This window comes from Canis lupus, chromosome 28 (assembly GCF_011100685.1).
Source record: "Canis lupus familiaris isolate Mischka breed German Shepherd chromosome 28, alternate assembly UU_Cfam_GSD_1.0, whole genome shotgun sequence".
Classification (NCBI taxonomy): Eukaryota; Metazoa; Chordata; class Mammalia; order Carnivora; family Canidae; genus Canis; species Canis lupus.
The window spans coordinates 37,117,897-37,403,194 of NC_049249.1; the positions used below are offsets into that span (position 1 = coordinate 37,117,897).

Consider the following 285,298-nt stretch of genomic DNA (forward strand, 5'->3'; position numbering starts at 1 on the left):
CTTGTGGTAGGGCATCCCAGTCTGCTCAACATCCCAGCAGAGTGGGAGGAAAGTCACCAGTTCTAGCCTGAGGGACCCGAGGCTGCCCCCGTGAGGAGTTCTGACCCTGGTTGGGTGCCTTCGCCGATTTCTCAGTGAGCACGAAAGAACCTTTGGTCCAAACCCCAGTGACCTGGACCAACTGGGAATCACCAGTTCTGTGTTCCTTTCTGGAGGAAGGAAATTTTACAGAGGGCTCCCTGGCTTTTCAAACATTCTCAAAAGTCACGGTGGTCAGAGATCATGGCATGTCTGTTGCATTAAAAATTCCTTTTCTCCCTTCATTGTACACATATCGGGCTGGACCCCAGAACGGTTCCTGGGACCGACCCAAGACTTGGCAGTTCAGCCGTACATCTGTGCTCAGGAGACTGAACTCATTGCACACCCAAGGGCCACCCCTTACATTTATTATCATCAAATAAAAAAGAATAGGGTTTTACTCATTTCTAGCTATTTCTTAATAGCCTTGCTCGTGTGTTTTTAGATAACCAAAAATATGTTTTCTGTACAAGCCTTTCAGTTTGCCAGAAACCAAAGCCAGTTCTCCCTTTTCATCTTAGATGGCATCTCTGAGGCTTGGCAAACACTGGGACGTCCCTGTGTAGAGTCTGAGCACGTTGCCAGCTGTGATGAGGGGCCTGAGGCCTGCCCAAGGTCACACTCTCTGCTCCAGGCCCCCCTGTCCTGACCCGGAGCGCCTCTTTTCTTGACCTCCCAGACCCCTTCATCCTTCCTGCCCTGTCTGACACACTGTCCGGGGTCTCAGGACATGGAGGCCCCTCGTCAGGTTCCGGGAGACGAAAGCCCACCTTATCTAACCCTGAGCGGGCCCCGAAGGTGAGCTGTGATTAGCTCACTGCTGTGCATCCGTCTCTTGCTTCCTTGGCCTGTGTCACAACAGGCCTATTTGGGGTGTGGCTTGTCTGGCACATTGCTTCCCGGGGTACGTTAGAAGGCCGTCGCATGTGTGTGTCTTATCTGTAGCATGCTTTTGTCTAGCAAATGATTTATTATTTGTTATATTGAAAAGCATATCCTGAATGGATGGTCGGTGCCAGGCAGGAATCGATGACGTCGATTCTGGTTATTTGCCTTTGTAATGGATGCTGCTGTTGTTGTTTTCTGTATGGCGGTGATCTGTAAGGGTTTTGAGGAGATCATGCCTTCTTTTGAGGCTTGACATCTTGGCACATAGAGCAGCCTCAGGCCTGCTGGGGCCGAGCCTGGGGTGCCGGTCTTGGGAGACTCTGTGAACACCGCACACTGCATGTAGCAGGCCACCCCCCCCCCCCGATCTGTGCAGACAGCATGAACATCCCTGACCCCTTTTCTGTGACCTAATGTCATTTAAAAAATTCAGACCTGAGAACCACCAAGACTGTGGACACATGAAACCCATACATAGTGGAGCGGTCAGTCCTCCCTTCTCTTTGGTGGGGGGTGGCTATGGCAGTAAATAAAGCAACAGCTGTGATAATCCTAGAAACCGTTGTATTGATGGGACACTTGCCCGGTCAGGCCTGTTCCGAGTACTTTCATATGTGAGCGCACTCTGCATACAGCAGCATGTGAGGCCGGAGTAGCACTGGGCTTGCTCTGGAAAAGAGGAAATGCAGGCACCCCCCCCCCCCAAGTGGGGGCAGGGCAAGGCGAGGACTAAACCCACAGAAGGACCAAGGGGGGAAGATGTGAGGGGCACATGGGGCCTGTGGGGAGGTGGACCCCAGCTTCACTGAGGGAGCACAGTGATGGGAGCATGGCCTGCCTGGGAAGGGTCTCTGTCTAGCAGGGCCCAGGCTCCAACCCGGGGCTGGGGGAGGCCATGGAGAGCTCTGAGGAGGGAGAAGATGATGTGCAGGATGGATAGGGATGAGCTGGGAGTGCAGAGAGGGGCCGGGAAAGGCTCCCAGGTGCTCCCTCTGGCAGGCCCTGCATCAGAGGCACGGGGAAGGCCCCAGAGCACCATGTGTGCGTGCAGTGAGGTTGGGGAGCTGCGTGTTTTACAAAGCCCCCTGGGAATCCCGATGCCAAGCTGGAGAACACTGGGGCTTCCACAGGGGCCCAGGAATGAGGTCAGGACCTTCCGCCACGGGGGCAGCAGGAGGGAGGGATTGATGCCTCGCAGGGCCGACCAACACCCTGGCTGGTGCTGACAGCTCTCAGGACCCAAGTGAGGCCATCAGGAAGGGAGCATCTGAGTGTCTCAATGAGAGACTTCTGTCCTGGACAGTCTCCTGTGTGCTCTGCTCCCCTGCACGCTCCTTTTCTGGCCCCTTCTGTCCTAGTGGAACGTTGTCAGATGACCTGGTGTTAATGACTTCATGAGAGCCAGTTCAAAGTTGCTTTTATTTTCATTTAAAGATTTTATTTATTTATTTATTTATTTATTTATTTATTTATTTATTTATTTATGAGAGAGAGAGCACATGCAAGAGTAGAGTGTGTGTATGGGGGGGTATGCAAGGCAGAGGGAGGAGCAGACTCCCCACTGAGCAGAGAGCCCGGCGTGGGACTCGATCCCAGGACCCCGAGATCATGACCTGAGCCGAAGGCAGACGCTTCACCGACGGAGCCCCCCAGGTGCACCCAAAGGGTTGATTTTAAGAGGAGGACAGCTTGGGGCAGACGGGGCCTAGACCAAATAGAGCTGCCGTGGGCATTTCCAGCGGCGCCCGGCCTGGGGGCGGCTGGCCTCACGTACACGGTCCCCATCTGTCGTTCAGTTGTTCAGCAGATACAGGATGCAAGACCTGCCGACTGTGGGCGATGACGTCCGCAGGCCCGGCTCTGCATCCTTTACCTGGGGCCTGGGCTTCCGTGTCTGTGAGTCCGTCTGTCTCTGGGACTCCCCTGGACGGCTGGCAGTGCCCAGCTGGGGCTCGCCGTGGGGCCCGGGGTTGGTGAGCGGGCCCGGGGCCTCGTGGCAGGTGGCCATGCGGTCCCCGGGTCATCTGCGGGGGACCGAGGAGGCCTTTCCTGCTGGGACCTGCCCGCTGCTCCTCTCTGTGCAGATCCCAATCGGGGCGTGCTCATCCAGGGCCCCCGGCCACGCCGGTGCTCGTGAGCGCGAGGCTGCCCTCAGGACTGCGAGTGGCACAGGATGAAGCGTGAGCGTGGGGCCCTTTGTCAGGCCTTCTCCTAACGGGCTCCCCCGTCTCGTAGACTCGCGCGCCTTCCTGTCTGCTCCTGACTTCAGCGTACGGAGGAGACCACGGCCAAGGGCGACGGGCAGCAGCGTCCCCCGGAGCGGCTGTGGGGCTGTGGTCGGGCCTGCCCCTTCCCTGTCCCCTCCCTGTCCCCTCCCTGCCCCCTCCCTGTCCCCTCCCTGCCCCCTCCCTGGCTCCCCTTCCTCCTTCCCAGTCCCCCTCCCCTCTCTGGGTTCCCCATTCACAGCCTCACCGCTGGGGCTTCTGCTTCCAGAAACCCCAGACTCCCCATCGCCCCCCTTCACCTCCGCTGGGGACCCCGGCGTTGATGGGGCGACCGGCGCGACCCCAGACCCGGCCCCCGTGGCCCAGGCCGTGGCTCTGCCGGCAGCTGCGGCCGCCTCGTGCCCCTGGCGGCTCTCCCACCCCGTGCTCCTGCGCAGGCCGGAGGCCTTGAGAGCTGGCACTTCACCCTCAGAGCGGCTGGCATGCCATTCTTTGGAAATGAGTAATCCGGAGCTAGTCCAAGAAATAGCCAGTGCTGCTGCCCGGTCTCAGGGGGCGAGCCAATTGCCTCATCACGTGAGGCGTCCAGGGAGCGGCCTTCGCGGGCCTGGGCCCTGCCTCGGGGGGTCCGTCGGGGAGCCCCGACCCCAGCACCCAGGGCGGGTGCTCCGAGTCTGCGGGGAGCCGTACGGTGGGACGATTCTCAGCCTGTTCCCTTCTGATTGAAAATCATTTTGAATCGGTTGGAAGGGCTCTGTAGAGACTTTCTGCTTTCGAAAAGCCCCCTCAACGTAGCCCCCAGTCTCTTTAATGTGTGCCCGAAGCACACGCACGTCACGTCTGGGTGTCTCTGCAGCCGCTGGCTGAATCTGGGGACGGGAGCCGGCCTCTGCGAGCTGCGCCTTCCGCCCTGGCGCCCCTTTCCTGCAACCCGATTTCTGGGGGGCGGAGGCGGGGCCCCCACAAGGAGCAGAGCGGGCCCGGGGAGCTCCGTGGGAATGCGGCGCTGCCTCCACCGCACCAGCGGCACGTTGGGCGGCGGGGGGACGGGCGGGGGGGGGGGCGTTTAAATACTGTATCAAGTTGCTTGGAAATCACATTAAGCCCCAGAAAGCCCGGGGCGAGCAGAAGGTGTCTCTGGGAAACTGGGTGCCCGACAAATGACAGGAAGATGTGAGAACAGACCGCGAAGGGTTTCGATTGAGAAAGAGTTGGTGTGTAAATGGGGCTGAGTTATAGGGGCACAGGCATGGCTTTCCTCGGCAGAAAGGCCAGTGGAGGTGGACGGCACGTCTTCAGCCACAAGTTCAGGCGTGATTTGTCAGCAGGGCGTGGCCGTCAGGCTGCAGTCGCTGATGCCCTCTGCCCACCTCCGCTCGCTGTGCTTGCGGCATATTTAAGAACCCAAGCGATAAGAACTGCAAGATTAACCACCTGGGCTAATGTTCAGTAGGGTCCCCTTGGGTTACAGACGGTGGGAAAAGTGGCCCGGACCCACGTAACTGGCTCCTTTCATCTTTCCTCAAAACTCTGGGTAATACAAAATGTTTAAATCTAGAAGTTTTAAGGAGCGTTGCTGCAACTGTAGCCGAGCTTGCTACAAAGTAGCTGTTGTGATGAATAAACAGAAAACCCCACCCATGGCACCATCTCCAGGTTGCGCAGAGGCATCCGGAGGAGTCCCTGGGATTCTTGGAGACGCGCAGTCCCAGGCTCAGAGGAGGCTCCCTGGACTACGCTGACGCGGTTTTCTGCGCTCCAGAACAGAGCTGGCAGGTTGGCCCCATCCCACCTGGCCGCAGCCAGCACACCTGAGGGCTCGAGGACCCGCTGCCGTGCCTGGCAGGCCGAGGTTGGCTGGAGGGCAGGAGGCCTCAGTTTCTCCCTGCGTGAATCCACGCGTAGCGCCTGTCCGAGCATCCTCATGCCCCGGCAGCTGGCTTCCCCCAGAGACAGCGATCCCAGGGAAAGCCAGGCGGAAACCACGACGTCTTTGAGGACCTCGGCTCAGGAGTCACGCCGTCTTCCCTGCAGCGCCCTCTTGGTCGCACGGCTTGGTCCTGTCCGTGCAGGGAGGAATGAGGAGCCCTTTCCAAATAGGACAGGGTGCTGGGGAACCTCGCTGTTTGTTATCCTGGGTTGGCGAGTCGTGGCTTTTAGCTGGACACCAGCTCTGGTTAACTCTGGTTAACTTAATGAGAAAAAGAACTGGACAGAAGGTTCCTGGATCGTTCTGAGAATCAACCGGAAGTCTGGAGACCAAGGCTCAGAAGAGGGACAGGAGCCCGGGAGGCCCTGAACCACAGTTAAGGCCCAGCCACAGGAAGCTTCGGGTAAGGATGTGGCCTGTGGTCCGTGGCACCGATGCTGCTGGGCATGTCTGGCACCGGCCTCTCACGACGGTGGCTTCCGCCAACACTTCCGAAACATCCCTGGGTGTGTTCACCCTGAAGAGTCAGAGTCTTGGGTAGGATTGATTGGTGGAGCCCGTCGCACCTCCCTGCCACGGTTTGGCTACAGGTACGTGGAGGGCGGGGCCTGCAGGTGGGCTCCTGGTGGCACACAGAAGACGATGCCAGGAGGCAGGAAGAGAGTGTCGACGCTGAGGGCAGCCCCCGGACAGCAGACGTCCCCCCTTCCTGCCTTGTACTGAGCTCCAGGGTTATTTTTGGTCTCAAATGCACCCCGAATAAAAAAAATGCACCCCGAATTACAACATTCATACATTCCTGAAAAGTTACGTTGATTCGAATTGTGGTTTATCTACACTGGCTAAGCTTAATACCTTTTAGAAGTCTCGCAGATAATCCTTCCCCAAAGCAGCTAATCCTTTTAGAGAACAAATAATCACTTCTTAACCTTTTTATTTTTGAAGATCAAGACTCTGTATATTGGGTTTTCTCAAGGCAGAGTATCCAGCACTTAGGCATCCTCTTTTGCTCAAGAGTGAGGAAATGTTTCAGGTTTATAGATAACCACTTGCAATCGCTCATGCTGTGTGGGAAAAAAAAAAATCAGAACACTGAGGGTTTTTTTCTTTCTCCACTGTAATTGATGATTGTCTGGAAGGAAGTATGGGGCTATTAAAATTTTTAAAGAGCTTGTATTTATTTATTTTATCTTACCTGCAAGACTGTTTAAAAAGCCAATTTAAGAAGTAAGACCTGGAACATTTGCATGAGTGAAGATACAGGCTTTTTTTTGGTTTTGTTTTGTTTTTGTTCTTGTTTTTGTTTTTTTGCTGTTAAGACCTGGGGAGTCCCATTTGGAAGAGTCACCTTTAACATTAATTTTTTTTCTCCCGCAAGAGGCTTTCACATTATGGCAGAAATATCTTGTTCCATTTCCTCGGGCTGCTTTCACGCTTCCTGGATGAGGGAGCGAGGCCCCGAGGTGACAGCTGGGCAGGAGCCTGGACGGGGTGGGCGTGGTGAGCCAGACGGAGACCTGACTCGCTGCTCCAAGCTGGTGACAGGTTCTGCGCATCCGGAACAGTCCCGATGGCCTGGGGAGCACGGAGAAGCAGCAGAGGAGGAACTGGAAGCAGGCGGGGAGACCGGTGGGGCAGGTGCTCTCAAAATCTAACAGATGACAGAGAGTGCCTGATGATGGTTGCCGTTCAGGTGCCTCTATGTGTCAGATGCATGCCTGGGTCTCGTCGCTTTTTGCCGGTGACAGGCCAGTGGAGTGGAGTGGTCTCCGTCGCGGTAGGTTCTCTTACACCTCTCGAGGGGTGTGGGGGGTGCTCACTGTAGACCTGGACGGCATTAATATCTCAATGAGGCTAATTCGGCTGCTTTCTTCTCTAGAGCTAGAACCTAGAGGGGTCATTGGTTGATATAAATGATATAAATGAAGTACTGGTTGATATTTTCAGGGGCTGTGTTACTAAGGAACATATTCCTTTAATTACTAGACCCATTGTGGCAAGGTGCTCCCGTCTGAGAGGGCACAGGAGAAGGTTGTGGGTTCACTTGGTGGGTCTGAATCGTCTTCAGTCTAGGGGTTGCTTGTGTGTGCAGTGTCAGCCCATTTTTATGATTGGTAAAACTGAGACTTGGACGAGTGAAATGAGTTGTTCAAGGCCATATAACGAGAAAGCGGCCGGGCTGGGACTCCAGATGCCAAGTGGGGCGTGTGTCGTCGCTGGACCTGGACACTAGGTCTCACTGAGGAGGAACAGCTTGGAGGGGTTGCAGCCTGGGAGTCCCGGTAGCTTATATGTGCCTCTTCCTGTCCCTCCAGACCATGATTCCCAGATGCTCACATCTTGGCATAAAATATAAGGTTAAAGAAAATACAGTAAGTAACATTTTTGAGTGAGGTATCTTCGTCATTTATACCAGATTACAGATGACTCTGATCCCGTGGTGGGGCATAAAGTGAGTCACTTTCCTGATTTTAATTTTTCTGTTAAGAGAGAACAGTAATTTCTGCTTACCTGGTGCATTTTATTGTATATTTATTTATTTTTTTTTATTGTATATTTATTATTATTGTATTAACATTATTCTTTAAAGGTGCTGTGGCTTTTTCCATAGTTTATTATATTTAGCCATAAAACACAGAAGGCAGCATCATTTTTTTAGCTGAGAAAATTGATGCAGTCTACAAAAACTATTAGAGAGTATTGGTTTCCTACATACAGTAATCCTGAATTGCTTTTTTTCCCCTCAAGATTCATAAGGTTGCATTAGTGGTAAACTTTAGATTTATGGCTAAAACAGAACTTCAGAGAAGATTTATTTCGGGAGATTTGTTGTTTTTTTCAGTTTTCCAACCTCTCATACAAAGCATCTGAACAAACTTTGCAATTCTCTTAATTTAACAAAGAGACCGTCCTCTGATTGCTCTTGTTTTGTTAATCCGGGTGTCTTGAGTGCACCCACTTCCTGGCCTGCTCCCTCTTTCAGTAAATTGCGTTTGTCCTTATCGACAGACCTCTGTGTGTGTTTCCTTAGAGCTTGGATTTTCTGAGCAGGAAGGAAAGAGGAGAAAACTTAGTGCAGATACGGCCTTTCTTTAACTGTTTTTAAATGCGCACATGATCGCTGCTTCGTTATCGATTCCATCCGTCCTTCTGTGGGAAGTTTGCCCGGTGCCAATCCATTTCTTTCTTTCTTTCTTTCTTTCTTTCTTTCTTTCTTTCTTTCTTTCTTTCTTTCTTTCTTTCTTTCTTTCTTTCTTTCTTTCTTTCTTCTTTCTTTCTTTTTTTTTTTCCACGTTTTTAATGGTCTTTTTCTGTGCACCGAGAACCATTTCTTCTGGGCGTGTGACAGATTTGCTGTGCTGGGTTCGATTAGCATGCTTGTCTGATCCCCAATCCATCTGCGAGGCAGCCTGATTAAAGGGGAGAAATAGTAAACATCCTGTCCTGGGTGCGGACTTGGAGGTGTGTGCTGGAAATGTGTGTCTCCCTTGGAAAGAACATTTCGGAAAACACAGTGTTTGGTAGATAAGGGCCGCACTCGTCATGTCTCATCAGAGAACAATCGTAGCGTTCAGTTTCATATCGTCCTGCTTTTAGCCCAACTTTTATAGCGGAACCAAGCACTGAGCGCTGTGTGAGAGGTCAAGGTCAGCACAAATCAGTTTTCACCCTGGGAAATGAAAATTAGCGGAATAGCCCTGCAAAGTGGCATGTTTGTTAAATACAGCGATTGTTGTGAATGGATTTATGCATCCAATTTGTTTGCAGTTGTCAAAACCTCATTAATTGGAAGCCCAATGACATTGTTTGCTGTTTCAGATCAGTTTTAAATTACACATGTACTGCTTAATCTTAAAAGCAAAATTAAACCTTGCATTGGTATATACACTTCAAGTTACCACACTAAGCCGTTCTAGGCCGGGGGAGGGAGTTTAATACACGTTGTAAAATAAAATTAGGAGTTCCTTTGGCTTCCGTGGTGGCTCATGTAATTAGGTTCTGTCAACTGTAATTTTTCAGGTTAATTTCTTCCACGATGTATGCTGGGTAAATAATAAAGCTATAAATCCCTTTCTACATTTAAATTATTGTATAAATCCTTAGTATTAATGCAATAAAGTATTTTAAGTAAATTACTTGGAAGTATGAGTTGTATGGCACGTAGGCAAAGTTGATGTCCTTTTTTAGAAATCAGCAAAGATAGGTATTTTATTTGTCTAACAAATACAGGGGTTGATCAAGTCTCTAGGCCCAGGTGCTAGGGACACAAAGGTCACAAGGTTCGCTGCCCCTGAGAACCTGCAAGTCCTGTGTGACCTTTTCAAAAGGTTCCCTGAGACAAGTGTGCCCGAGGGTTTCCTGCCAGGCGTGGCCAGATGGGTGGGGAGCCGTGGCTGGCAGCGGGCACCCCTAGAGAAGGTATGGGGAACGCCAGCCGGTTTGGCCACAAGACACTCTTTTCCATCCCGTTCCTGAGTATCATGATCTGGGCTCTGGAAGTCTTAGCCTGGGGTCTCATGAGAGTTTGTGGATAAAATTCAGAGGGTCTGTAAATTTAGACAGCAAGAACATTTACCCCTTCATTTCCATATAATCACCTTCCAGTCTTATACACCTTGTACCTATACAGTGGGACCCTCCAAGCCCAGCCCCACCTCCCAGCCACCATAGTCTTTCCTTCCCTCTGGTTTTGTCTTGGCCAGAACGTGATATACCTGGACTCTCTACAATATGTAGCCTAGTGAGTCTGGCTTCTTTCACATAGCTTATGGATTTCAGAATCACTCTTGTGTGGTGTGGATCACCAGTTCCTCCCATTTTACTGAGTGGTGTTCCATTGTACGGAAGGCCCACCGTGTGTTTCATCTTTCCCCAGGTGTGGGGCGTGTGGGTGGGTTCCAGTTTGGGGCACATATGAATAAAATGGCTGTAACATGTGCATAGAAGCTTCGGTATGAACCTAGGTTTTCAACTCACTTGGAAGAGTAAGGATGGGGTTGCTGGATGGCATGTCATGTATGTTTATTTTGATAAGAACCTTCCAAGCTGCTTTCCATAGTGGGCAACCCTTTGCTTTCCCACCAGCAGAGTGTGAATGTTCCCGTTGCTCTGTACACTCACCAGCATTTGGTATTGTCAGTCTTTTCCCTTTTTTTTTTTTTCCTTTTTTGATTTTTGCCTTTGGTATAGGTGAGTAATAGGATCTTACTGCAGTTTTAATTCGCATATCCTTAATGACTAAGGGTGTTGAGCGTCTTTTCCTGTGCTTACTTGCTCAATGCCCATCTTTGGTAGTGTCTGCTTAAATCTTTTGTCCATTTTATTTTAAAGATTTTATTTATTTATTCATGAGAGACCCACAGAGAGGGAGAGAGGCAGAGACACAGGCAGAGGGAGAAGCAGCCTCCATGCAAAGAGCCCGATGTGGAACTCGATCCTGGGAATCCGGGGCCACGCCTTGAGTCAAAGGGAGGCGCTCAACCGCTGAGCCACTCAGGTGTCCCTCTTTTGTCCATTTTAAAAATTAAATGTTGTTCCACCTATATATTTTGAGGTCACTGAAAGTATTATTCTGTGAGTAACCTTCACTCGATGGCCCAAGGGAGCCATGTCACCAAAAGGGTTAAGAGCCCTTGAGAGACACACTATCCTTAAAATATGTTTTATTCTTTACATTTTTGCATTTTCTTGTGGCACATGTCCTTGTTCAAAGTCTGTCACACACCATTTCCAAGGTAGCAGCTTGCCCGTGATAGAATATATTGCTACCCCATCATTCTTTCTGTGCGGTGTACATAAAATGGGATTTCAAAACATCACCCTCAAGTGTGGGCGGGATTCCTTATGCCTCCCCTCCTCTTCAGTGAGCAGTAAGGCATTTCTTCTGTTTTTATTTATGAAATTCTTTGGCCCTCTTCGATTCTTTACTCAAATGGAAGGAATCTTAATTTGCAGGAAAAATGTGAACCAATATATTCCAAGAAAATGGTCCCATTCCAGCTTTTGCATTAGGAGCTCTTTTCTTAAAGCAGCGTGAGTGTGCAGTTGTCTCTGCAACACTGCGAATTAACGATTTTTGGTGTTTCCAACACAGCTCCTCAGTGGAGCTCACGTCTCAGCAAAAATGCTTTTTCTCTGGTTGAGATATTTTTTACTTGTCTTGTGGACTCTTTTAAGTGGATAACTAAATTGTGACTTAGTCATAACCAAATCTGTGACACAAGGCTCAATACAGTCTTCAGTGGCTAATATTTTTAGAAATCATCAGCTTAGTTATCACCAGCACAGGAGTTTTATTTTGTGCTTCTTCTTTTTTTTCTTTTTAACATTTATTTTTATTTATTTAGTCATGAGAGACACAGAGAGAGAGAGGCAGAGACACAGGCAGAGGGAGAAGCAGGCTCCATGCAGGGAGCCCGATGTGAGACTCGATCCCGGGTCTCCAGGATCAGGCCCTGGGCTGAAGGTAGCGCTAAACCGCTGAGCCACCCGGGCTGCCCTTTTGTGCTTCTTCTATTAAAGAATATAAGGCCCAGAAATGTTATTTTATTTTATTTTAATCTGATAATTAATATAGTAATGATGATTAATACATGATTAATCTGACTGAGGATTCTCTTTTTCTCCATCAGAGAGAAAAGAGAAGGGGCGCCTGGGTGGCTCAGTCAGTTAAGGGTCTGCCTTCAGCTCAGGTGGTGATCCTGGGCCCCGGGATCAAGCCCCACATCGTCGGGCTCCCTGCTCAGTGGAGAGTCTGCTTCTCCCTCTCCCTCCGCCCCTCCTCCTGCTCGTACTCTTTCTCTCTCTCAAATAAATAAATTAAATCTTTTAAAAAAAAAAAGGAAAGAAAAAAGAAACTGAACAAGAAAAGTAAATGCAACGTATACGTTGAAAATTCATGTTGGGCGCATACATGAAAACATGCCGTGGTGAGGAACGCTGCCATGTGTTAATTATTGCTTTAGAATGAGCACTTGTGATAAATTGATGCCCTAAATTTTATATTTGGCACATTTAGCATATGCAAATGAATGTTAAGTGCTTATGGTTCTGGGAGTAAGAGATAGAAAAAAACTCCTTACCTCCTAGCTGTGTGCAGTCCCTCGTGCAAACGAGGATCTCCGTGGGTGCAAAGATGGGAACGGTTATAAAGCAGAAGCACCTCGGGGAGTCCATTTGGAGTCCTGTGACCTCATGTAGGCCTCATGGGTGTCCCTTTCTACTCTTTTTTTCTCCTAGCCTACAGAGAAAGCAGGGTGGAGAAGGCGCCTTTGCTCATTTGCACACGCGTGTGCTCAGGGCCACTCTCCCTCTCCACCGTATCAGGTTCCCGCTGCTGCTGTGACAAGTTAGCAAACGTTTAGCAGCGTAGACCCCCAGTTCCGGAGGTCAGGGCCCAGCACAGCTGCTGTGTGCGTCTTGCTGGTTCTCCGTTAGATGCTCAGGGGACGAAATCAGGGTGTCGGCAGGGCCGGGCTCCTTGGCGGGGGCTCCGGATGTGGGGCTCCCAAGGCCAGCTGGTGGGGTGCGCGTTCCCACGCAGGCCGTCGGTCGGGTGGCCCTCGGGTCAAGGCAGCCCCCCTCCGTGGCTCCTGGCTCCCGTCCACTAGCATCAGGCCGGCACCTAGGGGGTCCCTCTCCTGCTGGGGTGTCCCCGCCCCCCCCACCGTGTCTCTCTCACTCGTGGGACCTGGGCCCACTCCCTGATCCGCGATGCTCACCCCGGGTTGATGTGAGCTGATCGGTAACCCTGATTCCACCTGCCGCGGCCCTTCCCAGCCGCACCTGGATGAGCGCTTGATGGAGAAAGCCCGGGCGGGGGTGGTGGGGGGATGTCGGGGGATGTTCTCCGAATCCTGCCTCCCAGCATCCCGCACGTGCACGTTCAGAGCAAAATAACAAAACTCAAGGTTCTCCTGAGTGACTGTTTGCAGCCCAGGGATTTGTTTCCATTTCTGAGACAATATGTGCTGAGATAATTCTGTGATATTTACACATTTGGTGTTTACGCCTCATGGACTCTATTATACATATCTTTAGGAATTCTCTTTACATAAATTAAGATGATTTTTCTCCTTCCCGAAAACATAGCAACATGCGGCACATTCTGGATGAAAATGAGGAATTGTTTACACCATGAGCCAAATTAAAACTCTGGGAGGATTCTGATGCACGAAGAGAGAAAACGTGCTCAAATGTATGGCATATTTTAGGTTTCCTAGGGATTTCTTTGCAGGAATCATCACAAATTAATATTAAGAAGCTATTTGATTATAACATCAAGAATATGTCTGAGGTTCCCGGGCATTTAACAGTGAAAGTAATTTTAAACACACATCGTTGTTGTCCTCCTTGCGGCTGCCCAGGACAAGCTCTGTCGCCTGGGAAAGATGGGTCCACCCCATGTGGAGAGTGCAGGAGCTCAGGCTTGGGGTTTGGATTCCATCCTCTGTCCCCAGGCCCCACTCCTCCAAGCTGGTTCATTTTTGGCAAGTTCTGTGATTTCAAGCCTCAGTGTTCGTCTCATGGGGATAATAATCTCGCCTGTAGGATTTAATGAAGTAATACTGAAGAAAATAATTTGTAACTTAGGGAAAGCTAGAATAATGCTACTTGGACAACCAGATGCGCAGATGCATGCACACATGCACGCGCACGCACACACACACACTTGGGAAGAGGGAGAAGGAATCTAGTGATTGCAACTTAGCTTTCTTTCTCATACTTGTTCTGAAAAATTCTGGAACCGTTGTAGAGAAATGGGGTTTCTGCAATAAAGGTTCTTTGCAGGGGGTAATCTTGGAATCAAAAGCAGAAAAGATGAGGCTCGCCTTCCCCTTTTTCTTAGCATCTTAGTGGGTTCTTGGAGGGTGCCAGGGGCCAGCCCAGCCTGCAGACACAGCGTCAGCTCCCAGGCTCCATCGTATCGCTTCCCCGTCCCCAGCCCATGTGTTAACATGATGTTCCTGTCCTTCAGTGTGTTGGAATATTTATTTGCTTTGGGGACAAAGGCCCACACATTGGTCCTTTGGGACGTTTCTTTGAGATGCCCCCTTCAAGAAATAAGATGCTCCCTTTAAATGGGACTTGGCTCTCTCTGCAAATGGGAAAATCTAATCGTGGCTGACTGGTGGCGGTTCCAGTTTCCCGGAACGCTGCCTTCCTCCCTGAGGATCAGCATGTGTTAAGGATGTGGTGGCTGCTGGAACTTCGTCACTTCCGTAGTCCGGCCCTGGTACTGCCCAGCTCACATGGGACAGTGAGCTATGTCCTCTTTCATGGAGAAGGAAGAGAACCTGGCCTGCACCCCACCGGCCTGGAGAGGTTTTGGAGCACTGAGGCCCAGGGGCCAGCCGCAAGGGGAGCTGTGCGTGCAAGTGTGGAAAGGGCTGCCCTGGCTGTGGGGTGGTGGCCCGTCCACAAGGCACAGCCTCAGGGGGACCCAGGGGTGTCTGAGGGGCTGGGAGGCCTCCTTCTTTAGATCTCTATGCAGAGGACTGCTGTGTCTCTCCCTGGCAGTGCTGAGCATGGGGCTGGTGTTTGGGGTCCCGCTAAGGTACCCCTCCTGGAAGGGGGTTTCCAGCCGACCCTGCATCCCCCTAGCTCTGCCTCTGTGGTGCTTGAAAGGCTCTAATTAGCCGGTGCTCCCATCTGTATCTGTACTCCTCTCCTCCGGTTTCCATGGAGAGGCTGGCAGCGGGGACATATGACTGGCAGTGTCATCTCCCGGCCCACCAGCAGCCCCTCTGGTTGCTGTCAGGTGTGGGGTCCCCTCCTCCTTCCTCTGAGCTTTCCTGCCCTTGTCTTGCAAAGGTGGCCCTGCTCCCGGGTGGGTTGCTGTTTGGCCATGAATAAAGCAGAGGTTTTGTGATGAAAATCAACTCAGAGACTCTCAGGCTCTGGGCTGCCCAGGGTGTGAGATCATCTCAGGCTGACCCACTTCTGAGACTTGCCCTTGCCTGCCCTGTGCCAGGGGTGCCCCCCGCCCTCCTTGTCCTTCCTCCTGATGACTGATGCTCACGGTGTCCAGACATAACTGGCCGGTCTTAAGTAGACAGCTGCTTATGACACAGGCTGGGGTGATGTCTGGGCCCTTCACCTTCATCCACTTGTCCCTGTTCTGCCTAAGGTGGGGGGGGTCCCCTTCTTCTATCAGGGCCCCCTTCTCTGACCTGTTCTGCAAAGCACACTGGCTTGGAGAAGCTTCCAGCACCCCCACCCAGGGTCATGCTGGGGACACTGAGGGCTGCAGTTACAGATCCGGGAAAGCCCAGACACATATACATAAACTGGCCACCGCTAATTAAATAGCGTAAGGACAGGGATCCCTGGGTGGCGCAGCGGTTTAGCGCCTACCTTTGGCCCGGGGCGTGATCCTGGAGACCCAGGATCGAATCCCACGTCGGGCTCCCGGTGCAAGGAGCCTGCTTCTCCCTCTGCCTATGTCTCTGCCTCTCTCTCTCTCTCTCTGTGTGACTATCATAAATAAATAAAAATTTAAAAAAAAGAACTTAATTCCTTTAAAAAAAATAGCGTAAAGACTGAACAGGCCGTTCAAATAACGTCACGTTTCAAATAGGTAACCATACTGAAGCCCTGATCCTGACACCCAGCCCATTGGGCTCTGTGACTCCCCAGAACCGCTTTGTCCCAGCTCACCGAATGTTTGGCTTGTTCCCCCTGCTGGTGTCCTCATGGCTAATTAGCTAAACGTTTCTTTTTTTTTTTTTTTAATGTTTCTAATTCCAATTCAGTGTAAAGATTTATTTATTTATTTGAGAAAGAGAGAGAGAGAGTTCATGACCATGCATAGGGTTGGGGGTGGGGAGAGAGATTCCCAGGCAGGCTCTGCACTCAGCGGGGCTCGATCCCCTGACCCTGAGATCATGACCTGAGCCGACATCAAGAACCAGATGCTTGATCAGCTGAGCCCCCCAGGCAGCCCCCAAGTCAGTTTAAAGATGACAAGTGTTTGCTGTTGCTGTCCTTTTAAGAGGTGTGAGTCACGATTGTTGGTACAGTGGAGGCAGCCGGTCTAAGAACGGATAGAGGTTCAAGGTCTGGACTCGCAATCCCTGCGTGCGTGTGCTTCTCCCTCCAGAGACAGTTACATTCTCCGGCGGGCATAATGCTGAAGTTTTTATTCCTGAAAATACTTGAAGAACAAAAGGCGGAAGCGTATGAGGGTATTGATTCCAGCGACCTGGCTGCAAATTTTTTATTAATGGGATTAGGGTTTGAAATATGTGACTTAAGCTGTATTTCACATGACAGTGCCTTTTTAAAAATCTGCATGTTTCCCCGCCTCAGGAAGAAATGGAAGGCAGGCACCTCCTCATGAATCATTTGATTAAAATTCCTCTCCAGCACCCTGTACTGTTCACTCATTGTGGAATTGTTGAAAATTGGGTGATTTGCAACTCTGCACTTGCCCAAATGAAACCAGGAGTCTGGTTTACAATTAGAATCCTGGACTCTAAAAAAAAAAAAAAAAAAAAAAAAGAATCCTGGACTCTGAATTGAAAGTGGTTCTAGCGATTGCCAAAACCGGGAATGGCATTTTGCAGACAAGGAGACCGAGGTCCTGGGGCCTTTCCCCATCCAGGTAGAACCAATATCTCACGAGGGAGAAAAGGGGGGAATTCCTGACTTGTGCTTTTTAAAAGTAAACTTCTTTGAAGTTTGCATGTATGTTAAGCCTGTGGCTCTTACCTAGAAATATTAGTGAAGATGTATGAATGATATTCAAGTAGATAATAGCATCGCATGTATTTTTTAAAAAGCTGTAATGCCCGCGGGTGTCCGAATAGCAGGCTACTTGGATGTGATGCTGGTTTAAAGTCAGGAGACCAGCATTTTCCCCATGTCCTGCCATTGTGTGCAAAATCGCTCTCCTGTTGAGGACTCAGTTTCTTTTTCTTTCTTTCTTTCTTTCTTTCTTTCTTTCTTTCTTTCTTTCTTTCTTTCTTTCATGGGAGACACACACAGACAGAGATACAGACAGAGGGAGAAGCAGGCTCCCTGAAGGGACCCCGAAGCTAGACTCTATCCCAGGACCCTGCAATCACGATCTGAGCCGAAGGCAGATGCTCAACCACTGAGCCACCCAGACGTCCCGAGGACTCAGTTTCTTTACTGTTAAGGAAATTGCCCCCGAAAAAAAAAAAATTTGCCAAATGAGATAGTCATTGTGAACAAGCCAGCGGGTCTGTGCCAGTGAGCTGGATGCTTCGTCCTCATCAAGGGACACTGCGCTATCATGACCCTATTTGCTGCTTACACAGACATTTTTTAAAAAGTAGGTTTATATTTTCTTCAGTTCACGATATTTTTAGGACTGATGCTACTTTTCATTGTATATGTTTGAAGAGTACAACGTGAGGATTTGATACACGTAGAACAACATAATCACATGCCCAAGCCGGTTAACACACTCATCACCTCCCTTATATATAAAGCATATGCATGTCACATATTTCATGTGTAATGTCCACATGTGTGGGTGATACGTGTATAAATTATATGTATGTGGTACATTATGTATAGTATATAACACGTGTACCTATGTGTGCATAATATATAATAGTAGATACATGTGTATATCTCTATATGTATATATATCTATCTCACATTTTCTCTAGCTATTCATCCATCGACAGACATTTAGGTTTCTCCTGTATCTTAGCTATTGTGAATAGTGCTGCAGCGAACGGCCAGGATGTTGGGGGTACAGATATCTCTCCCAGATAGTGATTTCATTTCCTTTGGATATATACCCAATCCTTGTTGGATCAATGCTACCTTTTTTTTTTTTTTAAGTTTTAAGATATATTTCACTTCTTTTTTTTTTTTAAAGATTTTAATTTATTTTTTCATGAGAGACACAGAGAGAGAAAGAGAGAGGCAGAGACACAGGCAGAGGGAGAAGCAGGCTCCATGCAGGGAGCCTGACATGGAACTCGATCCTGGGTCTCCAGGATCACGCCCTGGGCCGAAGGCGGTGCTAAACCGCTGCACCACCTGGGCTGCCCATTTCACTTCTTTATATTCTTTTGTGGTTCTGGTGAGAAGCGTGTGAGTTAGTATAATTGCTACTGTAACTTTTGGAATTGGAAAAATAGAGGCAGAGCCAGAAGGCAGTATCTCCATCCTCAGGCCCCAAATCTCTCCTCTCCGCCCCTGCCCGGACCTGACGATCCCAGGGTGCTCCGCACTGGGGTAAATCTGGGCACTGTGTTTCGGATCTTATGTAAAGAGCTAGAGGAACCTGGCACACGCAAGCTGCCCGCTGCAGAGAAATGCTTCCCTCCCTTCGAACACAAGCTTATGAATGCCTTTCTGAACAAAGGCTATGAACTAATCTCCATCATTCATGATCTTTAAATAGCATAACATTCCAGTGAAATGTTTTTCCAGATGTTTCAGCAAGTGAAATCATTTGTTTGTGGTTCACATTATAGCTTTTGCAGTAAAATATGACTTGAGAACTTTCCTCCTATGCTAACAAATCATTCCATCAATCACAGAGTTCTTCTTGGGATGATCCTTTCTGGATTCCTTCACCGTCCTTTATTTATGAACTTTATCTTTTCCTAGAGCAAACATCCAGTGCATGTTAGGTTTTATCTTTGGAAGATGAATGCATTTTGCGGTGTCCGAACAGGATTTTCACATTTTAGGTCTTTAGTTATTCCAGAAACAAACAAATAAACAAACAGGCCAGAGGCCCAAACAGAGGATTCTTTGTCATCATGAGCAATCGCAGCACATATTTTGGAAGGGTCAGCTGGGTGCAGGCCACTGTATCTCCATGTGGGGTGGTGGCCAGGGGATACGTGGAGCAAGAAAACATAGCCTGGTCCTCCCCGGGGTCCCAGTGCAGGTGGAGAGGCAGTTCGGATACATGGAAAGTGAAAGAACAACCCAAGGAAACATAGTCCACACATCAGAGTGGAGGCAGGGCCCAGATGAGTAGAGGGGAGAGCTGGGTCCCAAAGGAGAGGCAGTTGGAGGCGGGCCACGTGGAGTGGCTGACAGTCCAGCCCGTCTGTGGTTCTGATCTGTTCCACACACCTATCCCCAGAACACCTTTCTGACAACCCTGCCCTGACTTGGATGCCTCCTTGGTTAAATGCTCCTTGTTGTCTTCATGCAAGAATTCCATCTGCTTCGCCTAGAGAGCAGGCCCCGACCAGGTCCTAGCCGACCTCTGACACCTCCCATCCTGCTGTCTCCCAGGAGTGTCCTGGCTCACACCTGTCTTAATGAACCGCACTTGCTCTCCGTGCTGCTCACACAGCCTGGGATGTCCCCACTACATGCACCCCTCATCCAAGTCTTGGCTCAAGTAGCACCTCGTTCCTTCCTCCAAGAAGCCCCAGGGACTTCTTCCCTCTCACATGGAACTTCCCTTCTTCCTTCCTTCCCTGCTCCTCCTGCTTCCCCTGCACCCAGGACGTTCCCTCCTTCAGAGTCTAGCTGCAGCTCCCGCTGTGTACCAGGCTTGGTACTAGGAGCTGGTGCCCCAGATGGAGTCATCTAGTGTTGGAAGACTGGATAAAGAAGTGTGCAGGCCTGCTGTCACGGTACCTGCTTTGCATTCTATGACCTCCTCCCACTGCAGTTCACTGGTCTGTGTCCCCCGGAGACTGTGCCCTCTCCCTTGTGCTCTTGCGCTCCTTGTGCTCACTCAGAAATGAACAAATGAAGGGCTTCCCCCATGAGCCCATGCAGAGCAGAATGTGGATCCAGGCACAGCGTTGGCAAAGGCAGGGCTGTGTGGGGAGGCCCTCCTGGAACAGGAGACTGAAGTGCTAGCAAAGCAACGTGGGGCGGGATGAAAAAGAGCAGGGTTGGTGGAAAGCTGAGGCCCTGCTGTTTTTGAGGGGTCAGGCTCAGTGGCCCTGAAAAGGCGGGTTGTGGAGAGTGCTCTAGTTTTGGATGTCTCCAGATGTTAAAATCGAGAACTTCAGATTCAACTTTCTTTCCAGCCAGAACTCTCTGCTTTCTCTGTCTCCATCCCGGGATTCTTGGACACCTGCCATTCAGCAGTCATGGGAACAACATGTATTTACTGAGTGCCCGTCCTGTTCCGTGTGCTGGCACCGTAGCCCCGGAGGAGTCACAGACACAAATGTCAGGCAGGTGTGATCCATGGCCCAGGAGAGCCGGGCAGGCCGGAGCTGGGAGGAGCAGCACCTGCCGTGGCCACAGGGGACGCTGCTGCTCAGAGTGGGCCCCGGGGTGGATGCACAGAATGCAGCCTCCGTGGGCACACCTTCTGATTGTGCAAGAGAAGCTGGACATCTAGATTTGTTTGGGAAATGCAGCAATTTAAAAAATGCAGACAGCTGGATAAAATTCTTTTTGACACCAGATGAGCTAAAGAGGGTATGTTTCCTGCTGCATTTGGCCTCTGGGCAGTCATCTTTCTACCCCAACAGATGCATTATGGGTTCATTTCTTTACTTCCAGAAGATATCCATTCCAGCGCAAGTACCGCCCCACCTCCCCCACTTCCCTAAAACTATGTGAGCCAAGTCCCCATGGACACTCTTGAAGGCTCTGTCTTTATGTTCAGGCTCCCTTGGTTCTTGGACACCAGCCCTGGAGTCCTTACCTGTGGCCCAGTGATTTGCAGAGTAGGGAAGAGATAAGGCAGTGAGACAGCCCAGCTGTCCCTCCAGGCCGAGGGCAGAGCTATGGCGAAAATGTGGATACACGTTGATCTCATCAGCACACCCCAGATTGTGTCACCAGTGGGGAAAAAGGCAAAGAAAACAGGCAAAATGTCAATGCATCTCTCCAGAGCCGAGTGTCTTTTTTTTTTTTTTTTTTTTTTTTATAATATCTCACAGGGAAAAAATAGGTCAGCATCACTCCAAATGCAGGCCAATTTTCCTGCAGTCCAATCAAGAGCGTGTAGATGTACTGCTTGACATGCCAGGAAGCTTGAGATCACCATGTCAGAAGTAATGAGGGTGACTGGGAATGGAAAGAGAGCCTTGAATCCCAGGGAGATATTTTAAGCAAAAGGGACCAAGGAACCCTGCTCCATCTGCTAGCAATCCGAGGCTGTAAAAATCATTAGCGATGAAAGAATGGCGAGGAAACGAAGAAGTCAGGGGTTAGGGTGCTGTGCGGTCTGCCTATCTAAAATGAGATTTTAGAAAATGAAAATTTTTCCTTAAACTGTACCGTATCCTTGATTTAGAAAAGCATATCAGCTAAGAAGCCTATGTCTTGGACAGGTCAGTCTGGTCACGTTCAATTTAGATCTAAAAAGTGCGTCATACTAATGCCCACCAGCAGAGGAGGGGATAAACAAAATGTGGTCCCAGCAAACAATGGAACATTATTCAGTCTTAAAAAGGAAGGAAGTGCTGACACATATTCGGTGTGGAGGGACCTCGAGGACGTTTTGCTGCATGAAATAAGCCTGTCTCAGAGGACAAATCCTGTAGGCTTCTGCTCACCCTCGGTACCTAGAAGCAGTCAGACCCAGAGACAGAAAGATCAGAGGTTGCCGGGGGAGGAGGGTGGCAGTTGTTTGATTTCAATTTGGGGCAGAGTTTCTGTTTGGGGGGATGAAAATGTGCAGGAGACGGCGGTGGTGGCGGCGGTGGCGGTCGCCCACTGAACGTACTTGATGCCACCCAATGGTATACCCAAAAAAGCATGAAAATGGCCAATTTTATGTTATGCAGATTTTACCACAATTAAAAAAAAAAATCTCACAAGAGTGGGCATCTGAGGACTGTGGCTCAGTCTACAGACCCAGACAGCTTTGGGACCGGGAAGTCACTTTTATCATGCAGGGCCAGGATACCTGAGTGACTTATCTCTTTATCTCTTGGGTCTAACAGAAACCCCTCGAATGTTTTTCGTAATTTTGTTTGTCTCTTGTTACTCTGCCAAGCAGAGGCACAGCCTGTCCTAACGGAAACAATAGGGTTCTTTATTAAACTTGTGAAGGTTATTTAAGGAAACCATCCCTATACGTGCAGTTCAGAGCCACATGTGCTGGTGTCCGTATCGGGTTTTGTAAGGGTGTGTTTTTCCGAACACGTCAGTGGTCTGCATTCATTTCTCGAACTCTGGACTATAACAGGATGATTTGAAATTTTACTCTTGGCCAGTCTTTGCCCTCTGTGACATTGGGGAAGAAGGCCTTGCTAGTCCTTCCGTAGCGTGCAAGGCCTTGGGGGTTCCTCTGGGGCTTCTTGATTCCTCAGCTTCCTCGGGACTCGGTAGGGTGGTTGGGGGCAGCCGGTGGCCTCCTGCCTGCCACAGAGTGCCTCACAGTCCCCAGCCCCAGCTTAGGCAGTGACCATGACCCGGGTTGGGCCTCCCCACTGGGGTGGGCAGTGTTGGCTGTGGGGCATGTGTGTTGAAGGAAGGAGTCTGACCTGCCCCCGCAGACTTTGGGGATGGAGGGGAAAGTGGTTCCCATGGGTTTTGGGCAAGGTTGTCTAATAAGAAGTAATGGAGTTGCCCCAACAAGTTGGGAGGGTCAAAGCTGTGGAACCCAAGAACAAGCGAAGGTGTTGCCTTCAGGGAAACAATTCAGCCCCAGGGGCAGGGTGGAGGGCAGAAGTAGATCAGGGCCCTGTGCAGAGGGTGTGATGAGGATCCAGGAACCAGACTGAGCGATAAAGCTGGAGTGGGGATGAAGAGTAAGACCATAGCTGTGGTGTCATAGTGACAGTGTGGTGGTCGAGGCCAGATGAGCTAGCTCTGGGAGGCATGCAGGAAGAATTGATTGGATGGGTGGATGGGTGGGGGTTTGGATATGTTGATGGATAGGTGGGTAGATAGATAGATAGGTGGGTGGGTAGATGGATAGATAGGTGGGTTGGTGGGTAGATGGGTGGATGGATAGGTAGGTGGGTGGGTAGATGGATAGATGGGTGGTTGGGTGGATGGGTGGGTGGGTAGATGGGTGGATGGATAGGTGGGTGGGTGGGTAGATAGATAGATGGGTGGATGGGTGGATGGGTGGGTGGGTAGATGGGTGGATGGATAGGTAGGTGGGTGGGTAGATGGATAGATGGGTGGTTGGGTGGATGGGTGGGTGGGTAGATGGGTGGATGGATAGGTGGGTGGGTGGGTAGATGGATAGATGGGTGGATGGGTGGATGGGTGGGTGGGTAGATGGGTGGATGGATAGGTGGGTAGGTGGGTAGATGGATAGATGGGTGGATGGGTGGGTGGGTTGGTGGATATGGATGCCTAGGTGATGAAGCTAGAAGAGTAGACAAAGATCAGACCATGAAGGCCTTATAAGGAGTTGAGCATAGCGTGGAAAGCCACTTAGGGAGCCTCAGCAGGAGGGGGACAAACGGATCTGTGTGTATGAGAGGCTTCACGTGGATGATAGGCTGCTGGAAGTGCAGGGCTGGAAGCCGGATACTAGCTGGAAGTTTGCTGCAGTGAAAAGATAATAGTGCCCTGAAATCAGGTGAGTGACAACAGAATAAGGAAAGTGAGCACTTTCCACACATTTTCAGAAACCAGTTCTCAGGAAACAGTGACTTAGGGATTCAGGGTACCTGGAGGAAGGCCCCAGGATGCCCCCCAGTTGATGAGGCGGCTGGGAGGGTTGCAGCACCTTCCGTCAGGGTAGGGGGACACAGAGCATCGGCTTCGAGAAGGGGGGGTTACCCCGGCAGTCACTGCCCGTGGTGCCTGGCGGCGCTGGTCCATCTGCAGGCCTTTCCTCACTGGGGCTGAGGGCAGGTCCCACGGCGTCCCCACGTGTCCCCGCAACCCCGGAACTCAGCGCAGGGCGGCACGTGGGGGGTATTTAGCTTGGTGGGCCGACAGGTGAACCCGGCGCTGGGATCGGACCGTCTCCAGAAGCCGTCCCCTCTCAGCGGTGTCACTCCTGCGACACGTACACAGGGCACAGCAGGAGGGCCCGAGGACCTGGCAGAAGCTTCCAGAGCAAACGGGCAGCCGGGGGTGGGGTGGGTGGGAAGGTCTCTGTGTGGGGGCCGAGTGTCAAGCCCGAAGGCCAAGCGCCCGCCAGACCTCCTGCTCGCCGCCCCGGGCCCCGTGTTTGTCTCGCTGCTCCAGACTCTTGCCTGACGAGGCCCCTTTCTCATGACAAATGTCACAAACCCGGAGCGTCCCCCTTGTTGCGAAGGAAGCGGACGTGGACGGACTGTGTGCGGTTGCCTTCCCCCGCAGGAACAGGGTTTGGCAATAAACCAAAGACTCCCTCTTACAACATGTCCTCGGGGAAGTAGGTCATGTGTCCCCAGGGCGGTCCCAGAGGCCGGGAGTGAGAGGTCTGGGCCGAGCAGGGCTTCCTTTGCCTGGGGCCGCGGAGGGAGGGCGAGCAGGCATGCAGTCTTCCCGGCAGTCCGGCCGCCCCGGGGCGCCACCTGCTTGCTCTGGGGGGCACGGCCCGCCCACAAGGCCCTCTCGGTGTCACCCTTCCCCCCCCCCGCCCCGGGCCGGGCTGCCCCTGCCGTCCTCGGGTTCTCCCCGGTCCTGCCTTGCAGCCCAAGAAGGGGAGGACGTGGCCACCTGCGGGCCTCCAGGGGGTGGCCACTGGTGGGCTTGCCACGCGTTCGGAGCGAGGCCTCGGCGGGGCGTGGGGCGTCCCCCTGCGGCGGGGGTGGCCGCCCCGGACCGGGAGGAACGCAGCGGAGCGGGGACACCACAGGAGCAGCGTGGGCGCTGCGGGCCACTCGGAGAAAAGTCTGGGGGGCCGAGGTGGGGGAGAGGTGGCGGGGGCGCGGGCAGAGGCTCCCCCTCCCGGCGCGGCCCTCGAGGGGCAGGACGGCGGCGCCAACTACCGGCCCGGAAGGGACCGAAGCGCGGAATTCAGGGCGCTGACGGGAGGAACGGGGGCCTCCTCGTGCCTTGCTGCGGTTCCAGGAGTCCCTTCACTTCCCTCGCAGTTCTGGCGCCGTCAGGCGACCGCTGGGGTCACCGACTGACCTCCCATATGAAGGACTTGGCTGCTCTCGGACCGGCCTCCGCTGTCGGCCCTGGTTAGGAAGATTCCACGAGCCCAGAGCACTGGGAGAGAACCCCAAGCTTTAGTTCTTGGGATCCCTGGGGGGCTCCGTGGTTGAGCACCTGCCTTCGGCCCAGGGCGTGATCCTGAGTCCCGGGATCGAGTCCCACGTCAGGCTCCCTGCATGGAGCCTGCTTCTCCCTCTGCCTGGGTCTCTGCCTCTCTCTCTCTCTCTGTGTGTGTCTCTCATGAATAAATAAATAAAAATCTTAACAAAGAAAAGAACTTTAGTTCTTGCACTTTCCTTATCCTGCCTCCAAGAAATTTTCATTTTCTTGACCTTTCATTTTCATTTTCCCCAAGACGTGGTCACATTGTTGGTGGCTCTCTGCTGGGAAAAGTGTCCATGGGACAAACTATGGTGGTGTGAAGGAAATGATCATTTTCCCTCTCAACGAGTCCCTATGTTAAGGAGAAACACATCAGATGCATTGAAATCCTCAAGTGATTGAAAATAAATATATGTATTCACTTAATTCAGTCTTTTTTTATAAAGATTTTATTTATTTATTCATGAGAGACACACAGAGAGAGGCAGAGACACAGGCAGAGGGAGAAGCAGGCTCCCTGTGGGGAACCTGATGCGGGACTTGATCCTGAGACCCTGGGATCACGCCCTGAGCTGAAGGCAGATGCTCAACCACTGAGCCCCATCCCCCGCCCCCGGGCATCCCTTAGTTCAGTCATTAAATAAAATAATTTATTTATTTAGTTGGAGACTGCACCAGGGCCTAAGCACTAAGAGAACACATGCATTAAAATACATGGAGGAAAAATAATTGTTCGTGCGTATACCGTTCTGCTGACATGGGTCACCCCCTGAGTGTCTGATGCTGCTCAGGGCCGTGGGAGGAAAGAGATGACAAGTCAGACTCTGCTCTCGTTTCAGGGGCAATAAATAAAGGACATATGCGCAGGGATGTTGACTGTGGCAAAAATAAAATAAAATATGTGAAGGCGCATCAGTGGGGGAAAGTTTGAAAACAGATTGCTTCTACTTAGGAGCCGTGGAACAGTGCGCGGCCCGTGGAGGCGTCCTTCAGATCCAGAAGGGCTGGCAGGTGGGGTTTCTGTGATGCATTAATAAGTGAGAAGAATATAATGCACCAGCGTGCGGTCGTGTCCCCAAAGCCTACATCTGTGAGCCCTTGGCCGTCGATAATCGGGTGCACAGGGAAGAGGCGCTAAGGTACGCTGTAGGTTTTCAGGTGGATTATTCAGAGCATGTGATTATGTGTGTGTTCAAGAGCAAAGGCGTGCGAAGATACGCGGCGGGTTAGCACATATGTGTGCTGGGCCACACGTGCACTAAAAACAAGCACCTGACTTCTAAAATTTAGTGCACAAACTAAAGCATTACCCCAGAACTGGGACTGGCAGGTGACAATGGGTCACCAAAGCTGAGTGTCCCCGGAGTTCAGGGGGGTGGCGTGTGGGGGTGCAGGCGGCGGTACAGTTGGCGACCACCTGATGGCCGGCCTGTCACGCACGCCCAAGGGTCTGGGCTGTGTCCTACGAAGCCATGGGGAGCGAGCCTCTGGAGCCCAGGTGAAGAGCAGGTGGGGGATGATAAGTGTAGAATCAGGAGACCACCCGAGAGTTTGAGAACATGCACCGCCCCCCCATCACCTCTCCTTTCATAGACTCTCAGTTTTAGGGAAGTTTTCCTGTAACAGCAAAATTAAGTGGAAAGCAAAGAGATTCCTCATTATAGCTCCATTATAGCTCCCTCTGCACCCTCCACCCCCCAAGTGCACATCCTCAGTCAACACCTGGCACCCGAGGGGCACCTGTGTTACAGCCGGTGAACTCACACCTCATTATCCCTCCAAGTCATGGTTTACTCTTGCTGGTGTCCATTCTATGGGCTTTGACAGACGCCCAGGGCATGTATGTACCGTTTCAGGGGCACTGCCTTAAACATCCTGTGGCGCTCCCCCGACTTCATCCCTCCCTCTCCCCTAACCTCTGGCAACCACTAATCTTTTGTCCTGTCCCTATAGTTCTGCCTTTTTCAGAATGTCAGGTAGCTGGAATCCCATAGACGCGCAGCCTTTTCCGATGGGCTGCCTCAGTCCGCAGTGGCCATCGGAGGGTCCTCCCCGTCTTTTCTCGGGGTGCTCGCTCCCTTGGTTGTGGTGCTGAATAATATTCCGTCGTCGGGGTGGCCCGCACTTTGCTTTCCGATTCACCTACCGAAGGACCCGGGGGTTGCTTCCAGGTTTGGGCAGTTTTGAAGAAACATTCATACGCAGGTTTTAGCGTCAGCATCCGTTTCCAGCTCCTTACGGTAAATGCCAAGGAGCCTGCTTGCTAGGCCATGTGATGCACGTTATGTTTTCTTAAGAAAACGCTGCGTTGTCTTGTGGAGTGACTGCACCGTTGCATTCCCAGCGATGAGTGAGAGTTTCTGTTGCTCCACATCCTTGTCAGCATTTGGTGGTGTCCGTGTTCCGGGCCATCGTGACAGCTGCGCAGTGGCGTCTCCTTGTTGGAATTTGCATGTCCCGGATGGCATCCGTGTGGTCCGTCTTCCCCTGCGCTCATCTGGCATCTGAATGCCTTCTTCAGGGAGGTGAGGTCTTTTACCCATTTTTAAGCCAGGTTGTTTATTTTCCTGTTGCTGAGTTTTGAGAGTTCTCCGTGTATCACTGATTGTCATCTTTGATCAGATAGGACGTTCGCCTAGGTCTTCCTCCCGGTCTGTGGCTCGTCTTCTCATTCTCTTGACGTTGTGTTTGGAAGAGCAGAGAAGTATTTTACTTTTTTTTTTTTTTTTAAGTATTTTACTTTTAATCAAGTTCAGCTCATCAATTCTTTCTTCTATGGATCGTGCCTTTGGATGGTGTGTCTAAAAAAAAAGGCGGGCAGCCCGGGGGGCTTAGCGGTTTAGCGCCGCCTTTGGCCCAGGGCCTGATCCTGGAGACCCTGGGATCGAGTCCCATGTCGGGCTCCCTGCATGGAGCCTGCTGCTCCTCTGCCTGTGTCTCTGCCTCTCTCTCTGTGTCTCTCATGAATAAATAAATAAATTAATTAATCAATTAATTTAATTAAAAAAAAGCCTCACCACACCCAAAGGCATCTTAGATTTTCTCCTGTGTGATCTTCCCAGGGGTTTTATCATCTTCAGTTTTGTATTTAGGTCTGTGATCCATCTTGAGCTAATTTTTGTGAAAGGCATAAGGTCTGTGTCTGCATTCAGTTTTTTTTTTTTTTTTGCCAATGGATGTCCGGTTGCTCAAGCACCATCTGTTGAAAAGACTGTCTTTCATTGTATTGGCTCTGCTCCTTTGTCAAAGCCCAGTTGACTGTATTTCTGTGGGTCTATTTTTGGACTCTGTTCCTTTTCCCTTGACCTATTTGTTCATTTTTGTGCCTACACCACGCTGTCTTGATGACTGTAGCTTCGTAGCGAGTCTCGAAGCCAGGTAGTGTCAGTGCCTCAACCTTGTTCCTCTCCTTCAGCATTATGTTGGCTACTCTGGGTCTTCTGCCTCTTTGCATAAATAGTAGCATGGGTCTGTCAACGTCCACCAAATAACTTGGTGGGATTTTTTTTTTTTATTATGATTGCGTTGAATTTATAGATCAGGTTGGGAAGAACTGACATCTTGACAACATTGATTCTTCCAATCTTGTGCGCTGGCGCCTGGGGATTTGGGTGCCCGGCACTACATGGTCGGATGGTGGCATCTGAAGTGGACTTAAAGGGGATGTGGGATGCACGTGGGAGAGTGGGCCTTCCTCCTGTGCGGTCCCCAACGTCTACACCATCATCCACATGGGGCAAACACTCGTGAGCCCAGGGTGGGTTGAACTCTAGGGAGACGGAACAGTTCAAGAAAATGGACAATGAGGAAAGCCTCCTCTATTTGCCAAGAGCCATGATTTCTCATCTGCTCATTTATGTATTATTTTTTAAGATTTCATTTATTCATTCATGAGAGACACATGGGGAGAAGCAGAGACACAGGCAGAGGGAGAAGCAGGCTCCATGTGGGGATCCTGATGTGGGACTTGATCCAAGGACCCTGGGATCATGCCCTGAGCCAAAGGCAGATGCTCCGCCGCTAAGCCACCCAGGCGTCCCTCTCATCTGCTCATTTAAAAGGTCCTTTATCCACTTTTCCTGACCTTGGGCCCTGATGTAACTTCTTTGCCTTACACACTTGGTCCTCACGGATTCTTCTTGGGTCTGCTGCACCCTCATCCAGCAGTCCTGTCTCCCTGGGGTCTGGTCTCACCTCTGACCCTGAGCTCCTGGGATCTCTCAATCTCTCTCTCTCTCTCTCTCTCTCTCTCACACACACACACACACACACACACACACATACACCCTTTTCACAAACTTATCTTTCATATCCCTGGAGCCTGCAGTGGGTCCAGATTGTCTTTGGCCCTCTAACTTGTAAATGTGTGAATTTGCATCACCCACATGGCGCTTGGATTTGTGAACGTGCAGCTCCATTAGCCCCCCGATGTGAGGCTTTTTCTTCCAGAGAAGCAAGTGGGAACCACTTGCCCCCTCCTCTCTGCTCTGAGTGTGCATTCAGACGATGCCAACAAGTGGGCTCCTCGGGGCAGAGCTGGGGCTTAGGAGGGGTCTCAGCTCAGCCTGCACGTGTCCGGTGTGTATGTGGCCTTCTCCGGGGCATATAAGTGCTTTTTTTTCCCCAGCTCACACAAACGAGAACGATGAGACATTCAGCAGAACACCCCAGCTGTAGCGTCGCCTGTCTCCTGGCATTACTGGTGACAGCCTCCCCTTTTTGGAGCCCGGCAGGCGGGAGGTAAGAGGAGAACAGTGCTGGGCTTGTGGCGGGGCTGTTTATCACGCACCCGGCGCGGGGAATTGAGAATACTTCCTCAGAGGCCTTTCTGTGGGCCGGGGTGGGGGGTATGTTTAGAAGGGGGGCTGCTTGGTGAAGGCATCAGCGGCCTGGGGGCTGGGCCGCACCAGGGAGGGCGCGTGGGGCCTTCCCACGTGTGTGCTGGCGGGGGCCCAAGCATCACCCCAGGCCAGCACAGACCACGTGGACGTGTCCTGAGCGAGGCAGGATGCCCCTGGGGCTGCTCTGTGATCCCCAGGCCGCCGCGTGCATCGCCCTGGGTCTGGCATCCTTACAGCCCTGTGACCCTCTCTCCCCACGACTGCCTGTCATCCTCCCAGCCTCGCTGCCCTTGTGGTCACGGATCCCTCTGTGTGTTCCTCGAATTACTTCCCACCCCCCAGGGCGGTGAGCAACACCCAGCAGGACCTGGACTGTCTCACCCACGCTCGGCTCTGGGCACGGCGGGCCAGGCAGGCTGTGGATGAATGAATGGATGGGGGAGAGAATGAATGAAGGAGTGAGCAAGAGAAAGAATGCACCTTGCATGATACCTGGTGCACGCACAACCACTTGGGAGATGCTCATCCTTGGGCGGGGGAGAGACTCAACTTTCCTGCAGGAATTACTGGGTTGTTCTAATTTCATTGAACCGCAAACATTCATTATCTTTTAAAAAATGTTTTCCGCTCTAGGTAACCACAGGGAAACACGGTCCACACTTGGTCCTTCCCCCTTGCTGGGGTGGGAGTAGGGGGGGTTATGGGGAGTCTGGCCATCCAGGCCAGTGGGGCCAGCCCCCATTCGGGGAACAGCCCCCGAGACAGCTCCCTGCTGCCCGAGGGCCAACACCCTGGCGTGTGGCCACTGTGCCAGGCCTCCCGCCTCCTCTCCCAGGGTGCTCAGGGCATCAAGAGGCCAGGCCTCGTGTCCCGAGCCCAGCTGTCCCCGTGGGTCCTGCTGCGCTGGGCACAGCCTGGCTCCCCTGGAGGGAGGACCGGGGAAGCGCACCCGGGCGCACAGGGTCTGCTGGGCTGCGCCCAGAGCTGCCTACATCTCCAGCCCCCCCCCCTTTCCCAATGCCCAGTGGGGCAGGGAGTGGCGGCTCAGGGTCAGAACTCTGCACATTTGTAAGGGGGTAGAGAAGGGAGCCCTGACCCCAAGAGTGCCTCCAACTGCTCATATCACTGTCCCCCGGAGACTAACGATGCGAGTTATTAACAGGGCTGATTTTTTTTCCTGCAGCCTGACGCTGGGGTCAAGCCTCTGGGAGAGTCGGTGCTGGACCCCTTAGTAGGTCCGGGCAGAGAAGGTGCCCTTGGCAAGTGTGTCCCTCATCTGGCTAGAGAGGGTGAAGCCCTCACCTTCAGGGCCCACCCAAGGCTGGCCCAGCTTTACCCTAGAGAGTCCTGCAACTCTCCCCATCCCCCCATCCATCCCCTTCATAAATACGTACCAGGCCCCTGCCCAGCCTCTCTCTGGGATCACAGGCACTTATCACCGGGGCGAGACAAGGTGTGCTTGTGAAAAAGCAGCAGTTCGTTTTGGTTGAAGGTCAGTGCAGGGTATGCACGGGGATGAGTCAGAGGTGGTTTGGAAAAGCACCGGCCTGGTGACTTGAGACCTCAGCAGGGGTCCACGGAATGTTTTAGAGCAAAGTCATGGCGTGATCAGATCTTAAAGGGTAGCGGTGGGCCAAGCAATGAGGCTTGGAGATTATTTGGGATACTACCACAGGAGCCCATTCATCACACATGAGCATTTATTCAACATGAAGTTTGTTCCAGGCTCATGTTGAGCGCTCGAGGGTGGACTGGAAATGGTCCTGCCTCGGATTGATGCAGACCGAAGTGACTGGAGCTGGTCAGGAAAAGCGAGCTCTCAGTGGTCCCACAACCAGGGGGATGTGGCTGAGGATGGTGTGGAGCAGCCTAAAGCAGAGGTTCTTGACTCCGGGCATCTTAGCACCACCCCCACCTCCCCTGCAAAGGACATTTGCAAACCCTGGAGATGTGATTTATTGTCATGACTGGGGAGGGAGTTGGTGTTACTGGCATTCAGTGGGTAGAGGCCCACAGTGCCCAGGACACACCCTCATGACAAAGGATTATCTGGTGCAAAATGTCATCTTGCCAAAGCAGATAAACCCTAGGCCAAGGTGATGTCTAGATGGGGAGGAAGGAAGGGACCTTGCCATCCCCAGAAACCAGGGCCTGGGAGAGGAGCTGGACTGGGTCTTTGGAGGTAGCCAATCGAGGTGCCTTCATATTCTTAGGTAGAAGTGGAACTGTGTGTCTAGGGACCGCTGCTGAAGGGGTGGGGAGGTCACAGGCTGAGAAACATCTGCTGATATTGGAGGAAGGACATGCATTGAGAGGAAGGGGGTCATGGAGGACTGTTACGATGGCATCTAGGCCCCACCAAGGCATGTGGAAATGCAGATGGCCCAAAATACTGAGCGTCCTTCTCCTGCTGGGGTGAGAAGACAGCTGAAGGCCTGTGGCCCGGGCCTATTCTCAATACTGCACACACACACTGGCCAGCCCAAATGTCCGGGATGCCCCCCTCGCACCTTTGTACTCACTCTTTCTTCAACTTGCATCCAGGGCCACTTCCTACAGGAAGCCCTCCCCGACTGCTAGTCCAGTTCAGGTTGCCTTCTCTCAAAGAACCGTGTTTGTTTGTGTGAACAAGCGATGAATGTCTGTCTCCGCCACTACCCTAGGCACTGCCTGAGAGCCAGAGGGGCTTCTGAGTAGGCCCCATCAGGCTATCTTCAGAGCCCAGCACATAGCAGGTGGTTGGTAAATATTTTATAAATTAGTACCCTTTGTCCCTGATGCCTCAGCAAGAGGCCTCTTTGCACTGCTTGTGTGACAGAACCAAGTTGACAGATCCAAAGTGGGCAAGGGAAGCATTTCCAGTCCTGGAAAGGTGTAGAATGAGTGCAGGTGAGTCTCCTCATTGCCTCACCCAGGGGAGCAGCATGTGTGTGTGTGCATGCATGTTGTGCACGTGCATAGGTGCGACGTCCCTGGGCAGGGGGTGCTCTCCAGCCGTGTGTGGCCTCCAGCCCTGGGGCAGAGCATGGTGCGTGCTCACCTGCTGGGAGAGCCGGGAACTGTGCACAGAGAAGGAAGCAAGGTGTGCTCTGGGCCGAGGCCGCTGTCTCCAGCCCCAGTGCCCATCTCCAGAGCTGCCTCGCCCGTCTGTGCCTCAGACAGAAGGACGATTGCTCCCTCTTGGAGGAGAAGCCAGGCCTCATGCTTTAACCTTCTACCTTTCCATCCCTTGGTGAAAGTGTTCAGTCTTACTTTGTTAAAGCAAGAGCCAGGGGTAGCACCGGCCCCTAGGTCTTAAAATCTTCCTCCTGGTGTCGTCGGCCTCTATCCTGCTGAGACCCCTCCTTGCAAAATTAATTAGTTGAAGTCAAACCAGTGTAGCTGCAGCCTATTTCCCACTCTGGCTGCAGGGGATCCTTTTCTTTTATTAAATTTAAACTTTTAGAAATATATTTTGATAGATGACGCTTCCAGCTGTCTCTGCGAATTAATGAAGTTCTTAATCCCATTTTTTTTTTCAGCCCTTGGCTAACTGTGGACAATCCTCAATTTTAAAGAAAAGATTTACTTCTTTATTAATAAACCTGGGTGCTTGGCAATTCTTTCCGTATTCCAGGGGTGCTTGCATTAGGAGGCAATTAATCCTTCTCGAGAAGGTACAAGTTGCTAATGCTCGGGAATATCACTGGGGATTGCAAACTCTGTGCAAGTGGTGATTTTTAAAAACGATCTCTGCACCAGCGAATGCTGGGAAGAGTTTTATTTTCACTACTAAGTGCTCACGGTCGGTTGTATGATCTTCGGAACACGGGCTTGTCCGCGGTCCCCCATGTGACAGCGGTTTGCTGGAGCTTGCAGGGCTCTCTGGTTCATGCTCTGAAACTGCGGCCCGGATGAGTGACACGTCCAGCCAGCCGGCCCTTCCCGCCTTCTCGCCCTGAAATGCCGTGAACACATCTGGGCTGTAGCAGCCTCTTTTCCCAATTTCTCAGAGCCCTTTGAAGATCCGATATTCCACTTGTAAAATTCAGCCTAAGATGGATTTCCTCTAATAAATATGTCACTACTACGGTGGGTGGATTTGACTTCTTCAGAAGTTTCTTTAATTTGAACTTCCGCACGGTATTTTTGTACTCATCAAACAGCAGGAAATAGTCGCTGGTTCCCTTCGTGTTATCATTCCACACGTCACAGGAATGGCAAGGATCTTTCGAAGACAAAAGACGTGCTTCAATTAGTAATTCCCATGGTAACTAATAGAACTCGATTTTTTCCCCCCTCTCTATGGCTATTTTAAGTACTTAAATTGATTTAGATCCTTGTGGAAATCTGAAAAAAGCAGGGATTGACTATGTCCACTCCACTAGGAGTTTAGGGGTTTTCTGTTAACACACTGTGTTCTCTCCAATCCTTGCCAGGTGTTTGCAGTAGAAGGCAAGGGCCAGATCCTCATCAGAAGTGCTTGCATTCCCTTAAAACAGGAAGAATTTGGGGGACGCCTGGGTGGCTCAGTGGTTGAGCATCTGCCTTTGGCTCAGGTCGTGATCCCGGGGTCCTGGGATTGAATCCCACATTGGGCTCCCCGCAGAGAGCCTCCTTCTCCCTCTGCCTCCCTTTCTGTGCCTCTCATGAATAAATATGTAGAAATCTTAAAAAATGTAGAAATCTTTAAAAAAAAAAAAAGAAACAACAGGAGGAAGTTGTGATTCCCCTTTGCATTCCTGTGGCAATTTATATTAGAATATAAATGACTTTAATTTGTATTCTTCTTACATCTCACATGAAAGCATAAATATAAATGTATTTTAGTGGGCAGACATGAGAAATCAAACTGGCTCTATCTGAGCGAAGTTCGGGGACCCCGTCCTTGGGCACGGTGAGGGGCTGAGCCTGAAACCCAGCATTCCGATCCTGGCTGGCTGAGGCTCAGACGGTCTCCCGCTTTCTCCCGTTCGGGCCAACTGACCCTGGATGCGCTGGCTGTGGGCCACGCACCCACACTGGGTTCCCGTGCTGGCCTCTGTGCCTGCACTGCTCTCCTCGCGGCGTTCACGCTGAGGTCCTCGGGCCTCCCGATGCTTCTGTGTGGTCACTGTCCCCACGGGGGCCTGCAGGCGTCCCTGGCTGGGTGCAGCACCAGCTTCCACACTCACTGAACGGAGTGGGTGCTGGCACGCCGGTTCTTCCCTCCACCTGCCACGATGCCGAGAAGCCGAGGGGCGCTCCATCCTTGTTTTATCACGAGCAGCGGAAGCTCAGGAGCCCAGACACCCCATGTCTTGGGTCAGCGGAGTTTGCTGTCTCGGACCCCTGTACACCTCCTTCAGCAGGTGTGTGCAGCCCGTGGACACTCGTGTCCTGGTAAGAATTGCTCAAAGGTTACTGATCAGTTATGGTTTAAAGTGGGTCAGGAAATTGAAGGAAAGGTGGGGCGATGGGAGCCTGCGTGGGCACAGCTGACAGGTATCACAGCCAGGCATCCACACACGCTGTCTGGAGAAGGCTGTGGTCACGGTGATGCCAAAAAATCGGTATTTTTTGAGCACGCGGCATGTGCCGGACACGATGGCAGGTGCATTATGGACATGACCTTGCACATCCCACACCACTGTGGGGTGACCAGCCACTTTCTTTGCCAGGGATTGAGGGGTTCCCCGGCATGCTGGACTTTCAGTGTGAAACCGGAAAGTCATGGGCAAAGCAGGTCAAATTGGTCACCCCACCCAGCACCCCAGGGTAAAGGCGGACTTCTCTCATTTTGTAAATGGAAACCCCCTGGCCCAGAAGGGTGAGGTGACCAGCCGAAGCTCCTTCTCTGGCGGGAGGAGCCGTGTAGGCCAGACCCCGATTCCCTATAGTCTGACCACAGCACCCAGATCATGGCCATGAGAGGCAGTCCTTCCTCCGCTGGACGCTCAGGGTCATTCATATGACCAACACCTTAAGAAGATTTAAGTGCAAGTTGGAGATTCCTAATCCCTTTTGAAAAGGAAATGGTAAAAATCAGAAAAAAATATTTTCGAACAAAAGCCATCCCTAAAGGTAAACGAGCTTGTTCTGTTAGAAATAAGGGTTTTGGTCCAAAGAAACAAACACTCCAAGGGCAAAGCCAGGCCAACGGGCACTCTCCCCTCCCATCCCTCAAGTCTGCCGGTGTCGTCCATCACCCTGTTGTGTGAGGAACGCATGATGCAAGGGCATTTCTCCATTGACCAACTTTGTAAACTGACTTTTTAAAGAAAAGTGAGTTAATTTCTTTGTCTCTTTATAAGGGTCAAAAACAAGTCCAGCCACGATCCAAAATAGCAGATCAAGGTAACACGTACTTTCAGAAAGTACACACGAGTGTTAAATGTACAGACCTTGGGTTTCCACAAAGCGAGCCAGCTGTGTGACCAGCTCCCAAGTGAAGGAATGCAGCATGACCGCCCAGCCGCCCCCTCCAGCCTCCTGGTGGTCTCTCCCTCTCCCTCCCATGGTTGGCCACTCTCCACACTTCTAACACCATATGTTCAATTTGTCTGCTTTTGAACTTTATATAAATGGACTCAGAGAGTGTGTAAGTCTTTTTTTTTTTTTTTAAGTTTCTTGAATACTGATGATATGCAAGGAGCTGTGTAGATTTTCAGTGAATCTCAAAGACCTGACTTTGAGTGCATCCAGTATGCTCTTATGGGGGCCTGGGCATTCACTGGGGTCACGGCGTTGGGTTAGTAGCCAGTCCCAAAAGGCCACATTTGCATACTGTGCGCACTCGGGAAGCCATCACCGCTATGTAAATCAACCCTGTAAGATTTGCATAACTGAGTTCAACAGAGTATTTGGCTTCTGTGTGGGGAAGTTTTCTAGATGCTGAAATCATCTGTACTGTGGGCTTGAGCAAACAAGTCAGGACAATAAGGGGAAACTGCTGTCAGGTTTGAGGGGAGGTAGCATCTTATCACTTTACCTTATCAGAGGGGACCTGATATGAAGGCACAGCTGTCTCAACAGGCTGTCCCCTTCTAGCCCCGGGGTCTGCCCACATGTGCACCCATCTACAAGCCCTGCCTCTGACATCCTGGGAGCCCTCGACCAGGGCTGGAAGCTTCCACCATCTCCAGCCTGGCAAGCCAGCATTACCATTGTTAAATCTTGGCACTCTACACTCTCGATCCCCAAGAAGGGCTTGGAGTAATTTGGGGAAAGGAATCTGTGCTGTGTCAGGATGGTCCCTAATGCAGCGGGGTTTGGGTCTGGAGGCCGCCTTCCACCACGTGCCAGCTGAATTACTGAGCTCCGGGCTTCTTCCTCACCAACTGCAGTGTTCCACTCTGTGAACTTGGAGTGGTAATAACCGAGCAGTTTATTTTCAATGAAAATTATTTTGTGGAAGCACCTTGCACAAGTGGCATTCGTTAAATGCCAGCTCCCTTTCCCTAGAGATAAGATGTGATCGCAGTTGTGCCTTAAATTCGGTCCTAAGCTTCCTGGCTGACAAAGCAAAAATGAAAACACAGTGGCTTGTATTGTTCTGGTCTGATTCAAAGAATGTTCCCAGTTTTTCAGGAAATATAAACACTTTCCTGGTGCTAGATTGTAAAACAACGCTATTTTCAAAGCCTGAGCAATTCGGTTGGTAGGATTTACAACATTTTTTTTTCTACCAGAAGATGGAGAAATCACCTTTTTGTCTCCATAGCATATATTAATCTCTTCATTAAAAATACTAGTCCGAGGCTATCAATGAAGTATGAGAGCTACTGCATTGCCATTTGGATTAAGAGAATCCTGTTTCTCCACTTCTGTCTCTTTTTAGTCACTATCTTATAATAAAAACATACACAAAAAAGGCATAACGTCTAGGGTGACAGGTGGGAGTCCTTCGCTTAATGCCTGACGTCTCTGGCACCTTTGCTTGTCTCTGGGAGGACGAAGGAGATGACATACTTGCAAGGGTTGTGTGCACTCTCGGCATCAGCGTCCATGAAGGAGAGGATCAGACTGGGAGGCTTTTCTGCTATAAAATTACACGTCTGTGGCATCATTGTGAGTGGAAACTGGTTAGTGAAAAATTGAGTAATCTGTTGACACATGTCGTGAGTGCCTTGTGAAAATGTGCTGGTTCATGAGTGTGGGGATTTGCTCCAAGGGCTCATGGGCATCGGATCCAGAGCCAGGAGACTTCGCAGGGCTGCTGGAGTTAGGGAGGCGTGGATATCTCTTCTCTTCACCACCTGCCTGGAGACTTCAGAATCGGGATTAGTTTGCAACTTCAACCTGAGTGGTTTAAACACTTCAACTGAGTTATTTGCTTTTTCACAGAGGAACTTACCACACACGCAGAGTGGCGTGTAACCAAGGTGTTTCCCCAACCCTCAGTGGCCTGGGAATGCACGGCACACAGACTCAGGACTGGGAGAGGCAGTCTAGGGAGCTGTGAAAGGTCACAGAGGGGTTCTTGGGGACCCTGTCCTGCCGCATGACCCCAAGAGCCTGGGTCTCAGAGCTGCTCCTTACAATGGAGGGCCACTGAGCGGCCCTGTCCCCTACCCATAGTTTGCATAGGAGAAGTCTGCATAGAATGCAAGGGAGCCCTCCTCTTGGTCCCTAACCACCCAGGGCCACATTTGCATCCTTTGAGGCTGCTCCTCTCTTGTCCCTCATTCCCAGGGGGAGGGGGCACTTTCCCTCAAACACCATTGATAACTTGTTGTTTGCCCAAAGCATTGCATCGAAGTAGTGGACTTTCCATACACATATCAATATCGGCTGGTTCCCCGGTTACATATTATAGCCACAGATGGAATGATACCTATGAGCCTCCCACAAACTCTTTATTTAGTCTAAGCTCAGAAGCTTGATTATTCTATTCCTTCGTTATTCCTACAGTGGGCTAAGTTTACTAATGGACACCGAAGTTTTCATTATAGCTGCTTTCATGAACGAGATAACCCGGTATTCGTCCTGGATTGTTGAAGATTTCAGGTGGATGACATTCCTATACGTGTCCTAGGGATCCTTTATTGGAGAAAGGCCGTTTCATTTTAATTACGAATAGTTTGAATAATTAGCCATTTTAAAAATAAACCATCCCTCCGGGGGAGATTTATCTGGGGCTGGTGGTTGGATGCCTGGGCTTCTGTGTCATTAAAATTAACTGATGTAGCAAAACAACTGGAGTCCTTATCCTGTCCCATGTCTATCACAGAGCCATGGAGGCCTCACTGTCTAACACACAGCAGTAAAGCTCTCTGAGTCCTCTGTCACGTGCAGAGGGCCTGCCGGGGTGTCACGCAGAACTGGAATGTTACAGAAAGTGCCCTTACGACGTAAGCTTGGTTCACCATGTGTGCACAAGGTGCTGACGTGATGCTTACCACACCACTGGGTGTGTGCAGACATTCACACCCCATGGAAGGCCCCTGGTGGGCCCAGGAGGTCGGGCCCAGGACGAGGGATCAAGGAACAGTTGGAGCATGGGGCTTAATAACAGACTTGGGCTGGGGACAAGGTTTGACATGAAAATCAAGGATGTCACCTGTGTTCCTGGAGCTCCCGTTTACTCCCTTGTGAGGTGGGGAGGCTCGTTCCCAGCTCCGCTCTGTGGCAGGGGTTTGGAGAGAGGATGCCTGCCTGGTGTGTGACGCATGGCATGGCCAATGGGGCAGGAGAGCCCGTGCCCCGTAGTCGTGGCCTTGCTGTTGTCCTGGTTATGCTGCCTTTGGATCCTCTGATAGAATGAGCATCTAGGTAAGGAGGTTCCCATCGAGTCCTGTGGTGGTTCTTGGGGGACCCCTCAAGGACCCGTGATTCCCAGTTTAGTTTAAAGCAGAAGGATGCTTGTGAGCAGTGTGGCAGCTCTGGAAAGAGACTCCCTACTACCCCCTGGCCAGGAGGGTGGGTGGCTCAAGAAGGCTGGTCGGGACCCCCGCTGGGAGGGCCAGGCCACAGGGGCTCCCATCAGGGCTCGCTTAGGCTCCTGCCAAGTTCAGACGTGGAGCTCCGTGCAGTCTTCCCATATGCAACTCCCAGAGCTTTTACCTTTTCAGAAACCAGCCCTGTTTTCAGTGCACCAGACTTTCTTTACATTTGTTCATGAACTTCCAGATCTGAGTTTACAGTTCGGCGGAAGATACTACCATCGTGTCCTCAGCCAGGACACATCAGATGAACTGTGGGCTTTTTAAAGAAGTGGTGCTTCTTGACCAAGAGGGAGCTTCACTGCAAGTGTCCTCTGTGTCTGGTCTCTGGGTCGTGACCACTTCCTCCGCATGGCCCGGGGGACTGCTCCCTGCATGCATGCAGCTTGTGTCCCAAGAAGGGACTTCTGGCTGGGGGCCCCAAGAGCGTAGGGTTTTCCTAATGTTGGAGGCTTTGTTGCCCAGTGGCGGGAGGGCATGCATCCAGCTGGATTTCGTTTCCGGCTCTACCTCCTAGTGACCATGTGACCCCTGGCAACTTGACTCAAGGTCTTTGTGTGGATTAGCTGGGCTCCTGCAGATCGACTGTCTGGTGCTGTGTCTGACAGGTCATCTGTGCATTCTGACCCCTGTGCATGCGTCCCACCCCCGGAGAGGGGCAGGCACTAGATTTTCCATCCCTATCGGAGCTGCCCCTTGTCTGGACCTCACTGTCTCACTTCTGTGGTTTACGAGCTCAGTCATACAACACTGTGTCTTTAGATCATCATCTGAAGCCATCGATGTGTAGAGGCCATCGAAGCACTGAGACGATATGGGTCGGCCCCGGGGTCACCCACCCAAGGTCACCCACCTTTCCATTGTGGCAGCGTGCAGGGCTCTGGCGTGGGGAGTGGAGCATACACACTGACTGGGTCTTCCTCTGTCCCTCGGTCTTAGGTTATAGGACACACCACCAGCCCTGCACGAGGCAGCTGGGGGGACCTGGGGGGCCCTGCAGAGTGTGCAAACATACTAGTCCAGCTCCACCTCCAGCCTCTCACATCTCCGCATTTACCCAAATGCCTGAGACTACACAGCTTGTTCACTGAAGCAACTCAAACCCGTGCATCTTAAGATGATTCCTTGAGCTGTAGGGATAGGATAAAACAAAACAAAACAAAACAAAACCCCAGCTTTTTCCTGAGAACGATGGGCGCGCGGCCTTCCAGTGGAAGAGGAGGGCTGCTGACCTTTATAGGTAGACAAAACAGAATGCCAGTCCAACATTACACTTCTGTTGCAGTAGATTGTTCTAGAATGGGGTGCCGCATAGTTGTGTTATAATGCTGTTTTTGTTTTCAAGTGAATACCGCAGTGTTCTTTCATGTGGGGGAGGGATTCATTACAAGTTCACGGAACTTCTTCAGTGGCGACAGGGTGAAAAAAATAGGTGCTTGTCCTCAGCAGAATATACTGAGCCTGGAGACAGTTTTGCTCGTAGCCCAGGGATGTATGAATTCCCCGAAAACTCACCTTTCATTGTGAACTTGGCGTTACATGGAAATACTCAGTTTTTCCCTTTAAGATATCATGTGATATCCTCTACCTCCTTAAGCATTGTTTAAAGCTAGTCTCTTCTCCATGCACCACAAGTGGATTCTTAGTAATGACCTAGTTTAATGGGTCAGATCAGATCATTAGGTTGGGGGGGGGGAAGTTATTAAACCAAAATATTTGAGGTTTTTTTTTTTTTTTCCAAAATAACTGGTTGATGAGCAGATTTTTCACTTAGCTGGTTTACTAGGTAAATTTTCAAATTCTCTCTTAGGAATAGCTAATATACTTTTGTGCTCTGGATACCAGGTTCCGGAAAAAGAATTGTACTGTTTTTAAGAGTGGTTTTCCCCTTTTCTTATGATGGTATTATATATTTTTTGAGTCTCTGGAGCAATCTTCCAATGTCTGTGAGAGATGCTCATACAGTCACTTCCTAGCAACTGTGACTGCAGCTTCATCTCCAGGAATGGCCAACCTTTTTACTCAAGCCCCAAGTCAGTGTCTACTGTGGGCTCGTGTTGTGCCAGGAGGTCTTCCTTGATTTCTTCCTCCCCCTACATTCCTTGGGAGCTGGTGGGCTTGGGTCCTTTGATCTTTAAATAGCTGCCTGCCCCCAGCTCCATCCCTCCTGCATCTCCCCACTCCCCACCTAGACCATGGAATAGCCTCCGTATTGCTCATGGATCCGCCTGTCCATGCAAGGTGGCTCCTGGCCTTTCTCCCCTCTGCAGCCACCACAATGGCCTTCCTTGTAGGGGGCAGAAAGGGGTGTGCAGGCTTGAAGCCTTCTACAGCCCCCTCGCAGCTTCAACCCAAATCCAAATGCCTTTGCAGCATCCCAAGCCCAGCCCACCTCACATTCCAAATCCACACCTATGATTTATGCCGTATCTTGCGTATGCAGAGTTCTGCACTGGATCCCTTCTGTGGATTACCTCATTTATTAACCCGGCACAGTCAGGATTATTATTCCTATTTCCCAGCTGAGGAGAGTAAGGCTCAAAAAGGTTGGGTGTCTCGTTCCAAGGTCAAAGCCAGGATTCAAATTATTTGCCATTTCTAGAAATTTCTCAGTTCTCTGGCTTCCCTGCCTTTGTTTATGTCGTTTGCCTAGGAATCTTACTCTTGAGAAAGATCCCCTGACTCTAGCCAGATGTGAGTTTAATGCCACTGCATCCACTTTTCAAAGCCCCCCGGGCTGGCTGTGACAGGAGTGCTCACCCTGCATTTCAATAATCTGCTTATCAGTCTGTCTTTCAGAATTCCTTTAGAGTAAAGACCTCGAGCAGCCATCCACGCATGGTTGTTTATTTTAGTTTTTGATCTCTAGATCTTCAGCATTTGCCATAACACGAGCCCATAGTAGATACCCAGTGAATGGTCACCACTGGTTTGGTGCATTTATTCACTCATCCAACTAGGATTTTCCAAGTTGCTAATAGGTGCACAGAACTGTTTATGTAGAAAGTTCAAGTTAGAGATGACAGGATTTCCCATCAGAAAGCACCAAACTAGCTACAGATTCTGTATCTTTGGGGTGAGTGTCTACACCTTGCTTCATCATTGGTAAAACATGGTGAACTGTGCCTCTCCCCACGGCAGGGGAGAGGTGGCCGATTGAATCTTAACGTGCCATCCTCCTATGTTTGTTGCTGTGAAGATGTGGTTGGAGGAGGAAGACCCAGGCAGATGGAGGGAGCCTTGGAGGACAGCTCCGTGCTCCAGAAGCACCAAGACGGACAAACTCGGGGTAGTCTGGAGGGCTCTGACAAGGGATCCGGGATGGGGCTGCACATGAGAAGCAAGCACCTGGCTGTGTTGGGTGAGATGGAAAGCTTTCTGGGTCAGGGAACAGCGTCAAGAAAGCAACAAATAGGAAGACCGTGGTGTGTCCAGAAGGTGGTAGAAACGGTTTTGTGCAGGTGAGGCGCCTCTAGAAAGTTCCTGCTCTGGACACCATTGAGAGGAAACACGCCGTGGCTTTTGGCGGGGCTTCTCAAAGGAGGTTTGGTCTTCGAAGTAGGAAGGGGACCCCTAAGAAGGAGGGTGTCTATGAACTGTGTATGGGTGTCTTGCTGCCTCTTCTCCAGCCTAGGGTCTTCCCTGGGAACTTCCAACTCTGTGAAGCAATCCAGAGGGTTGTTTACCAACACATTCCTCTCTTCTTATCCATGCCAATCTAATCAGAAAAAAAAAAAAACGCTATTTCCTTAATTCATCAACAATAGCTATTCTTAGATGATAATAAAACTGTGTTTATTAATACTGGTGAAGTAGCACATTACATTGTCCTTGTCCCTTTGCCATTTGTATAGGATTGGTGGTAGTTAGCATTTTAATTAACAGCAACAATAGATAATTTTAAATTAAGGAGCGCGTTATAAGTTGTCTTTCATTCTGGGTCCAAGGGAATAATGATCCTCCTAAATAGTTATTTAATGCCATGGCTCATCCATTTCGCTGCCTTGGGAAACGGTGCTTTGCCCTGGGCCTCCGCAGTGTGCTGCTGTTTACAGCTGAGTGTGAGGATAAGTAACCAAATCTTTCCCATACGTGCTTAGCGGGCTGATCCCAGGCCTAGGGCCACTTGGCAAAAGGCAGGGGCGTTCCATTGGCTTCCTAAAAATTAACTCCCAGGAACATCAGTTTACTATCTGGATATGAGAGACAAATCCTTTTCTTTGAGGTTCACTGAACTTTAGTTAAACCAAGAAACACATCTTTTGAAATCCGATTCAATGATGGGTGACGTCTAGCATCATGCACCCAACGACCCCTACCTGAGTACCTTCCATAGTCTGAGTGCAATGAGAGGAGGGAAGCAGGCCTTGCTTTCAAGGAATGCTCCCCGAATGGCCTCATTCCTCCCTGCCTGAGGTGGGAAATCCAAGTGTCAGGTAAGATGTGATCAAGGCTCTGGCAAAGGAGAGCGAAGAAGCACAGAGCATATAGATGAGGCAGTGCTCAGGTGAAGTCTCCCTCCCTCCCTCTCTGAGCTGGTTCTCAATCTCGTCTTCTTCCCTGCCTCACCCAGTTGGTGGAGACACTTAGGTGTGTTCAGGGGTGGTCGCTGGGACCCCTTCCTACTTTGCTGGCACCATGTTACACCTGGCCCCTCGCATCCACCTTAGGGTACGCTGACCGAGAGCATCACCTGGAAGATGAGAATGGTCCTCGCACGTGCTCGGGCAGCAGCAGGTTTAGAATCACGATACTCTCCGGTGCTCCTTCGGAAGACCATGAGGTCCGTTCACCCATTCAGCAAAGGGATGTGGACGCCTCCCCTGAACCAGTCACTGTTCTAAGCACTTGGGATACTTCTCTCCACTTTCACTAGGAAGGCGTGGCCTTGTGTGTGTGTTATCAGATTATCTCTCTTAAGCACGAGAGTCCACAAAACCAGTCTGAGAAAGCCACTGGGGTCCCCATCTGCCCATCAATGGCTAATTTATATTTCAGTTAATTCATATTCCACGTGGTACTTGCCAATAAGCAAGCAGTAGTGGGAAAAAGGAAGAGTGACTGAATGAAACTTCTGGTTTGATTTTTCTGCAAACTGGGGAAAGATGTCAACGTTTGATATTTCTAGGCAGCAAGTCCTGACCCAACCGTGAGGATCCTTGGGTTTCCCTGCATGGGGAGCCCATTCTGCAGGCCAGGACCCTGAGATCCACAAGGCGGGGATGGGAATTGGTCAGCTTTGTCTGGGAACGTGGCAGAGCGTGACTCAGTTTACTGCAATCGAATGGGATGGGATGAGTGGGGGAAATGGGAGCCGGCACCCAGGAAGCAAGAGGTCTCTGCGGCCAAGGTTCAGGGTGGGGCCTTGTTTCATGAGAAGAGCGTGGCGAAGTAAGTCAGGCTTGGTCGCGGGTGTGGGATGAAAATCTGGGGCGAGGGAGGGGCGGGCTCACAGAGGACCCCATGGTGAAGTGCAAGACCTCCAAGCGGGTGGCAGGATGGAAGAAACATCACCTGCCGACGAGCCAAGGTCTCCTGGGTTTTCTTGATCTATGAGAAATGTTCATGTGCACCTTATTGCAGAGGAGAGAGAACCATTTATACAGCAGGGATTCTGTGTGCTTCATAGGTCCATGCATTTCCAGCAGCAGCTACTTTGTTCCCTTCATCAAAGTTTTTGAGGGAAAATGTGAAATCTACACATCCCACATCCGGGGAGTCGGGATCCCTGTGTAGTGTCCCCAGAGGGAAGCTGGATCCCTGGTGTCAGGACTGGATCTTGGATGTAGGTGGGAGCAAGCATCCGGGGGTGGGGGGGGTGGGGACGGAGTGGGGGCCCGGAGGCCGCGTGCTGGTCCGTTGGATTCGTCCCAGGTGGGCTGGCAGAGGGAGGGGAGCGCATGTGGGAACAGGTGCATCTGGGGAGTCCTGTCTCCTCACTTCTGCTTCCGGCTCTGAGTCCAGGTCCCCTCCCCGCCCCAGGACTCTGAGCCCAGCTCTGCACAGTGAGGAGGAGGCTCGAGGGCACGTGCCTACACGGGACACCCAGCCTACCACCCAGGGCCAGCTGGCTGCAGGGGGCGGGGCTCGAGGGTGCGCACCTTCCTCTTGCCCTCAGGGCCCAGGCTGAGCTGAGCGGGCCGTGGGTGCTGTGGACGCCTGGCCCTGCTCAGAGCTCCAGGAGGCCACACGGCTCTAGGTTGACCTGGGGACCCGCACAAGCCGCCCAGCCCACATGAACTCCACAGTCCAGGCAGTGGGGCCCTTCGTTTTTAAGTACTTAGAGCAGCCAGCACGTTCCCTGGGAGCTCTGGAGGGCAGGGTGCCTGTGCCCGGGCCCTGGAGTCCTGTGGCAGTGCCCCGGAAGGAGGGATGCCCGGTGACAATCCTTGAGCTCTCCAGGCCTCAGTCTTCCCACATGCAAAGCAGGTCTACACCAGACTCTTCCTGGAAGAGAGGATTCAGAGTCAGGTCTACACCAGACTCTTCCTGGGAGAGAGGATTCAGCATCCTCGTGGGCCCTCGGCAGGCATCTGGCTGGACTCCTGCTCCCTGTGGGCCGAGCTTTCTCCCAGGTGCAGCCTATGTCCCTGCCCCTGAGCAGCAGGGCCCCCACGAAGGAGGCGCTCACGGCGCATAGACTTTTTGGAACTTGACGGTGATGGTCTCTGAGAAGTGTTTATGCTGAGTGCCAAGAGGCAGGCAGGTGAGGGGGCAGGCGGGTGCGGGGTGTGCAGGTGAATGGGGGTGTGTGGGTGAGAGGGTGTGTGGGTGTGCGGGTGTGCGGGTGAATGGGGTGAGTGGGTGAAGAGGTGTGCAGGTGAATGGGGGCCTGTGGGTGTGGGGGTGTGCGGGTGTGCGGGTGCAGGGGTGTGCAGGTGAATGGGGGTGTGCGGGTGAGGGGATGTGTGGGTGTGCGGGTGCGGGGGTGTGCGGGTGCGGGGGTGTGCAGGTGAATGGGGGTGTGCGGGTGAGGGGATGTGTGGGTGTGCAGGTGTGTGGGTGAGGGGGCGTGCAGGTGTGCGGGTACGGAGTGTGCTGGTGAGGGGGCTTGTGGGTGTGTGGGTGTGGGGGTGTGCAGGTGCATGGGGGTGTACAGGTGTGTGGGACTGTGTGTGCGGGTGAATGGGGAGTGTGGGTGTGCGGGTGTGCAGGACTGTGCAGGTGAGTGGGGGTATGCAGGTGAGGGGATGTATGGGTGCAGGGGTGTGCAGGTGCATGGGGGTGTGCGGTGGGGGGCGTGCGGGTGCAGGGGTGGCTAAAAGGAGGAGATCTACCTTGAAGCTTCCCTTCCTGGCCCTTGGGGGGCGGGCACAGGAGAGGCCGCCCTGCTGTCTGGGGCAGGGAGAGCCCCTGGTGCCTCGGAAGGGAGCGGGAGACTCCAAGCCCTGTGCTCCCAAACACTGTGCTGACGGAACGGCAGAGCTGGAGAGACGGACGCGGCCGATGGAAGCCAGCAGCCGTCTGAACTTGCAAATCTAAGAGCGGTTGGCGCGCTAGTTTGCAGTTTCCTAACCCAAAGGGGGCCCCCACCAGCTGCGGGGTAGCTAGGGGGGCCCTCCTGTGCAGTTTGGAGGCTGCGGATGGCGCGCCAGAGACCCCAGGAGCAGGCAGGGGTGTGCGTGGGTCTTCGCTGAGCAGCTGTCCATGAATAAGTCTCAAAACCTGCCAGATGTTTGGAAGTCCAGCTTGTTGGTCATAGAAGGACGAAACGGGTTGAGAAAAGGGATCTTTTCTCCAGCCTTCGCAACAGGATTGCCCCTGCCTTCCCGAGGTGGCTCGCTGGGGGGTGGGCAAGAATGTGATTCTCCCAAACTCCTCATGGGGGGGGTCGGGGTGGAGGGGGGAGGTGTCTCTGCCCCTTTCAGCCTTTCTTTCATATGTTAGAAAATCCAGTAATTAACCACTTTGGGGATGCTTGGAAGGTAAACAGGGAAACCCTGAGACGGCGGGGTGTGGTGTCGGTGAGGACCCGAAGCCCGGATGATCCAGAAGCCTTGTGGGCGACACCCCGGCCGGCGTGTGAACCCCGCAGGGAGGCACCGTGCACTTGGCCCTGGGGGCAGCGGGGGTGCCCGGCAGGGGGCTCGAGAGCCCTTGTGCCTGATGGGGTACAACACTCGGGGGCCCTTCAAGGGCCCTGACACTTTGATGGGGACACAACTCAGTGCCTCCAGAGACCCTGGGACCCCAGAGAAGGCAGCCGAGGGTGGAGGAGCTTCTCCCTGGGGTCGGACTGCGGCGAGCCCGGATTTGAGCTGTTGGGTGGCATGATTTGGATTTGGATTTGAGTGTCCCTGCTTTGTAGATTTTTTTAAAAAAATATTTTAAGATTTATTTATTTATTCATGAGAGACACACACAGAGAGAGGCAGAGACACAGGCAGAGGGAGAAGCAGGCTCCATGCAGGAGCCCAATGTGGGACTGGATCCCTGGGTCTCCAGGATGAGGCCCTGGGCTGAAGGCGGTGCTAAACCGCTGAGCCACCTGGGCTGCCCCCCGCCCCCTTTTTTTGTTTTGCTTTGTAGAATTTTAACCTGTCATAAAAGTTCATGTTTGTAGATACACTCACTGCCCGATGTGGAAAGATGCTCTTAACCGTGTTTAAGGGAGAGGAAAATGGGCATCCCCCCCACCACCCCCCCGACGGTTCCACCGCCCCCGCCGCCCGTTTAAAGGAAGAGCTTGTAGAGACCTCCTGGAGGCAGCGTCTATGCCGCGCACTTGAATGTTTGGCGCGCTCCGGGCCAAGGGTGTGTGTGTGTGTGTGTGCGTGTGTGTGTGTGTGTGTGTGTGTGTATAAAAGACATTTAACTTTCATCTGCGTTTGGAAAGATTGCCCGGTTCTGTCCACGTCAGAACTTGACGAGTCAGGATCATTTTTAATTTCTTCCCTCACCGAGGCCGCCCCGAGGGACAGCCTCCGAGCCCTGTCATTCGCCGCCTGCCCCGAGCGGTCCGGACGCGCCGTGACAGTAGCGTGGCGCGCTCTTTCCATATCTTGTGAGCGACCGGGCGGCCTCCCTGCAGCTGGGGCCCCTTCCTGCGGGAGAGCGCCCGCCTGACCTCGCCAGCCCGGCTCCCCGCCTGCTCCGCGGATTTCCCCTGTTCCGTGTCCTCACAGCACCTCCTTCCCCGGGTCTGGCCTGGCCCCTGCAGGCAGAGCGGCCGCGATGGATGCCCCAGGGACAGACCTCCCCGTGTCCAGGCTGCGGCTGGCCCGGGCTGCTGGGGGCCGAGCCACTCCCCCAGGCCCTCTTGTCCCCCCACCCCACCCACCCCCCGGAAGTCTGTGGCCAGCCTGGGCCTTCCCAGGTCTTTCTGGCACACAGATCACCGTGGAGCTTTCCCCGGGGTGAGAAGGGATTTGGGGGAGTTGCAGAGTCAGTGCTGTCTGTCGCCCGGGCACAGCGCGCCTTCCCCGGGTCCTCCTGCTGGCAGGCTCTCGTAGACACTAGGCCTGTCAAGAAAAGGCTGGCCGTCCCTGCCTTGGAGGAATTACAGCTTCCCCCACTCCGGGGTTGGAGACACAGAAAGAAAAACAAGCGAACAAGAGTAAGCTGTAGGGTAAGCTGGATTTCCCTGGGCGGCCCGGCCACGAGGGCTCTCGGCAACCCTGGGGGAGCCTCCCTGCTGCCCCTGCCTCCGCTGTGCATGACGCCGGTCAAAGTCAAGGGGCTCACCAAGCCTCAGCGTTCTCTTTTTTGAAATGAGACTCGTCTTGGGGCGCCTGGGGGGCTCCGTGGTTGAGCATCTGCCTTGAGCCCAGGGTGTGATCCTGGAGTCCCGGGGATCGAGTCTCGCATCGGGTTCCCTGCATGGAGCCTGTTTCTCCCTCTGCCTGTGTGCCTCTCTCATGCCTCTCTCTCTGTGTCTCTCATGAATAAACAAATAAAGTCTTTTTTAAAAAATAAAATAAAATGGGACTCGTGTTGCCTGTTCCGTAGGACTGGCTGTGGGCTGTGGGAGAGACACCACAAGCAGCACTGGACAGGATCCCAAACCCAAAATAACTTCTCTGCTTCCCTCGTTTGGAGGATGGTGCCCTTCCCGATAAGACCAGGAGCCTTTCCAGTTGTGGACGATGCTGTACAAGCAGCCGGGGGACGGCCCCTCCTGACGGGAGCAGATCTGGTCATGGGAACGGGCCTCCCCCACCCCTAATTTTCAATGTGCTTATTTATTTTCATCTTTTCAAACGTGCTCAGTACTCAAGTAGCAGTCTGTCTCAGGGCCTGAGGCTAAAGGAAGTGTTCATGTGATGAGGGTTGACTTCAGAGGGTATTCTGGTTGCTTGGTTTTTGTTCTAATTCCGTACTTTCAGAAACTGATAGTTGTGGTTTCGTGCTAACATGTGTGAGCCCAGACCACCGCGGTATGTGATCCATCTGTACAGCCTTGGTGCCCGGGTCCTGGCTGAGTTTGAAAAGTAGAGCAACATTAGTTCAAAGTGTAATTCAAAATTATAGCTTGCGTTTGGTTGCTATTGAGTAAATTCTCCTTATGCATCAGTTTAACCAACAATTGAGAGAGTGCCCACCTGGTGTGACACCCTATGGCTTTTTTTTTTCCTATGAGGTTTTTACTTTGGTTTGACTCAGTCTTGCAGTTTTGCTTCTGCCCATGATACACTTCTGCATATGTTGGTTTCATTTTGCATGAAAATAACTCAGTGTTGCTTTGGAATATAGTTTGAAGCATTTCTACCCATCCTGAGGTCTTATTAAGGGCTCCTTCTACTCCTGGCTTCTCCCCATGCTTGGCCCCAGACAGACACATGGGTAACTCTTCCCAGGGCTTTCCCAGGTTCTGTCAGGGGATTGCAAGAGGTGGACTCGTGTCATAAGTTACTCTTACAAAAAGCAGTTCCCCTTACCTCTGATGATCAGCTCTTGCCCAACAGTCAGTCCCTCCCTCACCTTCTCGCCATTTGCTTCGTGTTGCACTGGCCTCTGCTGCCCTCTGGGAACTCCGTGACTCTGCTTCCCACCTGACCCCCAGTTAATTCTTTTTGTGGATTCTTTGGAATTTTTTTGTGTAGGTCATCAAGTCATCCAAGAACACAGAAGTCTTATTTATTTTTTCTTTCCCATTTCTGGGTCTTTTGTTTCTTTTTTCTTGCCTTGTTACCTTGACCAGGGCTTCCAGTACAATATTAAATGCGAGTGGTGAGAGTGGACATCCTTGCCTTGTTCCCAGTATGAGCGGGGAAGCATTCACTCTTCCACCACTAAAGGTAACATTAGCTGTAGATTTGCCCAAGTAGATTTAAAATTCCTTTAGCATTAGAAGAACTATTTCTTCTGCTTCTTTGGCTTCAAGCCTACTTCTCAGGTCAGCTTTTTAATTAGTGCCACAATTTGCTAAAATTATGTGCCGTAGCATATTGTCTTTGGTTTAAAATATCCAGCCTGGCCATGACTAAGATAAGAACTATTCTATTTTGGTAGAAAACACCATGCACCTCATTAGCCATTTAAAGATAGTGGAGATCGAAACATCTAACAGTGCAGATGCACAGCGAGAACCGAGCAGAGGTGTGAGGCTGCCCTACTGGCCACTCGTACAAGAACCAGAGGGTCATGTCTACCAACCGAGGCATGGATGGACAGAACAAGGTGTATGGTGTGTGGAAAAGGGAATAGTATTTGTCCACAGAAAGGAATGAAAAACTGGTATATGTTACAACATGGGTGAACCTTAAAAAAAAAAAAAAACCCTAAATAAAAGCAAGCAAGTCACAAAAGGCCACATTTTATAGGATCCCACTTTTATGAAATGCCTGGAATAGGCAAATCCTTGGACAGGGGGTTGCCAAAGGACAGGGGGTGGGGAGACGATGGGCTGGGGAGCTGATGAACTAATGGGCTTGGGGTTTCTGCTGGTTTGATGAAAATGCTCTAAATTTAGGTGATGGTGATGGTTGTAAAACTCTGTGGTTATGCTAAAAAGCACTGGATTATGCACAGGTGGACTTGATGGTATGTAAAGTCTATCTTAACAAGATGTTAAAAACGAAGAGGACATAAAAGCTAAATTGTTGAGTAATGAGCAGGCTGGATAATTCCTGAGCTGGAAAAGCGGGGTGAGGGGCCATCCCATGCAGGTGTGAAGAGGTGGCGTCTGGGGAGGGGGGTGAGGCCGCTGCCATCGGGGTGGGGGGGCCCGGCCTGGGGGCTAGACACCCAGTACTTCTGATCGCGGTCAGCTCCCAAGCACCCCCATCACCGATGACCAGAAATTACAGGAGAGGTTGGGGCAGGACACTTCTGAAAGCTGATGACTGCAGCAAAAAGTTATCACCATGTAGATAAAAAGGCGTCAAGAAGACCCCAACAACCGAGCAAAAATGAGCACGATCAACTCGTGCTGTAGAGAAAGAAGTGGCTACAAAAGAAGTGGCTAGAATCAGCAACCAGCAACCTGGTAACCAGAAAACTAATCCTTTCTCTCCCCCCCTCCCCTTTTCTTTTTCAGACAATAGCCTTCGTTTTCCCTTGGTGAGTACAAGACTTTTTAAAATAATTTTTATTTCCCCTGACTTAAAGTTAGCTACCAACAACAACAAAAAAGAGTGTGTGGGATTTAATTGTTAGAGAAACTATTTCTGGAGAAAGTAGACCAATAGGGCTAGCATGTTGTATTTGAATTTTATGCCTTGACTTGCTGGAACAGGCTTGTATCAATCACAGTTTTTGTTACGTCGTTTTGTGTGTTTTGTGTGTGCGTGTTTACAACCTGGCTCGGCTGTTCAGCCTCCTGAACCATATTGTTGAGACCACGATTTCCACACGCTCTCCTCTTGCTGATTTGTCCTTAGTTTGGAAAGGGCCTTGCTTTATCTGGCTGCACGCGTAGGGTGACTGTTGGGGACCACGGGGGCACATAATTGCATTGACGGTAATTGCCTCTGAAATTGATCTGCTGTGGGGAAAATTGCTGAAAAGGAGCTTTTCTGGATTGCGCTCTGGGTTAAAAAAACACAATGCCAACAACATCAATAACCGTGTCATCGCCAGGTAATTTTATGCCTTTAGAGATCTAGGCAGCTTTCCAAGGTCTCCATGTCCCAGTCCTCAGAAAAAGACACGCCGTGGCCTTTTTGTGTTTCACTTAATCGGCTTACTGGTGTTAAGTTCCCTAAAGAAATCGAGGGAAGAGAATCTGAGAGCTTTGGGAAGTGGTTGTAGTATGTGGGCAAGTGGCCCTGGGTGCTCACCATCAGTGAGCGTCCCAGGATGTGGGTGGCCAGGAAGTCGTGTTTTTTTTATGTGCATCATCTTGTTTGAAATACTTTAACTCTGTCCGGAATTATTTTAAGGTCAGTGGGTCGGCTGTTCTGCTTTGGCTGGCCCCCTTTGTGGGTCTCGTGGCAATGTTTCATCTGGGGCGTGAATGCTGATGGTCTTGCTGGTGTGATAAAAGGCATTTGGGTTGTACGGACTGTTGCTCCCTGTCTTGGAGGAAATGCAAATATAGTTAGCGATTTGTCAAGGGAGAGAATGGAAAAGGCTCCACCTGCCACCCACTAAGCTAATTGTAGTGTCCCAGTTCTCTACTGTATCGTTGTCGGATGTTACCGATATTGAATGGCATGATCTACTTGAGCAAATGCAAGTGTCAGCAGTGGGCTCCAAGAGAAGGAATATTACTGGGGTGGTATTACTGGGTGGAGACTTACGGTCAAGAAGTCTGCAATCCCTTGTTGCCTCGGCATCCTAAGCAGGAGGGGGTTGGCTCATCCATATTGGTTTGGATGGGTCTTCAACATGCTACTTACACAGAGCAGTGGCTCCCTACCTCGCCGGAATGAAACATTGGAGGGTCCTGCCCCACAGACTCACCTCCTTCCCAAAATGCAAGATCCAGGTTATGGTTTGTTAAAAGCATCTGCCCTTGACCTTCTATCTCCACCCAGCTCTGGCCCTTCACACCCTATCTTGCCATTGCCTGTTCTAGGATTTCTGTCCTTTTGGCAAGTTGGCCCACTGCCTGGCCATGTCGCTCAGCCTGGTGCCATCTTTCATCCTCCTTTCATTAGGAAAGTCAAGGTGGCTTTCAGAAGCTGTGAGTGCGTAGGTAAAAAGTGCTTCTTGTTTCAGGAATTTTCTCTCCATGTGACGCAAGGCTGTTCCAAGCATGACCCCTTCCTGTGGAGGCTACCTTATTTGATGCCTCTGTTTGGAATCTGCTGCTAGGGCGTCAGGGGAGAATGTCAGATTGATATTTCAGCCTGTGGCAGCTTCACTGCTAAACATTTGAAGTCTTCTTCCAGAATTTCAAGATTTCAGCTAACAGAAGGGAATTTATTTCCCATTTTGGTGGTGGTGGTGGGGGGTGGTTAGAAACTTGCTTTGGAGTCAGTTAGAACTAAATAAATAGCTCACTTTGGGCAGGGCAGGAGAGAGTAAGCCCCCTAAGGTTGGTGGCTATTCCAAGCTGCCTCTACAGGCAGTGGGCGGCTGCAGGGCAGGAGCCCTGTAGATGCCTTCTGGGCGAACACAGGAACCCACTGTGTTCTGGGGAGCCCGCCCTGCTATCAGCAGGCCGTCCCTTCCTAGGGCCACTGTGTTGTGTAAGTGAGCTCACCCCGACTTGGCTGTTAATAAAATTCTTGAGGGACACTCAGGGGGCTCAGCGGTTGAGCATTCACCTTCGGCCCAGGTCGTGATCCCTTCCTGGGATCGAGTCCCACATTGGGCTCCCTGCAGGGAGCCTGCTTCTCCCTCTGCCTATGTCTCTGCCTCTCTCTCTCTCTCTGTGTCTCTCACGAATAAATAAATATAATCTTTAAAAAAATAAAATAAATAAAATAAAATAAAATAAAATTCTTGAAATTAACATCCGCACAAAATTATGGCAGTTGTTTCTGTTTAAGGAAGTCTTTTAGCTGGGTAATGATGTATGTGCCATTACTGTCATGGAGATCCAAAGGAGTTCTCTTTTCTAGCAATAGTCTCTGATTTTTCATTTAAAAAAAGGGCACTTAGGGGCACCTGGGTGGCTCAGTGAGTTGGGCATCTGACTCTTGACTCAGGTTGTGATCTCATGGGCTCTGCACTCAGCCCGGAGTTGGCTCGGGATTCTCTCTCCCTCTCTCTCCCCTTGTACACTTCCCGCCACCATGCTTTCTCTTTCTCTCTCTTTCACACACACTCTCTCTTGCCCTCAAATAAGTAAAATCTTTAAAAAAAAAGGGGGGGGCACTCTCTATAAATATTTGACCTTAAAAAAGAGAGAGTCAACTTTCTCCTGTTTAACTGGATTAAGGGGGGCCTTTTTAGCATGACCACCATTCCCATGGTTTTCTTTTATTTCTCCTTTTTGTAACATGTAAAAATACACTTGGAAAGTGACACTATAATTCACATCAACCATCAAACATGACCAACATTCCCTCAACCAGAGAATGCTTGCAACTCTGTGGGTCTCGGTTGCACAGTATTTAAATAATGCAGTGGAATGTCGGCGTTAAGAATTTATGCAAGACATGTAATTAAGGCTTAAATATTGTTTCCGGGCTCTATGAGGTCTTATATTGCTATACCAAAGGGTATCCACCAGTAAGTAAAATTAAATGATACCGTAACTTGACTATTTCACTTTGGCTCGTGGAAATACCAAAGGAATAAAAGGCAACGAAATTAACGTGCTGGTATTAACAGTGAATTTAATTTTAAAATTAACTTGGAATATTCCTTCACTAGCTGTCTCCCCTTTAATGATCCATCATGCCTCCCCTATCCGTTTCCATATGTGTGATTTTTTTCTCTTCTAAGTCGTGTTTCTTTTCCTTGGTGTGGAGTCGAATGGCCACCACGGCGGGAAAAGACAAGAAGAATCCGAATGTCTCTAAATGTTTGCGGGCAGAGCACACCAGTTAGCATGTGCTTTCTGCCCGCCTCAGCTGGGCCTGCGTTTCTGCAGGTGGAACAGACCTTCCCATGCTGGCTTCTGCATCTGCGGAAAGAAAACAAGAAGCTTTGCGGATGATGTGCAGAGCGTGGAAGGCTTGAAACCTTTTTCAGATATTTGATTCCTGTTTCCTGTTTTTGCCCTGTTCTTGGGTTTTTATTTGCATCGGTGGATCCTCTGGGTTTCCCATTGAGCAAACCGTGTTTCTCCCAGCAGCAAAGGAGCTATTCTCCTGTAAACTGAAACTGGAAGCTGACAGTAAGTTGGAAGGACGCCTTTGGACCTGCTGGTGACAAACGGATTAATCCCTCATTTATTTCCACTTCCATTTTCCCCCCCAGGAAAGTTTCAACGTTCTTCCAAGAAGTACCTCCTAAAAGAGTCTACTAGGTAATCGTTTGTCATAGAGCAAAGCCATGGATATTAAGCTGTCACAGTTTCCACTTGGAGGAAATAGGAACACAGCTTTTCTATATAAACTCCTGGCTCAGCCCTGGGCTCCTGCGGACTCAGTGCAGGGCTGGGATTCTTCGAGAAATCCTTTTCCAGCTCATAGGAAAACATGGATTCTCGCAGGCCACGATGGCTTCCCGGGGTCATTCCAGGAGGACAAGAGGTAAAGGGAAGCTGCAAGGGGGAATCTTTTCTCATCGCTTTGGATTTTAGGTCGCGGCTGTTTGTAATATAATTCCCAAGGTATTTTAAAACTTCGGTTCAAGGAAGCAGTCATTAAGTGAAAATCTGGCAAGCACCGCAGGTAACTTGGTCCAGCCCTGTGCAGGAAATCTGGGATTTATGCTTCAGGAAACTGTTTTAATCCACTGCAGCCTGGCCAAGTGGTGTATGGGGATAGTGGACAGGGCGGGAGGGTGGTCTGGCTGCCAGCAATCCAAGGTGAGGTCCACCTTTTAGGAAAACAATCCCCAATTATTGTCGACTGGATGACACATCAAAATCCCACCCATTTTAAGTCGGACATTTCCTCTTTTTATAATCGAATCCACCCTCTTAACTTTCTGTATTAGCTAGATTTGCGAAAGTGGCATTTTAGTTAGAAGTGACTTGGGGAGAACCTGGGAAGCAGGTGCTGCCCAGTGGAAGGAACGTGAACCAGTCCCCATTCGATGCGGGCCCTCGCCCCACCTGCAGTCTATCAACCGGGTGATGTCCTCATGTGACTCAGGACACTGAGCAACAGGAGGATGAATCCATTCTGTTCAAAATTGCCCATGCAAGGTGACTTTTTAAAGCAGCTTATTATAATACAGAGTTTGGTATAAGATACTTAAAATGTTGGAAAAGAAAAGATCTCTGTGGAATTGCTGAACAAAGATATGTCTCTGTGTAGCTTTTCTTCTTGTTTTGAATGAAAATGAGCATAAGCAAAAAAAAAATTGGATTTGTCTTATTTTGTGAGGGGGTGCTGATTGGATTCTAATAAGTCTAAAAAAAATAGGTTGATGGTGTTTAAATGATTTCAAATACCTCTACCAAGATTGGTTTGCTATCAGAAATGATAGAGATTTTGTGTTCCAGTGCTGTATATAAAAATACATTTATTTTTATTTTAATTTTTTTTATAAAAATACATTTAAAACCACCAGGTTACCATGCTGCTGCTGAGAGATGAATTTTTTCACGACGTCATGTTGGTGGAAATTATTATTCACAAAAACAGGACTTGATCTATTTCCTGTTTTGCCAGATAGCTCATATGCCTTATGCCGAAAACATAAATTGCATTTATAAAACTGTGCACGCAGGCAGGTAGAGCATTTTACAGTTTACGAAGCGTGCTCACTCAGGCCTCAGAGATTCCCGGAGGCAGCCTGGGCGTGCATCCTCACCTCCACCTTGAAGATGAGAAGACAGGGACCCGGGCAGGCTGGGCAAAGTGAGTTGGGAGGACAGTGGGACGGGACTCGTCATTGTCCCGCAGCCCCTGCGCTGTGCACAGGTTCCTCTCCCACCGAGAAGCCAGGCGGCTCTCGTTAGCACCACCCACAATGAGGAAGGGGACCTGCCCCGAAGAAAATAATGTTTTCCATTGCGAAAAATATAATTTTGCAGTTATGCAAGGTAGTAGAAGATAGTAATAAATAAGAACATATCCTGCAGGTTCTGCAAACAGGTTGCTGGTAGGTAATTATATTTTGGAACCAGGTTATGATCAGTTGAGTTGATCTTGGCCAGAGTTCCAAACGTTTCCGCACGTTATCTGCTGACCAAATCCAGTTTTCTAATCTCTCTTCACACGCTTGCCAGGCTTCCTTTCGGCACAGCGCGGGGTTGGTTGGTTCCCTCCACCAGCGTTTACCAGGTGTCCCCTGCGGGCTCTTAATTGTGCAAGGTCTTGACAAATGGAGTGGTAGGTCCTGGTTCTGACTTCAGGAAATATCGCCTGTAGGGCCCGTGCTTGAGTCCTTGCTGTAGCAACTGTAATTGTGTGTTTTGCACAGGAGCCTAGGAAAGGATTGGACGCACAAGAGTTTAGTTCCAGAAAGCTGAATGACTTAGGCACATCCCTTTGTGCCCTGAGTCATACATACGTTCTTTGTCTAAAAAATAAAGATCTGGGTGAGAATGTGTTTAAAGGCCCCTTGCAGACAAAGTTGATGTTCTCGGGTGATGCCCGTCTGGGCTTGGAGTTAATACAGAAATCCCTCTAAAGTAGCCACTGCTGTGAACCTGCCAAGCCTGGGCCCGATGCATCCATCACCTTCCCTGCCGGGATGAGGTCTATACCTCATGATGTAAATGTTTTATAATCTTCGCTTGGAAAAGAAAGCAGCTGTCCTTTGCTGCCTTCTCTTCCCGCTGCTCTTATTTGTGTTTGCTCCCGCTGCCTCCGAAAGAGGCAGGGACCTAGAAAGGAGGGTTTTATTAATAGGGAGGTGTTTTTGAAAAGCAATATTCTTTCCATAGTGTTGCTTACATGTGCAAAGAGAAAACTGGAATCCTTGGGCTTTGATTTAAAAACTTCAGCCCCCCCCCCCCAAAAAAATAAAGACTTCAGCCCAAGCATGAGGTAGTAACGCGAGGTACTTCCCCACACTGTCCTGAGCTGCATCCTGGCACGTGGTTCTGGGGGCTGGGTGATGCTCTATGTTACCTGGAGAAGCGAGTCACTGGGACGGAGGATGGCTCGATCTTGTCGGAAACCATGGAAACCCCCAGTGCCACGCTGCTTCCCTCTCCTCCTGCGAGTCATGGAGTCATTGGGAAAAGACAGGCTGGGCGGTGCCGGTCTCGGGGATGAGGTTGGGGTCCTGGAGGCACCCAGTGCAAGCGAGATCGCACTCAGAGCCGACACTGTTTCCAAGTCCTGTTTCTGGATTCCTTCCAACCTGAAGTCAACACCGACATTCTGTTGTGCTGTTTCCTGTTGTGGGTGGATTTATTTAATTTTTAATGAGTGATTCACAGCCCATGGCTGTGTGTTTTCCTCCTGCTGAGAATTAAGACCTGTTTCCTTTTTAAAAAAATATTTTTGCTGGGATCTGGGTAATGTGGTGCTCCGCACACTTGTGGAGACATCACAGGGAGACATGGTGATATGACCAAGAGAAGGCATTTAGCCTCCCCCTGGGCTTTTACGAAATAGTGATGAGGGTATCTCGTGACCAGAGTGCCCCCAGTTGGAGGACATCAGGCCTCATTAAACATCCCAAACCCTCCTTTCTATGAAAATGGCTTTAAACTCTGTGTAGCTGTTTTAAAAATTTTCCCCCATGTTGCTACAAATCCATTGCATTTGGAAAGCCACGTGGTCATTCTCCCTCCCAGAGAGCCTAGTGACATCATCAGTTTCCACTCACTCAAGCTTCCTGAGTCCGCCTGTTTGTGCCAAGTGGCCTCTGTCCACCCGGCTGGGCTCATGTACCCCTCCTGGTCCGTAACCTTCGCAGACGCTCCTGAGCCGCTACACTCAGCTCCAAGGGCCCCGGCATGGGGTTTGGGTACTAAGTCAGCACTCCAGGTACCTCTCCGATATTCGAGGACCATGTCAGAATTCTTCATACTGCATCAGAAATATAAATATTACATGGAGAATCCAAGTACCGAGCCGGTTCTCCAAGTACCTTCTCTAGAAATTCAGATACCGTGTCAGATAGCCAGGCATTGTGCCACAAGTCCAGATGCCTACTCAGAAACCCAAGTAGCACATTTGGGTCCTAAAAGCCTCCTGAAAGTCTGGACGTTTGTCATGCTGGTGCATGTAGGAGTCTTCATTTTTCACTAGAATGTGTTGACCCCTTCCTGAAATTCATTTGAAAGGTAAAAAACAAACAAACAAATAAATTTAAAAATTAACTTTTATTTCAGCTGGGCTGTCATGCATTTTATAGAAATTTGGCTGTTGTGTAAGTCATAGTGTTCCTGGGAAATATGAAACAGTCTGGCATTGGCCCTGGTCACAGAGCGCAGTGAGCCCGGCCGAGGGTCGGCGGATGCTTGAGGAGGTTGCTCCTTGACGTTTCTAATCCAGATTCCGTGAAAGACACGGAGCTCGTGTCACTGGGGTCTCAGCAATCCTGGTAGGAAGGGTTTTTTTTTTTTTTTTTAAAGATTTTATGTATTTATTCATGAGAAACACACACAGAGAGGCAGAGACACAGGCAGAGGGAGAAGCAGGCTCCATGCAGGGACCCTGACGTGGGACTCGATCCCAGGACCCCAGGGTCACGCCCTGGGCTGAAGGCAGACGCTCAACCACTGAGCCACCCGGGCGTCCCCGGTGAGAAGTTTCTTAAATCCACAGGAAATGGTTTTCTTGGAGCATGTGGTTAAATGAGAATTAAATCCTCATCTTGGGAGATGAAAAGTCCAATGAAGAGGACGGCCCGATGAAGGCCGCAGTCCACAGTAGGAGACGCCTGTTATCCTGACCGCGTGTTCTCCTCCCCGTGACTTACGGACGATGTAAGACGTCACTGCAGGTAGTGCCTGGCTGGATCCTTGCAAAAGGACAGCGAGCAGTGGGTCTGGCCGCGTGCCTGCTGGTGACCCATGGGGCACAGCAGCTTGGGGGGCGGGCAGCCAGCGTCCTAACGCCGCTCGATGCCCCAGGGTTGCCCAGCACCCAGCAGACCCCCCCAACTCCTCGAAAGGCTGGTGAAGGAGGGGATGAGCCAGTGGGGGGTTATAGGGAGTCGGGGGGCAAGCATCCTGCAGAAAGAAAGCACCTTCACACCCTACACAGAGCCTGGGGCGGCACTGAGTGCAAACAAGGCTGGGTGGCTTGTTCAAAAGGATAAAAAACATTTTCCTTTCTCCTGTGATCTTTCTTTGGATCTGTCATGGTGGGTTTTTTGTTGTTTTATTTTGTTTTAAATTTCTATTTAATGCTGTGCTCCCCGGGGCTCGGGGGATACTGCGGGCAGTACCGAGCCTCACAGGTGCCCAAGACTGGGCCCCGCCACTTGGTGGCAAGTGCCCACACTGGGGGCTGGGCTGGGGAGCAGATCGTCAGGAACCCGCCCTGGGCAGGTGGCGGAAGGTGGGCCAGGTGGGAATGAGGCTCCGGACCCCCGGATGCCCTGCCACTGGCCCATCCGACTGTGCTCACCAAACACAGATTCAGAGATAAAATTCCTACAGACGAAGGCAGCGGCTACTGGGCGTAGCCCCCAGGTGCCAGGCCCTTCTGAACGTGGATTCCTGGGGGGTGGCTCTGGTCGCACTTCCCTGGAGCGGCCCCGCTGTAAGAAATGATGGTCAGAGCCTGGGAATGTTCACCCGAGGATTTTGTAATAAGGGGCTTCTGTTCCCAACGAGCGCTTTAATTCTCCCTGTTGCATCATTAGTTTCTGGGAAGGTGAGCCCTGCCCGCCCGGGGACGGCCCTCGCTCCCTGAGCCCCGTCCCTCTTCCTACCTCACTGTCTCTACATGGTCATCCCAGCCCGCACTGCCCCTTGGCATGAACTTATCCGCTCCGTCCCCCGTTGCGGTGTACGCAGCCAGTGAGGGCGAATGAATGATTATGCAGTTAGTATTCCTTACATCGGTCTACATGGTGCTTGGAGCACGGTGGATATAAATAAATAAATGAGGTCAACTAACACCCCCGAGTGCGGAGTGCAGAGTCGGGGCTTGCCAGAAGGCGGGTGTGGCAGCCGGGGGACCGAGTTCAAACACCAGCTTGCAGGGTGCTGGGGCGGGGGAGGCGCGGCTCAGCGGTGGAGCATCTGCCTTTGGCTCAGGGTGTGATCCCGGAGACCCGGGATCGAGTCCCGCATCGGGGTCCCCGCAGGGAGCCTGCTTCTCCCTCTGCCCCACCAGCTCACCCTCCGCGGGCTGCCCAGCAGCAGAACGGTCATGCGCCTTTTTGGGCCTCCATTTGGAGGACTTAGAGGGGTACCTGCAGCCCCCAGATTCTCAGGGTCAGTGGCTTCAGAAGAGCACCACAGACTTCCCCAGCAGGTGCTCAGCTGACGGCCTGGAGCCTGCAGCCGGGTTTGCACCGGACAGCCCCCAAGGCCTTCTGTGGTTTCATAAACAGCTTTGTGCGATAGATGGTGATAAACACCCCCGTGAACGCCTTGTTTTCCCGTGATGCCGCAGTATTTGGCCAGTCCTCCTGGTTGGCATAACCGGGTGGCTGAGATAAGCATTGCTTGGAGTTGTCTCGGGTTTGCTGAGCGCTGGGGAAAGCTGTCAGGTCAGGAGCCTAATCGTTCCTCTGTGCCTCGTTGAGCATTTCTGCCCGTGTTTGTACTCAATCTCCACATGTGCACACGCTGGGGAAAAAAAAAAATCCCAGGCCACCTTGAACTAAATGGATTTGACCTCTATTTCTAAAATGTGTGTGCGTGTGAAGTAGGGAGCTTTTCTTTGAGGTTTCAGCGAGCCATCGACTCCACTTGCTCCTTGCCTCCGATGACAGCCCTGGCATTCAAGAGTCTAGTTTCTCTGGGAGAATTCATGTCGTGGACATCTTGTTGCCGGGAACCGGTGCAATTCACTTTTCATTTCAAGATGATGTAAAGTCTCATGTGTTATTCCCAGTGTGGACGTGGAGCCGTGAATGATGTCTAATTATTTGGAACGAGAGAGCCTAAGAAGGACATGCCGTGTCCGAAGCCTCCGTTGCTCAGCAACGTGTAATTTTTACCTGTGTTTCACCAAAGGCAGGTAAATGGGCCAAAGCCCACTTAATATTGATAGTGTATAAAGGGGAAACCTGCCCTGGTCAGATGATTGCTTCTGCCACAGATAAGCACGGATGAGGGGGTCCGGGTGGGGCTGCAGGCTGCAGGGCTGCACACCGGTGCACGCAGCATGACGCAGGGGCTCAGTGGTACCCCATCCTTCCTGCACCCTACTGACTTAGGAGTAAAGCGTATCAAATTGCTCAGGATTCTAACTGTACGATCTCCAGCTTAAGAATCTTCATGGGACACCTGGGTGGCCCAGTCGGTCGAGTGTCTGTCTTCGGCTCAGGTCAGGATCCCGGGGTCCTGGGATCAAGTCCTGCGTCCTGCTCCCAGCTCATCGGGGAGTCTGCTTCTCCCTCTTCCTCTGCTCATGATTGTGCTTTCTCTCTCTCTCTCTCATAAATGAATAAAATAAAAAAAAATCAAGTGGAATCTCCTTCAGAAGGTTTCCCGCTGAGGCCAGCCCTGTTATAAGTGTGGCCCCTCAGTATGGAGCCCACGTCTATGCATTTCCCATCCGTCCAGGAGCCCCAGCTCCCACTGTCTGCCTTGGTGCCCTGTGAGCAGCTCAGCTCCTGAAATCTCTTCTTCCCAGGGAAGGAGGACGCAGAGGGCCGCAGGGCTCACATCACACACCCTCAGGCTGTGCGCTCGCAAACACGCTGGGCGGGCGGGTCCTGGCTGTTGGGAGTGGCTGCAAATGCCACAACCCCATTTCTTTGTGGAGTGGGTGTCGCAAGAAGTGTGTGTGTCTACTCATTGTTTTTAGCCTCGGCTCAAAGCCCCCATGACATTCTTTCCTATGTGGGGAGGGTTTTCTTTCTGTTCCTAAAACAACAAACCTTCTCAGCTTCAAGCCTGGCCAATCTTTATAGAGTCGTTGGCAAAAAGAGAAAGGAAAAAAAAGAGAGAGAGAGAGAGAGAGAGAGAGAGAGAAAGGAGCAAAGAAGGCAAAAACAAAGCAAAAACAAATAAAGGGCATTGGTGGTGATAGTCGGAGAGGGAGTCGTGGAAACAAAAGACCCGAACGCACAAATAACCCGACTCAAACCCAGGTTAATAACTTCATGACTTGGAGCCGAATTTAGATTTGACATTTTCCTTGAAGTCTGGCTTTACTTAATTAGCACCTTTTCCAAATAGCGACCTCTGAAGTCCACTCCAGGTTACTTCTCCCTTTTTGATGAACACCGTTTTGTCAGAAGTCCAAGCCAGCTCTTAGGACCATTTGCAGTAGGAGCTGAGGACACCAGCTGCCGGCCCGAGTGTCCAGACAAACCCGGTGTCTGCAGAAGGTGAAGCAGTGAGGTCCACGTGCTCCACAGGGGCGCTTCCACCTGCCAGCTCCAAGGCCAGTCCTCGCGTCCCCGCTCTGCTGCGGGGCTGTCAAGGCCTAGACATCTTCTCACAGCCTGGACTCCAGGGTCACAGCCTCAGGGCACCAGCATCCTTGAGTTCAAGTGGAGCGCAGCCCAGGACTAGCACACCCCTCGTTGTGTTTAAGGCAGACCCCACAGGTTAGAGACCTCAGGGATTAACTGAGGTGTCACGTGTGTATGTGCGTGTGCACTAGTTACAAGTAAGAGCAAGATCGGAGATGCACACGTAGCAGAACTCAGCCGTTGCCTGGAAAACAAGTGTGGCAGAGGTTCCATAAACGTGAGCTCCCAACCGGGAACCATTTGTTTTTGCTGATTTCTAGTTACGTCACTTTTGCTCTCGGAGAAGCTTTCCTCAGGTCGTCGGAAATAGTAAGAAGTTTCTCCCTGGGATTAATAAACGGGAGTACGCTAAGGTATCGTGTGAGATGTTTCGTCTGCGTGTTTTTAATGTCGGGGCTCGCGCCGGTGCTGGGTTGTGTGCAAGGGCACTCTCAGCTGTCCCCATGCATCACCGCCGCGGCATGAAGCGCGGAGTTCTGTTAACTAAGTTTTACATAGCCAGGTGTTTGTTTTCCAAAAAAAAAAAAAAAAAAAAAAACCTGTGCCACGTGAAACAAATGGTTTGATTTAACTGTGTGGTGTGACCGCCGTGGGAAGCAGTTGAGCACACAGCAGCAATGCCGCAGCATCACCATGGCAACCGGTAGAAATAATGGCCCCCTTCGGGAACGGGGAGATCTCAATCGTGCTGCACGCGAGTGGCGTTGGCTGTCTGCAGGAGAGATGGTTTTCAGTGATTGTTTCAGAAATTCCTTATCAACAGAAAATGAATGAGAAGCGGTGTTTTCAGGAAATAAATGGATTTGCAGGCAACTAACGCGATCATCGAGGTCCCCGAGGAGGGCAAGGCCGAGATCCGAGAAGCTGGGGACTGCACGCCCACCCCGGGTCCAGTAACTGCGCAGTCTGGCCACTGTCCCTGCCGCACAGAGCCCATCTCCAGGACCGTGGCTGATTTTTTTCTTTTTTCTTTTCTTTTTTTTTTTTTTTTTTCTGTATTGGAGGCAGAAAGGATGGGGGTGGGGGGCGGATTCGCTGGAGTTTCTAGCACAGTCCTTGCACACGCAAGTACTCCGTAAACAGTCCTTGAAATCACATTGTCAGGGCCGAATGAAAGTCAGTGCCTGGGGCTGGCCAGAGGACTTGTCATAGTATTAAAAAAAATAATAATAAAAAAAATAAAAACAGAAAACCAAAAAAGTAAGACATTAGAGCAAACCATTGTCCCACACGGTGTGGCGCTCTGGTGCACGTGTGTGAGGGTTGCTCCGCAGAGCTGGACACGGCGTTAGAGCTGCCCTGTGTGCATGTGACCCCGGCAGGTCAGCCACGGCCTCCCGGGGAGGGGCACCTGCTTGATGAAGCCACTGCCTTCCCGGGGGAATTCGGTTCAACCCCCAGAATGGGAAATAAAGAAGCTTCCACTTTGTCGCAGGGGAAGGACGACTTGGTAACAACAGGCCGGCAGCAGGAGTTTCGGTTTTTCGGGTAACAGGGGAGAGAGTCATCATGTGGGTACGTTTCCCTTTTTTATTTTAGGAAGTGCTGCGGAAGAAAACGGAGATATTTTGGATACGAGAAGTTGACTCTGCAAAGCAGCACCGTGCCGGAAATAGAATTGCTCTTCGGGCTGAGTGGAAAGCTCTAGGATGAGGGAAATGTTCCTCTCAGCCCTGTTCGGGGCCAGGCACTCATGATGGATGTGCCAACGGGCCTCTCTTCCCACGTTGTCACCGTAGATGTATTTCGATTTCGTTTTTTTTTTTTTGCCTTGAAAGAACCCTTTTGAACGTGTAACATCAGCAGTGGGTTTTGCCAGAAAACCAGACGCGCGGCACCGGAGCTCGGGATCCGGGCTGTGCCCCGTCCACTCGTCCCCCCTGCCCTCTGCCCCCCACGCCCAGGACACCGCCGCTGACCCCTGCTTCCCCAGCCGGCCGGGGACTGTCACCTGCCGCAGCTGCCACCCCCGGCTTGCTCCGCTCCCGGCAGCCAGACTGGATCCTATGCCGCCTTTCTTAGTGATTTATTTTAAGGTGGGGGCAGAAAAGAAAAGTCACCACGCCACGACGATTAGGAATTAATTTTTCATCGTGTATTTCAACGAGAGCCGAGCGATCTCTCCTGTCCCCTTTTCCCGGCTGGATTTTTGGCTCTGGTTTCTGATGACAGTGCCGCCAGCCGCCAGCCTCGGAAGGAGAATCACAAAGGGAATGCCCACGTAAATAATGTATTGCCTCTCGCGTCCGTGGCCCGCTTGGAGTCGGCCAGGGAGCCCCCGGCGCTGCGGACGTGGGTTCGCACCAGGTGATCATCTGGGGGCTGCTCAGAAAGCGGTGCTCTCTGTAAGTATCCGCGGATGCAGAATACAGGCGCGCGAGGGGATTTCCGGAACGTTCCTTCTGTCTCTCACTTAGGTTGCGAGGAGAACGGGTTCCCCAGCAGCTTTTAAAGTTTAATAGCTCATGTTGCGACTCCCTGATAAGCTAGGCGTGTCGTGGCAATTCTGTTTTTTTTTTAAATTTTTTTACATTTTTTTTTTATTTTTGCCGAGTCTGTGCGTGAGTTTCCCCCACCAGTTTGTACGATGTAGCATCCACGTAGGTGGTGGTTGTGCAGTTTTTTGGGAGTGATTCATGCCAGTCTTCTGCTTCCCTACTTCATAAATTGCTATTTAACGTGTAAGTGCTTCGCTCTCCCACCTAAAACATCGTAGCTAAATGTGCTGGGAGCCGCGAGAACGTGCTCGACGTCTTGGACACGCGCCTTCCCACCAATGTGAACATCATAAAGGCACTTTAGGAAATATTTGGCACGAAAGCTGACTAAGCAATTGTTTGAAACATTGCAGCGTGAAATTGGAGGAAGAGATTTTCTCTGCCCGCGTTTCTTTTCGCTCCCTCTCTCTATTTTTAAGCATACAGCCTGTGGTCGGAGGCGGCACCACCGTGAAGAGCCCACGTTCTCCCAGAGACCTTCTTTGATAAACACACAAATTACTTTTCAATTGCAGATCTGCTGCCTGGATAAACCCAGGTCCGACTCGCCTGTGAATTATTTTTGATACGTATGGGGAGAGCAGCTTTCCTGCTGGGGGGGAAATAATAGGTTGCATCCTGTGCAGTGTTTTATTTCAACCAGCTTATCCCAGAACGCCGGCCTCTCCTCGCTGCCCCACAAGCTCTGTCCTCCACTCAAAGGATGCCGGTCATCCCCACGTCACCCTAAGAAATCCGCTGGCCCTGACTGGGGTCCCTGGCCCCGAGCGCTCAGCAGGGTGGGGTCCATCACGCGCCAGGTGGTGACCGTGCCCAGGGACGGGTTGCTGCTCCGCCAGAGTCACTCAGAGCCCAGGCGGATGGGGGTCCCTGTGCATTTGGGCCTCCACATGGAGCCTAACAAGTGGGATCCACAGTTCGCTGTAAATATAACGTTTGCTTTATTTTGTTTGCATTAGGGAGAACCTTACACTATCTTATGTTAGAAAGTCTGGGGTGGAGGGGAACCTACTTGTGCTTTGATTATGGTGGGAAGGGGCTTCCATTACCTTCCGGTCAACCATGAGCCACCCCAACGTTCTTCGCTAAAGAGGAATCTGATTGTGTGCCTGTGCACGTAGGCGTGCGTGCTGTGCAGGGAACAGCATGCAGAGAAAGGGGACACTGCAAAGCGTGGATGGGGATGCTCTTAAGGAGCACTCGGTTTTCCATTTGCTTTCTTTCACCTTGGGCAGCCTGGTTGCTGGTGAGCTGGGGAAAGGCCCATAGTGAGTGAAGCCCGAGCTTTCTGTGTACAGTGTTTTATCCCAGGTGTGTGCTGGGCAGTGACGGCGGTTTCAGGAAGCCTGTATGCAGGTGGCCACCTGCAGGAGAGCTCCGCAGAGGAAAGCATAGGAAAGAGAATGCTCTTCAGGAGTAGGCTGGGAGCGGACATCGCCGTCTGACTCCGGGGCCCCAGTGATACGAGCCTGAGGGCGGGAGGAGGCAGCGATGGGGCCACCAGGAGAAGTCGGTGGTGCCAAAGCCCAGGAATTGGGGGGGGGGTGATGCCCGCTTTGCTTGTCATCTTCTCAGCACCTGGCACCCTGCGTGGCACATAGCAGGTGTTCACGCAGCCGTTTCTGTGTACTTGAAAATGAACTAAAGGACAGGCAACATCATCTCGCTTTTGCAAGATTTGGGGGTCATATGTCTTACATATGACATGCTCTGTCCACTGTGTGTTCACTGCGCATGTGTACCTACGTAGCTTGGGGTATTGAAAAGCAGCGTGGGCTTCACCAGACAGTGCGTTCAAATCCTGCCTTGTCGCTTCCTCACTGAGACCTCAGTTAAGGTCGTGACCAAGGGGCCAAGATGAGGCTGCTCCTCTGATGCACTCGACCTGCCACCTGCCTGGGAGCAGACCCCAGGCAGCTTCGCTGTTATTACCGTACTTGTCATTTCTTTCTTTCTCTCTTTTTTTTTCTTTAGAGATTTTGCTTATTTATTCATGAGAGACACACAGAGAGAGAGAGAGAGAGACAGAGAGAGACAAAGACACAGGCAGAGGGAGAAGCAGGCTCTCTGTGGGGAGCCCAATGCAGGACTCGATCCTGCGACCCCGGGATCACACCCTGAGCCAAAGGCAGATGCTCAACCTCTGAGCCACCCAGGGGCTCGTGCGCTTGTCATTTCTGCCTTCACATTCCTCCCGATTACCCCAGGGAGCCGTGATTTGTATTTCTTGGGGAGACAAATTTTTAAAAACCAGCCACACTCTGGGAAGACAAACTTGCAAAAATATCTTCTAGCGCATTAAAGAATACGAGCCCGGTCGGTTCTGCAGCGTGCCGTAAGGTTCGTAGTTCGAAGCCATACCGTGTTACATTCACCCTGATTATAGTGCAAAAGAAGAGAAAAAGAAAAGGAAGTGGCATCCTAAGGCCAGTAAGCGGTTTTTAAGTGTAAAATAATCTCGAAGCGCTGAAAAATTAAAAGGCCATTTTACTCCATCCGTTTGCGGCAGTTTGTGAATGGACACGAGGCGCTGGAGTTGTGCCAGTTTTAAAATTAGAGCTAAAGAAATGAGACCCAACTTAATTAGTATAAATGTTGCCGTGTAGCTTCTAATAATGAGTGTCATTTGCGGGGCGGACTCACCATGTGGTTTCGCACAATGGGACCCGCGGAACGGAGGACGAGAATTTAATCAAGAGGAATGATTAATACAGAAGGGGGGCGGGCGTTGGGAGCCTTGGAAGCCTGGCGGGGGCCCCGGGGGCCTGCTGGGACAGCCCACCTGCAGCAGCGGTTCCAAGGGCCTCACGCGCCCCCGCCCAAGGGTGTCCTGCCCAGCCGCCCCGGGAGGCCGTGTCCTCTGCGGAGCTGTGTGACTGCCCCCCGTTCCCTGAGCGTTTCTGTGCTGCCTCCTCACCTGGCAAGGGAGGGCACTGAGGCTCCCGCCGTCTTATTCTCGTGGTGGGGGCCTAACGGGGGGTCATGAAGGCAAGCACTCAGTACTTAGCACTGAGTCCACAGCACTCAACAGGTGCTGCTTGCTCTCACTTCCACAAATGTTATTATTGTCCATGAGGATCTTGGAAGCCAGACTGGGGAGGGTGGCTTTTCTCCCAAAGGTGGTCCTCGGGTGCTCTGTCTTTATGGAGACAAGAGTCACATGACGTACTATTGACCGTCTTACAGAGAACAGTTCAGGAGCACGTACTACGTCCATACTGTCGTGTAACTACCATCTCTACTAGTCCCCACACATCTTCCCCGCCCCAGAAGGAACCACCTGTGCCCATCAGCAGTTGCGTCCCATGTACCCCACCCCCGAGCCCCCAGCAACCTGCGAATCTGCCTTCTTTCTCTGTTGACTTACTTCTTGTGGGTATTGCATACAATGAAATCATAGGCTCTGTGACCTTTTTGTCGGATTTCTATCTCATAGCAGCATGTTTTGAGGATTAGCACACCTGCCCTAGCATGTGTCCATAGTTCCTTCCCTTTCCTGGCTGAATAATATCCCATCATGTGACAGACCACACTTGTTTTATCCACTCCATTGCTGATGAATGTTGTTTTTTGCTTTTGGCCTACCATGGATCGTGCTGCTAGGGATGTTCGGGTGCAAGTTTTTGTGTGAGCGCCTGTTCTGAGTTCTTTCAGGTAGATATCTACCCAGGGCTGGGATTACTGGGTGCCATCGTGACTCTCTGCGGAGTTGCCAAAGCTGCCCACAGTGGTCGTGCCGTTTTGCACTCCCATCAGCCGTGTGTGAGGGTTCCAGCTCTTTCACATCCCTGCCAACCCTTTAAAAACTTAGAGTCACCCTAGTGGGTGTGAAGTGGTATGGGATTGGGGGTTTGCTGTGCATTTCCCTAATGATCAGTGGGTATTGAGCTTTCTTGTGCTTGCTGGCCATTCATGGGTTATCTTTGGAGACATGTCCCCTCAAAGCCCTCATCTATTTTTTTGACTATTTGTCTTCCTGTTGTTGAGCTGTAGATATCTTTATGCATTCTGGATGCCAGATTCTTACCCCATATTCCTTGATAGTTTTTGGTGGAAACTGAGCAGTAAAAAACTTTGAATCACAAAGGGAGAAAGTCCTTTCCTTATTATTCTCCTCCTGTCTTCCTCAAACTCAAAGAGAGGCTCACTTTGAGTGTCTTTAACATCCTTGAAACTTGTTAATCTACCTTTTTTAACAAAAGAACAGCAGGGTTTGACCGAAAGGCCTCCATTTCATTGCCTGCCTTCCTCCCAGTCCCTGAGTTGATGATTAAGGTGATCTCCGAGTATGGCTAGCAAGGCTACTTTTCCAATTTACACTAATGAGAAGGATTTCTTTTTAAATACACATATCTGAATTTTTAGGAAAAATGAGTGAGGGGCACCTGGCTGGCTCCATCAGAGGAGCATGCAACCCTTGATCTTGGAGTTGTCAGTTCGGGCCCCACGTGAGGTATAGAGATTACTTAAATAAATAAAACTTTAAAAAAAAAAAAGGGAGGGAAAGAAGGAAGGAAGGAAGGAAGGAAGGAAGGAAGGAAGGAAGGAAGGAAGGAAGGGAAAAATGAGTGAATGATGTGACAAGCTTGTGAAGGTGGTAAGAGAATCCCAGGGTGCTGCTGGAGGTCCCTGGGTGCCCCTGAGCAGGTGGCAGGTGAAGGACACCTAAGGCCAGCAGTCTGGATGGACAGTGCTGGGCGGGCCTGCCATTATGGACTTGTCCTCGCCAAGTTCTGGGAGATGTACTAAGCATGTGCTTCACGGTGTCTCACGGACTCCTCACTGCCGTGGGTGAGGTGAAGAAGGTCTTTTTCTTCAGAGCACAGGAAGGGTGTGAAATTCCCCTGAGAAAAGAATGTGGTAGGACATGGTGACTGATGGATGTGGGACATGAGGAAAGGAGGAGGATCTGGAAGGATCTGGAAGGACCTGGAAGGATCCCACAGCTAACGAAGGGAGACATAGGCAGATAGGAAACTGGATGCAAACCTTTCTTAGTTTCATGGGGCTGTCGTAAGACATTAACACAAACGTGGTGGCTTAAAACAACAGAAATGTGTTCTCTCATAGTTGTGGAGGCTGGAGGTGTGACGCTGGGGTGTCAGCAGGGCCATGCCACCTTTGAAGGCCCCGCGAGGCACCCCTTCCATGCCTCTTCCAGCTTGGATTTCTCCCAACAACCTTTGGGTTCCTTGGCTTCTGACTCCATTGCCCCATTTCCACCTCACATGACCCTCTCTGGGGGGTGTGTCTGCATCTTCTCCTTTCTTCCAAGGCTACCAGTCATTGGATTGAGGGCCCATCCTAACCCGTCACGACCTCATTTTCACTGAACTAATTACATCTGCAGAGACCCCTATTTCCAAATAGGTCACATACTGAGATTCCAGGTAGATATGAATTTGGGGGATGGAAGGGACACAATTCAATGGTACAACACCCAGGGCAGGTTCTCCCCTTTCACTGAAGGAAGGTCTTAAGGGTGATGATGAAACCATTGGGTTTCCTAAGAGACGCAATCTAGCGCATCCATCCACCTTCCCGCTCGAGGCCTGGCCTCAGCTGCGGGCTGTACCACCGGGTCCCTGGGTGCAATTCACAGACCAAGAAGAAAGTGGGTTTTCACAGGCAAGGTTAAATCAGAGCACAAGAACCTACTTAGAGCTGCCTCTTAGATACTTAGGTAATTTGGATGAAGCTCACTGCTTAATCTAAGTCTCTTTCCTCCTGTCTGAGTCAAATAGAAATTAAGATGTTTACAGTCTTTCAAGCTTGCCAAATTATGTTTACACAGTTTTTAGATACAAAGGAGAGACAGAGCAATAGTTATGCTGTGTTAGTCCTGGGGTAGCATCTTTATTGAAAACTTCCGTTTGTGGATGGGAAGACTCCTTGATGGGGGGCTGCTGTCCTTTGCCTCCGACCGCCTGACTTTGCCAGACCTGGGGTACAGAGGAAGGGAGATCAGTCAACATTTGGGCGGATAAAGGAATGAAGAAAGCCTCTCCCAGGACAATCAAAGGGCCTTCCCGAGCCCCAGAGACAGTGTCAAGTCCCATGAAAGAATCTTTCACCAAAAGGAGCATTTCTGTGATGGCTCTGCCCTCCCCTCCTCCCTGTCATCCTTGGATTTCAAATAAAAAAGTTGTTCTTTGCTCAAAAGGGTTTGATACAGCTGATGTCCAGTCTGTCTGACTGTCCTAAAAGAGGTCAACGTTTCTTGGACCAGAACGTTCCTAAACGCAATTGAATAAACTCCGTTTCTCGTGGCCCGTTTCCTGTTTTCCTGTTACCTGACTTTCTAGCAGATTCTGACATTCATTTCTTTTGAGGTCTCTTTCCTCGCTTTTTTTCCCCTGGTAACAGAACAAGGAATTCTCAAAGGACATGAAATTCTGTGATTCTACATTGATAAATATTTGAGGAGATGCAGCTGCTGTTTATAGAGACATTGGTTGGGTAAAAACAAAGCTCAACCCGGGCTTGCTCGTTGGATTTTTTTTTTTTTTTTGTAAACCTTTTGGCCATTTCATTCACTCACTGAACAAATATTTATGAAATACCCGTTTTTAGGATGCAAGGGCGTTTCCAGGTATAACAGAATTAAAATGATGTTGTGAGTGGGGAGATTTGGAATCCCAACCCCACAAAATGCTAACATGGCTTAGCACCGAAGCGGTTCATAGATTTGGAGTGGGGGTGGGGCGGAAGTGAAAGTAAATATTTTCAATGAGTTTTTGGAATTTACAGAATGTGTTCTATTTGTCCCGAGAGGAAATGTTTTCCAGTTTAGACAGAGTCTCATGCTCCCCACGCTTGTCCTAGTAAAAATCTTACAGGGTTTCAGAATATTCCCAGGTCTGGTGAGCTCACTGTGCCGGAGGAGACCTGGTTTTCAAAAATCTGGTTGTATTCAGACTGCCTGGGTTTGAACTCAGGCTCTGCCAGTTGAGAGCCATAAAGCCTTGGGCAGGTTTCTTACCCTCTCTGATCCTCAGTCCTCCACCATAAGGAGAGCCTTGTATGTCTCTGAGAGCTGCTGGGAGGGTCCAGGGTGTGTGTGTGTGAACTGTGGGGAGCGGTGTCCACACCAGAGCGAGTACCCTGGAAAGGTCACTGTCATGACCAGGACCATTCCTAGTCCTCCTCTGTCTCGCTTCTTCTAGAAGTGGTTGTCGCTGAAATAAAGGTGCGTGTTCTGTCCCAGGTACCTAGTCCCCGTGTTGGCTTTCCATCCTCCCTGCAGCTCCCAGGGGCGGGCTTGCACCGGGGCGGGGAGCAGCCCCCGGGAAGAAGGCTTCCTTCCCCCTGGGGAAGCAGAGCAGGCTCTGTGCCAGGAGGGCCTGCAGAATTCCCTGGCTTGTGCACCTGCCAGGGGATGGGGCAGGGCGCTCTCTGCCTGAAATAGCCTCATTTCAGGATGGAGAAATCGTAGAGATTCTGAGCAACTTTCAGGGGTCAGGGATAAGGCCTCAAAAACCCAGTCCTGTAGTCTCTAAATCAAGTTGATCGGCCTCCCTTCTCCCGGTAGTCTGGGGGGCCCTGGAATGGAGGCAGTAGCCGAGCTGGGCTGGTGGGAGGCGAGCATCCCTCCCGTGGCCTCAGCGTGGGGAGGGCCCCACTCAAATGGCTTTACTCGTTCCTGCAGGCTGAGGTCACATCTTCTCTGGCCTTTCTGTGCTGACCCCTGCACCTGGCCAGGGGTGTGAGAAAGAGATGGAGCAGGGGAGACTCAGGAGCAGAGGCTGGAAGGTTCTAGCCCTTTCTCAGAAGCAGATGAGCCGAGTGTGATGCTTCCAGAAGCACAAGGCAGCCAGGCCACACTCTCATCCTGCCACGTTCCTCTGCTCCTTATGCGGCTGTGTGTCCAGCCAGCACATCAATCAGCAAACCCTGCGTGAGTCCCGGGCACAGTGCCAAGCCCAGAGGTGACAGAGAGGGGAGGTCTCTGGTCTGGTGGGTCCTGGGACTCTTCATGTGTCCTCTGCAGATCTTACCAGGATAAGCTCTCCATCTGGGACGGCTTAGGAAGTCACTGTTGGCACCTCCCTCTGTGGTGGCCTCCCACCCGGGCCGTGTCCAGGAGGTGGAGCGTGTGGGTGGGGTGTGGAGCATCCAGCCAGGGCATGGGCCCCGCCACGGCTCCGAAAATGCTGTTGGGCCTATGAACCTGAGGCTTCTCGCTGCTCCAGAACCTGCTGGTCGTTCTGAAGGCTTGTGTCTCTGGGCCTGAAAACTTGCTTTAGGTTTCTTTCCCTGACTCCGAGCACCAGAGTCTATTATAAGAGAAATAAAATGGATTCTGTTGGCTGCTCGTTTAGCTGCCTTTGAGCTGAACATATTTTAAAGTGTTGATTCACATTCCAGAAAGGGTGTGAAGGGCTTTCTTCTTATCTTACAGACTTTCCCCAGAGGCTCAGTCAGGTCACCGTTTTGCTCATTTTATAGACTCCGAGAGGGAAGGAGCTGACCCAGAGCCACACAGATGGTGGCCAGGAGCCCAGGTCTCCTTGAACTGAAGGCCAAGTCACTGTGCTGCCGGGAGGGCGGCGGTGCTTTAAAAGATGCTGAAAAGAATTCAGTAATTTGCGGTTTTGAACCTGTTTAAATAGATTGCTTGCATCGAGGAGGATTTACTCAGCACCTTTCTGTTTGGCGAGGTTTCATACGAAGACACCAAATGTCTCCCTTGGTTGAAGCGTGGTGGCCTCACGTCATCTGGCTCTCCCGGTGGGGGGGGACATACAGTGGAGCCTCCAAGTCTTAATGCCTTCGAGAGAGAAAGAGGTCACTGTTGGCAATTATGCTGGCAGCTGCCGCGAACCGAGACCGTCCAGGACAAGTGGGCGCGTGGGCACGCTGGGCAAGGCCCCGTCTCGGCAGTGAGTGCCGTTGGTTTGACAGGCCGTTGGGGGGCAGCCCCTGGGTGCCGGGCCCTCTCCTGTCATGAACCAGGCCCACCCGTCCCAGCCTCGATAACCCAACGGGTTTGGAGCACTTTGCTCACCTGGCCTTGCTCATTGATCGCTGGATCCTTGACCTGCAGCCTCCGCATTTTACAGCAGAGGCGACTTGCTGAGCTCCTAGACGGGAGGTGGCGAAGCCAAGGGGGCTCCCAAAGCAGGTTCTTGCCCTTTGCCCTGGAGGCAGGGAGAGGCTTGGCTGGGGGGGGGGGGCTGACATTTTTCCTTTGAGGAACAACATAACTGCTCCCCTCCTTGGGGTACACCCCGTCAGGGCAGGGCCGTGCTGTCCACCTGGCCTGGCTCCTGGCCTCCCCTCCTCACACAGCCTCCCTCTCCCTCCCTGCCTTCCTGCCTCTCTCTCTCTCTCTCCTTCTTTCTCCCCCTTGGGCTCCCCAAAGGCAAACGTCACACCTAGCAGCTGCCATCAGTGGGTTTATTACATAACTGATAGCTGGTCCATTAAGCGGAAGGCAGGCAAAGACAACCTGTGTCCTGGAAGTCCTCTGGGCTCATTAATTGCCACCCCCGTCCTCATACAGAACTTTGTCTGCATATACTTGGAGTTATGGTTTCCAGTACAGTCAATTTTAATCTGAATGGAAGTACCGCTTCCTGTGAGAATCAGGTCCATGGCCTGGATGCGGCGTGTCATCCGAATTATTGGTCACCCTCTCACTTCAGGCAAGGAAAGTCTATTCCAGTGTTAAATACCCTTTTTAAAAAGATTTTATTTATTTATTCATGAGACACACAGAGAGAGAGAGGCAGAGACACAGGCAGAGGGAGAAGCAAGGCCCCATGCAGGGAGCCCGATGTGGGACTCGGTCCCGGGACCCCGGGATCGTGACCTGAGCTGAAGGCAGATGCTCAGCCGCTGAGCCCCCCCAGGCGTCCCCCGGTGTTAATATCTTGACTGAGGGGGACATAATGGATCCACAGATGGTAAAATAAAATTCCGGGCTCGACGATGGGTGTGAGAGCACCCGCTCAGGTGTGTCTTTCAAAGCCGAGCACTAGTTAATCAGTTGAGCGTCATGAATGGAGAGAAAACTTGCCGGAGAACGAGTGTTGGTCCTGGCAGGAAGGGTGCTGCTGTTGGGGGGTGCGCAAGAACCAGGCACCTCGTTTCTGGAGTGGTGCAGCCAAGATGCTGGTGCCTGGAGCCTGACCTTGCAGGGGGTGGGCGCCCGGGCTCTGGAGCACCGGCAGGTGCCAGGGGATGTTTCTCCTGGCTTCCCCGACGCCGCCACCTGCTGGTCTTTGCTGCCGTCGCACCCGAGTGTCCAGTGACTGCGCATGTGTGCAGCCCCCGCCCCCCCCCCCCCCGCCCGCCCCGCCAGGCCTTCCCTCCCCTGCCCTCACCTGCATCCCTGATGCTTTCAAATCCCACCCCCACCCCCCCGCCCGAGCAAGTGGGGCCCCGTAAAACAAAATGTGAACTGTGATACTTGCATCACTTGAACCCCCTTCTCGGACACTCCTGTCACTGGGCTTCCGCTTTGTACCGTCACGCTTGTTGTTATGAGTCTACTTGACCCATCAGGCTGTGAGGCCTGGGGAGGGGGTACACCTGCAGGCCCCCCGGGGGTGCCTCGGTTGGAGCGCAGGAGGAGGAGAAGCTCAGTGACTGCGGGTGCCGCCTGCCTTTCAGTGCCCTGAGCCCTGGGATGCGGCTGTCGCTGCCCCTCCTGCCAGCTAGGAGACCCCATGTGTGTCCCCAGGAATCCTGCCTCCAGGTCACAGAGGATGAGAGTCCCGGAGGAGCCAGCGACGTGGCCCAGGTGACAGGTAGAGAAGCCCAGGTGTGAACCCCGGGCCGCCTGTCTGCTGTGTCCTGTCCCCTGCCTCCTGGAGCCTCCCAGTGAGTTGTAAGGGCTATTGTGGGGCAATAAAATATGCCAGGGATAGCTCTGAGGTCACTGTCATAGGACCGCTCAGCAGTTTCCTGACCCATAGCCCTGGGAGGGCAGCCCCAGCCGCTGCAGGAGCCCAAACACTTGAAGTATCCACTGATACCTTCTCCAAGCTTTGCTGAAAACAAGTAAAGCTTTCCTTTGAGGCAGGAACAGCAAGAAGATGGTGCACACTCCGAAGATGGTGCACACTCCGCCTCCTGCCGAAGCCATGCCATTGGCCATCTGGGTTTCTGCTCCATGCAGCGGTCGTCATGCACAATTACTCCACACTAGACATAGGAGGGGTATCATTTTCTGCCAGTGGCAGCTTCCCAAAGGCAGGAATAGGGTTATAGTCTGGGAGGCAGCCCCAGAACCCCATGTATCCATGTGGCACGCAAAGGGTGGAGCCAACCTCCAAGGGGTTTGGCTCCAGACACTCCCACCTTGACCCCACTTTTAAGGGGACAGCTGATCTCCCCGTTCAGAATAGAGATCCCTTGAAGGCAGCATCTCTGTCTAATCTCGTTGATTAAACAAAGCCTCCTTCCATGCTCTGTGTCCACGAGATGCTCAGTAAATATTTGCTAAATGAATAAACAAACAAATCTCTATTACTGGCTCTTGGTCATATTAAAATCAGCGTTTCTTTAAAAATTCATGAGTGCCATAATGTTTCCCAGTGTGAGAGCAGAGCATTTTACGAAACAGGCATGAATTTTCTATTAGAGAGAAGAGTATCTATTTATTAATATTCCCAAAGGGTAACTTTTTTGGTTTACTGCTGTGTTGCTGTTATAATTTTCCATAATTATATGGTGTTGATTGTAGTTTACTGACAGAGCATCAATAAAGAAAAATGTAACCCTGGAACTCTATTACTGAAGTGTTTAGCCCTTACCAGATGGAAACTAATCAATTAAGTGGGTCAGAGGTGGCAAAGAGACTATCCTCCCCAGGACTGTAAGGAGAGGGAACGCGGAGTTGCTCTGCAGGTCTGAATTTGGGTGGTCAAAATAAATAGCAGGCAGGGGCTCTATTAGGAAAGGTGTTGGAATCAGTTAGGGATGGAAGGAAATCCTACTTCCGAGTGCCCCTGGCGGCTGGTGGTAGAGGATATGGATAGAAGTCAACCTTATGGGGTGCAGCCTGTTGAGAGAAGAGGAGTCCTGTGAAGATCCCTCAGTGGGCCAAGGAGGTGCGTGCAGGGGGGTTGCTGAGGGCAGGGTGATGTCTATCTTTTTTTTTTTTTTTTAAGATTTTATTTATTTATTCATGAGAGACACACACAGAGAGAGGCAGAGACACAGGCAGAGGGAGAGGCAGGCTCCATGCAGGGAGCCCGACGTGCGACTCGATCCCGGGACTCCCAGATCATGCTCTGGGCCAAAGGCAGACGCTCAACCACTGAGCCACCCGGGCATCCCAAGGGTGATGTCTATCTTGTTGACCATCGTCCAGCAGGTGCGGGTAAATGGTTGAATGAAGGAAAGGAGCTCTGGGGGACTTACTTCCTTGAGACCCAGGTGGCAACCTGCTTCGGCCATTCTCTGGCTCTGTGATGTGGGCCACGTCGCTCTTACTCTATGGTTGTGGTCGTCTCAGCTCTGGCAGAAGGATCTTGGTTGCTCCTGCCCAGATTGGCAGAGCATGGGGTGAGGGGCGGTGAAATGGCTCACCGCATAGTGCTGCGGCGCCCAGGAGGCCCTGATGCCCATTTGCAACACTAAGACGAATATGAGCATTTGGCCCGAGGTTGTCAGGAGCCCGTGCCCCTCACATGTTGCCTGGGGAGCGTGAGCCGTGCCAGCCAGGTCAGGCGCAAAGTGGGCCAGGCTTTCCGGAGGGACCCTGGCTGCCGGGTCCCCTCCAGGCCCAAATAGGGTTATGTCTCTATCTCATACTTGGGGTTTCCGAAGGAGGTTCTGAAGCAGCGTCTTTGAGTTAGAAAACGTGGAGGGTTCTCTTCTTAGTTGCAATTTGTGGGCACATTTTCTTCCAGAGAACCAGAGGTGTGGTTATAAATAATTCACGCTCATTGTTTGGCCCCATTAACATCCTTCAGAAGATGGGGGCAGTTCTTTGAAGTTGATTCTTCTTGAGGGACAGCGACACACCCTGTTGGGCTGGGCCTGGCTTCTGCCCTAATTAGATATTTACACAAGAGACCGGAGCGATGAGGGTGGATTTATTTTTAATAAAAGAAGATTAAAAACTGTGTATGTACAGCATATTAAGGAAAAACGAACCCAAATTAAAGTCCTCCCACAACTGTGGACTGCGGAGGCCTGAGAAGGGAGATTTCACTTGGAATTAGTAACATGTCTGGCTTTGAGACAAGAAGACATTCAGGAGCCTTCCCCCCTCCCCTCTGCCCTCCGCCCACCCCGGGTCAGCATCCTCTGGCGGAGTGAGGGTGGCGGGACCGAGAACCACGTGAAATCCGGAGACGGGGGCCAGGTGCCCACGTGTGGGGTGGCAGCCACAGGCTGTGTGATGAAGGACCTGGGGGGGATGACCCGGCAGGGATTGGGGCCCAGTGGGGGGCTACATGGCACTCTGCACATCCAGGCTCATGCCGAGGTCAGCCCCTGCGGCCGCACACAAATGCACACCAGACCTGGTTTTCCCGAGAGAAGCCAGATCTCCCTCCTTTACACGGAGGACTCTCCTCTTTTTAAAGATTTCAGACTAATTTAAAAGTTTTTAAACCGCAGGCTTGCACCCACTCCTGGAACTCAGCCGTTCCACTTATAGACCTGAAGGCCCAAATCAACCAGAACTATTCGTCCACAAAAAAAGACTTGTAATCGGGCTCTCCGCAGCGTTGTTCATAACAGCAAGAAATGGGGATCAACCCAAATGTGTGGCAAGAGGAGACCGGGTGGGCCAATTGTGGCAGTCACACTCCAGAAAATTCTTCACAGCAGAATAGGCATGGACACAGACACGCGCATGAGCCTCCCAAACCTGCCGAATCAAAGAAGCCAGACACAAAAGAATATGTGCCGTATGCTTCCATTTATAGGAAGTTCTAGAACTGGCAATGCTAATCATCCCTGGAGATGGAGATTATTAGCACAGTAGCCGCCCCTCGGGGTCGGGAGGTGGGCAGGCTGATGCCACAGCATGGATTGCAGGGGGCACACGTTGTCAGAACCCATCAAACCACCGGCTTACTGTATGTGATTATGCTTTTTTTTACAAAAGGAAAAACTTCTGGAACACATCACAGGCCAAGCGCAGGCCATCTGTGGGTCGCGTTGGGTCCGCTGGCTCCGATCAACTTCTGTGCTACAGTGAACTTTGACCCCTAGATCAGCAGCCTCAGGACCCGCCGTCTGCAGGCAGAGAAACACATCGCTCCCTAACAAGGGTCTGTGGGTGTGACTAGGAGCAAGCGTGCAAGCTGCAAGGTCCCTATCTCACCCAAGTCCTGCCCACCCGGTGGCCCCTGCAATGGGACTGGTTTGAATTTATTGCTGTGACTTGGTCTTTTAGAGGAAGATGCTCACCTGGTTCAGACGAAGGTGACGGAGGCTCATCAGCCTTCCTGTCTTCCTGATGGGAGGACCCATTGCTGGAAAGGTGCCTGTGGGCATCAGGGGGAAGGGGACAAATGGCCTAATGCCCCATCTCGGCCGTGGACCCCAATGGCCAGGCATTTTCTGGGGGCCTTCCTCTACCGTCTTTCCTCTGGAAGCATTTAGGAAGTGTGGGCAGAAGATGATGTGCATCTCACAACGGGATGGCAGCCTCCTGGGAGGACCCCCCACCCTCCGTCGATGCTGGGAAGGGTGGACGGCCAAGAGGGACAGTCCCTTCTGCCTTCACCTAAACCCCTCGCGATGCTCCATGTGAACAGGTGTTACACCCACGAGGAAGCACGAGCGTTGTCTCAGGACGATCAAGACCCTTGCTTGGGCTCCCCAACGGCTTTGCTAAGAGGTGGAGGCGGTGCGGCTGTGTGGCCAAGGACAACTATGTGGCTGCGAGGCAGATCCTTGCTCAGAGCAAGGATAATTGCTGGCTGCCCGCGGACCTTCCTCCTGACGGGTCAGAACGTGAGCGGCGTCGTGATGTAACTTCAGATTCCACGAAGTGTGCGGTCCTAGCCTTGTTCTTGGCTCAAGTGCTGCATCTGGCACGAATGCAAATCTGTTTCTAACTGATTTGGGTTTTGCTGATTGATCTCTCAATCCCAAGTTCAAATATATAAGCAGATCACAAATATAGCAGGGTTTTTTTTTTTTCCCATTACATTTTTCCCCCATTACATTTCTGCTGTTTGGCTGATGACAACAGAAATCTGCTTAAGGACGTTTCAGCATAAAAACAAAACAAAACAAACAAACAGAAAACCTGCCGAGTGTCACCATGGCTCAGTATTTAGGTTTTAGAGCACGTGGAACTAGATAAATCCAGATCTATCTATCCTCTCCTCAGTTTGTATTTAAAATATATATATATGTGTGTGTGTGTGTGTGTATCCAAACAAAATACCCCAAACCAAACTATTTGGTTGTGCAATAGCAAAATGGCCAGTAGCATCTGCAGATCCCGAGGCTGGTTGGCCAGCTGCACTGGGAAGCCCCGGCCCTCCCAGCCTCCCCGTGCCCAGCTGGTGCCCTGGGCTTCCAGTCTCACATGGGTAGAGAGATGGAGAATAATCACAGCAGCCCCCGTACCTCCTCCATCCTGCAGGTTTTATCGTGGGCTCCCCTGGGAGTGATGGAATTTAGTGGGAGCCCAATGGTTCCATATAAGCCGAATTTTAGCCCTGCAGGTGTGCAAGTGTGACATGTTTCTTCGTGTGGGGTTGGAGTCGGCTCAGTGAGACAGTGTTGTGCCCGCCACCCTTGCAGATTCCGCATGTCCAGTGGCAGAGGGCATCCACCCGTGCCCCAGGTCCTGCGCTGGCCGCCCAGGAGACTGGGATGTCGTTGGGCAGGGATGGGGCCTCTGACACCCGGTGAGCCTCTGCAGCAGGAGCACCGCCCGCACGACGGCAAGAGGCTCAGTGAACCGAGTCGGGCTGAAATGAATGGAACCATGATCGGTTGGCACCTCGTTCTGTAGCAACGTGCGGTCTCAGGAGGGTCTCCTGCCCTCAGACCACCTCCATCCTTCCCCCAGGAGTGGGTGCTCCGGCACGCAGGCTGTTTCCAGAACATTAGCACAGTCAGAGCACCAGTAAGACGGTAAAGCTTCTGCTGTCAGCTCCCGCAGGATGGGATGCCCTCCAAAGCCAAGCAGGTGCATTCACTCAGTGCTCCAGCACCTGCTCCTGGGGGGCCCCCAGGCACACGGAGCCCTCTTCTCGTTGCATTGTTCCCACAAATCTTGCCACACCCCGCTACAGGTGCCTGCTACAGAGGAGAGGAGAGAGGTCCAAAGGCGCCTTTAAAAATGCTCTTAGGGAAGAAAAAAAGAGAAAAGAAGAATAGCAGATTCCTAGTTTCCTACTGTATCTTTTACCACTTGGTTCCCGCGAGGTTGCTTTTAGGTGAAGGTCCAGCATCTTTATTTGACTTTTACGTCGATTCCACATTCCTTTCCCGGGACTTTGATTCCCAGTATAATCAGCTGCAGTTTTCAGGAACCACTGTAGCATGTGCATCTCGGTATCGATCTCTGAGAGAGCGGTGTGCCCAGGCGGTTGGCGTCTTTGCCGGGACAAATTAACCCAAGGTTGCAGCGAGACGATCGCCCCACTTAGATAGAGGACCTCGGTTTATCGTCCCACCTCAGCGTCTGCCCTGGAGGCAGGGATGGAAGTGTTGGTTTATTTATGGATCCTGTTTGAAGAATGTCAAAAATTGATTTACTGACACAGCCCAGATGAAAGTCAAATGAAAGGTGTTCTCGAAGGTGCTCTGACCGTGTTCTGAAGCCCTGAAGAACTCTTAACCCTCCACTCTTAAAGCCGGCTCCACTCCATCGGCAGGACCTGTCCTCCCCGGGGGCGTCCCGCACACCTGCTCCCTGCACAAAGCTCGAGTGAGAACATAGAGTGAGCCCAATGCTCTGGGCTTCGTGAAATGGCTTCTGTGCCTGCGACCACCTTTCTACTGTGCATTCTTTGGGGATTCAGTGAGATGCAGAAAAGGAGATGTTCAGGAACGGAGGCCCCTCCAGAAGACAGTGCATAGGCCCTGTCCTTTCTCGCCGCACGCTGTCCTGCCTCCCCAGCCACAGGCTCAGCCTTCCGCCGAGTCTTGTCCTGATGCCACCCCTACAGTCTTACTGGGTGCTGGTGCAGACTCTGCCCTCTGCCTGCAGGCCCCTCCAGGAAGTACAAGGCTGAGAGCTGGCCCCAACTCACTAGGAGCCCACATCCGAGTTCAAAAGGAGGAGGAGACAGAAGGCTTCGTGGAGCAGAGACCACCAGCTGTGGGTGCCAGCCCAGACCTCCAGGCCTGGGAGCTGGTGTGGACAATGCAGGGCTTCCCTGGGCCGTGGCAGGTGCCGGGGGCCCTGGACGCGGGCGAGATCCTGAAGTGACATGGGCGAGGCTGGCATCTGCTCGGGACAGCCGTGTGAGCAAGGGTCAGGAGATGACAGCTGAGATGGAAAGAAGCCACCCTCGCCCCAGGGTCCCCTTCCATTGGTCGTACTGCTTTGGCTGGCTGTAGAGTCTAAATGTGTCTGTTAAAATTAAAATGCAACACGGTGAGGATGAAGGATATTCTGAGTGCCTTTCCCAGGGAGTAACAGCATTTGTTCAGCTTTGCTACAGATAAATCGAGAGCGCCCTCCATCAGGGCCCAGGCGATTTCTGATTGAAAAAGTAACAAGAACTGATAACCTACTGAAGGCAGGGTCCTTGGTGTCTATTAATTATTGTTTATTTGCCCCTGTACAGGTGCCATCCTCCGGACTTTCCCCACCCCCCGTCTGATTTATAGTCTATTCTATAATCATAATTTGGTTTTGGTAAAAATCCAAAGACTATCCGGAGCAGAACCATCTTGAAACTGCTGAGGTGGTAATTTTTTAATGAATAAAGAATTCAGCGAAGTCACATCGTATGTGAAATGACAGTCTACAAGCCCCTACAAGTGTAGAGAAGTTCATTATTGCTAGTTTGGGAAGCCTGTGAACAATTATGAGACGCGGTGTGTCGTTCACAATATTTGAGATGAGACCACAAAGCCTTCATCGTTGTCTTCGGTTTTATGGGAATGCTTTCAGGAATGAAGAGTTGCCACGTAGCGGTTGTCAGGGGTTCCTCCATGTGTTCTTTCAAAACAAGAGGGATGGTTTTCTTCAAATGATGAAGAATGAAATCATTTCTTCAAATGATTTCAAGAGTGATGGGACGCCTGGGTGGCTCAGCGGTTGAGCGTCTACCTTTGGCTCAGGGCGTGATCCCGGGATCCAGGATCGAGTCCCACATCAGGCTCCCTGCATGGAGCCTGCTTCTCCCTCTGCCTGGGTCTCTGCCTCTCCCTCTCCCTCTCTCTCTCTCTCTCTCTGTGTGTGTGTGTGTCTCTCATGAATGAATGAATAAATAAATAAATAAAATCTTTAAAATCCCTAAGGTAGCTATAGTTCATTCCTGTCTGATTTGTCTCCAGCTATGGAAACACGCTTAGTTTCCTCTTCTTTCATGGGTGAGGGGTCAGTGGGCTTGTGGCTGGTGATTAAATGAAGTCAGGTACGGCGTTAGGGTGGGTGAAAATGTGCCTTTGAGAAGCTTCCTTGGATCTTTAACTCTCTGTGGTTCTGTTGTCTTGGCCGCAGTGGAGGACTTCGTTCTTACAGAATAAGCCCTTCACTTTTTATTCATCTTCAAGAGGGCAAGCCGCATAATTGGAACTATGCAAATTAGCACGCGTGGCCCAGAGGAAATTGAAACTGAATCGATCCCTTAACAGACTTGCTGACACACCAGCATCCTTACGGGTCTTTGCTGGTGGCCCAGGTGGAGTGTTGCCCTGTGTCGGGAGGGTCCCTTGCCTGTGCTGACCCGGAGCCCTGCTCAGGAGGGGCCCCGCAGGAAGCCCAGCGCAGACCAGTACTTCAGAGGTTGTGTGATGCACTGGGGCTTTACGTTTTTCTTGCATATGTATGGTCTTTTTTTTTTTTTTAATATGCTTTGATGAAATCGGTTTCATCATGTCATCCAGATATGTGCACACGGGTCTTTAGCACTGTGCGTATAATAAAGCACTGAAATGAATTATAAAGGACCGTTTACTCTTAAACATAAAGGCTTTTCTTAATTCCTTGAAGACTAATTGCCACCCTGTTACTGTGTCAGCATGGGGAGGAGGGTCAGTGGAGCTCCCAGGGAGGATGCTTTGTTTAGCATTGTCTGTGGCTTCCTTTGATGGAGCTCTTCCTTTGCTCCGGGAAACCCCTTCTCCAGATTCTGAGCCTCTCATAAAGGAGGCGGGTTTCTGTCCCCGGCCAACTGGGGATGCAATACCAGTAGATGTTTACTGGCCGACTTTATGGGAGAGTAAACTGAGACCTCATCCCTACAGCCACCCACTTCTTTTTGTTTTTCTTTTTGTTTTTTTTTTCTAATCTAATAGCTTGCATTTCCAGGAGACCAGTCAAAGTTGGGCAGAGGTTGGTTTTCCAGAGTCAGATCTTCCACATTTAACGCTCTCTCTCTTCTAAAAGTTAGCCACTCAAGTAACACATCATTCTTGTTCTTGAATGGAAAAGACTAAATCACAGGAGGAAGCTGAGTTGTCAGGCAGGCCAGGGAGCGAATACAGACCCTCTGTCCTCCGTGCCCACGCTCCCCTGCAGACCCCAGGGCTTCTCCGGTGCTGCTCCCCGCCCGGGGTGCTTCTGTACCACCTGGGCGCACCTGCAGACAGCCCCCGCACACCTGGCCTCCTCGGAGTCCCCAAAGCTGCAGGGACACAAGAGATGAGTAACATGTCATTAGGACAAGCGAGAAAGTGAAATCAAATGCCAGGCAGCCGATGCCCTGTCCTAAAGAACAAGTTACTACTTATTAGGGGAAAATAAGAAAATCGAGTGGATAGAGATCGAAGTCCAATCGCAATGTCAAATTCTGTTGACCTTACTAAACAGGATTTCTCTGAAGACTTTGATTTTATGTCAAGCAGTCCTCAAACCAAGCCTGAGATAGTTGAAACAAAACTCCCATTCTGCTGTGAAAACATCCGGATTCCCAGGGAGCCACTTCTCTTTGTGAGGCCTTTGACCTGGGTAACCTTAAACCAAATGTAGAAAGCACTTAAACCCTTTTGCGCCTAAAAACAGACAGCCCTTTTGTCTTCTAGAAATATCCCTCCTCTGTCCTGTACCTGGCAAAGCACGTTTTCAGATGTTATTTCATGAGCTAATTTTTATTTCCCCCAATTAAAAGGAAGAATAATGAGGTTTGCTGAAGAGTCATTTTTTTTTTCCTAACGAGTTGAGAACTGATGGCCTAAAATATGAGCCTATCCATTATTCTGGGGCCATCGAGCCTCCCAGCATTGGCAGTGAGTTCTCCCTGACTCACCCGATGTGGGCAGTCCCACCTCCCAGACTGGCCTACTCACTTGGAACCGCCTGTGGGCCCCTCCAGGAGCTTTATGTCTCGGGGATGCACCTTGTTTTGAGGACGTGCCTTATCTCAGGGAAGCACCCTGTCTCAGGGATGCACCACCCTCAGGGATGCGCCCTGTCTTGGGGATGCACCTTGTTTTAGGATGTGCCTTGTCTCGGGGGAAGCACCCTGTCTCGGGGATGTGCCACTCTTGGGGATGCACCTTGTCTTGGGGATGCACCCTGTCTTGGGGATGCACCTTGCCTTGGGGATGCACCTTGCCTTGGGGATGCACCTTGCCTTGGGGATGCACCCTGCCTTGGGGATGCACCTTGCCTTGGGGATGCACCCTGCCTTGGGGATGCACCCTGCCTTGGGGATGCACCTTGTTTTGAGGATGTGCCTTGTCTCGGGGATGCACCCTGTCTCAGGGATGTACCAAGAAGCAGGCAAAGTCCCAGGAGGTCCTTCATGAACTCAGAGAGGAAGGCCCAATAGTTCCACTTCCAGAATCACGTTTTCATACTGCCCACATTCAGGAAAAGTAAAATCAAGACTCCAAAGAGCCCCCCTTAATCTCTTCTTTGTCTGCTCAGCCAGCAGCTCTCTGGGCTGGGCAATCCTTCCAGGCTAGGGCGGGGGGAGGGGCGAGCCTGCAGGTACCTGAGGAGAAGCACTCACCTGTGCAAGGGCTCACGGCCAGGCTGCAGCGGGCAAGGGCAGTGCTCTGCTTTGAAGGTCCATGGAGACCTCCTGAGATGCTCTGTTTGTTCTTCTAAGACACACTGTTCATCTGACGGCTGCTTCTGTGCCCAGTGATGTAAGCATAGTGTGATCAGCTCCAACTCGTAAAAATAATTTCCATCTCCTCATCTCTCTTCTCAGAAAAACCATTGCTTGGTGCTTGCATAGTGAGAGAGAAAGTGCAAAAACAAAAAACAAAACTGTGGTTCCCTGGGAAGTCCTTTCGTTCCCTGTGCGTTCCCTGTGCGTAGCCTCCTAACAGGGGACGGGACTCCAGCTGAGCGTCCTCCCAGCTGTCCCAGATCCCATGAGGCTGGTACCCCAGGGGCCCCAAGGGCTGGGGCTGTGCCAGCTGAGGGTCTGTGGGGGACACGCAGTGAGTGAGGAAGGGGAGATGCTCTTGGGGCGAAGATGCTCCCGCTGCCCTGTCCCCGGGGTGGGCCGGCGGCTGCCCAAGGAGCCCCACACGGGTGAGCAGGTCAGGGCCCCTTCGCCCCTGAGGGCCTGCCTCCCCGGTCTCCTCTGCCCATGCTGGCCGAGAGCAGGGCTGTCTGTGGGGCCCTGGATGTTCGTTCCCTACGACCTGCTGCAGGGACTCTGGGGGCTCTGTGCCTTCCCAGCTCCCCGGGCCTCCTGGGTGGGCCCCTTCCCCGGGGGGTGTTGTGCATCCCCCAAGGACCTCAGCCATCTCGAGACACAGCTGGCCTGTGTGTGTTGGGCAGGGGGGGGGGGCAATGGGGGACAAGGATGTTTGGAGAAAGAGGTGAAACATTGAGTCCCTGGCTGTTTCCCCTGGGCACCCCACAGCCTGGTACTTCTGTGTGCTCGGACTTCAGGCTCCTGAACCCTGCGGGTTCTGTGTATCCTGGAACCCCAACCAGACGCTGCATGTGTGCACAGGGGCACGTTGCATGATCTCCTAGGGATGTACCTCAGTCTACAAGAGGGGTCAGTGCTCTCTGCCCCGGCAGCTTGCCCGTGGCCGCAGGCACGTCATTGTCTCTGACCTGCTTGTCCTCGTCTGGGTGGGTGGCTGTCTGTCAGAGCAGGGCCAGACAGGGGGACACTGGAGGTCATCATGGGTGGTGCCAGTCTCTGCTGGGTGACAGTCAGCCAGACCTGGGAACAGGGCCACCATCCAGCACCTCCCTGTCACTTCTTTCTTTCTCTGTGTGTGTATGTGTTTTCCCCATTTTCTCTCCTAACAAGGGGACTTCTCTGCCCATCGCATTTTTAGTGACGTTTCAATGGTTTCACATTTAGAGGTTTGCAATTACTTTTGCTCAGGAGCAGTGAAGTTCCAGCCTTCCCCAACTCAGATAAAAAGCACGCCCTGTGCATCTTTTTTAACGAGCAAAGCCTCCTCCAAAAAGGAAGGATCACTGTGGACACATCTGGAACATGCTGATGCTGCAAGTTGGGCTGCTTAAGGGGCTTTTATTATTATTATTTAAACCTTTCATCCGTGGAAGTGTATCCACACCTGAAGCTCAGAAAAGGCCTCGATTTGTTCCTCCTTTATGGTGAAAACACATCTTTGTTCTTTGAGGTTTGACTCTTCCCCAGTGCACAACAAAAGGACAGTCTTGCCCTGTGAGTAAGGTTGCCCTGATTTTATGAGAAATAGGCACAGTGGTAGTAGGTGCCAGATGTGTGGCTGGGCCAGCCCCGCCCCCCGAGGCCCACGGTGGTCCCTGGTTCCTCGAGGACTTAACTGGGAGCCGGCGTGATGGAAAGGGGATGGGGGGCCCGGCCTGGCTCCTTGTGACAGGACATACTTGACTTGTAGCTGTGATTTCAGAAAACTGGCACTGTCCTTCCCAGTCTGTTTCCGCAGCGAGCGGGCTGATGGGGCTCGTTCCCTGCCAGGACTGTGTCCCAAGCACCGTCTGTTCTCGGCTGCCTGCTGGGTGGAGGGATCCCCGGTGCCCAGAATTCACTCTCACACACCTGAAGCCCACAGGTGTCAAGGAGAAATCTGACCTGTGGTGCAAACAAGGGCTTGTCCATCTTCTGGGAGCATTTGGGTCCCGTTTGTCGTCATCCCAGCTGAAGCTGATTAACTTCCTTGCTCTTGAGATTTGTCAGCAAACAAGGATTTGGCTCTTCTCCTGGTCTCTGCTTGGTTTCCTAACCCGAAAGGTGGAGGTAGCGCCTGTGCCTAATCGTGGTGGCCCCAGAAGGCGGGCAGTGGGGGCACTGAGGAAGGCAGAGTGCCCTTGCCGCATCTGTGCTTGCCTTATTTCTTGGTACACAGAAGGCCTTGAAAGTTCTCTGAAGCAGCCAGGATCACCCAGAAGGGGGCAATGGGTGGTCTTTCTCTTTGGGCTCACCCTGCATTGGAAAGGCCTGCAAAAGCTGGAACAGAGAGAGACCCCAGTCTGGACCAGAGGTGCCACCCCTGCCATTGGGCAGACCTGGCCACTAAGGGGCCGTGCTCCTGGAAGAAACAAAGAGGCCAAGAGGCGTGATGTGCAGGAATGTGTCAGGGCAGTCAGCAGCCTTGGAGTGGTTCCGACTTCGGCGGGGAGCTTGGGAGCTTCCCTCTGCTCAGGAGACCAGAGGCAGGGGTGATGTGAATCCTCGGGCTCCCAGGGAGGGCCGAGCTTCACCAGCCGGTCACCTGAGTTATCCTCAGAAGCTTCCAGAAAGGAGCAGGGGACATTCTTGGCCACATTTTCAGGCTCAGCAGAGGAGGGAGGAGCTGCTCCCACCTGCAGGGAAATACGGGATCTCGTCTCCGGGTGCCTGCCTCCTGTGCCCCTGACATGAGGTAACTTCCCTTCTGGGAGGCACACGTGCAGCCGTGCCCGGGGATTTGAGCCCTGCCTGCCCAGGCTGTGAGTGGTCCCCGGTTTTCTTTCTCCAGCTGCCTCTGCAGGTCACTGTGACCCACATTCCCAGAAAGACTGGGGGAGCTGGGCACACAGTGAGCTCAGCTCTGCATCTGCCCCTGCGTGCGGACGGGGCTCAGAGGGCTGGAGGGAGCTCACCCCCAGTGCCCATGGACGGGGTGGCCGGTTCTGCTCCTGGGGCCTCATCTCCCGCTGGAGCACCAGGGCCAGAAAGGCAGGGTCCCTGGTTGTCAGTTTCTGGCACCTTCTGGCAGCAAATCCAGGCCAGGAGTGGGGATCGGGCTCCAGGAAGAAGCCCTCCCCCGGGAGGCCTTGGAGACGTCCACCCTGTGGCACCCAGGCCCTGGCTGCCCGCACGAGCAGCACCCTCCCGGTGCCTCCCGGAATGCCCTTCCTGCCCCCGCTCCCCCCGGCAGGCGCTGGGTGGTGGCTGGTGTGACGGTCCCGGGGGCCCGTGCTGCAGCCGCCTGCTGACTTGGTGTCTGAGCCGCAGGGAGCAGCCCCGGGGATGCCTGGAACCTGCTTCCGCTGCTGGTTCTCGGACGCTCACCCAGGGGCAGACTGCGTGGCTCCCCAGGCGCCACCTTTCCCGAGAGCGCGGTGGGTCCGGGGCCCGGGGACGTCTCTGTCCGCGGACATCGGACATCGAGCGCCTGCCGTGAGCCAAGCCCGGTGCGGGCACCCACCCCGAAGTCAGGACGTCGCCGGGCCCACGGGGCTTCTGGAAGCCGGCAGCACACGTGCCGCCCTCGCGCTGACCGTCCTCGGGCCCCGTCCCTGAGCGCGACACTGCAGGGAGATGACACGATGGGCCCCGGGGGGCACTACGCAGGCCTGCGCGTCTCCTTTCCGGGTGATGCCAGGCCCCGACGGACGCTCCAGGCTGCTTCCGAACACGCAGCAGGGCGTCGCGTCACACACGGTTCCGGTGGGGTCACGGGGCCGTTTCAACAAGGGACGAGGGACAGACAGTGGGCCCCGTGGGGGCTGAGTTTGGCTTCTGGGCATCGGTCCCCCTGAGGTCCCTACGAGGCTGGGGCCGGGGCCTTCGGGGCTGCTGGCAGCCTGGCCCGCCTGCACCGGGTGGTGGCCCCGGGTACCCGCCCAGCCACAGCCGGCTCTAGCTCCGCTGTTTCTGAAGCTGTTCTCCCGGGGGGTGGGGAGGGCTCTTCTGTCCCCGACACCCTCCGTCAGAGGAAGACCCGACATCCCCAGAGGAGAAGACAAGGCACGTTCTCAGCCAGGGCCGCGGAGTGGGGTCCCCGTTGGAAACAACCGATGCTCACCCGCAGCCTGGCTGCTTCCAGAAGGAAGGGGTCTGGGGGTTCAGGCCTTCTCAGTGAGAGCGGCAGACGCTGGGCTGAGCTCAGACTCCCGGGCTGCACCCCGAGGCCCCTGGGCCCAGGGGTGCTAGGAGGCAGCCCGTCGTGAGGACTTACTCGGGCTTCTTATCATTGGCTCCTCCTGTTCCACGAATCAGGAAGTGGGCCGGAGAGGTGCCCCGTGTTCCGGGGGAGGCTGTGGTTGGGTCAAGGCGAGGAGAGGAGGGGAGGGGGTGACAGAGACAGAGAGACCCCGAGCCCAGCTGCGTCTTCAGCCTCAGAGGCCCGGGCTCTTTGAACACTGACGTGAGTTGATGAGATGGAGAGAAATCCTCCATGAGAGCCCCGATGACCTATTTCCTTCAAGAACATTCATTGAGCATCTCCGCTGGGCCAGATGGACGCGCCTGAGCCCTGCTCTCGCCCCCAAGAAGCCCCAGGGCGTGGATAATCCTGCCCAGTGTTGTTAGCTTCTGCTTCCAAGCCGTCCTGCTGGAAAGCTCCCCGCACCCCAACCCTCCCCCCCACATCCTTCAACACTGGCATCATCGGCCGGTCCTGCCAGCAGACACTCCGGGCTCCTGGATCCTGGGTGAGGCCTGGGGCTGCCTGTTCTCCCCGCAGCCCCCCACCCCCGCCCCCAGTTGGCTGCTCACCTGAGCAGAGGCCCTTCGCCCTGGGCAGCCTTCGACGCCTCCAGACCGGGTAGGTGGCCGCCTCCAGCACTAGCAGGTGCGAGTCTCCTGGGGGTGCTCGGTGAATAATTCTTTCATCTCTCCGACTGGAATGCAGGCTCCAGGGGAGCAAGGGCGGTGCTTGCCTTGTTCAGGTGTCTCTCCAGACTCCGGCAGGTCTCGTAAACATTGCCGAACGAACGGACGCACAAATTAACCGGCAGATACTTGTCAGCCTATGGTTCCACTCTTTTGTTTGAAATCAAAAGTCTGCTGTACACCCAGCCGGGAAGCTTAGTCCCCTTGCACCCTGCAGCATGGCCCGGGGCTCACCCAGAGGGGGGCTGCCCAGCCCCTGGAGTCGGCCAGCCTCTCCCCCGTCGTCCACGCTTCTGATGGAGGGTCAGTGGAGGGCTGAGCCTGTGCTGGGCGCCTCTTCGTGGTGAGAGATGGGGAGAGGGCCATGCGTCTGCGTGTCCGCGTTTGTTACCTTTCACCCCACTACTGCCGGGTCCCAAGCAGATGGATGGGGCTTGGTGCTGGGGGTCCCATTCCTGTTCAGGTGCTTCGGCAGGGGTTCCGCCCCCACGTTGACCTTCCTGAAGGGTCGCTCCATCCTATCCTCTGATAGGATGCATCTGTTCTGAGTGATGGGTGCGCGGGCCTTTGGGGAACGTGAGGGACCCAGGGTGTTGATTCTGTGCCGAGCCATCAGTCAGATGCGAGCGTGGCTGTGTTCACTACCCGGCTCAGCCATGAACCTTCGGGACAAAAGGAGTTGGGAGAGATCAGATAGCACGAGCCTATCTAGGAGAGAGAAGGAAGACCAGGAGCTCATCCTTATGACGCTGGCCTCCGAGAATGGCAGTCCTGGAGAGCCCGGGCTTCGTTCCCAACACCCCACCTCGTTCTGTGCACGTGGGTTCCACGTTCCTTCCAGGGACCCATATTCACCTCTTTCTCTGTGCTGAGCCTGGGGTCCTTGTATCCTGTCCATTTTCATGTTTCTTCCATGTGTTTCTTCTCATTGTAATTAAAAATGAAAATTTTTAGTTGTGAACAGTTGCATGGAAGGAGCCCAGGAAGGGCTTGGTGGCACAGTGGAGGCAGTACTTCCCTTTGGAGGACACCCCGTGGTTAGAAAAGCAGTCACGCAGGGACCCCTGAGTGGTGCAGTCGGTTAAGTGCCAGGCTCTTGGTTTCCGCTCAGGCAGGTGGTGATCTCAGGGTCCTGGGATTCGAGCCCTGTGCCGGGCTCCACACTCACCAGGGCATCTGCTTCTCTTTCTCTCTCTCTCTCTCCCTCCCTGGGTCCCACACACTCTCAAATAAATCCATAAATCTTTAAAAAAAAAAAAAAGACAAGAAGTCATGCACTTGGACAAGAGTAGGTTGGATGCTAACTCCCCTGGCCCCTTGCATGGTAGGAGACGTATTTGAGGCTGCAGACCCTGTGGACCACCTACCTGTTGCCACCTGGTCATCCGAGTTAGAGGGAAAAAATGAGACATCGCAAGATGGCATTTTTGAAATATTTGCAGGACACAGAGGCAGAAGAGTTTTACTGTAAAACTTATAGAGAGAATGGGCTGACCTCTCACTACCCTTTGCCCGGGCAGTTGCTGTACAGTGGAAGTCTACGACTCTTGGCTGAAATTATTTTTTAGTAACAGTTTATGAATCTGCATTAAACTTTGGGAATTTGCATTAAACCTCAGGACTAAACTTGGACCAAGGGCATGTTAAGCACCGACTTTCTGTTTTCACGGGCGGTTGATGATCAAGCTATAATTTGCACAAAACATCCATCAACATTTACCTTCCTGCTCGGGGTCTGCACTGGTCCCACTGGCCACAGAGAAGCCGAGGAAGGAAAAGGCCTCCAAGAGAGCAGCAGCAGCAGCCCCTGAAGGGTGACGTGAAGAACTCGGGGCCTGAGGACGACGACTGCGGGTGGCGTTCCCCGCAGCTCTGCGACCACGACCGACCATTCCTTTAGACCCAATGACCCTTCGCCGTGAATCTTGCTCACTCTCAGCTCCAGGTCCCCTTGTTCATGTGCAGGAGGTGAAGCAAGCACGTAGCTGCGAGTGCTCCCGAGGGCAGATGAATTTCCCAACCCATCAAATGATGCCAGCTGCAGATGCATGTCCTTTTCAAACAGCCATTTTTCAAGCAAAATGAGTTAATTCCAATAGTGGTTCTGCTGGTTTTCATCCATTTAATGGAATCCAGCTACGATCGAGAGGCTCCTCCCGTGGAAGGCGAGCCCCTGACATGATTGCTAAGATCACTGCAAATGCAATGAAAGAATTCGACGCCGAAGATGTGTTTATTTGCTTTGTGGGATGATAGAAGTCTGTAGATGTTGGTGGAGCTCAGCGTTTGGGGTGAACGTATCGCGCTTAGAATGGATTCTGACGTACAGATCGTTTTTAATTGCGCCCACGCCAGCTAAATATTCCACCAGTTAAAATAGAAGCTGTAGATGTCAGATTTTACCAACAGTTGCACATACTGAGTAGCTGAGCTACAAGTTTATGTAATGAAGCTGATGTTGAGTTTTTAAAAATACTTTAGCTGGGGAGCGTGCACGTTCTCGTCCCTGCTCGTCAGATCTCAGAAACGTCTGGGCCTTCAAAAAATTGCTCTGGAAGTCAACCTAAGGGTCCTACAAAGACAGTGAGCTTTTCTATAAACGGGGCCCTACGCGTTGGTTGCATTTTGTTCTAAATTAGTTGGAAATATTTAGTAAAAGTAGTCAACAAACAGAGCAGAAAACACACACACACAGACACACACAAAAAAGGAACAAAAAACTCTCAGGGCTTTAAACTCATAGAGGCCTATGACTGTTGAAAACATAGGTTGTGAACAGGAAGACGTTAAAATCCTTTGCTGTAAAAGCAAGGAAGGAATAAAGCAAATGAAATAAATGATGAGAGCTCACAAGATGCTCATTTGAAAAACACTGAAGTCAATTTTGTGGAAATTTTTTAATATTAAGGATATTGAAAAATACATTAAAAGTGAAACGTATTAGGAACAGGCAAGGCTAAGAAATTAATCAAAGTGGGTGAATATATACCGAGAATAGGCATTCTGTCCATGTCCTCATTTTATTTCTATGTAATCAATATAAAAATAGTTTTTTTTTATTAAAAATAATAATGTGCCCTGGTAGTTTTGTTTCCTAGGGAGATGTTTTTTTTAATTTTTAAAAATAGTTTTCGAAAAGAACTGCTTAGTGGGTTTCCATTTTAATAAAACCAAATGCTGACCGATAATGAAATACTGTAGGAAAGCATAGGACTTTAACTGTTTCAGCCTCTCTTTTGCCCTCAAGAGGCCTGTTTTGGATGAGAAATTGCACGTGGCCCCTCCCAGGGGCTCTTTCTTTAACTGTAGCAGCTTCAAAGCTGGAGCAAATCTTTAGCTCTGCTCCTCTGTGGCGGAGCTGAGTCGGTCTTGCAATTGAGAGCAGAAGAACCAGGCGTTTCAGCCACGGGGGATGGGTCTGAGCTGCAGAGGCAGCGTGGCTCAGTCTGCTCAGGGACACCCAGGGCACCTTTCCATCCCTCGAGACACGAGGGGTCAGCCTCAAAGCCACTGGCTCGGGGACGACTCCACACCCTCAAAAACCCCGGAGTTCCCAGTCAGCTGGGGAGGCCAGCCTGGGTGGGGCAGGAGACATCCCCTGTCCTCCAGAGGCTCAAGGTCCGGTTGGGAGACCCAACACCCCGATGACTGTGAACAGACGCAGGTGGTATATCTCTCAGGCTTGCTGGACCTCAGAAGCTGGTGGGGTCAAGGCACAGGGGAGAGGGGGGTCACCCAGTGAGGGGAAGCATGTGGGCAAGGGCTGGGGAAAGTGGACAGGGGTCAGGACACTCCCTGCCCTGCCGTGGGGTCTCCACCTCCACCCGCCTCCTGTCGTCCACCTGTCCCCCCGGCTGCCATCTGCCAGACTCCCAGCCCAGCTCCTCTTCCCCTGTCCCTAAGTGTAGTAGCGTCCCTCAGCTTGGCGCCACAACCTCGCCTCTGCCCCTCCACACACCCTCAGAGTCAACTCACCCACACGCTGGCCCTTCCGCTCCCACTGCCGTGCAGCCAAGCCCCAGGCCCTGAACACAATTCCTGTTGATAGTCCCCACTAGAATGTTCCAGAACCCTGAGATTCAACGGGCCATCTCCGAGGACAGCAGGAGACCTTTCTCATAGGATTGCTGGGAGGGTTGGTGAGGTAGCTTGCCTCAGAGCTTGCCTCGATGGCTTATCACACTTCATAGGAGCTCAATAAATGGGAGCCTGTACTATTGTTTTATATTCCAAGCCCAAGTCATCTTTATCCTCAGACTGGGGACCCCCTGTTCTCCCAATGTCAGCTAGTGAATGACGCCCCGTCCCGTTCCATCCCCCAAGATGGGAACCCCAGTACCTCTGAAGCCCTGCTCATCACCGCATCCGGCTGACGACCACTCGCACGGGTTCCGCCTTTGAGACCCCTTTCAAGTCCCTCCCTCTTTTGCCATTCCCGTTATCCTGGCTTAGTCCACACCCCCTTACTGGGCTGTGTGGGCCTGTGTGGGTCACATTTTATGTGCATGGGAAGCCCCCAGGGATCTTGTGAAAATGTGGGCCATCCTGTGGTACCTGAGACGCTGCGTCCCCAGCGAGCAGCCCGGGGATGCCCACACCCCCAACCACTCTGGGGCAGCAGAGGCTGATGCTCCATCTCTTGTGGCTCCTGACCGGCTTCCAGGGCTCCCTCTGGAAACTTCCGTGGCAGCTCGTTGCTCACAGCCATGATTGTCAACTGTGGTCCCTAGAAAACCCGTCGCTCCCCCGTATTTGGATGTCATGCATCTGGCGTCCAGCCCAGGAGTCGGCATCTTTTTATCATGCCCTCGAGTGGTCCTAGTAAGGTAGGTTGTGATGGGAAAGGAGCCTGTAACACCAAACTAAAGTCTTGAACATGACATTCAAGGGCCTTCTCGACGCGGTCCTGGGTGGGTCGAGTCATCGCTTCATCACTTCCTTCCTGGGCACCGTGACCGCACGTCTCTGGAACGCTGGGGTCCCGGGGGGAGCTGTGTGGCGCCGTCTTCCCAGCTCCATGCAGTTGCGTTAGGGCAGGATCATGTTCATGTTCGTCTCTGCAGCTCCAGGGCCTGGCAACCTGCCCGCTCCAGACCAGGTGCCCAACAAAGAGCCCTAAAAAGGCATCAAATGGAGGAAAAAGGCCATTCTAATCGACAGATAGCTGGTTGACTTGGGACAGGAGTAAAAACAAAGGCTGCTTTGTTGGAGACGATTTTGATAATCTCAGTTCTGACATCCAACATGTTTTCCGCCCACAGTACTTAACGTTTAATAGGTTCGGTACAAACCCTTCAAATTCACGGTGGATTTAATGGTGATGTCAAGGATTAGTTTTGCACGGATTCGTGTCCGTGCTTACTGGTGGCTTGCACCAACCCTTTGAGGGTGAAGAGCCAGGACGGTGTCATCCGCCTGGAAAATAAAAATGCCGCAATCAAGGGGGTTTGAAGTCTGCCAAGTTCAGTGCCCTCTGCTGGCCGTAGCGGGCAAATCACTTGCCGCTCGGGGACGCGACCGACCCCAAGGTGTCTGCCCTGTGAAGAGATGGTTTTGGTCTGGCTCGAAAGTGTCAGCTTTCTCCTAGATCATTGAGCATTTAGAGGGGAGGGTTTTGAGTTAATGCACGTGAACAAGAAAAATGAGTTAATGCTTCAACTAGGAGGCCCGCATCTCTGAGTTCTAATAAACCAATTAGTACCTCCTAATCGATTACTCTGCAGTTTATTCAACTATGTCAAAGCTTTGTTCAAGAACACATTCTGGGGGATCCCTGGGTGGCTCAGCGGTTTAGCACCTGCCTTCGGCCAGCGCGATCCTGGAGTCCCAGGATCGAGTCCCGCGTCGGGCTCCCAGCATGGAGCCTGCTTCTCCCTCTGCCTGTGTCTCTGCCTCTTCCTCTCTCTCTATGTCTATCACGAATAAATAAATAAATAAATAAATCTTAAAAAAAAAAATACACATTCTGCTTAATGCAGCCGGTGCAGAGCTGCCCTTCCAGGCTGGAGGGCTTCTGGCTCCGTCGGTCCTGGGTTCGAATTACGCCTCTTCCATCCCCTCTGACTGGACTTTGGGCCAGTTCCTCTTCCTCGTGGGGCTCAGCTTCTCAGTCCTGGAGGGTTGGTGTGAGGGCGATGCCCACAGGAAGGCCTGGCCGTGGCAGAGGCTCACGGGACACGAGCTGTTGTGTGTGTGCGTGTGGCTCACTTTGAGAGTCTAACATGTACTTGGGACATGAACACGAGGGAAAGAGGTGAAAGCCTTGATTGTGGCTATCGCAGTCGTCCTGGGATAGCTGTAGGCTCAGGATGGCTCCGTTTCAGCAGCAGTGGTTGCTGGAACATAATGATTTATTTATTTATTTATTTATTTATTTATTTATTTATTTATTTATTTATTTATTTATTTTTGGTGCCGGTTCAGATGTCTTCTCTAATTACAAGCGACCAGTGTTTCTGGGCCTCGGTGCATTCATACGCCTCAGCAAGGCTTTTTGCAGGAAAGTGCTGTCTGAGCAGACAGGCACCCCGGCTGACCACCAAGTGGGAAATGCAGGAGGGAGGGAGCCCACAGCTCAACCGCGCGCATCCTCACCACCACATCTCCCTCGGCTCTGCAGCCACCCACCTTCTCCTGTGGCCAGTCCTCTTCTACACCACCCAGAGATCAATGCCACGTTTTCTGAGGGTCTAAGGTTATTTTGGCAAAAGGGTGCGCCGAGTGGGGATCTGAGGTGGCCCTTGCAGGTCTGGGTGAAAGAGCCTTTTCCTATGTTGAACAGCACTGCAATCTGGGTCTGCTCGGTGCATTCACCCACCCACTCACCCACCCACCCAATAAAGACTTCCTCCGTCTTGCTCTAACAGTGTCCACGTGGCTCTGTTAGAAACGTGCTGATGGTGGCCCCTCCTGGGGGAGGTGGGGGCTTCCCTCTGCCTCACCTGAGAGCTCAGAGAGGAGGCAAGGTGACCCCCCCACCCCCACCCTGGAGCCATGCAGGAAGTTCGAGAGAACAACAGGCAGAGTGGGTGGCTCCGAGGAACACTCGGTCCTGGCCCGGCCTGCCCTTGCCCGTTCTCACTGTTAACGTCTCAGGCCTGGGAGGACCGGGCTGGCCTTTGAAAGGTCCATCAGGCTCCAGAGTGTGGGAAAGGCAGAGGGTCCGGGGCTGGACACACAGGGACCTGCTCCTGTAGCTCGGGTGGGAGGCAGTGAAGACCTGCACTCAGGGTAAGGGCCGTGGTGTGAGCTGTGGTCGTGGCCAGGGGGACAGGGGAGGTGGGCCCCATGCAGATGGGCCGGGCTCCCGCTCCCTGGCCCCCACCCTGTGACCACATGGGCCTGTGCTTCTTCCCAAGGGGGCTGCGCTTCTCTGGGTGTCACCATGCAGAATAGAAATGCTGCACCTGTGTGTACACCGTGTGGCATGGCACTCCAGACCCTGTAGAATGTACCCGAAATGTGGACCAAATCATTACCGTGTGGCGATCTAGAAGCCGTGTGAAGGGCCTCGCTGAGGCTCTGCGGAGCTGCCTCCCAGAATCTTCCATCTCCTGGTATTTTCAGACTTCACCCTCCCCGGACACCTGCACATCCCTGCCCACCTCCCCTCTCCCTGCAAAACGAGGCAAGCAAACAAGAAAGGAAATACACCCCGGCGGCACGAGCTTTTACAACCTGGGAATAGTTGACGGGGTTGCTAACCCGGCTCGGTGGCCCACAGGCCCGGCTCCCTAGCCCAGATCCACAAGGCAACACTCGGAAGGAGGCCCACCGGCACCTGCCCGCCCGGCTCCCCGCCTGTTGCCCTTCTCCGTGGAGGGTGCGCGGTGGGGAGTCCTCTGAGCCTGTCCCCGCTTCTTGCAGGTTCGCCATGGAGCCCATCTGTCCGCTCCTGCTGGCGGGTGTTAGCTTGCCGCTCGCCAGGGCGCTCAAGGGCAACGAGACCACCCCAGCCTACAGCAACTGGACCTCTACGACCTCAGGTGAGGACCCGGCCACCTGCCCCTCCCAGAAGGCTGTCTGGGCTGGGATGACGAGGCTGGCGGGGGGTGGGGGGGGGGGGGTGGGGGGGGGCACGGGGTGGGGGGGTGGGGGGGCACAGTGAGGCTGACTCCCCTAGCGGCTGAGCACAGCAGCTCGCAGGTGACACCTGCCCCACAAGCCAGCTGTTGGCAGTTTGACCAGGACAAAGCTTAGGGTTCGGAAGGCAGCAAGGGCAGCCCTGCGCTGAGAGCCGGTGTCCGCTTCGGTGGGAGGCAGGAGAGCAGGGGTTCATGGACCCCCCACCCCGCAGGCCCCCCGTGGGAGGCCAATTCAGACCACCCTGGAGGAGCACTGCTGAGTCCATAGGGGATATTGATACACAGTTGGTGCGATCAAGAAATGAGTATTAATATTCTTAGATATTAGGGTCGTGGTCAGATTTATACTTTTAAAAGAAGAGTCCTTACTTTTTAGAGGTGCATTTTGAAGTCCTTATGAGTGAGACCACACGAGGCCTAGAGATGACTTGAGAATGAGCGAGTGGGGACCTGGCGGTGGGCGGGCCATAGACCCAACACGGCTCCTTGTCCTGATCAGAAGGATGGGTGGCAGGTATGGGGGGCTCGTTGCTCTCTTATCCTGCCTTTTCCATATAGTTTTTAAAGATTTTATTTATTTACTCATGACAGACACACAGAGAGGGGCAGAGACACAGGCAGAGGGAGAAGCAGGCTCCATGCAGAGAGCCTGATGTGGGGTGGGACTCGATCCCAGGACCCCAGGATCCCGACCTGAGCTGAAGGCAGGTGCTCAACCACTGAGCCCCCCAGCCGTCCCCTTTTCCATATTTTGAAAGTTAAGGATAAGGAAGAGTGAACGGGCACCTGTGACAACGTGGGTGAACCCCAGAAACACGCTAAGTGGAAGAAGCCAGACACGAGACACGTGGTGTGTGGCTCCGTTGAGGGGAAATGCCCGGAATAGAACAGGTGATGGAAGAGGAAGGACACGAGCGCTTGGGCGGGCGGGGAGGCGGGGGGACGGGGGTGGCCAACGCAGAGTGACCGCAGATGGGCGCCAGGTGGATGGGAATGTCCTGAGACGCTGTGGCGGCGGTGGCACAACTGTGCAAATTAGCTAAAAATCGTTGAATCATATGCTTCAAAAGGGGGAGTTTGTAGTATGTAAATTTTACATCAATGAAATGCAATAAAGGCCGTGCAAACTGAAAGGAAGAGGAGGAGGGAGGGGGAGAAGGAGCAGCGGGAGCGGATGCTCTGGCGTCACGCAGCCCGTGCGTGTGCAGTCCCAGTGCTGCGCTTACTGGCCGCTGAGTGACCTGGAGCATGTTCCTAAAAAAAAAAATCTCTTTGTGCCTCAGTATCCCCATGTGTGAGACCGGAGGTAATGATAGTGCCCACTGCTCGGCAGTGCTGTGAGGATGAAAGAGGCAGCAGAGCTGGGTGCGGGAGCTCGTCCACGTGGGCCGCTGCTGTAGTTGGCAGGAGAAGGCGTCAGAGGAGGCCCGGCCCCCAGCCCGTCTCTGACTGCCCAGAAAGTTGGCTTTTCAGGGTCCCTTGATGTCTCCTTCTTGGATGTGAGCCCAACACAGACAGAAGCCCGACTGGAGACTTCAGGGTCCCCTGGGCTAAACCTGGGGACCCCCAGGGCAACCCCACACCTCCCTGGCAGCCTGGAGGCCCGCCTGTGGCAGCCAGCTCTGTCCATGGCCAGGGCAGCAAGAGCCTATAACCAGCAGGCCTGGTCCACCCCACCCCCTGCCGAGCGTGCATCGGGGCCTCGTGCCAGTGCCCACATGCCTGCCCCATCCCCTTCCCTCTCCGTCCCTCCGAGACTCCCAGGCATAAAACTCAGGGACTTCTCTGATAGGGTATCCCTTGGCAAATTGGTTCGTGTTCTCCAAAGAAACGGGATCCGTTATGTATTTATATTTTCATTTACATCTATACTCGTATCTATATTTATATTTATGACAAGGAATTGGGTCACACGATTGTGGAGGTTGTCAGGTCCAAAATATGCAGAGCCAGTGTCCCAGTTTGAGTTTGAAGGCTGGCAGGCGGCTACAGAACCCGAAAGAGTGATGTCCCAGTTGGAAGGCAATCAGGCGGGAAGACTTCCCTGTTACTCACAGAAGGCTCAAGGCTCAGCGCTTTTGTTCTGTGCAGGCCTTCAACTGATTGGACGAGGCTCACCCACAGTGAGGGGAGGGAGACGAGTGTAATCTTCTTTTCCAAGACCCCCAGTTTGAATGCTCAATCTCACCCAGAAAGCACCCCCTGGAAACACCCAGAACGATGTCTGACCAAACATCTGGCAGCTCATGGCCCACACACATACACACACAAATTAAGCATCGCACTTGCTCATCACAAGGCCTTGGGAGAGCAAAAACTATCAATTTCCCTCTGGAAGAAGCAGCTTGGGCAAGGTGATTGGAGGTGGCACTGTTCCGGCTGGGGTCAGGGGTTCAGCCCCCATCCAGCTCAAGAGCTTTACGTGATCTCCGAACCCCAGACAAAGGTCGTACAAACTCATCTTAAGTGGCATCCGTGGATGCCAGCTGCCAGCAAGGAGAAGCACTGTCCTCGTGCTGAAAGCCAGAGGAGTCCAAAACCTCAAAAAAAAAGGAGACAGAAGCCCCCGGCACCCGGAAACTGCCGTTTGTTGTGTTGCCTCATTTCCAGCAGGCGTCGGGATGCGAGGCCACTGGCGGGACTGCACAGCCTGGGACCCTCCGGACCTGCCCCGAGGACCGTGTGTCCCGTGCCCGGCGGGGAGGGGCTGGCTGTCCGAGGCCCGGCAGCCGCAGAAGCGCGTAGTAACCACAACAACGCACGTGCCGGAGAAGCGACGGTGGAGCTGCAGGGCTCTCCTGCAGATGGCACCCAGGGCACCGGCAGGGTGACTCAGCGCCCTCCGGGGCCTCGTCGGTTCACTTGAACATAAGATGATTGGCTCACAAGGTGGCTGTGGGTGTCAGGTGTTCCCTCATGTGGAGGGACTGTCGTGTGACCTCGTGCCCACCGGAACGGATGTGACGCTCACAGCTCCTTGCAGCTTCTGCTGCGGCCTTTGCGGTCTTGGCATCGGTCGCTGGTCACACACCAGGAGGGAAGTCGACACTGGCTCCACTTCAGGATCTCGGTGATACCACGTGGACAGGCTCCATGGACCTAGAATGCCAGGGGGGATTCTGGGACTCTGCTCCCTGAAAGACGGATCATTCCGGATGACCACGGCACGTTGGCACGGTGCACCGAATAGCCAAAAATTACCGTTTTGTTTGTTCTCAGCAAGGGACATTTCTTTACGCAGGAGCTGAGGGTGAATATTCCCAAACAGCACAGCCAGATGTGACGGTCCGTATTACAGGAAGGATTCCTAAAAACAAATAAGCAAAAAGGTAATGCAGGAAAACGTGGAGGATATGACCAAGCCCAGTGCAAATACCGAATTGATGACGTTTTATTAATCATCGGATGATGCTTAACTCTATAGAAATTAGGGAAGTGCAAATTATTTTTTTAAAGATTTTATTTATTTATTCATAGACAGAGAGAGAGAGAGAGAGAGAGAGGCAGAGACACAGGCAGAGGGAGAAGCAGGCTCCGTGCAGGGAGCCCTACGTGGGACCCGATCCCGGGTCTCCAGGATCACACCTGGGGCTGCAGGTGGCACCAAACCGCTGCGCCACAGGGGCTGCCCGGGAAGTGCAAATTAAAGTGGTTTTATTTTCCTTATCCGATTGACGAAAATTAAAAGGGTGGCTAATAGGCAGGAGACATTGGCCCCAAACCCCAGTCTGGGTGAGCCTGGAAGCTGCAAAGTTTGCCGGTGGCCACGTGGCCGTCTCTGTTACCATTTACGGTGTGTGCACACCGATGCACAGGGTCCCGTTCTCGGAGTGCCCTACGGACGCACTTTCAAGGTACACAGAGATAAAAGATACCAGGTGTAAAATTGTAGGTAACAGCCCAAAAGTTGGAAACAACCCAAATGTCCATGGAAATTTTGGGTTATTCACAAAGTGGAAGTGCAAGCAGCAGTTCAATGAAACGGAGAGGCCCGTGTGTGCCCGCGCGGGAGCTTTCCAAGACACAGGCCGAACGAGAAAGACGAGCCACAGAGCTGCCCTGATGGCCTATGTCACCCGTTTTTTGTTTTTTTTCCACGTTTCGCTTGGCCCCCTCGGGGGACACAGCCTGCAGAGGCCTTTCCTGGATCATTTTGTTTTTTATTTTATTTTTTTTAAAGATTTTATTTATTAATTCATGAGAGACATAGAGAGAGAGCAAGACAGAGACACACAGGCAGAGGGAGAAGCAGGCTCCATGCGGGGAGCCCGACGTGGGACTCGATCCCGGGACTCCAGGATCTCACCCTGAGCCGAATGCAGGTGCTAAACTGCTGAGCCACCCGGGGATCCCTCATTGTGTTTTTTAAATTTGCACTTAGGTTGAATTACTTATCTGTATTTAAAAATCAGATGATTTGGGGGTGAAAATATGAATTTCTTCTTTTGGCACGCTGGAAGGACTGGACAGTGGGGAGGGGGCTCACCTTCCTCTGGACCCCACTGGGGCCACCCCCACCTGCAGGCCGGACACGGATGCCCCAGCTCTCCAGCCCCCGCCAGGCCTGTGGACTCCTGAGTGCTCCTAGCCCATCTCTGCCCTCCAGACAGAGGCAGTGGCTGGCATTGTCCTTGTGATCTGCGCTTTCTGCCCCTGAGTATAGCCCCTTCCCCCCACACATACACTCTGAGGCCATCGGTCATTCTGCCTCGGTCCTCAAGGAGACACCCACTTCTGTAACTGTAGTCCTTACTGCCGGGAGGCTGGGCCCTGGAGCCTCCTGACAACACCCCCCAGGGATGGGCTGTCTGGGGTCCGGGTGCCCTACAAAGCTCCAGGTCAGGCCCATGGCCCTCCGTCCGCCAGGTCCACCCAGCCCTTGGACCCACAAGGGACCCACAAGCTAGGCAGTCAAGTCACTGCCAAGATAGTTGCTGAGTTGGGGCAGCCCGACCTCTGTGCAAATGCAGAAGTAGGGACACAAGGGCACACGCCTGTGCTCTGTAGTTGCATCTGGCAGGGTGGCGATGGAGCCCAGTCTGGGTGTGGGGCACCCGACCCTCTCTGAGGCTGGGCCCAGCTCTGCCCCTTGGGTGTCAGGCATCTCCCCCATAAGCCTGGGCTTGAGTTTGCTCCAAGACCCTGGTAGTGCAGGGAGGGTACCCCCTGGATGGGCAAGTGTGAAAGCCTCAGGCCAGGTCAGCTCCCCAGGGCAGCTCTGCAGCCTGGGGCACCGGCCCGGAGCCTGCTGTCACCCTGGCTTTGTCGTATGGCTCAGCTTGGGAGGTCACTAGCCAGGTGGGAGAGGCATTGGCCTAGCCTGGAATGAGGGTGTCTTGTTGGTTGTCCAGGCTGATGGTGGCCACGGCCACCTTCTCATCACAGACCAGACATCGCTCCGTGCCCTTCTACATCAAGGGGTCACTCGAGTCAGTAAAATGTTGTCATTTATTAGAACTACGTGCATACACCCACGTACAGGGTGCCGGAGTCGGCATGAGGCCCTGGAGGGGGAGGGTGCTTACAACCTGGGACATGAGATGCAGATAAAGATCTTTAGAATACTCAGGGCGGGGGGCAGTGCCGGGGGCGGGAAGCTGCAGGACTGCTGTGTCCCCGCTGGGCTCAAGTCCCTGCTTGGTGCTCCTGTGAACTCAAAGCTATGGAAGTCCTGTTGTTGCCTTTGAGGGGCTTCCACTGAATCAGACTGAAGACGGTCACCCCCAGAGCCTGTTCACTCCAGGAGAGTGGAGTCTGTGCTTCAGGGCACATACGGACCCTCTGGGATCCACAGGAGGGGAGCCAAGTGGGCTTCCTGGAGGATGTGGCATTTGCCACGCTCCCTGGGGACAAGGACATTTTGGTGAGGAGAGGGCAGCATGGCAGGCTGGGGAGGCAGGGACTAAGTTAGAACATCTGGGGGGGAGGGCGCGGCCAGGCCACCAGAGCCCCTCGGCATCTGGGCTTACGGGCCAGGTCTTGGGCAGCCACAGGGCAGCAGCTGCTCTTGGTCCAAGGATGTGGGACCTTCTGAATGAGGAAGGTCAACCTGGATCAGTAGGATTGGGGGCTCGAAGGTCCCAGAAGACCTGATCATGGCACGGCCAAGGACCTCCACCCGGCCCAACGGCCAGACTGCACCCCCGTGCCCTGAGTCCTACCCGAGGCCCCGGATGCTCTCCACGCTGTCCTCACACAGAATAGCTAACCCTCTACCCTCGTCCACCTCCCCAGGATGGGGAGAGGCAGGCGCCCCAGGACCCCGGGGCGACAGGTGACGTGAGGGTCAGGGGCTCCCGTTGTGCCTCCACTGTCCCTCCTCAGCTCAGGCTCCCTGGCCTGTGTCAACGCTACTCATCTCTTACGGGGTGAGCACGGTGGACCTGGACGGGGGGCTGGTTTGCAGACTGTAAAGTGAGGCGCCGAGGAAGGCGGTTCTGCTCTAAGGGAGGACGTCCTGATGGGATGGAGGGGCAACTCATTGGCAAACTGTAGAGTGAGTCTGGCACCGGGGATCTTTCCCTGCCCAAACCTTTCCCCGTCCTCTGAGTCCTTGCCTCGGGTCCCTCGTGGCACTGGGGACCCCTTCTGCCCGCAGGCCCTCCGGACCCCGGCGCGCCCCAGCCCCAGCTGGCCTGGCTGCTGTTGCCTCTGCTGCTCTGCGTCCTCCTTCTGCTTCTCGCCGCCTACTTCTTCAGGTAGGAGTGTCCCCGGGGCGCAGGCGGACGTGCCCCGACCAGCCTCGAAGAGGAAATGAGCTCCTTGAGGCTGCGCTGCGGGTGTGGGCCCAGGCGGAGGGCGGCGGGGCTGGGGACCGGAGGTGCCGGGCACCCGCGAGGAGGGCCCAGCCATGAGCAGCAGGAAGAGCTTCTCCAGGCTCACCTGGTGGGTATCGCCGCGCCGGGGCCGCGCTCCCGGGGGTGTCCCTGCGCCCCCTGCTAACCGGTCTGTCCCCCCAAGGTTCAGGAAGCAGAGGAAAGCCGTGGTCAGCGCCAATGACAAGAAGATGCCCAACGGAATCCTGGAAGAGCAAGGTACCCGGGAAGGGGAGGGTGCTGGGGGCTGCTGGGGGCTGGGGGGCAGCCTGGAGGTGCTGGGGGGCTTCTGGGGGCTAAGGGACTGCCTGTGGGTGCTGGGGGGCTGCTGGGGGCTGGGGGGCAGCCTGGGGATGCTGAGGGCCTGCTGGGAGCTGGGAGACAGCCTGGGGATACTGGGGGGCTGCTGGGGGCTGGGGGACAGTCTGGGGATGCTAAGGGCCTGCTGGGGGCTGGGAGATAGCCTGGGGTGCTGGGGTGCTGCTGGGAGCTGGGGGACAGCCTGGGGGTGCTGGGGGGCTGCTGGAGGCTGGGGGACAGCCTGGGGGTGCTGGGGTGCTGCTGGGGGCTGGGGGGTGCTGGGGGTGCTGAGGGTGTGCTGGGGGTGCTGGGGGGCTGTTGGGGGGCTAGGGAACAGCCTGGGGGTGCTGGGGGGACTGGGGGCTGCTGGGGGCTGGGGGCAGCCTCAGGGTGCTGAGGGCCTGCTGGGGGCTGGGGAGGTGCTGGGGGGCTGTTGGGGGGCTGGGGGTCAGCCTGGGGATGCTGGGGGGCTGCTGGGGGCTGGGGGCAGCCTGGGGGTGCTGAGGGCCTGCTGGAGGCTGGGGGGGTGCTGGGGTGCTGAGGGGCTGCTGGGGGCTGGGGCACAGCCTGGGGGTGCTGGGGGGCTGCTGGGGGCTGGAGGGGCTGGAGGGGGGAGATTGGCCCTTTCTGACCATGTCGGGGGCTCTTGTCTGCCTCTTATTTTAAATTATGTTAAAGTCCTTCTCCTTTGCGACTTTGGTCTCGCTTTGCTGGGGATGATGCTGAGCATTCAGGACTAGAGTTTTACAGTTTCGGGATTTTTCTCCATTTCTCTCTGATGTGAAACAGACACTGAGGCCTTCAGTTTGTGGCTTTGTTGGAAACGCTGTTCACATCCTGTCTTTTCTACGGGGTTGTGGCATGTAACAGGTTTCGGGGAGCCCTTTGGAGCCGTTCTGAGATGACACAGCCTGGGTCCTACTCGCAAGTGCTCCCAGGGCTCCCCTGAAATTCCCACTGTTGGCGGACCCTGATGCCAAGGGGGAGCTAGGCCGCCAGCGTGTGTGGCGGGGCTGGTCGCAGCCGGCCGAGGGCATTCCCGACCCTTCTTTCCGGCTCCCCGAGTCCGGTCGGGAAAGTGTTCAAGCTACGTTCGCGGCGCATTGTTCCTCCCTCACCCTCAGCACGTCCAGATGGCTGAGCGGGTTGTGGGGTTGTGCGAGGCAGAGGCTTTCAGAAGTATTGGTTCACACCAGTGACGCTGACTTCCTCTGGTCGCTGGCTACCTAGTTGTTCCACGGTTTGAGGGAACAAACATGCTTTCAGACTTCACACAGATTGCAAAACTAGCAGCAGCGAGGACCGGGACGTGGGGGTGGGGGGTGGGGGGTGCTGCTGGTGGTCCCGGAACCTTGTTAGGTGCCAGCGTGGTGTCCGGGTGTCACCGGAGGGAGGCAGGTGTGGCCGGCCAGACCCAGAGGCCCCGCCAGGCCCCTTCTGACACATCTTCTCGGGGAGGAATGAGCCCTGGGAGGCGTTCCTGGCTGGGCTTCAGAACAGCGCTGCAGGTGGGGACAGGCCCTTGGCAAGCGTGACAGCAGAGTTGTTATGCTGACCCCGTCGAGAATATCAGCGCTTTTCCCAGGAAGACAAGCACATGCCAAGGATTTCTCCTTTTGTCTCTGGCTCAGTTTCTGGAAGGAATTTGTGCCGGGAACCTCCCTGCAGCCAGCCCCTCCCCACGCCTCCCTGCCCGCTCCTCGCAGAACAAGGATGGTGTTTGTCTTATTTCTGCTGGAGCTTATGGGGTTTGAGCGACCGGGCCTGTGTGTCATGAGGATGACGAGGCTGAGGGAGGCTCACGTCCTAGCCGATTCCCGGTCCGTTCCCAGCTTGAACCGAGACCATTCTTCTGTATTTATTACCATAGAATCACGCCCCCTGTTTCAAATTTGGAAAATTGAACTTCAGTGTGAAGCTGCCTAAATCCTTTACGGGAAGAGCAGGGGCTGGGGTGGGGGCGCTGAGATGGGACATCTGCGGTTGGTGGAAGCAGGTCACACCGGCCAGAGGGACGCCCCTGCCTGTAAAGGGCGAGGCTGTATTATGGGGGACAGACCTCTGTGCTCCGGTGCTCAGGGCGCCCGCTTGGCCCCGGCTGCATGACCCGAGAGGAATGTGCCCCCCTCCAGCCGTGTCCTTCCTCCAGGAGCGCTGTCCATCGTCTGGGAGTATGGCTGAGTGGCCTCCCACCCCTGTCTCTTTTGATCCCACAGAGCAGCAGAGAGTGATGCTTCTCAGCAGGTCCCCCTCCGGGCCCAAGAAGTACTTTCCCATCCCCGTGGCGCACCTGGAGGAAGAGATCCGCGTCCGGTCGGCGGATGACTGCAAGCGCTTTCGGGAGGAGTTCAACGTGAGTGGGGAGGGTCCTCTGTCTCGTGGTGTGCTGGAAAAACTGGGACAGATGTCAGGGGAGATCGTCCCAGAGACTGGGAACTCTTGCACTGGTCGTGACGCTGTCCCGGAAGCGGGTTTCTGGAGACCTGGCTTCTGCGGCAGAGCCCCTTCCCCCCCTCATTGTTCCATCATCAGATGAGACGCTTGAGTGTGATGGTCCCAAAGGCTCCTTCCAGCGCAGACACTGTGAGGGCCATGTCCTGAGGGCTAGTGGGATGGAAACACGGCTGTCTCGCTAAGGTGGAAGACCAGAGCCCCAGCAGGTGGCAGGGTGACAGTTCTACGTTCAAAGCCGTGGTGTCCCCGGCCCCCCTCTAGTAGGCTTCCAAGGGCTTGGGCACCTCCCTGGCATGGGAAGGGTCCCCCTTCCGAGCCATCCTCAGAACGTGAATTAAGCAACCATGGGGGCTGCCTGGAGGGGTCGCTAGCTCTGCCTCCGAGATCCCTATGGTTGGATGTGCACCCCAGCTTCTCCTTGTCTTCATCCTGCTACTACTTTCTGGGTGAATTGCTTCCTTCTGGGTGAACTTTGCGACAGCAGCCGCTAACTGGGGTGGCTTTACCCGGTCGGGACAGTCCCCATGCTGCAGACTGATTGTCCTGGCCCTCGACAAGAAATACCAACGTGCATCTGTGACCCCTCTTCTTGTGTTGCTCATTTTACATGCAACGTCCTGTGACTCTTGAATATGTCAGAGGGAGAGCGAGACAGAGGCAGAGAGAGATAGAGAGAGAGAGAGAGAGCTGCTCAGAGCTTATCCCTGACCACAGCCTGAGTTTTGCCTCATGCAGGTTCCTCATTTCATGCACAGCCACGTGCCAAGTGTGAGCTGGAAAGAGGAGCTGCGAGCTGACCAGGCCCAGCCCAGCCTGCAACTCCCCGGCCGTGGCACGCAGGTCCCCAGGGCCAGCCAGCCGGCCTCCACCACCCTGGGGGGCGGCTCGGGGAGCGGGCCTGTCTCGGGGACCCTCCAGCTCCACATGAGGCTCAGACAGCGGCTTTGTGAACAGCACGTGCTGTCCAGTTTTGCATGCAGGTGGCACCATGGCAGAGGGAGGGCTTTTCAAGAGGAAGCGTCACGGGCGGGCATGGGAGGTGACACTGCACGTTGACTGTACTTGGCTTATTTTTTTTAACGCCAGCCTCCTCGGCCTTTAGCCTGCTTCCTTTTAATTGTTTCCAAATGTGTCCCCCACCACCTTTCTTTCTTTTTATTTTGGAGAAATTAGGTCATATCGAAAGACAGCTCTAAGCAGTATGGTTTTGCAATCTGTCAGCTGCACAAGAGAAGTTAGTTCTCCGTATTCATAATAACCACCCAAGTTTGCAGCAACGTGATTTTTCCTCCTCCTGTCTTGTCCCATTTCCCCTTCACTGTGTTTCTCCGCGCCGGAGGGGGTGGCTGACCTTGCCAGGCGGAGAGCCGTGAGTCAGAGCCAGCTGGCTTCGCTGCCGGCTCAGGTCCCAGCCGTGAGGGTGACTCCGGCGGAGCAGGGCCAGAAATAGGGTCGCGCAGGTGAGGCAGCGGCCCCGGGCGCACAAAGACCTCAGTTCGTCAGGGTTAATGCTATCTTAATGCAACAAGCAGATCTATCAAAATTAACGTGCACAAATCCATGCTGAACGAAATAGCAGAATCGTAAAAAAAGACAAGATCATGCCGACCGATTTCTCCTGTGGTCCCAGGCTCTGACAACATGGCTTGTCACTGTGCGGTCACCCATCCTGTCATGTTTTAAAAGTTTCATGTTTTGGTCATCATCTTTTTTTTTTTTTTTTTTTTTGCTTTGCTTAAGACTTAAAAAGAAAATTAAAAATGAAACGTTGCATTTGAACCCATCCTGTCATTCTTCAAAAGTTCCGTGTTTTGGTCATCGTCGATTTTTTTTTGCTTTGCTTTTGGCTTTACTTAAAAAAAATTTTAAAATGAAACGTTGCATTTGAACCTATCCCGTCATTCTTGAAAAGTTCCGTGTTTTGGTCATCATCGATTTTTTTTTTTTTTTGCTTTGCTTTTGCCTTTTCTTAGAAAAAATTTAAAAATGAAACGTTGCATTTGAACCCATCCTGTCATTCTTTAAAAGTTCCGTGTTTTGTTCATCGTCAATTTTTTTTCCTTTGCTTTTGACTTTTCTTTAAAAAAAAAAAAATTAAAAATGAAACATTGCATTTGAACCCATCACGTCATTCTTTAAAAGTTCTCTGTTTTGGTCATCGTCGATTTTTTTTTTGCTTTGCTTTTGACTTTTCTTAAAAAAAAAAATTTAAAATGAAACAGCGTTTGAACCCATCCCATCATTCTTTAAAAGTTCCGTGTTTTGGTCATCATTGATTTTTTTTTTTTTTTTTGCTTTGCTTTTGACTTTAAAAAAAAAATTTAAAAATAAAACGCTGCATTTGAACCCATTCCCTCATTCTTTAAAAGTTCCGTGTTTTGGTCATCATCGATTTTTTTTTTCTGCTTTGCTCTTGACTTTAAAAAAAAAAATTTAAAAATGAAACATTGCATTTGAACCCACCCCATCATTCTTTAGAAGTTCTGTGTTTTTGTGCTTTGGTCATCATCGATATTTTTTTCTTTTCTTTCTTTTTCTTTTTTTGCTTTGCTCTTGACTTTTTAAAAAAAATTTAAAAACGAAATATTGCATTTGAATATTGTTCTACCTTGATTTCTGAGGGTTTTGGGCACGACTTTAAATTGGATGCCTGACTCTTCCCGCCCTGCCCGGCCCCTGCCCTTGAGCGCCTCCCCAGTGGCCCGCTGCAGTGCTCTGTGCCATGCAGGGTGGGTAGATATGCAGAGGGGAAGGAGGCCGGGTCCTGACCCCGGGGACCCGGGACAAGCTGCTTGTACTCTCTGGACTCTGGTGTGCTCCTCTCACCGGTGAGAGCTGGCTGTGTCCTACGCCAGGTTCATGTTGTTGTAAGAGTGCTGGAGCCTGCTAGGACCGGCCCACTCGTGGCTCTGCAGATGCGGATGACCCCACTTGGGATGGGCTACTGTACCGCTTCTCCTCACCCACTGTCCTGAGTTCCAGTCCCAGAAACTGTGAAAGGAATAGACGAGTCACAATGTAGTCCATCCAGACGGGGTTGGAGATGTGTGTATTGCCCATCCAGGGCTTCCGTGGACTGAAAGGGTTTGGTGCTGGGCTCAGTGGAGTGGTCAAGGCACAAGTGCTGGATTTGGCCCTCCTGTGTCTCTTACCAGCCTGGAGAGCTTGGGCCATTTACTTAACCTCTGCCTGCCTCAGTTTACTCACCTATAAAATAAGGACGCTACTGCCATAGGATTGTCCCGACGTGTGCAAGAGAGAGATGCGTGCCTGGCTCAGCGTAGGGTCTGCACGAGAGGTGTCTGGGCTGCTGTGCTTTTTAGGACTACTCCTGGGAACATCCAATCCCAGTCTCCACGCCGCAGTGATCGAGCCCTAGCCCAGCGAAGTCTGTTCCAGGCCCCCAGTTAAACCCCAGCGAGTGAGTGCCACTCAGGCCAGAACACCCCACCTCCCCAGACGGACTCTTCCCAGGCTCCAAGCCCGGGCCTGGATCCAGCCCTGTCACTCATGTTGTAGAAAGGCGCAGGGGAGGTGCTGCCAGGAGAGGTCCCGACACAGCATGCAAGCCAGAGCCGTCCCCTGGAGCTTGCTGGAACAGCTCACACCTGGCTCCTCTCTGTCCTTCTCATTGTGCTACCCCCTGCCCAGCACTGCAAAGCGGGGAGGAAGCAGTAGGGACATGACGTGTGGCTCCACTCTGTGTGTGTCCACTGACACGAGAGCTCACCTCAAGCGAGCAAGCACACGGGCAAACCCTCTTTGGCCAACGTATGTGATTGGACGATCACTCACAAGGTAGTTAGTGACCAATTACGACGTGCATGGCTCACGCCTGGCACGGGTGACCCGGTGACAGTAGAGCCCTCCCCGGGGGCTGTCCCATATCCCTTGTGCCATCTGAGCAGCCATCTGCAGGCACTTTGCCTCTCACACCGAGTGACCCTCTGTGCCACCTGCGGAGCCAGTGTCACCATCCCAGCTCCATATTCTGGGTCTCAAGCCGCTGCCAGGGATAGGTCCATCCTCACCACCTAGAACCCTCCAGCCTCTCCACCCCACCCACCGCGCTGTAGCCACCCTGCCCTCCGAGGAAGGCGGAGGCTTCTCTTTTTCTTCTTAATTTTTTATTTCTATAGACTTTTCATTTTTTGAGCAGTTTTAGGCTCACGGAAAAACTGTGCATGGAGTACAGGGTTCCCACGTACCCTACCCCTCCCTGCACACAGGTTCCCCAATTATCCGCGTGACTGTCACTAACGTGCATTCCAATTAATAACTAATATTGACCTTTTGTCACTGTTTGAAAGCCAGAGCTGGGGCTCCTGTGTCAGACATTGTGTGGGTTTTGGCGAACACCTGACATCGTGCATCCACCGTTACGGTGTTATACCTCATTTTTATTTTCAGGGCTGAGGTCAAAAAAGCTTTCGGGTGTAGAAAATGAGAAGCCTGTAGAATGCGATCTCAGATTCCCTGTCTAGGTCAGGTCCAGAGAGTCCGTGTCAAGACAGCTTTGATAAGAACCAGGAACTTCAAAAAAGAAAAAAAAACAAGAACTTCAGCAGAGAGCATGTTGGTCTCAAGGCACCCAGCAGGCTGGCCTCCACCCTGGCCCTGGCGGGGCCTCTGCCTTGTGACCATCCAGTTTGGTGGCCCCAAAACAAGAGAAGGATGACACTGGCTGGGGGGGTTCAATGTGTGATGGAGAAGTCCTCCGACCTGGGCAAGGGGTCTCCGGGCACCCGTACGTGGCAAGTCCAGCCCTTCTGACTCACGGTGGGAACGAGCCTAAGGCCTCGGCTGCACTGTGAGAACTGCCCCCGTCTCCCGGGGACTTTACACTTGAAGACGTGAGCACCCTGCTCGTGGCCTAGTGCCAGCTCCAGGCCACACAGCCGCCCCACCCCGGTGTGTGCCACTTGCAAGCCTCCTGGCTCTGGATGAAGCTGTGGCAGCTTTGGGGGGGAGGTCAGTTTGCTCACCTGTAAAACAGGTGATGCTTGTGTCATCTCAGGATGTCTTCTGAGGGCTGGAGCAGGTGTCCCAGTTCGTCCTACGGTGCCTGGCCTGTCAAAGAGGCTTGATAAATAGTAACGCTTGCTACTCGAATTCCAGGATCCCCGGGCCAGTCAATATCTAGGTTGATGTTGAAGGACATGATTTGGGCCATGCCACTGTGCATGGCCAGGGCCTCACCTGGGTGCAGGGGCTGTGCCAGCAGCCAGCAAACGCGACAGGAGGAGGCTGGAGCTGGCGTGATGGGAGGGGGCCCACGTAGTGGGAGAGCTCAAACTCGGGGCGCCTGGGCTCACATCCACGGAGCCACACACCTGTTACAGGATCCTAGTGGCACCTCAGTGTCCTCACGTGAGGCAGGGGGGCTAGGGTGGAGCTTCTGAAACCACATGTGCACCCAGGATCCCCAGGGGTTCAACATGCTGATCCAGGGTGGGACTGGGAGCCGCACTTTGCACAAGGGCCCAGCTGCACCTCAGCTGCCGGCCCACGAGCTCTCGGCGTCTCCAGAAGGAGGCCCCCACCTGACTTCTTAGCGCATCATTCTGCTCATCCCTTAGCCCCCTGCCAAAGGTCACAGGGTGCCTTTCTAGCCCATCTGCACAGGTGCCCTTGCTCTGTCCTCTCCTGGTCCAGAGCTGTCCTGTGGTCAGTGTGTAAGTATTTGTAGAGGGCCTACTCCGGGCCAGGACGCGTGGCTCCCCGGGATTTGGTGATGGTGCTTGGGCAGGTCCCCCCGCCCTCGTGCGGTGTAAGGTCCAACTGCGAGCTCATCATTATGCCCACAGCTCACCTGGCCTGCCGGCTGGAGCGCCCTGTCTGAAGGGGCCTGTGTCTCTGTCGCATGTCCGCCCGGCACCGGGCACCACCGCCCGTGGGCAGAGAGGGCCGCGGCCTGGGACCGCAGGAGGTTTGTGCAGGCGGAGTTTTCTTCATCCCTGCGCTCAAGGGCAAGCTGATGTACACACGGCGATGGGATGCATCACGTCTAGTGCTAACTGTGTATTCTTTTCTAGTCGTTGCCATCCGGACACATACAAGGAACTTTTGAACTGGCCAATAAAGAAGAAAACAGAGAAAAAAACAGATATCCCAACATCCTTCCCAGTAAGATTTTACCTTTTTTGCATGAGTGGGGGCGTTTGGAGTAAACTCGACATTCCCTCGCAGCTCCCGGGGACCGTGCGGTGTGACGGTTCCAGTGCTTGGATATGAGGGCCCTGGGCCGCACTGCTGCGTGCCGATTGCATAGGGGTGTGGGTGCCCGTCTCCTACGGGGACTCGGGCTGCCGCTGTCGTTGGGGGTCTGGCCACCGAGTCTGTGCTTGATGTCGAGACCTGCACTGCCCGGGGATTCGGGAGTGTCACCTACACGGGCTGGATCTGGCCCTGAGCCCCAGTCTCGTGCTGCTGGTGGCCTGGTCATCTCCCTGACTCAGACTCAGTGTCCCTGGCCACCAGCAGTGGGTCCCCCAAACCAAGGACAAAAATGAAAGAGTAAGGAATGGGTAGGGCTTTGACAGCTTTGTGGGAAGGCTCAGAAACCCCACCTGCTAAAGGGGACCAGCGGCTGTGGGCGTGCGCTGCAGGGAGGCCATCAGGCCGGGCGGCTGACAGGTCTGTCCAGGGATGTAGCTGTTTGGGCCGTGCCCTGGGGGCGGCTTTCACAGCCTGCTTCGGTGCCAGGACAACCTTGGAGGTTCCAAGCTGCCCTTATAACCCCTGGCTGAGGAGGGTCTCATACTCTTCATGCAGCTGGACCCCTCCTGGGGAGCAGAATGGCATCCAGGAAGGTTTTAAACCCTGAACCCCAGGCCTCCCTGCTCCAGAGAACCTTCCTTCTCAGAGAGAGCCTCTGTGGGAGCAAGGAAGCCAGCCCGTCCATGGGCCTCCGTGCATGGGCTCTTGGTTGTGCTTTTAGGATCAGAGTTAAATCCACCTTTTCTGTAGGCTAGAGAAGCTGCGGTCTGCCCAATTTGTGTGGCCTCTGGACTCCCAGCGCTTGATACAAATAATACTTCTGCACTTTACAGAGGATTTACACGTCTTTTGTGCAAAGACCCCTGGGAGGCTCTGATCCAACTAGAACAAGAGACATTAACCACATACTCTCTGGGCCAAGCATATTTGTGTAGGCAGCCAGGGGAGCAGCAAGGAGATGGGCCAGGATGCTGTGTAGTCGTGCCACTTGGCAGGTAGGGGGCTCGGACTGAAGTTAGATTCTGGCCGCGCAATGGGGAGATTTGGGAGGATGGGGTGTGGGTTATCAGAGAAAGGAAGAGGCAAGCCACTTGGCTTGAGCAGCTCAAGTGAGAGGAGAACCATGGTGGGATGCTTGGGGTCTTTGGAATATTTTGTGTCAAATAAAAATTGGGACGTTCGGAAAATTAGCATTATTAGTATTAGTAGTATTATTATCTATTGTTGCTTTAAAGAATAGCCTCATTAATTAGTGTAATTTATGTGTTGATCTGCTGAATGCACATGTGGAGGACCTCCTTGCTCTAAGCACTTTCCCAGGTTCCCGATCCCCATTTGTCTCTTACTAAACCCCTATGGTTTTTATTTTTTATTTTTTAAAGATTATTTGTTTATTTATTTATGAGAGACACAGAGAGAGAGGCAGAGACACAGGCAGAGGGAGAAGCAGGCTCCATGCAGGGAGCCTGATGTGGGACTCGATCCCGGGTCTCCAGGATCACGCCCTGGGCCGAAGGCAGATGCTCAACCGCTGAGCCACCTAGGTGTCCCAAACCCCTGTGGTTTTTAAAAGGTGACATTTATTTTTCTTTTAAATATTTTATTGATTTATTCATGAGAGACACAGAGAGAGAGGCAGAGACACAGGCAGAGGGAGGAGCAGGCTCCTTGCAGGGAGCCCGATGTGGGACTCCATTCCTGGGACTTCAGGATCATGCCCTGAGCCAAAGGCAGGCGCTCAACCACTGAGCCACCCAGGCATCCCTAAAAGGTGGCATTTACACTGATAATTAAAAGTATTTTTGGTGAGGCCTCAGTGGGAGTGGAAGTAACGTCCAGGTGTGGAAATTACCTGTTCTCTCTACCCCTTTGCAAAGCTGGTGGCCCAGGGTGGGGTGCTGCCTCCCCCGAGGGTCACCGATCTCCACATGTTCTCAAGCTTGTGCTACGGAGGGAAGTGGGCCTTTCCTGCCAGTAAAAACTTGCACCAGGGCCAGTCTGCCCCCACCCCCCGGCACTGGGTGAGAGTCCAGCCCCAGCCCTGTCCTGCCCGGGAGCACAGCGCCAGAGGAAGCAGGGTGCCAGCGCTGCTCAGGGGCCAGGGCACTCTGCCCGGGTGTGTGGATGTGTTTCACATGACGGGACACTGGGCTGTGGAACGGCGGCATGAGACCCTTGGGATGTGCCCTGGAGATCACCTGCTGAAAGGCATCTGGCATCAGCAAGACACAGGGCGAAGGAGAGCCATGTCCGATTAAACTGAGGAGTTGGCCAGAGATGCCCCGGGGCCAGGATGGCATTGGACTGGTATCACTGAGGTCATGCGGGGGGTCTCAACTCTCTGCCGCGCCCTGCCCGGGGCTGGGAGACTCTGCTCTTGCTCGGGGTGGGGTTAGGGTCAGCAGGGGCTGAGAAGGGCCAACTCCCAACCGCCCGTACACCGTCCAGGCCGCTCCCCGTCCTCCCCAAGCCGGGATCGGCTGAAACTTTACCAGCTTTATGAGACCCAGTCCTGGATGGGGCTCCAGGGAGCTCCGAGTTCAGAGACCAGGACGCCTGCTCTGTGCACAAGGCCGGCCTATGGAAAGCCCCCGGTGGCCGGTCGGGAGGCAGCATCCTTCTCTCTGGAAAAACAGCAACAGCTGATAATTTCAGGAAATAATGTTTTGAAAGCGAAGTGTGACTTTCAGAATAAAAAGACAGGAAGCTCTTAGAAACTGCAAGGTTCTAAATCTAACCAGAAGGCTATTTTTTGCCTTCTGCTTTCTATAGCTGTTCTCGATGCATAAACTGATCCAAATTATTTTCAACTTTGCTTTACGCGTGTGCAGCCAGAGCTATTTTCTGCTTCAGGGCTGTCTAACGGAGAAGGAGGGTCTCATGGAGAAGTCCACCCGGGCTCTGAGTTTGGGGTTCGATACCCTGATTAGGTCGTGACTCTCCCTGGGAGCCTCACTGGCCCTGTCCTGACAGGAGCAGGACAGATCTGGCCCAGCGATACAATACCCAGGTGATGGGCGTCTGCAGCCAGCAGCGCCTTGCAGGTAGGCTGGGGACCACAGCGGTGCTCCGGGGTCTGGGCCCCAGATCCATGCCACGAGCACATTCTTCTCAGTTTCAGTCCTGTGGGGATGAGGAGGGGATAAAGCAGGACAGGGACACAGAATTTTTCCATAATTAATGCAGTAATTACATGTGAAGTGCTCACTCTACTCCACGCTCTGTGCCCAGCACAGCGTGAATAACCCCAGGAGTAGCTTTGCCCCTTGGCCCAGGCCCTGGGCTGCGTCTGGGCATCCTCAGTGCTCCCACTCCCGGGAGAAGCTGCTGTATAAATAGAGGCACGAGTACAGCAGCATAGAGACCCAGGTCCAGAGCCACAGCACTTCTAAAGTCCCATGAAACCATCTAGTTCCCTTTGAAATCAGAAAAAAATATATACACAGTCCAGTCTGGATTACATTAAGCTTTATACTCACCAGTAACACAGTCATAAAGCAAAATGTTTAATTTTTATTTTTTTAAATGGAGGAAGTGGCCCACGGAGGCAAAAGTGGCAAGAACCCACCGCAATCACAAAGGGGCTCCGGCTGCAGCCTCCCCCGTGCGTGTGTACGTGCACACCCCACAGACGCACATGCACACCATACACAGGGAAAACATACACACATCACTCACCCGCACTCCCCACACTCACACACTCACACACAGACCTCTCTGTGGTCAGTCCTCCCACTCTGGAGACTAGTCGTACAACAAGGCAGGATCTTCCAGGCAGGTGGCCCACGGCGCCCAGCCCAGGTCTGTGAGTCCTGCACACCCGCCATCCCTGGAGCCGCCCTGAGGGTGAGGATCAGGCTGTGGAGTCGGCTTGTCCGTTCCCCGGAAAGCCTGGGAGAGCGGGCTTCAGTCCTTCCACCCAGGGTTGTCCTGAGTATGGTTGTTAACACTGGGGCCCAACTGGGGTTTCTGAGAATGTGGTGATCTCACTGTGGGGTCCCAGCCCGTGCTGCTGCCCTGTTTCTAGGGGGAGATCCAGCAGCCCCCGCTCCCGGGCACTGAAGTTCTTACCTGCACACCTGGGGAGGGCCTGGCACTGTTGTCAGTGCTGAGACGTGATATTCAACAAAACAGGTGCATTCCCACCCTCATGGCACGAAGGGTCTCATGCAAACGTTTAAGAAGGGCACCGCCTCTGTCCCTCTGATCACCATGGAAGACCCGGTGGTGTCCTTTGCGGCGTTTAATGCTGTAGACGGAAGAAATGTATGGCAGGTGTGATTGCCTTGTCCTAATAGCATGTTTTGTTGTTTCTTTTTTAGATGATCATTCCAGGGTGATTTTGAGCCAAGTGGACGGGACCCCCTGTTCAGACTACATTAATGCTTCCTACATAGATGTAAGTCTGTTTTTTTCTTTTTCTTTCTTTCTTTTTTTTTTTTTTTTTTTTTGTCCCCCAGCCCAGCACGATGCACATGCCTGGATCATTTAGGGGCTCAATGTGAATCGTGATTTTTCTCTGGGGGAGCCAGGAATGTAGATTGTCCCAGCCTTCCTGGGCAGTTTGGCCAGAGCCCAGAGAGCATGGAATCACCCAGTCCTTTGAAGTTAGCATCCGTCTGGATATTCAGTTTCAAGAAACAGATGAGCAGGGCCATCTGGGGGGCTCAGTCAGTGAAGCGTCTGCCTTCGGCTCCAGTCATGATCTCAGGTCCTGAGATCGAGCCCCGTGTCGGGCTCCCTGCTCGGCTGGGAGTCTGCTTCTCCCTCTCCCTCTTCTCTCCCCCTGCTCATTCTCTCTCAAATAAATAAAGTCTTAAAAAAAAAAAAAAAAGAAACAGATAAGGACAAAGAATGTGTGTCACAGCATTCTTTACATTACTGACAAAGTTGAACGGGAGAGACAAACAAACTTATGATAAAACCATATTCAGTGCATTAAGAATCCACTTTACTGGAACCTTAAAAATCATTTAATGTAAATCATAAAATTATCGTAAAAGCACAATATAGGAGAATTTGTATGTACTAACCAGTTAAAAATATCTCAATGCGTGTCCATTTGTGTGTGTGTGCGTGTCTGGGGAAGTATTGCAGAGGGACGAACCAAAGTCCCACTAATTCTGAAATCACTAGTAAGTTTTTCATGATTACTGTGTTGCTTTCCAAGCAGCAAAGAGAATGATGAAAAACTACTAATCTGATTTTATTTCTTCTAGGGTTACAAAGAGAAGAATAAATTTATAGCAGCTCAAGGTAAGCTTTGCATTGTTACTCTTAGAACAAGGTTTGGGTAAAATGTCGTGGCTGGCACTACCTGATGGCAGGAACACGGGGCTTCCGCTCCTCGCCTCTCGTACGTGTGCAGTGCGGCGTCTGCGTTGCCTGGTGCAGCATGTCCCACCTGTCCCTAAGCTCAGGGCATGCAGGGGGGTCACAGATCTCTCAGAGCCTTGCAGCTCAAGGCGCTGCCCCGGAGTGTCCGCGGGTCCTGGGAGCTGGGCAGCAGTGCTTATTGCATCTGCGTCTTAGCGAGCATTCTGAGGTCGTTCTGCACGTCCATTTGTGAAGCATGACGACTTGGAGCCCTCGGGCACCTTGGTCTCCCTCTGTGGTCAGGGCAGACGTGTGAGGAGCCGGGCAGGTGCGGTCATTTCCAAATGCAGGTGTAAGAGGCCTGTCGGATGTGCATCCACCCAGTGTGTACGTGAGATAAACAGACACATGGCTTTACTCCACACCTGCGTGACAGGCCAGTGGGACCATGTCAGTGACATTAGACAACCTTGAATCTCTCAGCTGGTGGAGCCCTGTGTGGCTCCCACGTTGTTGTTTTATTGCGGGGAGGGGTGCAGTGGGGAGGGGAGAGAGTAGCTTTTCAGCTCAAGGCCGTAACCGTGAGGATGCTTCGGCTCTGGAAGCTCGCCCTCAACCTTGCACACAGTCCACTTTGTACGTGCGAGTGCTTCCAAGCCCACGTACCATCCACCGCCCCGGGGAGCTGGTGCTATGAAGCGAGGGGTGTGGAGCGATCGGCTGGTTTCCTGGACTTCCTCCCTCTTAGGCAAGAGCCTTTCAGACTACAGGTTCCAAAAGCCCGTGTACATCGGAATCACTGGAGAGCTTATTAAAAATGCACATTCCCTAAAACCTAGGTAAACACACGTACACATACACTCAGGAGACAACAACGTCGGAAAGCCTGACAGGCATTAGCTGACACAGATCAACACCTCTGTCTCTGTCTTTGTCTGTCTGTCTGTCTGTCTCTCTCTCTCTCTCTCTCTCTCTCTCTCTCTCTCTCTCTCTCGTAAGCAGGGGAGGCAGCTCAGCTCCAGGGAGAGGGGCCCCTTTATCTTCCTGCTCCACCCTCTGGAGCACGTCATTATCTTCCTCAGGGTCACAAAATAGCTGCTGCATCTCCAGGCACTGTGTCTGTATCCAGGCAGGATGCAGGGCAAAGGGCAAGGACTTTCTTCTGGGGACACTTTATCTTTTGTTCAGACCGTTCCCCAGGAACATTAGCCCAGAGCTCCCTGGACGGCCCTGAATCACTGCCAGCTGCGAGGGCAGCTGAGAGCTGAGGGAAGGGGGTTAGGCACGGAGGGTGAGTCAGCCGGCCTGTGGTCTGTGTCTGTCTGCATCTGTCTCTGCGTGGCACTGAGACACTCGGCGAGGCCCTGGAGTGGATGCACACCACGCTGACGCGCAGGCAGGCGTATTCCCAAGCCTCCTCTGCATACTCTCTATTGCTTGTGAATGGGGTCACCCCCTGGGTGCAGCTGAGGAGCTCCCCAAGGACTCCCATCCCCGGCGGGGGGTGGGGGGGGAATCGGGGGGGGCAGGGGGGTGGCTGTGGTGGGACAGGGCAAGAAGCCACAGACCTCCGGGTCTGCACAGCAGCCCTTCGCGCCTCAGAGCAGCTGGGCCCCAAGGCCAGGATGACAGGGGCTGCGACCCACGGTGACCCCCCCTTCCGGTGTGACTTGGGGTTTTTCCTCTGCATGCAGGCCCCAAACAGGAAACGGTTAATGACTTCTGGAGGATGATCTGGGAACAGAAGTCTGCGACCATTGTCATGTTGACCAACGTGAAGGAGAGGAAAGAGGTGAGCCCAGCCTCGTGACTCACTCACCGAGGACTCTCTTTTAGTTTCTGGTACTTTTGCTGGGAGGCATGCTCACCACATCCTTTTCCTATTCCTCTCCCTTCTTATCTCTGCTGAAGAAAAAAAAAAAAAAACAACAAACCACCAGTGGCTCACAGCATTTTTTATCTTGAAATAAATACGCTGTGTTCCAGGCATCTCACTGCTCTAGATCGTGATGCAGAAATGTCACGGAGTTAGCTCTTTTTTTCAGCCGGGGGGTCCCTGGCCAGCGGGCTGCTCTCGCCCGTGGTGGGGGCCACGGAGCTCAGGCCTGAGAGGCTCAGCCTCGAGTTACACATGCATTTCCTGCTTCTTACCCAGACTAGAGAGATGCTCTTGGAAAACGAGGTGCATTGAAGGAATGTGGATTCATCACCCCCGTTTAGCTGTTTCTAACGTGACACGTGATGCACGTGCTTTGTAAGAAAGAGCTTGAAACCTCTATAAAGAAGAAGGTTAAACAGATTCACTCCCTAAATGTGACAAATGCTCCTTGGAGTCTGCTGTCCTGGGCAGGCAGTGCCGCCCCGGGGGGTGGGGGGCGGTGGGGGAGGGCGTGAACCAGCTCACAAACCCTACCTCCTGCTATGTCTTTGCCTCTGGGTGTGTGTGTGTGTGGGGGGCAGACGCCAAACAGAAAGCAGATAAGTGTAAACTGTATCAGGAGGTGACATAAAAAATAGCAGAGAGGAGCACCTGGGTGGCTCAGTCAGTTAAGCATCTGCCTTTGGCTCAGGTTGTGATCCTGGGGGCCTTGGGATCAAGTCCCGCATCGGGCTCCCTGCTCAGCTGGGAGTCGGCTTTTCTCTTTCCCCCCACTTGTGCTCTGTTGCTCATTCTCTCTCATAAATAGATGAAATCTTACACTCTTTTTTTTAAATTTTTATTTATTTATGATAGTCACAGAGAGAGAGAGAGAGAGAGAGGCAGAGACATAGGCAGAGGGAGAAGCAGGCTCCATGCACTGGGAGCCTGATGTGGGATTCGATCCCGGGTCTCCAGGATCGCGCCCTGGGTCAAAGGCAGGCGCCAAACCACTGCGTCACCCAGGGATCCCAAATAGATGAAATCTTAAAAAAAAAAAAAATAGCGGAGAGCACAGGGCCAGCGGCAGGTAGGGAGGGCCAAGCAAGCCAGGTGGACCGAGGGTGCAGTGGGTGGAGCCCCGGGTGGGCGTGGGGCATGCAGGGCCACTTCTGTGCCTTCTAGTCCTTCAGTCTTGACCTAAGAGACACAGATCCCTATCAACTAAGTCACAGCACAGCGTGACTGTGGTTTCTGGGGCAGGAAGGAGGGGGCCCCCCTGCGGGAGCCACACCCTCTCTTGGGTATGGGTCAGGGCACGGGCTGGAGTCACATGGAATCTCAAAGGCTGGGGGAGGACTTGACCAAATCCACCCCGAGGGAGACACCCTGGGTGTGGGGGTGGGGGGGATGTGATCGCCAGGCCCCGAGTCATCTCCTGGGCCCCCAGACATGCTGGGAGCAGAACCACTAGGGATGCATCTGGGAACTGGGCCTGGGGCTCCGGTGGAAGGCTGAGACGGGGGCCCGTGGCAGGCTTCACAGCAGAAAGCAGGGGCCTGAGTTTCAGGACGTGAGCTCGCTCTCCACGGTGGAAAAATCTCAGGCTAGAAGGAGACTTGCTGGGGATGGGGAGACTGTTCTAGCATGTTCCAGGGTGAGGGCCAGAGCAAGGTGGAGGAAGCAAGCAGGTGGAGAGGAAGGGTCAGCGTGGGGGGAGACCTCTGTCCTGCTGCTCCCTGGGTCCCGGTCGGTGCCTGCTGGTCTCTACCCCAGCCCCGCCGTCACGCAGGGGCCTGGGACCCGCTTGCTGGGCCCCACCAAGCTCCGGCAGCTGGGCTCGGGCTCCGGGGAAGGGCTGCCCTTTGAGACGAAGGGCTCGGGGAGCTGGGCTGGGGCTCGAGGGCACACTGGCCGCAGGCAGGGCGGGCAGGGCGGGCACGGAGGAGCCGCCTGCCAAGTGCCACCGTCACTGATTTGTTCTATGCCTGCCAACCAGCACAGGAAAAGGCCTCCAGTCACCCTTTCCGGTCGGGTAGGATGGGGTTTTTGTTTTGTTTCCAAGGGGGTTGGGACAGGGCTGGAGAGGGCCACCCCTCTCCCGCGGTGAATCCCGCCCACCCCGTGGATGGAAAGAGTGACAGCAGGCGGGGGTTTCAAGGCAGGAGCAGTGAACCCTTCCCACGCTCCCAGCAGATGCCTCGGCAGGACCAGGCCCTGGCCCCCGAAGAGGAGGCGGCCGCTTCCCCGGGAGCCCCGGGTGGCCCTGGGACATGAGCCCCCCTCCACACCCCCACCTCCCGCTGCCACTTGCCAGGGGTGGGACGGGGCGGGGAGGGGGCTTGTTTACAAACAGGAGACCCAGTGAGACGGGCAGGGGGGCCGTGGGTCTCTGAGAAGCCCCCCCTCCCCCGGAGCCTCCTACTGGATTTTTCCATTTCTGTGACTCAGAGCTGGCCTGCTTCTCTATCTTGATTTTCACCATTTCAGATGAAATCATTTCTCAATAGAGTTCCCTTTTCTTCATTGCTTGCACTTCTCTTGCCTCCTCCCTGGCTTCAATGTTCTGGCTCAACATTGTGAAACGCAGTTGCCCCAGCGGCTCGTGGCCGGGCCGGAGGGAGGGCACCGCGTGGGGAGACAGGAGGCCGGGGGGGGGGGGGCGTCCGCACGCACAGCCCCGTGGGGGCCCTTCAAGGGGAGAGGCTCAGGAGGTCCTGGGGGTCCCCCAGGAAGCCAGGAATGGCCCAAACCGTCACCTTGAAGTGTTTGACTCTCCTTGGATTCAGAGACATCCTGGGGGACGGACGGGAAATTGTCCTGAGGACTCGTAACGCTAATGCGGGGCAGCGCTCACGCGCCCTCGGAGGCCTCGTCCTGTGGGCCTGCGGATGCGCCGTCCCCACGCGCAGACACCTGCAGCATAGGGGGACGGAAGGTCCGGAGGTGGGTCCCTGCGTGGCAGCTGCGCATGCCCTGCGGACCCCGTCCTGGGTGGGGGCCGTGGGGAGCGTTAAGCTGTCCCCTCTTCAACAGCTCTGTCCTCGGGGAGCTGAGCAAGGAAAACACTCCCTGCCGGGTCCAGCGACACGCCCCACCCGGTGTCGGTGTCCCCATCAGCGGGGGCCCCGGTGTAGACTGGGGGCTGCCCGCGTGGCCGCGCTCTCTGGGGCCTTGCCCGGTCGGGGAAACTGTGCGATGGCACCTGGAGCACGTGTGTGTCGAGGGCGCGGGTGCAGACGGGCCCCCGGCACCCACAGGCCTATTTCTCTCTGTGCCACCATCCCCTGTAGGAGAAGTGCTACCAGTACTGGCCGGACCAGGGCTGCTGGACCTATGGAAACATCCGCGTGTGCGTGGAGGACTGCGTGGTTCTGGTGGATTACACCATCCGGAAGTTCTGCATACAGTCCGTAAGCGTGTGCAGTTACCGCCTTTCTGGAAAGATAGTTTTTCAAAAGAGCAGTGTCGAGAGTCAGTATGCATCTGGCTTGTCTTTGATATGACGAGCTTCGTCCCCACCCCCGGCCCCCAGCACTGCAGCGGCTCTGGCTGCGCGCGAGGGGGGGGCGTGGACAGGTCGGCCTTGGTGGACCGAGGACAAGAACCTACGGATGAGGGGACGCGTAGGCAGGTGCCTTCAGACAGCGCTGGATGCTCCTGGGCCCGGCTCACTGTTTTGGGCGGAGGAAGTTGGGTCACTTGCGGGGGGCACCGGGATTGGGGGTTCTCACTCAGCAGCGTGATGTCATTTCACACATTGCAGTGGTGAGGTGGGATTTTTTTTTTTTTTTAACAGTCTCGAAAGTATTTCTGTAACCTCCTCAGTATTTGTCATACTGACTTCCTGCTTGTCCCCACCCAGGCCCTGCCTGAAAGAATGTAAGGTTCTTCAATACCGATGCCCAGGGACAAAGCACATGAGATGTATATATATATATAATTTTTTTTTAAATGGGAAAAACAGAAGGTCATGGTGTCAGGAATCAGAGGTAGAGGGCCTGGCGTGCTTAGATGGCCAAATCGGAGTCTGAGGTTTCTAGAAGCCACAGCAAAGATGGGAAGAGGCTGGGCTTTATCATTTTCTTGCCCTGCTTATGTCCTTCGAGGACATGCACACACACACACACACACACACACACACACACACCTCCAGGTACACTCTCTAGCCTTCCATGATCACAGGCCTTGGGAGGGCCGGCCGCCGGCCAGCTGCATCTTCTTTTCCCTCAAAATGGGAGACACTTTGGGGAGTGAAAGGGGGTGCTGCTGGTAAGGATGCAGGCGTAAAGTGCAGCCCTGCTCATCAGTGGGGTTGGTGAGCCCAAGGGCCGGCTTCTGGGGTGTGTCTGGCTGCCCCCGGGGGCCGGCCTGCCCTGGGCCTGAGATAGGTGCTGTGGGGTCTGTTGTGCTGCCCCTGGTGTCCTCACGGCTGCCTAGGGCCTAGACCGCGGAGGCAGGGGGTGGCAGGGGGCAGTGAGCATCCTCAGAAAGTGATGTCGGGAGCAGGGGGGAGGCAGCACCCCCCACTCATGTCCCCACCCCCACCGCCCATCCCCCACAGCAGCTCCCTGATGGCTGCAAAGCCCCACGGCTCGTCTCCCAGCTGCACTTCACCAGCTGGCCTGACTTCGGCGTGCCTTTCACCCCCATCGGGATGCTGAAGTTCCTGAAGAAGGTGAAGGCTCTCAACCCGGCCCACGCCGGACCCATAGTGGTCCACTGCAGGTACGTCCAGGTGGGACCACAGGGCAGCCCCCCACACACACCTGGAGGACTTGGCTGTCATGGGAAGATGACCGGTGGGCCGGGATCAGGGTGGGCAGGAGGGCAGGCAGGGCCGGGGTGAAAGCAGCCCCCTGCCCAGGGTGAGTGCAAGTTACTACTGACACCTCAGAGGATCCCTCGAGGTGAGAGCTGGAGGGACATTCAGCCCACCCGTGAGAGCAGCACTGTTTCTTCCACGGCATCTGAGGGGAACCCCAGTACCTAGAACAGATAAAAGCCAAGAGGCCTGGTAAATAGAGCTAGCAGGGCTCCCGACAGTTTCACTTGGCCTGCCTCCACCTCCCCCGGAGACCTCCAAGTCACCTCTGCAGGTAGAGATGGAAATCACACTTCTCTGGGGAGCCCCCAGTCTTTATACAAGAGTGCACGGGGCTCAGAGGGCCCACGGGGGCTCAGAGGGGCCACGGGGGCTCAGAGGGGCGGGGAGCCATGGCCCAGGCACAGCTAATAGCAGCCAGGAGCAGCCGTCCAGGGCAGGGCGTCCTGAAGACCTGCTCTGAGGTCCTGGCTGCCGCTTCTCCTCCCAGATGCATCCTCCTCCACCCTCCATTCTCCAGTCCTGGAGGGGCTGGGGACTCACCCCAGGGGTGAGCTTTGCATGAAACTAAATACTACACCAGCCTCAGCTGTCAGCACTGTGATTATTGCTTAGGTTGTGGGAAAGCAGCCTCCAAAGTGATCACTTTGTCCCGACCGGGTGCCCTCTGCCTTTGCACACCTTGGTGTCTCCTGGTTGTTTTCACACTGAGCTTTCATTTCCTCTGAAACTCTGGGAGCCACAGAGGCAGGGTATGAATTAACCCCCTCTGTGGGCTTATGTTACTCCAGGCCCAGGTTGGCTCCCAGTGCAGCAGGTCGTGTCTGAGAAAAGGCCTTGGACTTCGAATTGGTTAACTGGTTTATGCACATTCTGTGTTTGGAGATAAAAGCACAAAGATGGGGAACACTCTGCTGCCAGACTCTCCATCCCCCCCGGGGGTGCTCCGTTAGAACCCTAAGACACTGGGAGGGTGAAAGGGGAGGCCCCTGGCTCCCGGCCAGGGCTGGGGTCCTGGCCCTGGTCCTTGGGAGCTAAGGGACATTGCAGCAGCTGTGCGTGAAGTGAGGTGGCATCTGTAGGGTGACAGTTGCCAGCCCTGCAAGCTGCTCCCAGAGCTGTACTGGAGAGGGGAGCCTTGTGGGCCAGTCCTGCTTGGCCCCAGCCGGGGCGTCTTGTCCGTCGCTCCTGTTCTTGCCCAGACTTCTTGGAAGCCAGAGTCTCCATGTTCCTTCTACCCAAAGGCCTGCATGGCAGGTTCAGAGCATCCTTATCACTGTGTGCAGATGCCTTTTGTCCCTTGTCCCTTTTGTCCTTTGGCAGTGCCAGGGTACTCCCAACTAACCTGTCTGCAACGGCCAAAACCAAGTGAGACCCTGGTGAGCTGGGCCTTCCCTCCATGCAGCAGGGGCACGCCTGGATGGAAGGGCCCGAGTCCCCCCACGGGGACTTCCGTGGACCCATCAGAGATGTGGGGCCCCCTCTGGCAGACACCCTGGGGACTTTGGTGGCCTGTCTTCAGGACCCAGAGTCCGATGCCCCCAGCTGGAGAAGCTGTGGCCGGAAGGGCTCCAGGTTGAGTTCCCGTTGGCTCTGCAAGACCACTGCAGCTGCCGCCTCTCCCTGACGCAGGCTTCTCGAGGTGGCCGCCGGCCCAGCCCCGGGATGGGGATGCGGGACCTACAGAAACGGCCTCTGTGTTGGGTCTTGGGTGGCCACAGGGAGGGGGCTTGGTCCTGCTTTGCTGTGATCCCGCCAGACCCGTGGTGCATGTGAAACCGTAGTGAGTGACACTGTCCTCGCCCCGCTCGCTCCGTCCCGCCCACGGGTGCCCAGCACAGGTGCTCTGGCCATTTATCTCGTTTCCATGCTGGGCCCCCTCCGTGGCCCGGAGTGCCTGCCTTCGCCGGTGAGCACGTGCTCGTCTCCCTGTGGGCAGGTTTCCCTTCGGTGCTGCCACTGCGGCTCCTGGGCTCTCGGGCCTTCTTTTATGTTCTGTTTTGCCACCGGGTGTTTAATCCACGGGAAGTGGAAGGGGCGGCCCGCTCCAGCCCCCTCCTTCCTGGCGAATCCTTCCCTTCCTGAGCCGGGGCCTCCCCACCCCGGTGCCTCCCCACCCTGTCGGTTGGTCGAGTGGGCAGATGGGCGGTCCTTGGCGCCCGCCCACGACGGTCACGGTCACGCGGTGGCAGGAATTGCTGCCCAGAGCGCAGCCTGCCGGAAGCCAGCAGGGTGGGGGAGAGGCTCCCGCTGGGTGGCAGCCCTCGGCCTCCACGTCCCACCTCCAGGGCCACGCTCATCCTCACAGAGGGGCTCTCAGCTCCAGGCCATGTAAGGCCCCCGGGGCTTTGGCTTCCTAGTGTCCTTGCTGACACACTCATCCTCAACGCTAGATTCTTAATCACTTAAAAGGAACCGACATCCTCTGCCCGGATCCCCCAAGATCGGCATCCCCGTGGAGGCCGGCTGCGAGGACCACCTGGCCTCAGCCTTTTCCTGGGGGACCAGCGCGGTGTCTCTCCCGCGTGCACCCCGGGCCAGCCGAGGGGGCCTGTGAGCAGCTCAGGGACCCTGACGGCCTTCCAGCCTTCCAGCCGGTGGTTTTGTGGCCTTCCTCACGCATCGGGTGGGGCTCACCTGGCTCTGCACCCGCTGGTTTCTCTGACTTTGTATCTGTGAAGAGCTAAGACCCCCGCGAAGGGCCTCTCGTGTGTTTTACCTGCTTTCCCCTTTGAGATGAGGGGTCTGCCCCGGGGGACGGTCTTCACCACTGTCCTAGCCCCATTTTGGAGCCTAACCCGAAAGAGGGGTAGCTCCCACCCCCCCACCAAAAAAAGGAGGGAAGTAGGGGGACTCAGCTCATTAAGTTGTGAGCCTTTTTTGTTAAGGAGATGATTTTCCTTTTTGCAAGAGGCTAACGCTGCAGGGGCTGGAGGGGGCAGCCCCGTTCGGTGTGCAGTTCTGGTGCAAGATGCTGCACACACGAGTGTGCGTCCCTAGCGGGTCCCTCGTTCAGCAGATGTTGGCTGAGCACCACCGCGTGCCCGCGTTGTCCTGGGTGCCGGGAACAGGTGCGCGGCCCACCGTCTGGGGGAGATCCGGCAGGTGGCGGAGGGCAGGACAGAGGCCCGGGAGGTGCTGTGGGGCGCGCACTGGGAGGGCGGGAAATCCAAACCCGGGAAGCCACTCGGGCAGCTTCCTAGCGAAGAGGCCACTGAGCAGAGGCCCTAGGGGCCAGCTGGCTTCAGCCCACCCTGGGGTGAGGCCTGGGAGGCCAGAGGGAGCGAGCTGGTGCCTCCCCTTCAGGCTGACCTTCCTTAAGGGCCGTCAGACCTGGCCCGGGAGCCTCCTTTTTATAAAGAACCTGGGAAAAAAGCCATTTCAAGTGTGACATTTAAAAAAGAATCCATTTACACTCATGGTGACAGGTCAGCATTGGGTAACGGAAGCAAGTGACTCGCACAACGTCACGGGAGGCTGCTGGCACAGATCTTTCTGAGAAACCTTTGGGACAGTTTCTGTAGTTAGTGGAGGAGCATTTTGAGAGCATTTTCCTGAGATTGCGGTGCCCTCTGCTGGCCTCGCCGTAGATCTGCTCTTTATTAACGGAGGAAAGGGGGCACTAAGTGACGCTGGAGGCTCCCCGCGAGGGCGGGCTGTCCTCTGTCCTTCTGTCCGGGCGCACAGGTGGGCTCTGCAGTCATTCGCCTCGGGGTGGTCGGGCCGGGGGAGGCGCCTGTGCCTCACCACGTGGCGTCTTCCTTGTCCCTGAAGCGCCGGCGTGGGCCGGACGGGCACCTTCATAGTCATCGATGCCATGATGGACATGATGCACGCCGAGCAGAAGGTCGATGTCTTTGAGTTCGTGTCAAGAATTCGCAACCAGCGCCCCCAGATGGTTCAGACGGATGTGAGTAGCGCCTTGCCCCGGGCCCAGCCCCCCATCCCGGCGGGAGCTGCACAGAGCAGACCCAGACCCCTTCGCCACCCCGAAACTATGCGACGGTCCCCCAGAGGGTGCATGTATGACAGCGCCTGGCAGGGCCCGTGGGCCCAGTAATGCCTGCTGTTGCGTGATCCTTACCCAACGCCGTAAATGGTCATTACAAATGGCTGTTAATCTGACTTTTGTCCCCAAATCTCCTCCCTCTGGTGAGACGTGGAGAAGAGGAAGCTTGGAAGTTGGAGCTGCTGAGCTCCGAGCGGCCAGAGGCTGCGGGGCTCCCTCGAGGGTGCTGGGCGCTCTGGGTCTCCCCGCAGATGCAGTACACGTTCATTTACCAAGCCTTACTGGAGTACTACCTCTATGGGGACACCGAGCTGGACGTGTCCTCCCTGGAAAAGCACCTGCAGACGCTCCATGGCACCACCAGCCACTTCGACAAGATCGGGCTGGAGGAGGAGTTCAGGGTAAGTGTGGACTGACTCGGAAGGAAGACGAGCGACCAGGGAAAGGAGGCCACACTCTCACTCACTTCCCCTCCTGACTAACCCCAGAAATATCAGGGTGGCTGCCCCACCTGGGACTTAGGGGGAAGAAGAATCGGGGACTTTCAGAGCAGAGCGGCACCCCGTGTGGGGGAGCGTGTCGTGCACACTGTTTTATTTCCCAAGATTGAGGAAATGTCTGTAGGTGGAGAAAGGTATTTATTGCCCTATAACAGGTGCCCTTGACGGTGGTGCGGTTACAAGGTTGAGGGACCCGCTCGGGGTGTCGTGTGGTGACCTCATGGGTGTGTCCTTCTTGACTGCAGAAACTGACAAATGTCCGGATCATGAAGGAGAACATGAGGACGGGCAACCTGCCGGCCAACATGAAGAAGGCCAGGGTCATCCAGATTATCCCGTGTAAGGCAGCCCCGGGGCCGCCCCGGGAATTTAAACCCTCGGGGCAGGAAGGGATCAGGGCTGGCGCCCCGTGAAAGTCTTGGACGACCCGCCTCTTCGAGCCAGGGCCCAAGGGCAGGACACCCTCGCGGAGCCTGGGGTTAAGGGCTCCTGAGGCCAAGGCGAGTGTTAGGAAGAAAACACCCACCTGTGAAGCGAGGACCGATGACCCAGACGGTCCTGTGTGTCAGGCGGGCGGCTTCTGATACGAGACATCAGGCTCCAGGCCTTAGGGAGGCGGGCAGCGGCAGGGGTGCAGTCAGGGGCCTAGGCTGCTGAGGCCCCGGGTACGGGGCAGGAGGGAGGGCCCGCATCTGTTTGTTGAGGGGGGAGGAAAGGAACTCTGTAGAGATCAGAGGAACCAAAAGAAAGGAAGGGAGGGGGAGCACCCCATTGCAGGGGGACCCCCGCTCCTGACATGCTTTAGTGTCAACGAGCATGAAAAGTGCATGCGGGCTGCGGGAAGCCTGCCTCAGCCTCACACCCTGGCTGCTGCGCGGCCGCCTGCCTGGCCACCTTCCTTTCACTCCTGAAATGCAGTATTTTTAAGGCTCGTATTTTGGTATGAATTACCTCAATTCGTGACAAACGAAAATGACAACTGGAATATTTTCAGGGCTTTCCTACTAAAACACCATTTTCTGGGCCAATTTAATTAACCTATTTTATAAAGAAACCCTTCCAGGGACTTGACTTTGCGATTTTTTATTAAGTTTTCTATTCCGGAAACTCGTAGCAACAAATTGAAGTTTGCAAGGCAGGACCGGTGTTTGTGCTAACTGAGGGGTCACGCTGCTTTGCAGATGACTTCAATCGGGTGATCCTTTCCATGAAAAGGGGTCAGGAATACACGGATTACATCAACGCCTCCTTCATAGATGTGAGTACAGCGGCCCTGGGCGTCCTTTGCAAAGACGCACGTTTCCTTTGTCTGTGATCACAGGGACCCCTCATTAACTCGTTTTCACAATCAGGGAGGAATCCTGAAATCCAAACCATTTCGTTAGCAGACTAACTTGTTTTTTTTGTTTTGTTTTGTTTTGTTTTAAAAAGAAGAATGGATTTTGGTAATAGAGACCATAGGCCCGCTGCTTAGTAATTGGCTAGTTTTCATTCTGTTCTTAAGCGATTTTTCTTTTTGGTCTCTCATGTGCACCTGTTACACACGGGTGCTCGCACGGCTCTCTAGCCTGCACTTTCTGCAACCGGTTCCTTGTGCACAGTGCAGTTGTGTCTTCACGGCACGGTCACCAGCAGTCTCCATGCACAGCGGCCAAGTCTGCTGTAGAACTTCCCTTTGCAGATGAGAAAACTGTGCCGAAGGGAACTGGATTTGAACCCACATCCTGTATGTCCACACCCAGTCCACCACCGTGATGCTGGCTGAGCCACCATACAGAAACCTGTGAGAGCACAGACACCAGTGCTTTCTCGGGTGGCACAGAGGTGACCCCAGGTGCTGCAGGGGAGTTGCCTCGATTGCAGCGAGAGTTGGCGTCTTGACCCATCGCAGACTTCGTGTGTGTGTGTACATGTGTGCACCAGCGAGGGCTCGGCTCAGCCGGGGAAGCTGGAGAACATTTTCCTCTCCTCAGACCCCGGGCTCTCTTGAACCCCGTCTCTGTAGTGGGCCCACGATGAAAGGAGGTCAGACTCTCATCTCTGTTCCCTGTTTGAAGGGCTACCGACAGAAGGACTATTTCATCGCCACCCAGGGGCCCCTGGCGCACACGGTGGAGGACTTCTGGAGGATGGTGTGGGAGTGGAAGTGCCACACGGTCGTGATGCTGACGGAGGTCCAGGAGAGAGAGCAGGTCAGGGGCGCTCGTGCCCGGCTCGGGGACAGTGTGCACCCTTGGTGGCCCAGGCCACCTGGCACGATCCCAGTGTTCCCCTGGGAATGGCCCACCCACTGTCGGCTGCTGAGGCCTGGCCACAGTGACTGGGGAAGGAGACAGGTTGGAAATGAAAAGAAGTTCCATTTGCTTAGCCATGACCACCCACTGGCTTTTGTTCTTGTCTGATATTTTATTTAACCGGCCTGGAAAGTCTACCATTTTGTATTTTCCACAAATGGCAACTTTGATCAAAATCTATTGAGCAGAGCGACATTTACTTACTTTCTTCAAGACATAAGGACACAGGCATTGATAGGTGGACCTTATGGATGCTGTCCTGGTTGAACTGAATGAGTCAAGTCTTTCCCTGTCCCCAGAGATCCATCCAGGGCCTTTCTGGACTGTATTTATTTAACAACGTAGTAGGTACTCATGAACCCACTATCCAGCTGAAAAACCAAACTTCTGCCAGTAACGTACATCTATCCGGGTGCTCTCCCAAGATACAACCACTACCCTGGACCTGTGTTTTTGACGTCTTTGCTTTTTTATAAAAACAGCATATTGAGATACAATTCACAATCCATTCAATTCACCTTTTTAAAGGGTATAAGTCAGTGAATTTTAATACATGTGCAGAGTTGCGCAACATCACCACTATTTAACTCCAGATCATTTCCATCACCCCTAAAAGAAACCCCATACCCACGAATAGCCACCAGTCCCCAGCCCTTCCTCCTTCAGCTTCTGCGACCACTAATCTACTTTCTGACTCTATGGGTGTGCCTATTCTGGATCTTTCATGTCAATGAGATCATACATGCCTTTTGTGATCCAGTTCTTGCACTTAGCTTAATGCTTTCAGATTTTAACCATGTCGTATCAAGAATAGGTTCTTTTTTTTTTTTTCTTGACAATGAATATTCCCCTGTACAGATGTACCACGTTTTGTTTACCGTTCACCAGTTGATGGATATTGGGTTTGTTTCCACTCTTGAGCTATTAGGAGTTATGGTGGGAACGTCCACGTTCGAGTTCTTTTATGGCTGTGTGTTTTCATTTCTCTTGGGTCGACACCTAGGGGTGGAATTGCTGGGCCATACCAGAGCTCTGGCTTGCACACTCATATAGCCGGGCATTTTGAAGAACCGCCAGACCTCCTTCCAAAGCAGCTGCCCGATTTGACATTCCCACCAGCAGCGTACAAGGGTTCCAGTTTCTCTACCAACACTTACTACTGCTGGTCTTTTTTAAAGCCATCCTAGTGGCTGTGTTCTTTGCTTCTTGAGAAATCTTTTTATATCCAATGCGCTACTATTGGATATAAAAACTACTATTCCATTTTGCTTGCTTTTGAACCTTATATAAAGGGTGTCATTACAGTATATATTCTTCTGGGACTTGCTTTCTCCACTCAGAATGATGCTTTTGATGCTTTTCTACATTGATGCGTAGAGCTGCGATTCATTCATCAGTGTTTCATTTTGTGCCACTGCACACGCTATGTACATCCTGCATCCGTTTATGCATCCCTTCTCCTGGCATGGGGTTGATTCCACTTTATTATCTTAAAAATGGTACTACTGGTACATCCTCCTGCACATGAATAGAAAGTTCTCCAAAGAAACAAAATGCCGAAAAAAAAAAAAAAAAAGAAACAAAATGCCGTGTTGGAGAGCGTGTGGCAATTTAAGTTACGAGATAGTTCCTAACTGCTTTGCAAAGTGGTTATGTTTTCCAAAGTGGACATGGGCTGTGTAGGAGAGAGATCCTTCCCTGATGTCCCTAGTATCATTAGGGACCCTCATGTTTGCTGAGTGACTAGGCGTGCATATGTATCATCCCTTCTTGGCTCTGCTTGGCATCCCTCTGATGCCTATGAGGTCGAGCGTCACTTCCTATATTTATAGATGGCACGTTTCCTCCATGCGAGGCACCTGGTCATGCTTTCCCCCATTTTGCTAGTGAGTTGTTTGTTCTTTTCGTGTTGACTTACAAGAATTCTTTGCGTATTCTTTATACTAAGCCTTCGTTGGTTTCAGGAACTGCAAATATCTTGGCACAGTTGATGGCATGTCTTTTCACTCCCTCGATGAGGTTTGTTGATGAAGTTCATTGTGTTAGAATCTGATGTCACAATCTTTGTGTTGTGGGTGGTTAGCTCTTTTGAGGCCTTGTTTACTGAGCCCTTCTTCCACCCCAAAATGAAAAGACATTTTCTTGTAAGGCTTTCACAGTTTCATTTTTGACTTTAAGTCTTAACCCATTCTGGGTTTACTTTTATGAAAATTCAAAGCTACCATTATATGGGAGGGCAGGTTGTGCACTGCCCAACCCCAGGAGTGCTGGACCATTCCTCTCAGCCCTGGTAGGGTGTGAGTCAGGGACCCAGCCCTTTTCCTATATGGAAAACCAATTTTTCCAGCTCCATTGATTTAATAGGGAGATTTCTTCCTTGCATCATGTCACTACTGTCCTGTATCAGAGTTCCAAATACATGCGTCTCAGTTTCTGGATTCCTTTGGTCAACAAGTATCAATGGGCATTCATATTTGTATCCGTATGGGATTTATTTGGTCAGATCAAGTATGCTAAGTGGTTTGAGGAGCAATTCTGCATCGTAGCATCAAACTGATAACAGCAAGTTATTTCCTATGAGACTTAAAATTGTATTTTATCCCCCAAGGATAAATGCTACCAGTATTGGCCAACGGAGGGCTCAGTGACTCACGGCGATATAACAATCGAAATAAAAAGCGATACACTTTCCGAAGCCATCAGCATACGGGACTTCCTGGTCACTTTCAATCAGGTATTGTTGCCAGAGCGCTTTAGGCTCTCGGGGACAGAAGGCCCTTCGGCACCCCTCAGGGGCTGCTTGCCATCCTACCAGAATGTCTTGCTCCTTCAGCCTTTTCTAATTGGTCCGTTAGCATCAGCTGTCGGGGGGGCAGGAGGGTAGGAAGCTGTGTTATCAAGGGGCAGACCTCCTGGAACATTCGGACCTCCACGGTCGCCTGCCCCCTTGCTGGAGCACAGGGATGGGGGGACAGAGCGACCAACTCCAAGAGGCCATCAACGGCCGCCAACACCCCACTCAGGAGAAGTGGCGGGGGCCGTGGGGCAGGAGGAATAAAGTGTGTGGATGAAGCCCCAGAGGCCTCTCCAGGCTTTTTCAGAGCCTCTGGGACATGAGGGGTCCTGGCTTCTGAAGAAAGAGACGATCTTGTTCTCGCAAGCTGCCGAGAGTCCCGTAAAAGTGCCTGGCAGGCCCCAGCTGGGGGGTACCAGGGCCATCCTCTGGAAATCCTGCTCCCTCTCAGAGGGAAGTCCTGCTAGCCTTCCGCTCTAGGGTGCGCATGGCCTACAGAGAGCCTGGTCAGGCCCCTAAGGCCAGCCAGGTGAGGACAGGCCCCAGGAGGACCCCAAGCCTTGGTCCAAGTCCCTGGGAGGGTGAGTGGGCCTGGGGCCTGTTCCTGTGACCGGGCGGCACCGAGATGCCCTTTCCTGCCCGCAGCCCCTGGCCCGCCAGGAGGAGCAGACCCGAGTGGTACGCCAGTTCCACTTCCACGGCTGGCCCGAGATCGGGATTCCAGCCGAGGGCAAAGGCATGATCGACCTCATCGCGGCCGTGCAGAAGCAGCAGCAACAGACGGGCAACCACCCCATCACGGTGCACTGCAGGTGAGCAGCCCTGGGCCCGGGGCGCCCCCTCCTGGTGGGGCACCTCCAGACTGCACGCCCCCCCCTTCCTGCTCCCAGCGGCGTGATTTCCCTAGACTGTGTTGTCAACTTTCCCTTACACAGATGGCTTTACATAACCACGTAAAGGTCACCGTCTTATATACATGCAGGACGCGTTGTGGGGGGAGGAGCCAGGAGATGACTCAAACCCACATTTCCTTGAGCTTTTGCAGTCATCCAAAAACCTGCCAAGCACGACTCAGACAAACCCATTCCCGAACTTCAACTGCTTGTCTTCACCGTGAAAGACGGTTCTGGCTCCGGCTGATGTGCCCACCCCTCCCTGTTCTGTCCCCCGCTGGGCTTGAGGAATCGAGTCAGTGCTACAGCACATCCTCACGCAGGTGGATTTTCTGGAGCCAACTCGAGGATGTCCAGGCTGGGATGGCTACCAAAGGCCTGCAGCCCCACCCTGGCCCCAAGCTTCTCAGCCCAGCTCCCAAGTCAGGTGCAAGGGAGGCCACAGGAGGGATGTGCTCGGGGGAGTGCATGGAGACAGCTGGGCATCCCCACCAAGGACCTTGATAAGCAGCATTACAAGGGGGAAGGGTGAATCTGACCAAATCTAAAAAGGTGCCAGCTCGCCGTCCTGCACCGACCCAGTTCTGGTGATGCCAGTCCTGTCCCATGCCAGCAGGGGACCTGGGCCACCACGACAAAGCTCTTCCTAACAGGAGTTAGGGGGTATTTTCATTTTCTGGGGTGCTTATTTGCGTCTAAAGTTGCACTTCCATTTCTTTTTCCACACGTGGCTTCCACTTTTGGGTGATGGCCATTTGCTCCCACCCCACCCACCTCTTGCAGCCACCAGAGCCTGAGCTTAACTTGGAGGGTTTGGAACTCTTTGCCTGGGACCGGGGTGCACTTCTGGCCTTGCTTGCAGGTGGAGCACACGCCTGTTTTGGGTCCTCCGTAGGCGTCATTTATTTTTATTTATTTATTTTTTAATAAATTTATTTTTAATTGGTGTTCAATTTGCCAACATATAGAATAACACCCAGTGCTCATCCCATCAAGTGCCCCCCTCAGTGCCCGTCACCCAGTCACCCCCACCCCCCGCCCACCTCCCTTTCTACCACCCCTAGTTTGTTTCCCAGAGTTAGGTGTCTCTCATGTTCTGTCTCCCTCTCTGATATTTCCCACTCATTTTTTTCTCCTTTCCCTTTTATTCCCTTTCACTATTTTTTATATTCCCCAAATGAATGAGACCATATAATGTTTGTCCTTCATTTATAATAAACTAGAAATGAGTTCCTTCATGTTCTCCTTCCATGGGCCCAGACTGAGTTTAGGACCAGGAATGCAAAGGTGAACAAGATCCTACAAGGGCAGACGTGGGGACAGGTCATTGAAATAGGACAGGAGCCTTAGAATCAGCTCACACACGGGGCTCTGGACCCCGAGGGCTCTCTGGAAGAAGCCAGCCTGGTCGCTTGGCTCTCTGTAGGGTTTATCCTGTTTATCAAGAAAAATGGTCCTCTTACAGGGAGTAGAGCCAGATCTTCATGCTGGAAAGTGTCCCTTATCTAACCTTTCCTGGCGGCGACCGCCTTCTGTCCTAATATCACACCTTATGAACCAGCACCTCTCAGAAGGTGGTCCCTAGCACAGAAGGAGAGTCTAGACAGAGATGATCTCTCCCTAAGCCTGAACCAGGAGGGTTTGCATTTCTGACAAGTTCCCAGGCCATGCGGATGCTGCTGGTCCCGAGGACCCCACCCTGAGAACCACCGATCTACACAAGGAAGGAAGGAAATGGTTGCACTAGCTTGAAAGCATGTCACGGATCTCGATCCAACCCAAGAGAGACCTGTCCGCTGCGATTGGGCAAGTGTTTTAGGAATTTCACATTTGCTGACTCTTGCTCAACATAGGTGATCGTTAGAAATCCAAGCTTTGATCACTTTGGGTGATGATGGCTTCTGGGCCGATGTGTAGGGATGGGCTGCGGCCTGTCCCTTTCTCATGCCCCCCGGGGCGAGTCTGGTTGTCTGCATGAAGCACTTTTCCTCTGCAGTGCTGGAGCCGGGCGAACAGGTACCTTCATAGCACTCAGCAACATTTTGGAACGAGTCAAAGCCGAGGGCCTTTTAGACGTATTCCAAGCTGTGAAGAGTTTGCGACTTCAGAGACCACATATGGTGCAAACCCTGGTAAGAAACGCGGTGAGGAGGATGTTTGCAGAAGAACTGTCTCCTGTTGCATTTGGTGTCTGTCTCATGAAAGGAGCTCGAGGGTGTGGGGCCGGGGGGAGCTTCCCAAGGGCACAGGCTCGTGGCACTCTTTGCAGGGACACCGAATGGATCCGCTTCCTTCCTGGCTGGGGACTGTCCCCTGGGCAGGACACGGGGGAGGGGTGCACTCGTGACTTTAGACTGTAAGACCCCTTGGAAGATACACTGATGACTAGCTGTCTGTGTCAAGTGACTCTCCCATTCTCTTTCATTCTGTGACCAATACACACACTTTCTGGTGTGCAGAAGACATGCTTCCTCGCCAAACTTGGCAACTGTTCTACCCCTGTAGGTGCAATTTCAAAAGTGGTTAGAGCACAGCACTTTCTCCAGGCTTCCTATTTTGAGATCTGCCCTCCCTGTCCACTCGCTCTGCAAGCTCAGAGCATCCCGACTCAGCAGGCATAGAAGGCGGCAGGAGAGGCCTTCCACAACCTTCCTTCCTGTTGCAGGGGAAGCCCGACCACTAGAATCCCCAGAGCAGAGAGCAGGGTTCGCCTCCTCCCGTCCAGGCTGTGCGGGAGCAGTTCTCACCCTGACGACACACTAGTCTGACTGGGAGGGTGTTCACATTCCCCCGTTGCCAGGGGGGGCAGCAGCATATTTAAAGCCTTCCCAGGGGGTCCCAAAGTGAAGACGGGTTTGAGAGCCACCATGAGTAAAGGAAACAGGGTACTCGCCAGCTCCCCACACCTCTGGACCCACATGCCCCTCTTGGGGCCGGCCCACGACTGTGGTGGACACCTGAGAGCAAAAAGGAAAGGGCGTGAGGCCTCCTCCACGCTCCTTAGAGCCCTGGTTCCCAGTGCAGACTATCTTTCTTGCTAAAGCCCTGGAAGATGCTAGAGAGGTCTTTCTAAAAGTGATGCCTGCCTCCTGATAGCTGATACCTCCTAGGGGCATCACAAACTTGAATGACTTTGGGCATGGAAAAAACACAGGTGGACCCCTCCATGGAAGATTTTCTAGATCAAAATAATAATAATAGGAATGCCCTCCCGAAAATAGCCATTTTTAATTCTGAGCCAGACTCTTGCAGTTTCTTTGCTGACTGTTTTTCAGTCCACGACAGGCTCCCGCAGGCAGAGGGAGTGGCTTCGGTGCTGCCTGGCCCCCAGTTAAGTATAAAAGCCCAGCCACGGCGTTCCTCTGATGCTTGGTCTTTGGGCTGCCACCCCAAATTGATGGCTGGCCCCCGTCCTGGTTCTGCAGACTTGAACAAGCTCCTTCCACTTTCTGGACTTCAGTTCCTTATCTGTGGGAAACGGGGTGATGGCACCTGCCCGTCGTTGACACGCACATCTGCTTGTGTGTGTCCGCCAGGGGCCCCCGGGTGTCTGGCCCAGGGAGGCCCCAGCCCCTGGAGCAAAGAGCATCTCTTGTCCGGCTCAGCATACAAACACTTCCTTGCTTTTTAAGGGGCCTCGGCTCTCACAAATTCATCTGGTCTGGCCAACGTGTCCTATCTCCAAGAGCCTCTCCATCCGAGCGCCCTCCTGACTCAGCTCTCCTCTGGCCCACTGCCACCTCTCCCGCACCCCTCCCTGGGAAGCTGCCTGTGGGTGTCCTCTCGCTCGGCTCTGTACAATCTGGTCTGGTGGCACTTTGTAACGGAGCATTTATAACCTGACTTTGAAAGTCAGCATCTAGCTTTCTGCATCATCAGGGCTCCACTTACTTGGTGATTCAGGAAATAAATGGAGGAGAGTTAACCATTTAAGCATCATGATATCTGGTGTCACATGCCAAGGAACCAGGTGCCTGACACGCATTGTTCTTATCTTGCCCTCACCGTATCCCTGTGCCTACTCTTACAAGGGACCTTCTGTTGTCACCTGCATGTGGGAGGTTAGGTCACCTGCCCAGGGTCTAAAGTGTCATAGTGAGATCCACCCCTGGCCTGCCTGCCATCGGCATCGGAGGGCTCACCAGCGACCCTCTATGCAGAGACCTAGCATTTGGCAGGGATATTTTGGAAGAGAGCACAGGGTGTGAGAAGGTAACAAGATAAGGAGGTGCTTGCTGACATGCACACTAGTTACCCTGCAGGTGGCCGCCCCAGCTCACAAACCAGTCCCTAGTTGCTGGCCATGCTGCAAGGCTCCTGGGATAGGCTTTAGGGCAACCGGCACTCCAAGGCTAAAAGTTTGTTGTTGCCCAGAAACATTTTCTGGAATGTTTGTGCCTTGATCAGAAATGTCTGTGACCTGAGGTGTGGCCCGTGTCAATCCCAATAAATCGCCAAAATACACGCCACTGATCACTGGCCACCAGTGATTCATACTCAAGACACAGCAGGGCTGGGTCCCAGCTCTTGTGTTTGCTGCTAAAACAGAGTGATTAATGGCATCTCCACTTCCTCCCTGATTGGAGCCACCTTCGATGTGTAGCTGAAGGAACCTTCAAAATAGAAGAACGTGGAGAAGTCAAGTCAAAAGCTCTTTGCCTATATGATACCTCATGAGAGTCGTGAAGATGTTTGCTTCTCTAAAGAGAGTCTATATATTTATTAAAACTTCCCTCCAAAAATTCACCTGTTTTCCTTCTGGGGATCTTGCCCCGGAAGGATCAAGGTCCTGATCAATGACCAGGTGGGGATCTTAGCAGCCAGTAGTGAGGACCCTGCAGTCCCTTCCTGGCTCCCCCGGTGACTTCCCTGTGGTCTCAAGACCACCTTCTGTCCATCTTTCCTTTCTCTGGAAAGACAAGCCCCATCCTCTGCTGCCCAGACTGACTGAGATGCTGGAAGGCCCAGGCAGGCCAGTGTTTGCCGTCTGTCCACCCAGAAGCCTTTAGGCTCTTGTTCAACGTGTATTTAGAGAAGAGGCCGAACCCACTGTGTTGGGAGAGAAGATGGGAAGGGTGGGAGGCCACACTTGGTCTCCCCTGCGCCCCAGGCCCCTCATACTAGGGCCCAACTGCCAAGCATCACTCAGCCAACAAAGTTCCAGGATCCGCCAGTGACCAGACCCTTTTACTCGAGAGGCAGGTTGGCTGCCGTCTGTTGTTACTCAGACCTTCGGGGTCCGCTCCCCATCTGCTTGTGGACCATCATGCACACAGTTTTCCAAAATCTCTGACAGCTGCCATTGGCTCTGTCTCTTACGTGTCTCCTTGTGGCGTGCCCATCATTGGCGGACAGGACAGGCCCGCGCGGCTGGACCTCCATCCACCCACCACCCAGGCTCCCGGCCTTCCCCCTCCAGGAGCCGCGGGGAGGCAAGAGTCAAATGATCTGCAGCAGCGTTTTAATGAGTTAAGGACCTTAGACAGATAGAAGGCAACAGTCTTCTGAATTTTAGTAAAATTTATATAAAACAATGTCCCCTTTTTAAAGTAAACGTAGCCTGGAGTTTCATCCTTTTTAACTTTCATGGATTACTTTTTTCCTATGTGGCTTATCTGAAGCCCAAAATTCTGGCTTTTCCCCATTTTCATTTCAAAAATAGCTTTAGGGGCGCCGGGGTGGCCCAGTCGAGTGCCCGACTTGTGGTTTTGGCTCAGGTCGTGATCTCAGGGTCGTGGGATCTCTTTCTCTCTACAATAAATAAATAAGCAAATCTTAAAAACAGCAACAAAAATCCAGCTATATTTGGAAATGTTTCTGGGCACAGAAAGTAAATTGAGTAACCTGTCAGATTGTTTTATGTCTTCTTTTAAAATGTTTCTCTTAATTAAATTAATGGAATTAAAAATATATATATATATCATTTTAACATATTCTTGTTTTTTTTTCCAGGAACAGTATGAATTCTGCTACAAAGTGGTACAAGATTTTATTGATATATTTTCTGATTATGCTAATTTCAAATGAAAATTCCTGCCTTAAAATATTTTTTAATTTAATGGTCAGTATATTTTATAAAGATCATGTTAATTTATTTCATAGTTGACATTAATACCCGTCCTAATTTCTTTGTATATATTTTGTTATGCTTTAAAGGCCACCTGCTCTAAAGTCATTAAATCTTAAATACCCCTTTTAAAAACTGGAATAATGTATTAAGGTCAAGTAATATCCCGTAAAATATATTTCTGCTAATATCAGTAAATATTTTAATTTTTGCGTTAGGTCCATCATAGCCTTTGATTTCACACATCCAGCGCCTCTAAATGTTAAAAATCTTAATATGCAACGTGTGCTTACGCAGAAGAGTAAACACAGAGCCCGCTGTTAAAGCGGTCGAGGACTCAAAAATCAGTTAAAAATTCTCTTTTCCTGACGCTGATTTTACAGCCCTGAGCAGAGGCATTTTGTGGAAGGGGAAATGTTCACGAAGATGCACTGTAAAGAGGGAATTCTGTGAAATCCTCCATCTCCTCTCATGTGGCTTATTTTTACATTTTTAAGATCACAGACTTTACAGCCTGAATCCAGGTCTAAAACACAATCGGCGTAGTTGGTGGCTGTAGAGTGACACTTAAACACGCGTTTACTCAAGGTCAGGTCCGCGCTGTCCCGGCTGGAGGAGGGGAGACGCAGTGCTGGTGGCGCGGTTCGCCCACGGCCGTGAGGATACAAAACCCGTTACTGGGCTGTGCTCCCAGGTAGCCACCTGCTGTCTTCTGAGAATGCAACCAATGGCATTTGTCACCCTCGCCTCCCACTCTGCCACCGCCGCCCGGCTGGTCCTGAGCGATCCTAGAGGCTCAACACAAACCACTCCCGGTTCCTAACTTCTGATAAAGCCAAACACCTGGCTCTCACAGCTGCAAGGAGCACACGCTTGGGGAGATGACCACAAGCAGTTACGCTTTAAACTTTCTGAGAAGCATTTTGGTATTAAAAAAAAAAAATCTTATAAAAGCTAAGATTGTTTGTAAGAAAAGTCTTAAAAATCTAGATTTATACAGTTTTTTTTAAAGTCCCAGTCCTCAATATTTAAATGAAAGAAAAAGAGAGAGAACTCCTTACGTCTAAAAGCTAACTTATTTTTGAATAGAAATACTACTGAGATCTCTGACACTGGGTAATAACGATCTCACTGCCAGACAGGATTGATTTGTGGGGCAAAAAGGAAAGGGAGGAAGGATGAATGTAGAAAAGTTTAATTTGTGACAGTGATCTTTCTATGGCCATTAGGTAGCAGATGAGCACAATATATATATATATATATTTAAAAAAAGACACCTGTTCTAACTTACTAAAAGTGTTTAACACGTGCATTTGGGGTACATTTGTTTTTTTTTCTTTGCTTTTTAAAAGAAATAGAAAGGCCTTATTTGCCATTTCCACGAGAAGTGACTGCATCCTCCTATTGCACTGCTCATCCTGTGTCCATTCCTTGTGCACAATGCAAGCCCAGGGCTTGTTCCGTGCTGATAGCAGCCTCACGGTAGTCAAGCCTCTGCTGCCCCTCTGAGCCCCAGCCCCCGGGCGAGAGGAGGTGCCAGCTGGAAGGGCACGAGCACAACGTTGTGACCGCTGCCACCGCCGCCGGCCACATCCCTGGGCTGCACACGCACTGCTGAACGCACCCCTCTCTCCTTCCCGGTACAACGAGACTGCGTGGGGGTCGAGGAAGAAAATGGAGGGGACTTTGCAAGATGCACCACCGGTTGGTCCCATATGTTTTCATGATTAAAATCCCAAGTCTAAAGCCTTCCTTTGACTGAAGGAGAAGAGGGAGAACCAAGCTTTCATTCGGCACCAAACCCTAGAAACTGAGCTCGCTAGTTGTGATGAGGGTGACTAGTATTGTGTCTGAGGGGTCAAAGTCAAAGTCCAGGCCATGGATTTGGGCCCATCCTAGGAGCCCTCATTAGAATCTGTCAGGCCTTTCAGTGGCCTACCTGGGCATCTCTTGGATGGTGATTAAGATCAACCTTTTCAGGGGAACGCGCCCCTGGGAATGCGCCCCATTTGTATGTTCTTCTGTCCCCTGTGGCTACTGCAGGCATCCTGGGACCCCCTGGGGCCCTTCCAGTTCTGGAAACAAAGCAGAAGCCACTATCCCTTGGAGGCACTTGCCTTTCTGAGGGTCTAGGATTTGTAGCCTCATGGCCTCTGCCCAGAACCCCCAGGTCCTGGGCGCCCTCCGTCCCAACAGTCTCTTTGGGCGCTTGGGGACCGGCTACCCTACTGTGCCACCCAGAAAGCTGACCTCTTCTTCCCCCTCAGTCAAAGTAGGTCCGTTGTACATAACAAGCAGTGCCACGCTGGTGGCACTGACGACGCCGACTTCCCTTCACGTTTTCGTATGTTGCATGCGGTTGCATTCAAATGCCAAATAGCGATTAGGAGCCTACCGTTCTGATCGACAAGCTGTACGGTCACTGTGTGACTCACTTTACTGTTTCTCTCCTCGTGCTAGACGAATGAAGAATGCATACCAGTGTTTTAAAAAGTATTTTTATGTGTTTTTAAAAAACTTTTTAAAATGAGCCTGACATGTCTGTTTCAGCGTTCGGAGACATGGCCCATGTTATTTTTAAAAAATGTATGATTACTGATACTTTTGTTTAACTAAGTTGTGTTTAATTTATGTGCGGTCTTTATAATATATGTATGTATTCCCGTTTCAACTATCATGTTTTCTTTTATTACATCTATAATTTGATCTTGCTCTGATTATAATGCCAGTGAATGTTGCTGAATTCTTTGTATATGCAAATTGCAAGATCTAAAACATTCTGATGCAAGGATAAATCTTTACTTTGACTTCCAGCCTGTGTCTCTTTCTTCCACGAAGTCTCTTCATTGCATTCCTGTGCCTTACGTCCTTTTAGACAAGACATTCATTAGGAGGTAGACACTGATTTATATAGACCATTAATTTGGGACTTCTAGAATAGAGCTCAGCCCTGGCATGGAAACAGCCCGGACACCGGGCACAGTGGCCATGGGGTTGGCCCAGCTCCCCGGTGCTCTTCAGAAGGCGTGAGCTGTGTGTGCAGCACAGAGTAAAAACTCGCCCTTCTGGGAGCCTGTGCTCCAATTAGAGTCCAAACTGGACTCTGTGCTCGGAGCCGTGGTTTCTCGGAGTCCCCAAGGAGGAGGACAAAATGCTTCAAGTCCACGGGTGGGTGGAATCAGGAAAGCCTTCCAACATTGCTTGGCCTCCCCAGATCTGAAACCCTGCTAAGCCTCCCTTTTGCACATCCATATGTCTCTGACCATTCCCAAATCTCTCTCTGCGCCCCTGCCACCTGCACCTCCTTCCTGGACCCACACGCCAGCGTCCTCTTTCAGATATTCCAGGCTTGTCATGGAATTTAAACATATGCTTCTTATTGTTGTATTTATTTAATACATGTTATGAGGCTTATTGTATTTGTTAAAATGGATGCTTTCATGACCTTTTATTCCCCTCTCTCCACCCCTCCCACCCCCAAATATCACCTGCTATGAAATGCCCTTTGCTCCTACAGGCCCTTTCGTTGTTGGGTGTTCCTTATGGGTCTGTCTGCATGTCCCTTATCAGCTTTAGGTACAGCAGGATGTGGGGGCAAGGGACTGGAAAAGTGAAGATGCAGACAAGCGGGGCGGGGGAGGTCTGGGAGAGGCGGGGTGGGGGCAAGAATGGGCATCCACCAGCCAACAGGGACCAGGTGACTCAACCAAACAGTCTGACCAAGCCCACAGCCTCAGGGAAGGAAGGTATACCAGGCCAGCCTTGGAGGCACCCCCCTCCTACCACCACAACCACTCCATCAGATGGAAACATTCAAACACAATACCACATGCTAGTGACCTCGGACAGACTGGCAGGTTATAACACCCACCTCCAAGGGAAGTGGAACCTCGCTAGGATTGGATGATGTGGATTAGGGATGTGCCTTTTGGCAGGTTACATGGCATTTCCAAGCACCAGAGGACTCCAGGATGAGATACGTCTGCATGTGAGAGAACTCATGTATGAAAACTAAACATCTTAGAAGTGACGAAACATGTCCCCTGTGTGTTGCCTTTTTGCTCAGCATTCTGTCTTAGTTTCTGGCCACATCCACACTGGCAGCTTCCTTACGTGGCTTTCGAGGGCTGCTCGGTGTTCTCTAAACCTCACAAACTCTGGTGGTCGTTAGCTTATTTCCATTGCCTTGTTGTGTTCCAGGGTCATGACGACAATGCTTGCACACATGCATGTTTGTTCTCATGTGCACAGTACTTCTCTGGGAGAGCTTCCTAGGGGTGGAGTTTCTGGGTCTACACATTTTAATATAAATCATCTTAAATATGAATAGCAACTGCCGAATTGTTCGAAGATGTCCCAACTCATTTGCCACCCGTGGAACAGTGGTGCCTGTTTCCCTACACAGCATGAACCCTGGATAATACCAAACCTTTTAGTTTTTGCAAAACTGACAGGTGAAAAAATCCTGCTTCACTTCAAATTGTATTTCCCTAACTTCCGGGGGGTTGAGCATCTTTTCACACTTTTATTTCTTGTATTTTATCTGTGAATCACTGATTTGTAGTTTTTATCCATCTTCCAAATTGTGTCCCTTGAATTTTCCTCATCGATTTATCGCCATTATTTAATCACATCAACATCAACACCGACCCTCTGTTATTCATGTTATACATATTTTCCTTTAATGCATTAGAGGAGATTGTTGTTGGTGGCTGCTTACCGCCTTGTCCAGGAAGCTTTGGGCCTCACCAGCTTACAGACTGGGTTGAGGAGCACAAGGTTGGTTCTTTCCAGCAGCCAGGTCCTCAGTGTGGCTCTTGCTTGGCAGTACCCGATAAACATACCGAATAGAACTTTAATTCCTATGAAATCATCATGCGGACATGAGGAGGGGCTTTGTGTGCACAAATCACGGGCATTTTGTTCCTTTGTAAAGACCAGCACTCATGAACTCCCAGCTGAATGCCCATGTGCCAGCATGACCCTCGGTGCTAGAGGCCCCATGATGGGGGAGGGATGTGACCATGTCCTGGGGGGCCCGGGCTGTCCGCACAGTAAGAATCGGGGAACTGTGGCTGGATTACCAGATCTGTGTCCTCATCCAGAGGAAGCTCCTGGAAAGCCCAGCTAATGCTAGTATCCCAGTCACGTATCTCAACTCATTTTTAGTGAAGAGGTGGACGTTGTTTCCACAGTTGACATCTGTGATGTAGTCTATCCGTGCCAACTCGGGACACCTCACCCTGGTTCAGTGCCAGGCAACTGAGGCCCAGGCCCCCCGTCTTGATTGATGTGTAGGATTGAGGGGGGCCTCCCCTTCCTTTCTTCCTCAGCCCCTCCAGGTAGTGGTAAATTCCAGACACACCCAGACATCTGACCACCCTTCTCTACCTTCTGATAGAATGTCTTCCCCAGGACAAGCCCACTCACCACCAGCTCCCACCCCCCAGGACTCGGCTGCACACCCCCTCCCAGGACCTAGGACATCGTACTCAGGTGGCCAGAGAAAAGACTGAGCCACATGGATTTTCTTGGCCTTGTCTGGCAGCTGTGGGTGGAATCCTTGTCCTGGACCCACTGCTTCTGTTCAGACTGGTGAGACGTGACCAGGGGTTCCTGGAGTGCCCGTGTCTAAATATGGGGCCGCTCCCGCAGAGCTACTGTGAGGGCTCAGGGGCCGGGACCCAAGTCTTGGTCTCAGCACGTCAGGCTTGTAGAGACGCAGCCCAGCTGGCAAGGCAGGCCCTCAGCCCTGGTCTGTGCGCCCCCTCTCAGCTCGTGGTCCTGCCTTCTTTACCTCAGAGCCTCCTTTAATGAAAGTCCTGTGGGTTTTAAAATCTCACTTCCCAGACATCCATCTGGGCACCTCGTCTGCTCGCAGTCCCTGATCTGCCCTTTGTGGGAGGACAAGGCTTAGTCTTGCAGAGGAGGCAGGCTGTCGGGCAGGGCTCCAGTGTCCCCAGAGCTGCACGCCTTGCGTGAGCAGGATGACTACAGAACAAGGAATGGGGACCCGAGCCAGCCCGGGAAATGGGCGACCCAGGCTTCCTTAAGGAGCCTCCCCAGAACCAGGTTTGGGGCTGGAGGGAATCACCTGTGAGTCTGGGAGGAGAAGAGGGAGGGTCCTAGGCAGAGAAACGTGCAGTGTGTGTGTGTGTGTGTGTTAGTGTGAGTGTACATGTGTGTGTGAGCATGTGTTAGTATGAGTGTGTGGAGTGTTAGTATGAGTGTCTATGTGTATGAGTGTGTGTAGGAGTGCATGTTAGTATGAGTGTGTAGGAGTGTGTCAGTATGAGTGTGTGGTTAGTATGAGCATGTATGTGTATGGGTGTGTGTAGGAGTGCGCGTTAGTATGACTGTGTGTATAGGAGCATGTGTTAGTATGAGTGTGTGGAGTGTATGAGCATGCATGTGTATGAGTGTGTGTAGGAGTGCGTTAGTATGACTGTGTGTGTAGGAGCATGTGTTAGCATGACTGTGTGTAGGAGTGCCTGTTAATGTGTGCGTGTGTGTGTGTAGGAGCATGTGTTAGTATTAATGTGTGGAGTGTTAGTATGAATGTACATGTGTGTAGGAGTGCATGTTAGTATGACTATGTGTGGGAGCATGTTAGTATGAGTGTGTGGAGTTAGTATGAGCGTCTATGTGTATGTGTGTGTAGGAGTGCGTGTTAGTATGATTGTGTGTGTGGGAGCATGTGTTAGTATGAGTATGTGGAGTGTTAGTATGAGCACACGTGTATCAGTGTGTGTGTGTAGGAGTGCATGTTAGCATGTGTGTGTGTGTGTGTAGGAACATGTGTTAGTATGAGTGTGTGGAGTCTTAATTGAGTGTGTATGTGTAGGAGTGCATTAGTATGACTGTGTGTGGGAGCATGTGTTAGTATGAGTATGTGGAGTGTTAGTATGAGCATGTATAAGTGTGTATGTAGGAGTGCATGTTAGTATGAGTGTGTGTAGGAGCATATGCTAGTATGAGTGTGTGGAGTATATGAGCATGCATGTGTAGGAGTGTGTGTAGGAGCGCGTTAGTAGGACTGTGTAGGAGCACATGTTAGCATGACTGTGTAGGAGCGCATGTTAGTATGTGTGTGTGTGTGTGATCATGTGTCAGTATGAGTATGTGGAGTGTATGAGCATGTGTGTGTAGGAGCGCGTTAGTATGACTGTGTGTAGGAGCATGTGTTAGCATGACTGTGTGTAGGAGTGCCTGTTAGTATGTGTGTGCATGGGTGTAGGAGCAGGTGTTAGTATTAATGTGTGGAGTGTTAGTATGAGCGTGCATGTGTGTAGGAGTGCGTGTTAGTATGTGTGTGTTTGAGTGTGTGTAGGAGCAAGTCTTTGGAATCTGAGGCCCGGAGAAGTCCCCAGTCCCCACAGCAGGGGGGTCTACGTTGCTCCCACTGTCCTCTGACACTAGGTTGGCCTAGCTGGTTCTTACCGGCTGATGCTCCCCTAACGCTTGTGAAACATGCGTCCCGTGGACACATTTTATCAACCACTTGTTCGAATGAACTTCTCTAATCCGGTGCCTGCAGCCCCTAAAATGAAAACCAGGCTACGATGCTCTGGACATACTGCGCACTTACGAAGGTGAGGAAATACGCGGACTTATTGAGATTTTTGGTTGGAACGGAACCCTAAAGGGTTTCTTAATTAACCAGTATGCCCCATTCCCCAGGCATGTGGCTAATTGAAATTTTTCTATATGCAAGGTTCATAATTACTACTAAATCCGAAGTGTTGGCAGAACAACTTAATCATAGAAAAATCCCATTATTTTACCTTTTCTTGTACTTTGCCACCACAGCACCATGTCTCACACCTTTAAACAAAGTGCCTTCTCTCATTAGGGCCGCACTTCCTAAACTACTCCCCTTTTTTCTGCTCCCCAGGATCCCACCCCGTCTGGTCCAGCTCAACCACCACCCGCCCTGTGGAACCTCCAGGCGTCCCCTCCCAGCCGCACCCCTGCGCCCCCCCAGCGCTCTTCTCCTTGGCCTTAGACCCCGTGCCAGGAGCCTCTACCGCTGCCCCAGACGTGCCTGGATTCACGCATTCATCCAGCAAATGTCTTTTATTCCGTGCACATGGCCCCATGCCAGACACGATAGCAGAATGGACGGACAGGGACAGTGTCGGGGACAGCGACCCTCTCCGCTCTCTGGTCTCCATCCCCGCGTCAAGCTGCCCAGACGGGTGAGCGGGGAGGACTCAGTGCTCTGCTTCCTAGTTCAGGTAACACGGAAAGGGGGATGGGACGAAGTGGACGCAGAGGTAGGGAGGCCCGGTGGGGCGCTGTCTGGGTGGGAGACCTGAGGGGACACGGCTGTCCTTCGGGAGGGGGGCTTGTGTTGGTTCCTGAATAAGGTGGGAGCTGGGGGGGAAGGCGGCTGCCAGGCGCAGTCAGGGAAAGCACAGGCCAGGGGCAGATCCAGGAGAAAGCTTGGAACAGGGAAGAGGAAAGCTCGAGAAGCTGCGAGAGCTGCGGCTGTTCGGAGACGAGTGGCTCCCCGGTCGGTGCTGTCCCAGGGCAGCCACGCTGCAGCGGAAGAGGCCGGCGGCCCGTCAGATCCTCATCGGTGACCCCGACACCCTGCGGCCGGGCCACCCCTGGACTCCCTTCCGTGCTAAGGATCCTGAGGACGGGCTGCCCGGTGCAGAGGACCAAACGCGTCCCCGTCGCGATGAGCCTGTTCATCTGCCCCTTCGTACTGTCTCCTGAGTGCCTGCCCGGGGCCAGGGACACAGGGACAGGAGCCCCGGCTCCACAGTCTGGCGGGGACACAGAGCAACAGAGAGCATGTACGGCGCGACGTGGCAAGTGCTGGCGTGGGCGACAGGGACGGGCTTCGGGCCAGGAGCTTCGTGGCTTGGTTCTGCCAAAGCAAAGGCCATTTCTGGGTCCCCACCCCCTGCCCGCCCCGACCCAAGGTCTACATCTTCCTCACGGTCTCAGGTCGGCAGATCTTTCTCAACAGACCATCCTGGGACAACACTCTAAGCCTTCTTTCCTTAAACACTCAGCATTATTTACAGAATTCCCTTTTAAATGTACCCAAATATTGTACTAGAATATATCACTAAACTGAACTTATTAGTTTCTGTTCTCCCTGTTCAGGTTCTTAGCTAAATATCTTCATCGTCCCGACGACGTCGGGTTCTTAATCTCTTGGGGCGCGCGTGGTCATTATCCTGTTTGGAAAGAAAAATGGGACTCTTAAGTAATTGAGACAAATAAAATTTTTTTTTTTTGTAAACAACTCTGTGCAAACACCCCAAATCCTTACTAGATGTGATGCAGAACTTCCATTTTAGGAAATTAATTTTAAGGTTGGATAGTTCTTTTGAGATGTATCCTGGGAAAGTTGCTTTCGTTCTTTAAGATGTTTTGTTTTTACTACTTGGTTTTTAAAATTTAAATAGGAAACTTTGTAACTTATCCCTAATAATGAAGGTAATGAAAAAGGAAACTTCTCCACAAATATATGCATTTTTTCCCCCACTAATTAAAAAGTACCATTCAAAAAAGTTAATTCAAACATATACACAGGACAAGAGCTCTCGGGTCTCCTAAAGAATCTCTGCGTATGACGCGGACAGTCTCTCCGCACCGGGTGTGACCTATGACCTCCCGCTGCGGCATCTGCTCCAAGGAGCTGAGGGAGGCTCACCCCTCAGGACAATTAGATAACACAACAGACCACCTGCCTTCTCAGAGCTGGTGGGGCATCTGCTCCTACTTTACACCAACCCCGTAGCCCATCAGACAAGGACAAGATGGACTGTCATGCTGGGGATTCTTCGGAGGCCAACCCCACCAGCGACCTCACCAAGGAATCTTTAACCCGCTATTGACGGGAGGGATGGGTCAGGAAGACAAAACACAAAAATCTAAAAAAAAAAAAAAATCGAAGGCCGAGTTTGAAAGCAAATGACCTGAAATCCCTGAATATCGATGGGAGGTGTCACCTACTACAGTGCAGATGGCCTTCCGATGATCCAAAGATCGGGAGAAGGCCAAGCTGGTGACCCCCACGCAGAGGACAACAGAATGGGCACCTCACACGCTATAAAGGGCGGAGTGGGATACGCTCTGTTTTCTCCGACCACCGTCACCTGCTCTGTCCCTGCACCCTCAGGCTCAAAGGGGCGGCAGGGCCACCCAATGACACTCCAGATGGGGATGTATGCCAGTGCCATCACCATCATTCCAGCACGAGGTAAACATATTTCTACCTTTGCAGCAGGCACCGGACCAGGTCAAGCAGTAAGCTGCCCCGTGTACGTGAGAGCAGTGGCCCCAGCGCTGGCCTCTAGTCTCGAGACGCATGCCAAGTAACTTACGGCCCTCCCAAACTCGGAGCTGCTGAACCCCCTTCTTTTAAACTAACAAAATAGGGGCACCTGGGAGCTCCGCTGGTGAAACGTCTGCCTTCAGCTCAGGTCATGATCGCGGGGTCCTGGGATCGAGCCCCGCATCAGGCTCCCTGCTCCTTCGAGGGCCTGCTTCTCCCTCTCCCTCTGCTGCTCCCCCTACTCATGCTCTCTTTCTCACTCCTTAATAAATAAATGTATCTTTTAAATAAACAGATAAAATACTGAAAAAAAATTTCAAGTATTTCAAAATAATGAAAAAAAAAAATCAAGTATTCCCCAGAAGGACACCGACTGAATTTAATCATGTGTCTTGGATTTACTCAGGGGACAGACGGCTCCTGTCCTGCCAGAGGTGACGCCACATGAGCAGGCACTGAGGACCGCTGGCCTTATGGACACTCTTGACTTTCCTCCGTCCCAGCTTCTAAAGGAACTCCCGCCGAACCCAGACAGGAGAGGCCCACCTTTCCGCTTTAGTAAGTTTTGCCGAGCTAACGGGGAAACTGGAGACATCTATCTGGAATTTTCGTCCTGGGCATGTTGTAAAGCAGTCAGGAAGTACTGACCACATCAGCTCCTTGCTTGTCCTGAATGGCGTTTTCATGATGTCAGTTTTCTATTTGAAGTGGGATTCCTGAGACAGGTACAGCTAAACACAGCTAGGACCTGCCTCGTGGTTTAGACACATGCTTCCTACACCGGTGCCACTAGGAGCTGCCAGCGTGCTCCACGTCGTGTTTTGCTTTTGCACATGGGGCAAAAATTATATTGAGATGCTCTATGCTCATTAAAAAAAGAAAGAAAGAAAAAGAAAGCAAGAAAGCAAGAAAGAAAGGAAGAGAGGAAGAGAGGAAGGAAGAAAGAAAAACTGTCAATTACTTGCCTCTTTTGTATTTTCGGCACATCTCTTGGCACTCCGAGTTACTCTGGGACAGGGTTCGCTCTCCAAAGCATTTCCTCCAGGAGGGTCTGTGATTTTTCTGGATCTCAAACGCTTCGGGGCGGAAGGCTGCCTCACGTCTTCCTCTTGCTCCTTCACGAGAGCACCCCCTCTTCTCTCCCCTTGCTTCTCCTCTGCTACATCGGGCGAGGGCATCTTACTCGGCCTCGCAGATCGCAGACACATTCTACTTTCACGGGGGGCTTTGCCCCCAGAAGCAGAACTCTTGGCTTCTGGGCTTTGTGGCTTCGTCTCTTGGGAGGTCTTCAGGGGCTTCTTGTCACTTCTCTTTGTTTTCATTTTCTCTGCTGCGGCTGCTGCTGTAACAGGCTCGGGTCTTTGCTCTTCCACTTCCATTTTATTGGGGCGTCTAGAGCGCAGGGACCTTCCCTAAAAATTTCAAGACACCCGCAGCATGCCAATCATGAGTAATACAGTTCTCACAATTCGACACGGACAGAGAGACGCACACAATCCAAGGGAACTTAAAAGAATTCGCCTGAAAAGTTTACAGTTGTTTTCTAAGGTGCCTGGAATCACTTTGCTCCAGGGAGAAATCCTCCCTACTGCTCAACCGTGAATAAGGCATGCGGTCTACACCTTATCACCACATCTGAGTGTCATAGGTGTCAAATCGGATTACAACACACATATAAAGGGCACTCTAGAAAAATGCCCCCTTTTCAGGCAGTAAATGACTTCCTAATCCTTTACCAATCATTGCTGGAGCAGGACAGGAGAACTGGGATTTCTGGAACTGGATTTACCAACTTCTCTACGTGTAGGAGGAACCCTCTCTACCTCACCAGCCCAGCAGGTAGACCGTTCTCAGGACACAAACCCCCACACAGATTGTTCTAACCCCATGAAGACTGATGCAGATCCCACTCCGGCCCAGTGCTCCTGCTGGTGGGGCCTGGAACCACACAGGACTAAGCTCCCACCTGTTCTCGGGCCCTTTCCCACCCCTGCAGACGAGGAGAACTCAATCAGTTCCTGAGAAACTATGGTCAAAATGCGTAGTAGCCATTTTGACTACTTATTTTCCCCAGACTAGTCTCTCTACAAATCCCAAAATGATTCTTTACCTTGGTCTGCAGTTATTCAGCGTAGGATGCAGAACCTCCCCACCCCCCGGGAAAAGATATCCACAGAGACTCAAACCGAGGACAACTTACACCCAACATCAGCCCCCAGAGGAGAACCCCATCCGAGAGGGCCTATCATGACCACGGGACACCCAGCATCACCTGATGTGGCGGGGTCATCCTTCCTACTTCTTGTCCCTTTTCTTCAGCCTCTCTGTGGCTCCTGGGCAGGTCTCCCATGACTTCTATCTTTTCCACCACAACACTCAGCTTCTTCTTCACGGTCAGGGGCTGCTCCGGTGGGTCACATCCTTCTCTGGGAGCTGTCCTCCTCCTCTTCTGGGGTGGCTTCTCCTCTGCAGTGTCCTGGGCAGAAGTTGCAGAGCGCAGCCTCTTCATTCCTGTCTGACCTCCGTCCGTTCCTCGTTTCCTCTTGGAGGACAGGGAAACGCTGCCTTCACTTCCAGATTCTACAAGAGGGTCTCTCTGGCCCACCAGGTCATCCACGGCTTTTCCTCTGGGGGCCCTGACCCCTCTTTGCAAAACCTTCACAGGTTTCCCTCTGTCTGGAGTTTGCTTTGGAGTTTCCTGGATGCTACTCGCCTCATCTCCCAGTCCCTTGGTGTGACCTGGCATTTGGGAGGACTCTTTGGAACTGGCCAGTTCTTCCGGGGCTTGAGACTTTTCCTTAGGTGCTCTCGGTCGATTTTTCCTGAGCATTACATTTTCTGCAGGGGCCACTTTCTGCTTCGTGGTTTTATTCAACAGTTTGTTGTCTTCGTCACCACCTCCTGGTTCTGTGTGTGAGTGTGTGGCTCCCCGCCGCGTTCGGGTGGGCTTCCTGAGAGCTGACGGCTCTTCCTCTGGGTCTACTTTCTCGGGAGAGGTCTTGAGGCGCCTTCTCCTACCTGTTGGCTTGTTGACTGGTTCTGCTACTGGAGATTTGCAGGGTACACTGGTGGCTTTGCCATCAGCCATTGGGTCCTGGGTGTGCTCTGGGGTTTGGAAGAGCTCTCTGAGGCCAGCCAGGTCTTCTAAGGTCTGGACGTTTTTCTTGGGTGCTCTTGGTTGCCTCTTGCTTCCAGTTACATTTTCTGCAGAGTCCAGTTTCTGCTTTGGGATTGCCGTGGACAATTTGGTATCTTCATCACCACCTCCTGGTTGTGTGTGTGAGTGTGTGGCTCCCCGCCGCGTTCGGGTGGGCTTCCTGAGAGCTGATGGCTCTTCCTCTACATCTACTTTCTGGGGAAAGGTGTTGAGTTGCCTTCTTCTACCTGTTGGCTTGTTGACTGGTTCTGCTACTGGAGATTTGCAGGGTACACTGGTGGCTTTGCCATCAGCCATTGGGTCCTGGGTGTGCTCTGGGGTTTGGAGGAGCTCTCTGAGGCCAGCCAGGTCTTCTAAGGACTGGACATTTTTCTTGGGTGCTCTTGGCTGCCTCTTGCTTCCAGTTACATTTTCTGCAGAGTCCAGTTTCTGCTTTGGGATTGCCCTGGACAATTTGGTATCTTTGTCACCACATCCTGGTTGTGTGTGTGTGTGTGTGGCTCCCCGCCTCGTTCGGGTGGGCTTCCTGAGAGCTGATGGCTTTTCCTCTACATCCACTTTCTGGGGAAAGGTGTTGAGTTGCCTCCTTCTACCTGTTGGCTTGTTGACTGGTTCGGTTACTGGAGATTTGCAGGGCATTTTGGTGGTTTTGCCATCAGCCATTGGGTCCTGGGTGTGCTCTGGGGTTTGGAAGAGCTCTTTGAGACCAACCAGGTCTTCTAGAGAATGGGTCATTTTTTGGGGTGTTCCTGGCTGCTTCTTGCTTCCAGGTGCATTTTCTGCAAGGTTCAATTTTTGCTTTGGGGTTTTCTTGAACAATCTGATGTCTTTATCATCACCTCCTGGATCTTGCTCTGTGTGTGTGGCTTCCCCTGGCATTAGGATGGGCTTCCTGACAGGTGAGAGCTCTTTCTTTAAGTCCTCCTCCCCCAGAGGTATCTGGAGATATCTCTTCATGTGGGTTGGTGTGCTGCCTGTTTCTGCTGGTGGAGATTTGCAGGGCATTATTGTGGCTTTGACAATAGCTGTTGGTTCCTTGCTGAGCTCTGGAGTTTGGAAGAGCTCTTTAAAACCGACCATGTCTTCCAGGAATTGAGCCTTTCCTTCCTTGCTTCTAGTTACATTTTCTACAGGGTCTAGCTTCTTTGGAGTTTCCTTAGACAATTTAATGTCATCATCACCACCTTCTAGTTCTCTGCGTGAGTGTGTGCTTTCCCCCAGCATTTGGGTGGGCTTCCTGAGAGAAGAGGGCTTTTCCTCTAGGTCCACCTCCTGGACAGGGGTCTCGAGCTGCCTCCTTCTGATTGTTGGAGTGACTGAATCTGGTACTGGAGATCTGCAGGGTTCACGGGTGGTTTTGCCATCAGCCATTGGGTCTTGGCTGTGCTCTGGGGTTTGGAAGAGCTCTCTGAGGCCAGCCAGGTCTTCTAAGGACTGGGTGTTTTTCTTAGGTGTTCTTGACCTCTTCTTGCTTCCAGTTACATTCTCTGCAGAGTTCAGTTTCTGTTTTGGAGTTTGGTTAAATAATTCGCTGTCTTTATCATCACCTCCTGGTTTTCTGTGTGAGGGTGTACTTTCCCTTGGTGTTTGGGTGGACTTCCTGAGAGCTGAGGGCTCTTCTTCTAGGTCCAGTTCCTGGAGAGGGATCTCGAGCTGCCTCCTTCTACTTGTTGGTGTGTTGACTGGTTCTGCTAATGGAGATTTGCAGGGTACGCTGGTGGCTTTGCCATCAGTCATTGCTTTATCTGTTTGGTTTGGTGTTTGCAAGAGCTCTCCGAGGCCAGCCAGGTCTTCTAAGGACCGGATGCTTTTCTTAGGTGTTCTTGACCTCTTCTTGCTTCCAGTTACATTTTCTGCAGAGTCCAGTTTCTGCTTTGGAGTTTGGTTAAACAATTTGATGCCTTCATCATCACCTCCTGGTTCTCCGTATGAGTGTGTGCTTTCCCTCAGTGTTTGGGTGGGCTTCCTGAAAGCTGAGGGCTCTTCTTCTAGGTCCAATTTCTGGAGAGGGATCTCAAGCTGCCTCCTTCTACTTGTTGGTGTGTTGAATGGTTCAGCTAATGGAGATTTGCAGGGTATGTTGGTGGTTTTGCCATCAGTCATTGGGTCCTGGGTGTGCTCTGGGGTTTGGAAGAGCTCTCTGATGCCAGCCAGGTCTTCTAAGGACTGGATGTTTTTCTTAGGTGTTCTTGACCTCCTCTTGCTTCTAGTTACATTTTCTGCAGAGTACAGTTTCTGTTTTGGGGTATCCTTAAACCTTTTGATGAACTCATCATCACCTCCTGGTTCTTTATGTGAGTGTGTGTTTTTCCCCAGCGTTTGGGTGGGCTTCCTGAGAGCTGAGGGCTCTTCTTCTGGGTCTATTTTCTGGAGAGGGGTATTGATCTGCCTTCTTCTACTTGGTGTGTTGACTGGTTCTGCTAGTGGAGATTTGCAGGGTACGCTGGTGGCTTTGCCATCAGCCATTGCTTTATCTGTTTGGTTTGGTGTTTGCAAGAGCTCTCCGAGGCCAGCCAGGTCTTCTAAGGACCGGATGCTTTTCTTAGGTGTTCTTGACCTCTTCTTGCTTCCAGTTACATTTTCTGCAGAGTCCAGTTTCTGCTTTGGAGTTTGGTTAAACAATTTGATGCCTTCATCACCACCTCCTGGTTCTCCGTGTGAGTGTGTGCTTTCCCTCGGTGTTTGGGTGGGCTTCCTGAAAGCTGAGGGCTCTTCCTCTAGGCTTACTTTCTGGAGAGGGGTCTTGATCTGCCTCTTTCTGATTGTTGGTGTATTGACTGGATCTGCTAGTGGAGATTTGCAGGGTACTTTGGTGGTTTTGTCATCAGCCATTGGTTTATCTGTTTGGTTTGGTGTTTTAAAGAGCTCTCTGAAGCCAGCCAGGTCTTCTAAAGACTGGATGTTTTTCTTAGGTGTTCTTGACCTCCTCTTCCTCTTGCTTCCTGTTACATTTTCTGCAGAGTTCAGTTTCTGCTTTGGGGTATCCTTGAACCTTTTGATGCCTTCATCATCACCTCCTGGTTCTTTATGTGAGTGTGTGCTTTCCCCCAGCATTTGGGTGGGCTTCCTGAGAGCTGAGGGCTCTTCCTCTAAGCCTACTTTCTGGAGAGAGGTCTTGATCTGCCTCCTACTTGGTGTATTGACTGGATCTGCTAGTGGAGATCTGCAGGGAACTTTGGTGGTTTTGTCATCAGCCACTGGTTTATCTGTTTGGTTTGGTGTTTGCAAGAGCTCTCTGAGGCCAACCAGGTCTTCTAAGGACTGGGCAGTTTTCTTAGGTGTTCTTGACCTTCTCTTGCTTCCAGTTACAATTTCTGCAAAGTCCAGTTTCTGTTTTGGAGTTTGGTTAAATAATTTGATGTCTTCATCATCACCATCTCCTGGTTCTCTGTGTGAGTGTGTGCTTTCCCTCGGTGTTTGGGTGTGCTTCCTGAAAGCTGAGGGCTCTTCCTCTAGGCCTACTTTCTGGAGAGGGGTCTTGATTTGCCTCTTTCTGATTGTTGGTGTATTGACTGGATCTACTAGTGGAGATTTGCGGGGTACTTTGGTGGTTTTGTCATCAGCCATTGGTTTATCTGTTTGGTTTGGTGTTTTAAAGAGCTCTCCGAGGCCAGCCAGGTCTTCTAAGGACTGGATGCTTTTCTTAGGTGTTCTTGACCTCTTCTTGCTTCCAGTTACATTTTCTGCAGAGTCCAGTTTCTGCTTTGGGGTTTGGTTAAACAATTTGATGCCTTCATCATCACCTCCTGGTTCTCCGTGTGAGTGTGTGCTTTCCCTCAGTGTTTGGGTGGGCTTCCTGAGAGCTGAGGGCTCTTCCTCTGGGTCTACTTTCTGGAGAGGGGTCTTGATCTGCCTCCTTCCACTCGTTGGTGTGTTGACTGGCTCTGCTAGTGGAGATTTGCAGGGTACTTTGGTAGTTTTGTCATCAGCCATTGGGTACTGAGTGTGTTCTGGGGTTTGGAAGAGCTCTTTGAGACCAACCAGGTCTTCTGGAGAATGGACCATTTTCTTGGGTGTTCTTGACCTCTTCTTGCTTCCAGTTACATATTCTGCAGAGTCCAGTTTCTGCTTTGGAGTTTCCTTGAACAATTTGATGCCTTCATCACCATTTCCTGGTTCTCTGTGTGAAAGCATGATTTTCCTTGGTGTTTGGGTGGGCTTCCTGAGAGCTGAGGGCTCTTCTTCTAGGTCCACCTTCTGGAGAGGGGTCTCAAGCTGCCTCCTTCTACTTGTTGGTGTGTTGACTGGTTCTGCTAGTGGAGGTCTGCAGGGTACTTTGGTGGCTTTGCCATCAGCCATTGATTTATCTTTGTGGTTTGGCGTTTGGAAGAGCTCTCTGAGGTCAGCCAGGTCTTCTAAGGACTGGGCAGTTTTCTTAGGTGTTCTTGACCTCCTCTTGCTTCGAGTTACATCTTCTGCAGAGTCCAGTTTCCTCTTTGGAGTTTCCTTGAACAATTTGATGTCTTCATCACCACCTCCTGATTCTCTGTGTGTGTGTGTGCTTTCTCTTGGAGTTCGGGTGGGCTTCCTGAGAGCTGAGGGCTCTTCCTCTTGTTCCACTCTCTGGGGAGAGGTCTTGAGCTGTATGTTCATCCTGGTTGGCATGCCAGCTACTTCTGGTTTTGAGGATTTCTGGCACTTTTCTGCAGTTTTATTTCCCACATCCATTGGTTCTTGGGTGTGAGTGGGGGTTTGGAGACCATGGATGCCCCTCAAGTCTTTCTTGGGTTCTGGGTCCTCCCATCCTGTGAGGGTGGTCAAGTCTGCTACTGGTTCCCATTTTTGCTCTGAATGTCTTCTTGATCTCCTCACAGCTACCATCTTTGCAGAATTTTCTTCTGACTGGACAGCTTTCGTACACGCTTCAGAATAGCTCTCCCATTCCTCTGTCGCTCCCTCCAGGTTCCGCCCTCGCTGTGGAATTTTTGTCAGATGTCGTCCTGAAGTGCTCTCAGCAATGTCTGTTTCTGCTTCTCCGTCCTTGGGCCCTACACCTGGCATCCGTGTATTTCTGAGCTCCTCGGACCTTCGAAGCCTGTTTTCATTTGATGCCGACTTCCGAGGCTCTGCCCCTGATCCTGGAGTCTTCTCGATGTTTGTATTTACTCCAATAGCCTGTCGTCTGAGGGCAGGGCTTGCAGGACTTTGATTAGATGGCTCTTGTAATGCATTCTGACTCATGGAGAATACATTCTCTCCTACAGGAAACAGAAACACACATGAGAAATATATTCTGTTCCCTGTGTTGTGCCAATTTGGTATTTTACCTTTAGGAAACATTGCAGAAGAGCCAATAATTCAGCCTCCTACCCACCTGGCTAAGCATAGGAAGCTGGCTACTTATGTGGCCATAAGTCTGTCTTACATATGAACCACGCACTTAAGAAGAATGGTATCCGGTGACATACAGTGGGATCATATTGAGGTGGTGATTAGGATCTACAGGGATTAGATAAAAGAAAAAAAATTCCTTAAGAAGGGTCTTTTGAAGACTGCATCTCTGTGTCTCAGGCACCTGAACACGGACATTCTTTTCTTCAAACACGAGAAGCAAAGAGCTATTTCTCCTGCTGAACCACCATGATAACATGGCTTATCCTCAGTTTGCGTGGGGTCTATACCGCATAGAAAACACCTGCTTGTCGGCATAGGAGGCACTGTTAGTGTAGTAGGCGGTTTCCTCTATTACAGGTACAGGGTAACCAGTACTCAGTGAGAGGACAGTACTCAGTAGAGGACAAAAAGACAGACTCATTTCTCCCACCTCAGGCTCACACCAGGGCACAGACCATCCTGAAGATCAGAGGTGATAACTGCACAGTGCACACAGTATCTTTCTCTTTGGTTATGTACACTTATTTTGAGTTTGAGAAATTTATATAACCATGATAAAAGATCACTGTACCTCTCTGCAGGTCAACCCCTTTAAATAAAGAAGACAAAAGTGTACATAGGTAGTTTGCAATTATTACTCCATGGTATTAAAATTATTAACACAATTATTAGTTATATTAAATAAAATGTTATTATTACAATCATTCCTTTTTATGCCACTCGCTAAATAACAACATTAGTTCAACTGCTAGTAGGAAATTTCCCCAAACACAACAGAAGAGGGAAGCTACAAATGATTTCTTTTTGGGGGGGGGGGGCATCTAATGTAGAGCGATAATACAGCATCTGTTGTAAAACTAAAATAATAATAATACCATCTACAATTACTATTGAAAATATCAAAGCGCAAGGAAAAAAAAAAAAACAGTAAACCAACCCAAATCTTCTGAAGTGCACAGCAGAGGTTTTTCTCCTGAGTTAGGTACTTGAAACTCTTTTCCAAGGAGATCTTCTGAATTTGAAAAAGTTTTGGGACATAGGCTCATTGTTTGTAACTTCACTTTTGCTGGAGTCTTGAACATTTCAGTTAACCCTGTGAGATGAGAATAATGGAAAAATAATTAACATATTGCTCATATGTGCCAACAGTCCTCACATACACCGGAGGAAGCAGCAGAGAGTGAACAGGGAATCACTCCCCAGAATTCTTGGAAGACGGAGTCACATTATAAAAATGAACTCATTTGGGACACCTGGGTGGCTCAGTCGGTTAAGCATCTGCCTTTGGCTCAGGTCATGACTTCAGGGTCCTGGGATCCAGCCCCATGTCCGGCTTCCTGCTCAGAGAGGAGTTTGCTTTTCCCTCTGACCCCCATCTTGCTTGTGCTTTCTCTCAAATAAATAAATAAAATCTTAAAAAAAAAAAAAAAAGAACTCATTTTGTTGAAGAAGAGCAATGGGAAGTTGGAATTATATCTCCTCTTCTTTGCCTTTCTTCTTGGTGAGAAAATCTAATGAAGGAAGCTGACATCTCAATCCTGCATGGTTGCCCCGATCCTGAGCAGCAGCCGGGAGACAGAGACTGGCCCCCGGTGCTTCCCCTCCAGACATCCAGGAACCTGGCACCCTCATGCTGCCTTGGAAAGTCCTAGCTTATGTAGACCTGGGTATTATGCACAAATAAAACGTCCCAATTTTTTTAAAAAATGACTGTCCATTGGGCTGCCCATAATAGTATTGTCAAGTGATAATATCACCATCTTTTCATTTTAACACCCAAAAGTAATAATAACATAATCTCAGAAAAAAGAATCATACAGTACTTTAGCTGGAAGATCCATCTTTCTGAAACACTAAAATTATCCCACTTTTCTGACTTTTCTCATTTCGCCATCAATGGGTCAAAATGTTCTCAGTCTGGCATCTGTTTGCAAACTGTGTTTGGGAAGCCTATTTTGAAGGCCCTCATATCAGCCAGTTCACTTAAAAATCTCATCCCTCTGCCCCTATTCGGGCTTTCCTTAAAATACCCAGAATCCAGTCTTCTGTACAGATTGATGTTTTGTCATGAAAGTTATTCATAGCAAGGGGTGGAAAAGTTGTTTGGCTTCCTAAGAAGGTGGTCTTAAAGGAAGATTGAGGAAATCTACTATCCTGGGTACTGAGTATTTACATTTCTATTAATTTTACCTTAAAGATATTTTTTGAGAATTGGTTTTCAATGCTTCAGCACATAAGTATTAGTCATACTCACACGTGAACATAATTTACGAGGATACTCTTATGTGCACGTCTGCACACTGGGTGGCATAACCTGAAAATGTTTTTCTCATTGAGCATAATCTCAAAACTGGCTACAACTCTTCTACATGTTCGTGATTTTTTTTTTTTTAAAGCTAAATATGTTGATCAAACTGTGACTGTAATCACAGGGTACCTTATCTGGGTTATACATCTTAAAATGGGTTTCAGATGGGTTTTCCATCTTAAAATATGCCAGGAAGTAAAAACAAGATTCCATCTAATGGGAGGTGGACTCGGGTCTCACCTTCCTCCAAAAATGTTCAAGGCAGAAAGCAGTGGTCAAGCCATGTAGCATGGAATCCCAACCCTGGGCTCTTGCCTTGGTTCTATCCTAGAGCAACCATAAGGAAGTCACATCCCACTTTTACCGAGAATGGAAACACTGGCTCGATTGTTGATGCTTAAGGGAAACCTTCTTACAGGCCTTTGTTTCAAGATGCAGTTAAGCTTCATGGAAAGGAAGGAAATGGTGAAGCAGCAAAATATTGCTCAAACCAACTGCTCTAACTTTGGGACAATCGATTAGTAGAAATGCAGGGAAAGGGCAATTATAAGGGCAAGCCTGCTTTTTTCACCATAAAGCAGCTTCCAGTTCTCTCTAACCATGCTGCAATCCAAGGTAAAGATGTGCTTTTACCATTCATACCTGCTTCATGCAGGACTCATGATCCCTCGTTATCAGCGGACCCACTCTTCTTATCCAAATCAGCCTTCCCTTCCCTTCCTTGAACCATCACGACCCCAGGCAGCTGACTAGATTGTTAATCCTCCCGTCCCTCTCACAGTAGACCCAACCGTAGCACCCACCCACATCCTCACAGGTAGGAGGATCAGAGGGCTACGGTTTATATGACCCAAGGCTAGGTTTTTACCTGAAAGGTCTTCATTAAAGTCCATTTTTTTGCTGAATACAAAGTTGTTCAGCATTCTGTAGGGCCGAGTGGGCACATTTACTTTCTCAATGTGAGCTTTCCCTATTATTATGGTACAGGGAGAGTTGGCATGGCCTGTGCTAAATTGATTGTGAACGTTGCTAACAGGCTTCTAGAAAAAAAAATAGAACAAGATGAACAAAACGTCAAAGCATAAATCCACACTTCATGTAATCTTACAGGATAGTATGCGCTGAAAGAGTGATTCCTACCTTTGGTGTATTCATTCTTCTTTGCCTTTTGTTCAGCTGTCTTTGGGGGCCGTGTTTAACCACTTTAGCTTGTGTTTGTTTGGCACCGAGTTTTACTATGTCTGCCCACGATTTTGCCACTGTCAGAAGGAAAGCGTGTTGAAACGTTTCCATTTTTTTTAATAATAAATTTATTTTTTATTGGTGTTCAATTTGCCAACATACAGAATAATACCCAGTGCTCATCCCGTCAAGTGCCCCCCTCAGTGCCCATCACCCATTCACCCCCACCCCCCGCCCTCCTCCCCTTCCACCACCCCTAGTTCGTTTCCCAGAGTTAGGAGTCTTTATGTTCTGTCTCCCTTTCTGATATTTCCAAACCAGCATCCATGAGAACATTTACCTTAAGACCTAACCTGCTAACACAACACTCACCAATTAAATTGGCTTCCGAAGCACCACTCCTTCTTCTGGAATAAATCATCTGCAAGATTTCATGTTGGCTTCGATCAATGGAAGTTCTCTTTGAAGGCAAGTTGCCGCTCCTCTTCCCTCCCCTCTTGGGAATATCTGTGTGATGAGGAGATTTGCTGCCCCCGGGGACCGAGGCCGCCTTGCATGACCTACGGCGTGTGTCAGTAGCAACTGGAGAAGTTTGCATAGGATCACGAGCTGGAGATCCCTTACGCTGGGGTTGTGTGGTCACTTCCAGTTGGTTTTCTGAAGAATCTTCTTTTCCTGATGGTGGAGGGTATTCCTGACGGGATTTAAATGTTCATAAGAAAGCTTACCACCAACGGAACATCTCTGTGGTGAAAACTCTCCCCAATGAAGAAGTTTAGCTGTTTAAAGCACCAAAACGTTTCAACCACTGTCTGTCAAGTGTCAGGTAGAAATGGGAGTCTGTGCCCCCTGCTTTAAGAAAAAAAAGGATGGATAGAAAAAACAGCAAATAAATCTTAATTGGGGTAATTCAGAAAAAGTGGAAGGAATCTCCTAAGGAGTGACCAGTGAGCCTGCTCTCATCTGAATTGGCAAAGAGCACCATCTGTGGGTGTTTAACCCTGGTTGGTCTACACGGGAAGGAAGGCTGCTCATTTCTGGGAGCCAGCACGAAAAGATTTGGTATGAACAGAAATTAAAGACTGCCCAGGACCTCTGATGGGGATGAGCTGTGGGGCCATACCTCTCTAGAGACCTAAAGTCAAGAGGACAACACAGTCTAGGGTAGATGAATGAAAATTCTAAGTAGATGATGGTCAAAATCATTGTTGTGTTGCCATCCAAGACTTTCCTTTACACCTTATACACCTTATAATTCTAAAAGAAAAAAAAAAGCCTTATGGTTATGTGTCATGAGGTCTCCAGTTTCCTTGTAATTGCTAGTGTTTTTATTAAAGACTTTATTGATTTATTTAGAGAGAGAGAGCACGCAAGAGAGCACCAGAGGGAGGGAGGGGCAGAGGAAGAGGGAGAGTCTCAAGCAGACTCCCCAGCTGAGCGAGGAGCTGGGCACAGGGCTCGACATCATGACTTGAGCCAAAAATCAAGAGTCGGATGCCTAACTGACTGAGCCACCCAGGTGCCAGTGTAATTGCTAGTTTTTACTAAAACCCTTGAGGGGGATGCTTGGATGGCTCAGCAGTTGAGTGTCTGCTTGGCTCAGGGCATGATCCTGGGATCCGGGATCGAGTCCCACATCGGGCTCCTTGCACGGAGCCTGCTTCTCCTTCTGCCTGTGTCTCTGCCTCTCTCTGTGTGTGTCTCTCATGAATAAATAAATAAAATCTAAAAAATTAAAAAATTAAAAAAAATAAAACCCTCGAGGGATCACCTGTAAGCCTGGCTGGCCTTAGGAGGCCCCTGCAGAAGGCGGCCCTGAGGGCTCGCCCGTGCTCAGCCACCTTAGAATTGTGCTAAGGAGCCCCGTGAAGGAGCTCTCCTTGACACACATATATATTTTTTTTACCTTTTTATCAGAAAGAAAAAGGGTCTTCATAATAATTGTACCAGTAGGGGGCATTTGGAAAGGCTATGTCACAGGGATGAGTGAGAATGTTGGTTGCCCAACATACCTTGATGATTTTCTTCAGGACAGGTGGGGTGTGGCTTACAAGAGATCTTCTTGGTGTTTCTCCTCTCTTGAGAGGCGTGTTAGGAGGTAAGTTTTCATCAAATAACTCCGGTTTCAGACGACCACCAAAGGAGACCCGCCTTTTTTTCAGGGGTGTTCCCTCAATCTTATCTAAAGTAACGAATACAAAGGAGGAGAAGGAATGAAGGACATACGCTCAGGACTTGTTTCAGGTTGCTGTTAAAGACAAACCACCGGTGAAGTCCCCCAAAATCTAACACCACAGCATTTCACCCCTTTGTAATGCTGAGAATCCGGAGCTGCTTCAAGAGCTCAGAAGAGACCCAGGTACAAATTAACAAAAACATCAAGTCCCGGCTGGATAGGACAAAGATTTCCTATAAAAGGGTGAAAAACCCTATAAAGGGATTGGTCTGGACTGGTGGCTTCTACTTCTCAACAGAGATGGATGTTTCCACAGTGACCTGAGAGGGTTTTTTCAAAAGACTTGTGTGAACTCGGGCTCACCCAGACCTACCTAGTGAGAAGTCATGAACTTGAAAACCTCTCCAAGTGACTCAGAAAGGCGATTCATGGAGTCCACCACACATTCTTATGAGCCAGCCCTCGACATAAATCCCTGGTCTGAGGGATGCCCTTTCTGAGACTCGGGGACATGTGATGGATACGTGCGGGTCTGATTTCAGAGAGTCGCACACCTTGCACGTGCGCCCTCTGCCAAAGGGGCCCAGGCAGTAAGCCTGCTACTTCAGAACACCCACAGAGCCTCCCCCGCCGAAAAGCACGGGAGAGAGCCCAGGAGGTACCAAGCCTCCTCCAGAGGTCAGAGCTCTGTAACCCACTGTGTGACGTAAGGCTGTCAACTCCCTATTTGCAAGAGGGAAATGACAGGAACGTGCATCCTGTGGGCACCCCTGCTGCCTGCATAGACCATCAAGTGTGAATGCCTGATGCATGAACCCATGGGTATGGTCGGGAATTTATATGAAACACTGGACTATCCATGTGTAGATGCATGGGCTGCTAGTATATATGAAATCATATGTATATGAATATATATGTGTAATCCTCCTACGCTAGTAGGAGACCTTGAGAAATCCCGAGATACCCCATATTTTAACAGTTCCAAGGGATTTCCCTGGACTTCATTCAAAGGAGCAAACTCCTAGGATACAGGTGCTTATGGTTCAGAATTAAAACCTTTGTGAAAAGCAATTATGCTTATTAGGCTTATCTTCCTTCCTATCTTCCGATAGGTGGAGAGAGAATCCAACATGTCTTTGGATCCCCTTGAGATCCCCGGCTGTGTTCCTCCCGGACAACCCACACTTCCTCTGGAGCCCCTAGTTACGACTCTCCAGGACGAGCCCATCAGAGTAGATAGGCACATATGGCTGCCTCATGAGCGCACCTCCACATCTCACAGACTTTCCACCACAGTGAAGCCACTACCGAGCGAAGGAAGGCCTCATGAATTCATATCTAGATACGAGGTAGTAGTGAGCTTGTGGGGGAAAATGCAGTTAGGTAAACTTACTATTGGAGTCACCAAAGTTGCTGGTATCAACTGAACTATGACCAGGTAACCCAGAGCATGTGTGCCCAGCTGTGGCGCCCACTTTCTCAGGTTGGTGGACGGAAACTCCTTGAATCTTCCTTTCAACTTGAACGGGCAACGGAGCCAAAATAGTATGATTCTGAGTTTCTGTTTCTGCGGTAAGAATGTCCACACTGGGAGGAACACTCCTCCTCTTTTTGGAAAAGAGTTTTTCTGGTGTATCTTCAAAATTATCAGCATTTTCTACTTTAGCGGGTGTTTGATTTCTGGCTAAGAACATCCTCGGAGTCAACGTTTCGTTCTCTGTCCCGAAGCCTTCCCTCTGATCCAGATTCATGGATTCACTTCCACTGGTAATACTCATGTCTTCACTCCGACGTTTTCGGGAGGAACTGTGTGGGGAACGTTGGGCCAGGGTCTTGGCTCTTGTCATCTCCTTAGGAGGGATGCTGGGACTCATGGCCTCCTTGGGATTCTGAGCAGCGTCTTCATCGTTTCTCCTGTCTTCAGTCTGGCTAATTCCTTGTTTCCCCAAAGCAGAGTCTGCCTCGATTTGGGTGAATCGGCCCGATCTGGGTCTGGATTTAAGGGAGACCGGGACTTGTGTTCCGTCTTGTAAACCACCAGAACGTTCATTCTCCAGGGCACAATGACTCTGTGATCCTGATTTTTTACTGCTCTGCAGAACATTTCCTTTTTCTGATCTCACATCAAACTCTTCCTTCATTGACACATAAAGCTTCCTAAAGGGAGACTCATGGTTTTCACTATTCTCAAGACACCTTGTAGAGGGGAAAGACTTCAATTTTCTATTACAGCTCACTAAGGGTACGCTGGAATCTTCCTTATAATCCCTAGCTGTAGGATCTGTCACATTTCTGTAGTTCTCTCCAGGCGGTTCTGAGGAATGAACAACATCAAGAGTTTGGCTGGCAACATGATCTCCAGAGCCATCCAAGACTGTGCTGGCTGCTTTGCCATTCTTCACGTGCACCAGAGGACTTCCTGAAACATCTTCAGAGACTTTTGAACAGGCACTGGAATCTTGAACTTTCCCATCTTGGCAATGAGTTATGAAACAAGAAACAGAAAGTTCTTATTGAAAAGTTATGTACTTATTGAACAGAAAGTTCTTAGTCTCAATGATTAACATTGTGCAGTATTCAAATTTTAAAATCGTTTCAAAGTGACTTATAATCTAGCTTTTCACTGAGCCTACAAATTACTTAAGGCCCAAAATGTGTGACAAAAGCATTCTGATACTCGAATTATGATACAAACAAATAAGTCACATCAGCCTCCTATAACCAATACGAGGGATCACATGCTATTACTCCACGAAATTCAGCTGACTGCTGTGTTATTTATTTATATCTGGACACTCCGATAAACATGGTGCCCTCTACCTCACTTGAGGAAAAAGTTAACTCAGTGTCTGCCTATCTATTACGTTAAGTAACACAACTTCCTAACTTATATGAACCTTGATGTGGAATGTTTGTGTTCTTGTTGTCTCTTCCTTGCCCTGACACTACACGGAGATCTGATCTTGCAGGATCCAGAATAAAATAAAAAAAACTACTAACCAGGATCAGAAGAGAAGCTAGATCTGGAGACCCGAAGCAGAGATTCCTGTGAATTAACAAAATACAAACAGCGATTTAGGTGTTTTTTTTTTTTTTTTTCAAATACCAACAGTCATATTTATGAAAATATTCTTGCTATGGATGCTCTTCCTTGCCAGACTGCTCTTACAGGAATTTTAGAGACTTTGAGAAATGAGCCAAAGACATTCAGGGACAAGTGCTCACAAGACAAGTATTTCTTAGCTGATTTTAAAAACAAACTTGAAGCTCCAAGTTGTATAAATGGAACCTCAGTTGAGTTTTTCTAACTTCCTCAAACTTCTTTCTCATCGCCATATGAAAGAACAAAAGCTAAAATTAAACGTCACCTACACTGGGCATCTGTGAACTTTACAAGGGTGCAGAATTACTGACTTAAGATTTAGCCTTATCAGAAGAGGCTGCAGGACCTGTGAGTGAGCTGGGGCCCCCCCTTTGGCCTGTTTGCTCAGGCTGGCAGGTGCAGCCGATAGCCCGGATGTTCAGGCGAAAGTGAAACCAGCAGGCCACAGGCGCCGCACCCTCTGAGCACAGCAATCGGCTCCAATGTTCTGACCTGGCCTCCAACAGCTGTCTTCACAAATTGTCAGGAAATTTTTTAGGGAGCTAGGAACAACCACAGAATAACAGCGACATAAGGTATAAAATTTCAATGTTGCTTCAAAGAAGGAAAACTATCTCATCTGAATTATTATGGGGGAAAAAAAAATCACAAAATATATCCAAAAGCAAATAACTTCTTTCTTCAATCAATTTCAGATTTCTTGGAATCTAACACGTTTCTCAAACTCGCCAGGTGAGGGATCGGTTTCTAATTTCTAATGAGAAGTGGGCCAATTTTAGGACTAAACCACAAAAATGAATTAAAATGTAAAAAAATGTATGCAAAATATAATCATATAAGCTCATTTTTTGTAATGTCGTATTCCATAGACATAAAAAAATCACTGTCAAACACGTTCTAAGTATTCAGTTTCAATATTGACTTTATCACAATCCAGACAATCCTATCACAATAGGCCATTGAGACCACTTCTAACTTGAAGTCCAGCTTTTTGGTTGGTGCCCTAATACCTACCAACAAAGTAGGTAGAAAACCTCAAAAGGTAGCTTTTCCCCCAAAGCCGATGAGGGGCAAGGTCACCAAAAAGGCCATTCCTCTAGGGAGGAAGCAGCACCTTGCAGGAGCAGAGATCTCTAGTTGAAGGCCCTCCTGCTAATTTCAGGTGCAAGTACAATATGACTTTTTAAGCCAGTGAATTACGGCCTGGTCACAGGAGACCAGCTTGGGTAGCTCATAAAGGATAGAAATTCTCAGGACATGTCCTACTAAGTCTCCAAGGATAGGGACAGAATTGCATTCTGATAAGCCGCACTGTTCGGCTAGACATAGGTAATAAGATTCTCTTTTCACATGACACAGTGCGTAACACTCCCCCAGTGGCATGGGTTGTCTCTCCATCAAAATTAGAAAGCATGCCTGGTACTCACAGCTCTGATGTGATCATTTCAGATGCATTGAGATGGAGGAGTACAATAACCGGAAGATAACACGAGCCACTAATCTAGTTCCTAGATTTTTTTTTTTTCTTTAAGATTTCATTTATTTATTTGACAGAGAGAGAGAGAAAGAGCACATGCAGGGAGGGGCAGAGAGAGCGCAGCAGGCTCTCCACTGAGCAAGAAGCCTGACACGAGGGCTCAATCCCAGGACTCTGGGATCATGACCTGAGCCGAAGGCAGATGCTTCACCCAATGAGCCACCCAGGCGGCCTAGTTCTCAGATTTTAATTCTATGTGATGGGCTGTCCTAACTAAAGGTTTGCAAGAAAAGCAGATTGTGAGATACTCCAAAAGCTTTTGGACCAAAGTGTAAGACTCACTTAGTACTCTGTGAAAATAAAAAGCATAGTTGTAAATTATTCCACTATGTCTAAGTTCAACTTGTTTAAGACCTCAGGCACATGTCCCTCTCATAACTGGCAAGTCACCCTCCCCTGTGAGACACCATTCATCGACGTGCGTATAAATGATCTCACGCTGTCATGCAGAAGAATCAGAGCCCGAAGTTGGATAATACCCCCCATCACCTGTTTGCGTTTTCGTCCCAGGCATTCAGTTGACTTGCTTCCATTCTGATGAATTTCGTTTTCATACCTGAAGTGCACAGAAGGACAGATACATACTCAGATTCAAGATCTGTAACTCACGGTAAAGCCTCCTTATCTGATTAATGTCCAAGGAGCAAGGAACAAATTGCAGATTTTATTCAAGATCATAACCTTATTCACGGAAATAAATGTAGAGTGAGAAAAGATCTTACACCGAAAACTTTGATACGTTGCCTCAAATTTCTTTTGGAACGTTACTGTCGGAGGCTGGGACCCAGATTAATTTCTGAACACTGACCAGCTAGTTGTGTGATTTCAATAATACCTGCGTACCTCCTATGTGAGAACCTACTGAGTACGAGAGCCAACTAGATTTCCACCGATGTATATCCATGGAAATCATCTGAGGCCTTGGAAGGTCACCCAGGGAGCCCAGCGGCACCTGAGGTCTGAGGCACGTTGTGATGTCACCTACTGCAGGGTCACCGCAGAGCCACCATGTACCTTAGGGTCACGGTGACCTTCTGTTTCCTGCCTACTGCATCTGTATCTGAAGAATGACTGGCACATTCTTGACTATGTAGACAGATGTAGCAACATATCCACTCCTTCTACTGGGCCTGGCACAATTCAGAGAACAACCTTCTATGGGTATAGTGAACCTGGCCTCAGTGAGGTGATCCGAAACAGCTGGCTGTCTGGAATTAGTTCTCATGGTCACAGAGTTCATGGTTAAGTCCTTCTTCCTAAGACTCCTTCCCCACTCTTATGTTGGAGATATTGAATTATCTTAATTAATCTCAATCTGAACAGCATCTCATTTTGGGGAACACATTCTGATCTCCATTCCACATCAAATACTTCCTACCTAGAAGTCTGTTCGAGACGCATGCCCTTGAAAAATGAAGAAGGCAAATCCACAAAAGCACAGAGAAAGAAATGACCGATTGAACAAACAGAAAATATCTCTTTAATGCGACCGGAGGTAATGAGGTTGGCGCTCCATTTGGCAGCATGGATGACCAAAGGGACCTGACTGTGTGATGCCTACAAGAGACACAATGCACAATCGATGGCACCTACGGGATGAACGTGGTAGGACGGAGAGGACACGCCATGCAAACAGTAGCCAAAAAAGAGATGGAGGAGGGGTTACACTAACGTCAGACAAAATATATTTCAAGATAAAAACTGTTCACGGACACCAAGCATATTTTATGATGATAAAAAGATCAACCTATCCAGAAGATAAACCAATTGTAAAGTAACGTGGGTGGAATAGCTGGTTCCAAGAGACAATCTAAACCTTAAGGATTATGAAAAGTTGAAAACAACGTGCCAGAAAATATGATCGTATGCAATCACTGATAAAGAGCATTACTAAAGCTACAGAGCATCTCAGAAAGATAAGAGATAGAGCTTCATCCACCTGGAGAGAATTCTAAATTTCAACACACAGTCTAGCCTCAGCATATAGAGAGCAAAAACAGAAGAGCTTAAAAAAACAGAGGAAAAAAAAATCATCAATGTGTGATTTCGACCTACTGGCCTGAGTAAGAATCAAGGGGTAAATCACTGATTCCAGAGCTGGGGAGTTGAATCTAATGGACATATATGGATAGAACATAGCACCTGGGAGCTCATTCGTTTCAAACACACAGAAGAAATCAGCACAAAAGTCACAAAGTAAGCCCCTGGTCATCTGGTCGTAAAGCAAGCCCCTGACTCACTTCAAAAACTGGAAATTTCCTAAATGTCCGTCCAGAATGAAAAAAATTGTGTATAATTGTGTATGTAACTGTGACATTACTTCAATGAGATACTTATGATGCAGCAAGAAAGAACAAACTGGGACATCCACGGTCTGCATCTCACCAGAAGTCAGTTACAAGTATATTCTTCATTATTCCAAATTTATGGAGTTTTAACAAAGACAAACAAAACCATAGTGGTTAGAGATGCATGCTTAGGTAGCCAAATTCCAAAGACTTGATGTTATCAGAAAAGCCACTCAGGTGGTTTACTTGGTGAGGGAAGGAAGTAGTGATTAGGTGGGTGATGTGTACGGCTTGGGCGGTGTATTAGTTTGCTAGGGCTGCTGCAACAAGATGCCACACTGGTGGCTTCAACACGGAAATGTATTTTCTCACAGTTCTGGAGGCTGGAAGTCCGAGATCGAGGTGTTGGCGGGGCTCCTCCCTCCTGAGGCCGCTCTGCTGGGCTTGCTAGGGCCGCCCCTCCGAGCACCTGCTCCCTTTCTTCTGTGTCCTAATCTCTTCTTACAAGGACATCAGTCAGATTGGATTAGGGCCCACCCTAAGGCCTCGATTTGGCTTAATCACCTCTTTAAAGACCCCGTCTCCAAATACAGTCATATTCTGGGTGCTGGGGGTTAAGCTTTCAACGTAGGAAATGCGAAGGGACACAATTCAGTGCATAACAGATGATAATCACCACGGTGCTCACTCCACCATAAGCTGAGTGGACATCTGGTGTCTTTCCCCATGAGCCTCTTCTACTTTTTTTTTTTTTTAAAGATTTTATTTATTCATGAGAGACAAGAGAGAGAGGCAGAGACACAGGCAGAGGGAGAAGCGGGCTCTCTGCAGGGAGCCCAGGACCCTGGGATCATGCCCTGAGCCAAATGCAGACACTCTACCACTGAGCCACCCAGCTGTCCTGCCCTTTTAAAGATTTTATTTATTCAGTCTTCTACTTTAAAATGAAACCAAAACTGAAAAATTATATGGTTTCACAACACTTGCAACAAAATAAACCCCACGAGGATCTGGTCACCCCTCTTTGGCTCCGTTGGGGGCACTCAGATCCTCCAAGGGGATCACACGAGCCCCAGGTGTCATTCCTTCTATACCCAGGTGATTCCAGACTGAGAACCAGTGGGGAGGGGCGACCTCAAGCACTCTGACGTCATCAGCATGAGAGGCGGCCTCTAGCGCTCTGACATCATCAGCATCACAGAAAAATCCCAGAAGTCTAGTTTTGGAGCGTCAGAAGGTCTGCTTATGCCGAGAATGCCTAGTTTTTAGTTCTCACCCACCTGAAAGATCGATCAACAATAGTGATCACATCTCCGTGCTTTAGTTGCACAGGCTCATCAATAGCACAGCCGTTCACCTGCGTCGGATTGCTGGAACTGAAATTAAACAATACCGCCTACAGAGGAGAAGAAAGGGGAAAATAGGTAATTGATGAATGGGTAAGAAGTGAAATAAAAACTTAAAAAATAAATTGATTTCAAACCCCCACTTACCTCCTGCCCACTGATTTCAATTTTGCAATGCTGTTTTGACACGACAGGGAGCTGGATACGAATGTCACATTCAATACCCCTTCATCGAAAGAAATTAAGAGTTTTAGGGCACTTTAATTTTTTTTTTTTTTTTTTTTAGAAATTCCATGAATGCTTTGAAATAAAACAGCATTTGACTACATGGTTGATCGATTAATGAAACGACAGAAAGGGAAAATAACCTGGGTGATAAGAGGACCTGTGCATTTTGCCAACAATTTTGACAAGTATCATATAAGCGACCATTTTAAATCTTTAAAACTTTGGGTACTTGAAAATAATTACAATGGAAAATATTAGAATACAAAACTGGATTGCCTTTTTACAGAAATGCCTATGCTTATAAAACCCAAATCAGGGAGTACTTTATACCAGTTTGGAGAAATGAATGGATTGTCGATACTCTGTACTTTTTTCCCCTATAAAAAAAGGTTCATGTGTGTTCATTTGTAACGTTATGTACGTTTAAAGGTTTTTTTTTTTTAATTTTTATTTATTTATGATAGTCACAGAGAGAGAGAGAGAGAGAGAGAGAGAGAGGCAGAGACACAGGCAGAGGGAGAAGCAGGCTCCATGCACCGAGAGCCCGACGTGGGATTCGATCCCGGGTCTCCAGGATCGCGCCCTGGGCCAAAGGCAGGCGCCAAACCGCTGCGCCACCCAGGGATCCCTAAAGGTTTAATCATCACTACACATGCTGTATTTTATGCTAACACCTGTCTATGCAGCAGCCTCTTCACATACAAAGACAATTACATCAGCACCTGTATCGTGGTGTTGTTCAAACAGTGAATGAATTATACATGCCTGCCGTTCGCCTGGCACACAGTCAGTGCCATTTACTCATGAGCTTTTTGTTGTCTTAAAACTACACTGTATTAATGGATTAACAGATTCACAAATCTATCATTAAAAACACGAATGCAAGCTACGAATAAGCATTATTAGATTCAACTTGTTTTCCCACACAAACAACATCAGCAGGAAGCACCAGAAGGGAGAATTTTCAAACCCATGTGCAAAACTAATCAAAATGGTCCTTAGTTAAGTTTCCTTAGGTCTCTGGTGTTACCTTTACTGTAAGTCTAAACAGTTATATACTCTCCTCTCCGTTCTCAATATACTATTCTAGAGCTACAAATATCTCTTTCTAGAACATATATAAAAGATGCAGTGGCTTAAAATAATTGTAGAACTGGAGGGCTCCCAAGGGCTGATAGACTCGCTTTGTGTGAGTGTGAGTGTGTGGTAAGTTTCTTTCCCTACGTGTTGCACAGTGTTCCTAGCCTTAGTGGACAAACAGCTTTAGGGGTTGCAGCCTAGGGTGGCGAGTAGATGGAAAAGGACAAAGCAGTATATTGGTAGCTGCAGACAGAGCAGTGCTAGCTCTGTCTGTCCATAGAAATAGAGAAATGGGCTCAGCCACAGAGATTTAAACTATCTGGTTGTCCCACACATTAACACAAAGTGGGGTTCAGATACACACTTGTATTTTGTTTTATGGTCTCCCAGCCTTTCCAGCCTGGGCACTTTTGGACAAAACTTCATCCTCCTTTGAGGTTTCGTTGTCCAATCTTTATTTCTCTACTTGCCTCATTTCATCTCTGAGCTTTGCAGGTAGCCAGATGTGATTTAAAACTTCCATTCGAAGGGGTTTCCTGTCATGGAGTCATTGGTTTGCAGGAGTAAGTCATGCTCTTTCTCTAAAGGGGTGTGGGGGTGGTCATCCACAAGATTAGCTAAACTTAAGTTGTTAGAATAATTTCTTGATTGGAAATTTTAGCTTTGAGATTTGTTGCTCTAGTTCCTAAAAGAACTTGGAGATGCTCCTCATGTGTCCGGCTACCACTTTGACTCCTTGGAACCCACCCATTCTTTCACTTTAAGAAAAAACAGGTCATAGTTGCAGAGGTCTCTGTATTTTGTAGCCGCTTTTTTGTAAGAAGTACTTCTCCCAAATAAAACAATTAAAAAAAATTAAAAAGAATATCTCTTTCTACCATGTCCTGTGACCAAACACTCTTGAATGGGTTTTAAATGATAAAATTCTGCATAAAAAGATTTTTAATCACTGCTGTATAATAACCAGAATCACTGACACTTGACACCAAAATGTTTATTCTTTTTCCTTGGAAGAGAAAAGAAGCTATGGGAACTGAACGGCTCATTTAAACTAAAGAAGAGAATTTGATTTTTAGGCAACAGAATATTCCAGCAAGAGGGAGAGACTATTGCATTAGAACTGAGAATTTGTGTGGCTGTGAACTGCCAACTAGAACCCCTATGGACCCATGGTTCTTCACCTCAGCACTATTGACATTCTTTACAGTAGGAGCTGTTCTGTACATTGTAGGCTCCTTAGCAGCATCCCCGACCTCTATTCACTGATGCCAGTGGCGTAAGCTTCCCACATTGTGACATAGAAAAATGTCTCCAGACCTTGCCAGATGGCTCCTGCAGGGCAAAATAACCCTAGGCTGAGAACCACTGCTCCTCATGATGCCACATTCAACCCCAAGCATCTACTAGACACAGTCAACTACTGATCGCCTCTTACTGTCAGACCCGTACCAGGCACTGAGACATAATTATGAACCAGACAGTCCCTGTCCTTAGACAGCCCTGTAGTGGGGAGACACAACCAAAGACTCATCACCCTGCACAGTGTTAGGAAAGACAAGAGCAGTGTCCACCAAAGGCTTCTCTTTAGGCGCCCTCTAATTGGATATCTGAAAGTTGGAAAGGTCTCACTCACGTAGGAGGATAGAGAAAACGTTCCAGTCATAAGGTTTAAACTGGCTAAAAGCACCAAGATGAACAGAAGCTTGGAATGTCTGAGTTAAGGAAGGTAGAACATGGTAGAGATGGGAGGATGGGGTGTGGGTAGAAGGTGGTCCCACCTCACAGGGCTCCAGAGAGAGGGTGACTTATAATTTGTATGAGAAATCACATGTTAGAAACCGGGAGGAGGGTGCCTGTTATACAGGGACCCTGGTCATTTACCAACAGGCCGGCAAAAAGAAAGAAGGTCTCGAAAACACTCCAGCAGGACTTCTCCTATTTTCATTTTTCCAAAAACCCAACAAACGAAATACACAGCCTCCTTCCCTCGTTTGCTCAGCAGCGTCCCCCCACAGCCAAGGTGCACCAAGCTTGAAGGGGTTTCAGATGAACCCCATCTAAAGAATGCCTGAAGTGAATCAGGATTTGAGAATAATCTACATTTTTCTCCATTTAAAGATTTTATCAAATCAATTTTAAAATGTGTTTGATTAAAAAAAAAACACTTAACCATATACACATTGTTTTAAAAATTCTATTTCCTAATAAACAATTATGTTGATTAATAGATAAGAAAGTCCCCAGCAAATAGGACGACGCGGGGAACTGCCCCCAGGGCTCTTCCAGTCTGTTAATCTGTGATTAGGATATTAACGCCTTTTTTTTATAAATATTTTTCATATATATTTTTTTATTTTTTTGGATATTAACGTCTTTTATACTAAATGGTCCACCCCTATGTCGGGCTCACCTTCCAAACAAGCAGGTGCTGAGGCTCAGTGGGAAGTGAGGGCCATCGACCCCACTCCTTTTGATGGTAACCAGGCGTCCTGTAGGACCCATTTTCTAAACAAGATGTTGAGTATGATCCAAACAGGAAGGTCAGGCATCAAAAAGTTCGCTGAAGCAAACTTACTGCAGAAACATGCCACTGAATAAGACAAAAACAAAACACGCGCGCGGGTGGGGGGGGAGGGAGAGAGTCACTCTAAAAGCAAAGAGCTAGGAAGTCACTTGTAAGTCACCAAATGGGCTCGCTTGTGCCATTCGCCATGCTCCTGCCACCCTGACCCACACTCAACTTGACCCCTAGGGGAGCCCCAGCCGGGCCCCGGGCTGCACTCCAGGCGCCCACAACACCCAGTGCCCCCAAAGACCCGCGGCCAGGACCCAGCGCATCACCGTCGAGGCTCCCGGGAGCTCCCCTGCGGACCCCCTGGTCAGAGCCCCAGCCGCGCCGCCGCCACCGGTTCCCGTCGAGCAGGCGTCCCCACCGCCCCGGCCCCCGGGCGCGCCCGCCTCCCCCGCCCCCGAGGCGCCCCAGCATCGGCTCACCCAGCACCAGTCGCCCGCACCGCCACCAGCGGATCCGCCGCTCCGCGAGACGCAAACCCGAGTCCTCACCGGGGAAAGCCAGCTGCTCGTTCCCCTGCGTCCACCGCCCGCCCCCTGCTCCGGGGACGGGGACCGCCCGCGGCCACCTCCGCCGCAGCCCTCACTGCCCCCCGCCGTCGCCCTCGCCCTCGCCGGAGACCAGGTGGCCCGGCCCAGCTGCGTCCGGGAGGTGGCGGCGTTAGCAGGTCCGCTCGTAAACCCGCCGCCGCCGGCCCGCCGCCGCCGCAGCCGCCGCGCCCTCCCGATTCAAATGAAAACAACGATTCGAATTTGGCGCTAAGCGCTGTGATTGGGCGCGGCGGCGGGCGGCTGACCAATGGGCAGGTGCGGGGGCGTGGCGGGGCGTGGCGGGGGCGTGGCTAGAGCGGCGCGCGCGCGCTCCTGGAGCCCAGAGGGCGGGGGGGCTGCGAGTGCACCTGCGGGACCCGGGTCCTCCCCGGCCCGTGTCCTGGTCTCCCTGCCGCAAGCCCCTCCTGCCGCCTCCCGTTTAAGGACAAACACAGTTGTACACGGTGTGTTTGTTACTCGTTGCCGGAAGGTTTAAAAATTATATTGCCTCAAATATAACAATTATTGTAAGCAATTTCTTGCTGTGCATGTTATGGTTCCCTTTCAAAAAAAAAAACACACACACACACACACTAAAAAGATCATGACCTGCACATTGTTCTGAACTTTGCATTCTTTGCTTAATTAATCCTGTGGATATTAACTTCCAGCATAACCTTCCCTTTTACTTTCTTTTTGACGGCTGCAGAGCATTCGGCTTCAGAAACCATAATTTCAAAAAAAAAAAAAAAAAAAAGAAACCATAATTTCCTCAATCGCTATTATTGCTATGCGTTTAGGTTTAGGGTGTTTTCCTATTAGAAAAAAAAATAATCTCCAATTTAAAAAGCTTGTACATTACAAAATGGATGGTATCTAAAATAAGCACAGCATTATTTTCTAGGGCCACCTGCCCGGTTAGGGGTGCTCCTGTGGACAAACATGGTGTGAACTGAATAGAGCCAGGAGACCCGGATGCCCATCCTGAATGTCACCTCCCCTCCCACCTCACCAGACAACCCATGGAGCTGCCTTTCTCACAGCATGGACTGGGGAGACCTGAGGGTGTCTGAGATCCTTGCAGGGGGTTCAGGAGGTCAAAACCATGTTTGTAAGAACATCAGACTTTCTTTGTCCTTTTCACTGTCATTTGCTCAGGAGCAAAGGGTGGAGTTTTCCGAATACAGGAGCAAATGTGAGAAACCAGCTGTCTCACTAAATCAGGTGTTACAGATATTTGCAAAAATAGAAAATAATACCATTCTTCTCAATAATTAAAAAATAAGATGTATTTCATAGAAATATGTTTTTATGTTAACAGGAAGTGGGTTCACCATTGCTTTAAAATGAATTGACGAATGAAGTTTGAACCTTTCTGCTCCTGAGTGCTCACTCAGTGATAGGCTGCCTTCCGGAATAAGGGAAAGCTCCTAGGAACGAGATATGAATGCATAGGACCTCCAACTCCTAATTGTCTGTGACAAGGCTGATGTAGGTAATTTAAATGCGTGGATGCTATTAACCTTCTTTAGGGGATTAGTTTCTATTTTCTCCCCCTTTACACCACCACAGCGAGCGCCTCTCCGAACAACCCCATAAAATGCTACTTTTGTCACTCTAATTACTGCTTGTTATCAGGGACGGCTCTGTGACCTTGCTGGAGCAGCCTAATTAGAACTGGGAGGTGCTAGGCTTCCCGTCAAATAATCCTACACGCACTCTGCAGTACATGGAATTAGTTCTCTAGAGAGAGCAAGAGTTACAGGAAGACCTAGGGGGTTGGCCAAGTGGTGGATCTCGGCCTGCGGGACCACCCTCTGTAAACTGTTGGATGGAATAGGTTAGCAGTGGGGCTTTCTGCTGGATTCGAAGCCTGGCCCACAATCTAAGACTTCACTGAAAACAGAGACCCTCAGTCCTGTGAGGAGCATCCCATGCCCCGTGTGCAGGGCTGGCATCAGGACCCCCAGCTCCAGCACCATCAGAGTCTCGAACAGAGTGTAGAATGGGGATCCTGTTAGAACAACGGGCACTCAAGATGGGCAAGAAAAGGCTTTGGCCTGAGGAATTTTCAGGGAATCTATTTCCGGATCCTCACAGTCCTCACCCACTCACGTCCAAACCAATCCAGGCCAGAAAGTGTCTCTAGGGGAGTTCCCTGGCCCCACTCCCCCGCCCCTTGCCACTTTGACTTGCCTGAAATTTACTTGGGGACTTGCACCAGGCCCCCAATAATGAACCTTTCAGCAATCCCCTTAACCTCTGTGCCCATCCACCTGATTAGAGGATGTGTTTCCAATAAATGGAGCATATGTTTAACTCCTGCCAGGACCTAACAGGTCCCACATGCCCTTGGACCTCCTGCCTCTTTGGCTATCTTGTTCCCAGTCCACTTCAGCGCCCTAGCCACCTGAGCTCCTCCTTCCTCAGAGGTGCCCAGATCCTTCCAGCCAGAGGGCTGTGGATTTTGTCCCTCCCTCCCCCAACTTTTATGGGCTTTGCGGAGTGGATGAACTACTCCCAAAGCAGCGGGTTGAAGAATCAGCCTGGAGAGGAATCTTCCTGGATGTGCCCAGACGAGTGAAGACATGCTCCAGCCAAGGGGGCTTTTCTACATCAACCGCAGGTACTCACACTTGACTAACCGGAGGAAAGGGGAACCAGAACGCTGATCTCTACTCTCTGAATTTAGGAAAAAGAAACTGGGACAGAACATGGGACTGAAAAACATGAAAGAAATATTGAAAAACGTTTTTTATTAAGAAGCTAATCCTATAATGATGTCATTATAGAATACTTGGAAAATACACAAGTGTAGGAGGAAGAAAAACTTACCCCAATATGAATGAAGAAATCATGTTTTTGTCTGATGTTTATTTCGCATAATAAATATATCTGTGTATATGGATAACATTTTATTTCTTAGGCTTTCATTTATTGCTACCATGTAAGCATTTTCTCATTCATTCTTGTGAGTATCACTTGGATAACCCTTTTTCAACTGTGTTTCAACATTTAGGTTTTTTTCCCCTAACTTTTAATTATTACAAATAATGCTGTGATTAATATCTGGAGCAGAAACCTTGTTTAGACATAACAGATGATGTTCTCAGTTTCTATCTCCCAAAATCTACTTGCTGGATCAAATAATATTTGCTTCATATCCTCTAACTGCCTGTTTGTCAAAGGGTTGTAACAATTTATCCACCCAAATCAGTGCTTGAGAAAGCCTGTATGATCACAGGCTCCTTGCATTCACATTTCAAATTCTCTGCTAACTTGATAAGCCGAAGACATCCAATTCGAACTTTAAAATTGCTAGTTAGATTGAACACTTTTCCTCACCTACTTAAACTTTTCATCTTGTTGGCTTTAGGGCAATAGTGTTTTGTGCCCTTTCCCTAATTTTCTATTAATGTCCTAGAGTTTTCCTTATGGATTTATTTCACAGATATGTAAATCCTTGCTCTGCAGAATTAGTAGAATTTTTTTTTTGAATTAGTAGAATTTTTAAAGCCAGCCATAAAGCCAAAGAATATTTATGGCCAGTTGTTGGATTCCTTAGATAAAGGTGTGTAAAGAATAAAACTCTCTAGCTGTCTGAGAAAGTTCTGTGTGTGGCTGACATACATGGTGGGGCAGGGGGAGCTGGGATTAACACAACAGCCATTGTCAGAGGTGAGTCCAAAGCTCACGGTGAAACCCCAGTCCTACAGGAGTAGTAGTACTGGGAACCCAAGGAACAGAGAAAGGAATTGTAGTGGGATCATAACAAAAGAGAGAATTACTTCCCTAGAAAACAATGAAAGCACACCAGGAAGTTAGGCTCATGGAGTAAAGAGATGGGCATGCCATGGGGTGAAGAGACATCATGTGGGTCATGGAAAGACAAGAGGGGACGCATGGCTGTGGTGCCCTAGCCTGACTTGGAGAAACTCCTGGGGATAAGCTTCAAATAACTGAAGACTGAGACGCATTTCATCAGTTTCAGTGCTGAGTATTAAATGTAAATTTAAATGCAGAACTAAGAGTAAATGATAGTTTGAAGAAAGGGGCTACTTCACATAGTGGGAATCTGCTGACGATAGAGGCAGAGCACAGGTGGGTAGAGGGAGAGATAGATGAAAAATAGTCTGCTCCCTGCTGACTTTTTAGGTATCAACTCTGAGTAAAAGAATGTTCTTTCAAATTAAATATTGTGACAGAGAAGGTGTTAGCTGATTTTCAAGAATGCCCATATTAGGAGCACCTGGGGCCTCCATCTGTGAAGCGTCTGCCTTCGGCCCAGGTCATGATCCCGGGGTTCTGGGATCAAGCCCCATGTTGAGCTCCCTGCTTGATGGGAAGCCTGCTTCTCCTTCTCCTCTGTCCCTACCCCAGCTTGTGCACTCATGCTCTCACTCTCTCTCCCAAATAAATAATTTTTTTAAAAAAGAAAGAATTTCCATATTAAGGAACCAATGGACTAAAAAAGAAGAGACTAAGGAATTATATAAAGGCTTTAACATAAGTGTAACTGTCAGACCCTAGCTGCCAAAGTGCTTAAATACCCAAATACGCAGAAAAGAGAGTTAGAGAGTGCAGACCACACAGTGAAAGGCCACACAGCTGTGTCTGTTACCTTTAAACATACAACAAAATTGGCATAAAATATATCAACTGATTCAATATTAAATGGCCTTAATTAACCTATTAAAACAAAAAGGTTTTAATTAATTAATTAATTAATTTATGATAGTCACACACAGAGAGAGAGAGAGAGGCAGAGCCATAGGCAGAGGGAGAAGCAGGCTCCATGCACCGGGAGCCCGACGTGGGATTCGATCCCTGGTCTCCAGGATCACGCCCTGGGCCAAAGGCAGGCGCCAAACCGCTGCGCCACCCAGGGATCCCAAAACAAAAAGGTTTTAATGTTTCCATACACTGCTTTGGAATGACTGCTTCCAAATATTTTCAAATGCAAAAGATAAAGTGGAAAAAAGTTATGGGCAGCATGCAATGTTTAAGAAATGGGCTCATGGATATGCATGTATATTTGCCTTTATTAAAAAGAAACAAACAAAAAAAAAAGAAAAAAAAGAAACAACAGGAAGATAAGCCACATAATGTAAAAATGATGGGGAAGGGACAGGGAGAGAAGCTAACTTCTCTGAACCCATCTTCTTTAATATATTTGACTTTTGGATCATATTAATATTTATGTAAATACAAAACCAATTAGGTCAAAGAGACAGAAACCTCGAAACATAGACATTAAAGCAAAAGTAACTCTGTATCAGGCAGCAGCACAGCCACACAGAAAACAATAATTCAAAGTTATTTATTTAAATAATAAATAATAATTTAATGGTATAACGCTTGATAGTCATTCCCTAAGAATAAAATGAACCAATTATAATAGCAAGTGGTTTTCAACAGTTGTATTGGTTGAACCATCATTCTGGGCTGATATATAAGAGTAGGATGAAGCAAAGAAGCAAAGAAGGAATTTTATGAAGACGACTAGGAAGTAAGCCTAAGAAAAAAGGGATATGAATATGAACCCCAAGAGTGAAGTGTTGTTTTTGCTACCCGGCCAAAGCAGGAAGGGCCCTCACCGCAAATGTCGAGATGGAAGATGCTATGCCCACCCTTCAGAGGGTATGAAAAGGTTAGTGATGCACGTAATTGAGGTCTCTGTAGGGAGCAGGGCAGGTCTGAGCTGGCTTCAGAGAGCAGGGACAGGACTGGCTAGGTTTTTGCTGCGGTCAGGAGGGGGCTGGTGGCAGGGGCCTGGCTGCTTTGAAAGAGGAGGGGTCTTGGGCTTTCTCACCAGCTCGCCCAGATGTGGGGCAGACCTGGAGTCAGAGGTGAGGCTTCAGCTGTCAAGCACTCACACATCAAAAAATACAGCCTGACTCCTCAGTACAGTAAGTAAATTTTGTTTTGTTTTGCTTTGTTTTAGAGAGGGAGGAGGGGCAGAGGGAGAGAGGGAGAGAATCTCAAGCAGGCTCCATGCCCAGAGCAAAGCCTGACACAGGGCTCGATCTCACGACCCTGAGATCATCCCCTGGGCTGAAATCAAGAGTTGGCTGCTTAACCGACTGAGACACCCAGGCGCCCGCGTTAAGTAAATTTTGAATTGGATATGTCAGTATGAGCTCTTCTAAAATTCTCTCTTCTAAAATTTAAAAGAAATGGGGCACCTGGCTGGCTCCGTTGGTAGAGCATTCGACTCTTGATCTCGACCTCTTGAATTTGGGCTCCATGTTGGGTGTAGAGATTACTTAAAAAATAATAAAATAAAATTTAAACAAAAAGTAATATTTCTTGATATATTCCCTGAAAAGACCTTGAACTTACCCCAAAGTTAGGAGTGTCCTTACTACCTAGATCGTGGCTGCTTCATATCATTTCCCACTGAAAGGAACCCAGGTTGCTGAAGAAATGCTAGACTCCATACCAGGGGCTAGGACGGTAGAGGATGACGCCAGGACATTTTGTCTCACGGAAAAGTGAGGATGCTCCTTGACGGCTACCAGGATGATGTCTAAAGGCCCCCAGAGCCAGTGGGAAGCCCCCCTGCCCAATCCACAGAGGGGAAACTTTGATCTTCAGTAGAAAACCCAAAAAACCAAAAACAAACCGCAGTGAATTGAAACACGTAAAATACACTGAAATTCCTCAAATTCACAATGACTCCCTAATAAAATGAAAGAAAAGAAACTGGCTGGACTCCTCCTGAGGATGGAAGGAAACCAGCCCATTCTGGCAAAGAAAGGGAGGAAATCAAGCTTTCTGCCTCCCTGCCTGCCTGCCTTGTGTGAACCCAGCCTCAGTGCAATCACACAGTGGGTTATGGAAAGTGTCTGTTTAGAGATGCAAACAGTAAAATAATTAAAAAAAAGAAAAAAAGAAATTGTCGTAGAAGATCACAACACACAAACCCTTAATGAACACCTACATTGAGGCAATGATTATCAAGGGCTGCTCTTCACAGCAGCCTCAGACGCTGAGCCTCACCTGTAGTGTGGACCTCTGTACGGATGGTCTGGAAAAACTACACTGGAGTAGGATTCAGCCCCCGGACGGAGATACCCAGTATATGGGAGACACACAGGACACGAAGCCATGAAGCAGCGCCAGGGAGGTGCCCCAGCGAAATCCAGATGCGGGCAACTCTACAGGACCATGACCATGGCTTCTTCAATGCGGTGCAAGGAAACAGAGAAAGAGGACCAGGGAAACTACACACTTAAGGAACAGATCAGAAGGTCTTGGGCTTCAGCCATGATGGAGTCAACTGGTTTTTAGACCTCCCACTGCCAACAATTATAAAACAGAACAATTCTGGAAGGCAGCTCTTTGCTGGAACTGGGCCACTACCCCCAGGCTGTTGATCTTGAGAGAAGGAAGCCCCTGATGTGAGCTCCATGCGCCAACCCCTGTTCCTGTGCAGGTGCAGGGAGAGGCAGCATGGCCCAGAGTAGTCATCTCCTCGTGCGGAGGGAGCGGCTCTAGGGGTTTGGAGAGGCCAAGGAAGGTGGATTTGTAGGGCTCGGGACTGCCTTGGGCCCTCAACCAAAGGCTGGATCACACAAGCGCCAAGAAACTCCGCAGGGCCTGGCAGGACACAGCCACGATCTGAAAACTGTCCACCGAGCTGTCCGTATCCAAGGAAAACATCCTGTTAAAATAAGGATGAAGGAGACACTTCTAGATAAACAGAAACGGGGAGAACTAGAACTCCTTGCCAACACACCAGGGAAATGCAATTTCACACCAATCGAGATACCCTCGCACGCCCACCGACACAGCTAAAATTACAAAGATGCGGAGCAAGTGGAGCGCTCAGCGCTGCTGGTGGGAACCCAAGTGGCACAACCATGCTGGAAGCTCCTGGGTGGATTCTCGTGCAGCTAAATATACGTGCTTCCCACCAGCCGGCGACTCCACAACTCGCAATCTGCCAAAGAGAAATGAAAGCATATTGCCACAAAAGGACTGGTATAAGCAGCTTTTTCATTGTATCCAGGCCCTGGGAACAATCCAACACGCATCAACTGGGTATTTCCTGACGGGATATGCTGTAGTATAAACTGTGTTATATTCACGGGGTGAATTACTACAAAGGAATGAAGAAGAAGGAGGTATTGGCATGTGGGACATTGCAGCTGAATCTCCACCATATTATCACATTACACGTTATGTGTAGACAGAGGGGAGTAGATATTGTGTGTCCGTGTGTGTGAATTTGTGGGACATCAGTATCTCTGTGATGCTAGAAGTCAGATCAGTGGTTTCCTGTGGGGCTGGGGTGGTGGTGGGGGGGGGGGTTGTTTGCAAGGGGGCAGGAGGGGACTTTCAGGGATGATGGAAGCCTTGTATATTTTGATTAATGTCTTGATCACACAGGTGGGTTTTTTCTTTTTAATGTCAAAACTCCTAGGATCATACCCTGAAGATCTGTACGTTTCAGTATGTGAAAATGTTTACCTCAAATTTTTTTTAAAGCACCCTTTTAAAAAATCAAGTGTAATTTATGGGTGTTTTTTAGACCTGGTTTAGTTTGTTAACAAAACTTTCAGGAGGCGGTGGGAGAAATCAGGGTGCAGACTGAATGTTTCATGATACCGAGGAACTATTTGTGCTGTGATGCTGGCATTATTATTGTGACAATGGTATTATGTTAAAGGAGGCCTTATCTACTAGAGAAGCACACTGGAATATTTATGGAGGAAGAAATAGGATATCTGGGATTTGTTTGGAAATAAAGCAGTAGGGGTCAGAGGTGCCAGTGGAGGTGTCCTGGGGGCGCCGATGACACCAGATGGCCATGAACATCAGCTGTTGAAGCCTGGTGATAGGTACTTGGGGATTCATTATGTTACTGTTACCACCTCTGTATATGTTTAAATTTTCCCATGAGAGAAGGTCTTTAAAATCAAGTGTTTCCAACAGTGAGAAAACATCAAGAAGCATCTCATGGTGGGCGGGGGAGGGGGAACAGGTTCTTGGGCAGGAGAGGGTGAAGTCCAGGGAGGCCCAGTGGAGACCCACCCCCTCTTGTGACCCGTCCTGGGTCCTGTTTGCTGAATTCAGGCTCTGGGGCCATGGATTAGAGATACCTCCCTGAGCCTTCGTGCATCCCCGCAGTCCCAGCACCCCGGGGGGCATCCTCAGCTTGCACCCCTGTGCAGCCAGAGGGGGCTTGCTCCAAGCACCATCCCTGCTTGCCCCTCGTTTAAAAATGTAAAGGCCATCAATGGCCAACATTTCGAACAAAAATTCAGCTTCTTGGGGCTCCTGGGTGGCTCGGTGGTTGAGCATCTCCCTTTGGCTCAGGGCGTGATCCCCAGGGTCCTGGGACTGGGTCCCGCATCTGGCTTCCTACATGGAGCCTGCTTCTCCCTCTGTCTGTGTCTCTGCCTCTCTCTCTCTCTCTCTCTCTCTCTCTGTGTCTCTCTGTCTCTCTCTCTCTCTGTGTCGCTCATGAATAAATAAAATCTTAAAAAAAAAAAGAAGAAGAAATTCAGCTTCTTTCGCTTCTTTTAAAAGATCAGAACATCAGGCCGCCTCCATCAGGCGGGCCTCCCCGGTCTGCGGGAGCCGCAGCATCCCCCGCCCGGCCCAGTGCGCGCCCCACATTGTCTCGGCAGGAGCGGAGCCCGGTCCCTCCGCCCCCATCCCCGCCCCCATCCTGTCCCCACCCCGTCCCCGCCCCCACCGACCCCCGGGCGCGATGGCTGGGGCCGCAGCGCCACCTGGTGACCAGGTCGGGTGGAAGGGCCCGCGGGCACCCTGAGGGTGCACAGGTGCAGCACAGGTGAGCGCTGCAGCCGGGCTGGGTCCGTGGCCTCGTCGTACCAGGCAGAGCGGCCTCCCGCGTCTGTAGAAGGGGACAGTGTTTCCACCAAGCGTTCGTGCCCCCGAGGTCACCGCGCTCTTCAGCGATGTGCAGGCCCCGGGGGATGGCAAGGGCACCGCCTTGGCTCAGGGAGGGGCCCTTCCTGGAATCCTGCAGCCTCCCCAGCGCTCAGCCCAAACCAAGTGCTGCGGGAATAGGATTGATTAATGGGGGAGAAACTGTGATCGTCTGAAAAAGCTCTGAATGAAGTTGAGCACAAGACATTTCTTTTTTTTTGTCTTTTTTTATAATAAATTTATTTTTTATTGGTGTTCAATTTGCCAACATACAGAATAACACCCAGTGCTCATCCCATCAAGTGCCCCCCTCAGTGCCCGTCACCCACTCACCCCCACCCCCGCCCTCCTCCCCTTCCACCTCCTAGTTCATTTCCCAGAGTTAGGAGTCTCATGTTCTGTCTCCCTTTCTGATATTTCCCACACATTTTTTCTCCCTTCCCTTATATTCCCTTTCACTATTATTTATATTCCCCAAATGAATGAGAACATATGTTTGTCCTTCTCCGATTGACTTACTTCACTCAGCATAATACCCTCCAGTTCCATCCACGTCGAAGCACATGGTGGGTATTTGTCGTTTCTAATGGCTGAGGAATATTCCATTGGATACATAGACCACAGCTTCTTTATCCATCATCTTTCGATGGACACTGAGTCTCCATCCACAGTTTGGCTATTGTGGACGTTGCTGCTATAAACATCGGGGTACAGGTGTCCTGGCGTTTCATTGCATCTGTATCTTTGGGGTAAATCCCCAGCAGTGCAATTGCTGGGTCGTAGGGCAGGTCTATTTTTAACTCTTTGAGGAACCTCCACGCAGTTTTCCAGAGTGGCTGCACCAGTTCACATTCCCACCAACAGTGCAGGAGGGTTCCCCTTCTCCGCATCCTCTCCAACATGTGTTGTTTCCTGCCTTGTTAATTTTCCCCCTTCTCACTGGTGTGAGGTGGGATCTCATTGTGGTTTTGATTTGTATTTCTCTGATGGCAAGTGATGCGGAGCATTTTCTCATGTGCATGTTGGCCATGTCTATGTCTTCCTCTGTGAGATTTCTCTTCATGTCTTCTGCCCATTTCATGATTGGATTGTTGGTTTCTTTGGTGTTGAGTTTAATAAGTTCTTTATAGATCTCGGAAACTAGCCCTTTATCTGATATGTCATTTGCAAATCTCTTCTCCCATTCTGTAGGTTGTCTTTGAGTTTTGTTGACTGTATCCTTTGCTGTGCAAAAGCTTCTTATCTTGATGAAGTCCCAATAGTTCATTTTGAGCACAAGACATTTCTCTCCAAACTATTTTCTCCCAAAATAGTTTGGAGAGAAATGTCTTCTAATTGACTCTTGAAACCTTTGAATCAATATTTCAGTGCGGGGCTAATTGTCTTGGTTAATTTACTGCTGCTATAATTAATAATAATAATAATAATGTATTTGGAATCTTGAACCTTTTATTATAAATGTACTAATTTGGAAACTTTAGACATATCTGCTCCGTTAGCTGTTCTGTGTTATAAGCATTTATTAAGTGATGAGCAGTATATGAAAAAGATGAATAAGACAGTCCATGTTGTCAATAGGCACAAAAGCTGCAGAAAAAAAAAAAAGACCCCAAAGGCTTACTAATACAGCGTGCCACATGCCACAGAGCTCCCAGGTGCTACTTAGATGACAGCAGAGTACTCATCCAGGGGAAGATCTTGGTAATCAGACTTAGCCATAACCATTAGAAAGACGTAGCCTTGGGATCCAGACAGGAATGGACCTCATTTTGGTGAAGAGTTCTACTTCTGTGCTGCTGGAAATATTCTCTGGGTAAACTCTGAAGAAAGATGGAACTGAGCGAGATATTAGAATGGGACATCAGAGTGTATTTTCCTGAGCTTACAGAGCTAACATCATTATGATTTTATTGAGGGCCCGCCCTGTGTCAGGCAGTCTGCTGAGCGTTGCAGGTTTCTCCTATGCCCTAGATACCGCCAGGGCCAGGGAGGGGCTGAAGGCACCTGGTGTGCAAAACTGAAGGAAGTCTTCACTCTCAGGGGCTGCTGGCCCTCCACTCGCACGACCCAGAGAGTAAGCGCCTTCTTAAATTTTGCACATCTCCCCCATGCCCCAACGTGTACCTTCTCTCATCCAGCCCTGGGGTCCATTTTGCATGAAGAAACCACAGCACAGAGAGGTTAATTATGCTTCTCTGATGACACAGCTTGCATGTTTCCAAGTTGGGAATTATATGGCTCTGTTTGACCTTGGCGCCCTTACCCCTAGCACCTAAGCTATGCGGTTTCTTCTTGTGTCTCTAGGACCCCTGGGTCCCCAAAGTGTTTATTTTTGTTTTAATACTAAGCTGCCTCCCACCCAGATATTCTCACTATTGGTGGCTTACTTGATTACAGAGCAGTGAAGGAGCACTGGGGAGCCTCGGTGGCCCAAGCCAGGAGTCCCTGCTCGGACTGTGGAGCTGAGCATCCACCTGAAGGGTCACTTCTGCAGCCTCAGGGACATGACCTGACCATACGCAGCAGCCCTGCCTTGTGGGAAACTGGCCGCACGTTTCTCTCCCCACTGAGGCCACACTTCTCTCTTGACACTTATCAAAGACTGAAGCTTTCTTTTCCCTTGTAATTGAATACAACCGATGAAGCTAATAATGTTGGAAATTGCAGCACCATCTCCCATCTGTTGTGAGCCAGGCACATGACAATACCCCATTTCATGCACAATCTCATTAGCCTTTGTGACATCAGATGGGAAGAATCGTCCCCATTTCACAGATGAGGGTTTGAGCTCAGAGAGTGAGTGCTCGGTCCATGTCATACAAGCAATCTGCAGCAGAGCAGGGGACATGCAGGTCTTCCTGGGAGGCCACTGCTCCAGACCCTTTGGTGCAGGTCCTATGTGTGTAAAAGGCCATCTGTCTTCACGTGTTTCTGGTTGAAGGAGGCTACCACCACTTAATTGTGTGTGTGTGTGTGTGTGTGTGTGTGTGTGTGTGTGTGGTTAGGATAATGCTCCCCTACAGCCTTTTAATGGGCGTGGATGAAGTAGTTCGTGATGATGTGGAAAGGTCCAAAGTAAGCTCTAAGATAATCATGCTGCCGGAAGGTAAGAATGAAACCAGAACCTCCAGCACCAGGGTTTGCTCATTGTCATGGGGTCCGCCTGTCTCAGAACATATTCAGAGGAACGGCTGGAACACAGGAGCCCTCTGGTTCATTTATATGTCAGGGGCACCTGGAAACTTAGAGCATCTGACTCAGTACTTGATGTTTAAAATAACCATTTTATTAAAATTTTGGGAAGACTCTTTTTTGTTACATCAGCAATGTCCCCTTGTGACTGAGTATTTATCCCAATTAGAAATAATGACCAGGTGGATGTTGCTGGTGTTAGAGCACCCCATTGTAACATGCACAGTGTTACAAAAGTGGTAAACATTCGGATTTTTCTCATAGCTGCATAATATCTGCAAATCTTTTTTTGTCGTGGAAATGCATCTTTATGAATCAGCAGCAGCAGCTCTGCAGGCTGAGGGCATCGGCGAGCTGTGGACCCGGATTTACATTTCTTCTTCTCCTCCTATCACTGTGGTAGTGACCTTCTCAAGACAGCAGTAATTGCAACTTTGCAATTATGAGAATTATGTGAAATAAAATGTGTCCCATGGCAGTTATGGGCTGAATTGTGTCCCTCTCAAATTCATAAGTTGAAGTTCTAACTCCTAGTTCCTTGGAATGTGACTATATTGGAAGATAAAGTCTTTAAAGGTGTAATTTAAGTTAAAATGAGGTTAAGTGGGTCCTAATCCAGTATGACAGGTGTCTTCATACGGAGAGGAGATTAAGACACAGACACATGTGAAGGACTAGTGTGTAAGGACAGAGGGAGGAGGAGGCCATCCACATGTCAACCAGAGGGGTCTGGGAAGAAGCCAGCCCTCCCTACACCTTGACCTCAGACCTCTAGCCCTCAGAGCTATAGGAAAATAAATTTGTCTCGTTTGCCCATTCTGTGTTCTCTGAGCTGTGGAGCAGATGGACGCAATGGCTCTCCCAGTCCCAGTCTACATGAGACTCTTAGGAGGTCCTAATTTCTTTTTTCTTTTCTTTCTTCTTTTTCGGCAGGCACCAGATTTTATTAATTCACCTCCTTGAGGTCAGAGATTGTGTCACGTTCATTTCAGGATCAGCAATGTCTGACCCCCACTCAGAGCTTACGGCATACGTGAATCCAGGTACCATTTCTCAAAGTGTGTTGGCGTGGCATCGAGTCCCCGAAGACACTGCACTTGAAAAAGGTCCCCCTGGTCAGATGACTTTGGGCAACACTGTGCAATGTCCTGCCTGAAGATTTATTGCACACACTGCCCAGGAGGACAGGAGGCTCTTAGAGGCTCTGCAGTAAGACCTGGGTTGTGGCATTCGCCGTCTCTCAAGCTCGGTCGGCCGTGCCCCATGCTGCGTGATGGGGAATGGTCTTCAGATGAGCTGAGACAAGCGAGCCTCAAGGGCTGACCTCATTATTGCTTTCACCTCGACAGAACTGGATCAGCAGCGCTGCAGACACCTTTTTAGTGAGAACTGATGTCGCGTCTATGTGCCGGACCCTCTTCTTGGGCTGCCCCCACTTTCCCTAACTTTATCCCGTTGATTCCTCGCCATGGCCCATCCTCCTGTCTCTTCCCATTCTCCGTATCTAAGGAATACATGTACGTGGGGGCTAGTTAATTAAGACCTGTATAGGTAGTTAATATTTTGCACCGCTGTTTTGAGCCATTTTTCTATTCATCTCAGGCTGGTCATTTTTCATCCCACTTTAAAACCCTCTCTAGTCAACATTATTTTCTCCAAAGACGGCTGAAGGCAGGATGTTGGTAACAGCCAGCTGAGAAACTTTCCAAATTCTGCCGACGGTGGACTATGAAATAAATGCCTCTTCACAGTGGGGACGGAAGAGTGGCCACTGCATGTGACAACACGTGTCAGCCTTGCGAACGTGACGCTGAGCAGAAGGAGCCAGATACCAGAGAAAATATGTGTGGCGGGCTTCCTTTTTTTTGTGAAATGCAAAACCAGACAAGGCCGGCCTATGGGTTTGCGGCCACCCTTGGGTGGAGGGCATGCTGGGAAAGGGCACGCGGGGACTTCGGGGGGGTTGACAAAATCCTCATCTTGTGCTGGGTGCCGGGGGCAAGGCAGTGTTTCATTTGTGGGAATTTACTGAGCTGACTTCTTGTGATTGGTGCACGTTCCTCTAAGTATTTTATATTCCAGTAACATTCCTAACTGAAAAAAGAAACACAAATGAAGCTGAGTTCTAATTTTATTTATTGGCAGAGATGCAGCTTCCTTAGTGAGCCTTTTGCTAATATAACCATTTTGGACTCAACAGAGACTTGGAGACTTCCAGAAGGTCTTTAACAGACATTCCCAAGGCAACAGCTCCTACAGGACGGAAACAGGCTCGGGCTTCTCCTGGTCTGGCTCACCCTCCCCGGGGCCCCGGCCTGCACCGTCCCCTCCCAGCAGCTCACGGCCCAGGGCAGAGGAGGGAGGTCTCCTCTGGGAGCTTGAATCAGGCAGGTGTCAGGAGAGGGCCCGGGCCTGTGGCTGTGAGAGCTCGAAGCCTGGGACAGGCTCAGCCCCGAGGACTCCCTGGCCCACCTGACACCAGCGAGGCTGTTTTGTTAGTAAATCTGTTTTCCAAAGTAATTTTGCTTTTCATTTTCCTGAGGAAGGTGCCGGGTTTCTGAAGGAGGAAGGACTCTGATTAGGTTGAGTTAGTGTGTGTGTTCGACCCACATGCTCGGAGCCTGTCCTTGGGCAGGACACGGGACGCTATGGGGAGGAGGCCTGTCCGTGGCAGCCAGGGGGGTGGGTGGGGGGGGTTCCTCGTGGGTCATGGGACCCCCACTCCCAGGAGACCCAGGGGACCTCTGGGGACACTCTGCAGTCACATGTGCAATTGAGACCCAAGAACTTCCTCTTTTTGAAACAATGATTTCGGGCACTGGAGGGATCACAAAATTCACTGCAGCTACTGAAACCTGAAGGGTTAAGTTTTCTAATAGATTTTTTTTTTTTTAAACCCCAGTTTGCTGGTTATTTCCTCAAAATTCACACTCAACCTTATTGACGATCTGGGCCATATGGGCTTCCACCGTTTTGCTTTCAAATTTCTTATGGATGCAAGATGATAACTTTGGCTTCGAGTCGTATTACATATATGTGCTTCACAACGTATCACGAGATTCACAGGCCGACCTGATGCAATTTTCTTACAAAAACATAACCCAGGGGCACCTGGTAGTGCACTTGGTTAGGCCTCTGACCCTTGGTTTCTGCTCAGGTCACGATCTCAGGGTCATGAGGTCGAGACCCGTGTTGGGCTCCATACTCAGTGGCAAGGAGTCGGCTTCAGATTCTCTCCTTCTCCCCCTGCCCCTCTCCCACTTCCACTCGTGTGCTCTCTCTCTCTCTCTTTCTCTCTCCTTCTTTCAACAACAACAAAAAATCCTCAAATAAAAAAATTTTATTTTTTAAAATTTTATTTATTTATTTGATAGAGAGCATGATAGAGGGAAAGCATGCACAAGGAGGGGAAGCAGCAGGAGAGGGAGTAGGACGCCCGATGTGGGACTCGAGCCCAGGACCCTGAGATCATGACCTGAGCTGAAGGCAGATGCTTAACCAACTGAGCCCCCCAGGTGTCCCTAGAAAGCTTTTTTTTTTTTAAAGATTTGTTTATTTATTCATGAGAGACACAGAGAAAGAGAGGCAGAGATTAGAGGGAGAAGCAGGCTCCCTGCAGGGAGCCCAACATGGGACTCGATCCCAGATCCCGGGATCATACCCTGAGCCGAAGGTAGACGCTCAACCACTGAGCCACCCAGGAGTCCCTAAAAAGTTATTTAAAAAAAAAAAAAAAAAAGAATGGAGGAGCCTGGGTGGCTCAATTAGTTAAGCATCTGCCTTTGGCTCCAGTCCTGGTCTCAGGGTCCTGGGATTGAGCCCTACATCCAGCATCCTGATCTGAGGGGAGTGTGCTTCTCTCTCTTTCTGCCCACCCTGCTTATACTCTCTCTCTTTTCTAACTCTCAAACAGATAAATAAAATCTTAATTAATTAATTAATTAATTAAAGAATGTAACCCGTTGTTTGTTTACGTGGGTCTTGTGGAAGTTTCCTTTTTTCGGGGGGGTTGGAAATCGACAGGTGGGGCCTCAGGACCCTGTTAACTTTAGAACTCCAGGAATGTTTTATGTTTTATGTCCACTGTTATTTATTACCTGTCGTGGTCCGACACTGTCTAACTGGATTTGGAATTTGGCAAGGCTTCATTACAGTTTCCCTTCTAAACAGGCATAGATCTGTCCAGTTGTCACTGCCAGATTACGGTGCTCACAAATCTATGTTGCTGTGTGCAGAGCTAAAAGATTTGTGTTAATTCCATTGTGTAAGTTTTAATTAATCTACATTTTTTCCCCTAAGAATGGTATTATTATTTTTTTAATCAAAGAGAGCCAGCAACTACCTTACACTCTCCAACCTGACATTCTTTTATTTTAGAGGCAATTCACACTCCTGTCGGCGCCCACTCCCAGTGTAGCTGTGGCCGCAGAGTGGGACGTCTCTCTGTCTTTGGTTGGTAAAACATCAGGGAAGCCGTAACTGGCGGCCTCGGTGTGACTTTGGGGCAGGGAGATGTTTCCTTTCCCCAGCAGCCAGCTACCAGCCCCAGAGCTGGCCCGAGCAGCGCCTTGTCCACCTGCAAGTCGTTAAAAAAAAATTTATTAGCGCAAACTATGTGTCAGGCATCTGCTATAACTCTACATGGATCATCTCGTTTTATCTTTACGGAAACTCCACAGGAAGGTTTCTATGTAGAGGACCACAGTCATAAATATCCTACTTTGCTTGTGGTTATCCAGCTAGGAGTTAATGAACAATTCCACCTTAACCAAAAAATCAGGGCTGTGCATGCGTCTGATGAAGAAATAAAATCAATTTTCACAAGGTTGAAAAGCCACCCCCCCCACCTGAAAGCAACCCTGCCCATCCCTCCTCCTTCTTCCCGAAACTCCTTCCCCAGACGTTCTGACTCCCGTGTTGTGCTGAAGAATTCTGTGGCAACTCCTCTCCTTTGGGGGTCTCATGTTCAGCACCGTCTTTCCGTTGTGAAGATGAGAAGAAGGCACACTCACCACACACTCACAGCCTTACACCCGCCCACCCCTCTTCCTCCACGTCCACCCCAGTTTTGGTTGGAGCAGGTGCATGCTGCTCGACGCCCAGCCATGTTGCAGACATTGGCTACCACATACCTCATTGCACCATGTTTGGTTTTGCTTTTCCAGGAGTCAATTTTCTTTGCTCAGTTTTGTGCATTCATCATGAAGAAGTCATCTGTGGCAACCGTCAGGACCTCTGTGTGCCTCGCACGCTCTCAGAGGAAAACCTCTCCGAGAGTTCCTGACCTGGGCACCGGGCCTGCTCCATCGGCCCCTAGACCCTGTGTTCCAGAAACGTTCTCTCCGTCCTTTCTGAGTCTTAGGTGCACTCTCTGGACACCTCCTAAGAAGAGGTGCACGGGAAGTATGTTTTCTAAGAGCTGGTGTGTCTCAGTCACTATTCTAACTTGTACTTGCTTCATCCCTAGGCGGGGCTTTCCCCTTAGACCTTTGTAGGCTTCAGTCTACCATCCTTAGGTCCTGGTTGGTTGCCACGAGTTCTCAAGTCACTCTAGTTCCTGATCCTGCTAGTGGCCTGTTTTTCTTCTCACGTTTTCCTCTCTGGAAGTTTTGTACCATCTTCTGCTTGTCCTCGGAGCTCAGAATTTCTACCATAACACGTGTCCCCATGGGTGTCTCTTCATCAATTGTTTATGGGTTACTCGTAATGCCCTTCCATCTAGAATTTCATGATCTGAGACACTTTCTAGGATGATTTTTGTCAGCCAATTTCCTCCTCTTGGCTTCACTGTTTTCCTTGTCTGGAAACTTCTATTCTTTAGGTATTTGACCTCCTAGGCTGATTATCTAATTTTCTTATCCTTTTGCTCCTGTTATCCGTATGCTCTTTTTTTCTTCTTAAAGATTTTATTTGCTTATTCATGAGAGACAGAGAGAAAGAGGCAGAGACATAGGTAGAAGGAGAAGCAGACTCCCTGAGGGGAGCCCAGTGCGGGACTTGATTCCAGGACCCCGGGATCACGTCCCGAGCCACCCAAGTGTCCCCCGAATGGTCTTATTCTGTCTGGGAGATGCCGTTGATTTGGTGCTCCAGTCTTTAGTTGATTTTTTCCCCACCTTGATCATAATATTCTATCTGTCATACATAAACTGTTACAGACACTAATGTCTCAAAGTTTAATGCTTCAAACTTTCTGAATGTGGGAATATGTGAAGAATAGCAGCCAAGGGACATCATTCCATTCTAGGTATCACCTCACCTGCCTGAGGGCTGGAGGTCTTTGGACAGCTCACCTTTGGGGGTTCTCTCCACTGCTCGGTCTTCATGCTCTAGGAAGGAAAAGGTGTTTCTTCATCATTCCTTCCTGTCCTGCTCGGGTCACTGACTCCTCAGCAGTCCCCTCGCATGTGACAGGGAGCCACAATTACCGGTGTCTCATGGACTCCTCGTGAGGACTGAATGAGCTAATAATACATGTAAAGCACTTGGCAGAGAGACACGAACAAGAGTAATATTCCACTAAGAGTATTCCTGTTGTAATACTAGTATTCCTAGTATTGCCCTAGTATTGTAATATTTGATATACTTGATAATTTATTGATGTAACTATTGATACACTTGATACAACTATACCGGTTATAACTGGTCACTTGTCTCCATGCAGACTAAACGCTCCCAGTTACTGACTACGTGACTCTCCTGACCTCTCTGCCAGCTGCTGAGAATATAGAGCACACGGTTTCTGGTCGTAAGGAATTTAACGTGTGGTCTGGGGGGCAACCATTGGATGCCAAGGAACTGAAAAGGCATTTGTTTGTTCAGTGGTAAAGTGGGTAGCCCCTTCACTATGTTCTGGAAAGTTCCATGGAGAGGAGGTAGGCTTTGGAGGGGAGGAGGCTCTGGGGCAGCAGGGACAAGTGGGAAGTGGAATGCAAGGGGTAGGTGGGGAGGGTAGGAAGCCTGTGGCTGGGAGACCAGTATGAATCTCTTGGTTTGCTCAGGCTGCCATAATAATGCCCTACAGCCTGAGAGCTGAAACCACAGAAACGCATCTTCTCACAGTCTGGAGCCTGCACATCCATGATCAAGATGTTGGTGTAGTTGGCTTCTCCTGAGGCCTCTCTCCTTGGTGCGTAGACGGCCGCCTTGTTGCTGTGTGCTCATGTGGTCTTTACTCTCTGAGTGCATCCCTGGTGTCTCTGAACGTCCAAATTTCCTCTTCTTATAAGGACGCTCATCATATGGCACTGGGACCCACCCTAATGACCGCAGTCTACCTCTTCAAAGGCCCCCAAATATAGTCACATTTGGAGCAACTGGGACTAGGATGTCAACATATGGATTTGGGGGACACAGCTCAGTCCATAACAGAGACTCTGTCTTTACTGCGACTCTGGGGGCAGTGGGAGGTGGAGAGGAGTGGGTGAGGTCTGCTGAGGGTGGAGACTTTCTGGGGTCCAGCTGGGAGGCTGCAAGATAGGGCGGCTATGCCAGTGATGCACGGAGTCCAGACATCCTTGAGCCTCCTGGGCAGCAGAGAGGACAGGAGGCAGAGTGGCCTTGTTGGCAGAAAGGCAGCTCTGAGGCCTGGAGGGGAACCACATGAGTTGAAGCCCAGCAAGAGGAACGCCAGAGGGGAGCTGGTATGGAGAAGGGGCCCCAGAGATTGGGGCCAAGAGGGGATAAGTGTAGCTTTGAGCTTTCTTACAGCCCCGGACTTCTTAAATCATTTTCTTATTCTCTGTTGGCTTCTTGTCTTGCTATCTGATCACCGCTTTTCCTTTTTCTTCAAAACCGGAAGAGGACGAATGGCCATGGGGTGCTGCTGGAAGCAGTCTCTGCGGGGCTCCTGTCTCAACCCCGCCTGGTCTGAGGCCCATCCAAGGCCTTGTTTTGGCCTGGCTCCCTTGATTCAATGTGTTAGCAGCAGATCCCACTGACCACCCCCGGCGGGGAGGCAGGCAGGTATGGAGACCAGAGCTCCCACTTCTGAAGCCAGGCAGCCTCTCCCTTGTTCATAAAAGTTTACATTGCTTGGGCTCTGTGACCAACACTGGCTTGCTCCTAATTGCTTGGGTAATGGGTGTACTCATCAAACCCAGGATGATGGACGGAGCTATTACGTGAGTGGTTGGCTGTCTGCGTGCTGCGGAGGGCTGCGAGGCAGAGGGGGCAAGAGTCTCCTCTCCCCGAGCAGAGGCCCCTTGGTTCTGCTGCAGGAGACCCCTGAGCACCTGCTAATGGCATTAATTTTGGACTGGGAGCTATCAGGTAGGGAGCAGCTGAAGTTAAATGACCGTGCTGGAGTTGTCTCTTCATCATTATGATGCTTCTACCGAGGCGATCTCCTTTGTAAACACAGAAAGTGATTTTATAATTTGCTCTCAGGCAACTGAATGGGGGCTGTTTACTTCTGCGTTTTTACAGCAGCTAAATCACAGCCTGGGCTTTTCAGAGCTCAGCAAACCGTCATAATTAAAAACAAAAGTTATTAGTTGCAACGCCAAACAGTAAATTAATGTGAAGACTTTACTGGCTCCATAAAGAAAAGTCTCTGCATCCTGGGTCCTGGAGAGACCTGAGTACCTTGGGCAGGGGTGAGGGCGGCACTCACTCGGGTGTGTCAGGTAGGGGTGGGGCTCACTCGGGTGTGTCAGGTGGGGGTGGGGCTCACTCAGGTGTGTCAGGCCGCCTCCTACTGGGTTTGCCACCTATTGCATTTACAGATTTCAACATAGGAGTACCGTTGGGGGACTTCTTTGATTTGGTGCCACCATGCTTAGTCTCCCCCTTCAGTTTCTGCAAAGTCATGGATGAAACCAAGGCATGGAAGGAACAGAAAAATGAAATGAGACCAGAACACATGAGCTAGACCCCCGCCCTTGCCACCCACTTTTCTTCTTTTTGCACACCCTCTTCCTAAATCTCCTGTTCCTCTTCTCACTCCTAGTCTTCCTCACTTTCCTGCAGTCATGGGTTTTTGCTGATTATCCCTGGCTCAGGATACGCGTGGTGAGTCTGCCTCCTGTTGGCTCTGAGTGGTGAAGGGCTCATGGCAGGTCCATGAATGGTGATTATTAAAGAAAACGAGTGAGAACAGTGGACCCTGGATCTCCAAATGACCATGGGACCTGCACACTCGAATGTTCTAGAACAATTCCAAACCAGCTGCAGTGGAGGAGAAGGCAGTTATTGTTCTCTGTGGATCTCAGCTCCCATCTTTAAGCCGGGAAGCAGCTTTCCATTTCTCCCCTATATTCATAAAGTCCTTTATTCAAACGAATAAAAGGGAGGTGTGCTTGGAGAGGGGTGGCGTGAGTGGGGACAGGAAGCAGACCCCACCAGCTCAGCCTTTCCCTTGCTGCCCTATTCCACCTCTGAGGTCCCGGGGAGGGGTGGGCGGGAGCATGTGCAAAACCTGGCATTCCAGATGATTCCTAAGGTCCTTTGCAGCTTTGCACTCCCTGGGCTTGTGAGCTTATGCCCATGACCTAATGCGTCAAGGTAGCCTGGGGGCGGTTGCTTCCTGGGACCGGCTGCGTCCGTTTCGAGGTGCCATGTGGTCCAGCTCCAGCCTCCTCCTCCGGGTCGCTGCGGTCACCTGCCAGCTCTGGCCCTCGCGGCCAGGACAGTGGGCAGGGCCAGCGGCTCCTCACAGCTTACCCCCTTCTTTCCTTCCAGCCCCTTGCCCTTCTTCCACGCCGTGGGTCACGAATGTGGCTTCCAGAGTCAGCGATTGCAGACAGAACTTTGTGGGTGGCACTTCCCTCCCGGGAAACCACCCTCCCGATGCAGGAGATGAAGTCCCGCATCGTGGGCACGCTCTCCGGGCTGGCTGGCTGCCTTCCACGCATGGAGGGGAAGCACTGAGTGGAAGGGGGAGCAGGGGAGAGGAAGGGGCTGCGGAAAAATGAGAAGTGCACCTGCAGCCTAGGGTTCTCCCGCCAGCTGCTTCCTCTCTGGCGGGGCCTCCCGGGCCCCAGGGTCCCTGCTGGACGGGGACCGCAGACCCTGCCACTCCCTCCACCTCTACCAACCACGGAACCCCAGGACTCAAGATGTCATCGAGAGAGAAAGAAAGAAAGAAAGAAAGAAAGAGAAAGAAAGGAAGGAAGACAGGAAAGAAGACAGAAAGGTGGGGGAAGGAAGAAGGAGGGAACGAAGAAGAAGAAGGAGGCAGGGAGCAGAGAAGAGCATAAGGACGGCCGCATGGCAGTGAGCGAACGAGCTGACTGGGATTGAATCATAATGTATTAAAAATCTCAAAGCGCATCTCGCCGTTTCCTGGCCTGTTCCACGTGACCTGGCATGTGGCGGGGCGATGTGAACCCCCACACCTGCTGCCCCGCAGGCTGGAGGTTGCCGAAGTCACCGAGGTGAGCGGGCCGGTCGCCCCCCGTACAAACAGGCATCTTTGCGGGCATTGCTCGTCCACCTCTTATGCCCCGGTGCCCCGCTGGGACCTTGGGGGATCCAAGGCCACGACCAAGTGCAGCACAGACAGGTGCCACCCTCTGGGCCTCGCTACCGGGCTACGGGCATGTACCCCGGCTTCTGCGGGAAGTGACCAGGTGGACGTCGCACACCGCCCCCCTTCCCATCCAGAGGTCTGGGGGAGGCCGGGAGTATCGCAGCCTGGTGGCTGGTGACCCGAGCACGGGCTTCCTGCAGCAGCTTGTCCTTGCTCGGGGCAGCTGGTGAACAAGCTCAGGCGAGCTGGGCTGAGACGCTGCCCCATCTTGGGCAGCCGTTCAGCCTCAGTCGTTCGACCCGTAAGATGGGGCGGCACAGACTCTGCAGGGCCGGCAGAGCGTTAGGGGGGCGGGTGGCTTCCTAGCGGGGCTCCCAGCACAGCTGTTAGTTCAGCTCTGGCATTTTCAACTCCTACCTGAATCTGGCTCTCAACTAACTATTTGCAAAATCGCCCGAGGAGAGGTGGGCAAGCAGGTGCCTGTTGTTCTAACTTCGAGGGGCTGGTCCTGGTGCACCAGGGGGGCCTGCTGAGGGCACCTTGAACCAGGTTTGAGATTCTCGGCTTGTCTGGCAGGAGATCCCGATGTCCAAGAACTCGGGTTGGAGTCTTGCTGGAAGGACAGGCTGAACAACGGGGCTGTGTTGTCTGCTGCGAGCTTCTTAACCTCGTGGAGCCTCCTTTTCTCGTCTGAGGGAGGAGCAGGGCTGCTTCTCAGGGCAGCTGTGAGATGACATAGGTCTACTTCGGTGAAGCCACAAGTGATTTCCACTTCCTACCTCCTGAAACCAGAGTGCCCTCTGCTGTCTGCCCACTGTTCCCCTGTGATCGTCTTTGGGGCCCACAAATGCCCAGACTCTGAGCCTGGATGTGGCCGGCCGGCCCCATGGAGAGAAATTGGTGATTCGAGAAAACACAGTGGATGAGAAGAGGAATTAAAGCTAAGTAGTGTCTCACCGTGTTGCTTGGCTGTGGGGGATCTCAAGGAGGATGTGCGGTCACCGCCCCCAGCTTGAGGCTCCAGGAAACTGTCCTTGCCGACATTTGAGGCCACATTAGAATTTCAAGTGAGGCAAAACTGCTAACCTTAGATCACTGTTCTCTCATAATTTGTAAGAAAACATTATGAAAGCAGACTCAAAAAGGAGTGATTACTTTGATTAATCTAAATCTGAAATGTGGAATAAGCAAATTAGGGACTTCCTCAAAATGTGTATGCGATTTTGAATCTGGCTCAGAAAGTCTACCTAAAACTCCAGATTATTTTGAGAAACTGCTCTCATAAAATGAAGAATTGGAAAGATCACTCACGACAGTCCAGTGATTTAACCAGCAGCGTTTATGGTCTTTGGATAACTGAAGAAAACACAGTTTCGAAAACAAGACTGTGCAGCACGATCCTATTTCATGAAAACGTACAAGAAAGAAAAATATAAAATAAATAGACAGTGATATCCATGGAAGGATATATCCCATTGTGTTTCTTCTTTTGAATTATTTTTAGTGCTTATACTGAATATTCATTTGGTAACAAGAAACAAGTAAATCAAACAATTCCTACTTACATTTAACTCTTGGGGGAGACACACTCTCCTACGAAGCAGTCTCGCCAAAATAATGAAACATGAATCTTGATACATGTGGAAGATTCAAGTACCGATTTCCAGGACATATGAAAGGGATGGAGGGATTGCCTAATGGGGACCCCACAGGGCCAGGATCAGTGAAAAAGCCAAATGATGGGAAACTGCATAGACAAGTGACCTGGCTTCTTCAATAGATAAATAAACTGGTGAGAGATTGAGACAGAGATAGGAAGAAAAGAGAGAGAGAGAGAGAGGGAGAAAATGCAGAAATTAAACACCAGCCGATTATATCATGGGAGACTTGTTTGCATCTTGACTCAAACTGTAAAAAAAGAAATCATCCAGGACATTTGTTGGATAATTGGGAAGCAGAACTCTAACTGGCTGCCTAATGCTATCAAGGAATTCTTGTTCATGTTTTTTTATTTATTATTATTTATTTAAAGTAAGATAATGGTATTTTACAGGTTAAAATGAAATATTTTACTTTTTCGAGGTAAATCCTAACCGCCTATGGTGGGCATGATAGACTGTCCAGGATTTGTGGGAAAGAAAGAGGGAAGGAGGGGGGTAGGGGGAGCCCCAAGGAAGCCATGACTTGAATACGGAGCCTGGGCAGAGGGACCGGGGGTTGGTGGCACTGCCTCTCTACTTTTGCATGTGTTGCTATTTCCTGTAATAGAGAAGTTTGAGGAAGCTGCTCTTGGTTCTCTGGGATGACTCAGACCAGCACCTTGGACTAGATAGGGATCTCTGCCCACCTCTCCCGGGGGACACCTCCGGCTCCCCTTCCCCTGCTGCTTCCTGCTCTTCTCCACTTATTCCTAATTATCTGGAGAATGCCCGGGGCTAGACCTACTGGAAACTGGCCTTCTTGGCAAGGTGCCCCAGGTCTTTCCATTTCAAAAAGATTTATCTCTAGAGCACCAAGGGGACCGGAGCTTTCCGTGGCGGGAGGTCCCTTGCCACGGGGGCCACCACCTCTCACGGTGGGCAGCGAGGCACCACCTTTGCAGTTCAGGTATGTTACCAGCTAAACCCAAATTATTAGCTTTAATACAATTTTAAAACAATTATTGAGCTAACCGGATGCAAATTAAACAAAATGAACCTATAAATATATGTGTTTTTCAAATTAGTAATTGGATTTTTTGATGATCTTTGGCGTGACATTGATAAGCTGCCTCTCATAACGGTCTAATTAGGCAGTATGTAAACTTTGGCATTCGGTTCTGTCCTGGTGGCTTTTTCAAATGATGTTTGTAAAATTTGCAATTTCATATTACAGATTAAAAATTAAAAACTGCAGGAGGCTAACATTAAAATGAGAATTCATTTCAGGGAAAGCCCTGTAGACAAAATTCACCCTAATAGAATTGTGCATAAGGGGCTGCAAATCACGGTGTACGGTTACACAGGGGAAGGCTTGTCAAAACCAGTATTGTTGGTCTGTAGTTCTATTCACAGTATTAAACCCATCAGCAAAGCCACTTTGGGGAAAATGTGAACATTATCAAAGAACAGTAAATTAGCAAGAAATTAAAGCATATACCCTTGCATTTCCAAAACAAAAGATCCCTTCATTAAAAACCTTTCATCAGTGGTTTAATATTCATAGCAGTAATTTGCATAACTAAATCAGTTTTCACTGATGAGAGACGACCAAAGTTTTTTCACTAATTTCTTTTTTGAATGAGCTCTCTAGTTTTTTGATTAAAATTTCACACCAGTAGTTGAACAGAATTGAATACACGGCTTAGCCATATTTGCAAGTGTCATCTTTTAAAACACCAGACTAAATGTTACTTCTTAGGACGGAAGGTATTGTTCAAATAGCTTTGTTTACTTTAAATGCATGTATTTTTCTCTCCTTGACATTTAGGTCCTTGCATAAGGGGCAGAAGCACGCGGGTGGCCTTCAGACTTGGTTCTCGCTCTTTCGGAACCTGGAGGTAGGCATTGTTGTGTGAAGTGGCCACTGCCACCTACTAACTAGGGCAAAGTCATCAGCCTGCCCAGGATGGGAACTCCGAGGTCTCCCTGAAGGTGCGGTCATCTTCATCTTGGGGGCCTGCTGCTTGTCTTTAGAAAAGGCGTGTTCCCCGGTGCAGAGGGGAGGGGAGGCTGGCTGTGTGCACCTCGAGGAGAGCGCCCCGTGAGCACAGTGGGAGCTGACTGCCCGGTCCTCTGGGCCCCTCTTCTCACCTGAGCCTGGTGCTGCTACACCTGCCGATCGCCACAAGACGAACCAAAGCCACTGTGATTTGGGGCTCCGAGCTTTCCCTGTGACACGTCCTCCCAGTTTTCTGATAGTTTAATCCCAGTTAAAAACCCACTGGTAGCCTGTGTTCAGGGTAAACCAGTGCTTACCAGGTTACTTTCTTTTCACTTCCAACTAGAGTGACCCAAAGGATAGGCCGGAGGCATCTTGGGGAGGACAGATAGTTGTGGGACTTTAATTAGTTGTGGGTGATTTTCAGACTAAAAAGAACGTGTGAGTGGACGTACTCATGGACAGCATCGCCGCCTACTTGCAAAGTCGTATTTGGGAAGGCAAGTCGGCTCTTCCGCTGGGAGCGGCATCTCCCGCCAGGCTCTGTCCGAAGCAACCCTGGCCACTCCTAAAAAGTGGCCAAATGGTCCTAACTCTGGGGAGCGGTGAACTCTACCTCGAAACTTTTGCTTCCCACATGAATCCAGTCCTTACTGGTTAATTAGTTTCTGGAGAGTTTTACCTTTTTTTTTTTTTTTTGGCCAGTTGTATTTCCTGATATCCAAATGGAGAAACACAACCATTGACATAAAAATGAGGACCTGTGGAAATATATTTTCATAGAACGTTTATGATGGATCTGCTTAAATTCCTTCTATCCATTCAGCCTTTATGGGGAAGCTACTGGATTCCCAGTAGTGGGCTTTTATCTTGTGGAAACCCCAAAATAAACATTTTTGTGCCGTGGGTTAAACATGCAACTATGTGACATACTTCTCATCTGTGGTTGTCTGCGTACGTGGGATGGCAAGTGCGACTCTTAGGAGATTATCTGGACCAGGCAAAAAGCAAGTTAACTTTTTTTTTCTTATTAAATTAAGAAGTCAGTACATCAACCTGTTGACCTTGTATAGCCTGAACTGGACTAGCAGCCCAATCCAAATACTTTTGGAATCAGGGGGAAGCATCCCGTTTCATGAGAATGTAAGGAAAAGCTTTTTCCCCCTTCAATGGGCCTGTGCTTCTCATTTCATTTTTGTTTCCCCTAAACGGGTGTTGTCATGCACTGGTTGCTGTGGCTGCACTTGGTGGCATCCGGAGCCGTGGCAGGTGGGGTTAGAGACAGGGGACATCTACACGGCTCCTGGGTGGAGATCAGGGCAATAGTAGAAGCAAAGGAGGAGAACATGAGAAGGGCCGTGTCTTGGGCAGAGACTTGGCTGATAGAGGACAGGAGACACGGCAGAGATGTTGATGGAGCATCTCTTGCCAATGGGGTGTGCTGTGTCCCTTGAGAGGGAGACAAGGTGGTGTGGGGGTGACTCTGGCCTCCCCTCCATCGGACCTGGTCTTGGACAAGACTATCTGAGGTCAGAACATCCTTCTCCTGCCTTTCTCCACAGAGTGGTGATGACCAGCCAGAGGCTGCAGAGGAAACCACAGGGGTCCAAGCCAAGGAGACTTCAGATGGAGATGAGCCAGGGGGGATCGTCCTGAAAGCCACTTAGGTCTGTAGAGCAGGGGGTGCACACGTAGATGGCGTCCAGGGTCTCCTCTCCATTCCATTCAGTCCCTAATCTCCCAGCCTTCTGTGACGTGTCTATAGGGTGTGCTTCTTCTACAGAAGTACATGAATTGAAGAACAACCAAAGCTTTCTGATCAGCAGGCACAAAGGTATTAAATAGAATTTTTAGACAAGGTGCGGGATAAAGAAGGCCTTGATGACATAGAAAGCAGAGCCAAGGGAGGAAAACATCCAAAACATGACTTCAGCAGTGAGATGGGGGGTCTGGAAGTTAACCCTGATTAGGCAGTCAGGGAGGGAGTCCGCCCGCGGCATCCCGGCTCTGCATGGAGGCAAGTCCCCTTGAAGGCCGGCTGCAGGTGCACCCTTGCAAAAGTCACGTTTGCTTTTGGAATCAAAGTCCTAGAGCGGGGTTGCCCACCAAGCACGAGTTCCTGCACTGAGCTCCCCCGTGCAGACGTCCGCCCACCTTTAAGCGATGGGCATCAGCACAGCCCGCGGCCCCAGCTCCTGCCCGAGTTGATTTTCCGGTTGCGGGGAACCTTCGGATCTCAGCACCGTGGATCCCTGATGCTTCTAATCTCTGACACCCTGCTAGCTCAGGAAAGATTTCATAATTAAAAATGTAAAAATGTTAATTACCTGAAGATACTTCCTGATGGGTAGCACTGATCAGGAGGGAAATTGATGGTATTAAAACAGGGACAATTATTAGATTAAGCAATATTCATGGGAAATGTCTCTCATAAGAACTCTGTGTGTGGTCATGCGTGTTTGGTGCTGTTTTCGATGTTATGTTCTGTCGGTAGGACAGAATGTGTGGAACTGAAGAGGATTTGATGGAACGAAGGGGTTAGAAAGGAAGGTGTGTCTCCCTGGACAGCAGAAGCACTTGGAGGCATGGGAATGGCTCGGGGAGGGGTAGGAGGAAGAGTCTGTGCAGCTTAGGTATTTCTGTGGCCACAGGAGAGAGGGGGTCACTAGTGGAGTCTGGGGGAGGTTCTGCTGGGGATCTGGGCTGAGGTCTTGGAGGGGATGGTTGAGCTGTGTAAGCATCTATCCCGGGAAAGCCTCCGGCCTGTGTTAGGAGATGTTTCTCCAGCTGGTGAGGATCGAGCACCTCTGAGATGCACCGTCCGTTCCTACTGGGAGCCCCGGCTGCCTGACTCCACTTCTGCAAAGGGCCTGGGAGTGAATAATGACAGTTTTTGCAGGGTCCTACCTGCTGTCACACCACTGAGCTCTGCTGTGGTGCCTCACAAGCAGCCATGCACAATTCATGCTCAAACAGGCCTGGCTGTTCTCATAAAACTTTATTTATGGACACCAAAGTTTGAATTTCATACGATTATGTGAGGATGTATCTTGTTATTTTTTTTCCCGCATGACTGAAAAACATGAAATCCATTCTTAGCCCGTGGTTTGGCTCTGGCCTCCAGACTGTGGTTTGCCAGCACCTGCTGAGTGGGGATGACTGAAAATTCTCACTGGCAAATATTCTACTCGGTCCAGTTTTGTCTATTGTAAACCCTAGACATTGAACTTGCTGTGTCTTTTGTATAAATTTTTTTTATTTTTTTTTATTTTTTTTTTAATTTATTTATGATAGTCACAGAGAGAGAGAGAGGCAGAGACACAGGCAGAGGGAGAAGCAGGCTCCATGCACCGGGAGCCTGACGTGGGATTCGATCCCGGGTCTCCAGGATCGCGCCCTGGGCCAAAGGCAGGCGCTAAACCACTGCGCCACCCAGGGATCCCTGTCTTTTGGGCATAACCACAGCATTACTAGGAAGGCAAGCACCAAGAGGTCTTAGCGGTCACAGGTGATAATTCAGGCTGCATAACACCTCAAGTCTCTTCCAAGGTCTGGCATATTATCTGATTGGGACTATGCACCAAAGTTTAGACAAGAGCCTCTGTGAAGATTTATTCATCCATTGACTCTTGGATTCATTCTTTGAACAAACATTAGTCCAAGGTCTCATCGTGTAGCCGACAGTCTAGAAGGCCCTTGGAGGCACAGCTGTAAGGTTGGGCAAGACCCCTCCTCCCTCCTGGAGTTGCTGCCGAAGGAGACAGACATTTAACAAAGACACACCCAGATGCCTGTGTCACTGTGGATTACCAGCTGTGGTCGTGGCCCCTCCTGGGCATCCCAACCTCCAGCTACGAGTGTGTGCCTCTTCCTGCCTGACAGCTCTCGCCTGCCGGTCTGCTCCCCTGCCTGTGGGATACCGTTGTGGCAGCAGCAGGTGCTTGGAGACTAATGCTCCTGTCCCACCTGCACCCAGGACTTCAGGATCCGATGTGTAAAGATCCAGCACCCTTGCTCCTAGAAGGAGAACACACAGAGGTGTCTGTTTCTGTTTTATACCATTTCTTAGAGTTTCCCCCAAGGGGCTAATCTCTCTTACCTATGCTGGTCCTTGGCTTGAAAACGTGACACATGATAGCCTTGTGACACCTTGTGATTAGTCTGTTGGATCAGGGAAGCAACATTAAAGCTGCAAGACAGTGGATGAAGTGGGTGCTAGCCAGGCAAGGAGGGAGCTGGGGGTGTGTGTGTGGGATAGGAGGAGGCCCCTGAGTAGGTGGGAAGGAGCTGGGGTGTCTGACCATCTTCCATGCTCAGGTACTGTGCCAGATGAGGGGGATACTGAGGCTCCTGGGGTGAGGTCAATTGGGGTCAGATTCCTAGAGGAACAGTTTCTGGAATGTATCTAGATCTTTTAATTCTCATATTATCTTCTGGGTTCCTGGGTTCATTGGCAAATGAGCATTGAGAGGGCAAATGTTCCATATATGTAGAAAGTGAGTTGCAGAAAGTACATGAAGCCACTGGGCTGCTTGGATCTTCGCTGCCTGGTGTTCCTCCCTCTGTGAGGCGGTTGCTGGTGCTCTCACCTTCTGCAAAACCAGGGATGCCTGGCCACCGTGCAAAAACATTCAGGACACTCCGAAGTAAACAAGAGTCAAATCGTCTAGAACCCATTGGTAATACTTGCATGCACCTTTCTGCACTTTTTCTATGCAAGTATGCACCTATATACACACAGACACATGTGGCAACACATAAATCTCAAAAATGAAATTTAATGAGATGTTATTAATATCTTTTGGAGCCTACTTTTGGACTAGCATATTGCAAAACGATTTCTATGTCAATAATTAGACATTTACATAACAGTTCTGGATGAGGGCTCTGTATCCCATAAATATGATGGGATTTTTTTTTCTATCAATATTCTTTGCTATGATAAACAGGGCTGCAACGAATATCCATGTATGTTGGGTTGGGCCCCTGTGTCCAAAAATTCCCATAGGCTCTGCATGGGCTCAGAGGCTGCTCATGGGTTATGTCGTCATTGACCGGTCCTCTAGTTCCTTCTCTTCCATCAGCTATGTTTGAGCACTTACTTCCCCATCACTCTCAGTCCCAGATAGCATACATTTCCTTGATTACCAATAACTCGTGATAACAGCTAGTACTTTTCGAGTGCTTCGAGTATTGTTCGCCAAGCTCTGAGTTTGAGGCATTTGTTGCATTGATTCCTTTATTTCCCTGGGGTGTGCAGGCAGTCTAACGCCCTCTCAAAGATGTCCACATCCTAATCCTAGAGAGCTATGTCATTTTCCATAGTAGAAGGGACTTTGTAGGTGTGATTAAGTTAATGATGTTGAGAAAGAACGACCCAGATCATTTGGTTGGCCTCAATGAAATCACAAGGGTCCTTAAAAGATGGAAGAAGGAAGCAGAAAGTCAGAATCAGAGAGACATTGGTAGACGCTATGCTGCTGGTTTTGATGATGGAGGAAGGGCCAGGGAGGTCAGGTGCCTCAGGAAGCTGGAAAGGACAAGGGAACAGAGTCTCCCCTGGAGCCTCCAGGAGGAACACAGTCCTGTTCATGTCTTGATTTGAACCTGGTGAGGCTGATTCTGGACTTCTAACCCCCAGAACTGTAAGATAATAAATCTGTGTCGTTGTAAGTCACTAAGTTTGTGGTAACTTGTTGCAGCAGCTGTAGGAAACTACTCCATTCGCACGTGACTTTCTGGTGAAAATTCTGTGTTGAGCTTCCTTTTATAGAGGAAACTGAGGTTGGTTTAGTGCAAGTAAGAAATGGCCCTAAATTAAGATAATGAGATTCTTTGGAATTTGCAGCACACTAACAGGAGACAGAGCTGCATCGGGACTCAGTTGTGTTTTTCTTTTCTTTTTTTTTTAAAGATTTAATTAATTAATTAATTAATTAATTAATTTATTAATTTATTTATTTATTTATGATAGACCTAGAGAAAGAGAGAGAGAGGCAGAGACACAGGAGGAGGGAGAAGCAGGCTCCATGCCGGGAGCCTGACGCAGGACTCGATCCCAAGACTCCAGGATCATGCCCTGCGCCAAAGGCAGGCACTAAACTGCTGAGCCACCCAGGGATCCCCTCAGTTGTGTTTTTCTGAAATGTTTTATCTGATAGACGAGTCCCCTTCCTGCTGCTAGCCTGGGAGGCCAGAAATGTGGTCTGGTCATTCAAGTTTGCATTCCTCCCATTCTCTTTGTATGTTCATTGGCCATTTGGATAATTTTCTACTCACACCCATTCCTAACGATTTGTTGAAACTTTTTCTATTTTGACATAAAACCATGGCCTGTCAGGAATGTTATGAGCATATTTTTTATATTTGTGTTTCTTTGTTTAAAGTGTGTTTTTCTGTACCAAAGTTTTCCCTTGGTTTGTTTTTTAATTTTTATGGCAAAATCTATCTGGTTTTTCCTTTGTGGTTTTCCTCATGGTGTTATGCTTTAAAAAGACATCCTCTGCTCCAAGATAAAAGATTTCTGTACGTTTTCCTTTAACAGCTTAAATATGTATCTTTTGATATTTAAAATTTTAACTCCTATGTAAGTTATTCAAAGTAATAACTAGGAATCTAACTTAATTTTTCCTTTTCCTTCTCTGACTTCCCATAAGTCTTGGATTCGTGTCTGCATTCTCTATACTATGATCTATTTTGCTCTGTCTTTCTCTGTACTAGGGCACACAGCTTTAATATTGTCGTTTGGTAAGATCCTTCAATATACAGTAAGGCCAGGGTCAAGTTTGGGAAGGCTTAATGTACTCTTTCTTTGATTTTATTTTATATTTCCAGTTTATGAGTAGTTTACATGTACATCTCTCTGCATTATATTTTGATGTTTCATTTTAATATATATTTTGTCCTGTTTTTTATTTTTTGCTATAATGATCACATTTCCTTTGTTAATTAAAAAGATCATTTTTTAAAAGATTTCATTTATTTATTCATGAGAAATACAGAGAGAGAGAGAAGCAGAGACACAGGCAGAGGGAGAAGCAGGCTCCATGCAGGGAGTCTGATGTGGAACTCGATCCCAGGACTCCAGGATCACACTGTGGGCCTAAGGCAGGCTCTAAACCACTGAGTCACCCAGGGATCTCCCTAAAAAGATCATTTTGATAATTTAGAAACTGTATATATTAATTTTCTCAACAGTTAGTTGCCACTCTCACTATATATATATTTTATGAAAATGAGACATGACTTTAAAATTATCAGAAGTGTAAAATAAGTGAAATCATGGTATCAGGGTATCACCTAGAGAGGATATGGTTACCAGTTGGTGGTGTAATTTATACTGCCTGGATGTCTACCTAGGTAATTCTTTCTATTCATGCTCTATGGGAGTGCTTTTTTTTGCTTGTTTAATGAATATCCCGGATGTCTTTCCATTCAAATAAATTAAAACTATCTCTTCAACCTTAAAAATGATATCATATTCTATTTATTGACCTATACTTCTACTGTTGAATATTGAGTCTGTTTCCACCTTCTGCTATTATAAACAGTACTGCAGTAAACATTCTGGTTTGATTATTTCTTTACCATGTGTTTCCAATTGTTTGGTCAAAGGTGTTGATATTTTAACGGCTTGTATCGTATGTTGCCAAATTATTGTCTCAAGAGGCTGTACCATTTTGTATTTTCACCAGCATTATAGAAGCATCTCACCTTTCTTATACCTTAGTCAATACTGGGCTTTATTAGTCATTTTGATCTTTGTCAGGTAGTTAAATATGGTGTTTCATTATTTTAATTTTCCTTTAATTGATTTTTAGGGTGGTTGAACATCTTTTCATGTATTTACCATCCATTTGTATTTCCTTAACATTCATGTCTGTATTTCAAGCAGGTTAAAAATGAAATGGTGTCAATGGATGTCCCTTTGGATTGGAATGGAAACCACATTGTATTTTTACATTTAATATCCCAGTATGGCAGGTGGGGGTTGGGGAGACAAGCTGGTCTTGAATCCACTCCTCAACTTCCCAGCTCACCAGTTTAACTGGGCTTTGTCCCTGGTCAGCTGAGTCTTCTTCCAAATGGTGATCTGACTCTGGATTGTTTTCTTGGCTCTGATTCGGAGCTTCCCAGAGATGCTACTTTTAATAACAGTCGCTCAGTTAGCTGTACCTGGCCATGTGAGAGTGACTCCATGTGACTTGTTTGGACAAAAATCCAGAATGCCGTGTTCCAGCAAAGACTGCCCAAAACACAGCTCCTGTTAGTGCAAGAAAAGCGGGTTGGGCCACCTTGACTTATCTAAGATCTTGATGTCTGGCTTGCAAAATCAGACTAGAATCCAGGTTTTCATTCTCTTCCTCCAGTGTTGTGGTATCTTACCTTGGAATGACCAAGTTTCACTGCCTAATCATTATCTCGAAGTCTGTGTTCTTAGGTGTATCTCTCCACATTTCATTCATTCACTTAACACTCAAATATTTACTGCACATTTACCGTGTGCCAGACAGTGTTGGGGTGGAAGACACATGTGTCTCCTGATGAAAGCTGTGGTCTGTAAGACCCTCCAGCGTTAACATCTTCTAATCCTATAAAATCTAGTCTTTGGTCTAAGTTGGGGCGGTAGGGGCTTCCAAGATTCATGTTGTGGTTTACAAGCCTTGCAAGCCCCTCTTGGGTAACTATGGACTAGAGCTTGTTTTCTTTGGTGTTACACACAGAAATTCTAGAAGAGCTGAGCAGCTGAGTTTGACTTTTAAATAAGTTCTACTACTTCTCTTTCTCTTGCTTTCTCTAGGCTCAGTGCCCCTCCCCCTTGTCCCAGGCGCCCACCCACCTGAAAATCATAAGACGAGCTCCCTATAATTCTGGGATATCTGTCTTGATTGAAGACTTGCAGAAAGGCAGGGGTATCTGGGGTTTTGGAATAAAATTTCTTCTTCTTCTGCCTACAACAGATCTGCATCTAATCAAAACCCTTAATTAAAAAAAAAAGCTCAGGTACTTAATTTGATTTGCTTATTTGCATAATATCGGAGGACAAAAGAAATCTGCTCCCCAGCCCACGTTTCTGCTGCAGGCCATGGAGTGGCCCCCTGTGATCTGCCCCATAATCGGGGCTGGCCTTGGGGGAGACCAGGCTCACTCCTACAGTGCTGTTCGGCTGCTCTGGGCGGGAGGCGGGGTGGCTTCTCTGTAAGTGGGAAGATTCTGGAAACGCCTTTGTAGGAAAAAGGATTTCATCCCACATCTCAGCTGCTGGTGTAAATGCCAGATTCTCTGAAAGTGGACTCCTTTCCCCTATATGGTGCCCGCAGTAAAGATGGAATGTGCTATCGGAAGGTTTAGGGAAATAACCTGGTGGGGAGAAGGCGGTGAGGGACCTGGGAGCACACTGCCTTCTGCACATCCTCACCTGCCTTTGGGAACATGTACTTCTCACCCGAGTCCCTCGGCTTCCCTCTCTGGAGTGCCCTGTAAGCATCTCAGGATGCACGTTCACAGCATATTTGTCCTAAGGGTGGGATATCAAAACTGAGTGGGATGAGAAGGTCCACTTAACACAATCTTGACTTCAAGCAGGGGGGCGAACTCCCGCGGGGCACCCACCTGCCTGGCCAGGACTGAGTCTGGGCTTAGGACAGGCAGCCGGGCTGTGTGCTCGCAGGCCTGTGCGGGGCACCCCGGAGCCTCAGGACAGCCGGGCCCACAGCCAGCTTTTTGCAAAGAGCAAAAAGAGAGAAAGAGAAAGGGGGCTCCAGAAACCTCATTGCAGGGAAGAGGCAGCTCTAGGAATCTGCACAGCTATTTACCTTGCACGTTCAACGCTGTTCAGGACACGATGTAAAGTTGGGCCATGGGAACCTGGAACAAATGTTTGTGTCCATTTTATTGCAATGAAATTGCATTTGCTAAGAGTATTTTTTCCCTCAAATGGTCTAAGGGATGGAGTTAGAAAAGCTCCATTTCATGTCTTTTAATTTTGAATTATTCTCTTATCTGTAATAAAGTACCAGTCGAGCACAGAATTAGTATTCTGGAAGAAAGGGCTTAATGAGCTCAAACATTTCTATCTGGGGTAGGGAGAGCATCTTATCTTGCTTAAGTGTTTGAGAAGGAATTTGTGAGGGAAGATGCAGAATATCTGGTAGGAGTAAATGGGGGAAAAATAGGTCGGCCGCTTCTCTTTTCCCGTGTGCGTAATAAGCCAGTTCGCGTGGCAACACCTCCTGTACAGTAAGTTCAACACGAAGCACTTAGTACCAAACTTCAGCTCTTCATTTCAGATATGCTGGCTTCTTTTATTAACGAGAGTTAAAGGAAAAATAGCCTTCTCTCCCCACTTACATTTCTGGCATCAGATGTTCTATAATATATCATCATCTGCCGCAGACGACTTTGGAAATAGCTGACTATTAGCAACTTAATTGCCCTTGAATATACAAGGCACACTTGTGCAGAGCGTTCATGGAGAGGACTGCCAGCAGACAGTGAAATTAGAAAAAATGTCCCCTTGGGTTACATCTGTATTGAAGTTTTAAAGGAGGAATAAAAGAAGATGTGGCCGTTAATGGAAGTTTTAGCAGGAGTTTAACAACTGTTTGTCACTCCGATTTAGGCTTCTAAATTCTTGCTCTGTATTAAAGGCTAATTAACGTCTAGCCTCTGGGTCAACAGGCATGCCCAGTGCCATTATCCAAGTGTCCGACTTTGTGAATGACAGATGTAAGAAAGACCTTTAAAATATACATTTTATAGCAACGGTTTCTTAAGAAAGCATATTTTTTAAATGTGTTTCTGAAGTCCTGAGAATTAGGCCCGGGATTTAATGTCAGTACATGCAGCAAGAACTCGGTTATACAGATGCTGGATTTTGAAGTTGTCAAGTGCCCAGAACAATGCAAGTCAGAAAGTTGAACAGCCGGGTACGTGAATTGTGTTTATACCTATAGTTGCCCAGACAGGTATCTTGTGTTTAGTGGCCGTGTCTCCAGCAGTGAGCCAATGACAATGGTTTGTTTGGGTAAAGTACAGAAAGAGTTAATTTAGAAGGGCTGATTGGTACGCAGATTTTGATGTAATTCCATCAAAGGAATTAATCAGATTAATGTTGTACTTAGTCTCATAAACGATGTTGGTCTTGGATAGTTATGGGCGCAAACATAAAAGAATATTTTGAATTCTGATAAGTATCAAAGGACACGGAAAATGGTAGTGCAAAGGTAGAATGTGTTGGATGAGGAGGCAGCTGAGCTAGAGATGGTTTCAATACCTGAGTAGAATGAAATCCTTGTTATATTTCCATTTCTTTTTAAAAATATCTTATTTATTTGAGAGAGAGAGATACAAGCAGAGAGAAGGGGCAGAGGGAGAGGGAGAAGCAGACTTACTGGTGAACAGGGAGCCCAATAGGGGCTCGATCACAGGACCCTGGGATCACGACCTGAACTGAAGGCCCATGCTTAACCGACTGAGCCACCTGGACGCCCTTATATTTCCATTTCTTAAAAACAAGTTTTTCAAATTCATGTAAAATAAAATTGATGTTTGCCTGTATAATCCCTTGAATGTTAGTTCAGTGTGGAGGCTCTTGTAGCCACCATCATGTAGTTAGGATTCACCACAGCTCCACTACCCCAAACCTGCTTCCTGACTCCTTTACCATCATACCAGATTCCAGTCTGACTCCCTGGCAGCTGTTGGTCTGTTCTCCATCAACATGGTCTTGTCTTACAGAGAATGACAAATAGATGAAATCAAGGAGTAGGTAACTCTTTGATCCTGGCTTCCTTCACTCAGCATAGAGTCTTTGAGACCCATGAGATTCATCCAAGATGCTATGGACACCAATAACTTCTTCCTTTCTACTTATGGTTAACAATATGGTTGTCAATGTGCTATGGTTTGGTATTATTGGTAGGGCTTCAGGGTTGTTTCCAGTTTTTGGTGATTATGAATAGAACTGCTGTAGACATTTGTACACGATTTCCCTGTGCACATAATTTTTTTTTCTCTCTCTCTTGCTTTCTTTCCTTTTTTAAGATTTATTTATTCATTTATTCATGAGACACACACACAGAGAGGCAGACACATAGGCAGAGGGAGAAGCAAGCTCCCTGCGGGGAGCCCGATGTGGGATCGTGGCCTGAACCAAAGGTAGTGCTCAACCACTGAGCAACCTAGGCTCTGTATCCTTGCCAGCACTTGGTATTATGAGGGGTTTTAATTTTAGCCATCTTAGTAGGTGTGTAGTCATAGTTCACTGGGTTTTAATTTACATTTGCTTAACCGCTAATGATATTGAATGTTTTCTCACGTGCTTATTTGTCATTGACATGCATTCTTAGTAAAATATCTATATAAATCTTTCACTCATTGTAAATTTATATTGCATTTTCTTACTTTTGAGTCTGGAGAGTCCTTTATGCATTCTGGATCCAATCCTTTGTTGGTTATATGCTTGGTAAGTATTCTTCCCAGTTCTCTGGTGTCTCTTTTATAAAGACGTTAATCCCATCAGATTTATAACTTCATTTAACGTTAATTACTTCCTTAGAGACTCCATCATTTCACCTACTGCCTTGACTAGGACTTCTAGTATGATATTGAAGAGTAGAGTTGAGAGTGGGCATCTTCCTTGTTCATGATCTTAGGGGAGATATTACGTCTTCACCATTAAGTGATATCTGCAGAAGGTATTTATGTATACATCATTGATTGAGTAGAGGAAATCCCGCAATTTATAGTTTTCTGAGAGTTTTTTTTTAAACATAAATGGATGTTGAATTTTGTCACTTTTTTGGCAACGATTGGTATGATCATGTGGTTTTTCTTCTTTATACTATTTTTTAAAAGATATTTATTTATTTATTTATTTATTTATTTATTTATTTATTTATTTATCGTAGCAGGGGGAGGGGCAGAGGAAGAAGGACGGGGAAAATCTCAAGCAGACTCTTGGCTGTCTGATGCAGGGCTTGATCCCACAACCCTGAGATCATGACCTGAGCTGAAACCAAGAGTTGGACACTTAACCACCTGAGCCACCCAGATGCCACTCTTCTTTATACTCTTAACGGATTGATTTTCAGATTTTGAGCGAGTCTCGTATTACTGTGACTCTGCTTGGTCATAATCTATCATTTGTTTTACATCTGCTGATTCGACTTGATACTGTTTTGTTGGGGATTTTTACATCTATGATCGTGAGGGACACTATTTAGCAGTTGCATTGTTTCATAGTGTTTGTCTGGTTTATTTACCGGGATCTCATAAACACTATGTTGAGAAGCATTTCCTTGTCTTCTATTTCCAGAAACAGGTTGTGTAGAGCTAGTGTTATTTCTTTTAAATAGGTAGAGAGCACTTGTGAAACCATCTGGATCTGAGGATTTCTTTTGTGAAAGTTTTAAAAAATACAAATTCAAATTATGCAATGTTGTAGGACTACTAAATTTTTCTGTTTCTTCTTGAATGAGTTTTGGTAGTTTGTGGTTTTTGAGAATTGACTCATTTTATCCAAAGTGATGACTTTATGTGAGTAGAACTCTTCTTAGTAGTCCTTTATTATTCTTTTGAATAATATTGCAGATATTCTTTTGATATCTGCGAAGTGTTTATAGCAGTACCTTCTGTTCCATTCTTAGTATTGACAATTTGAATATTTTTTTTAAACTTTCTTGGGTCAGTTGGGCTTGAAATATATCAATTTTATTGATCTTTCTGAAAAACTAGGATTTTTTTGGTTTCATTTATTTTTTTCCCTGTTATTTTCTTTTTTACAATTTCACTTAATTTTGTTCTTATCTTTATTATTTCCTTCCTTCTGCTTACTTTGGGTTTATTTTGCTCTTCATTTTTTCTAGTTTTTAAAGTAGAAGCTCAGCTTTTGATCTGAAGTCTTTTACATTTTCTAATATAAATATTTGATGCTATACATTTCCTTTTGAACACTTCTCTCAATTTTAAGAAAAGCAGGTAAGAGATATGGAGTCATTTTATTTTCAAGAAATCAAATTCTAGGCTGTTTCCCTCCCAGCCAGTTAAATATAAGGAGCATCCATATTGTGTGGCTGCAAGGTTAGAGGATGGAAAGGGGCTCAGAGTCCATCAGATTGCCTTTAATATGTATTTATATTTCTATGGCGTTACTGAGACCTTGGGTCCTGAAGAAAAAGTTAAATAATATTCTATGGGTTGTGTTTGCTATGCCATGAGATAAATGCACAATATATTTTAGATCTCTATAAAGTGCCACCAATTTACCTTGCTGTCTTCATTATTCAAAATCCCTCACTGTTAAGTCACTGGTGTGTTACCATGCTTCAGTAAGAAAATACTTCAGACCCATTTGAACTGCCAAGGGAACTCAATGTTTATAAGAATTTTTCCAAGAGAAATCCAAACTGTACATAAAATTCTATTTCAATAACAATTGTAACAGTAATTGGTCACTGGGGCTCTTACCTTATACTCCCCCAAATGATTTGCTTTTTTTTGGCCTCCTTGGATGAGTGAAGGCGTCTCTTGAGCATTGCACCAATCGTGAGCCATATCCACACTTGCTACGTGAGACAGGATCCAGTATATTCAGGGTGGTATAGCCTTAGACCCTCCTTGCTACTTCAAACACTGTAGTCCTTTGTTCTCTGGAGATTTGGCAGTAGCCAAAAGTGCGTCCTGACTTTTGGCTCATTTATTTTAGGGGGTGAATTTTTTATTATGGTAAAATGCATATAACATAGATATTATCATTGTAACTAATTTTAAGTGGCAGAGGTGGCACCAAGCATATTCACACTGTTGTGTGATCACCGACCATCCATCTCCAGAACTTCTCCATCTTCCTCAACAGAAACTCTCTATTCATTAAACAATAGCTTCTTTTTTAAAAAAAAAAAAGGTTGTATTTATTTATTCGTAAGAGACACAGAGAGAGGCAGAGACATAGGCAGAGGGAGAAGAAGGCTCGCTGCAGAGAGCCTGATGTGGGACTCGATCCCAGGATCCTGGTATCATGCCCTGAGCCAAAGGCAGATGCTCAACAACTGAGCCACCCAGGTGTCCCTAAACAATAACTATTTATCCTTCTCCCTGCAGCTGCTGGCACCCACAGTTATAATTCTACTTTTCATCTCTATGAATCTGACTACTCTAAGTTCTTCATGTGAGTAAAATCATAAAGTACTTGTTCTTTTGCATTGGCTTATTTCACTTAGCATGACGTTTTCTAGGTCCATCTATATTTTATCCTGTGTCAGAATTTCCTTCCTTTTTTAGGACTGAATAGTATTCCATTGTTTGCACATGGTAACTTTTGCTTATTCATTCATCTGTTGATGGATACTTGGATTGTTTCCCTTCTAGCTCATTTGGCAGCAAAACATTTTGAGTTTCCTTTCAACATATGTGTATGTAGCAGGAAAGTGAAAATCTTGGATCTGATTCACAGGAGCACTAACCATGTTTACAGCTCATTATATCTATGGTACAGAGTTGTGATTCACTGTAGGGGATGGCAGGGGCCATTTTGGAAACTCCTGGGGAACTTGTCCAAATGTTACTTCTTCCTTTTCCTTCCAAGTCACTTTATTGTTGGGACTTGGTCATAAGTCTTACTTGTGTTGGGTGAGTTTCTTTGAGAGCGCCACTATTGTAGACTCAGGAACATTTCTGCAATTAGTTCCTTGCATTAACACTTGGAATTATGATACCACAGTATTAATATTGGCTGGAAACATCCACGCTTGTCATTCTTCAAATTTCTGTATTTACTCCTTTAGTTTTCTCAATACTTGATTTCTAGTGCACTCTGCAAACTTTTCCTCATGTGGTTCTGGTTGGATTCATCTGTCTTTTCAGAGTAGGAAGTTGTGTGAGTTATTGTAAATGGTGATCGGGCACCTTGGGCAAAAGGCCAGAGTTATCTCTTGTCATTGCAGGGCCGGGAAAAGCAGGATTTTGACAGCCATAATAGGAGTGGTGAGCACTTCAGTTTGTGGGAACAGAATAACAAAACTGCAGGGATGTGGGGGCATAGAACTGTTTAGGGTTCCAAAGAGGGAGAAGTTGAAGATGAGAGCAAAATACTCCATCCTCTAGAATTTCTTATTGTTTTCTGGCTTAAATATCCACCCCAACCCCCCGCCCCTGACCTCCAACCTAAACTCGACTGTAGGCCCAAGTCCTTCAGGATATCTCCAACCCTCACTATGCATCTGGGATGTCCCCACCAACCTTACATAGCAAGTGATCTCCTCTCTTTTTATTGAGCTGAAGTGGGGGTGTTCTTGTCCTTCCAGAAAAGTCTGTGACTCTTCATGCTGGTTCCCATCGAAGGGTCTGACACCATCTAAGTTTGAGAAGACACAATTCCCAACCGATAAATGAAAATACTGGAGAATAATTTGAGATATTCAATCACTGAAAGTGAACTTGCACATGAATATTTGATGAAACAAAACAAACAATATTCCACAAGAAAATAAGCTCTGTCTTAAGACGCGCTGATTTGATTTTTGTAGTCACCCATTCATTCTTCTATATTAATGTACAGAAAATGTTGGAAAGGCCCTTTACCAAGATGTTAATAGTTGTAGCCTCTGATGGAAGTTCTGGATGACTTTATTTTCTGCTTTCAGGTTTTTCTAAATTTCCTGTGGCCCCTTGCTCCTTCTACAACAGACTGTCACTCAGGGCAGAAAGTGTATTTTGTTTTGTTTTCTGGTGTGGAGCAGAGGCCTGGCTCTCAGTTGGTATTTGGGTATTTGTTGAATGAATAAATGAGCAGCTCCTATAGTAATGGTAAAAACAAACAAACAAACAAACAAACAAACAAAAAACTAGTCTCCTGAAAATCCAGTCTAAAAATCTCTGAGGGGGTTTACCATTAGTAAGACAAGGTGTAGACCTCTATGGCTTTGAGACAGTATATGAGAGTCAATGCGCTGTAACTATTATGGTCATGGAAAGATCTCCAGGCCCAGTCTAATGCTGTCCTTAGGCACTGCTCCTGCTTGCTGGGGAAGCCTCTTTCAAGCGTTCCCTGGTGATCACCCCTTTCTGGAAGTCTGCGTAACCTGAGCTCATGGTTAACCCAGATTTATTCTACTCCACGTTACCTTCTTTTAGAGCTAATTTAGCAACATGCATGCCCTTTCTCAAGATTTTTATCAGGTGGTGGTGAACTTATAACAAATGTAATAGAAAACATTACTCCATCTGAGAAAACGGAGGGAATTTGAAAAGCATCTTGACCTCATCAGCTCCTTTCATCTGGTCTCTGTAATAAGTTTTATAAAAAGCACATGTCTGCCCTGCTATATCTTGATAAAGAACAGTTTTTGTGTTCCATTAAAAAAAATCAGAGAACTTTTTCCAATCTTGAGAGTTATTGGAGTTTGGTGGAGGGCAATGAGGGTGACCTGTCTATTCTGCGTCCCTATTTCGGGGACAGCGAGCCAGGCAGGACCCACTCCTCAGTGTTGGTGTGGGGGTGCTGTTGAAGGGAGGGGGCCCATGTCACCCCCATGAGGGCATCCAGAGGTCTGCTATCTTCACTCTATGTCCTTCCTCACTCCAGTCCCATCCACCCACTGTTTCCCTGTGGAGTTTGTGTTTGGTGAGTAGTTCTGCTCTCCGGCTAATGGGAAGGTCAGAAACCTGGGAATCATTCCAGCTTGTTCTTTTCCTTGACCAGTAAGCATCAGTGTGCAAGGTATTAACTAGTCGCGGCAGCAAAAGTTTGCGGAGTGTTTACCTGGTGCCAGGCACCGTCTAACAGCTTGAGATGAGGTCGGTACGGATGGAGAAACAGAGGCACAAGAAGCCAAGTAAGCAGGATCCCTGGGTGGCACAGCGGTTTGGCGCCTGCCTTGGCCCAGGGCACGATCCTGGAGACCCGGGATCAAGTCCCACTTCGGGGTCCTGGTGCATGGAGCCTGCTTCTCCCTCTGCCTATGTCTCTGCCTCTCTCAATCTTCTCTCTCTCTCTGTGTGACTATCATAAATAAATAAAAATTAAAAAAAAAAAAGAAGCCAAGTAAGCAGCCACGCTGGGACATGAACACAGGTGCTGGCGCGTGACCCTCTCACTCCCACCCCAAGATGAGGTCACAGAGATGCACTGGGGTCAGGTCATGGAGGAGCCTCAAATTCCTCAAGCCGGAATTTGCCTTTTATTCCTTAGCAGAGGGAAACCCTGAAAGGAGTTTAAGTGGAGTAGGAAAGACAGGGAAGGGTCAGAAAGTTTTTATTCTGGTTGCAAGCGCGTGATGGATCGGGACAGGAGGGCTGCAAGACATGCAGGTGGAAAGGAAGCTGACAATGTGCTGCAGGAGCATTGGCCGGAGACGCAGAGAACTCGATGTAGAGCAGGGGCGGTGAGGGTGGACAGATAGGGGTGAGGCTAGGAGCCATGTGAGTACAGCGGAGCCCGGGGTGCAGAGCAGAAGAGGGGGTGCAGGGATTGAGGCAGGGTTTCTCATCGTCTCCTGCATCCAGGTGTTTGCAAGCTCTACTTGATTATACATTTTCAACCTCTTAGAAAAACAATTCCTGGTTATACAGTTCCTATGTGGGTTTTTTTTTTTAAAGATTTATTTCTTTATTCCAGATAGAGAGAGCGTGTGCACAGGGCCATGCGGTTGCAGAGGGAGAGGAAGAGAGAGAATCTCAAGTGGACTCCCTGGAAGCCTGACCTGGGGCTCGATCCCATGACCTTGAGATCATGACCCGAGCTGAAATCAAGAGTCAGACCCTAAACCTACTGGGCCACCCTATGTATTTATTATAGATTACAGAGTGTAGAAAAAAGAGTAAATAAAAAATACGTCAAATTCCACCATTCGCTGAACATCATTGTTGATATTTTGGTATATACTAAATACAAATTAATATTAATATCTAGCAATATTTGGTATATATTTTTATATATACACACATACCATATTTACTATAGCCACATCCATATACCTTTTTATTTTGAAGATTGACCTATCTCCAGAGGTGTACATATATGTATAAGGTATATGTGGTGTGCACCTGATATATACAAATATATAAAGCACATATATACAGTTGAGTTTTATTTTACAAGGATAAGGGTTGTAGTTTACATATATACATACACATAGTTTACATATATACGTATATACACTTACATGCATTTCTTTAGCCTAAAACGTAACATCAACGTCTAGTTTCTTTGAAGTTTTTCTTACCTGTTATGTGAATGACTGCACAGCGATGTTCACTCTCTGTCTTACTGTGTCTGAATGTTTGCTCTCATCAGCAACCCTGCAATGAGCATCCTTATTCAGTATTTAAATTTTTACATTCTCTGGGCTCAGGTTTGGCTCATAAATACATCAGTTTGGAAGTGATTGTTTATTTCCTTAGTATAAATTCTCAGAAGTGGATTTGGTGAGTCAAAAAAGTAGGAGAACATTGAGGGTGTTGCTTGTTAGTTGTTGCCAAATTGTTCTTTAGAAAGGGTTACTGGGGCACCTGGGTGGCTCAGCCGGTTAAGCACCCGCCTTCAGCTCAGGTCATGATTCCAGGGTCCTGGGATGGAGTCCTGAGTTGGGCTCCCTGCTTGGCAGGAAGTCTGCTTTTCCCTCACCTTTTGCCTGCCACTCCCCCTGCTTGTGTGTTCTCTCTCTCTCTCTGTCAAATAAATAAATAAAATCTTTTTTAAAAAAGGTTACTGAATTGCATTTCTACCACAAATGAACGACATTTTCCCAGTATTACAAATTTCCAAATCTTTGCCAAATTTCCTTTCACAGACTACAAGTGAGGCTGAGCATTTGTTCGTATGTTAATTGGCTAGTTGTATTCTTTTGTGAATTCCTTGTTCATGTCTTTTGTCCATTTTTTTCTACTGAGGTGTCTTCCTTCTTTGACAGTTTTTTTTTTTAAAGGATTTGCTTTAATTAAGACTTTTGGGATAGAAGAGACAGAAAGAGACTTGAGGCAGGACAGGTAAGGATGGGAGTCTGGTGACAGAAAGCCGAGGAGGAGTGGACCCTTGGCTTCATGTCAACAGAAGCCGGCAGTCGAAGCCTCCAGAACCTAGAACCTTGCCATTGCCTTTGCTCCCGAAGGCCCTACGGCCTCACCTCTGTGCTATTCTCCTGGAGCTGCCCCATCCTCCTGCCCTGCTCATCTTGCAGGTGACCCAACATGGTGACCAACCCAAGTCCTTCCTTTCTAACTTTAGCTCTGAGCCCCCCATAGTGTCTGTGTTTCTAATGATGAGACAGCTCTTCCTTGAGCCAGACCACAAGAGGGGTCAGCCGATGGCTTGACTGTTGTGACGTCACATGTCACACATCTGCCCTTGGTTCCATCTGCCCCTTCTAGGTCCTCAGGTGGGGCAGGTTTTCTAGCTGGGACCAAGGGCAGGGCCGTGAAGCACAAATGACACATTGCACTTTTGTTTGTCAGGATGCATGTACTTCCCATCTAAGGCTTATTTTTCTAGCAGTTAATTCCTCAACATGATTTCTTGACTCTGTTCGTTTCTCTTCCTCCCCTGATGGAATAGCCTTCTTTCGTTTTTTTTTGTTCCTTCTCCCCTGGTTTATTGTTTCCTGGCCGCCGTGCCTCTACTCACAGTTCTTCCCTCCCTTGTCTCTCCATCCCGCCAGCAGAGGTCTCCCTGACATGCAAACCCAAATGCAATGCCTAAGACCCTTCCCTGGTTTAAATCTTCTAGTGGCTCTGGATAACCTTCAGGACAAAGTCTAAAGTCCTAATATATCAAGATAGGGTCCTTCATCATGGTGCCTTGTCCCTCCTCCTCATCACCATCTCTGTTGTTGACATAGATACCCTGTGTGCCCGACACAGATGGCCCCCTCTGCCTGGGATGTCCTTCTTATCTTCTCTTTCTGACAAGCTATTATATATTCTTCAATTGTCACCGTAGTGCCACTTCTCTGCTTGTCTTTACACCTACTTGGGCTGCATTAGTTTTTCTTTGTTATACCTTTTCTTTCTTTATGCCTTATGGGAACATACTGAGTTAGAATTATCCCGTCTTCTCCTCTTCCAGGTGGGATATGCTCATGCATCAATGCCCACCTTCCAGTTTCCTAACCACCAGACGTGGGGTTCACTTAATGTTGCTCCATGAGTGAGCAAAGGGGCGATACATGGGCAGTTGGCCAATGGGATATCCTACTTAATAGAGTCATCATAAATGTGTACTACCATTTTCCATATATTAAACGACAATTAAGTGGATCTACCACCAACACTCTTCTAAATTCCAGCTCAATCTCTGAGAGAATGGTTGGATGTCAGGAGTTGGGCCTAGGAGGCTGGCAGCCCATGCATGAATCCTGGCTCATTCTCTCGCTGTGTGATCTCCAGCAAGTCAGTGGGTCTCTAATGGAGCTGCCTTGTCATGCAGCATGAAGCTCACAGAGCAGCGTGGATGCCGGGAGGGAATGGAGGCCACGTGGTTCACACAGGGCTTGGGAGAGCCTGACACATGTTAGAATGCATTACTGTGAATTATCATTACTAATGTATTTGTATTATTAGAGTGCTCGTCACCTGTGGGGGTGTCTTCTAGAGCGCTGCGGGAGGAGGAGGAAGCCCGGATTATTTCCACTTTCCAGTTGTTTCAATTTCAATTCTGGATGAAAAGCAACTTGCCTTGCATCTTGGAATTCCCTGTTGTATAGATTTCACCTTGTTTTCAAAGAGCTTCGATGGTCAGAGCAGGTTTGAGTTCTACAGCACCCTCCTGCTCTTCTTCCCTGGCACTTTTAGAAGATTCTGACAGTGACTCATTGACGTGGGATGGGGCCCTTGGAGCAGAGCGCTTGCCACCCCTGCCGTGGACAGTCGCATCGGGTGTGACTCTCTGGCGGTGGTCCGGCATTTGCGTTTCGTGTCGTGTGTGTTGTCCGCCCCCCACCCCTCCGCCCCGAGTGCCATCTGCTGGAACCCCCTCATCCCAGGAAGGCAGGGATTGGACGCGAGATTAACTGTAGACAGTCCAGGCCAGCACTTGCTCGGGAACGAGCTCACACGCTCTTGCTGCCAAAACCATCTCATGTGCCCGGAGAGCAGCCCTGGTGACGATCGTGTGCGGAAACAGGGAGTTCCCAGTGGCTCGTTCACATCGGCCTGAGCCAAGAGGAGGATGGTTTGCATAGACAGCAGTTACGGGGCCGCAGTAAGGTGGGACGGCCGCTGTGGTCTGTGGTTGGTTTGCACTCCAAATGCATGTCGTTTCTGAGCCTGTGTTGTGAGGCCAACTGATGCATGTGCTCCTGTCTTGCTAGCGTCCCACCTTTGCTGCTTCATCCTTACCTGGTACCCAAGTCCAAGGCCCTCCTAGCTGGGTCGAGGTTAAGGTCCCTTTCTTCAAGCCAGGGCTCGGACACCCTGGGCCAAATCCCAGCCTGACTCTTCTTCCTATGGGATCTACGAGCCTGGAAGAATTCTTAAATTGTTGGGGAAAAAAGTCAAAGGATTGATATTTTGGGGCCCATAATGCACACTTGAGCGGCGCCAGTCCCCGCATCGCCCATGGCTTCCGTCACGCGGTGGCGGTCGAGGGTGGTTGTTGACATGGACACACGACGTCAGGCCGAGCCGAGGACAGTGCCTGTGCGGCCCTTACAGGGGCAGGTTGCAGATCGGTGATTAGACTGACAAGTCCTTGTAGACGGTCGCTGCATGGCTTTCTGCTTTTGTCTCCTGGTAGGAGTTCGAAACTGGCGTGTGGCCATGTGGGACGTGCTGGGTGAGATCCTGCACCACCGCGTCTACACCAGGAACGGGGTTACGGTGCCTGTGATCGCTCTACTTCCCCGGCATGTCCACGGCCTCAGCGTGCCAGTTGTCCTGGTGGATCCGACCTGGGAGGTCCTTTCACCACTGTGGCCCGGAGTCACCTGTCAGGGCCAGCCACGCCTCCAGGGGTGCCCCCCGGGCCTGGTTGCACACGGGGAGTTGTAGGGCACTGCCTGAGTTCCCGGCACCCTTGCATCTGTTTAGTGTCTAGCGAGGGCCCCCCGAGCTGCTAGGAGGGGCATGGGGCTGTGGGGCCATCTCCTGTAAAGCCAACCCCAGAGGGCGGACTGCCTCACAGAAACCAGAGGGCTGCCTATGGGATTTGGAAACCCCAACGACTCACCTGGCTCATCTCTAGGGTGGACGCATCTGCAGGGCGGGCAAGGCACTAGGGACTGCAGCTGCCTGGAGAGCGCAGACTGGCTCGGCTCCTTGGACACCAGCCCAAGAGCTGCCCTGACTTGTGTCCAGGGGAAAAGTGAAGCCGGCCCGAGTTTCTTCTGCACGAGGCCCAGCAGCGTGCACCCTGCTCACTCTGAGCCAAGCAATGCCTGCCGCCTGAAGCCATGTCCTGGGCACCAGCATGCTGCTCACTGCCCGGGCGGCCACACATCATCCTCTCCCATCCGGAGGCCCAGCTGCTCCAGGACTATAGGTTGTAACAGCCCCTCACCCCCTGGATGACGGGGACTGGGTATGGGATTCACTCTGTGAGGTCGACTGTCCTAAAAGGCCCAGCCTTCTGGAAAACAACAGCAGGGGCGCCCAGGAGGCTCTGTCCATGAAGCATCTGCCTTTGGCTCAGGTCATGATCCCGGGGTCCTGGGATCGAGCCCCACGTCAGGCTCTCTGTTCAGTGGGGAGTCTCCTTCTCCCTCTCCTGCTGCTCCCTCTGCTTGTGCTCTCTCTCTCAAATAAATAAATAAATAAATAAATAAATAAATACATATTTTTTAAAAAATTAAAAAAATAAAAAATGACAGCAAAGCGGGGCATGCTTACTTGTCCCTGCGGGGACATCCACCCGTCTCTGTGCCCATCTCCGGCTCCCATTCCTGGCTGCCTTGATGGCGGTGGGGGTTGGGTCATTCACTGGGTCACAGGTGAGTGGAGTGACCAGCTCTTATGTTCACTCCGGGACCAGGGGCTTTCACGGCTCAAACTGAGGAAGTCCCACAGAAACTGAGACGAGTTAGTCACCCTACAGGAACATCACTGCTGGAGAATGTGGAAGGGAATTCTGGACCATTTGAGGATGACTTTCTACCCCGTGACAACTGGCTCAAGATGACCCTATTCAGTTAATTACTGACAGATGATGGTGAGGTTGGGTGTCGCAGGGTGAGGAAAGCAGGGTTCCCACACAAAGCTGATGGCTGCCTCTAGCCTCTGGCTCTCGGCCTCCCTGAGCCACAGTATAATCCGTGGAAAAGGGGCTGCACTTGGTCTGAGGGTGAGATAGTGCTCGCAGGCACTGGCCTAGATCGTCGTTAGTAGTTAGATCATCAAACTGGAATTTTTCTGTTTAGGAAACATTTTCAAAGGGGAAATGGACTTGGATTTCATTACAAAATGTGGGATTGATGTCTCTATAGTAGTAGTGCTCAGCTGGGGCAGGTCTTGCCCCTCGGGGCTGTTTGGCAATATCAGGAGGCCTTCTGGGTTGTGATCACTGGGGAGGTGGCACCCTTGCCATCTAGTGGGTGGGGGCCGGGGTACCGCTCAATATCCCACAATGCGCAGAACAGCCCCCACAACACAGTCATCTGACCCCAAATGTCAGCAGGGCCAAGCTCAAGAAACTGCTCTGGGCGATGAGAGGGAAAGAAAATAGGGGGATGATCTTGTCTCTCTTAAATATTTAGACAGTTTGACTTATATTGTACTTTCTTTCTCTCTAGACACTGTTATAGGAAGCTCACGTAGTTTATAAGATTAATATCCAATCAACATCATCATAAGCGGTGTCTATGGATGTTATAGGAGAAAGCTAGGCATGCTTTGGATGCTCTAGAAGATTCTATTGAGGAGTTTGGGCAAGAGCCTTTCTGGTGGGCTGAAGCTCTTCTGATTCCCCTTACGTTGAAAGAGCCTGTGCGAAGGGCCAGTTTATTTTTAGGGGTTTAGCCAGGTACCCTATACAATGTGAGTTCCAAGAGACTCACTACCACCATATACAGAGATACCTGCATTTTAAAAAGCTTTCTTTTGGGAATAATTTCGGACTCATAGAAAAGTCTCAAAAATAATACACAAAAGTCCCCTCTACCCAAAATTGCCAGCGTTCACTCTTTACCGCATTTGCCTTATTATTCTGTCTCTGTGTATGGACCTGTCGGTATTTTTACCATTGGAGAGTAAACTGCAGACATGATGCCCCTTTATCCCTAAATACTTCAGCGTGTGTTTTGTAGAAGTAAGAACACACTCATGTAACCATAGTACAAATGATCTGAATAAGGAAATTGGCTCTGATACAACATTATCTAATCTACAACTTGTGTTCTCTTCTCACCAACTGTCGTGTTAATGTTCTTTCCAGCAAATTCTGTTTCCCCTCTTGCCCCAGCGAGCCTGTCTCCTTAGAGTCCGTTAGCCGGCAACAGCTCCGTGCACTTTATACAAGTAATAGGACACACAGACACCATTTACCTCGTGACGTGATCAGAGAGGCTGCACCACCCCACTTCTCCAGGACCCTGCTTAAAAATGCATAACCCGCATTCAGTCACAGGGAAACATCAGACAAACCCAGACTGAGGGATGTTCTGTAAAACAACTGTCCTGTACTCCTCAGAATTGTCAAGGTCATAGAGGACAAGGAAAACCAAGGAGCTGTTACTTGCCCCTGGTTGGGGTGGTGTCTGTCGGCCAGGTTTCTCCAAGGTTGCTATCTTCACCTTTGTCATTCTTAAGTATCTTGAGGAGGTTTTTTGAAACTCCTTAGTTATCTTTTTCTTATGAAATTTTCACTAGCTTTACATCCACTGATGCTGCTTGCCTGAAACAGTGACGATTATGATGATTTTTCTTAGAAATCCACCCTTCCTTCTCCTGTCAGTAGAGGAAAGCTTTTCCTCCTTTCTTTTTTTTTTTTTTTTTTTTTAAGATTTTACCTATTCATGGGGGACAGAGAGAGAGAGAGGCAGAGACATAGGCAGAGGGTGAAACAGGTCCCCACATGGGGCCTGATGTGAGACTCGATCCTAGGACCCGGGATCACGCCCTGAGCTGAAGGCAGACACTCAACCACTGAGCCACTCAGGCATCCTTCCTTCTTTCTTTTTCTTGTACATTTTATATTTGTGTGGACTCATGGATTCTTATTTTATTTTATGGGCTATAACCCAGTACTGTCATTAATTTAGTCTGATGCTCAGATTGTCCTGGATCTGGCCATTGGTGGCTGGCTCCTATGTCCTTTTAACATGCCCGGGTCCTTTCTTCAAACCCTTCCTTGACTTCTGCACAACACATAGGGTTCCAGGTTCATCTTATCCTTTCCTTGCAGAGACTGTAAGCAAGTCTTTTCTCCAAGAAGCCCCGGGTCCTTTTGCTGGGAGATGGTATTTAGAAACCAAGATCTGATCTCTGTGTGTGCACATTGCAACGGTTTTCTTGCAGATGTTCTCATGAGCAGACAGAGGTAGGAAATGTGTGTGTGTGTGTGTGTGCGTGCGTGCCTATCATCTATCTATTTATCATCTACCTACCTACCTATTTATTATCTATCTTCATTCTCCATCCATCCATCCATCCATCCATCCGTCCGTCCATCCACACTGACACTTCCAATGCAAATCTACCACTACAGATTTTATTCTGCATTTCCTCTTGTGCCCATTTGTAACTCCCTTTTCCAACATTGAAAAAACTGGCTCTCGTTTCCACAATACATTTATTATTTGCTCAATCTTGTGATATACATAAAATAGTTTTAAAATTGCTAACCTATGCCACTGTGGAAAACAAATTGACTAATTGAAGTTACATCTCTTAAAAAAGATGTTTTTGTTTGTTTTTCAGCCTGAAATGCGAAAGTGTGAACATAGTAGTGTTCAAAAGTCACTTGAATTCGTTTTTTTCTTCTCTTTTCTCCGTATGTTTATGTAATTTATCTTAAATACATTTAGGTTCATTTGTTTTTGTCTGTATTCCATTTGGAGGTTTTATTAAACTTATTTTTGAGTATGTGAATCAGTAAGGCTCTAAAAATCAGAACTAGATAAATACCGTCTTCAGAAGAGTGCCCCTTGCCCCTTCCCTCTACCCCTGTCCCATCCCCTTATTCTTTCTACCCTTTCCTTCTAGCCACTGTGTGTACCGGTCTCATTAATTTCTGATTTACCTTTCCTATGTTTCTGTCTACACAGATGAGGAGATATAGGTATACTTTATTTCTCCCCCTTTGCCTACCATAAGTATATGTACTTTTTTGGGCACTTTCCTGTTTCCACTTGACCATATATCCTGAGGAACACCAACATTTCATGAGGATCTTCCTCCTCCTTTTCACAACTGTGTATTACCCTTTTGAGTGACTTGCTGTCTTGGATGTGGCCATTAGGTTGTTTCTAATATTTTACAATCCAATGCTGCCATAATCAGTTCTTTTCATATTGTTGGGGGTCTATCTTCAGGGGACATTTCAGAAGCTGGATTGCTAGAGGAGGATTCCCCACATGGAGTTTTTGCTACTGCTGTACCCCCTGCACAATGTTTACCAGCTTACATCCCCACCACTCACCTACAAGAGGGTCTGTTTTCCTACCACCTCACCAACAGGATGTATTGTCGTACTTTTTAATATTTGCCACTCTGACGGATGAGTATTTCTCCAGTTGCATGGCCCAGCATGGGGTGAGGATGGGCGGGGAAGTATTCCTGGCCCTCACTTGAATCCTGTGCTTCCCAGGGAAGTGAAGAAAGGCCTCTTCATCTTGTGCTGTCAGCATTCAGGGTATGGACAGCCCTCCCCAGTGGTGCCTGAGAGCTTCTGATTTGGAAGCTTCCTTGTTGCTGGGTCCCTCCCTAGAATAAACAGCTCCTCTGTGCGTAGGCAGGTGGGGAAGAGCAGGCCCATTGCATTCTGGGTGGCTCTGTGGTCCACAGAAAACCTTTGCCTGCAGCAGCAGAGACAGGCAGAGAGCCGGAAGCACCCATGGGTGGGGAGATGTGTTCCAGGTTCTATGTAGTCTGAGGAGGGAGGCAAGCTGCATGCATCTCAGGCCTGCTTGGTGGGCCCGCAGACAGTCCACACGTTTCCACTGGGAGTTCAGCAGAGTGATACAAGCCTGCTGGTCAGTGGGACCTTGGGAATTGGACGGGTTTATGTTCAACCACCTGCCCTTACTCTTAGATGTGAGCCATCTATATGTGTGCTATAGCCAGAGGGACAGATGGCTGCAAGATGGGGTGAGGAGGTGGGCTTGTGAGCCAGGGATGGGTAGTCACCCCTCCAACCACCTGCCTGCCTCCTGAAAGGAGGAAAGAAAAGCAAAAATGCTTAGGCCATTTGGGCATATGTTGCAGCATACGGTTCCAGAAATTTTAAAGGAAGAGCCTTCCTGCTACAAGTATTTCTCTTTAGAAGCAAATGGAAAATTAGAAATCCAATGCTTATCATCCACAGAAAATTGTGAATCACTATGATATTTGCGAAGCAGGCTCTAGACATTCTAAGTGGGAATAGTAACAAGTGAGAAGTGAACAGAGCACAATATTTATGGGAGAATTGAACATTACTTTGCTGGTCTCTTATAGAATGAGTAGGCAAGAAATAAGATAAATTAAGAAATGAATTAATAAATTCAAATAATGTAATGAATAAGGATGTAACGATATTGGTGTTGATGCAATTTATAGAGATAAATCATGTTTTCAAATATGCATAACACATACACATTATTGGCATATTGTGTATACCCCAAGAAATGCTCACGATACTCAAGGAAAATCTGAGCTCCCAGAAGTCGAAATTGACCAGGCCACATTCTTTAATTAGAATTCAATAAAACTAGAAACTATGGATGTGTGTTTGAACAAACTGTAAAATGTTCCAGTCTGCTAGTCCAAACGTTACAGAACACTTTCAAATGAAAACTGGCAAAAAGAAAATGAAATACAGCTACACATGGACAGTAGAGAAAATAATTCAAATGAGAATCTTAAGCCTCAAAACTATGTTGGTTTCTCAGAGAGTTAAATGGTGGATACCTGGGTATGGGGGTGAAGGAAATGGGGAGATGTTGGTCAAAAGGTACAAACTTCAGTTATTAGGACGTTTTTGGGATCTAAGTAGTGTACAGCTTGGTGATTAGAGGTAACAATACTGTATTATAATCTTGAAGCTTCCTAAGACAGTAGATCTTAAATGTTCTCACCACAAAAAAGAAATGGCAAACATGTGACACGCTGGGGATGTTAGCTAACACATTTTGCAATACGTAAGCGTATCAAATCAGCGTCTTGAACTTGCACAATGTATACGTCAAGTATGTTTCAGTTAAGCTGGAAAACAAAATCTTGGCTTTATCAAAGTTGAAAGCAGAAGTAAATTCACACCCTTACAACTTTTATTACTAACAAGAAAGAATAAAGTACAAATAGAAGTATTTTTTAAAAGGTCTAATACTAGCATATATATTATTCTACAACTTACTTTCCTTGCACTTTACAACTCATCATGAACACCTTTCCTTTTTAGGACACATGGTAATCTTTATTTCTTATTAATGGCAGGACTATCTACATAATGTAGTATTATAGATTATTTACATAGTATTATTGGTATTATTTTTTGATATTTAGATGTAGCATTATAGATTATTTATGTCCCTGACTTGAATAATGGGTGCTTAGGTTATTTCTATGTTTCTCAGTTACAAGGAGTGTTACGTTAGGGGCCTTGTAAAATATTTTTGTGCAATATGCAAGCATTTCTATAAGGGTAAATTTCTAGCTGTGTAATTACTGGGTAAAAGAATGTGTGCATTGAAAATATTAATAACACCAGTAATGAAGCAGCAGAAAAAGAAATCAAGGAATCGATCCTACTTACAATTGCACCAAAAACAATAAGATACCTAGGAGTAAACATGACCAAAGAGGTAAACGATCTGTACTCTGAAAACTATAAAACACTTAGAAAAGAAATTGAAGAGGACATAAAGAATGGAAAACTATTCTATGCTCATGGGTTGGAAGAACAGACGTTGTCAAAAGGTCTATACTACCCATAACAATCTACACATTCAAACACTTCTTATCGAAATACCACCAGCATTTTTCACAGAGCTAGAACGAACAATCCCAAAACTTGTGTGGAACTGCAAAAGACCTCAAATAGCCAAAGCAATCCTGAAAGAAAAAATAAACAAAGCTTGGGGCATCACAATGCCTGACTTCAAGCTATTACAAAGCTGTGATCATCATGACATGGTACTGGCACAAAAAAGACACATAGATCAATGGAACAGAATAGAGAACGCTGAAATGGACCCTCAACACTGTGGTCAACTCATCTTCGAAAAAGTAGGAAAGAATATTCAGTGGGAAAGATAGTCTCTTCAACAAATGGTGTTGGGAAAACTGGACAGCCACAGGCAGAAGAATGAAACTGGACCACTTTCCTATACTATGCACAAAAATTAACTCAAAATGGATGAAAGACCTAAATGTGAGACAGGAAACCATCCTAGAGGAGAACACAGGCAGCAACCTCTTCAACCTTGGCCATAGCAACTCCTTACTTACTAGACACATCTCTGGAGGCAGGGCAACAAAAGCAAAAGTGAACTAGTGGGATTTCATCAAGATAAAAAGCTTCTGCACGGTGAAGAAAACAATCAACAAAACTAAAAGGCAGCCCATAGGATGGGAGAAGATATTTGCAAATGACATGTATGGTAAAGGGTTAGAATCCAAAATCTGCAAAGAATTTATCAAAGTCAATGCCCCAAAAACCCAAATGATCTAGTTAAGAAATGGACAGAAGACATGAATAAACATTTTTCCAAAGAAGGGATCTAGATGGGCATGAAAAGATGCTCAACATGATTCATCTTCAGGGAAATACAAATCAAAACCGGGATGAGATACCACCTCACACCAGTCAGAATGGGTAAAATTAACAACACAAGGAACAACAGGTGTTGGCGAGGATGAGGAGAAAGGGGAGCCCTCTTGCACTGTTGGTGGGAGCATAAACTGCTGCAGTCACTCTGGAAAACAGTATGGACTTTCCTCAAAAAGTTAAAAATAGAGCTACCCTATGACCCAGCAATTGTACTACCAGGTATTTACCCAAAGGATACAAAAATACAGATTCAAAGGGGTACATGCACCCCGATGTTTATAGAAGCATTATCTACAATAGCCAAACTATGGAGAGAGATCAAATGTCCATCGGCTGGTGAATGGATAAAGATGTGGAGTATATATATATACAATGGAATATTCCCGGTCATCAAAAAGAATGAAGTCTTGCCATTTGCAATGATGTTGGAGCTAGAGAGTGTAATACTAACTGAAGTAAGTAAGTCAGAGAAAAACAAATACCTCATGATCTCACTCATATGTGGAATTTAAGAAACAAAACAGGTGAATATATGGGAAGGAGGAAAGGAAAAAAAGGAGAGAGGGAAGCAAACCATAAGAGACTCTTGAGGATAGAGAACAAACTGAGGGCTGATGGAGGAAGGCAGGTGATGGGCTAGATGAGTGATGGGCAAGAAGGAGGGCACTTGTGATGAGCACTGGGTATTGTATGTAAGTGATGAAGCAGTGAATTCTAGTCCCGAAACCAATATTGTACTGTACGCTAACTAGAATTTAAATAAAATCAGAAAAAATAACAGTTTCAAATTCCCTAAAAAATGATATTTATTTGTGTTGCCACCAATGTTACATATGTATATCTAGTCTTTCAGCCCGTCACCCCAGGCTGGGGGTCCACGTGGATGAGGTGGTCACATGGCTTCTTTCCCTGAGTGTGGGATTGGGTTGGGCTGAAAAGCCAGAGCAGGAAAAGGTTGTGGAAGGGGAGAGAGCAGGCCCAGGCAACCTGCCCCTTGGTGGTCACAGGACATTAGCTCTGTTTAGAGAAGACCCGAGGACACCTCGAGTTCCAGAATGGAACTGGTGGGTGAGATCTGGGAAACAGAAGGAGCCTGAGAAGTCCATTCAGTTGAGGGATAAGTGAAAGCTGCATGTGCCTCTTGGACACAAAGCAAAATGTACGCCTCTGATCGTGACATCGCGATTCCAGCATCTCAAACCAATCCACTAGGAGGGATGTATTGCGCACCTGCCCTGGGCCCTGCAGGTAGCAGTGAACGAAACAGCAATAATCCCTCCAGGAGCACTGTGTCTGTCACCCCCAAGACCGCTGGCCCCACCACTCACTGGGCAGCAGCGAGCTGCGGCTTGGTTGGAGGAGCAGTGGGGGCTCCAAGGCACAGCCAACAGGTGCTCCACTGTGGCCCCACCTGCCCTCTGCCTTTCATAAGGTCCCCGTGGAGCCCCCACACATCCTTAGATGAATCAGCTCATTTTTTCTCTTAGCTCTCAAGTGTTCTTTTAAGACTGTTCTGCATAGTAATGAATTATTTCAGAACATGGACATAAGTGCAATGAAGAATACAAATAACTGGTAACAACAGCACCCGGAGATACCAACAGTGAATGTCATGGTACATTGTCATTCCCGCGATAGAAGTTAATATATGCAAATAACTTGTATGATACAAAATATACTCTACATATACATTTGTCTGCTGTGATGTGTGCACACACATATGTATATACATGCACACACACGTAGCAACGGTAGGATCATACAATTCACGCTATTGTCTAGCTTGCCTTTTACACTTAACAATACAGCAGATATAATTGACATTACGTAGTCTCTGTGGTATTCCTTTTAATGCTACTTTATTGTGCTCCTTGACGCCTTGGGTAGCTGTCAAAGCTCTTCTAAGGGTGCAGCACAATTTTTCACTAACGCGTCTTCACCCCAGGCTGTGAATCCATTCCATGTTAGTTTATCCCTGGCTCGTAGTGCAATGTCTGCTATGTAATAGAGATATTAATAACTAATAATTATTGAGCACTTACTGTATTCCAGATTTTTTAAAAAGATTTTATTTATTTATGAGAGAGAGAGAGAGAATGAGCTAGGGGAGTAGCAGAGGGAGAGGGAGAAGCAGACTCCCCACTGAGCAGGGAGCCCCATGTGGGGCTTGATCCCAGGACCCCAGGATCATGACCTGAGCTGAAGGAGGACACTAAGCTGACTGAGCCACCCAGGTACCCGGTTGTATGCCAGATTTTCAACAGTGCCTCTTGAAGCATGACACCCCGATAGCAATGAGCTTACCCTGTGCTCAGATCTTGGTTTCTTTTTTAAAAAAGTATTTTATTTGCAAAGTTTATTTTTTTCCAGCTTTATTGAGATATTATTCTTTATTTAGATATTATTGATAACATATATATATGTTTAAGGTATACAACCTGATGATTCAATATTCATATATGTGCAATTACCACAAAAAGGTTAGTTAACACCTCCATACCCTCACGTAATCATCGTTGTTTTGTGTGTCTGTGTAGTGATAACACTTAAGACCTACTCCCTTCACAACTTCCATGTACATTATATGGTGTTGGTTAATGATCGTTCCCAGGCTGTTCATTAGCCAGACTTGGTTCCTAACGTCATTCTTCAGTGGGAGGAGCCAGGGCTTGGAGCAATGGGGGGATTCCAGGATGCGCAGAAGCGGGCGAGATGAGCCCAGAGCATCTGGGGGTGCAGAAAGGAGGGAGTGCCCCCAAAGCAACAGGATCAGGATATGTTAAAGGGACACAGAAATCAATGGAAAGAGCTCCTAGTGACCAAAGCTGTAAGAATTTGAGCAAAAAATAATGGATTGTAACTCAAAGGTAAAATAAATGTTTGTAAGTCTATGCAGATATAAATAAATGACCAAATAAATAAACAAATGCAAGAGAAAAGACAAGTCTCCTATGCAAATTCTAAGCAGTTTATGGAGATATTCTGCTGTCAAGGAGGTAGAGTAGAAAAGCCCACTTTTTAAGTGTGGGGTGCACACAGCAATGTTCTTCCTTGAGTCCAGGGCATCAGTTACTTTTCAGTGGAAAAACCCATCAAACACGACCTCAGCTGCAGGGTCAAGGTCACCATCAGCAGTTCTAAGTGATGCTAACAGCGTGCACCCTTGACGTGATGCGATGAGATTATTTTACCTCTGCAATCTTCCCCTCAGCGCATAACCACAATCGAATAATTAGAAAAACATCAGAGAAACCCAAATTGAGAGACATTCCATAAAACACCTGACTAGTGCTTCTCAAAACTGTCACCCAAACCAGGGCAGTCTGCGATACAGTGACAGTCCAGCAGAGCCCAAGCAGATAGGATGACAACATGTGGTGTCCTGGATGGGGTCCTGGGATAGAAAAAGGAAAACCCCTTAGGGAAAAACCAAGGGATACAGTATGAACTGAATGCAGTACGGATTTCAGTTATAATGTCCTATCAGCAGTGGGGCATCATCTGGGCCCCATGCCCCGCACTGATGTAGATGCTGACAGCAGGGGCATTGGGGGAGGGGTTGCTCTGTTCTAGGTGTGTCACTTTGCTGTAAAACCAAAAGTAGGGATGCCTGGGTGGCTCAGCGGTTTAGTCCCTGCCTTCAGTCCAGGGCGTGATCATGGGGTCCTGGGATCGGGTCCCACATCGGGCTCCTTGCGTGGAGCCTGCTTCTCCCTCTGCCTGTGTCTCTGCCTCTCTCTCTCTCTCTCTCTCTCTGTGCGTGTGTGTGTGTTTCTCATGAATAAATAAATAAAATCTTAAAAAAAACCCAAGAGTATTCTAACTTAAAATTCTAAGATAAAAATTCATCTTAAAACAGAGTCTTTTGTGCATCCTCTCTTTTAACTATCCCAAGAGCCCTGTGGGGTGTGGACAGGGTTGGATGGGATGGAGCAGATGGAGAGATGGAACAGAGAATGCTGACGGGTTTTGCCGGGGGTCCCAAGGCCGGAAGATGACCAAGCAGGACTGGAGCAGGGCGACCAGAAACTTCCCTCAAGAATAACTGCTCCATAGAAAAAATGAGTGGGAAATATCAGAAAGGGAGACAGAACATGAGAGACTCCTAACTCTGGGAAATGAACTAGGGGTGGTGGAAGGGGAGGTGGGTTGGGGGTGGGGGTGACTGGGTGACGGGAACTGAGGGGGGCATTTGATGGGATGAGCACTGGGTGTTATGCTATATGTCGGCAAATTGAACACCAATAAAAAATAAACTTATTAAAAGAAAAAGAATAATTGCTCCATAAATACTCGGGGGCTCATTTTTTCAGAACCGTTGATCACATGCAAAGCTGCCGGGGAAGCAGGCTCCTCTGGTTCCTCTGGTCTCGGTGCTCCCACCCGGGTGCTCCCCCAGAGCCCTGCTGGCCCCTCCACTGGGAGCAAAGCGAACGACATGCACACCAGCAAGCTGGAGGGTGAGAAAGCAGAAATGAAGTTGTTTTTTTTTTCCCCCGAATTACTATGGAACAATGTGCAGCTCTATTGTACTTTAACAAGTCATCCCGTTGCCGTGGTAACCCCGAAGAGGCCTTTGAAGCTCCTCTGGATGGACAGAGGGATGCGGGGCGCGGGCCCTGCGGCTCCAGGGCTGGCCGCCAGAGGGCACGCTCGGGGTGGGGAAGCGCAGCAGGTGCGCGGGGAGCCAGGGCAGGTGTGCGGGCAGCTGGGGCAGGTGTGCGGGGGCAAGCCGGCTCGGTGTTTGCTCTGACCCTTGGGGGCAAATCACTGCCTCCGAGGCCGCTCCCCCCACACAGTGAGCGCGGCCACCGCAGGCCCCTGTGCGGTTCCAGAGGCCACAGCCTTGCTGTGCAGAAGGGCCAGGAGGAGAGCTTGGCCTGGGCCCTGTCCTGTCCGGGCCTCCTGGGCCCCATGGGGCTGTCCCCCAGATGCCTCGTGTGGCTGCACCTGGGTCCCTGGGTGCCCCCTTTGAGGGAAGCTCCCTCCCTGCCTGTTGGGGGCCACCCTGGCCTGTCCTTGCCCCCGGCTTTCTCAGGGCTGATGTCCACACCAGACGACTAATGCTGACCCACTCGCAGCGCCCTTGTGACCTGACATTTCCCAGCATCAAACATTTGTCCTCCTGTGCCTGGGTCCCTGGCTCTCTCTGGTTTAAGAAAGTCCGGGAACCATCCCTTGTTTACAGCGGTGGCTGGATTAACTGCCATTGACCACACCTGACCCCAGTCACCTGTGGCTTTGACCTGGGCTCACCCTTCTAGTCTGATGGGGCGCCCTCACTGACCCCATAGCCCGGCAGGCCTCTGGCTTGTGAGATGGATGAGATGGACCACCCCCCGCCGGAGAAGCCCCCACCCCATGCTCAACCGTGCCCTTCTGCTCCAGGATGGCTTTGGAAGCAAGAGCACTGGAGTGGGAGCAGCGTGAGCGGAGGTGAGGAGCCATCTCCCAGCTCGCCACGGCAGGTGACCTTAGGGAAACACAGAATTTATCTCGCCCTCTTTCTCCTAGTTCTGCTCACCCCAGATGGCCACTGTCTGGCTGGCTGCGGCCAAGGCAGCCTTGGGGAGGGAGCCCGAGTGTGGGCCAGGCTCTGTTGCAGTCCCGCCGCCCCCTCCCTCCGCCTCCCTGCCTCCCAGGCCTGGATGGCACTGGGCCCCTCCGGGTGCGGGTGCGCATGGCTCCCTGTTCCTGCTCCAGGCTGTTCTCCAGACCCATCCCCTCAGGGTCCGGGAGGCAGGTGACTCGCGGCCTGGGGAGGAGGAAGATGGCTGGGGAACAAACCCCCCACCCCCCGTCTTCCAAAACAGCCCTGAGAAATGTTTCTTTCCAAGGGAGCTGAAGTCAGTGTGATTAGACCTGGCTAGAAGCTTTATATTACTGTGCTTAATATTATTATTTATACATCAATATTGACATATGACGTCAATAGGTATGTGGTATGTGTAGGTGATAAAAAGCATCAGATAGATAACATATTTTATTTATGCGTGGTAAATATTTAAAAACTCCCATGTGTTTTGATTGGAAAATGTGTATTACTGGACAATTTAGTTTCAAAGGTTTCTCTCTAATGTAAGATTTATTAAGATTTATGAGGTAGCTGCTGCGGTGTGATTGAGTGTGTGTGAAAGTCCCGAAGAATAACATTCGGGGACTGCCCAGCGATTTCGCCTCTCACAATCCCATTTGCGAGCCAGGACTCTTCTCTGTGTGTTATTAAGATGCAGTGATTTGCTCTGCATGAATTAACAGCTGTGTAGTGTTGCCTGAGAGGAGCGGGGCGGCTACTTGGAAAAGTCAGCTCGCAGGTTACCTTTTCCCATTATTCCGGCGGTGGCCACGTCTTTCCGCAGCCCTGGCCCCGAGAACGTGAGTAACTCAGCGGAGGCGGGGGACTCCGGCAGGGAGCTTCTGGAAAAAGGGCCACTAGATGGCGCGCGGGAGGCTGCCGGGAGCCCAGTGGTCCCTTGAAGGGGGTGGCCGGAGGTGGGGGGGTGTGGGCAGCCCATCAGTGTGGACAGGGCTTCCTCTGACAGGTGCAGCGGCCTGGTTTGGTCTGGAAGTGATTTCGGAGAGGGAGCTGGGGCTGCCCCTCAAGGTGCATCCGTGCAGATGTTGTCTTCATATCCCTCCCCATCCAGCCAGTCGGCCGCAGCCCAGCCAGCTCCCTCTATCTGGGTGGAGTTCTGGCTGGAGCCCCGAAGGGCATTTTTTGGGGGGGCTGCCCTTTGCAGGCAAAGACACAGCACATAACCGGAGAGGGTGTGGGATAGTAGCCAAGTCAGGAAGGAAAGAATGTACATTCAGGCTACTGCTTGGCCTTGAGTTGAAGGGTGTCTCTCACCCCCCCCCATTTGGGGACTATGTTGGAGTCCTAACCCCCAGTCACCTCAAAATGGGACCTTATTTGGAAATAGGGCCGTCGCAGGTCTAATTGCTACGATGAGGTCATACTGGAGGGCGCTGGGTCCCTCTTGAATCCGGTGACTGATGTCTTTAGGGTAGATGCAGAGACACAGGGGTTGGCAGGGATGGAGGAGGTGGCCTGGAGCCCCCAGAAGCTGCAATAGGTGAGGAGGGTCCCCCAGAGCCTTTGGAGAGACGGTGGCCCTGCCCACACTTTGATGTCAGGCTCGTAGCCTCCAGAACCATGGGACACTAAGTGGCTGCTGTCACAAGCCACCCAGCGCATGGTCTCTGTTGCAGGGGGCCCAGAACCCTCCTGCGGGTGCCCCCCAAACACAATGAATGTCAAGAGCCTGCTGCTGAGAAAGATTCATGTTTTGCCTCTGAGACTCAAGATTTCCCAGTAGTTGGCCAGGCCTCGCCTACCTCCCCAGCCGCTTGCGGACGTGGCCACCGTGCCTGGCTGATGGGCCGACCCGCGCGGGCTGGAGTGGCCGCGTCCCCGCTGGGCCCAGTCCCTCCTCCAGCTCACCAGCGTTGTCTCCTCCAGGCAGGGATAGAGTTGAGGGGTTGGGAGCGCAGAAAGACGTATTTTAGTCTTCTAAAATCCTACCCGGAGCTTGGGAGCCGGGATGCTTTGGAATTAACGGGCGCGTCGTGAGAGCTGCCGGGATGAGCAGGTGCACAGCTGATCTCTGCAACCTCTCTTGGCGAAGGATGCCTCCACCCTGGCCCGGGATTCCGTCATCGGATCCTGCAGTATCAGAGCTTGGGGGCGGGGGTGGGGAAGAAAGGTGGGGCCTCCTGAGCACCCCCGTCGCCCTGAGAGTGGTGCTCCCACCCGACCCCTGCAGGACCACAGGCAGGGCGGCTCCAGAGTTTAAGACGGTGGCTCCTTGCCCTTCCCAGATGTGACAGTCTTTGGGACCCTGCTCCTTCTGCTGGGGGCACGGGAGGGGCGTGGGAGCCCCTGGCTTCTCCCTGGACCATGTTCTCTTGTGCAAGAGGTGAGACCAGGCCGGTGGTCATCCCAGTGGGGCCAGGCCCTGGCCAGGGGAGCTACCGGCTGCCGAGGATAAAGGGACGGGGACCACATCCCATCTGTTCTTTCTCTCGATCAGAAACCACATTCTAGTGGGACAGAAGCCCCTCCTGGGAGCCTGTCCTGAGTCCCTGCTGCTAATTTCTGATGGAATGAAGATTATTCAGGATCCCCATCCCCCAGGCAAGGCCGGGGGTTGACATGCTCTTGGAAGACAAAGCCAGGTAGTCAGGTGTGCTGCCTGGAGGCCTCCGCGGGTGGGGCAGGCATTGTGTCACTTGCAGCAAGGAGGGGACCTCGAAGTCACGGTGGCAGAGGAGACTGGCCATCTGCTGCCCGGGGCCCCTCCTAAAATGGCAGTGTAATTATGGACTCGCTAGTCTTTGTACGGGTCTCGTTCTCGGTTTCCGGTAAATATTAATGGGTTGCTTTTTATTCATTTAGCTTATGTTTTTGAAAGATGGCCTCAAACAAAAAGATCATATCTGTATGTTGTGCTTTAATTTATTTTCACCTTTTTTTCTCCTTTGGAGACCCCTGGTGTATCATCACTTTGTTTACCACAAATTAAACCGGGGCTGATTGTTTACCCGATCGCGGGCCCCTGTGCATTGCTCCCACTCTCCTTTTTTAAATAATCACAACCTGGGATTCATTTGCAAGAGGCCCTAATCTGCATGAGAATTATACAATTAACTTTTGATTAACCACCTAGTTCTTTTTGAAACCACAGTGTATAGGATACTCTGCATTTAAATAATTTTCCTTAAATTGGGAGCAGGCCTTTCATTAAGCTGGTGGGTTAGACTAAAACAACAACATTTGGTGATAATCAGGGTCAAAACAATAGGCAAGCCGGCAGGGCTAGAATGTCATCTTTAAATATAACAGTCAGGATAAAGGCCCCCAGATTGTGCCTTATCAAAACACAAAAAAATCAAAGGACTCTCTTGTCTGTGGCAAAATGCGGAGGCCCCAGCGATGTGGGCGACCATTGTCTGGCCGGGGACTGCGGCCAGATTTGCATGCAGGGGGCCCGCGATGTAAAGTACACATTACATCACGTACGGGGCTTATCTCCACGTCTGACAATAATTATCAGGAAGAAAATACTCAGAATGACTTTTTTTGTGATTTTTATGCCTCCCCAACACAAGGAAGGGGAGATAACAGCATTAGGAGAAAGGAGGGAGTCTCGGAAGACTCTCCCCCGAGCTGGTTCTTCGATTAAATGCGCCGTGCCACTCCGGTGCTGGCGAACAAGTGGGAGGAAAGGCGGCGAGCCTTTTATATGGGGTAATAATAGACCTGAACACAGCCCTCACCGTGAGATAAGATCCATTGTCGGAACAAACAAAGGGAGTCGTATTAAACAGCACTAGAAGAATGTCTATGAGCAAAGTTTGCAGTCCTCCGTCTGTCTCCTCTCCTTGCTTGCACCTTGCACCTGGTTCTGCAGGATGAACGTCTTGCGGGGCGCCGGGGACAGGCGGCGCGGGCCGCGGGGGCTTCAGGAGCCCGGGAAAGCCCGGTTGCTTGTCCTGAGCTCGCTGGGGTGGAGCGAGGACTTGGGAAGGCCAAGGTCACGCCCGTCCTCCCGCGGGCGCCCACCCTGCTGCTCGCGTTGGCTGCTTTTCCAAAGTCCGGGGAGGAGGCCCGGGGCTCAGATTCCAGGAGCCCCCGGAGATGCGGTGGAGGCTCCAAGTCCGCGCCGCCGCTCAGCCCTGCCGAGTTGGGTCCCACGTGGCCCTGCCAGCCTCCCGGGCCTTCCGCGTCCTCCGGGATTCATTTGTCCTTAAGAGAATGCTTCTGCTTCCTTCCGTTTAAGGGAGATGGTGAGCACCCAGTGTCGAGCCTCCCACGTCCAGACGGCACGTAAACACGGGCGCAAATGTCCCCGACAAAAACTAAGGTCATAGCTGCAAATTAGCTGCCTTCCCAAGGCCGCCTATCTGCGCGCAGAGTCGAGGAGAACGTGGCATTGATTTTATGTCTGATTCCCTGTATTCTTGATCGGCCTCCTAGGGGGTCAGTTGGTATCATGTTTACTCCTCCAGCCGCAGAGCAAGGGAGATGCGGGGAAACTGAGAGTGAATTTTCTGTTTGATTTAGATCAGGACACCGGTAGGCTCTTCTCTTCCTCCAAGCGAAGGGACTACGCTGGTGACGCTGTGGTCAGCCTGAGTTCTGTTCACCCTGCTCCGGTATCCTCTCCACCTACACACGCCTTTTCTTTCCACGTGGGTCTCGGTTGGATCTTCTGGAATGCTCTGTCCAGGGGCTCTTAGCCACTATCCTGGGGCAGGTCAGCTCTGGATGACAGTGGGACCCAAACATGCAGGACGGGAGGCCACAGGTGGGTGGGCAGGACCTGTCCCCATGGCAACCCAGGAGAAATAGAGGCTGTGATTCTGAGCATGCTCAGTGGGGATGCTGGGGGGTGGGTAGGGAGCGGGGTGTTTGGGGCTGGGGTCCCAAGGGAAGAAAGGAGAGCCTTGTCTTTCCACAAACCTGCCGTGTGGCCTTGGGAAACACCCTTTCCTGAGCCTCAGTTTCTCCTTTGTAAGTCACAGAGCTTCTCAAAGCACAGCGCCCGCCCCGGGTCGGCCTCACATTTGCCCAGACAATGATGACAGGTCCTTGGGGGCTTCCATGTGGCAACTGGCTTATCCTCCTGGTGCTTTTCTGGACTGGGAGGAGTTGGCAAAGGCGACGAAAACCTGTGGCATAGCTTCCTTGGGAAGAAGCCTTGTCCAAAACCTGTTTGCAAATGCGGTGAGCAAGCCAGCAAAGGCTGCAGGGAGAGGGTGCTCTCCAGCCTGACCTGGGGCAGCCCGTGTCTGTGACATCTGTGTCCTGCCCGGGCCCCAGGCCTGACCCTCAGGACTGCCCCCACCTCTACAGGTGTCAGGAGCAGAGAAGAGCTTCCTTCCAAGGCCAGAGATGGAGGACTCACTACATCATACCTGAAGGGCTGATTTATGGAAAGCAAAGCACCCCACACTTGAACGCATTTTTGATCAGAGCTGGAGGAATGTGGGCAGAGGAGGCATCGGAGGGACAGAGGGCTCGGTGCCTGCTTTTGTCCTGCCCGTGGCGTGATTTTCAAAGACCTGTAGAGGGTCATTTGCTAGGAAGGGCTCTCTGAAGCCATCTGCACCTGCGCCGCCTCCTTCCTCAGAGTCTTGAGGCAGCAGGAACCTGTCCTCCCCAAAGGGGCCTTTGCACGCACCAGCCTGCATGGCCAGTCAGGCCACCAGGGGCCGGTGACTCAGAGGCTGCCTCTAACTGCTCAGGGCTCCATCCATCCCTTTGCACCCGTGTGCAAAGACAGGGTATAGCCTGGAGAAATGTTTAGCCACACTCTAAGACACACACACACACATACACACACACAAAAAAAATCTGGAAAGCAATGAAGTTTGATTTGCAAAATAATCTTATGAGTGGCTGAAATTATTTTATAATTCAGAGAAATGTAATGCTCAAACGCGACATGGAAGTTTGGATTCTTGGTGACTTGGGTCAGGGTTGATCTTCCCAGCAGTTTGTTCTCAGTGACGAAGGTCAAATCATTGTTTTCAAGCCCTGTCACATCATGTGGTCTCGTTTTTATGGAAGTGGGGCTGAGCATATGTTATTGGGTGTGGGTTTTTTTTTTTTTTTTTTTCCACATTGTGATTGTTTTGAGCAGGAAAATACCAGGGCGGCTGGGGAAATGGATGCTACCCTGTGGGTTTGCTAATGAGCACGATTGACCAAATGCAGCTGGTAAAAGCAAGATAGAGCTGGCATTGACCTTCACGATTAGGGGACACGTTCCCATGCACCTAGTGGGTGGGTGAAAACACAAGCAGAGAGGGTGAGGTGGCTGGAAACCATGCCTATGATTAAAATGGACTTTGCGGATGGATCCTTTACTGGTATCCATCTTATTTTATAGAAAATGAAAAACTATAGGAAGGGCAAATTGGGGACTAGGAAGATTGCAGTAATATAGCTTTTCAGCTAATTGATTAGCAATTATGGCTGGTAATATTGTTCATTTTAATTGTGTTTAATCTCTACTTTGGTAATAAAGATTATTGTTTTGGATTATGACTTTATCCTACCATACTAATTACTAACTTGTGAAATTAAAGTGTATATTTTCACATCCTGAAAAAATTCACACCATGCCCTTACATAATAGTTTTCATCTCTGAGCAGTCTCGTTGTTTGGGGTTGTTTCATCCTTAACATCTGAGAAGGACTCAATTTTGGCAAACAAAAGAAATGATATTTCTTCTACTTACGAAGATGGATAAGCTTTTTTTTTTTTTTTTTTTAAATAATGTTTTTAAAGAGGTTGAAAGGAACAGCAGATATTGCCAGAGGTAAATCTGGAATATGAGAGCACACAAGTAGAATTATGTGGAAAACCACTTTTTAATTTTGGAAAGGACTTCACCCTTTGCGATGGTTCCTGTAGTTTCCGGGCTGGTGTGCATAGCATGACCCTCCCCAGAGCTCTTCGACCTCACCCTTTCGCTGTTCTGCTTTCAAACGCTGCCTGGGTTACTGTCTCCCGAGACAAGCATCCACTTGGCACATCAAGATTTTGTGATTCAAGTTTTTATTTTCCACCAACTTTCTGAAGCCCGTGGCCCATATCTATGGCTCCCATTTTGCTCCCCGCCTTCCCATCCTGATGGTCGTAGATCAACGGCGCTCATGGAAGTCTCCAATGACCAGCTCCCAGCAGAGACCTCATGCCAGACACTGTGCAGGAGATGTACATCCCCCCTGACATCCTCCGTCTACCTGTCCTTTCCCCAGCTTTTAAGAATTCACGGTCCTGAGACCCCCTTCTACCCCTTCCATGTACCAGCCAACTCCCACACCACGTAAAAAAAAATGTATTATAATGTATTATAAGGATACCACATACTCAAACCATTGTCAACCACTGGGAGTGTTTTCCAAGCTTCTTTTTTTACCCCCCTGTATTTATATAGAGATGGGATCTGCATACATTTTCTTCCGGTTGCCAGGTAGTGTATTCTTTAGGTTTTGCAGGTGTTTGTGATAACTGCTCAGTTGGGCTGTTGCAGCAGACACTCCCGAAGTGAACGCACCCGGCTGGGTTCCAGGAGAACTTTGCAGCCCCAAGGATGCATTTGGCCCGCAGCCTGTGGTTTGAAGACCCTTCATCTAGAGATTTACATATAGAAGATACTACGTAGGTTTGATTGATCTAACACTGTAATGGGAAAATTTCCCTTTGTCGATCCAATTTATTTTTGAGTGTGGTGTTGATGGTTGTGTACTATCCTCGTCCAAATGTCTGTTGTCATTTTATTTTCAGAAAAATTATAGCAGTTTTAATTTCATGAGTAGTTTGTGAGAGCGCTGTCCAATCACAGGCCTGCATCGAATCGCTTAAAAAAAAAATAAAGGTTTTGCCAATTAGCTAGGAAGATGAGAGCCTACAGAATTCTAGCTGGTGTTTGTGCTGGTCTGGCTCCGTTGCATTAATGGTATTGATTACCTCACCTTAGAGTGAATCAATACTCTACCTCAGAGATATGATCCTTCCTAAATGTCCCCAACGCCGCCGATCTCTTCTTGTGACTTGTTACCTCTGAATCCAGCCTCGGGCTCCGGCGCCCCACCTCTCTCCCTTCCCTTGTGTTTCTTAGAAATGCCTGCAAAACGGGGATCACACAGCCCCTGGAACAGAGAAGAGGTGGCTAGGCTGACACCCTTGAAAACAGGCTAAGTGGTTTAAAAAGCTTGCTTGCTTGCTTTCTTTCTTTCTTTCTTTCTTTCTTTCTTTCTTTCTTCTTTTTTTTTTTTTTAAACAAAAGCAATGGAATCTTTGCACAGTTACCTCCACCCTGGAGGGTCTTAGATCACTTCCTCTCTGCGACAAGCCACTTGAATGAAAGGCTTTAAAATGCTGCCCAGAGGTTAAGCTGGCATTGATACCAATTGTCGGAGCTGCAGGCAGGGAAGCAGCCTGTTCTGCCCCGAGCCTCCGTCTGACCGCGGAATTAAAAATGAATCACATTCCTAATAAATGTAATCCCGCAAATTCTCTGAATGAATAGCGCTGAGAGCAGGAGCTGGCAGGAGCCAGCGCTTCCGAGAGAGCTCTGCCCACGGCGTCCTGCAGCCAAGCCTCCCCTGCCTCCCCTGGAACAGGCGTCAGTGGCAAGTATTTGTGCAGATGATGCCCTTGGAAAGCCCCGGACCTCCTTTGGGGTGGGGTCATTTGCATTTTTGAGATGGCATCTCGATGCACCGGATGCAGATCCTGCACCGTTTTGGAGACATCCTTCGAGGGCACGGCGTTACCCCGGGGCTTTCGTGCGAACGGCCCTGGGCTAAGGGCAGTGGTTACTCGTGGCCTCTCCAAATAGCGTGGTCAGGGACTCACTCCTATTTGAGACAATCCTTTGATTTATTTTTCTCAGCACTTGTGCCAGAACCAACTGTATTACAGGCTGTCTAATTGAGACTTGGCAGCAGACGGCCCGGATCAAAGGCAGCCCAAGCGCAGATCTCGGATCCCAGGCCAGTGGGCACTTAGCACGTCTCGGAAGCAAAGCGCGCCGCGCGGTTCCAGCAGCGCATGCCAACGCCGCTGCCTCAGCATCCCACTGGCTGATCCATGGGCCGCTCTGCCATCGGTTCCAGAAGGAGCCACTTGTGAGCTATTAAAGACAGCAATGAAGTGCCGTGGTGACAGTGGTGATTCAGGGAAAGATGGAGGAAGCACCCGGGAAGGCAGGCTCCTCTCTGCTGCGGGCTGAGTCGGGAGCAGGGGCGCGCAGCCGGCCAGGGCCTTCCCCGCGCGAGCAGCCGTGCTGGGGGCCCGGGAGCTCCTTCAGGGAAAAGGCCATGAAAGAACCTTTCAGAAGTTCCCCGACAATAGACTTCAACCCTGTTCTCAGATGTTTACTAATCCAATAATCCTATTTTCCAGGAACGACAAAAAGGAGGCCCAGTGACCACTTTAGGAATAAGAACGCAGCTTTTGGATATGAGCGCAAATACCCGCAAAAGATCCGATGTATGGATTTAACACAAAATGTGCCAAAATCAGCTGCTTTAAAAAGAAAAAAAATGGACTAAACCGTTCCTCGGATTGACGTGCTTATGTGAAGAGTTGAGAAAGCCAAAACAATCTTGACAAAGAGGAGGTTGAAGACTCACCCTTCCGATTTCCCCGCGTACCGCGTACTACCAGTTACAGTAACGGACACTTACCAATAGTATTTTCCAGCCTATGAATGTGGACTTTCTCTCAATGTATTTAGATCTTTAAGAAATGCCTTTGAAAAAATATCTTCTATGTTTTTAAGTCAATAGACCTATTTTTCTTTAAGAGCAGTGTTAGGTTCCCAGAGCGATTGTTGTAGAACGTACAGAGTCGCCATGTGACACCCCACCCCCACCACACAGTTTCCCCTGTTTTTAACACCTTGCATTTGTGTGATACACGCGTTACAGGTGATGAACCAAAATCAAGATGTTGTTATTAACTAAAGTCTACAGTTTACATTAGGATTCACAATTTGTGTTGTTCATTCTGTGGGTTTGGACAAACACACAAACATGTAGCATCGTGTGTCCACCGGTACAATACCGTACAGAGTGATCTCACAACCCTAAAATCTGCCTGTGCGTCCCCTGTTCATTCACCCCTCAGCCCCTGGCAGCCACCGATCCTTTCACTGTCTCTATAGTTTTGCCTTTTCTAGAATGGCAAGTAAGTAGTTGGAATCCTAGAGTCTGCAGGGTTTTCAGATTGGCTTTTTTTTCGCTTAGCATCATGCTGTTAAGCGTCCTTTGCGCCTTTTCATGGCTTGATAGCTCATTCTTTCTTATCACTGAATAAAATCCATTGTCTGGATGGACCACTGTTGACCCATTTACCTCCGGAAGGGCATGTTGGTTGCTTCTAATCTTCGGCAATTACGATTAAAGCTGCATAAACATTCCTGCCCAGGTTTTGGTGCGGACGTAAATTTTCACTTGGGTAAATACCAACAAGCACAATTGCTGGGCTGTACGGTAGGCCTGTGTTTAGCTTTGTAATAACTTGCCAAACCTTCTATCAAAGCAGCTGCACCATTTTGTGCTGTCATCAGCCATGAATGAGAGCTCCCGTTGCTTCATACCTTCGCCAACACTTGGTGGTGTCAGCATTTTGAGTTTTATTTAATAGGTATGCACTGGTACCTCGTTGTTGGCTTGACTTGCAATTCCACAATGACGTATGGTGTTGAGCGTATTTTTATATACTTATTTGCCACCTGTATATCATCTCTGGTGAGGTGTATGGCCAGATGGCTTGCTTGCTTGCTTGTTTATTTATTTGTCTATCTATCTATCTATCTATCTATCTATCTATCTATCTATCTATCTATCTATCTATCTATCTATCTATCTATCTATCTATCTATCTATCATCTATCTATCTATGAGAGACACAGAGAGAGAGAGGCAGAGACACAGGCAGAAGGAGAAGCAGGCTCCCACTGGGACTCAATCCCAGGACTCCAGGATCACGCCCTGAGCCAAAGGCAGACGGTCAACCACTGAGCCACCCAGGTGCCCTCTCTTGCTCCTTTTTAAATTAGGTTGCTTGTTTTCTTAATTGTTGACTTTTGAGAATTCTTTGTATGGTATAGATGTGAATCCTTTCTCACATATATGTCCTGCCAGTATTTTCTCCAACTCCGTGGCTTGACTTTTCATTCTCTTAATAGTCTTTTTAGTGAAGACTAACTTATCCATTTTTTCTAACAAAGGTTGTGCTTTCTGTGTCGTCTCTAAAAGTCATCACAGACCCAAGGTCAACTAGATTTTATCTCTAGAAGTATGAGAGCTTTGTGTTTTACATTTAGAACTATGATCCCTTTTGAATTAATTTTTGTACAATGTATAAGGTCTAGATCGGTATTTTGTTGTATGTGGTGTCCAACAGTTCTAGCACCAATTGTTGAAAAGACAGTCTTTTCTCCATTGAATTTCCTTTGCTCCTGTGTGAAAGGTCAATTGATCATATTTGTATGGATCTGTTTCTGGGCTCTGTATTCTGTTCCATTGATCTATTTGTCTGTTCTTTCTCCAATACCACATGGGTTTTGTAATTTTAATTTTATTTTTAAAGTTTTTATTTTAACTCCAGTTAGTTAACATACAGTGTTATATTTCTGTGTACAAGATGATAATAATTCAACACTTCCATACATCACTCAGTGCTCATCATGGGAGTGCACTCCTTAATCCCCATCACCTGTTTCACCCATCTCCCCATCTGGTAACCATCAGTTTGTTCTCCAGAGTTAAGAGTCTGTTTCTACTTTGTCTCTCTCTCATTTTTTTCATTTTCTTGTTTGTCTCTCAAATTCTACAGATGAGTGAAATCATATGGTATTTGCCTTTCTCTGACTTATTTTACTTAGCATAATACTCTAGCTCCATCCATGTCCTTGCAAATGGCAAGATTTCATTCTTTTTGATGGCTGAATAGTATTTCACTTGCATATATGCCACATTTTCTCTATTCATTCATCAAATTGATGTACACTTGGGCTGTTTCCATATCTTAGCTATTGTAAATAAAATGCTGCTGTAAACATAGGTGTGTATGTATCCCTTTGAATTAGTGCTTTTATAGTCTTCGGGTAAATACTCAGTAGTATAATTGCTGGGTTGCAGGATAGCTCTATTTTTAACGTTTCGAGGAACCTCCACACTATTTTCCACAGTGACTGTTCTAGTTTCCATTCCCACCAACAGAACACGAGGGTTCCTTTTTCTCTACATCCTTGCCGACACCTGTTGTTTCTTGTGTTTTTGATTTTAGCCATTCTGACAGGTGTGAGGTGATATCTCATTGTAGTTTCTTACCCTTTCTTTTTTTTAAATTTAAATTCAATTTGCCGACATATAGTACATTATTAGTTTCAGATGTAGTTTTCAATAATTCATCAGTTGTGTATAACACCCGATGCTCATCTCATTTGTGATTTTGTTTTACATTTCCCTGGTAATAAGTGATGATGAGCATCTTTTCATGTGTCTATTGGTCATCTGTATGTTTTCTTTGGAATGTCTGCACATTTTTTAAATTAGGTTATTTGTTTTTTGGGTGTTGAGTTTTGTAATTTCTTTATATATTTTGCTTACTAGCCGTTTATCAGGTACGTAATTGCAAATACCTTCTTCCATTCTATAGGTTGCTTTTAGTTTTGTTGGTTGTTTCCTTTGCTGTGCAGAAGCTTTTTACTTTGATGTAGCCCCAATAGCTTATTTTTGTTTTTCTTTCCCTTGCCTAGGGAGGCATATCTAGAAAAAAGATATGTCTTTGTTAGGGCTAATATCAAAGACATTACTGCCTGTGTTCTCTTCTAGGATTTTTATGGTTTCAGGTCTCACATTTAGGTCTTTAATCCATTTCGAATTTATTTTTATGTATGGCGTAAGTAAGTAATAGTTTTATTCTTTTGCATGTTGCTGTTCCAGTTTTCCCACCAACATTTGTGGAAGAGACTGTGTTTATCCCATTGGATATTCTTTCATTCTTTGTTGGTGATTAATTGACCATATAATTAAATACCACACTATTTTGATTACTGTAGCTTTATACTATGTCTTGAACTGGGTCATATCAGTCCTCTGATTATTCTTTTTTATAATTGTGTTGGCTACTCTAGTCTTCTGTTTTATCATATAAACTCTAGAATTACTTTGTTGATATCCACAGAATAACTTGCTGGAGTTTTGATAGGAATTGTACTGAATCTATAGGTCAAATTAGGAAGAACTGACATTTTAACAATATCGATTCTTCCTATCTGGAACACAGACTGTTTTTCTGTGTATTAAAATCGTCTTTGATTTCTCTCATTACACTATTATGGTTTTCATCTTATAGAGCCTGTGCATTTTTATTAGATTTATATCTAAGTATTTAATTCTGTTTTGCTGCTTATGTAAATGGTACTACACTTTTAATTTCTTTTTTCTAAAAATTGATTTATTTAAGAGGGAAAGAATGAAAGGGAGAATGGGGGGAGGGGCAGAGGGAGGGAGAGAATCTTGAAGCACTCTCCACTGAGTGTAGAGCCTGACATGGGGCTCAATCTCCAGGACCATGATCTGAACCAAAATCAAGAGTTGGCTGCTTAGCCGATTGAACCATTCAGGTGCCCCTTTAATTTCAAATTCTAATTACTCATTGCTGGTATATAGGAAAGTGATTTACTTTCATATATTAACCTTATATCCTACAACCATACTAGAATCAGAATTATCTTAATTCTAGGAGGGTTTTTTTGGGTCAGTTCCTTGGGATTTTCTACACAATCATGTCATCTTTGAACAAACACGGTTCAATTTCTTCCTTCCCAATCTATACATCTTTTATTTATTTTTCTTATCTTACTTCATCAGTTAAAATTTCTAGTACAGTGTTGAAAAAGAATGTTGAGAGAGGAAATCCTTGCCTTGTTCCCCAATCCTGGGGGAAAACATCTAGTTTCTTGCCGTTGTATGGCTTGCATTAAATCTACAGATTTATTTGGGGAGTATTGCCATCATAATAATGCTGAGACTTTCAATCAAAGAGCAGTGACATTTCTCTCCATTTATTTAGGTATTCTTTCATTTCTTTCATCAATGTTTTGTAGTTTTTAGCATATAGGTCTTTCACTATTTTGGTTAAATTTATGACTAGGTTTTGTATTCTTTTTGATACTTTTGTGAATAGAGACACTTTCTTAATTTTATTTTTGGATTTTTTATTGTTGGTATGAAGAAGTACCATTGATATCTCTATTTGCTCACTAGTTTTGTAGTTTTTCCCATGGATTCTTTAGGATTTTCTATTTACAGATTAAGCTATCTATGAAGGAAGACAATTTTACTTCTTCCTTTTCAGTCTGGACACTTTCTATTTCTTTTTCTTGCTTGATTGCACTGGCTGAGAGTCAAGGACAGTATTGAGTAGAAGAGGTGAGAGGACATCCTTGTCTTTTTTACACATTTAAGGGGAAAGCATCCCGTCTTTCATCATTAAGGGTGATGTTTGCTGTAGGCTTTTCTTAGATGTTCTTTGCTGTTTGAGGAAGTTCCCGTCTATTCTTAGTTTAAGAGCTTCCATCAGGAATGGATGTACTTTTTAACACATGGAGGATCTTTTAGCACATGGAGGTCAGCCACTCTACCACCAAAAGATAAGGAGGGTAGAAGCTAGAACTGGAGGGAAGATGTTGGAGGTCCTGGATCAGGTCAACCCGAGGGCCCACCATATCCCTTAGGATACAGCTGTGTGATGTCTTTATCGTTGAGAGTCTGTTGACTGGGTTTTCTGTTATATTTAATAAGGCACCTTCTTACTGACACTCTGCCTCCTCCAAGCAGTGTTCTTGATCCATTAGCCAAGTGTGCTATGTCCTCTCTGACTTTCCATAGCTCTTTGTAGCTCTTTGTTATTGCACATTTTTTGAACACTATTGAACATTTTTTGAATGTCTGACCTTTTGTGTCATCCTTTGACAGCTCCTTTGGGCACCTTCATGCCTGTCTTTCTCATAGTGCTTGGCATTGTGTTTGCAAAGAGTAGATACTCAGCTCTTTAATGAATTAACAGAAAGATACTTGAGTGATTACTACTGAAATGTATTGAATACTTCAATTCTTCTTCTAGAAGTCTTATATCTAGGTATATAATCCTTTTTAATTTTTTGTAAAAGGTATAAAATCTGTGTCTATATTAGTAAGAGCAAAGATTGTGAGACATGGCCAGTTTTTTTTTTTTTTCCTCTCCCAAGCCTTGGGAGAATTTGCACAGTGAAGCCATACAGATTCCACTGGTTGGAGTGAGATGGGAGCCCACAAGCTTCCTTCCATGGGAAAGACCCTTCCTTTTCTTCCTTCCCATTCTCCAGCTCTGTGCTCTGTGGAACTGCTTTGAGAACTGTTGGCCCTGTTTTACTGACTAGGCTACGACACTGCCAGACTTGTCTTATTTCATGCAGCAAGTTCAAACAGGGCCAGGACTAGAACCCATGTATCCCAAATCCCAGGCTAATGCTCATTTGTGCCCAGAAACGAACCCCTGGTTGTTGTAACTTCATCATAAATCCATGCCACTGCTAGTGTGAATGTCTCTTATTTATAGCACCCAGAGGTAAGAATCGTGGAAGCCTCAGAGATGACCTTGTATGACCCTTTGGTTTAGTAGTTAAGCATGTGGATGCCTTGAAGGATGAAGTGGTTTTGGAGGTTGTGCTCATGGGGTGGGAGAGTCTTAGTCTTGGTCAGTGTAGTTATATTTGCTGGCTTAGGGAAATCAGATTCTCCCTGGAAGTAGAGAACAGCTTGAGAAAGAACCTATCCTTTTTTGCAGACATAAGGGATTCAGTTAGCTGTGTCCTGTAGACACTGAAGGGATTTCTGGAAAACATGAACTTACACTTCATGCTGCATCCTACTGGCAAACTCCATCACTGCTTGGCCTCTCGGGTGGGATCATCTTTCTGGACTCCACATCTCAAAAACCTGAAAGAGTTGATGTATCCCTGAATATCCAGCAGAAATGCCTTCCCTCTCTGACCCAGAGACTTGCAGGAGATCCGTTGCTACCACCAGCAGCAGTAGGTCTACTGCTAACAGAGTCATTTCCCCTAAGCCAGTTGATGTTCCCTAAGCTCCTACTGTCATTCCTGAGTTTTCTGCTCTGGGCCTTCTGGGAGAGCTTGGGAGCATTCTTGCTGAGAGTAGCAGCTGACTTCAGCCCCGGAGGTGAAGTGTGAATGGAAAACAACTGGGGAAGATTTCATACATACTAGGTGCTCAAAATAATGTTTGCAGGGAGGACATATGAGCCAGAGTATCCAGCTAGGCTACAGTCTCATCAAAGAAATGACCTATACTGTCTTTTGCTTAATCTTTTTTTTTTTTTTTTTTTTAAATCATACCAGGAAGCACAGAACACACATACCAGGATTTCAAGTGTTCCTTGAGTTCTGAACCGACTTGAGTGATAATGGGCTATTTTGGTTATCTGTTGTTACACAACACACCATTTCAGAAGTTAGTGGCTTACAGCTGTTTCATTACCTCTTATGGTCTCTTGCTTTGGATGGTTCTCCTGCTGGTCTCACTTTGGATGTCTCCTGCAGATCCCAAGTGGGACACTGGCATTACTGGACCTTCTTTGCTCTTCCTGGAGGTTTGAACACCCTCTTTCTTTGTGGTCTCAACAGTAGCTAGCTGAACATCTTTACATGGCAGTTCAGGGCTCCAAAGGGGATGCAGGAAGACCCCGTTGTGCAAGTGCTCATCAAGCCTCTGCTTGGGTTGCTCTTGCTAATGTCCCATTGGCCACAGCTACTTGCATGGCCAAGCCCAGAGTCCATGTGAGAGGAGACTACAAAATGGCAGCAATGCAGCAGGCATAGTTTACTGGGAACCACCGATGGAAGAGTCCACCAGAGGCAGGGAAGGTAGGGCTTTCCAGGCAATGAAGGGAGACGGCATCACACAGCTGCCCTGTGCGGCTCTAGTTAAGGGTGAATGGGTATGGGTGGAGGCTATCGATGGGGCTACAAGGTGGTTGCAACCTGACTGAGAATGTCTTTTAATTACCCTGCAGAGGAGTTTGGATGTTATCCTACAGACTGAGGTCCGAGAAGCAGCAGAACTCTCCAGGTAGAGGCATGTAGCCCAGGCACGTGGTATAGGTTAGCTCAGGTGGCCATGTGTGGAGGGAGATTTCTGGGGACCAGTGAGATGATTTGGCAAACAAGATCAAGGAGAGCAATGACAAGTGCCCTGTGTGGGGAAGTTGTGGGAATAGGAGGGATCGGTGGGCTCGAGGGAAACTTTGGAGAAAGAACCTATGGGCCACACAACTGACAGGCTGGAGGGATACAGAGAGGAGAGGACCTGCCTGCAGCATGTGTGTCCATGGCACTGGGCTGGGGACACACGGAGTCTGCTCAGTGGGTGGGCCCTGCTCCTTGGTAAGTTTGGGTTTTTATTTTTATTTTTTAAAATATTTTATTTATTTATTTGAGAGAGAGAAAGAGAAAGTGAGCAGCAGGGGTAGGAGCAGAAAGAGGGGGACAAGCAGACTCTGCACTGGGCAGGGAGTCTGACACAGGACTCGATCCCAGGGCCCTGAGATGGTGACTTGAGTCGAAATCAAGAGTTGGATGCTTAACTGACTGAGCCACCCAGGCGCCTTGAATTTTTTTTTTTTTCTTTTTCCTTATTAGACACAGATATTTTAGGGAGAAGCCACGGGTGTGATGTAACAGAGATCCTGAAAGTGAGAAAACTATTTGTAAACAATAAAAATTTGAGAGCTTGGTGAGAAGATTTACCAAGAACTCTGAAACTGGTCTGGAAGTAGAAAGAGACCACATGGAAAATTTTAAAAGTCACATGCCCAACGTAATAAACGGCAGGACCCTGGGGACCGTCAGGCATCACTGGGGTGATGGAGATCAGCGTTGCCCCTGCTTCTCCCCGGTCAAGGAGCCCCAAGGACAAGCAATGCAGTTCTTAAAGTTGCTGTGCACATAGTGTGCCTGGAATGGGTGCCTGGGGCCACGGCGTGGCGGGGGATGCGGGGCATGGCTTCCACAGCTGCTGGAAAGACAGGGCTGGAGACGGTGCTGGAGTCGTAGGGCTAAAGGAAGATTTGGAGCTTTCCTTGTGGCTGATCATCAGGCTCATTGATGAGGCTGTAGGGAGCCTCTGATTTCAGCCCCGCGCCCTAGGGAGCCTCTGGTTTCACACTTTGTTCTCCTGCCTGCCAAGACGGCAGGGCTGCCTGGATCAGCAGAGGTCAGGGGGCTGGGGCTCCAATTACTCCTTGGAGAGTAAGGAGCTCCTTGGGTGGGTGGGGGGCTTGGGAAAGTGACAGGAGGCCTGCCTGTCGCCCCTGGCGGCCAAGTGAGCTCTCACGTCCACTGTAAAGTTGGGTTATCATTCAGGGAGCCATTGCTTATTTTCAGCAGCAGCGCAGAGGCCCGGGAGAGGTTTATGGGTGCGATGTGACCCAGGCCTTCTTGTACCCGATGAAGGTTGGTTTACAGGCTTGGAAAATGAACATCGGGTGAAGACATTTCTGGCACCCTTAGATAGATGTGAGGTTAAACTGGACAAAAGAAAGACTGTCAGGAAGAGGAGAGCCCCCCAGGGAGGGCAGTGATGTGATGGGCCTGCCCCCAAGGGCCGCGTTGGGGCTGGCTGGAATGAGCGGCCCCTTCTTGCCCAGAAACTGGGGCCCGGGGCCCCATCCTGATGCATCGATTTGCTAGAAACACCAACTCGTCATTGGATCACCTGTGTTTCTAGAACTAAGTTGTTATAATTTGACCGACACTTTCAATGCCTTGGAAACTCTCATTTATCATTCTAAAACTTACAGTTAAGCCTGTTAACCCCAACATGGAGCAACATGAAATAATTAGAGCTTGGGTGGCTGACAGCTATCGAGTGTTTCCAGGCCAGGGATTGTTCTGAGGGCCTCACCTGCATCAGCTCATTGATCTGTCACATACCCTGACCACGTAGGTGACATAAGTGACCCGGGTTTGCAGGTGAGGAAATGAGGCACAGAGCATTTCGGTAAATTGCCCACATTGACGTAGTGAGGAGGAAGCTCGTAGGGAACCAGGAAATCAGAATAAAGCTCGAGGTTCTCTTCAAAAAGATTCTCTTCCCCATCCCTCTGCTTTCCTCTCATCCCACCTAGAATCCTTGATGGTTTGATGTGGTTTGTAGCGTCTGGTAGACAAAGGGGTTCCCACATGCTTAGCTCTACTCCAAGACCCAAACTTGACTGCAAGCAAACACCCATGATAGAAGACATTCTGGAATCATAGCCTCCGATCACGTCCAGGCATTTCTAGACGTAACCGGGTCTCTTTCCTTGCTGATTTGGGTTCACCAGGATTTCCAGCTTCAGGAATGGGCTTCGTGGCCTCTGTCTGTACCGTGGCCTACTGTCCCTCTCTGCTGTGTGCAGCCAGGCCCTCTCATGCTCACTATACCCCTCCGCAGCTGGTACCTTCCCAATAGCTGCCCCTGATCCCAGACTGGTCCCTGGGTGCCCCCAGACCTGGCTTCTGAAGCTGAGGGAAGCACTTCCTGGCTCCAGGGAGGCTGGGCAGGTTCAGGACCCCCTGGGAGGCTTCTTCTTGGACGGAGGGGAGGGTCCTGGTCTTGTCCTACAATCTGCTCTATGCACCAGAGTCTCCTTGACTGGAAGGGAGGGTGGAGTGTACAGAGCACTGTGCACCTTTGCAGCTGGGCTCTGGGTGAGAAGCCACCTTTCCAGGTCTGTGCAGAAGGAAGAGGGGCTTGGGGCAAGTTCTGTCCCTGTGGACCCTCCATTTCCCATCTGAGGATTCCAACACAGGGCTCAGGCCCTTCCAGCTGCAATGTCCTTGGATTCTAGGAAATACACTTGTCTATATAAATTCTCCATACTTTTTTTTTAATGATAGAAGAAATATATGTTCTTTGTAGAAACTGAAAAATACAGATTATGCAAAAAATGACAGCAATTTAAAACCAACTCTAATCCTGCTGTAACCCTTATGACTGTTTTGGCATATGTTATACTAGACGTGTGTGTGTGTGTGTGTACAGAGGATTATGTTACCATATATAGTATCTTGTAACCTGTTTTTTTGTTTTGTTTTGTTTTGTTTCTTTTTTTGTTTTTGTTTTTATTTTTATTTTTTTTTGCTTAACAGTATAACTCAAATCTTTTTCAGTGTTGTTTTGTTTTGTCTTTTTTCTTAAACAAACACAGGTCATTCAGGAAGACTAGAGATTAAGGGGGGAAATTGTCAGATACACACTAAGTCAGTTGAACACAATTTGACTTAGATCCTGAGGTATCAGGAGTGATCAGATGTATTTCCCACCCTAGGGAGTTAGGGGAGATGAGAGAGAGACACACACAAAATTACATGGTCCAGCACCACGCCATCAGCTACAAACCTATTCTTTGGAAATACGTGGAGGGCTTCATGGAGGAGGCGTCATTTTTGCCTCACTTGGTAAACATTTGCATTTTCTATTGTGGGAGCCAGCCAGGCAGAGAAGCAAAGAGCCCTGACCTTGAAGCAGGTATAGCTGGATGCCAGCTGATACTTTGTCACATTCCGGCTGTGTGACGTTGGGAAAATTAACAAGCTCTCTGAGCCCTAAGTTCTTCTCTGCCAAATGTGGATAACTGTACCTACTTCACCAGGTTGTTGTGAGATGTAGGTAAAATAACCAATACCACAATACATCACGTTTTGTGGTACCCCAGCAGCACCCATCATGTCCTTAATGCTCAATAAATGACATTATTATTTGCATTTGGTAAAGTAATTATATAGAAATTTGTTGTAAAATGGGCAGAAATTCTGTGAGCTTTTAAGAAATTAGGAATGAGAGGAGTTTAAGTGATTTCTCTGGCTTCCAGAATATGTTTCCAGTAAGTCCAAGTAACTCTTAGGAATTTTTTCTGGGATGTAGAGAAGACATATATCTGGTGTCCCCTAGTTAGTCTGACTGTAAATTTTGGGAAATATCGAGTCTGTGGTTGACTCTTATAGGTGATGGGTTCGTGCCTAATAATATCAAGAAGATTCTCAGATTACTCTGAAATTGTACGGTACAGATACTACTCTGAAATAATTGTGCATTCTGCTATTTCTCTGAAATAAGACCGCACTTAATTACTAGAACGTGCCCATTGAAAATCTTAGGCAATTTACGCGATCATCGTGCTACATTCCAGACTCAACAGATAATCTTTTTTCTTAGTACTTTTGTGGAAGGAACAACACTCAGCTTTGACCTATTTTGGAAAAAGAGACCCTTTATTGAGAGCTCTGTTAAAAGAAACTCATCTGGCTTTGGAATTAGGCCAATTTCCAATGAATATTAAAGAACTTTACAACATAGCATGTATATAAATATGGGATAGATAAAGCCTTCTGGCTTTTAGTGGCTGGTATGATGACTTTTATTAATGTCTGTCCAAGTGAAATGCTCTTTTAAAACACCTACACACCAGGCACATGCATGCACATGCACACACACGCACACACACACACTCATGGATGACGAGATTCTAATTTCTCTTGCCACCCGAAAGTTATGGCCAGATTAAATTAATACATAAGAGACTTGTTTTGTTCAGCTCCTGCAGTAACTACCTCTGTTTCTTGAAAGGCCTTTCTTTTTACTGACTTCCTTACCTGAAAAGGTTTACCATGTCTCCGTGCAAGTGGTTGTCATGCTTTAGAAAAATCACAAGCAGCAAAAAGTCAGAATTGTCAGTTCAGAAGACACTGCTTGTTCCACTGGGTACAACCGAGCAAGCGATGCTGGCAAACGATCTTTAGAAAAAAAACAGAGGATGGGAACGGCAGCAGAATGAAGATAAAAAGGATTGCCGGCTTTATTCTCACTGAAGGCTGGCAGCAGGAGCGTGCAGGAGGGGGACGCCTATCAGATAGGTCATCTGTTGGGTAATGAAGAATGGAAGACAGGAGACAGGCAGGAGGAGCAGGTGATGCGCGGCCTCGCAGGGGCCGCGGAGCCTGGGGAGCGCGGGGCCAGGACGGCCCTCGGGAGCCGACCACCTTCCGTTTAGTCCTGACGCCCGAGGGGAGCACGCCCGCTTACAGGGTGATGGCTAATCTGCGAGCCCGCTCCTCGTTCCTCCACGGCCTCTTGTATCACGATGCGCTTCTATCTGCACAGGGCGCCTTATAAAAAATTACTGACATGTCAAAAATTCCCTAATCCCGTGCTATTTATGCTACTTTCTCCCCATCTTCTTCTGCGTGGGTCCAGCACGGTGTGTGGTTTTACAAAGAAGCAGCGAAATCATGGCCATAGGTAGTAACAATTTTCAGCGGGTGTCTTTGGCAAGGAGTTTCTGCCTCACGTTGCTCTGCTCATAAAATGCACTATTTTACTCTAAAAAAAAAAAATACTCAAAAGCTGATGCATGAGTATCCGGTTTGAAATCATGAGGGTGTCATTGGGCCAGGACAGCTTCGGGGTTTCTAGAAGAAAGTTCAGTTTGGCATCTTTATTTTGTGAGATGCCACGTGCTGCCTTGAGGACCGTTGGCCGGGCTGGTGGCAGGGACACTCTTGGGTGGGGTGGTGCCTGGGGCAGCCCAGGCGATCAAGGATGTAAGATGAGCTTGTCCCTGCCTTCCAGGGGACGAAGATCTTGCTCTTCTATGTAGTCTGGAGGATGCAGGAACCACCAAAGAAGTGTATTTGGCCAAATACACTTTGGCACCGCCACCCCCCTCCCCGCCCCCAGCCCGCCTCCCAGCGAGGCATCGTTAAATCAGATTTTTCAAGAAAGCCACTACGATTGACTGCGCCGGGCCGTGACTCCCAGGGGACTCCCCCTCCAGTGGCCGGCCTGCTGGAATCGATAATGACCATTTACGCTCAGCGAGAGAAAGTTGGAGTCATCCTTCCCGGGTGGACCGGCTGGGGTGTGCGTGTGCCACCCGGCCACATGCGGCCAGCGCTCCGTGGCCCCCGCACCGGTCGGCCGGAGCCCCGTGGACACCGGCGCTGGACGCGGGGCCTGCCATCCGTCGGCAGCCTCAGCCTTGGCCGGGGCCGGGGCCTCGCGCACGCATGCATCATTCATCAAGCCCGCCCTCCTTCACAAACAATCTAAAGGCGTATGACTCTTTGCTTGCTGCCTCCTGACATGCGGGCCTAGCCACAGGACCCAGCAGTAAATATCTATCTTAAACAAATTGCTGTCAGTGCCGAGTCACCAGGGGCGTTTAAGAGGGAATTAGGAATTAAGAATTTGCGGTGATGGGTAATAAAAGATGGATGGGCTTATTTGTGTGGCTCTGCAAATGCGTGCGTTCAAAGAGGTAGAGGAGGCTGAAAGAAGACAACAATTATGCTTCTGAAGAGGTCATACCCAATTACCTGGCAATTAGCTTGCCCCTTTGTTAAAGCTGAGTGTGTGTGTGTGTGTGTCTTTGTGCATCTCTAACTACAGCATCTCTCTGGTTTATGTGTCGTGTGCCTACGGATGTTACAGATTACTGGGGGTGGTGTATCTTTAGATATATGAATATTCGGGCGTTAGATATTATGTACACACACGTGTAGAGTATGTATCGGGTTGGAGAGTTAAAACTGTCCTCCTCGATGGCAATAGTTTGGCTGCCTCATTACTATGCAATGCGAAAGTGGCACATTAAAGGTCTGCTTTTTATGTACAGGGTGGTGGCTTTTGCATGAATAATTTAAATTCAAATTGAACAAGTCCGTATGCCCACATTTTAGGGTTTAATCTCTTTGGCAATCTAAAAGGAAAAAAAAAAAAGTTAACCCAGGCTAAATAGCTTGGTTATCCGGTTGTATATATTTTATATGCCGTCAATACCCCGCGATAAGAAGATTATGATGTTTAAAATCAGGCTTACAGATGTATTTTCCACTTTTTAAGCCAGGAAACCCTCCAGATTGTTAGGCCTAAATTCTTTAATCGCCCTGCTGAGGCCAAAAGGTGAGCTCGGGAAAAGGAAAAAAAGAAAGAAAGAAACAGAGAAAGAAAGAGCCACCGTTTCCACCGTAAAGAGGGGCTGAGAGTGTGATGGGGGGGGCTGCTGAGCGCTGGTCCAGGAGCACCTGTCCTGAGCGTCCTGTGGCCACAGTGGAATGTCTGGGTCCAGTCGGGGGAGGTGCACTGCACCCCCTTCTCTACCGTGAGAGAGATGCCCGGGGTTAGAAGCTGCCCTGGGTCCTTCCCAGCGAGGGGTCCTCCCCACACTGTTGGCTTCAGGCCCACCCTGGGCCTCTTCCTTTTTTTTTTTTTTTTTATCATTTATTTATTCATGAGAGACACAGAGAGAGGCAGAGACATAGGCAGAGGGAAGAAGCAGGGAGCCCGATGCGGGACTTGATCCCAGGACCCCGCGATCACAAAGGCAGATGCTCAACCACTGAGCCCCCCAGGCGTCCCTACCCGGGCCTCTTCCTGGCCCTGGCGCGGCCTTCCATCTCTGCTTGGCACCCAGCGCTGATAAACTTACTCAAAACTGTTTGTGACAACCTCCCCTGTGACTACTTGCAGTGTAGCGCCTGGTGGCCCCAGGGAGCATCAGCCTCCTGACATCAGCATCTGCAGGTGCCTGGCCCTGGGGCTTCTCGGGGTTTCTGGAGAAGCAATTTCAGAGTTGTTGTCTGTCCATCGGGTCAACAGCGGGCAATGTGGCCTCAGATGCCCTCCCACCTAAGTGGCCTGCACGCCCGCAGAGAGAAGGGCAACCACCCTACCCTCCTGTCCCTTGGGGACGTCACACAGATCCTGATACAGGGAGAGTTCTTCCTTCTAGAAGAATGAGGTTGGATCTGGGGGGTTTCAACCCCAGTACGGTCTGTTTCTCTTCCGTGGGCCTTTATCGCGCCTCGTGCAAATGTGCTCCCAGGGATGAGCTGCGTCTGCGTTTCTGAGAAACAGCAGCTCGGAAGTCACGGGGGTAACCGTGGGGTGAAGCTTGGGTCTTGGGGCCCCTGTGCGGTGGACCCTGCAGCCTTCACCAGAAACACAGGCACCTCCAACCCTTACTTTCGGGGTCTCCCATGATTTAAGGGCTGCTTTGGAAAGGACTTGGGGGGAGTCCTTCCCTCCTTCCCTTCTGTTGCGGGAAGAGCTGCTGCTCCGTCCGCGCCCGCGAGCGTGGGATGCTGGCTCCCGATCTGCGCCAGGGCACCCTTACCCTCTGCCCCAGACTCTCGGGCCCCATGTAGCTCAGACTCCCTCAGTACCAGCCGCTCTGCACTGGCGCTTCCACACCTGCTCCTTCCTTGGACACACATACACACACACACACACACACACACACACACACGGGTGTGCATGTGCATACACTCCTCTGCGCAGACACATACTCAGGGTCCCAGGTCTCCGCTGTACCCCACTGGCCACACTTGGTCCATCTGCTCCAGTTCGGCTTCCCCTCCCACCACCCCCACCGCACTGTCCCAGGTCCCAGGGGGCTCCCAGCTGCTCCAGCTGACGGCGCCCAGGTGCTGGAGGCTGCTCCCTCTTCCTTGGAACCCACCCTGCCCTCCTGCTCTCTCTCTGCTGCCCCTTCTCAGGTCCTGGGCCACCTCCCTCCCTCCTCTTGTTCTCTCAGGCTCGGGCTCCTGGGGTCAGTCCCAGGTCCCCTCTCCTCTCACAGCCCATAGTGGCAAAGTCATTCCTCCCGGGTCTCGTGACCTCTCTTCCAAGCCGCAGCCTGCATAGCCGGGTGCCCTCGGACCTTCCTGGCCCCTGAGGGTCGGACACTCCATCTCGGCACATCCAGTGTTCATCGCCTCTCCCTGTGTCAGCTCGGGCTGCTCCGACTCTCATGGGGCTGGAAGCCCGAGATCCAGGCGCTGGCAGGTCTGGTGCGTGGGGGCGGGGGGGGGCCTGCCTCCTGGTTCGCAGACCAAGTCCTCTTGCTGTGTGCTCACGTGCGGGGCAGGGGGAGGGCGGCGAGCAGACTCTGGGTGTCCCTCGTGTGAGCACTAATCCTATCCACAAGGGCTCCACCCTTCCGATCCAATCACCTCCCCGAGGACCCACCTCTTAATCCCATGACATCGAGGCTTAGGATTTCAGCATATGACTTCTGGGGTGACATAAGCATTTGATCCATCACACCCAGGCCCAGCGAAGCCTGGAATGATGTCCGTGATGTTGGCAAGGGCAACATGGGGACACCTGCCCACGCCGGTCTTGGCTCTCCCAGGAAATGCCGTCAGAAGCTTGGGGTCCTGGACTCCCTATTACCTTCTCTCCAATCAAGAGACCTCTTGGTTCCTCTATACCTTCTCCTCTGTCCCCACCTCAGGCTGCAGCGCCGGCATCTCCTCTCCAGATTCCTGAAGCACCTGCCTCTGCACCCCAGAGCTCGCTTTGCACCCTAAGCCTGTCCCCACAGCGTCTCGGCAGTGGTGCCGTGTCCTCAGATAACGCCAGATGGCATCAAGTGGCCCAGTGCCCCAGCCAGCCCTCTCCTCCTTGCCCCTCCAGCCTCATCTCCCCGCCTGCAGACACTAATTAGACTCTGTCCTGGTGCCTTTGGGCCTCTTCCTCACCGCTGCCCGGTGCGGGCACCCTAAAGGTCTCAGAGCAGCTTCGTGCCCCCAGATCAGCTTTCTGGGGTCCTCCCAGACTGGGCTGGGTGTGATCCCACCAACCCCCGCCCCCCCGCCGCCCAGGGCCCCGTCCATCCCCAGACCCGCCCTGACCACGCTCCGCTGTTTGTCTTTCGTCCTTGCGGTCACCACCCCCCACCCCCCAGCCTCTCTGGCCCTCTTTGGAGCTCTGGTGCTGACAGAGCTGGCTCACCGCGGGTCGTTGAACAAACAAGCCCAATTCCTCCCAGAATCCATTCCAACCTGAATGCCTCTGAAGTGACTGGGCCAGATGTCATCACTGCCGCGTCTTTCTGGGAAATCTTGACAAAAAATGTAGATGATAGAGTCAAAGCTCTTTGAAAACAACTTTAAAGACTGACATTCTTCACTGGAGGAAAAAAAAAAGTGAAATCAGGCAATTTAGCAGATCCGCCTTGTGCCTTCGGGTCCTTTTTCTTTCATTCATGATCAGAAATCCGGACTGCGGTCCCTGACCCCACGAACGATGGTCTTTCCAAGGCCCGGGCAGCGCCCTATACATTTGCAAGCCTCATATTGTAAATGAAGGTACCTGTGTCCTGAGAGAAGTGTTTACCCATCGTCACCCTGTTCTCCTCCCCCTCCCACCGAGTGTGGCCGAGCCCCACCCACGGCAGCCACGGCGCCCAGAGATCTGTTCCAAGGAATCTTCATGACAACCCAGAAGTTGGCTCTTTCTCCTATGACAGACAGGGAAACTGAGACTCTGGTGCTTTTACTCCCATATGACAGATGGGGAAGCTGAGGCTCAGGTGTCCCGGTTTGCACAAGGAGCCAGGGGTGGGGCTGAGGTTCACATCCAGGTGTGACCGCTCCCATGCCGTGGTCCTCACCAGAAGTATCTGTCACAGCCTGTGTTCCTTGGGGGGCTCACACTCAAGGCTTCTTCCCAAAGGATAAGTTCCATTTGTCCATTTGTCCAGTCTTGATACTTGTGGAAGGAGCGTCACCCCGCTAGACACATAAAGGGGTTCTCAAGGAACTTGCAGGGCCGGCGGAAGCAGGTGTGCAGCTTCTACATCTCGTGGCAAGGGGCAGCCGGCTGGGGAGGGGGCTTCGTGGAGGGAGGGGCCTTAGGGATGAGGACATGTTGCTGAGGTGGGGAGGTGGGAGTGCCGGAGGTGGTGATGGGAACGTAGGCCTGGGCATAGTGATGAGCCCCAGGCCCCCTGCCCAGGCGTGATTCACCGGCAGTGAGTAGCTTCTGAGCCTCTGAGCCCTTTGGTTCTATAGCCCCTAAGCCCCTGGTCCTGTGGCCCCTGAGCCTCTGGTCCTATAGCCCCTGAGCCCCTGATCCTGTAGCCCCTGAGCCCCGGATACTGTAGCCCCTGAGCTCCCTGGTCCTGTAACCCCTGGGCCCCCTGGTCCTGTAGTCCCTGAGCCCTTGGTCCTGTAGCTCCTGAGCCCCCTGGTCCTATAGCCCCTGAGCCCCCTGGTCCTGTAGCCCCTGAGCCCCCTGGTCCTGTAGCCCCTGAGCCCCCTGGTCCTGTAGCCCCTGAGCCCCTTGGTCCTATAGCTCCTGGGCCCCCTGGTCCTGTAGCCCCTGAGCCCCCCAGTCCTGCCCGTGGATGAGGGCCTGGAGGGTCTGTGTATTTCAGGCTCCCTGGGAGCTTGCTCAAAACGCGGAGTCCTTCCCCTCCTCCCCACAAAATGCACCCCTCCACTCCTGGTCTAGGAGGCCTTGGGGGTGCCGGAAGCCTGTCCTTGAATCAGCTTCCCAGGAGGCGGTGACACAGGTGGTCCCCAGGTCTCAGGCTGAGGGTGGCCGTGTATGCGGCACGATGGAAGTTCCCAGGGTGGGGACGCTGAGCCACCCGCCTGCGGCTTCTTGGGGCCCTTGGGCTGCACCTGCTCCGTTAGAAGCAAATCCAATTTTAGCAGCGTCAGTGCCTGTTTGCTTCTTTGAAGTGCGTCTTCCCCGTTCTGCTGCCTGGGAAGGGTACTACTATTTATTTTAATCTATGTTACATAATGATAATATTAAATAATACTAATAAATGTATATGTATAAATACTTTAATGAATCTTGTAAGTAATATAAATAATAGTATAGACGATAATAAGGTTTTATGTCTGGGGTGAAGAGGGAGCCTGGGGAGCCAGAAAAAGCTGACTTTGCAGTCACTTGCCGCAGGAACGGGAGAGAAAAGTGTGTGTTTGGGCTCTGGGGTGGGAGGAGGCCCCCAGGGTGGAGAAGAAGCGGGCTGGGCTCCTGGAAGCCCCTACTCGCTGGCTGTCCCCGCTGCCCACTCTGAGCTGGGCTGTGACAGCCCCATAGCGTGGTGCATTCCCTGAGCAGATGTCCCCACCTCTGTCCCCTCCCCCTCCACTGGGTGGGCCAGCTGCTGCCCTGGGGGGGCCCCCCCGGCTTCTGAAGCCGGTCTCTGTGGTTTGGGTCCTCCTCGCCCCCACCTGCCAAGGCCACCCGCCTGGCTCTTCCTCCAGCGCCCAGGGTCCAGAACGGAGCCCCCATCGCCGCAGCCCCGGGGGGGGGGGGGCGCTCACACCTTCGATTCAGCTCCTGAGCAAGCCATTAGGCCCGGTGACAGGCACATCTGCACTCAGCATGCCTTTCTGCAGCCCACTGAGTCATTAGCAGAGCCGAGATGAGTCCCAGATGTTAAGGAACATGGCAGCGCTCCGGGGACCGCCTCTGGGACAAATAAACGCGGAGCCGTGTGCAGGCCGACTGGGTACCAGAAGTTTGGCAGGTTGGCTCCCTCGTGGAGCGAGAGGCTGGTGGCCCTGGGGGGTGGGGCACGTGGCAGTGAGGAGCCGGGAATGTGTGCTTCTGCCAAGCATCTCGAGGGCGATCGCTGACTTCTCGGAGGAAAGGAGGTGTGACGACCTCAGTGTCGTGGGAGGCGGGTGGCCCACTGTCACCTGGAGCCCCGGGCCCTGGTCCTGGACGCGTCGGGCTGGCCGTGCTCCAGGCCTTCCCGTGTGCAGTGGGGTCCCGGGCGGGCTCCGAGGCCGGGGACGTGACACCCTTCCTGTCTCGAGGAGGGAGAAAGATGCACCTGTCTCAGCGGCCCGGGAGGACGGGGACAGGACAGCGTCGGCGGTGTCGGGCGCGGGCGGCGCCCCTTCAGTCCCCCTGGCTCGGCCACCCACGGCTCTCCGAGCTGGGCCTGAGAGCAGGATCTGGGCTCGCACATGGCCAATTCCGAGAAAAGATGGAAATACAGATGCTAGCTTGTTTTTTTTGTTTTGTTTTGTTTTTTGGTTTTTGGTTTTTTCCTAAGGCCCTTGATTTAAACAGAGCCTCATAGAAAATGTAACTGCCCTGGGGCGTCTGGGTGGCTCGGTCCCTGGAGCGTCTCCCCTGACTCAGGTCCTGATCTCGGGGTCCCGAGACGGAGGCTGACTCTGGCTCCCTGCTCAGCTGGGAACCTGCTTCTCCCTCCCCCTCTACCCCCACACTCATACTCTGTTTCTCGCTTTCTCTCTCTCTCTCTCAAATAAATAAAATAAATCTTTAAAAAAAAAAAGGAAGAAAGAAAGAAAAATGAACTGCCCTTAGTGTCATATCAGGTAATAAACGGCTTTGAGGAAAGTGATGGGAAAATAGTGATAAATGATATACACTTAGGGTTCTGAGAAAAGAAGAAATGTTTTTTTTTTTTTTTTTTTTTTTTTTTTTTGCAAAATTTAGTTAAACATTTGCGTTAGAAATTTATCCAGGAAAACCACCTTAGCAGCGGCACCGTCCGTCCGTACCATGGTGCGTTGCACGTCGAAATGCTTCACAGTCTGGTCACATGAGGATTGACCTGTTCCAGCCATTTCCAAAACAAAGACGAGAGTTGAAAGGAGGCCATGGTTTTTCTCTCATGGATATGTTAAGGACTTAATTAAGGTAAAGTGGACCAGGCTGGTGATTCTGACATTGAGGGAACCAAGATGGCCCAGAGAGGCTGCTATCTACACTTTGGGCACATTTTGGATTTTCTGAATGAAGATGACCCCTGCACTGTGAGTTCTCTCTCCCCTGCTGGGCAGGGCCTCCGAGGTGCACGGCCACGCAGGCCTGAGGACGTGGTCTGTGTCCACACACCTATGTTAGATTACCGTTTTCTTAACGGGAAATCTCTCAAGATTGCAATCTGTAGAAATAATAATAAAAATCAGCTTCTCTTAGAGATCTGCTCTCTGTGACTCTAGTAAAAAAAAAAATTCTTAGAGGACGTTCCATTCGATGCTGACTGGAGGTTGATGATGTTGCATGGAGGAAGGACACGGGTAAGAACTTGAAAATCTTTTTCTTTACTCAGTTACAAGTCTCCCGCATTGGTTTGCTCAACATTTGTGAACTTAAACATTCCAGAAGGACCAGAAGCAGCCCAGATTTGCAGCTCAGAAAAGAGAATATTCATTGATTTTCTTTTTTCATGTACCCGTTCGTGTCCTCAACAACTTGCCTTCGATGAGTGAGACGGGCTCCCCATCCTCTGGATGCTCACGGCCCTTGGTGACGCACACATAAGGAAGCCCTTGCCACAGTGTGTGAGAAAGCCAAGGGTCCTAAGGGGGGCCAAGGGGACAGGGCTGGGAGGGAGGGGTCCTGCAGAGCAGAGACAGGGGTGATGGAAAGGTGCAGACAGCTCGGGAGCCACGAGGGGGATGACTATGTGTGAGATCATCCTTGAGCCTGGCAGTTGAGAAGTAAAAAGAAGCTGTTTAAAACCTGGGTGATCACCAATGCCATACTCTTTGGTTCTGAAAAGATGGAAATGTTTAAAGAGATTCTCTGTCTTTGGAGGATAAGATTTTTCTCTGTAGGGAAATGTTGTGGCTGGTCCTAAGGGATCCCTTCGGCGAGTCCCACCTGATGGTATTTAAGCAACTAGAAGAGCGGGAACACGTCGGTAAGATCCTGGGGCAGTGTCCCCAGAGAGTCTGGTCTGAGCCGCATCTTCACGGGTAGACTTGAGAGCTCCAATAAGCACTCGCACGGCACACACAGTCACTTTTGATCTTCCAACTCCCTGCCTGTATATATTTTTCCCCTCGTTTACTGTGTTCTCCCATTTAAAAGCATGTGCTCACGACTGAAAAATGTAGAACTATAGGAAAATAGAAGGAAGGAAGACGTCCCTCACAGCCTTCCCCATGTAGCAATGACGACTATTAAGATTTTGGCGTTTGTTTTTCTGATCTTTTCCCAAATTATTTTCCTCTTACGCACCTATGATCATATGCTACGTATACAGAATCTTGCATCCTGCTATTTTATAAAATTGTAAATATTTTATCCCATTGAACACAAATATTTTGTGATGTGCAGTAGTCATAATGTACCTACCTCCCCCCCCACACACACACTCTTTTGGTTACAAAGTGTTTTCAATGTTCTCCTAATATCAGTAACACGATGCTGGATGCTGGATGTCCTCTTGTGGAAAACTCTCTCCGAAGAATTCAGGGATAGATATTCTTTGGGAGTGGAGAGCAGAAATGGGATTGCTGAGTCAGAAAACATAAATATTACTAATATTTCTCTGTATTCCATCTGTATGATGGCCACACGCATCCCCACATCTCCATCAGGAGTGAGGATGCCTGGTTCACAGACACCAGAGGCCACAGCGAAAATCCGCCCAGCTTACCCACCGACAAACAAACAAACACAAAATTTACAGATTTGAGAGATGCACTTTTTACGTTTAAACTCCATGAAGACAGATGTCTGTTTTGTTTCAGTTTTTTGGGGGGTGGGGGGGTGGGGGGCTTGTTTTTTTTCATGGATGCATCCCAGTCCCCTGGAACTGGTGCAGTCAGGCCCTAGGAATTTGGTAAGAATGGGGTATATTTTCCAAAATGTCCCTTAATCTGGGTGAGTTGTTTTTTTTTTTTTTGGGGGGGGGGCTTCACTGAGAAATTCAAGTGCAGGCTATTTGTGGGCTCTCGGGGCAAGTACTTCTGGAGCAAAGCCTCACTTTCCGTTTTCTGGGTGCATCTCACTAAGGTTCATCTGAGATGCTTTCACGGTGGATGCATGAGGCCAGGAGATGTCCTTCGAGTCTTGTTGCTGCAGAGGAAGGAACAGAGCTCTGAGAATGGTGGGGTTTTTCAGTGCCTTTGGGCTCAGAGGGTAGAGGCAGCTCCAACCCTTGTGGGCTGCCCAGCGATCCAGAGCAGGGATCCCAGTGAGGTAGGTCCGTGGGGCAAGGCCAGGCCCGCCCAGTCCATCCAGGCTTCCAACGCTCACACTCTTTATGGGGAGGCAGCTCTCTCTGGGGGCTTGTCCTGCACGCCCTGGTTCCTCTGACCATCTCCCACTGGTCCTTCAGCCTCAATGGAAATGTTCCCACCTTGGCCAAAAGGCCTCCCTTCTGGTCTCATGCGTCGCCCGAGCACACGGACGCCTCCACCACGGCCCATATCCTGTTGTGTTGGAAACGTCCAGTTGCAAGTCTGGTGTCCCCTTGCACGTGAGACCTGAGAGAATGAGTGTGTCACGATGGCCACGGTTTACCTTGCTCCCCCCGCTCAACCATGATCGCCCATAAGGAAAGGCTAATCCAAGGCAGAACTTTTTGTTTTTTTTTTTTTCCTTTTTGCTACTTACATAAACTGTAAAAGTTTTTTTTATATATATACAACAAAATGAAAATAAAGGGTAAGTTATAAATGCCACCTCTTAATAGGACAGCAGTTAAATTGGAGCTGTACATCATTGACCACTATGAAAAACTACTTTCATAATTGCTTTAATTTTCTCTCTTGGTGTTATGAAGACCTTTATTACACACAGTTCTATATTAGCACCTTTATTTGTAATGAAATAAGGGCTGGGAGAAAATTGAGGTTAAAACATGGCCTCGCTTCCAATGGCAACAAGTAGAGGTAAGCGCTCCCCCAAAGGGAGTCAACACGGGCTGGACCCTCTGCAAAGCAGGGCTTGCTTCCTTGTCGGTGCCCTTCGTCCTCCTATCGTGCTTCAGGATGCTTCATTTATGCCTGCCGTAATCATAAACAGACAGATGCAACCAAAAGTGTGATCTCTTGATGTTTCCTTCTTTTTTTTTTTTTTTTTGCGGGGGGATATTTGCTTCTCCTGGATTCTTTTTTTCCTGGTCATGACAAAAAGGCTTGCTTTTTGCTAAAAGTCAAAGAAGATTTTTGTCCTTCAGAAACGCAGATCTTCAAAGTTTTTAATTTATTTTTTATTTTAGCAAATGAGCAGATTTGCTCGTTGGATTTCACGGATTTAAAAAAAAAAATCTATTTCCTTCATTTTCAGTAGAAATGTTTTACATTCCATTGCATGGTGGGGACAGGGGGTGCGTGGATTTCCAGCAGTTGGGAAATAGCAGCACATATTGTGTGTGTGAGAGAGAGTTGGGTGGTGGGGGTGGCTGCGGGTGGGTCCGGGGGTTCATTTTCAAAGTGACCTCCCTTTTGGAATAAAAATCAAGGGAGCCATTGCTAGGGAAAGGTCCGCCTACGGAGTGGGCATCAGGTGGTGCTAATCATGCCCAGGCTGTTTCGTGGCCGACATCAGAGAACTCACTTTCGTGTGACGTCCAGTCTTCCGTGGGTCCCATACTTGGAGCCAGGGCAGCACGAAGCCAGGTCCTGCTCTGGCGTGTGGCGAAGATTTCTAACAGAGAGACCATTCCGTGTCCCCCAAATGGAGCGGATGAATATTGGACCCACAGAGAAACTAAGACACTCGAGATCATTATTTGAGGTCAGGAGGTTTCCTGCTAAAAGTCTCCCATTTAAACCCAAGGGGACTGAACTCAAAGCGGTTTTATCAGAAGGCTCTGGAGTCGGGGATATGCTTTGACTGCTGGTGTAAGGCTTTTGACCTGTAAAATTCCAGAGCCAGCGTTTGAACTGCAGCTTTAAGGCTGCATGTGCTGGTGTGGGTGAATTTAAAAAAGTCGCTTGTGTGTTTTCAAGCGCATTGTGGAAGGGGCCGCGTATAAATCACGTTACCTTTTCAAAGTGTTGGCATCATCACCCTCCTTCTAACAAACTCCGGGCCAGAGAGGCGCTGATGTTTCCTTAAACAGCCAAATAGCCGCCGACCTAAAGTCGGGTGCCGACTTGAATTATATTGTTTATGAATTAAAAAACGAGGTGTGATCCAAATGTCTTGGGACTCGTAAATGGATTCTAACCCAAGCCCGGAGGAAGAGTCTGAAGCCAGCTTCGAGCAGAGGGGGCCCCTTTGGAGCAAAGGCTGGCGAGGGGCAGCTTTCAAAAGGGAAAACACTTATTTAGATGTGTAAGCTTTAGTAAATATTAAAAAACAAAACAAAACAAAATGACAAAACCTCACGATTTTGGAGTCATGCCTCAGACAGTCCTGGTCTCCCTGTTGGTGGCTGTATTCATAACATAAATAATTACCAAATGGGTCTCTAATTTTTTTCTGGTTGTGAATTGATGGGATTGCAGCTCTGCTATGAATGAAAGAAACTATGATTGATTAGACTCCTGATCAAAATGCGATCAATAACTTGCTCCTTTGCTACGGATCTGGCTGGTCACAGAGGTTGGGTGTGGGTTCCTTCTAGTCAGTACCACTGTGGCTCCTCTAGAGGCTTCTCTCTTGTCAGGCCTTCAGCTCTGCCTCTACTGTCCCTTCATTCACACTTAACATCGTAAGGACGATGCCTTTGGTGGAGAAAAACTATTTCCGTATCAAGAGCGCAGACTTCTAGCTCGTATGGGATGAAGCCAGAATGTATTCAACTTTCAGGAAATCTCTTCCCCTCGCGGTCTCAGAAAGGGTGCAGCTGTGCTGAGCATCCTTTCAAGACTCCATTTTAGGGGCACCTGGGTGCCTTAGGGGTTGAGCGTCTGCCTGTGGCTCAGGGCGTGATCCTGGGTCCTGGAATCGAGTCCCACATCGGGCTCCCTGCAGGGAGCCTGCTTCTCCCTCTGCCTGTGTCTCTGCCCCTCCCTCTGTGTCTCTCATGAATAAATAAATAAAATTTTAAAAACAAAACAAACAACTCCACTTTAGGAATGAGGCTGGATTCGGGGGATCCAGGAATGCAGGTGAATGGGTCATCGTGTAGGCTGTGTCATCCGGCTCCATTCTGGGCTGCCCATACCTATTTTAAATTATTAAATGATACTTATCTTTGTCTATTTTACTTTTAATCCACTTTTTAAAAAAGATTTTATTTATTTTATTTATCCTGCAAGTGAAAGAAAAGGCATAGCTGACGTCGTGTGGACGTGGCCCAGCTGACCCGCTCGATTCGGTTTGAATTAAACACCAGGCAGGGCAGGAAGATCGGGAACCGTCTGGAATAGATTTCGTGACATCCAGCCAGGCCTTTTTTGGCGTCTCTTAACTGTGATTGGATTGGGAGGAATTTACCACTTTGGAAAAAGTTCTGAGATGTCCTGTGTGGGACAGGCAGTTTGGCTTCTAGAATCTTCTCTCCGGCCCGGCTTTTGCCCTGATGATGATGGTGTCCCGGGCTCCCAGGCTTTTACCTTTTGGTCCTCAACCTTTTGAGCCACAGAATTACCCATTGTGTGGGCCTTTGTCTGTTTGCTGTAATGAAGACAACCGGATTTGTAATCGTCTAGTGAATGGTCTGTTACAAAGTGTCATAGCTTAGAGGGACCTTGGCAAAAATAATCTGGCTTCACGGACTCCTCGGACTCCTCGTTCCATTGGCAGCACTTTTTGGCAATGCCTCTTAAAGCAGTCCTTATTATTATTATTTTTATAAAGTCTCCTAACCTGAAGCTATTCTGGTGATTCTCGTTCCCTCCAGGATTCAACTCCCCGTTTCCCCAGGGCGTGGAGGCAGATCCCTCCTGCCTCCCCGCGTGCCGGCTCCCCAGATACAGGGTTCCTCTCTCCCATCTGTGAACAGGTGGCTTTCTCCTCCCTCCTCCAGCTTGAGTCCTATCCCCTCTCTCCTGTTAGCCACCTTTCCCCCATTCTCCTTATTTGGATGGACATCTTTCGTGGGCTCACCACCTTCCCGTGATCTCAGAAAATGGACTTAGAGCCTTATTTTACACTCATCCAGGTGCCCAATCTGGACGTCAGAAGGCTGCTCTCCAGGCGTGGCACGCGTTCCACTGGTGCCTGAAATAGGCCTTCGGATGCCTCGCAGATGTCCATTTCAAAAATTAATATTTAGAAATTTGTGTTATATTGTAAGTAAAACTAGCTCATCGCATCCAGGACTTCACAGCTGAGGCTAAAATAGATTTTTCTTTTTTTTTTTTTAAGGATTTTATTTATTTATTTATTTATTTATTTATTTATTTATTTATTTATTTATTTATGAGAGACACACAGAGAGGCAGAGACACAGGCAGAGGGAGAAGCAGGCTCTACACAGGGAGCCCGATGTGGGACTTGATCCCAGGACCCTGGGATCACACCCTGACCGAAGGCAGATGCTCAGACACGAAGCCCCCAACGTGTCCCTAAAATAGATTTTTCATGAAAAAAGCCAACTTGGGAAAAAAAGTCTAGTAAGTAATGGTAGGAGAGTAGACTCACCTGGTCTGTGAGGGTGGTGGAGGGCTGGTGACAGGTGCACAGAGCGCCGGTTCACTCGGGCCAGCACCCTCAACGACCAGCAAAGGGAAGCAGGGTCTTAGAGGGAATGGGTTTGCTTATAATGAACTAAACTCTGAGGAACATCTCTGGTGCCTCCAAAAGGTGAAGGTGGCTGCTTTGGGCAGCCGAGGGGCCATCCTTTGGCTTTCTGAGCAAGAGGAGCTGCCTGGAGCCCAGTGAGGTGAACCCATTAGAAGACACATGCTGGCGTCCTGGTGGGCTTAGGGGGCTGCTGGGTGCGCACCCTGACAGCCTTCCTGGAGAGTCTGCTCGGAGAGTGAATGCCGGGGGTAAGGGGTCGCTCTGGATTTCCTACCCTTTGCCCACGGTTCTCTCACCCTAATAACAGCCCTAGCTTCTCCCACTCTCTTGTTTCTCCTGCCATTGAGCAGCACTCATCCTGCCCATGATGGAAGGATGGCTTAGGGAGACATTCATTTGTGCTTGGCTTATATTTTTCCCCTCAACCCCCTGCCCATTCAATAAGCCAGGGTGTTCCAGACCCTGTTGGGGACCTAACAGACTTCTTTCTTCAGAACAGAAGCCTGAATTTTTTGGAGGCCCAGTTCTAGAGGGTGAACATAATCTATGTAAACCATTCCTGACCATTTTGTTCACCTTTGCTAGTGGTTGGTGTTTAGACTACCGCGTGATCTAGTTCTGGCCAATAACACTGATGGTAAGTCTTCAACAAGCTTCTGGGAAAGCTTGCATTTGTAAATAAGGGAAAGAGGAATAAGGAGAAATTCTTCCTTCTTGGGACACTGTGGTATAAGGTGTGATATTTGGCACCATGGCCACCATTTTGCCACCATGAGGGGGTACACGGACAGCTCCTTGAAGATGCATGAGAAAGTATTAAAGGAGCCTAAGTCTTCATAGACTATTGAGTCACTACAGGAGCATTCAGAGTTCCTTGAGATCTTGTTAGATGAGATAATTAATGCTTTTATTACTTGTGTCTGTCTGTCTATCTATCTATCATCTACCTATCTTTTTTTCCCCCCAAAGTTCTCCTAAATGACTCACAGGAACTTATATCCTCACATGCCCTAGAAGTTATTTTGTTCTGATCAAGGGAAAAGTTGGGGGCAGATTCTACTTATCCTGGCTTTTGTTTTCCAAAACCCGAGCTCCTGAAGAGTTTATATCCGGGAGGAGGAGACAGGGAGCACTTGCTAGGAATTCCTGACAAGGATACCAGTTCCTCAGAGGTGGAGCTCTTCGTGGTGCGCTCAGGAGCGCTAGTCCCGGGACTGCGTCTGCCAGACACACCAGTTTCCTGCTCCATGCCTGACGCCAAGGGAACCCCTGGGTCCAAATGATGAGGATATCTGTGAAGCCTGTGATAGGCTGGGGATGGGCTGGGAGATGCAAGGCCTTTGCCTATTTTCTGGATTCCCCAGAAGCCCCCGTACCCCTAAGTGAACAGAAGGAAGGGCGGGAGCTCCCAGGTAATGGCTGAGATGGAATTCCTGCTGGTCTAGTAGGAGGGAGGCTGAGAATTGGATTTAATTTGATTTTAAGGAAATCTGGAGTCTTTAGAGCGAGATCTATTTCTGTCTTACCATAGTAGGCATCTTGCTATACTCTGCCCCAAATCTGTCTGGACTGGAAGCTGAATTTTTCAGAGCATGCTTAAGTGGGGAAGATGCCAAGAGCCCTGGCCAAAGACAAGCTAGGGTCTGAGTGGCTGCACTGTATTTTGTGATGGTCAGCCAGCCATTGCCCTTCTTCTGATAGCGCTGCCATTGGGGATTGCCCAAGTCATGGGGCATTGGGGACTTCCTTCTATTTAGAGCACCAAGGACAATGCCTTTGCTGGTCTTTCTTTTTGTGT

The 285,298-nt window shown here is 50.0% G+C and overlaps 2 protein-coding genes and 1 long non-coding RNA gene across 10 annotated transcripts; 1 reads left to right on the forward strand and 2 right to left on the reverse strand.

The window, feature by feature from the left end:
* Window positions 1-3,428: 3,428 nt before the first annotated feature.
* LOC111093087 lies at window positions 3,429-12,969 on the reverse strand. Its single transcript, XR_005380762.1, has 3 exons — window positions 12,846-12,969; window positions 12,207-12,364; window positions 3,429-7,463 (listed from the first exon to the last, which is right to left on the reverse strand). It is a non-coding gene; the product is annotated as an uncharacterized LOC111093087 (long non-coding RNA).
* On the forward strand, window positions 4,917-148,276 carry PTPRE (protein tyrosine phosphatase receptor type E). Of its 7 annotated transcripts, none has more exons than XM_038579114.1 (21): window positions 4,917-5,714; window positions 52,425-52,447; window positions 100,902-101,020; window positions 107,718-107,817; window positions 108,080-108,153; window positions 110,451-110,587; window positions 116,724-116,814; window positions 121,230-121,306; window positions 122,127-122,163; window positions 123,918-124,015; window positions 127,375-127,494; window positions 128,646-128,809; window positions 132,681-132,816; window positions 133,167-133,316; window positions 133,661-133,754; window positions 134,597-134,673; window positions 135,473-135,607; window positions 138,318-138,443; window positions 139,149-139,315; window positions 141,393-141,528; window positions 145,349-148,276. In XM_038579114.1, the coding sequence occupies exons 3-21, from the start codon at window positions 100,909-100,911 to the stop codon at window positions 145,421-145,423; spliced, it is 2,106 nt and encodes a 701-aa protein (XP_038435042.1). In that variant the 5' UTR covers window positions 4,917-5,714; window positions 52,425-52,447; window positions 100,902-100,908; the 3' UTR covers window positions 145,424-148,276. The 7 variants fall into 7 exon arrangements, with proteins under 7 accessions (XP_038435042.1, XP_038435040.1, XP_038435039.1 ...); XM_038579112.1 differs by lacking the exon at window positions 4,917-5,714 and adding an exon at window positions 6,650-6,901 and having other exon boundaries at window positions 128,649-128,809; XM_038579111.1 differs by lacking the exon at window positions 4,917-5,714 and adding an exon at window positions 6,653-6,901.
* A 5,244-nt stretch (window positions 148,277-153,520) lies between these two features.
* Window positions 153,521-182,729, reverse strand: MKI67 (marker of proliferation Ki-67). Of its 2 annotated transcripts, XM_038579118.1 has the most exons (15): window positions 182,494-182,696; window positions 181,910-182,089; window positions 178,339-178,417; window positions 178,126-178,241; window positions 175,047-175,113; window positions 172,918-172,963; window positions 171,311-172,390; window positions 169,754-169,923; window positions 168,114-168,435; window positions 167,700-167,818; window positions 167,428-167,599; window positions 165,189-165,344; window positions 158,033-164,115; window positions 156,726-157,172; window positions 153,521-154,657 (listed from the first exon to the last, which is right to left on the reverse strand). In XM_038579118.1, the coding sequence occupies exons 2-15, from the start codon at window positions 181,999-182,001 to the stop codon at window positions 154,592-154,594; spliced, it is 9,015 nt and encodes a 3,004-aa protein (XP_038435046.1). In that variant the 5' UTR covers window positions 182,002-182,089; window positions 182,494-182,696; the 3' UTR covers window positions 153,521-154,591. The 2 variants fall into 2 exon arrangements, with proteins under 2 accessions (XP_038435046.1, XP_038435047.1); XM_038579119.1 differs by lacking the exons at window positions 153,521-154,657; window positions 156,726-157,172 and adding an exon at window positions 164,232-164,356 and having other exon boundaries at window positions 163,987-164,115; window positions 182,494-182,729.
* Between the last annotated feature and the right edge of the window lie 102,569 nt (window positions 182,730-285,298).

Coding starts and splice junctions, on each gene's coding strand:
- PTPRE (XM_038579111.1), top strand. CDS start 6,695: ATGGCCTGGGGAGCACGGAGAAGCAGCAGAGGAGGAACTGGAAGCAGG. Junction 101,021..107,717: donor CTGGACCTCTACGACCTCAG/GTGAGGACCCGG, acceptor TTCTGCCCGCAG/GCCCTCCGGACCCCGGCGCG. Junction 128,810..132,680: donor CCCATAGTGGTCCACTGCAG/GTACGTCCAGGT, acceptor TTGTCCCTGAAG/CGCCGGCGTGGGCCGGACGG.
- MKI67 (XM_038579118.1), bottom strand. CDS start 182,001: ATGGGTCCTACAGGACGCCTGGTTACCATCAAAAGGAGTGGGGTCGAT. Junction 172,964..175,046: donor TGGGACGAAAACGCAAACAG/GTGATGGGGGGT, acceptor GTTAATTCACAG/GAATCTCTGCTTCGGGTCTC. Junction 167,819..168,113: donor TTCGGAAGCCAATTTAATTG/GTGAGTGTTGTG, acceptor TCCTTCTGACAG/TGGCAAAATCGTGGGCAGAC.